The sequence below is a fragment of the Pecten maximus genome, chromosome 7 (assembly GCF_902652985.1).
Source record: "Pecten maximus chromosome 7, xPecMax1.1, whole genome shotgun sequence".
Taxonomy (NCBI): domain Eukaryota; kingdom Metazoa; phylum Mollusca; class Bivalvia; order Pectinida; family Pectinidae; genus Pecten; species Pecten maximus.
In genome coordinates, this window is record NC_047021.1 from 42,923,939 (window position 1) to 43,177,900 (window position 253,962).

Consider the following 253,962-nt stretch of genomic DNA (forward strand, 5'->3'; position numbering starts at 1 on the left):
GTCTACCCTCTGTTTTTTTAACTAGGTCTAATGCGACCGTCCCATATCGGTGCTCGAATGTCTCATTTTCTGCTCTCAGTTGGTAAACTCAAAAGGTTAATAAATGGATAAATAAGGTTTCTGTTATTTGATGGTTAGATATTACCCGCAATAGCTCATTCGGGTGGAGCGCCGGCCACTACTCTCAGGTGAAGGTCCTAGGGGTGCGTTTCGACAATCCCTGGTTGTGTCAGTTTGTGTTTCTTGGTGAAACTTTTCCCTTATTTCTCTGGATGGCATGCGACGGGCCTCCTGTTTGTTGTTCAGCGCTGTAGTAACCAACTACTACAGGGAAACCCCGCCTCAAAATGACCTTGGCTGTTTACGGTGCGATAAAACCAGCAAACAAATAAACAATCTTATACCAGATAATCTCCCCCTATTTAAACAAAAAATAAAAATACCATTTTTATTTGTACTTTTAATATTCTAGAAACAGGGACCAGTGAGTACCTAAATCTAGACAGATGTTCGGTCCCTTTTCTGTAGACTTACCGTTATCTACAGACAAGACAAGTCTCTCTCCACCAAGCACTTTGCTGAGGGTCGTTGTTAGATAGTTCTATTGTTCCAGGTTGGCATCGCTCCGATGTTTGCCGTCATAATGTATTGTCTAAACGATCTACAGAGAAGCTAGAGGAGATGTTTATCTATAGTTGGACGGACTATCTGTGCATGGTGCCGAAAACAGCTGAGTGGTAGAATTCCGTAGTGGGCAGGTTTATTGTGTTAGTACATAAGGTGGTCAGTCAGACAAATCTCCTGGTCAGTCAGACACAGGTGCCGGCCAGACAGACACAGGTACCGGCCAGTCAGACACGGAGATACACAGGTACTATTCTGTTATACACAACGATCATACAAAGTTACCGGTCAGTCATACACAGGTACTGGTCAGTCATTAGCAGGTACCGGTCAGTCATACACAGGTACCGGTCAGTCATACACAGGTACCGGTTAGTCATACACAGGTTCCTGTCAGTCATACAAAGTTACCGGTCAGTCATACACAGGTACTGGTCAGACAGACACAAGTACCGGTCAGGCATACACAGGTACTGGTCAGACAGACACAGGTACCGGTCAGTCATACACAGGTTCCGGTCAGTCATACACAGGTTCCTGTCAGTCATACAAAGGTACCGGTCAGTCATACACAGGTTCCGGTCAGTCATACACAGGTTCCAGTCAGTCATACACAGGTACCGGTCAGTCATTCAAAGTTACCGGTCAGTCATACACAGGTATCGGTCTGTCATACACAGGTACCGGTCAGTTACGCAGACACAGGTACCGTTCAGTCATACACAGGTACCGGTCAATTAGACAGCCAAAGGTACCGGTCAGTCAGAGCTTTGGTATTCAGCTGGCATGTCTGACGGACATATCAGATACTTCTCCAAAGGTTTCTAGTCAGACCATCAGACAAAGTTAGAAGGACCAGTCAGTTAAAGTTTTTGTATCGACGATCAGATAATGACAAGAAGGTACCTCCTCTCGGTTATCTAAGCAAACGGCCTTTAACTTGGGAACATTTCACAACAAATGTATTCATCTTTATGAAACTGAGGGGTTAAAGAGGAAGCTTAATCAATTAGTGTCTTATTAAGAAAAATTTACAAAATCTAAATAAACACAAACAGTTGTGCAGAAAGAATTTCGGTTCTTTAATTAATCAGTTTCATCTACCACATCAGCGGAAAAGCTACCAAACGACATACACATTCGTCTGCATTGAGTCATTCTGAAGTACCTCTGTCTTCACTATTCGGCAATCTGCTAATTGTTTCGTACTCGGACCACCTCGGCTGTGGCTGTCGTTGCGGTTACTGAATATTGTGATAAGAGATTTCACGTCTCGGAGACGACATACGTAACCCCTTTTCCTCCTTTTGATAGTGTTTTCCTGAATGCTACTGTAAAACACTCCAGTCCGATATAAGATATCCCTCAAATAATGCAAAGAAAAGGTTTGTAAATGCTTCTGTTGCTCTAATTTTCGGATAAAATTACTCGGACAATTATCGTGTATTGAAGATGTTCATCTTATCATACCAGGGATCTACATACATATAAACGTCCCAGATCACACCCATGAATATTTGCGTATTTCAGTCGTACAATCGTGCAATATAATAACTATTTCTTATTTTACTATCATTTCTAGATTTCCGGTATGTTCCTATTCAATCCCAACATCTCGGGGAAATTTCCGGTAGCTCTCGGAAATCAATCCATTTCTGAGAGTTGCCGGAAATTTCCCCGAGATGTTGCGGTTGGTTCCAATTAGTAAACCACCCGGGCCTTTCCGTCATATCTTCGTGCTTTCTCGAAGGTATGCCGTTAAGACCAGTTAGTGGTTTACCAACAGGGCATTTTTTTTACGGAAAGTGCCGAAGGTTCCCGATTGATTCGTAATGTAATAAAAAAAACAGCCCCGGCTTTACATTTCGTCTTTCGGATTATTGTATATGCTATGACACCCGCACACTGGCTTAATTTAGAATGAACGGGTTCGAACCTCGTAGAGACAGTTGGACCACTGCTCGCTAGGTTTATCTTCGCCATCATTACACGTTTTGCATACCTCATTCATGGTGTATACAGATTCTTTCCACAGCCCATCGTTCCTACTCTCGTCCATTACCTTCATCCACAACCAGGAATTCAATCATTAGACCTGACATGAGCGGATCGGGGTGCCCCCTGTCAGTATAGTATTTACGTACGACGGCGAATAATATACATTAGCAGGTACATTCAGTGCCGTTTCCCGCCACAAAAAAACTCAACGGTTACATTTGTGCATTTTGAACTTTGCGCACTTAATATCTCAAAACAAGCACCCAAAGTGTCAGCATTGGCATAGCTTTCAAACATCGAATCACCCTTATCTTGTCAGAATTTCTCAACTGCCGCAAAAAACTGGACCCCCAAACCGGAAGTGACGTCATTTTGATGGTAGCATGCAATTGCTAGGTTTCTAATACTAAAACATTGAATAGAAATGAATAAATATTTAATTAATTCTTGATTTGATTATCTGGAAGTGATTTTTTCAGTAGAAGAATGTAAATAGCACAGGTAATTGTCACAAATTATTTTTACTATGGATTGCTATATATAGAAACACGAATAAAAACAGTAATTATGACCAATACCTGTGGTAAATAAGATGATGTTGATCAAGTGGGTGGTTGGTGAATTTCGTGTTACTACAACATTAATTAGCCAGCACGCCGGCATGTGTAACATACCATGGGGATGATACACGTGCGGAGGTATATATGAAACATACAATAAATAGCTTCCATTTTGTAACACTGCCACCATTTCGCGGCTGATACCGGCAGAGGGGTAAGTGGCAATGCAAACTTATAAACACTATTAATTAATACTTTATCTATTAATTCTTAATACAGAACTTATATACTATAACCTTGGTGATTATCGGTCTTTGTTAGTCTGTTTTAAATCTGTCATCCAATTTTTTCAAACAATAATCTGTGGACGAAATCTATTACGGGATTACACTATTTTACTTATGGTCTGTGAATTAGATGTTGATGGATTTTGATTATCTCCTAAAGAAAAAGAAAATATTGATAAAAAGTAAACAACTACACCCCACCAACCTTATTATTATTACGTTATTGTGAATGTTGTGGAATTATATACTGTTGCTACCTTGAGTTTATTGCTTGTCTGGATTTCTCAACTATAATCAAAATCTCGGACATGAGCAAGACTACTTACTGTATATTATACTACAATGTCTTCGTCGGTAAAATAAGATGTGCGCATATACGTTTTGTGCCTGTTATGTATCTCTTTCTTCACAAGGAGATGTGAATGAATGGATATGATCATATGCTTCACACAGAAACCGGAATATCGTGGTTCGGTGGTTCGAACGAACAGTAACCGGATTACCATTTTGCCATTCTTAATTCGGGTGTACTCAATACCTGATGTAATATTAGACAATTACCCTGATGTCATTGTCAAGGCCGCATGAGCAATAACAATGATTTTTTCGTAAAGAAATAACAAATCATTGCTGATTTTCACATCTGTGTTTTAACACGTCAAATTATGATATTGACCTAGGCTATGCACTAAATGTATTATTGTAAGATAAATGGTACGTTTATAGAGTTTTGATATAATACAAAATGTAGTACATGTATAAAAATATGATTTGAAGCATGATACAATATGTAACTATGACATGTTATCAACATGTACTATGGCGTGTTATAGAATGTCTATCTTCGACGTGGTATACAATGTGTAGCTTTGACGTGGTATACAATGTGTAACTATGACGTGGTATACAATGTGTAACTATGACGTGGTATACAATGTGTAACTATGACGTGTTATACAATGTGTAGCTATGACGTGTTATCAACATGTACAATGACGTGTTATACAATGTGTAACTACAATGTGTTATTCGACATTTTATACAATATAACTTAATATGACGTATTGTACAATGTGTAACTATGACGTAGTATACAATGTGCAACTATGACGTATTATACAATGTATAACTATGATTTATTGTATAATGTAGAACTATGGCCTGTTATACAATGTGTAACTATGACGTATTGTACAATGTAGAACTGTGACGTATTGCACAATGCAGAACTATGACGTATTGCACAATGTAGAACTATGACGTATTGCACAATGTGGAAGTATGACAGATCATATATCTGTAACTACATGTTTAAGGAAAGCGTGGCATATCTCAGTCTGAAACTATAGGAAATTGTTGCAGAGATCATATACCTGTACTAAGGAAAGACCTTTTGTCTATAGCATAGGAAAATGTGGCAAATATCTTGTATCACATCTAAAGAAAATATGAACAAAAGAAAAGTGTGGGAAAAATCGTAATTCTATATCCATGGAGAGTATATCAAAGATCTTATATCTGTAACCATGGAGAGTATAGTAAATATCTTATATCTGAAGTCATGGGAAGTATAGTAAAGATCTTATATCTGTATCCATGGGAAGTATAGTAAAGATATTATATCTGTATCCACGGAGAGTATAGTAAAGATCTTATATTTGTATCTATGGAGAGTATATCAAAGATCTTATATCTGTAACCATGGAGAGTATAGTAAATATCTTATATCTGAAGTCATGGGAAGTATAGTAAAGATCTTATATCTGTATCCATGGGAAGTATAGTAAAGATATTATATCTGTATCCACGGAGAGTATAGTAAAGATCTTATATTTGTATCTATGGAGAGTATAGTAAAGATCTTATATCTGTAGCAATGGAGAGTATAGTAAAGATCTTATATCTGTATCCATGGAGAGTATAGTAAAGATCTTATATCTGTATCCATGGAGAGTATAGTAAATATCTTATATCTGTATCCATGGAGAGTATAGTAAAGATCTTATATCTGTATCTATGGGAAGTATAGTAAAGATATTATATCTGTATCCATGGAGAGTATAGTAAATATCTTATATCTGTAGCCATGGGAAGTATAGTAAATATCTTATATCTGTATCCATGGAGAGTATAGTAAAGATCTTATATCTGTATCCATGGGAAGTATAGTAAAGATATTATATCTGTATCCACGGAGAGTATAGTAAAGATCTTATATTTGTATCTATGGAGAGTATAGTAAAGATCTTATATCTGTAGCAATGGAGAGTATAGTAAAGATCTTATATCTGTATCCATGGAGAGTATAGTAAAGATCTTATATCTGTATCCATGGAGAGTATAGTAAATATCTTATATCTGTATCCATGGAGAGTATAGTAAAGATCTTATATCTGTATCTATGGGAAGTATAGTAAAGATATTATATCTGTATCCATGGAGAGTATAGTAAATATCTTATATCTGTAGCCATGGGAAGTATAGTAAATATCTTATATCTGTATCCATGGAGAGTATAGTAAAGATCTTATATCTGTAGCCATGGGAAGTATAGTAAAGATCTTATATCTGTATCCATCGAGAGTATAGTAAAGATCTTATATCTGTAGCCATGGGAAGTATAGTAAAGATCTTATATCTGTATCCATCGAGAGTATAGTAAAGATCTTATATCTGTACCCATGGAGAGTATAGTAAAGATTTTATATATGTAACCAAGGAAAATGTGACCAAGATCCTTTATATGTAACCAGGGAAAGTGTGACAAAGATCTTGTATCTGTAACCAAGGAAAGTGTGACAATGATCTTGTATCTGTAACCAAGGAAAGTATGACAATGATTCTATATCTGTAACCAGGGAAAATGTGACAAAGATCTCGTATTTGTAACCAAGGAAAGTATGGCAGCGATCTTGTATCTGTAACCAAGGAAAGTATGACAGAGATCTTGTATCTGTAACCAAGGAAAGTGTGACAACGATCTTGTATCTGTAACTAGGGAAAATGTGACAAAGATCTCGTATTTGTAACCAAGGAAAGTATGGCAGCGATCTTGTATCTGTAACCAAGGAAAGTATGACAGAGATCTTGTATCTGTAACCAAGGAAAGTGTGACAACGATCTTGTATCTGTAACCAAGGAAAGTGTGGCAACGATCTTGTATCTGTAACTAAGAAAAGTGTGACAATGATTCTGTATCTGTAACCAAGGAAAGTATGACAGAGATCTTGTATCTGTAACCAAGGAAAGTGTGACAACGATCTCGTTTTTGTAACCAAGGAAAGTATCACAACGATCTTGTATCTGTAACCAAGGAAAGTATGACATTGCTCTGGTACCTGTAACCAAGGAAAGTGTGACAACGATCTCGTATATGTAACCAAGGAAAGTGTGACAACGATCCTTTATCTGTAACCAAGGAAAGTGTGACAAGGATAATGTATCTGTAACCAAGGAAAGATATCGTAGCTGTAACCAAGAAAAATGTGGCATAGGTCTTGTATCTGTTTTCAAGGAAATTATGGTAAACTCAAAATATAATATCGGAAACCACGGAAACGGATCCTAAGCTAATGTATCGGTAACAACAAGGAAAGTGTGGCAAAGGTCTTGTATCTGTTTTCAAGGAAATTATGGTAAAGCCAAAACTTAATATCGCACACCAAGGAAACGGTTGCTAAGCCAATGTATCGGTAACAACAAGGAAAGAGGCTTAATAGGTCATTTAATATTTTACTGTCATTGACATTACGTCTTCCATGACCTTTTGTCAAGAACTATGAATATAAAATTTGAAATCTTCCTTTTAAAAAGCGATTTCTTTTATTGAAGTATATGCGCGTAGATACTTGGCGCATGTATAGAGCTTCAAGTAGTCAACAAATCAGCCATTGTACTTCCGTAATTGAGTTTACAAGAACGAACTCTTAAACATTTAGTTTCCATAACGACGTTGCTATTGCGGACACGTGTTAATAGTTAAACTACATGTATTCACATACTCAGGGAAATTGGATGGAGATAAGAAACCGCCAGGTACATAATATATGTATGTTACCTGTAACCGAATAATTACCGATATCTGTTCCAAATATAATTACTCTGTACATCATAATGACGAAGGAATGGAGGCAAGATTAAACTAAATGCTGAAAGTGCAGTGGGTATTCGTTTTCGGATTTTATACCTCAGAACAAAAAAATAGCTACTTTTATCTGGTATGATGTGAAGATGGGAGTAATTTGTTACATGGCGCAGACGATTAATCTTAAAGAAGATAAAATCGTGTAGAGGTATGCATTTTTTCTTAAAATTTGGCGTAGATGCTGATAAATTGTGTTACGAAAATGCCAATCAACGAGCAATACCTATTTACGTATAATATCAAATTCGTCCTCTGTATCTTTCAACTGTTCTACGCATGCGCAATAGTCTGCAAACGTTTCCTGATTGATTTTTCGATCTAGAAAAATTGACCAAATCTTGACCTCGAAACGCGTCATCATAACGTTATCGGTAAAAATGTTTCCCATCAGGTTGTAAATTCGCAGTGTCAGAAGTTTTACGTCACATGAAAACATAAAAATACAGTTATCTTTAAAATTGAATGAAATTATGAATATACGACGAAAAGCTTACATCTAGCTCCCCTGGATTAGTTCAGATATATTGTGTTATGTAAACAATATGTTAAACCCGTTAGACACAGGTCACGGATTGGAAACTGATTACAAATTTCGAATGTTGCCACACCCACTTGAGCTCTCAGCATGAAAAATGTAAGCATTAAAATAAAAATGTGGCACTCATACGTGTGCCTATGGATGGTAATGGCCGCATAAGACAGGTTTAGTTTCGATTTTTTAGTATTGTTTAACGTCATATCAACAATAATGGTCATTTAAGGACGGCCTCCCTTGTGTTCGAGATAAATGCATGTGTGTGGTGAAGGTGTGTGTTTTGAGAGGATGCGGTATTCATGTATTTGTCTCTTTGTGATAGCGCGGAACTTACGTCACTTTATAGTGCAATCTCACTGAAGAATACTTCCGAAGACACCCAGCAGGACACCCAACCCGGTCACATTATACTTACTACGTCGCCTCTCCTAAATGCTGAGCACTAAGCAGAAGCAGAAACTACTATCTCTTTAGACTCTTTTATGCCAAAATTGAGGCAGTGTCAAGTGAGACATTTGGAAGAAGAAAGTTGTTTGGAAAGAAGAGAAAAGATAAGATTGCAAATTCTTATTGGATTGTTATCGGAACGGAGGAGAATAGAACAAGAGGAATTACTACAAATGGTAGACAAGTAGATATGTTTTTGATAATATTTTATAAAGGAAATATTGGCAATCATGACTCTTACTAAAAACTCCGCGAAGTTTAGGATAGGTAAAAAAAATACCCCCCCCCCCCCCCCCCCCCCCCCTCTAACAACAACAACAGATGGAAGGGTAACAGTAAACAGAGTCTTTAAAAATGGTAGTTGCTGCTCCTGCTTGGCGCTCAGCAAATTAGGAGTGGGACGACTGGTTCGCCCGTTGTCAGTATAATGTGACCGGGTGGGGTGTGCTGCTGGGTGTCTTCGGCAGTATGCTTCAGTGAGGTAGCACTCTAAATCGGCAAAAGATCCGGTCTATCACAAGGAGACATAACACAAACATACCGCAGCCTCCCAAAACACACATACGCACTCACCACACGCATACATGTCGCACGCACGGGAGGCCGTCCTTAAATGATCTTAACTGTTAATAGGACGTTAAACAAAATAAACCAAACCAAACCTAAACAGATTTGTTTGCAGCCTTTTTTTTTTAATTTGGAAATCAAATTTATTACTCAAAATAAGATCACAATGTTTCTTCCCGTCATTCAAAATAAATAAATAAATAAATAAAAATGTTTCAACGAGCAGACAATGAAACATGACATTTTTTTTTTCTGCAACAATAAAGCAACTATGTACAATATGCACACAGGTATACGTAATCATCAAGGATACGAGCATGTACATAATAAGATATCTGACGATCTGTCGTAATAAGGATAGCCATGATATCGTCAATGATATCGTTTAACGTTATCTTGTAGGGGTGGTTCATGTCATTTGTTACACGCTAATCTGAGGCACGTGCGTCTATAATAGGATTTTCATAGACTTATATACCGTGCTCAGGACCCCTACATCGCCAAAAGGGTCTGGAGTTCAATTTTAACAGCATACCCGCACATGTTGTCTGCCAAGATCTTAATTAACTGGCGTAATCAGACGAGCACGGGCCATATGATATAGCTAAAGTATGGAGAGAAAAGTCTAGGCCTATAACCCGCCCTCACACACATGTGGCGAGTACGCCAGCTGTCATAATAAAGACATTTTCTGGTTTTATTGCACGTGAGTTACCGTGACGTGGGACGTGTGTTATCATAAAAATACGTTTCTGTTTATGTTAAGTAAGTAAGAAACAATACCTACTTCCGTGACGGCTCATTCGGTGTAACAGACTGACAGTTGGTGATGAGGTCGCCGGATCAGTCACTGGCTCATAATTTACTTTAGTTAGATATTTCTTTATTGTACAAGATGTAAAATCTTACTACTGTATATATACATGTATATATATTTTTTAGTTAATATTTGTCTAATTCAATGTGGGTTTGTATAAATTATCAGCTCAATCCCGTTGCAATTGAAACGACAATACGATACAGTACTGTTGGGAAGATAAATGGTTGTCCTGTGTGACTTGAGCACAGAGAGACACGATTTTTTTCAATAAGTTATTTCTTGTTACTCCAGCTAAATCCTACAGATTAACACGAAACTAACCAGTGAGAAAACCCCAGCACTCTTTAGACTTATGACACAAAAGTGTAACTCACAAAAGTGTAAAAAAAAAGTGTTACTCACAAAAGTGTAACTCACAAAAGTGTAAAAAATAGAGTGTTACTCACAAAAGTGTAAAAAAAGTGTTACTCACAAAAGTGTAACTCACAAAAGTGTAAAAAAAAAGTGTTACTCACAAAAGTGTAACTCATAAAAGTGTAAAAAGTGTTACTCACAAAAGTGTAACTCACAAAAGTGTAAAAAAAAAGTGTTACTCACAAAAGTGTAACTCACAAAAGTGTAAAAAGTGTAACTCACAAAAGTGTAAATAAAAGTGTTACTCACAAAAGTGTAACTCATAAAAGTGCAAAAAGTGTTACTCACAAAAGTGTAACTCACAAAAGTGTAAAAAAAAAGTGTTACTCACAAAAGTGTTACTCACAAAAGTGTAACTCACAAACATGTATTTGCGAAAGCATAAAACTCATGTCACAAAGGTCAGTATAACATACACAAACAAATGTAACACACAATTTATCTCCGATAAAGAGTAATTATTATGATCAATTGAAAACAGGAATAGGCTGTTCTATAATTTCATACTATACCAAAAGTTTGAGCTTAACATCTTATCTTTTAAACAGCGAATAGATAAATTTCCATCCCGAAAGAATTATATCGTGCCCGCCTCTATGTTTTGTATTTTAACTTTCGGTCTTTTTGAGGACATGTACTATACTAGACACCCCCCCCCCCCCCCCCCGGTCTCTAGCATATATAAAATTATAAATAAAATGAGCCTTTATGATTTTGGGCTCTAGGATATGTCTGATCCTAAGTTTCAAACTAGGGGGTGATAATATAGTATTAGTAATTTAGTGGAATAATTCTTAACAAAAACTGATGGGTTTTGGTCCAACCTAGTGATGTACAATAAGAAAAGACAAAACTGGCTGTTCGCTGCAATCTATATACACTTGAAGATATAGATACACACTGTGTTTAGTTGAGAAGTTCTGACCTCATACAGAGAAATCGTACTGACCCGTTCATGACCTCGGAAATACTGACCGGAAATGAGTGACCCATAGCTGGATGCTCACTGTGACCTGGCCTTGTGAAATATAATTATTCCAACATACGTCACAAAACCATTAACCTGGTTAAATGACGTCAAAATTTAGTTAATGAATACAATTAAGTGCTATATATAGACATCGAGGTGTGTGGTTTGACGCCTATCATGATATCGTTTCCACCCACGACAAAAGATCTGTGTTAAGTGCGGGATATTTTACAGTTCGTGTTTTGACTCACGTAATTCACATTGATAAAGTGTCTTACCAATTAAATCAATGTCCATCTACATTGTGTTAACAGGACTGCAAATCTCATTACAATAGTTAAGGTTATTTTGGCGCCATATTGAACTACGTTACGCCAACGCTTTGCACGTTGCCAAAGAAGCACATGTTATAGCTTTGTATCAATCATTCAGATGATTATGGTTTTCAGGAAATATTTCCAGCAAAATTAAACAAAAATTAATTTAGAGTTTTGAGTTTTGAGTTTTGATTTACATGCCATCCTGATTGGTTTCATATTGACTATGAAAATAATCTGATGACCTTCATTTGGTAATACGTAAATTCCAAATCTTATGCTTGCAATATAATGGAAGGCTGATAAACATTCTATTTACATGTCGATTGTTGTTGTTGTCGTCGATTGTTGTTGTTGTTTTACTGAGGATATACATTCTTCTACAGTTATTTTATAACTTGTGTAACATCAACGCTATACAGTAGAGATGTTTTGTCCGTTACTGGACTAGTTCAGAGTCAAGCTAACTGTGTTTATGTAAATACACTTTTGTAGTATCAAGTATTTCAAGTACTGGGCGAGTTAATTCACAGATTACTATCAAAACATCTTAAAGAAGCTCACAGTTGTGTTAAAATAACGACCCCTTTTTTACCCTGACATTTGCGACGATGTTCCGACCCAGTATGAAGTTAAGATGTTTATGAGAGATTATTCAGCGATAACAGACGACTCTGGGACGGTTGCGCAAGCATGTATAGTGTGTATCTGATGTTTGAGAGTGTCAAAAATCTTGGACGGACGAACGTGAAAATATCCATCACCCATCGAACGTGTTGTATGACCGTCCCAACTAGCTCGTAACTATGCTTTACACCCTCATTATCCAACGGATGTAGTTAAAACCTACTTAATTTAGCGTTGTAAGCTTTTTATCCTTGTGAACTTGAGTAGCATTATATATAAACAATTAGTGCACTGTTTTTAGTTCCTTACAAACAAATGTAGGGTATAAAATTAATGAAAATAGATCTATACGCCAAATTTAATCCAGGGAGCAGACGACGAACGTGGTATTCCCGAAAACTCCTCAGCTGTTACCAAGGTAGACGAGTCATCGATTTGAAATGTTCCACGATATTCCTTCAGTGATGAAACACTTGGGACAGAGATGAAAGTTTGTCAATCAAAGCCAATGTTGTACCAAACACCTACTAGATCGTGTACGCGCGCGTGCTCGCGTGCTTGAGCCGTGTTGTAAGGGCAGAGGAACGCACGATGAGTATATGTTGACTAGACTGACAAAATCGTAATACGGCACACACACACAAACACCACACACTACAGTCTGTATGTAAGATAGAGAGAAGGAACAGCTCATCTTACACCCCCTCCCCAAATATGGGAACGAGGATGCGCAACGAGAGATGTGTATAACACGTGGTCTGGGTTATCGCTACTATCAACTGTTCGTCCAGGCTCTCTCGGGTTTTCCCGAACAACCAATCTGAAACGCGATTATTTATAAAACACCCCCTGTTTGGACTACCGGTTGCAAGCGTGAATTGGGGAGGTTAGGCACCAACAATCTAAGAAAATACCTCTCTTTTCCGATACATCTTGGAGTAGTAAGTGATAACCGGGAACTGGGACTGTGGTTCCAGGAACATTGACCTTCCAGCACTTTTGTTCGGTTCCGAAGACTGACATCTAACAAAAAGTAAGCAAAATGTTCTTTAATACCTAAACTATGTGGAATTACATTTTATTATGCCGGCGTAAGGCTACAATTTATATTGAGGTAGTGCGTGGGTTGTGTGTATCTATACTCAATATATATGATATTACACTACTATCATGGGATGGAATATATTTTTAATTGTCTGATAATATGTAGCTTTGGAAATAATAATTTTGTCTGACCGTTGTCCAGTCGATAAACTTTGTTGTAAGACTGTCTGTACCGGCTCACCTCCCGGTTGGCTACCTCAGCCGGAACTATTTTAATATGTTTGGCAATCAGGGGTGAAGGTCATGGTAACTAAAACAGGAAAGAGGCAATTGAATTATATAAAAAGTATGATAAAACGAAACAGGTATCAGTATTATCATATTAAAACATTTTTCACATACTTAATACTTCTCACTTCCGGTTAATTTTAAAATGTAAAAAAAAAGTAAACATTTCTTTATTTTGAAGTAAATTTGTTTACAAGACACACATTGGTATATTTCACTGCCAAAGGCTATAAAGTATCCGACTGTGTGTCAATTGCTGTACCTTGCAGTCTGATTGACGGAAGCTGAGACTTGGTCACCTGTTGTTAGTCGACACTACCCGGAAGTCTCCATGTATGTGAGGAAGTTGGCTTCGATTTCATTTGCTGCGGGATGGCTTCCTGTGGTGCTAACCTGAATAGTCGTTATTGTTCTGACAGATTGCCTCGATAAATACATAACTGCCAGCATCTGTTATTTCCACCTTTTCTCTTTGGAAATATATGGACATAATTTTATCTGAAAATAATTTGCCACATGAAAGTGATAAATAATGACTGGTTCAAAAAAACTCTTGATCACTATTTATTGTCATAATGTTTTAAAATGAACAAAGGCATTACTTAACCCATTCCATTCCAATTTTGTTTAATTGTATTGGATGCAGAGGACAAAGCTTTGTTTACAAACAACCAACATGTTTCAATTTTAAAGGAATATTAAAACTCGATTTTGGACTGTCATTGTCTATATGTGTTCAGGAAATAATTTTAGTTCCCACAGTTTTGGACCTTTAAATTAGCATTTGGTTGGCAGACTAATCACATGTTTTCAATAGCTGTTTTTATACCATGTGAATATAGAAACTGGACTGCTGTTCCAGTGCATAACTATATACTGTTGTTTATGTTGTTCTTCCGTTTAATTTGGCCTTTCCACTAGCACCTCCTCCTGTTGTTTACAATGTAGATCTTCCTTTTAATTTGACCTTTCCTCAAGCACATTCTCCTGTTGTTTACAATGTTGCTCTTCTTTTCTGTTTGACATTGCCTCTTGAAACCCCTCTTGTTGTTTACAATGCCATTCTTCCTTTTAATTTTGCCTTCAACCCCACTTATTTTGTTCAATGTTGCTCTTCCTTTTTGTTTGGCATTTCCTCTAATACCTCCTCCTGTTGAATTTCCTGTTGATTACAATGTTGCTCTTCCTTTTTGTTTGACCTTGCCTCTCCTGTTGTTTATAATGTCATTCTTCCTTTTAAGTTTGCCTTCAACCCCACTTGTTGTTTTCAATGTTGCTCTTCCTTTTAGTTTGGCATTTCCTCTAGTACCTCCTCCAGTTGTATTTCCTGTTGTTTACAATGTTTCTCTTCCTTTAAGTGTGACCTTTCCTGATGTACTTCCTGCTGTTTATAAAGCTGCCATTCCTTTTAACTTCGACGTAATAGTCCGATGACGCTCACCTTTTGATTTGGTGTCACATTTATGTCGGAAACATTCGTAACTGTTCTTTGTGATTTGGTGATCAGACTTAAGCGTGTTGCCCTGACGTTTTGACTTCCTCTGAAACGGGATTACATTTCTGTTTTCTCTTATATCTCCTCTTGTTGTTCAAGTGTATGATGCTTTCATGTTTTGTTGCTCTGTTCTCGTGTTAATCTGCAATAACTACCTAACGTCCATGCTACCCTCCCTTTCGTTTCGACGTCTAAAAATTCTTGACTGTTTTCATCTTTCTTTTTCGGTATAATTATCCATTCAAAACACGGCTAGCTCAACAACAGTCCGCAATGTCAAATTACAAAAATCATCTCTGTGTTTGATTCTCTCATGAGAAATGTTAATTAATGTAAGCGTTTGAGTAAAGCTGACAGTACTTCCGGCGTATCGCGCCTGACACCCTGGTGTCGATTTCTCTTGGGTTCAGCAACATACACTTAGGATACAAATTGTTATGGGCACTATAATGCATAACAAGCACACGAAACTGCTGATGTAGCTGGTCTAGGGGGAAGGGGTGCTTTATTTGTTATTCATGTGCTATTCGGCAGCTGCAAACTCGATTTGGAATTTCCTGATATGATCGGACGTCATAACCTGTTATAACTTAAGCATACATATCTAGCTCTACTAACATCTGAAAGAGACTTCGCCAGTTCTCAGTTTCAGTCTGTGGGAGTTCAAACAAAATGTTTGTTAAGATCAGATATTTTATGTGTTGGTATATCGGTATTGGTAGCTGTGATCGATCTAGTGGATTGCCGGTGATTGATGTATTAATTATTCTGTGATCGATATATCAATGATTCAAAGATCGATATATTGTATATTCCGTGATCGATATATTGGTCATTCCGTGATCGATGTATTGGTCATTCCGTGATCGATATATTGATTATTCCGTGATCGATAAATTGATTATTCCATGATTAATATAAATGTATTGGCTATTCCGTGATCGATATATTGGTCATTCTGTGATTGATAGAATGGTTATTCCGTGATCGATATATCGATTATTCCGTGATCGATATAATGTTTAATTCGTGATTGATATATTCATTATTCTGTTATCGATAGATTGGTTATTCCATGATCGATATAAGGGTTATTCCGTGATCGATATATTGATAATTCCGTGATCGATATATCTATCAACCTAACTGTAGCTGTGATCAATGATTAACCGATTGATAGACCTTTATTGATCTATTGGTGATCGATACAATAATTCTAATCGTTATAGTTTTCATTTTTTACTGACATTGAAAATATTATGATTGGTATAATGATTACAGTGTTTGGGGTACTTTTAAACAGAGAAATCAACATTGAGCATACAATACGTTTGTAATGCCACTTGCGTAATTCTTAAGGTTACTGGCGTAGCTGCTATCTGGATAGGTTTTGTTTTTGCTGGTTGTATATGTCAGCAGCAAATCACTACTATCACTGTAAACTAAACAGATGCATGCGCACTTTTACCTCCTGTGAATGTTAACGATCTCTAGCCAGAATATCCTGTGAATACGCGAATTTTATTTACTGTGAATACCGTGAGGTATACACCGACTCGCCAGTAATACAGCAGTGTGTTGGTGACACCAAACACCCCCGATTATCTCCCCTACGGAAGGTTCCTGACATGAGCGTATTTAAAAAAAGAAAGAAATATGGCAAGAAATTGGAGAATAAATCATTTCATAACAATAGATGGCTAATATAAAAAAAATATAAACGACAATCCGTTTGGTGTCTGAATATGTTACTTGCCATTACTCATCTCTTAAATTACTTGTAATTTTGTTTCCAATCAGTCAACGGCTCTCTGAAGTAGAAATGGTCAATTATGTCCCAAAATAAGCTGGGTACATAAGAAACCCCCAGTTATACCCCCTTTATAGACCGAATGAAGATGCAGAAAGATGAGGAAAACTTCAACTATATCCCTTATGTCACAATCAATTATATATATTTAGACAATCTAGCCCTGTTGTTAGTGGTTGTTACTTATTGTAAAGGTCTGCTGTTTGCCGTGTATCTGTTTGATGCGGCCATAAACCAAATACATATTAGAAGAAAAGTAAATCGAATTAGTCCAACCTCCTCCTTCACAGTACTCCCTCCCGTGACACTGCTTCCCCCTCCCCGCCAATGGCTCTTATATGAGTGGCCCTGCTACCAGTAAACTAGATGAAATGCCAAGACTCCTCTCTGTCCTCAATAGCGGATTTCGTACGGTATTATGTATAAATGTCTAATTTACTTGACACTAGAATGTCTACAGGTATGTTTGGTTCATGTTGGCTAAGTAGATTACTTAGACGGATGGTTATATACATTTAGCCATCTCTACCTCTACATAGACTGAAGCAAAGGTAAACGGCGCAATGACATACCAAAGGAAAATCGGGCACAATGACGTACTTCCGGTTAGGAGTCGTGAACGAACCTTGCCAAGAATGACTTAATAGCGAGTCTGTCCATGTCAAGTGCGGATGTGATCAATAAGTTAAAACTAGACTGTATAACAGTACTTTGTTGTGGTGTTAATATGAGATATAAAAGTATTTTATGAATTTTCCTGACTTTACATAAACACCTCAGGCGGCTGGGATCGTGGTATTTCCGGTAACTTAGATAATACCTCGCCCTTCAGCTGGCGATGCAGATACGATGTGCATATTTGAGCGTTATGCTTACATAGTAAGAACCAGTAATCTTATTGTGTTTGTTTGTTTGTTTAATTCTAGGATATGTATGCTCATTGTACGGTAGATGGCTGTGCAGTCGTCAATGTCATCCCCATATGGCTTTAATTGCAAGGAAATGAATAGACAAAAATTTAGTTCAACCAAAAGGAGGAAGAAAAACGAAAAATCGAAATAAAGTTATAAAGATGCATTTAAGAATAACTTCAAACTCCCTGTTGAAAAATTCAAGTTCAATTATTTGTTTAAAAAAGGTTAAGTACGAATTTCGACTTGTAAATGTAATGAGAAAGATGCTGACGGTCTGAAGAATGTAAGGAAATTTCGAATTGTGCTAGTTCGGAAACTCTCTGATTTGTCATCGTTCAATACTGTCTCTCTCTTGATTTTTCCAGAAGTCTCTGTAAATTGTTTGAACTCGATCTCCTGTTATCAAAAAGTTTTCTCGCATTTAGTAAACTTTACTAACCCAGAAAATTCCTCAACTCTTTTATCCGAACTCCAGTATCCAGAAACCCTTCTCTCGGTTTTCCGGACGCAGCATTTAATCTTCAGAAGACTATATAGTGAACAGATACTGACTTTGACTGAAGTTGTTTAAAAGTTTGCTGGAAAACATATTTTTAAAATTAGCTAATCAGAAAAGCACTCTAATTTCATCAAGCTTAAAAATAAAAGATTGCATAGAAATTTTTCTATTGTATATGTCTGTTTCATGCAAATAAGTTTTTGATGGCAGAAATTAGTTTTGGCATTTAAAACCATGAAAATATATAATGTATCTTCACGCACTTTGAAGCTAACAAAATACCGATTGAACAGTAGATCCATTTTCTTTTCAGTATTAGACTTGGTTCATGCACTTAAAGTTCAAATTCTTAACAGACGTGTAAGATTTATCAATGACTTAAACTTAATCACTTCCGTGAGAAACACACCTGCTCATTGTGTCGCGTGCGATATGACCTAACTAGCCACTTGAACTGTAATTAATCACAAAGGCTCTCAGTCCATAAACTCTCTTATATGTTCATATGTATGTACATGTATATCATTTTCATTTGTACTGCATTGTCACTACATTACCTTATCAAACTAAACAGAAAGTTTTCAGATAATAATGATAATTATGTTGTGTAAAAGATGAATATCCTCGCGATGGAATGTATTGACGAAAATGTTGAAATGAAATTGATGACTTTTTGTTTATTTCCACGAACTATATGTTTGGCCAGGAACGGCCGCCTGTAGTCGTGACGATAATAATGTTTGGGAATTTGTTTCATTTATTTATCTTATTTATCAAATTTGTTCCCGTAAGTGTTGGGGAGTGGGTCATGATAATTTCTTAGTTGCGTCACAGTACAAGTTAAGTTAAAAGCTAAGTTAGGACTGCATTACAGCAATTTACCTCCAGTTAAAAGTAAAAGATGTATGGATGTACAGCATATGTGTCTATAAAGGACTACTCCGTGGCGATATGCACCGTATGACGTGTTGCAAGACCCCCCCCCCCCCCCAACACACACGCCCTTCCCTCGTCACCTACTCTACAGACAGATACGACTCTCGCGGGAGACCGTCTGCTAGCAGTTTATTATGTAAATAAACCCGATATGACATATCAAGTTTCGGTAATGTTCGTTAATTTTCGGCAACACTTGAAAACTTATCTCCCTGTCGCACGTGCCCCATTACCATCTCCCGTAACATTCCCTACGACAGATGAAATTATTATCAGTTTATGGTTGAAGGTCAAAACATGTGGTACTCATCAACCCCCTAGTCTCAACCTCTCACAAGTATGGAATTAGTCCGAGTGAGACAGCGTTTTATGCCTTCGTCATGTCCGGGATTCATGTACATATGAATGCATTCGTACATCCACGTGCATAGGTACTCTTATCTATATAATATGCATGACAGGTCCATAATGAATGTTCAAGTGTGTTTTTTCGCCGAAATGGATTATTAGCATTCTTTGTCGGTTAATACTTGTTTGTTGGGGTTAAACACTTGTTTTATCTACCTCGTTGCGAGCTAATGCAGGATATGCATACTTATAAGTTGTTATTATTTTGATTAATCCGCCAGGATGACATCAAAATCTTTGTATCAAATGTCATTATTATATATTATATTTATTTCAATGCTTCTTCTTGGGATCGAACACGGGACCTCTGGCTTACAAGTCAGACGCTCAAACACTTGCATTAAAGGGAATTCCCTCAATATCTTACTCGGTTGACATACAGCCCCTCCAGGAAGTAAGTTGTCCTCGAGTTTTCCTGTGGAAAGCAAGGACAGCATTAGTGTAAATAACTTAAAATCGTCGGGACAGCCTAAATATACAATGCTGAATTTCAGGGATAGCCTTCATAAACATTCAAAAATTGAATTGATATATAAAATAAATTTGTTCTATATGTTTAACTTTCACTTCTCTTTAAATAGCCATTTTCCGTTTGAAAATAAAAATTACTATTTTGTCAATTAATTTATTTATTTATTGATTTTTTTATTAACTTCATTGCGAGTGGATTTTACGGTGTCAAAAGTGCTCAACATGATAGGGGGAAATGAAGAACTAAGTTCTATAAATCGTGTAACGTTGAAGACAATACTGTCATTCTGTCACTAGAGTTACCTCCCTTCTCTCGTTGACACCGATGAAGAAAGATGTCGTCAACGGTTACCAAGCGCATATTTGCACTTTGTAAAAAAGAGCTAATTCGATAAAATAACATCTTCAATATTTCTCTGATATCAGGGATTGAAAACCACGGACTTATGATTACGTAAAATGTGTCGGAGGATGCATTGGCCATATTTAACATATATATATATATTTTATAGAAAAACGCATTATACAATAAGAATTTTTAGATTTAAGATTTAAGCATTAGAAATATCTCTTAATTCAGCGCAGTGCTTTATCTCTTTGAATACATGTCTGTCCTACCAGAGACATATGCTACCAAACATCTTGATTTGGTGGTGGATTTTCGATATAATCATGACTCTTCATCAATTTCATCTGGAGATTATGTTATGAAATCCGTCTAGCTGAATCAGATTAAGAATTTAACAGATTTATCTCCTGAGTCAGTTTTCTCTTATTACCAAATCTAATAATTTTCCGAGATTTTACCGATTAGAATGACGTCACAAGCTCCAGGAGAACGAAACCCCGTGGTATCTCCTCTTTGGAGCACACGTGACACAGTAGGGGGCGGAGCTCACGTGGATTAAGCCACACCCTCGGGATTTACCGTTATGGTGTTAATTAGCGGTAAATCACCATAAGTCTGGAATTGACCGTTCCAATGTCAACACCCACAAGTAATCCAGATGGTTAGAATCCAAACAGCATGTCAATTTCTCAGCTGGTCATGTAAACATTCCACTGCATGGGTGCAAATAATTATGTACTAATTATCAATTAGCGGCGCGAATTATAAGACAAATTTTAGGTCTCTTGAAAGTGACGTTGGTAAGGTTAGTCCCTGAACAGCGAAAATGGAATTGTAGATATCTCTGACTGAAATTCGTTGAAAAGCGACTAACTTTTTAAAATGGAAATTCTGAATGCATCCGCCTTATTGAAACACGAATGTCTCGGAAAATACAAACTGAGAATTGAGCCCATTACATAGCAATCAATTTGACATTAATATAGATTATATGAACCTCGATGACGACATAATCATTGAATGTACCTATATACGTGTATATTTGTAAATCTTCAATGAATGCTAAAGCAGTTGGAACATTCTAAAAAGAAATGACAGATTTCTACAGACAATATGAATTCACTCCATTTCTTGGAACTAACGATTCATGAATTCGACATCTTGATCATATTTAGCATGCACACACGCATTTTCTAAGCTCGAAGGATGGGTTCGTTGCCAGTCAAGATGCTAAGAGATCATTCTTGAGGTTCAGTTTTCTTCATAACTTCGAAATACGTCTTTGTTCTTTGGTGCGAGACATTTCTTGTGGCTCATCCTCTTCATATCGTCAGAACCAGGGTCGTTAAACTCACATATTTATCACGAGTGGGTGTAATTAGTTACGATAACATTCTTCTCCAGTTAAGTAGGAATGACTGTGGATTAATTCAGCACCAGGAAATCAAGATGCTTGGTGTCTTTCTTTTCTTTGAGAATATACTGGTTATCATGCTCCAAAATCTTGGGAGTTAATTTCAAGAGCTTAGAATTTTAACATTCAAATTTCAGGAATTCAAAGATTAAGATGTTTTCAATAATGATGAACAATTTTATCGAATTTGTGAAATTTCAATAATAGTGAAAAAAAGAGGAAGGGTAAAATAAATAAAAAGAGAGAGGAGGTACAGTAGAAATTAGAAAGTTGTTGATTCTGCAAGGTGCTCCCACATTAGTCGCCTCCTACGACATGCAGTGGGGTTCTTCCCCCAAGCATAGTCAGTTTGAGATATGTATAACAAATATTGTCAAATAATATCCACCCTTCGATCATACAAGTTTGTGATATTCCAATATTTCAATATCTCGATGCCGTTTTACGAAATATGAGGCAAGGTACCGTATTTAAAAAAATAACTTTGATTAATTGGTGCCGGTTATTAACATCACCTGTTTATAATGCGTTATAGAGATGACGAATTGACCCCGGTTCCCTCATCAACAAAGTTATGTTTGTATTTGTCATCGTAAGCGTTAGTTATAAGGGCTATATCTCATAAAACGTCTATCATCTACTAAACTACAATATTATACTGTTTTTGTTCTGTCATTGTGTTTTATGCCCCTTTGTTTGTCCAAACATTTTAAAGTCGATGCATCGGCTGTATTACAATATCCTTTTCATAAGAAGTAAAACAAAGTATCTTAATGTTCAGATCAACACATTGTTTTTAATCCAAAATGTATTTCTATGTTCAGTTTATAGTAACATTTATAAAATGTCCCGACCCAAAACGTTGGATTTTAACAATATATTTTAATGAATAACAAAAGTTAATCACTTATTTATAATATTTGTGCAGTTTTTAGGGTGGCTGTTAAAATTGTGGAAATCTGATCTGATTCATAAAGTGTTAACTCTTTATAAGGTAAAAAACTATTAACATTCCATTATTAATAACATCCGAAAATGTATCGTAATGTTCATATTGAACAAATATCATATACATGTTATACAATTAGTAATATAAAGCATGTATTGTATCTTTTCAGACGAGCGGAAACAAATCTTACAGGGACTTGAGAGCGATCCACTTAGAAAAATAAAAGTTTTATAAACACAAGAAAACAATAAACAAACTAGAAATTTGATATTTTCTCTCCTCGGACACTCCCTGTGGGAACAAACTACTTAAATTCGGAAGGGGCTCTCTCCATAGGTGAATCACCGTACTCACTCAAGCGTGAGACCCATTTTTGTCAACGGCGGTATATATAAACCAACCATGGATGAAAGCGAGGCACAGTTCTATGACGAGGACGAGGACGAGGAGATGCCGGCGACCGAGAGGGACCTAGCGGACGACGCTCAATGGAAAATAATACAGAAGAATACCTTCTCCAGGTGGGCAAACGAACACCTGAAAACCGTCAACAAGCTCTTAAATGATCTTGAACATGATTTATCCGATGGATTACGTCTTATTGCATTAATTGAAGTGCTTTCAGGCAAGAGCTTTAAAAAAATCAACAAGAGGCCCAACTTCAGAACCCAGAAACTCGAAAATGTTACTATGGTTTTGAAGTTCCTGGAGGAGGATGAAGGCATCCGTATTGTTAATATTGGTAAGTATTTTAATTTCTTTCAACACTATTTTAGACAGTATCAATACACACACGTCGGTGGTATTCGGGCGTGACGAGGTCATGTCGGTTTAGTGAAATACCTCGGCATATTTCACCTGGTTCAGGTGTGAAGGCCTATCTGGGTCCAGCAGGGGCCTAAACCTTCCACACTTTGATTCGAATTTAGTGAAAAACCCGTTTTAATACGTTTCTATTTATAGTTTGTATAATGGAACCGTTCGCTGTTCCTATATCTTACCTGTTGCACGCACGTGTGACTAAACATAAACAAACATGGCTTCCCCCATATTCTGTAGAGTGTATTACATTTGTAATCGATTGAACCTCATTTGCATATAAATACTTCTCACATACTAAACCCAAATTGTTGACTTGACAGAATATATTTATAGACTTTTTAATAATGACAAGACTAATGCTGGATATCGGTTATGTCCATTTTAGCCTGATCGTGAGGTCACCCTAAGAACACATGTGTGTTGTATTTATCCAGAACAATCAACGAATGTGTATTTTTCATTAGTGGCCGTAGTGGATGGGGGCTGCTATATACTAAGTGATTTGCTCCTGGTATGGATGTTATCTTCAACTGTCAACATGCCCTGTCAAACTGGGATGGGGGCACCATGCAGTTCTGTCACTTTCGTTTTTTGTCATAAAGTTGCTGGAATATTTTTTTTTATTCCCTTCATTTGCCAGACTATGTTATAACATCTGTTTAAAAGAACAGCCAATTAGACCTTTTGTTATTATTACAAATTCTAGAAATTATAATTCATTCTAATAAAACAATTAACAAATTCATTAATTTCAATGTGACCTATATGTTTATTTTGATTTATCAAAACATTCACATGTATATAATTCTCAATAATGCATCTATCAGACTTGCAGCAGATTACCTGTATATCTTGCCTAGTGAAAATTTAGGTCAGATTTGAAATGGGTGTGTCCCCCAATTGTTGGGTTAAATTTTATCTTGAGGTTGCAGAAATGAGGGGGTGGATTTGTGATTTGCTGACACTTTGTCCACACAAAATGGTTTAAAGCAATTGAATATTGCATGATGTTGCTTGGTAATAGTAGAATTCATATTGAGCTCAATCAACCCCCGTGTTTTGACAAATCGGTAGCTTGTCTGCTGAACCCTGCAGAAGTAGGACAGGATAAAAAAAATGTTTAAGTGTTCATTTGTAGGAATGAGAAAACACATTAGGTTATGTTATGTTTCGGTCATTTTAGGCTGTCATTAAATTGTTGGCTATGTTCCAACTCTGCCTATAAACAAAACTTAATTTGTATGTTCACATACATACATCATGAGACAGAGGTACATGCAGTGTTATGTATATTTCATTTAACACAAGTAGAATGTCAAAGTTGAAAATGAAACAACAAATGGCTAAATCTGACATTTAATTTGATAAATTTTTTACGGATGTTGTACATTTACATGAATGGATGTGGAGTCAAGGGGGAAAAGAGAAATGTTTATGTATATCCATTTTCAATGCACACCTCATTTTTGGATACATCATCGTAATTTGTCGTTGCATATATTAAATTAATGATAAAAAAATGATAAAAAAGAAGATTTTTTTTTCGAATGCGTACCTTCATGGCAATATTTTAACTGCTGTCAGGTTATTTTGATCAAAATCTATTTCATGTGCCCCCGATTTACCCCCCAATAAACCAACCCCTGTCTGTAAGAGTTCAGTAGATATTTGATCGTCCTGTTGTAAGCCCAGTCCTACATGCTATTGCACTAGTGGGCTTGCTGCAGGGTAACTGGTATGTCTTTGTTTGTCATTTTAACAATTTACAAACTGATACGAGAATCCTAATTAAATATTTAAGATGACACGTCACAAGTCTAGAGCTTGTAAGGGATGGTGATTTAACCTGTACGCCAGCATTAGATATGTATCATTCTTGTCATCATTCTGAAGGTGATTTACGAGGTTTACCTGTCTGTCCGCGCTTGTATTTTATAATGTATACATTATATGGGTCTTATGTAAATTTCATTACTTTAACTCTAATTCAAAACAAACATTTCCCAAAAACTTAAAATAAGAAGAATAAAAAATCCTGGTTCCATTACATAAAATTCTAAATTGATCAAATATATTTCTTCTTTCCATATATCTGGATGATCATGTGTTTCTATACAAGGTGTCAAATTAACAATTGATCTTAATCTAGATCACTTTCGTATAATTAAAACAGGTTAATTTTTACCTGTATTTTTCACCTGAATATTTATGTTCCATACCATGAATGAAGTGTTGTAATCCAAGACAGGAAATGTTTCTGTGTGCTACCTGTAACACATTTCATACCTGTAGGCTGTACTTTAAATTCAATAAAACAGTCGTTATCATTCAGTAAATACCCTATGAGAATTTACTGGGGATATTTGACAAAGACGTTGGACAATATCTTGAAAAATCTGTCTGGAATCTGGTTGCTTTATTGTAGAGAATGACCAATTTGTGTATTGTTGTTTACATTTGACCACTCCCAATGACCTTTTAATTTGACCCCTGTCCAGTTTTATGTATGTCCAGGTATATAAATGACCCTGTGGGTGTCTGTGTGTTGGGTATGTATACAGTCTCACATCTATATGACACCTCTGTTACATATAGAGACAGTAGCTGTACCGTAATTCACCTTTATACATGAACGATACCCTGTTTGTTTCATGATACTGAAAAAAATTTCCTAATAAAACACCTGTGTTATTTTGTGATGTACAAGTTTTTAGTTTACGTCTACAATTTTCATTTCTAAATCCAATTGTTGGATTATCCATACATAATATATTAATATTGCTGTAAGAAGTATCTTAATCCTCAAACAATGTGCTTGTTGTTGCAGGTAAAATTTGTTGTTTCTTTTTATACTCTCTGGCCGTTTATGTTTTCTGTCATGTTTTAAATTCTGAATAAGGTAAGCTATGGCAATATTACAGTCTTTTAAGTCATAAATTGACAGTTGTTCTTTGTTTATCGACTACCTTATGCTTTGCACCCTCGATACAGACGTACTCCTACATGTCAGTTCCAATCCCCAATATTCACTTCATTTGACTTTTGAAAAACAGAGAAAAAAAAAGAACAATGCTTCCTTGATTGGAAACAAGTTAAAAACCTTTATATTTCTACCAGGGATCAATTACACATTCAGATTGTATTTTAAACATGTTTCAACCAAATTCAGCTCATTTTAAAAGTGGCTTGTAAGGTCTTGATAACTTTTCAGGTTCTTTGTATAACAAAAGACAGCGTTTGTTGTTTCAATTTTTATCAAAGCCCATATCCATGTTTTCAATCTTATTTACGTAAACACTCGGCCATTGTTTGAAGTTTGAAATGTGAACTATGTAAGCTACTTGACTTTAAATTTGTCATTTCCTTGCTCTCTGCTGTCGGTTTATACTTGAGTCATGCAACTTGAAACTCGGGCATTTCACACATAGTTAAGACCAGTAATAGCTATAGATGATATATTGCGTCTAAGTACAACAATGGAAGAGTATAAGTATTGTACAAGAAAGCTTTCTCTTTATATTCAGTTGACAAATTGTAGTAAAATTTGTTACATTCAATCACATCTAGAGGCAGACAGTTCTAATTTTCTGATCTAAGAGAAATCATTTTTAATTTCTAAACATTTTGTTTTCTTGATTTGATTTTGATATTCTCAGAAATGAATTTGAATCAATATAATTCTTTAATGTGTGGTTGAAAAAGGTTTCTCTTGACATTTACTGGGGCGTTCGTGTTTTTATTCATTAAGCAACAACATGCATATAGCGTTGATCATTACAGGCATGAAATTGCTGTAAACCTATATGAAACATAAGAGTATGGGCTAGGGTTAGCTTTGATTTGAATGAAGTGAAGAATTGTAACATGGTTGAAATAAAATACCCTTACGGAACGTTTTTGTACACTTGTATCAAAATCTTTGTCATTTCGTTGTACTCCGCTCTCTAAAACATGACCATACATATACAGGTTATGACATCAACTTGTTATGTAAGAAAGTGTTTTAAAAAATTCAAGAAAAATTGTTAAAATTTATACGAGATAGACTCATTTATAATCACACAACAACATCATTATTCATTGAGAGTAGAAATAGAGTAATTTATTCAAACTTGTGATTTTAAAATTCACAAATGAATGAAATGACACACCTGAAAAATTTACACCTTGTGTGTAGGCATGTTCTGTCTGTCAACACATTTTAACAGAGGTTAAAGTTCAAACTTTATGTGAGGATGGAATTTCATTTGTAGAGAGAATGAATAATTTTATCAACTCCGGTAGAATATCATTATAGCCAATGTTACCAACTGATTGGTATGGGTCAGTCTGTTACAATTATATATACTCCCTGTCATTCATATACCAATTTTATTAATTAATGATGATCGTGTCGATTGCTGATTCAGGTACACTTAAGACCAGCTGGGCTTGTTATTTCGATATTGGACCGGTAGGAACCAATGTATCAGTTCTGTCTATAAAAGATCAATATCTCGGTCTCCGCATTAGGTGCTCGGCCATGGTATTTATTAGCTACTAATTTACTCACACTCTGAATAATTAATTTAATCGGCTTGGTGCATATACATACTGGTGTTACCCGTATTTTCTTGTTTCTTCGATGATTATATTTGCTTGACACTGTTCTTTGCACACAGAAAATTAATAAATTAGCAAAATTTATTGCTGGAAATTTTTTTCTATCAGAGAAAAACCTGATTACATGTCATTTGAAGTTAATCTTTTCTCATAGAACGTGCATTTACTATTTTTTTTTGGAAAGGAATAGAGTCTAAGTAAAATGTATGTGGTGCGCACTTGAGAAATTTGTTTCCAGTTAAACTTTGTTTATATACTGGTAGACATTCGTTACAGCTGTTCGGAGAAGCAGGTGAAGGGTTTCTACCAAAGCTTCATTTTTATAGTCGACACATCAAAGGTTTGTGTACAGATCTCGTCTTTTAGAGGTCTATAATTGTTCATTACAAGGTTCATAACACATGATGTTAACCCTTTCTGCACCTGTACAAATTGTACCAGTCAAAATGCCAGAGGATTTTTGTTTCTGCCAGTAAGAGATATGGTGCTTTACGAGGTAAATTTCTGTCGTCCGCTCTTTCATATTTTGTGCTAAAAGTGATCCTTATTACCAATTCAAAATAGCCTGATTTATATTGAATTTCAATCTTTATTGGCATGAAAAAACTTTCTAAAATAGTCACTGCATATCATTCCAATGCCCCCCTCCCCATCCTCCACTCATGTTTTGAGAACATGTAACTGTGCAAGTTTTATTTCAGATTATAAAGATTAATAAATAAGTTAGAAGATACTGCTTATCAGTACTTTTGTAGAAAACATCAAAAAAATCTTGCACCTGTAAAAATATTTTCCCTGGTATATAAGTATATGATACTTCTGTGTCCACTTATTTACACCTATCCAGTAGATTATTGCCTCATCTATCACTTCTTCACCTGGTGTGGGTCCTAACTCCCTTCTGCAGTGGACAGTTACTAAACAGCAGTCTCTGGTCAGTTTGTATACAGTGTATATTTCCAATATAGACATCCATTTTTTGCACAAAAATTGAAACATTTTTTATGTACTCAGTAGGTGTGATGACAGTTAAAATGATGGTAACAAAGCGGTGAATTTGTAAATGTATATTTAGGTAGATATAACATAGATATAAAAATGATCGATTATGTGGAAGTTGACTATGCTGCAGAGGCCGGATCTTGTTAGCAGGCATTGGTCAGATAATGTCAGCATGACACCTGGCTAGGAGATAGGTATAATGTTATTGTGGCTGACTGCCCAGCAGGCTGTACCTGTGATGGTCAGTCAATGGACAACAGGTACACAGCATGACATTTTTACCTGGACAGTTAATTAGAGAGTATACAGAATGGTCTGTCTCTGCTGTCCATGGTGTGGACTGACCAGTCTACCTGTAGGAATTGGTCAGTAAGTGGACACTGCTGGACATGCATACCTTGACAGTTAATTAGAGTGATACACAGGTAGAAATGGTCACTGTCCACTGTGAGGACTGACCACTCTATATCTTTAGATGATTATATAACTGATACAGAACAATCTGGATAAGTTGACAGATTAGCAGGACTGACACTAGTGGTCTGATAAGCTTTAAATCCTTAATAGATAAAGTCATACATCTTGTTGTACACTCAGTGTAAAATAGACTTGTTTTAGTCAGATTTTGTGATTTAAGAAAGGTATGGATATTTATTTCACTTTCCCTCCGACTGGAATTGCAATGAATTACACTATGATGGAGATCTGCATAGTACTAACATTTGCTTCCATATCCTGATGGCCAGAACTTTTGACCCAGTTTAGATATAATTCAATTATCTTTATTACTCAACTTACTATTAGATTTCAATAAACATAGATTCAAGTTTTAGAATAATATGAATTTTGTAAAATGTCCAAACAATGGTTTCTTGTAAATATTGTAATTATCTGTGAAAATTTACAAATTCAAATTGTGATTTGATAATATCAGTGGTTATTATACCACCCACCTGAATAGCTTCAGGTGAGATGAACTACCTGTAATTTGTTTACCTGCCCAGGTATATTGGCAATACTGTAGGTTGAACTACCATATTAAGTACCTGACAGTCACTTAATGGTTGTAATAAACAGATAAAAGTAAATGGCTTCATACAGAAAATTGAGTATAAGGACTGGTCATCAATCTATTAATGTTCCGTGAAATCATTTTGCTATTATTAGTTAAATGAAGGGGCTCATACTTATATCAAAGTTTCTGAGTGACCACTTAGGTATTATAATTAACTTTTGTTATTTGAAATGCTCTATATTCTGGGAATGTTTGACCTACCTGAGTTAGGGAAGTGAGAGAACTAGTCGGTGGAAGATTAATATCTATGCAGGTTTTATAATTAAAGTGATATTTCCTAGATTCTTTGTCAATTTCTGTTGATGTTTCCAGTCACACACTTTTTTTTTCTGCAAGTGGCATCATGTGCAGTAGTGTTTTAATGTTAATTTCTTTGTTAACATTATGTTAAAAATCACATGTATATGCTGCCGGTGCTTTTGATTAGGAAAAATTAGATACAAATTTATCTTTTTTTTTTTTTTTTTTTTAAAGAAAACTGTTTTTATAATTGTTTAGTAATTTTAAAATTCTGTTAATTCTAATTACAAATTGTAATTTGAAATATCTTCTTATCTATAAAGAAATTCATTTTTGTCTAGATAGGTTATCTCCCTTGCAGACAAAAGTTTTATTCAGGTCTTAAGCTCTGTTTACCCCTATAATTTAAAATGAATGAATCTAAATCAATGGCATGTCAAGTCTAAAGAAAGAATGAAGGGATGACAGCCTTAGAATGTTTAACTTTTATCAGGATTTTGATTGTCGATATCAAGTCAAGGTCACCTGATCATGACTGAGGTCAAGGTCATTGTGTGGGCAGTGCCATGGGATGATTGATGGTCTTCCTTTCAAGAAGATTCAATTACATTCACGCCATACATCATTTTGGTAAACCCCTAGCTATGGTGTTTAAATATTTAGCTCAGTTTCTTCACAGTAAGGAAAAGGAGAGTCAATTCTCATTCTGGCTGCAAGAGGGTGTGTTGATTTACCTGTTTGTCAGACGATGCCAAGTTTATTTTTACACCCGAGATGAACTGTTCAATGTGAAATCTACTTGTATCTTGGTCCACACAGGTAAACTTTTAAATCCATATGGCTGGTAACAGTGTAACCCAACCCCATATTATAACTAAGAGAAATTAAACGGTTTTTACCTCTCAATACCACACGGTTGTGATCCAGCGATAAGCCACAATGGACAGACACTATTAGCACGAGCAGGTTACACTCAGAACGTGAAAATTGTCCTAACGATGTCTTGGTGAAAATTGTCATAATGATTTCTAGTGGTTTTTGTTGTGTAAAGTTCACTGTAATTATACATACAGGTATTAGCTTGGTATAGGTAGATTATAGGAGAGACTGGGTATTATATGGAATCCTTCGTCTGGAAAACTTTGTTTCCGCTTTAGTGAATTTGTTGCTTGTTGCAGGTTTTCAACAAGGAAAAGCACTTTTGTCATGAATATTACAGTTTGAAGTCCTGTGGTGTTATTTTGGGGTTGTATTCGTGTTTTGAATATCATAAGGTGGTGTTTTAATAAACTAGGAACATTTCGTTTGGGAACTGGTGTTTTGTGTTTTGACATTTAAGTAGTATATTAAGATAAAAATGGATATAAAGAAATCTGTTGGGATAATTAAAAACATTTTCTAAAATGTTCATAAAAAACTAAGATATTTTTCCAAATCAGTTTTTCTTGTCTAAAAAATTATTATAATGTTGCTTGGAATATGAATGCAGTTTTGAAAACATAAAGACCTTCGATGTCTTTGAGAATTTATTAAATGTTTTTTTCGACACATATATAGCTTAATGTTTTGTGCTGTATATTTATATTAATGTCTCCGGCCAAGGTCACTTTGACACCTGTCCCTCAGATAATGGGTCCTATTGTATACCTGGCTGTATCTTGCCTTATACCTATGATCTACCTGACCGACACATCGTTACTCACCTGTCCTGTAACACCTGGCAGGTATCTGTTACTACCCAGCATCCTGTAGGAACTGGAACTCTTGACTAAGTTATCCAAATAACCACATGTCTGAAGTGTGAAGAAGCTGTTTAGGTTTGGAGAGTCTGTGTAAGGCTAGATAATAATAGTTTGACCTCAAAAATGATTCACTAGTTAAATTTGGAGGGTATGTTATATTCAAGATAAAAAGCAATTTGTTTTGACCCCAAAATCTGATTCACCCATCAGTGTCCCGACTTGATCATGTGAAAGAAGGGTGCAAATTTTGTTTTCTGATCTAAAGAAGATTTCAACAACAAATTATTCTTCTAACACAGAATTAAAACATTTTAGGTAAAATCATAGAGCATTGCACAGAAATATTTTATATGACATAAAACTTTTATATCAATTCTCTAACTTCAAAGAAGCTAATATGCTAGACTGAAATGGATACCTGGACGAAAGGTCCTTGCAAGTCCTGATTAAGAAATTATGGGATAAAAACTGTTTTTATATCATGTTGGGAAATGTTTTTCCTGTGAGTAACTACCTAATTGATAAACAAGGTATTTTTCATCTCCTGTACAGATAAAATTTCTTTTGTGTGCATTGACAACCATGGACAGGGCCGGTGATAAATGGCGGGCCCATCATGGCTATATTTGGTTAGATTCATTATCTCGGCAGGGCCATGGTGGACTGTTGTGTATCGTTTGTAGCCACGCTCCGTAAATTGATTACAGACTCACAAAAAGTGACATTAATGCGGAAAAACATATCAATATCAGTCGATTTTTAGATGACAGTTTACGATGTCATGTGGAGTAACACTGAGGTAGCTGGCGTAGACATGTTTAGTCAGCAAAAACCTAAACTAAGAATTCACAAACATTTTCATTGTTGTTTCATCCTAGGACACAAAATTCCAAAGACAAATATTTTCATTGAAACAAAAACAAATTTTCATTATGTTTAAAGTAATTTACCCAGTAATTATACTTTTTTTTGGTTTGGTTTCAGGTTTTTGAATTCCGGATTAAGGTGATATGTACTTTAGCTATAAAGAACTATTGCATTTATACCTTGAATTGTTTCTATGAAAACGTAAATATAAGCAATAATTTGTTCCTTGAAAATTGAGAGATTTTATAGAGATTTTGCTGTATTTTCAGAAGTGACATTTCTGTACTCTTCTTTAAGCATTGAAATGTCTGGAGCATAATTAGATAATTGGTAAATTTACCAGGCAACTGTTTTACACTTCGGAATGTGTAGCAAGGGCATGTTGTATTTTACATTTGGTTGTCATAGTGACATGCAGTGGTGAAATCTGATTGGCTGGTTTATGGAAGTTTTGTGCTCATCTTTTTGTTGAGTTCTAGATCCTGTTACTGGCATTGAAAGATTTACCATTTCAGAGGTCAAAGGGTTTCACCATGGCTTTTGTATGACCTTTGACCTTTATGAAATCTGTGCAGCAGACAAACCATGTCAATCTGACACCTTCAGTCTTAGACCCCTCATGATCAGCCACACAATGGCATATACCATGAAACTCGCATAAATATAATGGAAGAGTCAATTATTGGAAGGTATTGGGGATGGAATGATATATACATGTTTGAGAGTTTAAGCATATTTCTATATGTTTGTAAATATGTGTTTAGAAGGAAGGGATATCTTTGGATAAGAATTGGAGGAGGAGGAGGAGGAGGAGGAGGAGGAAGAAGCAGATGAGTTAAGGATTTAATCTAGGTCAAAATTCTTTATTTATCAATCTGTCATGGCTATTGTATAAAGAGCCATCTGGTGGCCATGTTTACAATGGCAGACATTACTAGTGGAGGCCGTGGATATATTTCAGTCACTGTCTTTATCAGTCACGTTCAGTTTTTATTATTTTAGATATCGGTACAAAAATCGGATATGACAGATTGCAGTCTTAACTGCTGTTACCTACTCTCTATATAACGGGTAAAACCTGTGGCTTTCCTATTAAAAAGGTCAAACTTCAGTTGCATCAGAAACCTGTTCTCATTAATAATTCGGCAAAAATCTATTTGATACTCATCCATATATTTCCTCTGTTGTTATCCCACTGAGCGATTTTGGTGATACCATGAGTAACGAGACTTCTTAGCTGGTTTTCTGTTTTTACCATTGAGCAGTCCTTACTTGATTCGCACCCTAACTACAGCTAATTAACGTTCTCCCATGGTGGGATGATCTGATCTCCTGGCTGGGGCAACTTTTGCTCCCTTGCTCCACCCTATTGGTGTTTGATCTTCTGATGGCTACATGTGGTATTGCCACACCAAAGTCAATACGTTTTCCGTGTTTCTTACGAAATTATCTTCAAATTTATCTTCTTCCTCTGATTCTGGAGCCTTGATTATCATCGACACACCTTTTTACACGATATACACAGTCTGTTAATGCTGGGAATGTGGGTGCGATTCCACACAAGTATATCGTACCTCTGTTTTCATAGATTGAAATCGTACAAAATGGATGTGAGAGACCAGAGCTATATGTATATATTTCTATCCTATGACATGCCAGCTTGCACATCGACAAGATAAGAAAATTTTCTGAGTTGCATAGAAACTTTTTCAAAATGTTTGAAGATCGGGTACTCTAGATCTGGAAATGTTGTGTTTTGGGGTATCACGGGGCAGCGGGTGCTTATATGTCTTAGTGACATTTTCTTGTTAACAATGTGATAATACATACATTTGATGTTTGACTTTAGCAGGGCTTTTTCTCACTGGTTTGGGAAGGGGCCTTTTTGTCTCATTTTGGGAAGAAAATTGGTGAATTGGGAAGGGGGCCCGTTAACGGCCCAAAAAAGCTCTCAGAAAAATCCCTGTTTAGACATAAGATGTTATGGAGAGGAGGGAATTGAGCAGACTTCAAATGTTACATTTTACAGCTTGTGTATATATGTATATATGTAAATGAATATAGAATTTCTTGTCATTGATGGAAGATAAGTATTGATCATGATCAGCATTCAGCATTCCCTGGGGGTACATTTGTAACAATTAATCCAAGGTATTGTTTATATATCATATATGTATATGATATATACGGTACATTGATATGGCTTTTTAACATTAAGCAATGTTTTTTACTCTACTTGTGTCAAACAGATGTAAGATGGATAGATGTGTTCATGACTTTGGATTAGACACCTTATATTTATTAACCTTGTATTCAGACAGTGGGTTATGATAATCTAACGTTGACCTCATAATAAGATAATCTGTGTATATCATTATGAAGGTGTGGTTGAGTCTCCAACATTTCAAATACATCTTCATTATAACGCATTCACAAGATAACGCATTCATTCCATTTGCTGACGTTTGGGTTTTGAGACGGTTGATACCAGTTTAAAGTTGATATCCGGCTTTATACCTTAAGCTTGAGTCAATAAACATTATCCAAGAGGTGGAACTTAAAATAAACACAGACAGTGTGTAAGCCTACCTGACTAAACAACCTTCACCTCAAATACCCTCTGACCCTGGAATTTAGCCAGGATAAATTTGTAAAGGTTTTTTTTTCTCAAATCATCTTAATTTTATGACCAAATGATAACTACTGTGCTATGAGCTGTTCAACAGAAAAGCCTTGCTGGCAATACTGTATGTTTGGTTTTGGGACGGTACATTTTTTTCAAAGACTCTTTGATGTCCTGGACTGTAATTAACTTTATAAAGTTGGAAGGTGTTTCGTAACGCTATCTGCTTGTTAGGTGGTTTTATGCTGAGCTCGAAATCTTGAAGGAGTTCAGCTGGCTGTCCTTGAAAGCATTGGACTTTCATACTACCTGATAATATTTTTCTTATATAGTAACTATATCCTGTTACCAGAAACATTTTTATGGTTTAACTAAAGGATTTACTCAGGTACCTGTGTAATCATAGGAAAAAAAAGTGGAAACGTCACTCTTGCGTTGTTACTTTCGATGTCTGTTTCAGTGAAATATAATCATTGACACTTGATATTAAACATATCTTTTCACATACACAAAGCTTTTGAATTATTTATGAATTTTATTGCTTGAGCTAACAAAGCCAGTATAAGCTATGAATGAAACTGCAAAGCAGCAGTTTTTGGGAAAACATTACGCTGCTGGAATGATGTTCGGCTTCCCGGCATAGGTATACCAATTTACGATTTTATTATGTTTATCAAGTTTTCGGATCAGTGATTAGTGGATGATATCTACATACATGGCTTGAAGGTAATGTCGATAAACCGGTATTTTCGCTCTAGTCAAACTTCAAAAGTGTAACACTGTTTTGATTGGAGACCTCTGCAGGCCGTTTTGTAAATTGTCATATATATCATTGAAAATAGTTAGGAAAAGAATATCGTATAGTATGATAATGATTATCTATCAAAATATTCAATAACAAATTTTTGTCTCTGAGAAATTTTCAGGAGCATTTTTGATGAAAAGTTTCAGTATTGATTCAGGTACATGTATACCTGAAATTTCACAATAATCCTAACATTCAGATTTACTGAAGGTAGAAATTTTAGGTGGCTACTCTTTTAGGATGTTTAGATTTCATGTGGCTTCCAGAGAAAGATTTCAATTTATTTTGGTAGATAGCAGATATCTTGGGCTAGGTCAAGCAAAGAAAGATTTGAAAAGTTTATAGATTTATGATGTTAGGGTGTTCTGACTGTCGGTTGTAATCCTGTACAGGTAAAAATTTCGGCATCAAACACAGATATTTTCATAAGACGGCCACACCCTCGAATTACCATGAATAGGATCACATGATATGACTTGATTTGCTTCTCAGCTAAAAAATGTAAAACAGGCACAAGTGTATGTTCAGTTTGGATACAAATAAACCAATATATCTAAGGAGAAGGAGTCTTCTTAATCCTCCATCCCATCTCAGGTGAAAGACTGGTTGGTTGAATTTGTTAACAGGTTTTTTGGTCGTATATTATATTATCACTGATGTAGGCTGCATGCAGGCGACATTAGGGGCTAGTGGTTGAGTCCTCCTGTGAAACTTGTCCGATCCTTCATCCAAGGATCCGATATGTCCACACGGTCACACAGCTCCCTAAAATAGACATGGGCGTGGCATCTTGGTCGGTCTACAGATAGTTTGCCTTCAGTTGCATATTGAACAACATATGAGGTGGAAGATGTGATGATATTTCAATTTTATCTGTCTAGAAAGTCTAGCAGGTGCTTTATAATGAAATACTGGGAGTAATTCATTCTGACCTGTCCTCTGGGCTAGTTTTGTTATTGGTCACAGTCCATGTTTACTGACCACTGCCAACTGACCAGTGGATGACCATTCATATACTTACAGTCCATTAATTAAATAACCACAAAACATGATAAAAAGATGTTTACCCCGGAGATATATTCTTGTATTTTCAGTGTACATCAATGAGATTTCCTCACACTGGTAACTGTAAACGTCAGTGGTCATTGAAATAAGGTGCCAGGGTCAGTGTGGTGCTTGGCTTGACCTGTCACATCTAAAACAATGGATGTTTACTGGTCAAGGTCATTGTTCTCATCCATCTTTCTTCAAAGTCAGAAAAATCAAAATTTGCCCTGTTTTTAATCTGCATAAAAGATTCATTCCATGAATGTTTATATTATAAGGAAATAATTTTTGAAATCGATGGATGAAATAAAACATTACAGGTTCCCATATGTTCATGATAACCTGGCCAGTTCTATAGATTTCTCCGCTTACTTTAAACAAGAAATGTTTCTTAAAAATCAGGTAAATTACACAATGATTTGATGTAAACAAAAATTAAAATGCACCTCATGAAATCTAGGCTATTTTTTTGATAAACAGAAGCTTTCAGAAAATAGCTGTTTACGATGGTAGGCAGCTTTCCAGCTTGAATGGTTCACTAAATGATCCTTTTTTTATCGGATTTTAATTGAGGACTCACAGTTCAAAAGACATCTTGTTTAACAGACAGGAAACTTTTATTTTGATAAAAAAGGCAATACATCATGTCGAATAAAAGTGTCAATAAAATGGTTTTATTTCAGGTCGAAGGGAAAACAGCATGTTGTCTGAAATTATCATAATTGATTACCCTCGTATAGACAAGTAGATTCAATGTTTTACAAGTGTATATAATCTGTAGCTAACACAGTGTGAAGTTGGTGAAATCGGCTCCCTGTTCGATAAGGTACATGCTGAATAGCTCCATTCAGAATTTCGTGTGGTATAAATATACTGTATGTATGTTTTGAGGTGAGTTAAATAAATTATGAACACACACGCACACATAGATTTAGAGAAATAGGGATGATTCAAATCTAAAAATTTTATTTGAATTCAATATTCCACAAACAACATATTTGAAGTTAAAAGTTTTACAGGACACGTAAGACTGTTGTGAATAATCAAAGCGAATCGTTATGGACCTGGTGATATTTGAATCTGAAGATTTTGACAGGTCACCGATCTCCTGTCGGGTGAAGCTATAGCTGTGGGGGTCTATCTTATGTCAAACTGGTTCTGCTTGAATATCCTGTTTCCTTCATAAAAAATTGTGTACATTGAAGTCAGTTATGTGGAAATTTAGACCTAATTTGACTTGTATCAGAACTCAGTAGTTATATCATAGCAAAAACTTCCACATCACTGGATGAAACACAATTTAAAAATGAGGAAAACTGTCCTCTGCTGTGTCCGTCATGAATTCTGGCAATTGAAAACAAAAAAACAAAAAACTCAGAAAATTGCTGAAGGCGTTATAATTAAAACCTTTTTATTACTTTTTTTATAGACTATCCGATTTTACAACAGTTTTATTTGTGTGAGTGTCCTTGGACGGTAAGTGGAGGGTCAACATACTAGATGTATTAGGCTGTTTCCTGTCATTGAATGTGTGGCTTTATTGACCACTACCATGGCCAGATTAGACTGACCCCCCGGGGCAGTGTCCACTCATCATGGTGAGACCACCAGCAACAACAAAATCGGGGAGCAGTCATTATTTGTAGTTCTTAATACATACTGGGGAGTTATTATTTGTTATGCTCTGTTATGGATTGTGTATTTTCCCCTTTCTCTGACCTGAATGTTCTGGTTGATTTCATTTTCCAAACATAAGGAAAATTCATCTAATCTTCATCAGCATTAGTATACACTTTTTATTGGTTGTTGTTCTAAGATAAGCGAAATGAGTTCCAATTTCTGCACAGAATGAATTTTGATGCACTGACTAAGAAACTGCCAAAAATGGAAATGGTTAGATGACAAGTAAGATATGAAATCAACATTGTAAAGGAATCGTAATTTGGCGGATAGTAGATAAATATTCATGTTTAGCTGTTACAGTGTTCTGATGTGTAACACGAAAGGTTAAAACACACGTTAGATTTATAGATTGGAATCGTTCAAAGTAGAAAATGCGAGAAACCATAGCTATATGTATATTTTTCTATCCTATGACATGCCGGCTTGCACATCGACAAGATAAGCAAGTTTCGAAACTGTCTGAACGTCATGACCCTGAGTTGGGTAGAAATTGGCAATGGCCCTGAAATGTAACTCGAAATAACAACAAAAATCTGCCTGGTCAACTTGAGTATAAATAAACATATCTGTACTTCTTGTTTTGATACTTTAGTCATGATTAGGGAGTCTGAAAGACAGCTGAGATAGGAACATTTTTCACTTTTACTTCTGGGAAATATTACTTGACTGTGTAAATAAATATATTTCTTAGATGAACAAGATAAAAGTGTTTTAAATGTCTGTAAATCCAAGGTTAGAAGGTCATCAATGCAATACTCATATCTACTCTTCCAGAATGGCTGGTACTGTTAAACGTTTCTCATTCGAGATCATGTTGTTCTTCATTTTCTTTCGATGCATCATAGTTTTTTTTAGAGTGGGTAATAGTTAGTTGAAAACATTTTATGCAATTTCTTTTCACATCAGCAACATGTGTTAAGTCCAGCTATTGTGACATTTTAGAGTACAACTGTTGATTTTATATCAGAGTACAGCTGTTTGATTTTATATCAGAGTACAGCTGTTTGAGTTAATTTCAGCATACAACTGTTTACGGCCAATTTCCAACTGTTTGAGTTAATTTCGGAGTACAACTGTTTGTGTTAATTTCAGCATACAACAGTTTGAGTCAATTTTAGAGTACAACTGTTTGAGTTAATTTCGGAGTACAACTGTTTGTTTCAATTTCAGCGTACAACTGTTTGAGTTGATTTTAGAGTACAACTGTTTGAGTTGATTTTGAGAGTACAACTGTTTGAGTTGATTTTAGAGTACAACTGTTTGAGTTAATTTCAAAGTACAACTTTAAGTTAATTTCAGCATACAACTGTTACTCTCATTGGTGTTTTTTTTGTGATTTTTCATGCGCTGTCAAATTTGTCTAGTATGGCTTACAGTATAATTAATTGAGTGTTACAATTGTATCTGTTTAGTTCCATTACATCTGTTCATTATAGAAAAGGCATCAACAGATTTTCAGAGTATTCAGTTTTTTCCGCCCATTAATCATACAAGTAGATATAACATGTGTCAGTATTTACTAGAATGTGTTCAGGAAATCAGTTTTGTAATTTATTGTAACAGTCAATTTTTCAGTCATATGGATTTCATTTGCAACTTTTTTGTATCCATCAACAGTTATCTACCCTTGTAAAAAGTAATGGAATCAACTCTGAGGGTAACTTTGTGGAAATGGAAGAATCCATGTATGGTTATAGGTAGAAAGCAGCAGATTTTGTAATATTCTGCTTAATGAATGAAACATCTTCAAATTTATCATCATTATTTCCATTAGGAATGTTGGTAACTGAAATACAGCAGGTTTTCATGACGAGAATATATGATACATTTAAAAAAAAAATCAGAACCTCACTTCATGTAAATTGACATAAAATTAATTGTTTCTTCATTTGAAATACTTTCTCGATTAATAACATCCAAATTTGAAGATATTTACAACTATTTTCCAATGATGTATCAAAATTTAAAGTATTTTACTACACTTCTGTTAGGTGACAGTGTGTTGATGGCTGTCAGTCGTCCAGGTATCAAGCGTATCTGTATTTATAAGGTATTTCCCTGAGGGACCTTATATGGACTCGTATATAATCTCTGTGTTATTCAAGGTCCCCGGGATGTTTTGAATAGATAGATAATAGAACAGTTTAACAATATTTGAGAAGAAAATGATCAGATTCTTGGTATGTTAGCAATATTGTATGAATTGCTCCGGGTCTAAATTTCTGTGGTTATGAACTTACGAAATGTAATGTTCTTCATACACATTGTCTATGTTGATATTTCAGCTGGCCTATTTAAATCTTTACAATGGCTGTGGTAGTAAAAAAATCTACAAAACAAATGTAAATTTTATATCCACTGTTAATGAACTTTAATTTGAACAACTAAGTATTTTCAATGAAAGTTGAATTAGAAAGTAAATATTTTATTTCAATATTTCAATTTGGTATTTCTGACTTCGACTTCAATGACTTTTGAAATATTGGAACCACCTGACCTTTTCTGTGGTAAATCAACATGGAATCACAATTGCAAACAGCATTAACAATTGCATTGTAAACAGAAAAAGTGCAGACAACACCTGTGTTTTAAATTTGTATGATTCATGGTTAATGCCACAATATGCAGAGGATCGTTTTTTGCCACCCACCTGAGCGATTCCTTTAGGATCTGCGGGGGCGTTGTTTGTATGGGGAGGACATTTCCAGTGGGAGGAGGGGGTTCCAGGATGCATTCTTGCATGTATGTGCAACCGTATATATATATAGGATACCGATATACAGGTGTACATAAAATCTGCTTTTAACAGATCGTTTGTGGGCTGTTTTACATGTATATACCTCCCACTAAGAGGAGTGGAATCTGGTATCCTCAAGTGTATATGGTTCTGGAGTGGGGAGGGACCAAGGAACTCAAGTGGCTGCTATTTATTAGACAACATCAACTGCAGATTCTCAAAGTCCCACTCCTCCCCCCCAAAATGTTGGCTTTAAATCTCATTTTAAAGAAAACAGCATGTTTTCTTTGAAATTAATTTTTTCAAGATAAAATATTTTTACTGCTTTAAATAAATGTTTTAACTCATTTATAATGTTTCACATTTATCACGTTCAGATTTTTGTAAGAATTTGGGATATATACATACTTTTTTTGTTACAACTTGGTTGTCAAAATTCCTTTTCTTTTTATGAAGGTTTTGTGCAGGACAAAGATTGTGCCAAAAGTAAGAAAATGCAAATGAAGATTTCAGGTGTTTGATAACATAATCTGATAGTTACTCTTCTATATTGAATTAATCATCCGAGTTTTATCTTTGATAGATATATCAAGTTCAACTTTAAGTATGATTTAGTTTAAATTGTGCATGAGTGTCTGTTTCTGACAACATATTGTAGATAGGATTAAATTTGTGAAGCAGGAGGGCCGTATCAGTGACAAATATACACACGGTTATGCAACCAGAATTTATATTCATTGCAAGCGAACCGTTCAGGGAGTCATTCATATCTCTTATCGTTTGGTGTTAGGTGCTGCATATACGATGCATCCAGTATGCACGATTTGATGTCGGGTTATATGCAGATGTGGTATGTACAAACGCATCATTTGTCGTGTTTGGCAACGTCAGTGTGTGGTCTGCAGGGTCAATTCAAAGTTAAATCTTCATCTGATGCACAAAACTTTACGCACCCATGAAAAGTCGGAACGGTTCGTGTGGGACGCCTATCTTGAGAAGGTCTTTAAGTCTAATTTTGATGTAACTTGTAAAGATAGACTTGTTGAAAGGTCTTTTTGTGTTAGACAGACCATGTTTTGCTTAAGTACGCCTTGAACTTGGGCTTTTTCTCCAGGTGGTGATCTCGTAAGAGATAACTGCATTTTAAACCACAGTTTAAATCTGGAGGATTGTAGATATAGAGTTTCCAGTGAGAAGCCATGACATATTAAAGAAAAACAAATGACCGACATGTCTGGTAGCATCGATATAAAATAAAAATTGACATTCTGATAATTTTGTTACGTAATTTTGATGAAATTCAGATAAAATATAAAATATTAAGTATTTAGAAAAAGCAGTTGAGACAAAAATTCAAAGAAGTTTTATCCTTGGTACAAAGTTATGATGTCATTTTGTTCACTGTGACATCACCTGAGGGATACTGAGGTTCACTGTGACATCACCAGGGTTACTATGGAAACATTTACAAGATGGATGTTTTTTTTTCTCTATATAGACTAGGTAGCAGCAGTGTGTATAATAAATCTCTCTACTATATATACTATATATACATAAAAGGATTTTATCATTAGAATTTCCCTGCACATCATATCTCGGATATTTTTAGTTCAGTATTCGTATAAAAGGCTGTATATTTAGCCCACACAACTGATTGGTAACCTGTTATTGAAGATGATGAGATGGCATATGTACAGAAACATCAGTATATATCTACGGTAAACCTCCGGTTAGTTTGAACAAAATTAAATAAATATTGACTAACCTGTTCGAATTATTCGAAATTATGCTTCAGAAAATAAGCGTGAGTTCGAACTATTCGAGTCAATATCGGCGAAAATCTCGGCAGAGTAAAATCATTAGACACAAACACATCCATCGTAAATCTGATACGTAATAACGGCGGCCTGAACAATGGCACATTTACAAGTAAGTAAAATGATAGTATTTCATTTAATTCAATATTAATTGATCGTTAACGTTCTTCGTTTCGCGATAACTGATGATGGTTATTGCGCGAAGCCGCTCGGGCAATGCGTAGCTACAGTACTGTCAGTAGGCCCCAAAACATTACAGTACACGTTTCATTTGTGACACAAAAGTTAAACATTTGTACAGTATAATCTTTGCATGGTTATATTTTTTTATCTGAATTAGAAACTATCGCTATATTATTGTAATAAATGGTCTCTTAAATACGTCAAAAGCAGTCTACATAACCTGTTGCGTTTACGAAAGCACTACTGTAAAAATAGGCGATAGATTCTATATGTTGGTAAAATTAGGCCAGAACATCAACATGCCTGCTTTTAAATATGCCCAGTCGTATTATCTACCAAACGTAGTTGATACCTGCATAATTATCCATCACTAATTGGGACACCTGTGGATTGTTTTGACTAGATATGAATGCTTTTCACGTCACTCAGCACGATCGGGCAGCCGATCCTTTCAACTTTGCCGCAAGCGACACCTCAAGAGATGTCCAGTCACAATTAAATAATCATAATGCTAAGTTAACACTAGTTATATGTGAAAATACACGGACGATTTCTTAGTTTGCCATACACAGCGCGAATACAAATATCGCATGTTACTTATACATTGTCGGGGCCTAAATTTGCAATCAGCTGTCTCGTGCGTGGTGTGTTTTGCAATGTAACAAAAACTGAATTAACGCTAAAATATGTGGCATATATTAAATTACAGACGCATTCTAATGATCACGCATACAATCTAATAAACTAAATGTGCTTGTTGATCAAATTTAAATCTTGGCAATTTTTTTCGCCTGGTCATCGGGGCCGGGTCGTCGCGAGCTTCTTACTTTACGTTCTTCATTTGACAAGTTCGAACTATCCGAAATGGTATCTGATATAAACAGCCAGAGTTCGAACTATTACTAGCTAAAAAATTACCGTTTTTCTAGAAAAAAATGTGTGTTCGAACTATCCGCGTGTTCGAATTAATCGGAGGTTTACCGTATCTTCCATGACATCACCTGAGGGATACTGAGGTTCACTGTGACATCACCAGGGTTACTATGGAAACATTTACGAGATGGATGTTTTTTTTTTCTCTATATAGACTAGGTAGCAGCAGTGTGTGTAATAAATCTCTCTACTATATATACTTTATATACATAAAAGGATTTTATCATTAGAATTTCCCTGCACATCATATCTGGGATATTTTTAGTTCAGTATTGGTATAAAAGGCTGTATATTTAGCCCACACAACTGATTGGTAACCTGTTATTGAAGATGATGAGATGGCGTAAGTACAGAAACATCAGTATATATCTATTTACCAGTAAACTCTATTGGCTCATCAAACATTCCTCGAATTCTTTGCCAGATTCTTGCCCTCAATCTCTCAAAAACTAGGAAATTGTTCTGGAACTGGTCATATCCTGTGTAACGCCTTATGGAAGCTGGAGAAATAGGTTTATAAGTTTTTAAATGGCCTTGATTTATGTTTTCATTTTCCTGAATTTTGCAGCAGTTTTATTAGTTGTTTTTCTGAATTAAGATTCGAAATTACATTATAACAACATGCAGAGACTGGAAAGATAATCATAATGAACATGGGACCTCTATTTGTACTCGTCATCCCACTGAATTGTGTAAATTATAGTTGATCAGAGATTATAGCAGTCAAGGAACTTGTATAAATGGCTATAGTCCTTTATTGAAACCCAATGCGGGTTCAGTATTTCGTTTAAATTCTGAATGTTGAGAGTTTCCATCTTTACTGTGAATCCCAGATTACGAATTTAAATTTCATCCTTTTGCTATTAGATGGTATCATGCCATAGTCGGTGCATTTGACATTCAGAGAGATTTTGATGATAAATTTTCACACATAACTGCATTATATATATGTTGCTCATTGCCGGATGCTGTCCCTGTTTACATCCATAAAGGTATATAGGAAGTTGTAAACACAAATTATTGTCTTTTTGTTTGGTTTAAATTTGTGTGTACTGCCTGAACTCGGTTGAACATTTAAAAAGCTTTCTTTGAAATCAGTGAAATGTATCATGTTGATGGCAATAACTAATTGACAAATTTTCCAAAGACATGAACAAAATAGTCCACTTCAGAAAATAAATAATTGATAGCTCGTCATCGGAAATTTTATTTTTGTTTTCTGTCAGGATAATACTAATTTTATATTTACAAATTTTCGTCAGATTTTTATTTTGACGGCCAATGTTTAATGTCCGAAACAAAAGTTTTTCCATTGACCCACACTCTCTTGAGGATTGGAGTAGCTTCCTGTGAAACTGTTGTCGTCTACAGCTAACCAGTGACCACTCAGTGTTTGTGGATAAACTTCCGACCACTCGGCTAAGTAGTAAGGGTTAGTGGTCGTTCCGACATGCATAACCACACTCCTTACAAGTGCGGAATGAAAACTTGACGACCTTTTGACCCAGACTACTGTAACTTGTCGATAGACGTAAAATGGCGTAGACAAACATTTCCTTGGCTATACTATGACAATGCATGGTCTTGTTTGCGTTCGACCTTGTGAAGTGTATATTACACATTTGTTTTCAGATATAACGTAAAAACGTATCTTTATGAAAATTGCTGAATTGACAAAAATGTGTAGAATTTTAATATGAATGGTATGTAATTGTGCTTTATGATATAGGTGACATATGTGACCTGTGCTTTAGTGTCTTTGCTGAAGGTCTCATGTATATCTAGTTTTGTTGTTAACACAATATTTTGTTCAAATTTTTGCATGTTGCAGTGATAGAATAGTTAGGTTAGTAGGAGGAGCACCACTTTTCCATTTGCTCGATAATTTCTATGAGATATATTTCACACACTCATTTTGTGTATCAACTAATAACCAGATAAAGATGATAGATTCTTTACTTGATTAATATTACTCATACGCTAGATCTTACGTCAGTGTGTATCAGCATTCATTACATACCAAGCGTTCATTTCCTAGACTGTAGGCCTGAATCAGAAATTCATAAATTCATTAATTTGCATTTTATTTTAGGTGACCTATTTACAGTACACACAAATATACAATCGCTCTTTTAAATTTAGCCATCCTTGTAAATTTTTGATCAAGACTGTTTGAAGAAAAAAATACAAGATCAAAGCATGTCTGTGACCTTACTTTAAAAATCAAACATAATTGTGACTCTGATTTTGAAAAAGCATTCTTCTGACCTTGACATTTTAATTTTTACCTGAGAATGTTTCCACTGCTCTATAGCTAAATGGTGGAAATCCCCACCTGTTTATGATTTGTGTTTACTGCGAGATGAAATGTTGGAATACCTAAGAGATTATACAGTACGCATTCTTGTCTAATATGAAATATTATGAGGAATGCCTGAGGTTTTTGTAGATACAAGCTGTAGAGTGTTAGCTGGTAGTTATACATTGCAACATGGAGTAAAATATTGGAATGAGATGCCTCGCACAACTTTCTTATTACTTTATTTGTTGTGTATCATATAACAGTTGGGATTTCCTTCTAGATTGCTATATGTGATGAAATAGAGATTTTTTTTCGCCATAGCATGTGTCTAGTTTTGATGTAAAAGCTAAAAGTGGTATCCGAAGCATGTTCCGCAAAACAATGCCGAATGTTTGTCAGTTATTGCATATTGATGAGCTAAGCATGTATGGCACACACAGTGGGCAGGGCGTATCGGGCATTATATTGGTAGCTCTAGTACCTCAAACGGTGTAAGATTGGAACCACATGCGGAGGTCGTTAGTGGTTCCTGGTGATGTACTGTGTAAATATTTAACATGGATATAACATGTCTCGACTTTTATGTTGCCCTTGACACGTGCGATGAAGCTAGGGAGGGGATGTTGAGAGATGTCAGGGTCATAGAAAACGCACTCAAAAGGATGGATGTGTTGTCAGGTTGTTCCGAATGTCTCCTTGTTAAGAGCAATGACCAGAAAGAAACTCCAAATTCGACTTTGAGTTCAAGATTAAATTTAGTTTCTCTCAAATGTCTGCTTATCATGAGAAGGTGACGTGAAAAAACCTCCCAATTCGGCAAGGGTTTTATTAGCCTTGTAATGGCAATTTAGCGGTTGAGTTAGTGGGAAGGATTGGAGGCAAGATGATATTGGGGATTTTAGAGGATGGTGCTCAAAGATAATGAGAAAATTGCTGCAGATGTGCAAGTATGTTGTTATAGGCAAATAGCAATAGCTAATGTCGTTTTTTTTGTATGGTACATGTCCATATCGTATGGTAGGGGTAATTATATACCAGAATTGTCTGTGATACCATTTGTCTATGATGGGGGTATGGCTACCCAAAACAATGTCTGCATTTAATCTGGGTCTTATTTACTTATTGCCTGTCTGATATGATATTTATCCTGCCCGTCTGCTCACCAAAACAACAATTGTATGGCGGGAAAGGGTGATGAAGGATTCTTGGGCCTTCTCTTGATAGAAGACAGGTGTGAAACAGTACCAGTTGGAATCCGAGGAAGCCATTTTGTTCCTACACAAACAGACAATTTCACATTTGTTTCTGTCTAGTTGGATTTGCATGGGAACCACATGTACAATAACCAACTTGTAGTTACAGTGACAGGCTTTCTTTATCATTTCCACAACTTGTTTTATTTCATGTTCAAGTGGCTATTAAAACAAATGGGAGACTGCAATCGAGAAATAGACACACCCAAACACCAAAATACACTGAAGTTATAAAGAACTTTCAGCAGAAACATAAAAAAAAAAAATTGTAACCGTTCAGTTCAAAGGTCAAAGAAGTTTTTAATGTCAAGGTTATTAAAATCAATGACAAATGTTCAGGTCTGTATTGTAATCCAATAATTTTCATGTTATTTACAAATGTATTGGTCCTATGGAAGACCAGTTTGTCAGAGGTTAAGGCAAGAGTCAAATTCAAACCAAAATAGCAACATTTCAATTAATGCAGCTGATTTTATCCGAAATCTTTGACCTATGAAGTGAAATTGACTAGATTTTAGCTTCAGACTTAATCAAGCACATATCTGTGTTTCTATGAAAGGTATTCGTATGTCTGCCAGAAGATAGCTGATTTCACAATTCTGAAGTATTGCTTTAACGGATTAGAAATGCGGTGGTTCTTTTATCAAAATTTTGTACCTGATTCCCTGGCATTGATCCATCATTCAGTCAATGTCGGTCTACGGTAAACTGTCAGACCTCGTCGATGGTAAACTTGAAAAATATCGTCATGCCAATATGGATCATTTGAAGAGTAGACGATAAAAAATTCAGAATCTATTTTCGCCATATTCACATCTAAAATAAGAAAAGTGATTAGGCTTAATGTATTAATGATTAGTCCATTTGAGAACACTGAACTTTTATAATCCTACATTTCAAATAACAAATGAGATTTCAGGTTTTGAATTGGAACTAGTTCAAAACTATGTGTGTTCAAGTCAATTGAATTGCAAAACTTTTGTTATAAACGTACACATTAACTTCTTTCTCCATTTGAATTAGTGCTTATTAAAATCTTTTTCTGTTCATTTCTCTGTAGCTGGAGTCAACCTCCAATAAATGTAATTCTAAATCTCAGATTTGTGTGAAAGATAATTCAATCTTTTCCTTACGTCACCTCACCCTATTGAGTACATTTCATCCATACTTCCTTCTACGGATATCGCCTAGCATACACCTGTAAATCAATTTTCAAGTTTGTTTTTCCCATATTTTCCATCTAGCCATACAGAGCATTATCTGTTTACATATTAAGCAGAAAAGGAAAATCCTGTTTCTTTTTAAACTTTTTTAAACAAAAAACTGTTAATCTTCATTGAAAGGGGCCGCAGTGGCCGAGTTGTTAAGGTGTCCCGACACTTTATCACTAGCCCTCCACCTCTGGGTTGCAAGATCAAAACCTATAGTGGGGCAGTTGCCAGGTACTGACCGTAGGCCGGTAGTTTTCCCCCCGGGTACTCCAGCTTTCCTCCACCTCCAAAACCTGGCACATCCTTAAATGACCATGACTTGTTAATAAGATGTTAAACAAACCAAACCAAACCAAATCTTCATTGATTTGGTTAAATATTTCTGTCCACAGATATTAAACATTCATGAAAATTTGCTTGGCCTTACCTTACGAAGTATTCTAGACCTGTACGTAAACAAATAGGAAAGTGTGCATATGTTTGTTTATTAGAAAATAAAACAATTTTTCATGAAATAATGTAGAAAATATCTGTGAAAGGTTTAGAATTGGTGTGTATGAGGTAGAATTAGGTATACTTTGTGGTAATAAAAATTGACATTTTAAGATAAAGTTGCTGATAATTTTCTGTGGCTAACTGGAGTATGGTTATCTATGATGAATAATGATCCAGACAGACGCAAGGGAATCGGCTTACTTATGATCCTAACAGCGAAATGTAAACAACAGAAGAATTCACAATTGGTAGTAATCTTGACTCATGTTTTCTGGGTTGTGTATACATCAGAATAGAAGCTAATCATGAAATTGCTGTAAAAATTTAGTAGTTCGTGCCAAACTTCTGACGATTGGAGCAGACAATATGCTTGTTCCTAATGGGAAGAAAAAAGTGAGATATATATTTTTAGCATCATGTAAAAGTCATCAAAATGAAGAAATCATTATGGTATGCACATTTCTGTTGGATGATATCGGAATGGAATTAACCGTCCAATATATTTTCACATACTAGTAAATTGTTATCGTTTCAACACTGGAATTTTTTAAGGATTTGAATGCCCTCTACCTAACGTGGGTCATAATTTAGGTCTAGTTTTTTCATTGGCTTGAAGTGTTGAGAACATTCCCATATTTGTCTCAGTAGCCCAGCGGGTCAATATGTGCTTTCATCTCACAGTTAAGAATGGATTTTCACAGGACAATGAAAATGCATTTATTGTCATTTCTGTTGAACTGCATCAGTATAAGTATTATTACTACTAGTCATGGGCTTATATTGTAGGATAAAATAACTTATGAGAAAATTACCGAATTTGGTCACATTGTATCACATGACTACACAACAATATACAGGTATACATCAGTTATGTAGATATTCGGTGATGACATCATAAGAAAATTCAGGAATGTAATAGATTTTTTTCTTGACTCAATCCCTAAGATCTATTCCACCCCCTCAATTTAATCTCAGAACTCTTTAATACCTGTTTGTTCAAACTGATGTTTTCATAGTCGGAGTGGGCGGTGCATTACCACTATTGTATAGTGATAGTAATACCACCTTAATGGTGATTCATACAAAGATTGAGTTTAATAACATTATACTGTTTATGTATAAATATTTTTATAAGAATTTAGATATGACTTCGACAACAAAAAACAGGTCAAAGGTGACGGATAGGACATTCAGTTTCCTTAACTTGGGTTATGGGATTAGTCCTTATGGCTGGTAAATTTCTTCACTTTCTTTTTTCATTTATCTATATGGTATTGGGAAACAGGACTGATACCAATCTAAATACTTTCATCATATTGGAGAATGTTGTCTGGCTCTAAAACAGCAATGAATGTATTTTATTCCTGAGGTGTAGAAATTTTTATGTTTGTAAGGAGTGGCTTATTTGTAATTATTCAAGCATAACAACGACAAAAAATACCACCATGTATCATATATGGCAGTAATACGAGTGTAGTTTTAGTTTTAAAAGTACGTTAAATAAAACAACCTTCTGTTGTCTCGGATGAATCACCACCGGTAGGAGTGTATAAAAACTTGTCTACCTACCAGACGATCGTCATGTAATTTTTACCTGGCTATTAATCTACCTGTGTATTGATAAGGTACATAAAAGTGAATGACTGAGGGTTGTTAATTATATAATGAACGCAACAGGTGGAAGTGATAATGACCTTGAGAGTACAGCAGAGGAAGGTCACGGTGTTGTCTGCTAGGTCTGTAGTATGGAAATATCTGATGCAGTTTGGACTGAATTTCCAACATTCCATGTGAAATCTGACACATTATGATACTTGATATTGGACAGCTTCAGACAGACCCGATTGGATTTCAGCCATGATATACCTAGCATTGTGTCTGGTCCATGTAATGTACATTACTATATACTGTATGTCCAGCTTGACCCCAATGTCCAGTCCACAGGTGTTCACATTGACCTCTTTGGTGGAGGCATAGTGACACAAAAGGAATATACCTGTTTATGGTATGTGATCGACCAGTTGTCTGTCAATACAGCAATTAATCACAACACCATAAATTAAGTAGATCTTGTCAAGAGTAACCTCCCCTTTTACTACAGTAGGACCTGTTTTGTGATAATACTGTATTGGAACCTGTCTAGAATGCCCCTTCTTTTAGTAGGACAAACTTGTCTGGAGAGATCACCTCTTTTGACAGTACAGATCATGACCTGTCTAAATGAGACCAACCTTATATACTACAGTGAAACCTGTCTAGAAAGATCTCTGTTGTCAACCCATTAGAACCTGTCTAGAGAGACCAACCTTCTACCACAATAGTGAAACCTGTCTGATAGATCTCTGTTGTCTGCTCAATTAGAACCTGTCTAGAGAGACCACCCTTATGATACTACAGTAAAACCTGTCTAGATAGATCTCTGTTGTATACTCATAAGGACCGGTCTAGAGAGACCACCCTTCTAATACTACAGTAAAACCTGTCTAGATAGATCTCTCTTGTATACTCAATTAGAACCTGTCTAGAGAGACCAACCTTCTACCACAATAGTGAAACCTGTCTAGATAGATCTCTGTTGTATACTCATAAGAACCTGTCTAGAGAGACCACCCTTCTGATACTACAGTAAAACCTGTCTAGATTGATCTCTGTCAACCCATTAGAACCTGTCTAGAGAGACCACCCTTCAGTTGCTACTATAAACGGAATAACCCTTTCTCACATTATGTATATGCTTTCCTTAATGTGTCATATATATTAAGGTTCACGCTGACTTCAATCATCAGTATATATAAATGTATATAGAGGCATCAAATCATCACTTTAAGTAGATGTGTTTACGCCGACACAAATTTAGCTGATTTGCCTGTGTACAGATATTACCATACACTAACTGACTAACGTGTGTATGTCTGGATATCAACTCCAAGTAGCAGTACACACCTATACAACACACACTGAGCTACACACCTGGGCAGGTCCTTATTTTCTCGTTATGAAACTATGCACCTATCAGTCCTTCCTTACCTGCCTGTACCTTTCTGTTCTGACGTTACGTCATAAGCTACAAGTTAAATATTCGTCAGAGGAAGGCTGAATTCTTATTTACTTTGATAAAATATTTACCACTTGTAAGGTATTAGGAACCATTTGAATCATAGCTCTGGTATGTTGGGGAATCTACATGCACTCTCTATAAGTTGAAACAGTCATTTTATTGATAATGAATGAGGGGGCTTCACAATTTTACATGTCCATATATGGGAATATTTTTCTGGTAAAGAGTGTTGGGTAGATTTGTCGCATCAAATTTATGCATGATTTTTTATTTTGATCATTTAGAATATTTCCCCAATTTTTATAATATTTTCCTCAATTCAACATTCAAATCCTATTTCAAAGTAAATACTGTAGATAATTTTTGTCATATCACCTGTCCTGTTCACTGGTCCCTGAGATTTATATTAACAAAGTTCATTCTCAGCTGAATAATACCATTCAGACCTTTTTTTGAACACCATCCAGGAAATATTGATTGAAACTGGAAAAATTATAATAATATTATATAATTTACATCATACATAAATATTTGTAAGCTAAACTTTATCAAACAATGAAATCAAGTGATACTTTACTCATCAAAGATCAAAAGTTATGAATGAATATCCTGGTCGTCATCATCTATTATGAAGGAAGGGAAAATTTTCATTCAAATAAACTTACGTGACTTACCATTGTTATCAAAATGATAGATTATAATGTTCAATTTTCTTTGTTTGTTACAGACAGTACAGATATCGTGGATAGCAAGCTGAAGCTGATCCTGGGTTTAATATGGACCCTCATTCTCCATTACTCCATCTCCATGCCCATGTGGGAAGGCGAGGAGCCAGGACCATCGGAGGGCGGACCCACACCCAAACAGAGGCTCCTCAACTGGGTACAGGGCAAAGTACCCTGATCTACCAATTCGGAACTTCACCACCGACTGGAATGATGGAAAGGCCATCGGAGCTTTGGTTGATGCTGTTGGACCCGGTAAGTCATATTAGAAATTCTGGCTCTAATCTACCTAGTTGTAAAAACAGGTAGCAATGTTAAATTCAAGGGTGTGATCTTGAAATCCTTTACTCTAATCTGAATTTTGTTTCTGGATCTTTGATAAAATGAAGGCACAATACACTATAGGTAATCAGGTTAACAGAGTGTCTAGTAGACCCTTAGCAATATCAGAAGAAAATCCCTATTTCTCAGAAATCTGAAGGGTCAAAACATATGTCAAATAGACATGCTCCTTCAATTTCAAGAGTCAAATCTGATTTTGCAGAGTCGAAAACATACTCTTGAGGGTTTACTGGATGCCCCGCATTATCATACAAGTATGTACAGGAAATAACTGAAAATAGCATATTAAGACTGCAAATTTGGATAAGAATGTCCTGTTTGAGATATCTTGCAATTAAAAAAATTTCCCATCCTGCTACTTTGATGATTAGGGCGCCGGTACAGGTAGATATATACAGGGAAAGAACGATGTACAGCAAATGTTACATCTATTACTGGCTGGGTATCTTCCTGATCTTTTGGCGTGAACGTTAATTTTCTTCCCTACCAGCAGGACCTACCTATTACTTGAGCAGTCACATATAGCAGAGAAGCTTTTAACATGCAACAAATCTTGTGTGAATCAATCAATTTGACTTGGGACCACTTTGGTTATTTTTTTGTATGTTTTTTTTTGCTTTTTTTTGTTTGTACATGATATATTAAGTTCTAATTTGTGTGCTATTTACAATGAGTTAGTAGCTCCGATGAGATGGATGAATACATAACAGCAGTGCTTAAAAACAGTGGATAGGAATGTTGTAAAATAAAGTTGTTAACAAAATATTTTGTAATGGAAACTGTTCAAGCAGCTAAAGGTAAGATAAACCAGACAGAGTTATCTCCCTTCTATCATTACAGCTACAGTTACTTCCCTTAGGCCAGGATTTGCTTCATTAGAAAAGTGTTCCTCTCGGGCAGATAAAACTACCTTTAAAAAAAAAAAAAAAGCTAAACCTATAATAAAAAAAAAAACAACAAAAAACAAAAAATAAAAAAAAAAATAAAAAAAAATAAAAAAATACCAACATAAAAAAAAGAGGAATTTGTTTTAAATTAATTGAGAAAGGAACCTTCATGACAAATTTGTGTTGCTAGGTCTCTGCCCTGACTGGGGAGACTGGGATCCCAAGAAGAAGAAGGACAATGCTAAAGAAGCTATGGATGCTGCTGATAAATGGTTGGGTGTCCCTCAGGTGAGTAATACTGAAAAATGGTTTAGAATGAGGTAAAATTTACAATCACCCAAGAAATGGTTGGGTGTCCCTCAGGTGGGTAATACTGAAGACTGATTTTGAATGAGGTAAAATTTACAATCACCCAAGAAATGGTTGGGTGTCTCTCAGGTGAGTAATACTGAAAACTGGTTTAGAATGAGGTAAAATTTACAATCACCCAAGAAATGGTTGGGTGTCCCTCAGGTGAGTAATACTGAAGACCGGTTTAGAATAATAATAATGGTGTATCCAATTCAGAAAAACATCTACTGTCAGCCAAGGTTGGACCCACAACAGCAAGTTTAAGAATTCCTCAAACAGGGGTCTTGTGAAAAACTTTGACATTAAAAAAATATTTCTATTTAAAGCACAATTTTATGCAAGGTTCTGATAAAAAAAACTTGAAAAGATGAACAATTGTCTGTGGTTTTCTTCTTTGAAAACTGTGTTTTGACAATTTAAAGTTATGATGGACTCAATTCATACAGCTATGGATAAAGTCGTCACTTAGAGAAGAAGTCACATGAAGGTGAGAGTCAGACTCTCGAAGTCATCATAAGGAACGGGTGTCTGACAGTTGAGTGACCACCATCAATGATATATTACCCCTAATGTCTATTGTTAGTGAAACGATTATGTCCCTATCTCTGAGGATCACCTTTCCTGTATTTAGGTGTGATCACAGGTCCTGTATGGGAAAGTAGTTTATGCTAATTATGACTTAGAATACTAATAATGATAAGACGTTTTATCCTGAAAGTGTTTGCTACTAAATTAGGACCTTTACTCTGAGGATATCATTTTATTTATATCTTATAAGTATTTTAATTTTCGAATTTAGATATTTCTTGTGTTCAATATCATTTCATTATCCAAAAAGAATTAAAAAAAAAAAATCCCCAATAATTTTAAAAACATATTTCATGCTACTGATTTAGTTAATGCCATTCTTTTTGAATGTATCATTAACCAAATGCCTTTTATTTTACTAAGGTAAGTCAATGGGACTATATTTAACAACCTCTATGCATCAAGTATACATGTAAATGTTTTTCTTCTGAGAAAGGAAAGTCAGAATTGTCATTTTAAAACAAGTTTATAATGAAGAGTACTGATCAGATCGGGTAGAATATACCTGTACTTTATCCAAAGTGTTGATTTCACTTAATTCCTTAGTGCAATGTTTTTCTTACTGATTACCCCTAGATAAGAAGTTTTTGTGTTGTTCACTAACTTACAGAAAAAGAAAGGATGGCAACTATAGTTAATATAGTGTGCCGAACATGATCTCTATTCAAATAAACTACTAGTTGTCTATTGAATGGGTCCTGAACTGGATTTAAACCTGTATTGTTAGCTTAGAAATGGATAATACTTCATCTATTTCCATGTAAATCAAATTAAAATACTTACACTTTATGATATCTGGTATATATTTAGCATTGTATGGATATGGACTGTTTTCATGGTCAGATTTTGCACCTTGAGAGAAAAAAACCAAAATTGGACAAATTTGTGTGATAAGAACACCAGGCTTTCTTTAAAATGGTTTGGGCCAATTAAGCAGCCACAATACAAATATATTTGTACAGATTTTCGTTTTGTCGGTGTAAAGATTGGCCGACCCAAGTAGTGTTGGTCACTTGTAAGACTTTTCTGTATCTGTGTCAAAGGTTTTCCACAGCTGTCAATAACTTTCATTTTTTCACTGTTTGTTGTGGACATTTTATGCATCAGATATACTGTATATAGGAATCTATGCTGGTTGGAATTATATATCTCTTTGACAAAATTGATGAGCTTTTGAAATGGCAGGTGTTGAGGATGGCAAAGATAGTGTAAGTATTAGTTAAACTGTGTTTTTCATTTTTAGAGAATGTCATATTCATAATGTTTGAAGCTTATGTATATGTCAAGCTATCTGTAAGAAAGTCATAAATTTTCATATATTTTGTACTTTGCAGCTGCTTGAGCCGAAAGATATGACCAACCCCAAGGTTGACGAACTGTCAATGATGACATACCTGTCACAGTTCCCAAAAGCCCAGCTCAAGCCTGGTGCACCATTGAGGCCCCGCCTCAATCCAAACAGGGTTCGTGCATATGGCCCTGGACTCGAGCCAACTGGTAACCAAGTTGGAGCCCCAGCACGCTTCACTGTAGAAACATTCAGTGCTGGCAAAGGAACTCTGGAAGTCACCTTGCTCAACCCTAAGGGCCAGAAAGAACTAGTAAGTACTGCAGTGTTTATCGGCAAATAAGCCATTGTTGACAAATAAGCCCCTGCTGACAAATAAACCCCTTCATTTTTTGCAGAATTATTAATTCTCAAAAGTAAGCTGAAATTGGCTTAACATTAATACTGAATTTTTATTGTTTTGTGGATAGGTAAGGTAACTATGGATTTGAAATAAAATGTTTTAATTGAATATTTATTTAAATTTTGAGTAGAACTCTTTATCAGGAAGTATCAATTCTGATTTAATTACTCTATGAGGGAAAGAAGAGATCTGTATGAAGTATTTGACTCATTTTAATATTTGGTTTCTTTAAATTGAAATTTTCTATAATAAATTCTTTGTTTCCAACAGTGTGAGTGTGTTTTCAACAGCGACAGAAACCTGACCTACTCATGTGTCTACACGCCAAAGACGGAGGGAGAATACAGAGTGAGTTATCTCCCTTCAGTAGTCTCGATTTGAACTCACGGATACTGAATTTTGTCTTTAAAAACAAAGTTTTGGGGTTGAAAATTTTTATATCTAAAAAACGATAATAGTATTTTATGACAGTTCATAAAGCCTATGCATTAAGCATCATCATTTCTTTCAGAATAAAATCATTTCTTCTCATATACTGATGGTAAATAAGACAAGATTTTGATTTTCGTAAATATTTTATAGGTGTCTGCTTGTCCTATTTTGTGTCAGGTCATGGGTAGATCAATAAAGTGTACAAATAAATTTTGTCCAGTTTGTACTGACCATCAAGTTTTATAGCTAATTTTATTGGTAGTAAATATCAACGTATGTTTACTATTAAATCACACAATGCAAAGAATGGGAGGAAGAGGTGGCAATATTTTGTATGTTTATTCAACTTGCTACCCAGGTAAATAAATCTTGAGATGACACCGGAAAATGACATAGGGTGAAAAATTCACGATTTGTGGTTGACAGAGTTTGTGTGATATCAGTACAGAACATTTAAAATTATCTTTTCAGTATGATAAATTCAGACCAGGTATAGAATCATCTCTGAATGATTTATGCTCCTATCTTGTAATGGAATTTTCAATTTGTATGACAAACTTCAATATAAATCTATTTCAAGTACAGTGGAACTTCGTTAACTCGAACTCGGATAACTCGAATACCCCGCTTAACTCGAAGTACCTCGCCGGTCCCGGCCGAATTCTCTCTTTATCTTAGTAAAAAAAACTCGGATAATTCGAATTCGGATAACTCGAAAAACTCGGATAATACGAAGTAAAAATTTGGTCCCAACAATAAAAATCCTACTTGAAATGTTCGAATAACTCGAAGTATAATTTTCGTCGATCGGTGGCAAACGCCGACATTTTTTAAGAGCTAAATTCCGTTTGTAATACTGAACATATCGGCACTACTAACCTACATGCTATTATAAGTGTTTCATAAATTCATAAAAGAAATTGTCGGTTGAATCTTATAACAACAAGTCTTGGTGATAAAAAGTACTGCTTTACTTACATCAGGTAATTTCCCAAGACGGTCGCCGATATCAGTACACACGATAGTCAACAACTCATCTACCCGTTCGCTCAAGCGGAACTAATCTCTGACACACCGGTAGATCTACCCGGCTGATGTTTTCACAGGTGTAGAAATGACACAGTCACCGGCGCCTATTAAATCTTGAAACTGCTGAAACAATAGCGTAATTACTGCCGAGGTGTTCAGAGTACAACTGTAACGGTCAGTGCTGTCTATTAAATCGGATAAAACGCCAACTCAGTTACAGTAACATTTTATACGCACATGCGCAGCCCAACTTCCGGTGCTAATACACATGGAAATGGCGTGGTTATCAATAAAAAGTAAGTAGGCCGATCAAACAGTATTTTATATATGTCCAATAAAAGGTAATGGTTCTGTTACGTTTTGTATGCAATCTGTGTTAAACTTAAACGGTTATTTGTTTTGACATTAATAACTTGTTATTTTGTCGAATTCCGTTTTATCGTTTACCTTTTGCAAACATGACTTGCACATCAGATCGTTATTGAAGTGACTAAGTGAAAGAAACTTTATCGTGACTGTATATCGGCAAAACTACACCAAATTACAAGTGACATAACGAAACATTACATATATATTTACATGTATTGACCAGTCTTTACACTGATCTGGTGAGCGACGGAGCGAAGTTATTATGATTATATAATGTTGACAAATATTGACCAAACTTTTCACCAAAAACGATAACTCGCTTAATTCGAACACTCGGATAACTCGAAGTTTTTTCGTGGTCCCGTCGACTTCGAGTTAACGAAGTTCCACTGTAATTGTTTGGTATGGAAAATCTACAAAAACTGAAAAAAATATTGAGGAGTGGATGAATACATCTTTATGCTGACTTTTGATGTTTTACATGTAAGATTCGCTTATTGTAGGTCATCATCATGTTCGGCAATAAGGAGATCCCGAAGAGCCCATTCCATGTGAAGGTAGAGGGCGCGGCTGGCGATGCATCAAAGGTAACCGCCTCCGGACCTGGAATCCAGAAAACTGGAGTGGTTGCTGGAAAGAGGACACATTTCGAAGTTTTCACCAAGAGTAAGTATCGATTTCTGTGTAGTTTAGGATTGAATGTGTCATGATGAGTTGCTATTTATAGAATGCTAGCGCAGATTTGTGAGTATCTACTCTTAGTGACTCGGGATTGCGTAATTTCGTAGAGATGAAACGAATTCAGATTTAAGATTTTGAATTAGACTACAAATGAAATTTATTGCTAATTTACACATTGTGGCTTTCCTAGTTGTAACATGATTAGACTCGGCTATATTAGGTAGTAGGTCTATTTATAGATTGATTGATGATGCAATAATACTAGTCTATTTATAGATCAAAGATTGATGATGCATTAATTTTGATCTATTTATAGATAAATAATAGTCTCTGCAGTGGTGTTGATCTATTTATAGCTGGTCTATTTATAGATGTAAATAAGGTATTAGATTGATGATCATGTTGATGCACTTTCTGGTTATTTGTAGTTAGATATAAAACAATTTAAATATAGATAATGAAGTACTAATATCATATTGTCAGTTGATTATGTTATTTAATATGGAGAATATGGCTTGCTATAGTTTGTTGTTTGTTGTGAAGTGTGTTTATGGTTCTATTAAAGCCATGACGTTATTAATATTGAAAGTTTAGAATGACATTTCTTCTCTATCTTACTACTTACCATTCTAACTTTGAAACTCTCTCCTATATATCATCTCCTTCAATCTTTAAGAAGAAAAAAATCCTTATTCCTTGTCCCTGTTAATGAATTCTAGAAATTCCTTTATATTTTGATCAACTTAAAAGGATTTCTTATGATACTTTTTGAAAAGTGTAAAATGCCAAGAAATCAATGATCCAGTCAATATCAAGATCACCAATCAATAAATTCACGCATTCCCCAACCTTCTATCCTATCAAAACTAGCTTACCCTCCTACCTACCAGCTTTGCAAAATTAATATGTATGTGATACATATCTTGTTGAGATTTTTAAAAATGATTTTGAATACTATTTTATTAAAGATAAATGATTTTGAATACTATTTCATTAAAGATAAATGATTTTGAATACTATTTTATTAAAATAAATGATTTTGAATACGATTTTATTAAAAATAAATGATTTTGAATACTATTTTATTAAAAATAAATTTGTCTGACGTCACCCAATTCATCTGCAAATATCTGTGTTTACTTTGGCGGAGTCTGTGTGTCACATCCATGTTTTTTAAAACCACTCCTATTAGCTGGAAGCCCCCCTTTGGTAAACTGTTTGTTCTGGGATTCATGTCATATTCTGATACGCATTTTTAAGTTATATACTCATTTCGGGTTATATAATGCAAATTTATGAAATTTTGTGAAAAAATATTACAGCAAAAATAAACAAACCATGTCCCAGAATCAACCAATCGATACACCTTTATCTACCTCCCATTATTTTAGTCCCAATCAAAACTTCTGTTACCTAATGACCTCTGTTGACCAATCAGACCTTTATAATACACTTTTGGTATTTTGTGTTTAGTTTTGTCAAACTGATGGTGATTGGCTTATTCTAGTAGTATTATTTAGCTCTCAGCACACCTTTGCTTTTTTCCTCACTTTCAATGAACAGATGCAGGGGGCTCCAAATTAGTAGGAAAAGGTGAGTACTCCATGCACTGGGGTCATGGTGACCAATCTCAGCAGTTTTTATCTGTTTCCTAACCTTTTTGTGTATTATTTGGGATAAAGGGACTTTCATCATATATATAAATATGTATAATATCTATTTATATATATACTTTTATTCAAATTTTCATTGTAGTGCATTTAATTTCAAATGTCATCACTGAGATTTCTGAAATATTTAATTTAAAAATTTTGATTTTAGAATAACATCAATCTGCTTCAAGGCTTTATGTATAATTTACTCTTTCTTTGCTCAAAAAATGTTTCAAGCCTAAAATATAAAAATCTTTTAGGAGAAAAAAAATGCAATAGAACTAAAAACAAAAATATTGAAAAATTTGAAAGAAAGAAAATTGTAAAAAGTAAATAGTAACTTTGTTTACAAATATTTAAACATGTAAGATATAGTTAATTTCTTTTCTAACTTTTCTGTTTTTAATTACTTATTAATTACAAATAATGAAAACACTAGGACATCTCAGTGAGCTACATATTCCATCTGTGTTTTAATATGCCATCAAATGTCAAAGTCTCTCGATCAAGTGTCTTAATATTGAATTCATTTTGAACGAAATACTTTCAAGTCCTAAATTCATTTTGTAAAACTGTTTTCCTGTTCTACGAACATTTCAATTTAAGTTACTTAGTAGTGCAAGGACAGAAAAATCGATTGTAAAATCTCAATTATAACATCAGAGACTTTGACAAAATTTTACATTACGTTTTGCTTTTCACATGTCAATCATTGTTTCCATGGTAACATCATGTCACAAGTTTTGTCACTGTCCCGTATGATGTCCACTCGAATGTCCAGTTACTGTCCACACCACTTGTAATGTTCCATTGCCTTATATTTCGTAATTTTTGTCACACCCAGTTGGTATAACTTTTAAAGTTATCTCCCTTTGAATAACTCCATATTAAGCGCCAAGATGCCACCTAAGCGCACAAGTTTTATGATAATTGATTGGCAAGCAGTCCTTGACCACTATAAAATGTGTTTTAATGCATCTTTTCATATTTGTTGTGTTATCCACCATTCAGTAGTGTGAACTTGAAAATGTTTTAATCTCATATCCAATGATATAATTACCCTTTCCAGTTGCTGCCTGTGATTTATATAAGCTTTGAAATGCCTTAAAATTTTATATACATTTCTATGTCTCTCATGTTCAAAATCTTCCACAAGTCGATATATATAGTAAAGTCAGGTGAACTTAAAATAATGAAAAGACATATTGCCAGTAGTTTTGCTCGATTCATTACTCATTTTTCATTTCTTTTCATATTTTTTTTTGCTCCTTTAATTTTTTTTTTCACATTCAGTAATAGATAATTCATTTTGTTTTCATTTCATGTTTGATTTTAATCATCAATGTCTTTTTTTTCAGAAAGCAAAAAAAATATATGAAAATATATATATGAAATCTCTTGTAATAAATATCTACTTCAGACAAAATTAAGGTATAACTATTTCAACAGTTGTGGAGCTGGTGAAGTTATCTATGCATGGTCTTGAAGAAAACTGACCTAGGAAAACAATCTGCAAAATTAAATTTTTTGTTTTTAAGATAGTAGGTCACAAAATCAAAACTGCAGGCCTCTTATAGTAATTTCAATTGCTAGTATTCATATGATTTTAATGAAGGTACAGCAGAATGATATTTAAATGAAGATTATCTTTATGCCAAGACATGACAAGTGTTGTCCATATGGTGATCATCCCGAGGCTTTATGGATAAATTTAATGGATTTTGTGGTGCTTGGGTACTAATATCTTGTGTACAAAAACTAATTTGTGTTTTTATTGTAGATATTTATATTTTCTAAGTGGTGTTGTTATTTGATTGATATCTTTACTTTCTATATGTGTATATATTCTGATTTTGATGAATTACAGAAGAGTTATATCATATTAAGTAAAATTTTCTGAATATTTCATGTTGATCAATATTTTGAATATGTAGTCCTTAAATGTTTATATATTGACCAGAAAAGGTCTTTTTTGCTGTTTGGTTAAGATTTGATTTCTGAATACCCTGGTATACCAACAAAAATTGTAGCTTTTATAGGAAGCTGAAATCTTCTTTTCTTGAATGGCAAAATCATTTCTAATATGAAGTAAAAAAAAAAAAAACAAAAAAATCAATCTTGGTCATTACAGTATAAAAAAGTATTTCGGTGATAGAAAACACCAGTTATTAGAATAAAAAGGGTGCATAATATGGAAATTTGAGTATCAGATATATTTCTGTTTCAAAGAAATTTAGAAGAAATAGCTATGATCAGCTCAAAATATCTATCATGTCAGGATGTCAATATGTCAGTTTTTCGACTTTTCAAGGGCCAAGATGTTGATGACCTCGTTTTCCTGTGTTTCAGATGCCGGAAAAGGTAACGTTGATGTGGTCATCCTGGACAGCCATGGCCGCAAGGACACTGTCAGAGCCAGTATCACAGCCGTAGTTGGAAAGGAGGCGACCTATCTGGTGGAATATGTGCCACTCGAGCCTGGACAGCACTCTGTCAACATCTACTTCGCCGGACACCAGATACCACACAGCCCGTATGGTGTTGGTGTTGCTCCAGGTAGGAAGAAGGGAGATAACCTCCGCATCAAAGGGAGGCAATTAATTACTCGAGTTGCATTTAAAAAAAACAACAAAAAAAATCACAATAATACTCTTTTCAGTGGTGAACATATCATTCAGTGTTCACAAATATATTGATGAAATGTAATCATACACTTGATACAATGCTGTTATTGGTCGTAAAGTGGCACTTGAGTTTTTAATTTTCTCCCAGAATGATCTTTTGACATTTTACATGTATAATTGATTTCATTGTGAAAATATGTTTTTTCTTTCAAGAATCTTCTCCGAGCTTGTCTTTTAATACTTCCATACCAAACTGCTAACTAGTTTTTCATGTCAAAGACAATTTTTAAAAACCACATGTTTTGTTGCCTGAAGGAGGGGAGATAATCCTAAGTGTGTTCTTCAGTTTTTTATTTTCAGAAAAAAAAAAAAAAAATCAAAGGAAATTACAAAAAAGTAATGAGAAGCAATATTTTACATTTGCTCATCTTTGCTATAATTTTTGGAGGAACATAAGTCCTCATGACCAATGGATTTTGAGCCATTATGTAATGGAAATAAGATATGAATTAGAGCAGTATATTTACTAGCATTGAAGGTTTCCAAATGTTTTAATATAGAGAGGATAATAAAAAAATGCTGCAAACTCCTTGTAAATTGATTTGCTTTATAAAAAAAAGTCATCTTAACCAGCCTCTTGGAGATGACGGAGTCAAGTGTTTTTGTAATCGAAAAATCGTTGTTGCATGATCGTGGTGTGAGAACTTAACCTCATTTTGAAATGTCACTTGACAGCGGGGACCAAAATAGTTCCCAGTACAGCAGCTCCTGGTAAATATACGAGTTTCCCCGTTTGGTTTATATTTATTATTTATTTCAGTGTCGTTCATAGTTCATTCAGGGTTTTCCCTGACTCACAAATGTTTCATAATGTTCTGTTCAAGTTATAAATGTTATTAATCTATTAACACCTTTTAAATGAAATTAATCAAGATTTTCGTAAATTAATTTGTATTCTGAAAAATAAAATATAATTTTTTCCTTGAGTGGTGTATTTATATCAAATACATAATTTTTCCATTGTTCTTACGAAGTATACATCATCATTAATCCTTAAGGCTCAATAATCATCAGTCATCATTGTTCGATATGAACAGATATCTATTTCCAATATTCACATTTCAAAATATAAACAATTTTTGTTTGAAATATCTTGATAGTCGAGAATTTGTATCTACATTACCAAAAATGTTGATCCACAGTTGGCAAAGCTCCTGGTAAATATTTAGATTGTTGGTGTGACTGCAGATTAACTGATCACCATATGTCTATCCTACAACTGTACGATGGCGAGGCGTTATTGAATGCTATAAATTGTGATGTAATAATCAGAAGACATGATTTGATTATGACGTCACAATCTGATAACGTCATTATGTCATGTGGTATGACGTCCAGTGATCGGTTAATGACCTGTAAAACAATGTACAAGATATCTGGTCTGAAACTGTCGAAACAGGATTTCTACATGATTGTAGTCTACACGACCTATAGGCCACACGACCTGTAGGCCAAACGTCCTTTATGCCACATGTCCTGTAGGCCAAACGTTCTGTAGGCAAAAACGTCCTGTATGTGAACAGATTTCCTGTTATCACAAAATAGGTTTAAAAATGTTTGAATAGATAAAAGTTGAAAAGAATTAAATGAAAAGAAGATGTCCAAATAATTACCTATATTTTTGTTTAGTTTTTTTGTCAGAACCTAACATAAATAGAGGGAAAACATTAAAAGTTTTGTAATTCAAGTAGGCATGAATGTCATGAAGACTAGATTCTTAAATGGAAGAGCGCATTTATCCCATAACAGGCCAGATGGCATATGTATAAACAGACTCGAGGTGGAGGGCTTATTGCTGAATAATAATGTTGGATTTGTAGTGAAATGTAATATATATAGGTATTTTATTTTTTCTTCTTAATTTTCTTTTTTTAAGTTTTGACATGAACCATTTGCTGGAGTAATATTGAGTATGCAGTAGAAAAAGATGAAATCTGTTTCCAAAAATTTGTTCTTTATCTTAAAATTTGAGACACCACTCTAATGTGTTACAAAGCAGAGTTCAGTTTCAGACCGATTTTCTGTGTTCCGTTCATGTGGATCCAGGGTTACCTCCCCTTGATCAAACATGTCTGTAACATGTTGTTCTGTGTCCAGCTTCTAGTCATCCATTAACATTTTGATATTGTTATTGTTTTTGTTTAAAACGTTTCTTTTATTTTCAACCTTTGTTTTGTCTAACAGAATAAATGTCCAGTAGTTTTAATCAGTAATATTTATATTTTCATTGACTAAAAACTTTGTTAAAAAAAAAAAAAAAAAAGTGTAAAATTGAAAATGAATTAATAGATAAATAAATGATTAAAAAAAGACATTTAGCATATTAATAAGTCTTGTATCAAACTTTCTATTCCAGTAGAGTATTAAATAGTTATTATTTAACTTTACACTATTTTCTTGATTGATATTTTGTTGCTTTGGAGATATTTTAGTTTTTAATATGTTTCATATTTCAACTTTCCTATGATGCTATTACCTTATATGGTCATCTTAGAGTAATTTCATTGTCTGCCAACATCATATTATCAAGGAAGAATTAAATTCATTTGGTTATAACATTGTACAGCAGGAGGAAGGAAACTGTTTTATAGTAATAAATGTTGATTTGGCAGTTGGAAAGGGGCCGGCCGGTAAACAGCCTCCTGGTAAACAACAGCCAGCTCCTGGTAACTATGCAAGTTGCTGGTGTGATGGATGCTGCTTAGACAATTAACATATCGGCGGAATGAAAGTTTGCAAGCCGTTCACGTTGTGTCGAGAGTTATTTGCTGGAAGGCATATATTTGATCTTAAGAGATAATTTAATATTTTTTTCTTTTGAACTTGAAAATCTCTTCAAAAATTTTGTTGATTTATCTGCGTCCCTAAGATTTGAAAAAAAAAAAATTCTTGGGTTCTAGGCCTATTTACATATATGTATATATATAACAATCAGTGATTTCTTGTCTATATATGAAACTTTATCTTTGTGTGAATATGATATGGATAAATGAAAAATTATCTTGAATTCATGAAGTGACAGATATTACCCTTACTTCATTTATATGCCTTTCAGGTCATGTTAGTTTATTCAAAATGTTCAACTGATTTTTCATTTTATCTTATTATTTTTTTGTCATTTTTTTGTTTTTGTTTTTGTTTTTATACATTCTGTAATTTTGAATAAACACATCTTAATAATCGATACATTCTTTCTAAAAAAGTTTTTATTATCAATTCACCGATTAGTTGTATGCCCTAATAATTTGATGATAGTGTGATATTTTTTATTTCACTGAAAATGAAAATTAAAAAAATTATATCTTGGATCAGAAAATTTGATTTCATATTTTTGCATTATGGGAAAATTGAGAAAAATTAACTCATAGCTTTGTGGGAAAATTACAGAATGTCTATACAAATTTTGAATTGTCGATTCAATGTTTTGTTCAATATTATTATTTTTATTTGTTGAATTTTTAACTGAGTGTGACCTCAATATTATAGAGTGTGACCTCAATATTATAGAGTGTGATTTTTTTTATTTTACTTTCCATTTTAATTAATTGTTTGCAGTTGTTGTTATCATTATTATTATATGCCTGTAGGATTTCGACGGGCGTATTATGGTATAGCCTTGATCCGCATCCGTCCATTTGTCAGGTTAAAGTTTGGGTGCTCATTTTGGAATTTTTAGATAGTTTTAGCTTATCTTTTCTTGCACACTTGTTTCGGTTTAAGTTTTGGTGCAAGACTCTTCAGTGAAAGTTCAGTCAAATCACGTCCCAACTTTTGGCATGGATGTTCTTGTCGGGTCTAACAACAACACTACAGATTTGATTTCTAGTCATATTTTTGTTTTAATTTTGTTTTTCTAATATTTCTGACTGATCAAGGACATAACTTTGTTGGGACAATTATCAAGTCAAAGAATACTTAAAATATCAAACAAATGAAAAGATCATTGGTTAGGGTCAGACAGGCGTATTATACATCCGTTTTTTGTGGTGCTTTTGTTTTCAAAATAACATAGGAAAAGAAGACTGACATTAGTATTTATTGAAGTAGTGCCTTGAAATTACTTGCATGTATACTGTGAAAAAGTGAATTCTATGACTTCACATATGTAGGTGGATGATGTTTAGTTTTACTATAGTGATCAGTGTGACAGAGTAGATAACTTGGTTTGAACTTCGCCATTTCATGACAAGCTTAACAAGAGAACGTGCATTATTTGCTATTTTGTTGGATTCGGTTAGTACCAATCAAACATAATCATACATTAATTTTGTGTTAAACATTTTCTTTGGAATTTTTGGAATAAGATTTAGAAAAAAACCTAAAAGTTCAAGAACTTTGTATAAAAAGAATGTTAATTGGGGATTTCTACGCGAACCAGGTCTCATAAGGAAATATATTAACAATGTTCATTGTAGTAATTATACTGGAATTGGAGTAACAATCAAAAATGTGTATCGCTTGTCAAGTACATGTTTCAGACAAAAGATTATGTTTAATCAGTACATTTTCTTTGACGGAATAGAGTAACACAATAAAAAATATCAGGCATGATTTTTTTATCAGGCATGATAAAATCTTTAAATTGTAGAAGAAAGCAGTCAGCATGTAACATGACTAAAACAAACTTTAGGTGAAGTTCTGCATTCATGATGATCTAAAAAATTCATACTTTGTAGCCGTTGCTATGGTTACTAAGACATTCATTTCCAGGGTTTCTAAGGCAGCTTCCTGTTGCCATGTCTGAGAAATATGTCTGATCTATTAGCAATTTATTCACTGGTGTGCCTTGTCTGTCTCAGTATTCTAACACCAATAACTCTTATATTAATTGGTTTATGTTATGAAATAATGATGTCAAAATTTTTGTCGTTTTTGTCTATTTCCTACATTTCAATTTATATTTGTGCTTTTTAGACTGCAGTTCAAAAATCATTTCTCTTTTGCTGCATATTTAAAACTAACAATTTTTAAGCAAAATTTTTATAAATCAATTTTGATCTATTTATAGCATCTAATGCCAAGATGTGTTATGCCACTGGACGAGGTGTCCAGCCCACCGGAGTCCGAATCAAGGACCAAGCAACGTTCAAAGTTCACACCAAGGGTGCCGGAACAGCGGAACTTAAAATACAGATTATACAACCAGGTAAGTTGTTATTAGTTATAAAACAATAGCTTTATTAAAACATACATCGACAAACCGGATGGATATCTCAAGGTAAACCTGCCGGGTGTAGTCTTTTGTTCGTCGACTTGTGGGGTGAACCACACAAGTTGATCCAAATTTCAAAATCTATTTTTATTCCTGTTCATTCCGCTGCCAAAAAAAACCACATGTGCTGTGAGAATTAATACTGAATTATGGGTAAAAAAAAATCAATTCAAAATTTGTCTACTATAGGCGACAAAGATATTTTGACACAATTTGACGCTGTTTAATGCACCCCACAACTATCTCTGAGTGAGTACAGTATTTCCAGCCGTACCACCCTCTACACAGAAATGTTTATACCTTACAGATATCTCACGATATTTCTGTTCCTCAGCAGCTATAAGCCTTCAAACAGTATAAACATTCCACTATGTTTTGCTTTCATTTATCATAATTGCCAGTTACTGTAAACATGGAAATTTATGCGAGGGGGAAATTTACGCTAATTACACGGAGTCCTTTTGATCGTGAAAATTTCCCCCACGCATATTATTTTGATATCAATTTGCATAATCTCAAATTACAAACAAAGGTGGATCGATCGCGAAAATTACCTCAACATGTATAGTTTACATATCAAAATCGTGAAACTACCCTGCCGCGAAAATAACCACGTTTACAGTATGGGCATTTCAAATAAATCTTCAGATTATACATATAAAAAAATATATTTCATGTGTCATTAAAAATCATCTGTCGAATGACAAAATGCTGACAGATGCTATGTCTGTTAACCAGGAGGTGCTGAGTTGAAGTGTACATCAGTCAAGTCCAAGACGGAGGAAGGCGTCTGGGAGTGTGTATACGTACCAACCATCAAGGGCCAGTACATTATCAACATCACCTATGGTGAACAACACATCACCAAGAGCCCGTTCAAGATCGAAGTTGGGCCCACAAAGGTGTCCAAGATCAGGGCCTACGGACCGGGTCTGGAGGGAGGTGTTGTCAACCAGCCAGCCGTTTTTACTGTAGAGACCAACGGCGAAACAGGAGCTCTTGGTAAAATATTTGTATACTATTATCTTTATTGGGTCATATTGGTGTCATACCTCTCAGGAAAATCTGTTCATTTTGTTATTGTGACACTGTGTTAAATCTGTTGATGTTGTAAACAGTAATAATTAATTTTTCTTTTGTTTTCATGGTAAATACTCAAATGTGATTGGTCGAAAAATTCTTTTCATTCTTCTATGAAAGAAATTCCGAGAATGGCGCGAAAAATGTCACGTCACAATACGACAATTGACGTTGCGTATTGATTTGAGAAAAAGAATCCCGTTTAAAACCAGTAAAATTGTACATAAAACATGTTTTAAATTAGAAAATCATTTTCAAAAATTAATTATAAGCGTTGATGTCAATTTTTTTTATAGTTTCATCGGGGTATGAAACAAATTTTGTTTGCAAACTTCTGTAAGAATCCGCTATGCGTATTCATACAGTTTGCAAACAAAATTTGTTTCATACCCTGATGAAACTAAAAAAAAAATGACATCAATGCTTAATTATTTTACTGCTAGTACACTGATACCTCAATATTTCTGATTTTTACGATTAAACTCCTCAATAAGGATTTAGCATGTTGCTTTTCTGTAGTATGGATCACTGATAATTTCAGGTTTTCAAGTTGCATTAAATAGGATCGGTGCCAAAGGAATTATGTTTGCATTATCAAAATTTGTTAAAAACATTTATTTTTCATGCTGTTTTGACAAATTAAAAGAAAGTAATATCATTAAAATAACAAAAACTTTGGTGTTACAATGTGTTGTTTATTTTGTAGGATTCTCCATCCGATGTGTTGTTTATTTTGTAGGATTCTCCATCGAGGGTCCATCACAGTGCAAGATAGATTGTAAGGACCATAACGATGGTTCCGCTGATGTAACTTACTACCCCAAGGCAGAGGGTGAATACGCTGTACATGTTCTCTGTAATAAAGAGGATATCCCACAATCCCCCTTCATGGTACCGATCAAACCTGCCACCAAGGAGTTCGATGCCACAAAGGTACAGTTCACCTGTCAATCAAATTTGATTTTCTGTATCTTCGATTCTAATTCCTAATCAATGGATCTACTATATCCTTGATGAACTGTTAAATTATCTCTGGACAAAAAAGTAGAAAAAAAATTCTGATTTTCATTAAGGATGCATGGTACATTAAATTTTGTATCTCCTACACAGAAGAGTTTCATGTCAGGAAATATGCCAACTTAGTTAATTTATTTGATTGAAATGAAAAAAATGGATGTATGATTGGATTGTTTGAAGTGGTTGTCAATTAAATGGTAGTTTTTAATAAGTTCTAGTAAGGGAGGTTACTCTAGCACATATCACAGGTATTATGTCCTAGTCAGATAATCTTGACACTAACAGAGATTTGTTCTATCTAGGTCATTGCCAAGGGCCCTGGTCTGGAAAAGACTGGTGTGAAAGTAAGCACATGGGCTGAGTTCACTGTGGATGCAAAGAAGGCAGGCAAAGCAGCGCTCAAGATCTCCTGTCTGGATGTTGACCTTAAACCTGTCGATGTCCAGGTCAAGGACAACAAGGACGGAACTTACTCATGTAAATACATGACCAAGCGTGCCGTTAAACACACCATCACCATCACCTGGGGCGGAGTACAGATCCCCAACAGTCCATTCAGGGTAAGTACTGGTATGGTTAAAGACATTTATTCTGTAATATTTACATTTGCTCCACATTTTCCCATTGACACAACGCAAAGAGGCAGTTGCCATCATACGCCTATAACACCCAGTGCCTCAGGCTGTAACACCTAGTGGGTCATGTGACATTAAAAAAGTTGGTAATTTTTGTTAGTTCAGTTTTTTTCAAAGTTGACAAAACAGTTCCCATGACATTTGCTCACCATACATCTTGCTGTCATATTGACTATAACAACATTAAAACCACTGTTCACTGTTTAAGTGAAGATGTTGAACTGTGGTTTAAGATTGTGTGATATTTTATACTGGAGATCTTAGAAAGTGTTCTATGTTTATTTATCCTGGATGATAAAAAGATTTAAAAATTCACTGAATAATAATGATCTGATTTGACCCTGATACATTTTTGTGAATAAAGAAGATGGTATTGTGAAGTGTTGTGAAAGATTTGGTACTTTTTGTTGTCAGGTGATGGTCGGAGAGCAGTCCAAACCAGGAAACGTGAAGGTGTACGGTCCTGGCGTAGAAAAAGGAGTTAAGACTGGAGTAAAGACTCATTTCGTCGTTGATTGTAAAACTGCTGGTCCAGGTGAGAAAATGTGTGAACCACAATAACTGAACTTCATAATGTTTGAAGTGATTTAGAAAAGAGTTAAATGCAAATTTGAAAAAATTAATCTAATACTCTATCCACCAGAAACTGTAGCATAATATGTATTTTACTTCAGGTGTATTGTTTGTGTTTGATTTGAAAGCAAAAATTTTTTATAGGCGATATCAGCATTGCTTTGACTGATGAACGTGGAAAAGACGTCCCTGTGAAAACCGTAGACAACAAAGACGGCACATTCAGGATCGAATACGAACCAAAAACACCTGGAACTTACGTTGTACAAGTGTACTTTGCAAACAACGAGATCCCGAAAAGTCCCATTAAAGTCAATGTTGAGTCCAGTATTGACCTCAGCAAGGTCAAGGTCGTAGGCTTGGATACACGTAAGTATTACTATCTAAAACATGCTTCTTGGTTCAAGGTCATGCACAATTTTCACCTATTTGTTGGAGAAGAGTTTATCTCATACGGTCAAAATCACAATATTTTGTTACGTGCACTTAACAAATGTGGTGGGCGGTATATGTTTGAATTTTCACATTATGTTCAGTAATTAATGTTGAAAGGTCACGGTTGTTGGGCAAGATATGTTCCCATTTAAATGGTTGGGGATTTATTTCTAACTGTCAGATGCTTTCACTGTTCGTTTACATTATACACACATTTTAATACCAAGGTGGAAGAATTTTACTGACGATTTCATACAAGATATGTCTCTTTCTTTTTTTTCCTGATTTCTTTTTCTTCACTTTACTGACTCTCTCTTACTTTAGCCATGAGGGTCAATGAACCAAGACAGGTCGATATTATTACAAAGGATTGTGGGAAATCTCCTACACCTGCCACTCTCACAGTTCTCTCCCCTACCAAGAAGAAGCGTGATATTCCCGTCAAGGAAACCCCACAAGGGTACACTGCCAACCTCACAATGTTGGAACCCGGACTTCACAAAGTCACCGTCACCTATGCAGCGAAGGAAGTGCCCAAGTCTCCTTTCTCCGTCAATGTCACCCCAGACCTGGCCGCCAAGGTCAAGGCCTACGGACCTGGCCTCAAGGGCGGGAAAGCCCATCAGCCTTGCACATTCACTGTAGATACAAGGGAGGCAACTGCTCCAGGCGGTCTCGGTGTCACTATTGATGGGCCCAAAGAGGCGAAGATTGATTGTGTTGACAATGGTGATGGCACATGCAATTTCACCTACGTGCCTGAAGTTGAGGGAGAATATCGCGTCAACATCACATATGCGGAACAACCAATTCCAAACTCACCATTCAAGGCCAAGATCCTGCCTGGACCTAAGGTTGATGCCACCAAGGTCAAGGTCGTAGGTTTGGACAAACGTAAGTTTGTCTGTGTGGAGTGCTTGGTTTCAATAAAAATAAAAAGCATGGCAGGAATATTATTGATCTCCTCCTTTACTTGATTCTTTCTATCTATTTCCTCTGTTCGTAATTCTCTTAGATTTTGTATTTATTAATAAAAATATTTGTATGATTTCGTTTCTGTAGCGATCAGAGTTGGAGAAGTTAGACCTGTAGACATTGTAACAACTTCTGCTGGCAAATCAGACCAACCTGCCAAAATGTCTGTCGTATCTCCCTCTGGCAAGAAGAAGGATGTCCCTGTCAAAGAAACACCTCAGGGATACACAACTCAGTTCAGCGTACAGGAACCCGGCCCTCATAAAGTCACCGTGACATATGATAACAAAGGAAGTTCCCAAGTCTCCATTTACTGTCAATGCCGTGCCAGATCTTTCCAGCAAAGTCAAGGCCTATGGCCCTGGTCTCAAGGGTGGAAAGGCTCACCAGCCCTGCACGTTCACTGTAGACACAAGGGAGGCAACTGCTCCTGGTGGTCTCGGTGTTACCGTCGAAGGCCCCAAAGAGGCGAAGATTGAATGCCTTGATAATGGAGACGGTACATGCAACTTCACTTACTTCCCTGAGGTAGAAGGAGAATACAGCGTCAATGTGTCTTACGCTGAACAGCCAATCCCCAACTCTCCATTCAAGGTCAAGATCAACCCAGGACCAAAGATCGATGTTAGCAAAGTCAACGTTCTTGGACTGGACAAACGTAAGTGTCCATCAGCGATGTCATTTTTTTTTCTGCAAAATAAAAATATTTTTTTTGTTTTAAAAATTGATGCAACGTGAAGGTGAAAATAAATTGAATACCAGATATTTGTGCATTATTATGAATATGAATTCTTGTTTTTATGATTTAAAATTTTTCTTTACGCTTTAGCAATGAAAGTCAAAGAACCCAGACAAGTTGATATCGTAACAACAGCGGCTGGTAAGTCGGACACTCCAGCTAAGCTTTCTGTCATGTCCCCATCCGGGGCCACAAAGGAGGTCCCAGTAAAGGAGACACCCCAGGGATACACTGCAGCAGTGACCATGTTGGAGCCGGGACCCCACAAGGTCAAGGTCGATTATAACGGTAAAGAAGTACCTAAATCACCATTCACAGTCGACGTCCAGCCAGAGGTCTCCGACAAGATCAAAGCATATGGACCTGGCTTGGAAGGTGGCAAATCTAACCAGCCTTGTACATTCACCGTCGATACAAGGGAAGCAACTACTCCCGGCGGGCTTGGCGTAACTGTGGAAGGACCGAAGGAAGCTAAGATTGATTGCGTTGACAACGGTGACGGAACATGTAACTTCACCTACATGCCAGTGGAGGAGGGAGACTATAAAGTTAATATCACTTACGCAGATCAGCCAATCAAAAACTCTCCTTTCACGGCCAGAATTGAGCCCGGACCGAAAGTGGATCTCAGTGGCGTGACAGCATACGGACCTGGTCTTAACCCCACCGGTAATCATCCTACCCATAATGCATTTGCATTGCATGGATTTGATTGGATGACTTTCCTTACTCATTTTAATATTCCCTGCGTGCCTTTAATTGTAACCCAGCAATGCCAAGCATCATATATCGTGACTTCTAACACCCCTTGTCATGGTAAAATGGTATGGTCTCACAGACCAGTCCACCAGGAGGGGTGGAAGGCTTCAAAATGCTGTAGCTAGCTTTACAATCTTTTGGTATTTCCAGCTTGTCTTTTCAGTATGATAGATTGGGTTGTATTTCAATTCTTAACGATTCATATACAGACTATCGAAAAGTTTGCTATGCATGGAAGAAGAGAGGGTTGTAAAATGGTATGAATGCTAAATCCATTGCATGGCGGGCATGTTAGGGTTTTGCAAAAGAGGTTTCTTCTTGTTAGATATCTAGTTTAACATATAGCAAAAAAAAAAGAAAAAAAATTCCTGCTGAACTGAAAGGTACTGGAATGATATATAACTATTTTTTTAACTAAATATAATTTTTACTAGAATTATGAGTGAATTCAGCATATTTGATGCTACTTTATAAAAGTTTGTAAGCGAGGCATGCTTGAATTCTCAACTGATATTAGATTTTCTTATATAATTTCTGTTTGTATCTTTTAAAAATTCATGGACCATATCACAGCAGACCAAATGACAAGTGTTTAAATCTAACCTCTAATCTCTCCAGCCATCTAACGGTCTGACCTTTGTGGATGTGATAATAAATCTTTAGTGTGACTGTGTTGTTTCAATTCATAACGGTTTACTCGTAATTCGATACATCTGTGTCACCTTGTTTGTCTGGACCCAAAAATAATATGAAAAAAAATCAGTTTCAGGAAATTTATTATCAGAACACCTTTTTTCGTTCATCTTGATTAATTTTTTCTATACATGAATTTTAAAACTGGAAAATCAGTTTTTATAATTCTATAGTAAAGACTTCTATTTGTCTATCAAGATTAAATTTTTTTCCAGATTTTGTTCAAGTTAATAGTGTCCAGATTGATGAAGTTTAACTTTATTTGTATCAATACAGTAGCTGTGTTTGCTGTGAATTAAATGTTTCTACATGTATTATACCAAATTATGCATTAGAATTCTCTTACAGCTTGAAGCCGTGTTTGTATACCTCATGTATGAAGCATTAATGCATACGAAGCCTTGTTTTAATTGACTAATTAAGATGGCTTATTTTAGAACCTTGAGTCAGTAAAATATTTGAGGAAAGTAAATACAAAGAAGATGGTGCAATATTCCAGAAAAAAAGGAAAATGAAATAAGGAATTAACCATTCTGTATAGCTTTTGGCTGCTTGGAATTTTTTTTTACATATTTCATGCACAATATAAATTACACTGTATAAAATTTCTGTATGCAAAATTGATATGCTTCAAAATCATAAATATATTGATGTATTGAAATTTTAATATATTTGACTTTAAAAAATATTGATGTATGCGTTAAAATTGCATAACCAATTCACCACAGTTTAACCTACCTTGCACTTGATTAAATCTTAATGAGTATGTGAAAATTTAATTAACATTAAGATTTCCTGCTTATCAAAGTTAATTATACAATATACTATATAGCTGTTAATAATATAAATATACATTAATGTTTAATGAGAAAATTGACCATGATTCAGATTTTATTTTGATGGAATTTTAATGATAAACATGCATATGTATTAAAAGTTAATGGGCTTTCTAATATGGATAAGACAATATAGATATTGCTTGTAGAATGCAGTTACTTCCCTTGTGTGTAATGAAAATGCTGGGAAATCGAAAATAACAATAAAGATTTCAATATAAACTGTATTATTTATCATGACTTTAGTTGAAATCTTCATTTTAAAAACAAATCAAGTTTTTGTTCATTAAGTATACATTTGATTTTTTTTCTGAAAATAAAGAATATAAATTGAAGAAGAACGTAATTTTTTTTGTAGGTGTATTTTTGGAATCTCTTTCGGAGTTCACCGTGGATGCCAAGTCTGTCACACCTGTTGGCGAAGGTAACATCCGCGCTATCATCACAAGTCCGAGTGGAACCAAGCACGACAGCATTGTCACAAACAACAAGGACGGAACCTACAATGTTCTCTATACCCCAGAGGAGCAAGGTTGGTACTTCTAGTATTGACTGTATACATATGCTTATATTCTTATCATTTGAAATTTATTCTCTGTAAATATGAATATTTGATCAAATCTTCTAAGCAGTTCAGCTGTAATAGGGGATATAGACAAAACAAATTATTTAGTTCTTTTTAAGTGGTTATATCAAAGTCTGTCGCAGCAATTAGTTAAAAACACTAGATTAATAAAAAAAAAAAATGAAAAATCACATTAGTATATTATGTTCAGGGAAATTTTTATAAAAAAATTAAATAAAATTTGTATATAATAAAGAGTTTTAGGACATGATGATCTAATTCCTTTGCTGATTGGCAGGTCCCACAACCATCGATGTCACATATGACAACATGGCGATCCCCAAGAGTCCATTCAAGGTGAACACTGTTCCCGGAAATGATTCCAGCCGCGTAAAGGCCTACGGACCTGGCCTGGAGGGTGGATTCTCCTGTGATACCCAGCAGTTCACCGTCGATGTTAAGAATGCAGGCCAGGGTGGTATTGGCCTCGCCATCAACGGACCCGTAGAGGCACAGATCAATTGTAATGACAACCGTGACGGAACTCTCACTGTTGATTATCTTCCAACGAAACCTGGCGACTACGACGTAAACATCAGCTTTGCTGACCAACCTATCCCAGGTACACTTTATTTTGGTAACTCTCCGGGGAAATTTCTCATGTTGTCATAAAACTCCTCCCAGTACTGTAGTTATTCTGTAAGTTAGCCAGCTTATAAACTCTGTCAATCTTAGGGTTTGGTGGTGTGGGCATATTGCTAGATAAATATGGTAAGCTTGATTTGGTCAGAGGGCACAGTCTAAAAATTCCAAAGGTGAATGTTTTCACTACAGTCATGGATGCTTCATATCTTTCATTTAAATTTGGTTGTGTATGGACGTTAGGTTTTACCCAGCTAAAACTGAAAAGTGTTGTTTGCTTATTAAGTGGGATCTATCTCCCTTACACCAGGGTATTAAAACGTTATATCAAGAGTTATCTCCCTTACACCACCAGTAATGTAATGCAATATTTGTGTAGTTTTTGTTAGTTTTCATATATGCTGTTACCATAATGTTGTTTTTTGTCGATAATTCTTTTTAACAATTTCCTTAAAAAATTTTCTCCATATTTTTCAGGCTCGCCGTTCAATGTTGCGATCAAAAACCCAGTGAATCCCGCTAAGGTTCAGTGCTATGGTCCGGGACTGGACAGCAAGGGTGTCCGCGAAGGATCTCCAGCTACCTTCACCGTGGACACAACTGAGGCCGGAGAGGCTCCCCTGGAAGTTACTTACACTGACACCCAAGGTAAGACTGACCACTGGTCATTTGTAATAGAAAGACTTTCCATTGGGATTTTTAAATACCTTCCTTTATAATGCCACGCCTACGTTAGATTCACTATTTCAAAGTGTAAATCGATGTACATGGAACTCTTGTTGTATTATATCAAGCTAATCATATAGACTTTCCATTGGGGTTTTTAAATACCTTCCTTTATAATGCCACGCCTACGTTAGATTCACTATTTCAAAGTGTAAATCGATGTACATGGAACTATTGTTGTATCATATTGTATTATATCAAGCTAATCATATAGACTTTCCATTGGGATTTTTAAATACCTTCCTTTATAATGCCACGCCTACGTTAGATTCACTATTTCACAGTGTAAATCGATGTACATGGAATTCTTGTTGTATTATATTGTATTATATCATGCTAATCATATAGGGATATCTAATGCATTGTTTTATCAACAGGAAACAAACGCCCAGCAGAACTGCAGCCAATCAGTGAGGGCAAGGTCAACGCCACCTATTATCCCAAGGAGGAGGGCAAGTGTAAAGTCGAGGTGAAGTACGCTGACCAACAAGTACCTGGCAGGTGAGGAACAGTTTAAATGTACTGACCGATAGACTTCTACTGGAAAATATACCTACCACTGATAGCATGTTGTGAATGTGTGAAAGGACTGGTCTATTAAAATGTAGCTGGAGCCATCTTGTAAGAGACCCGAGTAAGGCTGGTGTATAGTACAATACCTACAGTATAGTCTGTATCAAAAATGTTCATATTATAAAACAAATATAGAAAACAAAAAACTTTTATTTAATTAAATGTCAATATTTTTAGAATCTATTATCACCATTTATGAATTTTTTTTTCACAGTCCTTTTGCTATGCAAGTGCAGCCCACCTGTGATGCTAGCCGAGTGCTGGTTACTGGATCAGGGGTAGGACCAAACGTCTACGCCAGCAAGCCAGTCACCTTTACCATTGACACCAGCAACGCTGGTGTGGCCGATCTGGAGGTCATTATAATGGTAAGTACCGAAATATGGAAATTTGTTTTTGATTGCTGGGTCAGTCAATGAAATGTATGTTTTATGTAAAGCAGTTTGTTTTTTCGTGGTTATGGTTAATGATTTTTTTGTTCACTATATCAGAGCCAAAAAATATTTCCCAAGACAGAAGTCCTTGATTTTTCACTGTATTTTTCTATAATTCTGAAATCAGTCAAAACTGAATAAAAAAAAACAAAGAAAAAAAAAAGACAAATTTTTGGTTATTTACAAAAATTAAAAGGATGCATTGCACAGAATTTCTAAAACAAAATTTTGCTCTCTCTTAATGTTGACCAATTCCTAGTTATTCTGAAATTATGCACTCTTAGTCATGTAAGAGTTGTTTCCCTTAGACTGTTGTTTGGAAAACTTTCAAACCATTTATCATTGTTGTCTCCCTTTGTTCAGTATGTACTGTATCCTGATACCATAGAATGGCATTGACCTTTCATCACATCTCTAATTACGTAGATGTCTTTCCATTGTCTATCACCGGTCCATCTTTCTGCCTAGGAAAGAGTTCAACTCGTTAAAAACCTCCATCCGTCAAAATGTCAGGTTGTTACGGAAACCAGTCGTAAATCATGCAGAATTTCTGAAGTAATTTTACTCAAGACTGTTCTGACAAACATTGGCCTAATAACGACTTCTCGATATATAGGGACTAGTCGAAAGGATAACAAATATACCTTCAGACACGGACACACCACATTTTGATTTTCCCCCCTTCAGTGTTATAACATCACAGCTTAGGTGTTTGACTCCCGCTGGTAAATTGTACACATATACTGTGCATTAGTTTGAAGAATGTTGGCCACGGGCCAGGGTTATGATGTTACACTGATAGGGAACGGTAAAGATTTACACAACAGCTGTATACAACACCTAAAGGCAGACCTGTATTTTCAATTGTTTCTTTGGCCAGATAGAAAATGTTTTAGTAATAATGATAGAAATAATGTGTGGAAAATTTATTGTACATAGAGGGATTTCAGTGTAAATCATCGCTGTAAATATGTTATTTTTTATTTTATTTTACAGTCTGTTTTTTTTTTATTTAAGTTTGAATTTACAATTACAAAAGTGCAGCATATGCAACAAGTTTATTTATTGATGATTTTCAAAACTTAACCTCTCTTAAAATTTATTCATAATTTTCAAAACTTACCCTCTCATAAAACCTAGATATACAGAAAGAAGAATTTCTAGAGAAAATTGTTGTCCGTTTCACAAAAATATATCTATTTTTGCTTCAATATTTCAGTCAAACAATTTGAATCCTTGAATAATTCAACTGTACAATACTTTAATAAAATGATGATTCAATTCCATTTAGACTACATTTTGTGTTACATGCTCTGAAAGCTACTGATGTTTTTTTTGTTGTAAAGATAGAATTTAAAGAATGCTGGAAATTAATACTTTGATTCTCCTGTCTGGGTGTAAATTTGCAAAAAAAGAAAAAGAAAAAGAAAAAAGAAATTGTACGAAAAGATTCACAGCTAATGTGGAACAAAACACTTATTGTAATATTTGTTGGCACGGTATCGGTAGATGTAATCAAACTCGACTGCTACGGTGATGAATCCCAGGTGGTAAATGTTTAAACCTACGATTTGGTAAACAAATTAATCAGCGGAGATGATATAGGAGAGAAGAAGAAAGTTATCATCTATTTTAAAGAGATAAATTGTGAAGCGACCTTTTTCTGACCGTAACTTTGTGTAAATTATGTTGAAGTTAATGTTTTCTTTTACAAATATTAAAATGAATACTGTTTTAGTATCTTACTAGATATTGTGGACATTTTGCATTGTATCATTGTGGTCGATTTAAGCCTACAGGTGTTTAAGTTTAAGTGTAAATATGATAATTATTTCAAATAACAACATCAATTTTTTTATGAGTTAGAAGTAATGGTAATAAGATTTGCATAAATTAATGGTAATAAGATTTGCATAAAAGTGGTATAACAGATTATCACTCGGCTGTTAATAATTGAAGTCGATTGAAAGATTTTAAAAAATGGTTTGTTGATTGCCCTTACTTAAACAAAACATTCATTGGTTGTTTTACTGATTAGCTGACTTGTATTTCGATTTTCATTTGTAGAGACCAGATGGATCTTTCATCACCCCCGTCATACAGGACAATGGTGACGGAACTGTCACAGTCTCGTACATCCCTGACGACCTTGGAACGTACAAGATCAATGTCAAGTTTGGCGGCAAGAACGTCCCCAACTCTCCATTCAAGGTTAAAGCTCAGCCTACTGGTGATGCCAGCAAATGTAGAATCACTGGTATGTATAGCTTTATGTGTCAAAAATTTCTAGGATGGAAATCAATTCTTACAGAGAACGGTCTTTTGAGATATATTGAATGGGATTGATCTCTTGGATATCTTTGTTATGCTTTGTTACAAATTCGTACTTGCCATGACTTGATTCTGGACACATGCCTATTGAGGAATCCTGTCTCAATTTAGATAAAAGACCACCATGTTTTAATCCTACAAAAACAGTTTAATGCTGTAAACAGACTATGACCATCTCTGTTAAGAGAACACCTGTATTAAGAGACCACCTCTGTTAAGAGACAACCTCTGTTAAGAGACAACCTCTGTTAAGAGGCCGCATCTGTTAAGATACTACTTGTATTAAGAGACCACCTCTGTTAAGAGACTACCTGTATAAAGAGACCATCTCTGTTAAGACACTACCTGTTTTAAGAGACCACCTGTATTAAGAGACCACCTCTGTTAAGAGAACACCTCTGTTAAGAGACCACCCCTGTTAAGAGGCCACCTCTGTTAAGAGACTACCTGTATTAAGAGACCACCTCTGTTAAGAGGCCACCTCTGTTAAGATACTACCTGAATTAAGCGACCACCTGTGTAAGAGAATACCTGTATTTAGAGACCACCTGAGTTAAGATACCAACTCTTTTAAGTGACCACCTGTACAGAGATACCTGTATATAAGAGAACTGTTCCTTGTGTGTTGATTTCTGACTTATCTTGTCTCTGATTACAGAGGGACTTGACAACAAGTTTGTTCCCATCAACAAGGAGACAGTCATCACTGTGGACGCCTCTCAGGCTGGAGATGGTAAGGTCACCTGCCGTATCCGCAGTCCAAGTGGCAACGATATTGACATTGATATTGTGGAGAACCCTGATGGAACCTTCAGCCTCCTTTTCACTCCTCAACTTGCCGGCGCCTACACAATCAACATCAAGTTTGGTGGCCAGACAGTACCAGGCGGTGATTACGACATCCAGGTAAGAGGCATGATGTTTGGTAAATGTGGTAGTAAGCTGAAGATGTCTAAATGTTTTTCCAAAAAAAATATTTTTAAAATCTGCAGTTTTATTTTGTTGAAAGAATGCTCTGTTTTATTTGAAGTAAATATACTTTTTTATTCTATTTAATTGTAAATTTCGTTTTAAAGACTTTTTTTTTTTATTTATGTTGCTTTTGATGGTGCTGAAATCATTTTCAAGTTGACATTATTCTTTCTTGAATTTTTGTTGGCATGAATTCACTGGAATATTGCTTTGCACAAGATTTTTCCTTTCAATCCAGCCACCATTAATCTTGTTGTCCTTTTTATCAAAACTGATTTGCTATTTTTTCATACAAAATTATCATGGTAATCCACCTTTGTTTTACAATGAAATGAAAGTGGAAAGGTTTTTGAATCTATGATTTGATGCGATTAAATGTCTCTATTTTCTGCCTAAAACAATGAAAACATCTACATTATTATATCCTGATCAAATTCCGTATCTAATTCCTAGTTGTAACTTGTGCTGGAAATATGCCTAACATGATTTTTTGTGGTTGAGGTACAATATTTGCGTTTACGTGCATGTTTTGCGCTGTACATATATTTATTTACATTAGAATGATGAATGGTAGGGATAGATATAGCTGCATCCATTTGTCTTGTGCATGTATCTCCGTAAAGCTGCAGACACCACCATCGACCGCCCCCAGTCTGGGGCAGAACTACCTGCGAGGATCTCATGTCTTATAGAGTTTCTGATAGATAGGGGTAGATAAGCTTGGCAGGGGGAGCCACGGTATAAGTCTCCGACATTTTCTGTGTTTATTTATGTACTGGGAATGAAAGTGTTGGGATGTATATTTTCTGTTTAGTCAAGATCATTAAATCAGAAAAAATAATAATCTTTGTCTGTGGTTCAGCTATGGTGTTTGGGTACATGTTTGATAATCTGGTTTTGAGTTTGGCAGGAGAAAATAGAAAAATAATGGTAAATTTTTTGTCTTGAAAGTAAAAATATTTCTTTCTTTTTGTTGTGAGAACATAATAATTATATTATGCATTGTTGTTGCTATGTTGCTATGACGACAGCATGTGAGGAATCTCATAGAGACTCCTACACATGTCCGATGTCATCATCAGCTATCCGATTTTCCACGCCTTCATTTTCCTGTCTGATTGATTGACAACAGGACCAATTTGTCAGCAAACTATTATGGGTTGGAATTTGGCGAATGTGGTCAGACATTTGGACTGCAGTGTGCCGCTATCTCTAGAGTTTATTGTGTCCAGTCTGTATTTAGCACAAGTAGGAAGTCCGTGTATTGGAGGGCTAGATAAAGCATTGGCGATCTTATCAGCAATTAGTCTGTCTTGGTGTACGATTCCTCATCCATGCACAGGCTGCAGACATTCTTCTGCAGAGAATGGTTCAAGATACTGGAATATTTTTGGCTGTATATTTCACAAAAAGTTTTGAGAGATACTGTTGCTGTGAATATTTTGATAAAAACCTGACTGAGGTTGTTAAAGATACCGTTGTATTGACTATATATATGTCTATATATATATAGGATACAAATTTCATGGAGAATCGGAGAATCGTTTGAGATAAGGCTGTGGTGAATTATCTGACTACAAACCTCATTTGTCCACCCAGAATCAGAAGCTACCACAAATACTATATTCCATGATGTGAGATTTCACAGAAAGCAAATTTGATTATATATTGGTGTTACTGGTTGTTCTTTAAAGCATTGCTGATAGAAATCTGTTTTGATTCTACAGGGATATCAGCTACCAATCTGAACTTGTTAGGGGTTACATGCTTCTGATGTTGATTAAATCTTGTCGGAGCTATTCTTTTATTAAATCATTCCATCATGAGAATATAGGTTGGTTTGGTTTGGTCTTGGTGCTTTTATTCAATTAAAAGTTCAAACGATCCAATCATTGCGCAAGGAGTGAAAGAAAGATTTTTCTTTATGTGTACAAATTCTGAATATTGAACATCACTCTTAGAGGAGAAAGCAGAACTGTTTGGCACAACATTACCTACCTTGCCAGAATTTCATTAATGTTTTTTTTTTCTTACAGAAAATCTGGCATGATCTTGAGTAAATGGGCTTTAATTGACTTTCCTTTGAAGTAAAGAACTTACTGGTTAATGGAGCAGTCTTTTGTTATCTCTTAATGATATTTTATTTCCTCGTTTGACGGCTTCCATTTCCCTGTATTCTCTGTAATTCAGATTATAAGCGTTTGGCGAGGCAAGTTAGGCTTGAAGTGAAGTGATGAATTTACGTCCGATATAGACAGTGTTATGTAATCATGGGTTTCTTCTCAAACAAAATACCACATAATTTTCTCGCATCTTTGCACCTGTCTATTTCTATAAGTACATAGCTGATTCATACCATATGCAGAGGTTAGAGGTCATATCTAATATGTTAGAATGTAAGGATTTTCAGGTGGATTAAAATGTGTTCTGTATAGATAATGAAAAGAAATATTAAGAAACTAAATATTTAATTAAAAACTTGTTTTATTGTTTTCCTCAAAAACACCCAGTTGTATAATTGTACTATTTTAGGCACATATGAGAAGTTGAAAGTTTTTAATCCAATTTTTTTTTGTTTTTTTTTCATAATTGGAAAATTTTCTATGTTTTTCTGATAAGACTTTCTTTCTGTTTAATTACTGTTCAAGGACGCTATTTGTAGCTGTGTACTTGTTTAATGTTTGTTGAATTGCCATGGTATTTGTTTCCGTGGAAACAAAATGGCTATAAATGTCATCATTTTGAGGTAAATATCTGTTTTACATTTATTGTGTATTTCTGCGTAAACATCTCACTCCAATTTTCACTTTTCATTACTCATTGATGAGAATTCGTCCAGGGTTTTTGGGTCCGTTTTCATTCATGACCGAGTGTAAAATGTTATGAAGAGTTTAAGTGGTGCTTATATCAAGGGGAAATAACTCTGGAAATTACATAAGCTTTACCTCATAATGGGATTTTGTAAGATTTATCAAACTTACCTGGGAAAGCAGACATCTGGTTTTGCAGAAATAAAACCCAATTGCTACTCTAAAGTTTTACAGTCATTCTGATTTTATAACGAAAGTTCATAATTAAAAGCACTAATTACACGGTTAATTGATAATTTTGATATTTTACTGCTCATTTGCCTCAAAACTGTTTTCCTCAAATACAATTAACATAGAAAATATGAAAACACACTGGCCTCAAATTGTTTCCTCACAAAAATTATATACATAGGGTTGGTAATTTTAACAGAGACACTTGGCACCAGCCTGAATCGTGTGAATAATGGAAGCAGAAGAAGGCTATCTATTATATTGTATAAAGAATTCTTGTCCAACACATGTCAGTTTTTTCTATTTTTATATAACCTAAATAGTACCGTACAAGCCTAGTGTTTGACTGAGCTCCAAGTCCTTTGAGAACTGTGGGTATGGGATTCTATTTCCCGATGAATTCCACACATACCTGTTGCACATTCTTAGACTTGTTTGCTATTCAGTAGCCACTCTCACTTAGGTCCGACACTAATCTCCCTGGATTCTGTTTTTCGACAGTTTTAAACCTTTACAACATGACTGAACTTTTTTTTTGCAGAGAAGATAAAAAAATACTTGATAATATTGAGTGCGTTTTAGCATACCAAACTTAATTCTCCTCTTAACATTGCTTGTAAATATCTGGTATTCAGTAGATTGCAAAGTTCAGGAATTACTCATTATTTCTTGTGAAAAAAATTTGAGAATTACTGGATATTGTTTATTTTAAAGAAATTTATATTTCATGTGTCATAAAAACCATTAAATTCAAAACTGTTTCTGAAAGCATTTATCAACTTCTCATTTCTATTCCATTAGATATAGACAAGTATTTTTACATTTAAGTGGTTGGAGGAAACCAATATCTATGCACATCATTTGATTTGATTAAACCCAGAGAACTTAAAAGAATGATAAACAACTTTCGGAGCTTGTCATCAGACACCAGGATTATGTGCTGTCTTTGGTGCAAATCTATTGAAGATTTTTTTTTTGAACCTTGACATATAATTCCATTAACAACAGTGATGCTTCTCTGTTTTGGGTAATTTCGCAGCGTGTTTGCCGAGAGGTTGGAACAGCTGCCGCTGTTAGTATGGTGAAGGATGTGGGATGTATGAACACCATCTCTGCGTTTAAATTACGTGTCAATATGGCAAGTAAGAAGGTCCTGAAAGAAAAAAATCGTAATTGAAAGTAGAAGTAAAACATAGCATATTGATAAGTTTAGATCATCTTTAAGACGGAAACTGATGACGTCTGCTTCCTGTTTCTGATGGGGTCAAGCTGACTTAGTTTGAAAAGTTTTCACTCCGTAAACGAATCAACTTTTGGAGAATTTTCAGTGATAGTTAAGGAAGCATATTAACATGTTGATTGAATATAGTTTTTTTTTTTTTTTTTTTTGAGATGCAGTTATAAAGTTGCATTACCATAGCAACTTGATTAAAGATAATATGTTATTTGTTTATTAATAATTTAACAGTGAATTGAGATGGTACGCTATGTTAAGTTGGTTAAAATTGTATTAAGGAGTTGCGTCTACCTTCACTTAACTCCATCAGCATTTCCGTTTTTATGATGGTTAATCATACACATATTTTAGGTAATTGAATAGGTTCTAGCATCAGGATTGTAAAGTCTTCAATCGTTATGATATTTTCAATATACAAATTCTGCATCCAACCTTTTTCCCTTGGTAGTATGATTTAGGTTAATTAAAAACATATTTTGGAAATATAAAAACCCTTCTACCTTTGAGCAAGAAGGTTTCTGACATAAGAGGAAATGCAAATGTTTTATGTACTCAGTTGGAATTAAATGGAACAAAAAAGAAACGAAATTAAAATATAATGATGCAGTAAAAATGTCAGAATGTAAAAAAGCCCTGCTATGTGTTTTCATCATCTAACTATTTTTCTTCAAATCTGTTGTCAGGACAGGATCCTAGACTCTTAGCGGGAGAAGGTTGGAGTAGTTTGTCTTCATAAAAACCTTGTATGATAATCTATTAGCTCTGGTTCTTAAATCTGTTTTGACAACTGCTCGAGGAAATGAGAGTCAGAGCGATGAGATGAATTAAAATTGTCGGTTGCAGTTATCGTAGAGTTTGTTTTACATCGTCTGATTTATCCGAGGATGAGACCAAGGAAACAGTCAACTATTCTGTCGATTCTCATCTCGGTCAGTGAAAAGCTTTTGCAGACATCATTTGGCAGCGAAATGTGTACATTAAACTCAGGTGTGATGTAATTTAGCTACAAATATTCAGGAAACATCGGCTCAATTCCAGGAGCCCGGAATTTTATCTTAGGAATTTCGAAGAATTTTACAAATTGAGATTCTGTTAGTATAATGAATGAAAACCTGAAAGGAAATCCTGTTTTAAATATCTGTAACTATTTTAAAATTGGATGAATGTGTTTGTGTGAGGAAGTTGAGTGAGTGACGGAGGATTGTTTACATTTGATATTCTGATGTTTCCTTTACTTCAAGTGGCTACTTGTCGGGCAATGAATCTTAAGGATTTTAAAGATTCTTGAAATATCAGAGGTCTACGATGATGCATTTTCAAACACTTTCTAAAAAGAAAAACTAGCTTTTACTTCATCCTGTCATGAATACTTATTGCTGATGGAAAACTAGAAAAACAGAGTATTAGTTCGGTAAAGTTGTGCCAAATGACTAGAAAAAGTAGTCTCTAGGAATTTTAAAAACAATGAATTTGGTTTGTCTTGTTTTGATACAAGGAGAGAATTTCAAAAATGGAAATATATCTTGGAAGTCATAAAATTAATTACAAAAGCATTAACGGAAATATTTTTGAAAAAAAACCATGAATTATAGAAACTGACATTCCCTACACTGTAGAATAATTGGTTTTCCTGAAGACGTATATAAAATGAGTATACACAATTCTGTATCTCAACATTTGAGCCATAATGTATGTAATCTGGTAGTCTATTTCATAGATATGTATCAAGTTTTATCATGGCAAGTCTTCCGACAAATCTTCCAAACAAACCTCTTCTCTCGGAGGCTAACAGCTGATAAAAGATTTCTGGAGAATTAATGATTAAAACATGCAGTTATCCCCCTTCTTTAGCCTTTTTGGTGTGTACTTCATAAGATTACTAAACCCCACCACTGCCTCGATCTCCCTCCTCCTCTGGATCTTGGCCACCTTAGCCTGGCAGAGACACTGATTTTCTAGAATCTGCAAACCTTTTTAAAACTACATACCCCGGTACATTAAATATGATGGGAAAACTATCATGATTTTCTTTTCTTCGAAACTTTTGGTGTTTTGTAAGCATTTTTATATCTTATGCGTTTTTAGCAGTTCAGCATAAAACACATTATTTTGAAATAAGCTTGCAAGAATATTTTCTAAAATCTAAAAAGAAATTAATGAACACAAGTTTGGTGTAAAATTATATATTTTAAGAAGTCTCCGTAAACGAATTCTACATTAATTGCACCAGAACATTTCAAGTCTAGCAGAAAGTTATATTGTATTCTGTAATTAGAAGCTGCAGTTCTCTTCATACAATCATGCCTTATCGGTGTTTTTTACCCCTTATACTGACTAATTAGCGAATGTTGTGCCAATTTTCTTGCAACTTTTATACAAAATGTGAGATAATGATGCACCGCTGCAATCTTTAGAATCAGAAACAAGAGAAGATAACTGCAGTTTTGTGCAAGGAATGTTTGTCTAATAAATGTATATATTTCAAACTTTGGTATCAGATTTGATTACAGGGGGAAATTTCTTATAGTTATGAACCTGAGTTGCCAGCATTATACAAAATTGAGTCAGAATATTTAGCCTATTTTTTCCGCTGTTCGTTTTGGCCCACTGCTTTTTCATCATTAAATCTCGGTCTAATCTATAGAGGCATTGTCTGTCGGCAAATATGTTAATTTTCTGTTTAGATTGAGATGATGGTTGGCAGCTGTTTCCACGGTTACTTATACTGCGAGCTCTTCAGTCAAAGGAGGTGATTGAAATACTACATTAAAACACAGCTAAACTGAGGGGTGTTTTCTAGTGTACCGATCCATCAGGTCCGATTGCCTAACATGGATCATATCCTCTGCTTATCCATTGTTGTCATCACGGGGCAAGATAAACTTGATAAAGTTACAACTCTACTAGATTCTATATGCGTATAAATATTGCATTTTCGTATCGGCAGGCACTGGAGCGGTAATAGATCTCTGGCTGTGCTCAAGTCAAAATTTTATGCTTTATGGTCGGTGGGAATTTGAACATTTTGTTTAGTTTTGATAACAGAAGACGATACAGAATGAATCCATTGAAGATGCACAATATTACATAAATCTTATAGATGTTTGATTATCTTTGTGAAGGTGGAGGATTTAAAGTCGGGAGACTGCGGAAATTTGTCTCTGTATTTCATCTGAAGTATGTCTACCAAAAGTCTCTTTTTTCTGCCAAGTAATTTACAACGGCTCCTGGTTCATGCTATTTTCATCAGAATTTATCTTTTATTATTTCGTAATGTCTGCACCTCCATTTTGTAGGTAAACTGTATTTTGTAATCCTCAATTTTTGTCGGTATGGCAACAAGTTCAGAATAGCTGTCATAGTTGATTTATTTGAACGAGGTAAACTGACTTTGGGTGCCAAATGCTATCTGCATGTTGAAAGGAGAGAAATTGACTTACAATTTAAAAAAAATATCATTTCAATGACAGGTAGCATGTTCTGTGTCAAAATTTCTTGGTCAGGGATGGTGGGGGATGGGGGGACATCGCAGCATGAAAATACAAATGTGGGGACTCTCTCAGCATGAAAGTGCAAAATAAGGGAACTCTTAGCATGCAAACTACTGCCTATCATATATACATATACACAAACATATATAATATAGCGCTTAGCTGTCTCTACAAAAACAGTTTCCAAGTATATTTACCAATTGATTTTAGTACAGTACATTTTTTATAATTTTCTCTTTTTCCCACAAAAAGGTCACGACCAATTCGTGTGATTGGCGGAATATGGTAAGGAATTGCTCCTTTTTTTTCATTTTGTAGATTTCAAGAACAATTATGATATATTATTTAACAAGGTTTTAACCAATCACATATGCTTATACATGTCACGATTTGTGTGAGATACACTACCACTGCTATCACAAATACTAAGAATTAAAAGATTATAGATAATTTAACATTTAGTAAATGCGAATAGTTGCATGTTGAAAATACTAGATATTCAAATATAGCTTAATTTTAGTCCAATTTAGCTGCCGAAAGTTCCATTTTCTCTTTAACAAATAGATTTTGTCCTGTAAGTGTATGATCTGATTTTATTATCAAATTTGTTTAGTATGTAATTCTTTATAATGTTAAAACACCAAAATGACCTTGGTAACCAAGGTGATAAAGAGGTCGTAGAATTATTATCCTGACAACAGGAAATGATTGGATCAAAGACAGTGAAATGTATTTCACCTCCAGCAGAGAAAAAACAGCATCATGATATTTAACCCAATGGTATAGCAGGGTTAGCACGGGCCTTGAGAAAGCCTTGAATTTCACTTTGGGCCTTGAAAAGCCTTGAATTTCACTTTGGGCCTTGAAAAGCCTTGAATTTCACTTTGGGCCTTGAAAAGCCTTGAATTTCACTTTGGGCCTTGAATTTCACTTTGGGCCTTGAAAAGCCTTGAATTTCATTGTGGGCCTTGAAAAGCCTTGAAAATAGGTTTACAGCCTTGAAAAATCCTTGAATATTAAGATTTCATTAGGATAAGTGAAACCCTGGCCAATAATCATTTGGATTCAACTTTGTCTATGACACCTTCCCCAAAAACGTTACTGTTTTAATAAATGTTTATAAGAATAATTACCATGTCAAGTTGTATTTTTATCAAGTGGATAGTTATAAGTTTCCTTTTTGTTCTCTTGTTCCCTCTCAAGATGACTTAGATGACGGGTAAAATGGGCCTTGAATATTTAATTAAGACATTGAAAAAGCCTTGAAAAGGCCTTGAATTTGGTTTGTTATAATCCGTATGAACCCTGTATAGCCATTGTTGCTTATTATCAGATTGTGGGATAAAAGGCATATACTATCAATACAACGATGTCAAGGCCGGTATCATATCTAGTAATAATATACTGTAATAATGAGGACATACAACCAGATTTAACGATGAAAGGCTGTGAAATATTTCACTCGAGATGTATTATAGATTTAACAGCATTTTGATGCCCCTTATTTCACCTCCTCCCACCCCCAACTCGTATCCCACACAGCGAAAGTTGTTGGTACCAGATTCAAAGCCCCATAAAATAAGTTCTAGTTCAAAGCAGACACGAGGCAGGATTACTTTCTTTAAAAACCTCAAAACATCAACATACTGATAGGAAATTAAGTGAGCCGCTACAGTTGAATTAGAAGCCTGCAGGTAGATTTAGGACGCACAGGTAGATTAAGAGCCTTAAATCAACATAGGGACCAGGGCCCCGTATTACATATTATCTGAAACATCCATTTCACTCAACTGCAATTCTTCGCTCTTCTAAATTTTACAGCAGTTTTATGATAACCTTGTGTATAGAAATTACATTTTGAGCCTTCTCAAGCTGATTTCTAAATGCTAAAACTCAAAATGACGAGGGGAAAAGTTGTGTCGGAAGGAAATTGTTACACATGTACATTACGGAAGATTAGAAGCGGTATCTTGAAGGAATATCATTTCTTACTTGCAGAATTGTTTTTGTACTCCAAATAATTACGTAAGTTTGATAACATACATGATTAACAAATTCCAGGGGTAATTTATCCCAGATTCTCAAGTTTCCAAATAGGAAGGATTCAGGAGAATTCATCTTATCAGATTTTGTATGGAACTTGCATATTAATGTTGGGTTTAGCATGTAATTTCTAGACTTATTTTCGTATCATTAACCAAAATCTCTTCGCCTTTGTAATAAACAGACTAGATTTGATTCTGTTCTATGTCACAAGGAAATATTGTAACCTCTAAAAAGCGAAGATGTTGCGTTGGCGTGCATTTTTTCTTCTTAATCATTGAATTTTTTGTTTGAAAATGAACAAAAGGAACCCAATAGTCTTATTGCAAGATTTCGTAATGTTGAAACTATGAACAGACCATAAACATAATCTAATTGCTTCATCGCCGATTACAAACAAATGGCTAACTTTGTAAATAGGCATCAGAAGCTTGTCTATAAATGAACAGTTTTGTTAGAAGAGATCCCCTCAAGATGGCGTTTACTTTGTCTGTGCCTTGTAGATCAAACGCGGAAAATCGCTCTTGAATTAAACAGCATCTGTCTGTATTGGCTGATTTGATTAAGCACAAAACATGCCCTGATACTGTTATCTATAGAAAATGAAACAGAATGTTACTCGCAGAGAATGGACAACAAATGGCGGTCAATTTTCTGACATCGCGACTAACACACCTTAGACTCGCATAACTGATCCGATATAGGTCCCAACATTTTAGATAATTTTAATATTATTTATCTATAAATGATTTTATAGATTATGAGTTCAAGTCAACTGAAACCTCATTTACATAAATTATCCTCATTTACATATTCAATCTCATTTGCCTATTCATCTTATTTGCATATTAAGCTCTTAATATTAAGGGGTAATGTAAGGGATGAATATTTTATCTTCAAAGGAAATATTTTCACTTATCCTGATGGTAGATTTTATATAGTAGAAAACATTATGACAGCTGATGCAGTTTATCCCGAGTAAATTCTTGAATACCGCATCCTCCAAAAAAACGAGACAGGATGCTGTAAGCTATGAACTCGGGAATATCAAGTGTGCTATACAATCTATCACGTAGAAAATTTTTTCAGAAATAAACAAATATTCGTCTTTAAATAGGTTAATCGGAGAAAGTGCACATGGATGTGATTAATGTTTTTAAAGATGTAAAGCTCGGCATCTCGGGGTCTGTAAAAAGTCAAGCTTGATTGGCCCACCAAGAAGTAATGAGAGATTTTTAAAAAGTCTCCGCAAATATATCATAGCTTTTTCATAGTAGTGAGAATTAAGGGTATCTCCAAAGGCTTCATCTAATTACTTCTGAATGTAAACTATTATCAGCGATACCATGATTTGGGAAGTCCTTTAGAAAGGCTGTGAACTTTGCATGATCTTTTAGAAATATTGTAACCATTATACTGTCTATCTTACAGAGATCTTCATAGGATCTTTAAGGGTTTGTCCATTGCAAATTATTTCAATCTTGCCGAATCATAAAGATGAAGATCTGTTTTGGTCTAAATGCTTTTCTTGCTATAGATGTTCTTAACACAGATCCAAGTTTCCATTTTACATAGAATCTGTGAGATCTAAGTTACATCAATGGGAGATATCATGGGTTTTTTAAAGCACCATTGTAACTAAACCTATATATGATCGGACCAATAGCTTTTGCAACCTGGGATGCCACAATAAGATGTATACGATCAACACGAGATCTCTGATCAACACGAGATCTCATGGGCTTTAGAGAACCACTGTAAACCTAGCTCCTATAGTATGTAACAGTAAGTTGTATAAGACATTGGGGAGCAGATAAACAACTCAGCTCTGCTCTTTCTTATACCAGTGTGTAGCTGTCTGTAGCATCACTGTATGAGCGGCCATCACAGAGATCAAGATTGGTTACATACCTCCGTTCCACCCAGCCTTTACAAAAACACACAAATTACAGAAAAGTAAACAAGTCGGTCAGACCTAGGAAGAATGTAATGTAATAACTGTACTGGGCTCATTAGTAGGAACTTCACAGTTTGTCTTTAACTCCCGCTATGTTCTGATAATTTCTCAAAAAGATGAAATTTATGGTTTTGGTGATGAATGTTCGTATTAGCTGATGACAGATGTCTGGAGTCGAAGTTTGTTGTGAGTAATGACAAACGATTATATTTACTGGTGAGAGATGTTTTCAGCCAACAGCAGTGTTCAACCGTTTGTTCATCTTTCTGTTATACAACCATGGTGACAGTAGCATCAGAAAACTCAAGTAACAATTGAAACTTGTGCCCTTTGTCCCTTCAGTGAGATTTTCCGTAATAGATAATGATATATAATAGTAATAGTAAAACTATCATTTGTATATTACTTCCTGTAGTATGTAGATGTGTACAGTCGTAAGTATCTCCTCCTCACAGAAATCATCACCCCAGTTAGTGCTGGAGACTGATAACACAACCAGAGGGAGCAGCACAGAGATCCCCACTGTAGATATATTATATACCAGATAATTGCTGCTCCCACCTAAATCATCACTTTCTGCTGCACTGTACTTATTCCTCAGTCTCTTTAAAACGGGCTCCCCCCTCCTGTCCCCCCCCCCCCTTCCTGTCCCCCCTCCCCCCTCCATTAAGCTGTCTCCCTTCCAGAGTACCCCCCTCCCCCACTAGTTACCTCCCCTTCGTCTGAGCATCAGCACTAGGCCCTATGGATAGATTACACTCCTGATAAGAAATTCCTACTGACTAAAATGGACAACAATTTTGAAGTTATGAGATAAACAGAAACTCCTCCAATCAGAAGGCCCCAATGGCACACCTCTCTGATAGAGCTTCTCTCTCACTGGGTAACACAGAGGAACCAAATTTCCTGTGCAAAGTACAATTATTGTAAAGTTACTACCCTCAGGTACACTGCTGAACTTCTGGGCTTGAAATAGTTTATAACAGTGTTACTGGTATTGGATGTCTTAACCGTGAGAATCGGTAAGGTAGTGTTTGTGTTTACAATCTATATATGTTTATTTACTATTTCTTAACAATCTTGATTTCCTTGTTCCTATTCAAGAACTTATGTCTTTTTCAATTTTAAAGATTTAAAAAAAATTCTTATCATTGTTACAAATGCATATTTTACAGATTCAGTGTCTCAGTTGAAAATTGTGTTTAGATGTTTATGGACAAATGTTATTTAATGCTTAATTTAAAATTTGTCTTTAATGAAAGTGTATGTAATGTCAAACTTATGAAATATTATGTTTAGAACTAGTTTGTAATGAGATGAAAACTTGTGGTTGGATCTTGAGTGGAGGTGTTTCTGTGGCACTGTCAAGAGGCATATTAAGGGGTAATGTAGATTTCACCTGTTAAAATTAACAATCTCGTTACAGACATCAGAATACATCATTTACAGGCATCGTCAATCACAAGCCAAGGTTGGCTTTATGGTTGATGATTTCAGGTTATATTGGAGCTTTAGATCACAATCAAGTTCCTGTGTGTTTAGGGAGGGAAAACTGTGGAATATTAAACAATTATGGAGCTATCGGACCAACAGGATAGTTTTTCGTAGTGGTTTCAATTCCAGTTGAGGTGTATGGAGGTTTGGTTAAAAGAGTTTTCTCCGACTGTACTCCAAGACAGTACTGTACCGAGGGCTTCGGTTGGTTGGTTTTTCAGTCAAGATTTTCGTTAAAGGTTCCTTTTGGGAGATAACATTATCAGCAGAGTGGGGATTCTATTAACGCAATCTACATACTCTTGGGTAATTTTGCGGAAGTTTAGGTAAGTAAATCTTGTGTCATTTTTAGTGGAAGTTTTGTTCAGTAAAACTTCCTTAATACGTAATCGTAGTAACAAGATCAGTATTTTTGGCTGTCGAAGCAGTTGAAAGAATTATAAATTGTTTTCATTGAAAAGCAGTCAGATCTGCACATTCTAACCAAATTTTTGTTGATTAATACTAGGGGAAAATTATTCCTATGTCTAAAAATATTTGAAATCAGCTGTTCGTGAAACCTTAATGATTTGAAAAAAATTACCTCAAAATACTATTTCTACTATGAAGCCCTGGGTATATTAGAATTGCTTCTATGGAAGTTTTGAAAAATGCCATTATTCAGAAGACTAGATATAAGGCTGTAATGCCACTGAAATGGATGGTGGAAACAGCCCACTCAAGGTCAGATTTAGGTGTCCCTACAGTTGATAGGAATGCTGCCTTAACAAGGGAAAATTATTACTATCTCCTGTCTACACATGGTCAGACAGTAAAGCATTCAAGGCTGGAAGATCAAAGCCTCTCCTGTCCATTAAGAGAAAAAGGTTTCAATTAGTTGGGTAAGAAACCTTTTCCCCTGTATCTAAGGCAAGATGTACCAATAGCTGTAAGGGTTGATTGCATGGTGCAAGTTTGAAAATCTCAAAACTTTTAATTGCAACCTGATGGTATAGATGTGAAAATGGCCGGTGCAGAAGTATTTAAAATGGCTGTGTATGTTCAGTAAATGAGAATTTGATAGCTTTATGGCCCCATAAAATGCATATTGCTCATAGAATGTAAAAGTAATGTTTCCAGCGTGTGTTGTCTGTCTCCTTATTTTCAAGGGAAGCTCATCTATGAAATGTTTGTTTTATTAAATTTTATCTTTGATGAAATGAGAATAACATGATTTATATTGGTGAGAGTGAGGTATTAGTAGGCTGTGCAATTTAGGAAGTATGGGGTACACAGTTAGGCAATGTGTATAAGATCGATACACAGTTAGGCAGTGTGTATGGGGGTATACAGTTAGGCAGTATGTAGGGGGAAAACACAGTTAGGCTAAGCAGTGTAGAGGGGGGGGGGGGGCACAGTTAGGCAGTGTATTGGTGGGGGGGGGGGGGGGCGGTTACAACAACAGTGAGGCAGTATGTATTGGGATTACACAGTTAGGCAGTGTGTATGGGAGTACACAGTCAGTGTATTGGGGGTACACAATTAGGCAGTGTGTATGGGGGTACACAGTTAGGCGGTGTGTATGGGGGTACACAGTTAGGCAGTGTGTATGGGGATACACAGTTAGGCAGTGTGTATGGGGGTACACAGTTAGGCGGTGTGTATGGGGGTACACAGTTAGGCAGTGTGTATGGGGGTACACAGTTAGGCAGTGTGTATGGGGGTACACAGTTAGGCGGTGTGTATGGGGGTACACAGTCAGTGTATTGGGGGTACACAATTAGGCAGTGTGTATGGGGGTACACAGTCAGTGTATTGGGGGTACACAATTAGGCAGTGTGTATGGGGGTACACAGTTAGGCAGTGTGTATGGGGGTACACAGTTAGGCAGTGTGTATGGGGGTACACAGTTAGGCAGTGTGTATGGGGATACACAGTTAGGCAGTATGGATCAGTAGGTTAACTGGCAATTTCTTCTACATGTTTTATCTGTAATGGATTTGTCTGTCCTGTTTGTTTACAAAGGTCAAGGTCATTGCTGTTCCATTTTAATCAGAGTTGTTGTTGCTATCAGTTACTGCTTTAGATATATGGTGAAAAGTTTAAAACAGATGTGATCTTTCGATATCAGGCCAATGACCTTGACCTGTCTATCCATCAAATAAGTAAGATGAAGCAGTCACTAGGGACAAGTTTCAATCATGGGGAATCGTAAACACACCTGGCTCTGGTAGATTGATTGGTCAAGTTTTGAAGAAGTAAAAACCATGTTTAAACCCTGATATGGTGGCTGGATTTTATGTTTAGGGCTGATGTAAACAGGGGAAGATGATTGGTTTCTTTGTAATACAGCCTTCCATTCTCTAGGTTAAAAGTACAGAGCACTACGTCATAGGGCCCATGGTTGGATTACTTCTCAATAACCGGACATTCCAAACATACCCAATTTTGAGTTATACTAATTGCTGAATCATGTCCTGTAATAACTCACAAGCTGATCAGGACATGTACATTAGAGTGACATTAACAGCTATGAGCTATAGCAGTGACCTTGACCTTGATCAAAACTGTTGGAGTGACCTTGACCTTGATCAAAACCCTGTGTCTGGTAGCTGCACTGATGTCAATCAAATGCAGTTGTAAAGAAGTCTGCTCTCACTACACTAGATATCGTAGGATTCTCAACGCACTAAAAGTCACATTCGTCTGTCTGATGTCATGAGGAAGGATGGTTTTGTTTTGGTGGAAATGCAACATTTATGAGACAAGAAGTGTTTCAAGCACTGGGAGAAACCATGTCATGCCCAAACGGAACGTCTGGGGTGTTAGCGATAAACGGTTGTTACGTTACGATGCATAGCTTTACGGTTATTGCCTTGTTTTTTGAGAATTTTCGGATTCCAGCTCATGGACATTCAAGGAAGATCTGTACGATAGAGACAGCATAGTGATAAAGACAATTAACATTGTTGTCAGTAACTTGGCAGCAGTTAATGTTTTATTATACATGCAGACTTCGGTAGTGATGAGGTTGTTGAGAACACCACTTCCTCAACATTCGACCAGGACTGGTATAGGCCCGAGTCCACATTATTGTATAAGATTCTCCGACATCCTATCCATAGTTCTCAACTGTCGGTGGAAATATTGTTGACCATAACTTGACGACACCTTGTGCCTGTTTTACGGGGCCAGTAACTGTTCAAGTTAAGCATACTTGGGAATTGTGTCCATGGTTCTTTTGAGTAAATGATCATGTACCAGTTTTCCTGAGTCTTGACTAATTTCCCTTGTCATGTCCCTGGTTTCCTGTGTCTAGAATCATTTCCCTTGTGATGTCCCTGATTTCCTGAGTCTAGAATCATTTCCCTTGTGATGTCCCTGGTTTCTTGAGTCTAGAATCATTTCCCTTGTCATGTCCCTGGTTTCCTGAGTCTAGAATCATTTCCCTTGTCATGTCCCTGGTTTCCTGAGTCTAGAATCATTTCCCTTGTCATGTCCCTGGTTTCCTGAGTCTAGAATCATTTCCTTTGTCATGTCCCTGGTTTCTTGAGTCTAGAATCATTTCCCTTGTCATGTCCCTGGTTTCCTGAGTCTAGAATCATTTCCCTTGCCATGTCCCTGGTTTCCTGAGTCTAGAATCATTTCCCTTGTCATGTCCCTGGTTTTCTGGGCTGATGATTGTTGAGTGAGTCCCTGATTCAGGACCATACCTTGAAATAACCTTGTCCTTGGTTTCCTCAGTGATAGTGTAAGGTAGCCATACTTGGCCTTGACCATTGTGTAGTGACCCCCTGACCCCCTCCCCCTCCCCTGTCCAGGGCCTGATGACGTAGGTGTTGTGGTTCCCTACCCCTCAGTCCAAGTACAGATGACGTAGGTTGATTGCGAGTCTGGTACTACAGGTCAGGACATATTAGCATGGACAGGTCCTGGAGCCATGTTTTCATTGATAACTAGCACAGAAACAGTGGTCTGTATGCTTATCTATCAAAATTGTCTTACAATCTCTTGAAATCTGATACGAAGTTTTGTGTTGGAATGGTCAGTGTACAGGTTTTCATTCACTAGTGTTTGTCTACAGGCTTCACTCTGTCTGGTTGTAACCTTGAGCAATGTCCTGCCTCATTCTGACCACTTTGTGTGGCCAATGAGATCTCAGATTTTCTGTTTCTGCTGCTCAGTAGATTTTAGACATTTCAAAAACACCTCAGTATTTAAGTATAGATCAACTTATGTCATGTAAATGTTCGATTTTGGTTCCAATTTTTGTGGTTTTACCAGAGAATCAAATTAGCATTACTGTCATGGAATTTATAAAAAAACTCATTCTATATCATTGATATTACTCTCAAGATAGTGATTTTTTTCTGATTTTTTTTTATTTCAAACCTTGAAATCAGGGGTGGGGATGTGGAAGGGTACAAGTCTATAGTAATGACAATAATTATATCTGGACATAATTAACTGGATTGAAAAAAATTATGTTTTCCAAACAATAGAGTTTATTATATATTGTTCTTAAATCATGGTTTAAAGTGGGAAGCTAAATTGTTCATTACTTAACAAAACATAAATATTATGTGCTGAAAATCATAGGTATGATAGAGCTGATGTATTCTCTAACCCTTAGCCAAGATTGTGACCTGAATCATCAATCATGCTATGTTACAGGTAGCAGGTTTTTGTAATGAGCTTGGCATTTATTGAACCATAGCCAACTGGGAACTTCTGGAGTACACTGGTATGCTAGGCTTAATGTCTTTATATGGGGGTAGGGAATCTCTATAACATGTGTACCAAACTTTATCTAAATTGCACTTTGCAGAAATCTTTCTAGATGGGAGTTTACAGCTAAGATCACATACATCTGCATAATGTGTGTTTTTTTATTCTCATTCTGATATGCACAGTTGTATGTGTCAAATTGAGGAACATCATTAAGTGTAATCTAGGTCAGTGAAATGCTTGAAATCATGTGAAGTTGTATGCTACCATTCAAGAGCTTCAGTTACCCAGTTATGTTGGCTTGTCTGGAGAATTGTAAATATTATCTTTGTAGCAGAATGGTTGGGAAAATAGCATCAGGATGGTCAAACTGACCAGGCCAGGGGTCATAAGTTCAAACTGGACTCTCTGATTAACAGTAATGATTGTGGAGAATGTAGTTTCAGTCAGGTGAGATAAGATAGGGACAATTTACATGTTTTACATTGACTACTGACGTTTTCTCTGGACATATGGCCAGTAAGAATGGTCAGTCTGGGCGGTCTGGCTTGGCTCTGGTCATTTGTGGTCATTTGGTGCATGTTCATGCTAAATGATTATCATCCTTCACTTTGCCTCTGGGGGCAGGAGCCATCAATTTTACTATTACTATCTTGCAGAAGAGAAATTAAGATAGGACTCTTTGAGAGTATAATTATCATTGGTTAAAATTCAGAGAATTGCACATTTTTTCCCCTTTAATTCTAAGATAAATGATTTTCATTTAAATTCTGATAACATTTATTTATTTCTCAGTGCAGAGAACGCTGTGACCGTGAACTGGACAAATACAGAAATTGTTTTCAGGTCATAACAAAAGATCTCTTTTATAATTTTCACGTTGATAGATAAAGGGTTGAAAGGCATTTCCTATCCATGATGTAAGTCAGAATTCTGACATGATTCCAGATCTGCCGGCAAATCCATAGGGACAATTTAGAAAGATTGTTTTCAATGTAGATCTCTGTCTGGAGTTAAACTGTTCATACATATTTCCTAAATGCATCATTATGTTTTTTCATGGATGGAATGGTAGTTATCTCCCGGAAATAAACTTTTAGGTTTTACCAAAATGACTAATAAAACTTGAAACGCCATGACTCGCACCGATTTTCGTATTCCTTTACAATGAATCACTGTCTATACGACCTGCAAGTGAATTATTTCTTACTCCCTACAAATCTAACACAACTTTGGTTTTCATCTTAGCTGCCTCATTTCAAGAAAAGTTTCAGTGTGATGATAAGACATATTCACACTGATAATACACTGCAATATGGGTGTAAGTATGTGTAAGGCTATCCTAGGGAACCAGGCTCCGATGATAAGCATTAGATTCATAGATGTCATAAAGATGAGCTACATAGCCCTAATACCTAAACCCCTCGCCCCATCCTGTTAGGTTGTATCAGCACTTGCGTAATTCATGCAGATGGTAATATAAAAAAAAGTCACTTTGTTGAAAATGCTTCAAACCACCTTTCTTCGATAAGATACACAAGATTAAAAAGCCAGTGTAGTTCCAATACAAAATATGTATTATGGTCATAGAAGACAACAGATAGCCGACTTCTAATATAATTTTCAATTATCTCAAAAAACAACTTAAACACGTGTTGATAAGAATTTCTTTAAACAATTTGCTATTTTCAAAATGAGGATTATCTTAAGCTAGTAAAATGTTGATGTAAATCATTTGCATACTATTTTAAGGGAAATTTAATTCCTTGGGTTCAAACAATTTACTATCTCCCTGACTTTTGGTCAATAATTGTATGACATTGTGCATGATATTGGCAGATGTTTGATATTCTTCTCTGAAATATGGCTTTAGTGTTCTGAGAGGTCTTGGATAAGAAATATGTATTGTTAATTCAACAAAATGTATGTCAAGGTCATAGGTCAAGGTCATTGTGCAACTAGGTCAAGGTTAGTTGGTGAAATCTTGAATACCCTCATTTTATTTGACAGTGAAATATTAATAATTCAAAATAGTGATTGACAGAGAAATGTGAAGCTGATGGAGAAATGTGAATCCCTTAGGCTTTTGGCTGACTGAGAAATGTGAATCAGATTTTTATGACTGACAGAAATGTGAATCTTCCAGAAGTATGGGATGTCAACTTCTTTGTTTTAAAATTTCTTCTCAAAGACTAAGAAATCTTGTAATGTCTTTACATAGATCAGAATGTGTGTTTGAGATTTAAGTAGGCCCTTCTTGTGATATATATACAAACTTAATGATGTGCTTACACTCGATATAGAATACAAATCCATTGTTTAAGTCAATGCATTGAATTACTTGACTTTGAGCGACCTTACAAGATGGCAGATTTTTTCTTGATTAAAACTCTTAACAGGTTGGAACAAGAGATGTGTCAAGTATGGATAATTTCAGGGAATGAGTTTCACTGAAGATGAACAAACTTTGGGATGCATATTGTATGTAAATGTTTGAGTTTTTCGAGGAGATTCTGGGATCTTAGTGTGTACATACTTAAGGATATACAGTGTATGTAAGCCATGGTTTATTCTAGGAGAACTGAGACTTCACCAGTGTACAAACTTTGGAAAAGGTTCGTTTATATTTCAAATGCCACACATGTTCGGCAGAGTGATTTAGACAAATCTGGCTAATGTAGGTTTTTTTTGGCACTTCCTGAGATGTACAGTACATCACCGTCATTTCTGTAGGTATCAGTAGGAAAACTGTTCACAATTATACAGATAAATATTACATCTCGCATCCATCTTCTTATGTTTCTGGTGGATTGGTCATATCTTGAAGACGATCTCTTGGATTGTAAAAGCTATGAATCTTAAAATCAGTTGATGAAGGAACGGAGTAAATAAGCTGGAATGTTTTTATTATTTGATGTATATAGCTGCAATTTGAAGCAAGTATTGAGTTTAAATTTTCTTTTATTTAAAGTGTTTTTATCTGGCAAAGTTTCCCCTCTCAGAAAGCTCAATCATTTGAATTTCTGTCATAAAATCTTAAAATATATTTTCAAAAATTATAGAGAAAAAAAACCCCAAAAAACCAACAAATGAATTATTTGATTTTAGTGTTAAATTGTTTGATTGAAACCTATTTGAATTTGTGTTAGTTGAAGCTGACAGAACTTATCCTCAGAAAGTTGGTTATCTGTGAGATCTGTATGAGGGACTAGTGTATGCTAGGCCTCCCTTGTTTTATCCTGTAGACAGAAGGAAACATGCTCTAGAGTGGGAGAGGTTGGGGGTGCTTCCTATCAATACAATCCATCACAGCAGACTCCCTACTGCATAACATCATATCCCAGGTTGGCAGATGTGCTCTCCAGTTTTTATTATTGTATATATTATGGTTTTAGCCTTTTTTATCAAAATTGTTTGACTTTGATTCTCTTTTTTTTTCATCTTCAAAATGTAAATTTAATACATTTTTTTGTTGTTGTTGAAGTTTTAGGTGTTTTTCGGTCACAAGGATATTTTCTAGGTCAATGGAGATTTTTTTGTCTACCAGGGAGAATTTATTATTTGGTCCTATATTCATCATAGGAGGGACATTATTTTACCAGGCTTAAATGTCAAACTTCTGAGACAATTTTTTTGGTGCTGATACTGTTGCTGATTTTTTGTATTAATCAAAAATTTATAACCTAGATTTTTTCCGTGAGCAAATTTCAGCCTGCACTTCATCATACACATGCAGTTTCAGTGAGAGCATGTTAAGCAAAAACAACCAAGAAGGGCTTCTAGATTGCTTTTACAGATAATTGTAATGAAAGCTAAGTTAATATGATATGCAGGTTCTTATAAATAGTGTTCTTTCTCAAGTGAATGATTTTTGGCGTGTGTGTATGTATGTCTGCAGCACAGACTAATGGGCTCAGCCGATGGAGACTTGAAATTTTATCTTCAAATATGAAAATCTTTTCTGCCAGTGGGAATGAGTAAGTTGAATATAGGGTCCAAATGATTTTACGGACTAACCTGCTATATTGATAAAATGCCAATCCCCATTGGATATTTTATCAGGGGAGTTAAGTCATGATCAGCCTCAATATGTCATCTATTAGTGTCGGCAGATTTTATATATCTTCTTCCTAGTAAGTCTGTCTATCCAATTCAGTTCACGGCTGCAATGTCCCGCTGGGATAAATCTTTTCTTTACATTTTCAATTTGAATATGATTAAAGCATGCATGCATGGTAATGTCCTCCTACAGAGAGAAAGCAACACAAATGTGTTACTTCTCTGTCAAAGTTCAGGTTAGAAGTTTTACCAGTTTCCAGTGACATTTTAAGATAAGGAGTCTACTTTTGTCTCTCAGAAGATATTTTAAGTCTGGATTTTATTATTTTGGACTTTTATGTCTTTTTCGTCAATGTTGAGAATTATAGTTTCGTTTCTCAGGAAAGATAAACACAAACGTGATAATATTTTAAAGTATGATTCAATAAGGTTTCAACCTAATACAGCATGGCAGACATATACATTTAGGACTTATATTTAATGGGTTGTTTTCTGGATGCAAAGTAGGTACAGATAGTTCTTAATTGTGCAGTAATCTTTTGAAAGCATGCAGGGGCAGTTGGTCACTTAATTCTGCAGTAATCTAAGTGTTAGTGAAAACAAAATAAAAATTGTGTATGAAGGTGTCGGAGAAAATTTAATGTACAACAGTCGTGTTGAGCACAGTTGTAGGCAGTCTTTAAATAGGCATGAGGAGGGGATTCATTCTAAATAAAAATCTCTTTCATCTTTCTATCAGAATTTTAATAGGAGCAGGAGTTATGGCAAGGATGGATAGGTTTATGGATCCGAAACCACTTCTAATATTTCTTTCTTCTAAATCCTCCCCAGGCCATTTCCCCACCAAATCATTGAGCCTGACAGCTGATGGGTTGGATTAACAAGCCCCTAAATTCTCCCAGTTAGGACCAACAGACTCCTGGTAATGCTAAGTGGGGTGTAATGTAGCCTGGAGCAAAGTACACTTCTCCCCAGACCAATTTATTTAATAACATAAACATTTGTATGTAGTTAAATACCACCCAGCCTGATCCCCTATACACTACCAAAACAAACTCCAGTGTAAACAGAGAGGGAGGGGGCACCACACTCACACCCTGGGGTCAGTCTCTCCTGGTCAGGTGTGTATAAAAACCAGTAGGGAACCTTATTCCACCTGTAGGCCTCATGTAATATTATATATATATTTATACAGGATATCAAATCAGTTCCTTCTATGTTGTCAGCTGGAGAGTGGTAGATTGGTATATAAATAGCAGACCTAAAACTCAGGGTTAAATAAATAAATAAGTTTGTTCTCACTTAATGGTTTTGATGAGGCTGCAGTAAGTTTCATAGAGGGAATTTGTTGTGAAAAGTTTTGTGTCCATTTCGATCCTGATGTACGATTACCGATTTTGTCAAAATTAGGGGACAATAGAAAATCTTTGACTCGAATAAAGGGTGGGCTTATCGCAGGACAATGAAATGATAGTCTTTAAGGCATTATTACTGAAGAACAATAGATATATCCATTGTTATATCATATATGTACAATTCAGGCCAAAGCTGCATGACCAAAAGAACATTTATAGAAGTTCGGCTATATCATGGAAGATTTTTGATAAAACTTTGAAATTAAAATTGAATCATCATCTGTTTTAGTGGCAGTAGCAGTGTTCTTATTTTGTAATCTTAATCATTTGCACTTTTGTCCAGAAATTTGAAAACGTAATGGTAGGATTAAGTTAGATGTCTAAATTGAACAACTTGCTGGGCATGAGTGGGGTGCCATTTTCCTTAACCTCAGGAACTGCCTCCGATTCCATGGTTACTGTGTGTATTAGTAAGATCGACACAGTTATGGCGGGTAATGTATTCGGGATGCTGTTTACAGAATTAGCTTATCGGAATCACTGAGAACCATGTAACATTTTTTTCTGGATTTGTACATTAAGTACCAAATGTACTTTATGGGTGCCAGCCTCCCACATATTTGTATGTTGATTTGACAAATTGATGAAATCAGTGTTTCATGAATCTTCACTCTTCTCTTTTTTATGTCAAATATCCTCAAGTATTTGAAAGTTTTGGATAAATTTAACACATTTGTCTGTCGGCTTCTGATAGTGGTGCAGCCGATTTTCTTAAATTTAGAACGATTTTGTGAAGTGTGGCCAAAACTTGGGGCTGTTAGATAACATACCAGGGTGTTTAACAGGCTTTCAACAAGTACACGTAAAATCTGTGGTGTAATTCAGATAGGGTACAGACAGATGGCAAGCCGAAAGGAGATTCAAATCGAGATTGAAAAAAAAAAGTTCAGTACTGTTTCTACGTAATATGTGCAATGTGGGATAAATTTGAAAGAAAATTTCATGAAGTTTATTCGTTTTTGAAGTCAACTTTGAATCTTCCTGTTGCCTTTAGTTGCTAAAAACAAACCAAAGTTCCTCGATCTTAAAGTCATTTCACTCATTTAGATTTAAGAAATTTTGAAATTTGCGATTTTGTTGTTTATTATATACCATTAACATGTTGGAATTCTGCAGCAAAGTTTTATTTCAATAATAGCAAGACAAGTAATTAATGGAAACTTCAGTACACCATATTGTTATGTAGTAAGCCAAATAGGAAGTACCCAGTACTGTATTCATCCTGAAATAAGCCCCGTCCCATAGTGTAAAAGTCTAAATATTAAACTTTGTTGAGGGATTAATTGTGAACAACTTTTAGTTAACTATTTCAAAATTGATTCCGCAAAAATTGGCAAAGGGGGCTATTTGTGGGCAGGTGCTTATTTGCAGGTAAAATCGGTAAATTAACTTTGATTCAAAGGAAAAGGTAAGGCTTGTCAGCATTTTACTAAACTGCAATAGCTGTGTGTGAGCGTATTGCAAGATAATTATGGTACATTCGTTTATTCTCAGCCCCCACAAATCCCTACCAAACAAAAAAATTTGGGTAGAATTTTGATAATTTAACAACAGAATATACAGTATTACTAAAAAAATATAGTTAATTGGTAAGACACAAGGCTGGATTGCTACAAGCCATATGATACCATCGGCAACAGGTGCATTGTCTATTTTTTCACCCTGTTATGAGAGCAGGTGTTATGGCTATTTCTTCTCTGGTTTTAAAAGCCCTGGTTGGAAGTAACTGTACAGGTGTTGTGGAATTTTATCAAACTAGTTGTGAAGGTTTGTTTATCAACTGTGGGCTGTTTTTCATCAGAAAAAGACAAATGGTATTAATAGAGTGTTGAATGATCACCGGAAACATAAAACAGAAGTCGATCCTTGCAGCTTGTGGTATAATTGAATTCACAATGTTGTTGGTAACATAACTCACAAAATTTATTTCCCAGATATGATTCCCATTGTGGACTTAATTTATTATCTAACATCTAAATTTATTTACATCCATTTACAGAGAATTAAAAAATGTCTAGCCAGAAGAAATTCGTAAATAAACCTAGAAACTGTCTTGTTATCATGTGTCATAAATTTTTGATATGATTCATGGACGGAATAAGGATGTCTGGGACTTAAATTTTATGCTTTTTTTAACTTTCATTAAAGTTTAATTCCAAGTTAGATGTATCTTTTGGGTTTAATTCTAGTTTTATATGTTGTGAACCAGAACGTGTTTTCGGTTGCATCTGAATTTTTTGTTTTTATTTGATTTCTTTGCAAAATTTTCCTTCTACAAAAATTCAAATTAAACGTGTCTACAACACAATTACATTAGGACATTTGTGAGTTTAAATGTAGAATGTTGGCAGGAGGCTAACAGCCAAATAAAAACAAACTTCTATTTCAAAGATTAAAAATGCTGAATTCAGGACAAAGAGAGTGAAATAAGTGAGGAATTTGAAGGCAGAGTTCCAACAGAGAATTCCTTAAGCTAAATTCTGCTATTTTAGTTGAAATATTCATGCTTTTACATGGTGCATTTTTTATACAGAAGCAAAAATAAACACCAATGCTAATTTTAGCAATGGCTATATACAGTTTCCGGCACAATTCCAAGTCATGTGCACATGAGATGGCAGTTTTCATTGGTATTCGAACGTTGCCTTGTTGTGACCAAGAAAAACTTATTGACATCAACAAAATGCGTTCTTGAACAGTTTTCTGAAAGACTGGTGATTATCTTGGAACAGGATTTGATATTGAAGCAGTGGAAATTGAATAATGATGGCTGACTGGGTAGAGGTCATCAAGTACTTTGTGATTATCAGCTTCGTGCTTAGGCTTCATCTGGTGACCTAGATTGTGTAATGACAGACACTGATTTAGATATTTTAATGAATATCTTTATTCTTTATGAGACATGTTGTAAACTTGTTTGTTTTTGACAGTTCACACATGTTGTTTACATATCAGTCATATTGTTTCTGGCTTATGTGGAGAAAAATGAAATTTTCATAAATTAGTTTTATATTTCATTTTTTAAAGAGACATAGCTGACATTTGTATTAGGTAAGTTGGTCAATTAATGTCATGGCCACATCTTAAAGTGTCAAGGTCATCTGGAGGGTTCTTCCTGGAGTCATGATGATTTGTGAAATAAATGTTATATTTAGGACAAGGTCATTTCCTGAGGTCATTGTCATTTTTATGGTCGTATGATTCCTATTGTCACAGTGATGGTTGCCTGAGCTGGGCATTGTCTTTGCAGGAGTAGTAGTGAATTAATTTATGCTCGAAATGGTGTGTTATTAGTAAAGTTTGGTCGCTTCTGGGGTTATCATCGCACAGTCATGGATGAAAACAAAGTTGATTATATGAAGAATTATAATTGACATGTATCTGAATTTTTGCTTGTTGGTGGTTTAAATTTTGTGTAGAATAGTTTTGTGTAGTGTCTTCAATTTCTTATAAGTTATTTCCTGAGTATTTGATATTTTTTCAGCAGTTTTATTTTCTCCAATTTTTGTGTCTTTTATTTTGTTTTCATTTGGTCACAATTTTTTGAAGTGTGCATGCCTCCCAATTCCTGTTGAATGACTTATGTATATAAAGTTTGAAAACGTTTATTTTCCCTATTCGAAATTTGGGTAATCCAACTTATATTAATCGTAATTTTGAAGAAAAAAAAAATCATCTTTTAAGAAGACATGATTACGATCAGCCGTTTTGCAATTAATTTTGGACACATTAGTTTAAAAATGTGTTAAGTTAATTTTGTTGGAAAATGTGTGTGTCTAAGATGTTTCGCTTACATATGCTGAACCTATCTCAGAACAAAGTATTCAATGTTATCCACTTCCACGAAGAGAAAAAAAAATAATGAAAAAATAATCTTAAAAATCCAAGTAAAGGAAATGTGAATAAGAGAAAGAAATTAAAGAAATTGGATTTTTGAAAGATTTTTTTTATGATAAGAGTGGAAAAAACTCTTTAGCAATTTTCGAAATTGTATATAGTGCATCAATTATAATCTTAAGGATTTAAAAAAAAAAAAAAAATTAAAAAAAAATTGCTTTAAGATATTTGACGAGGTATATCAATTTGTGTTTGAAAACTGAAAATGGCGTCGGCAGAGCATTGTTTTGAGGTAATTCAGCATTAAACCACACCTGCATGTACTGCATGTCTCTGTAAACTTACGGGGATCTGTTTGCGTGTTTTACCTCTAGGCTGTAGAACCACAGGACTATGAAGAATATCTCCAACAGCAGCAGGTAAGACAAGCTGGCACAGCTCTCTACCAATCATATCGTCTGTTACATACTTGTAAGTCTTCTCTGTAATGTCTATGAGAGTTACCAAGTTTTTGATTGGTCAAATTATGAATTTGAAAAGAAATGAGGTCTCTTATTTGGTAGACTACACTTTAAAGAAATTTACTAATTTTAAAAGTGAGATTTGCTTGCTTAGTAGAGATTATGAAAGAGAAAGACTTGCATGTATAAAACTGTCAAGATTCACAGCTGATGCCATGGTGACTTATAGAATAGCATGGAATCATGAGCTCAGGATACAGCATAGCTATATAGAGTATATTGATGGATGTAAGTTAATTCATTGAATGTTCAAGTATGTATATTGCTTTTAACTGCAGTAGATTTCTAGACTTGTGTCTGATTTTAGGAAAATAGTCAGCTAAACTTTATTTCTCTAATTTCATGATAATATAAGCTATTAGTTTTAGTTGTCTAATTGACAGTGCAAGCTGATAATGCTTAGGCTCGCAACGTATTTCAGCATTTAATCCTGAAGGATGTTTTGACTGTAAAGGTCAAGGTCATTCTACCAAGGTCAAAGTCATTGATTCAAGGTCAAGGTCATTGTTCTGATGTCCTAGTACAAGACTGAGAACATAAGCTTGTAACAAGCTGTGGTATGGACAATTAACCAATCATATTTGCTGATATCGTAGGCTTGTAATAATTGAATAACAAAAGCAATATTTATTAGTGATAATTTGACATTGTGGTATTTAGAGTCTGGCTCTGCAGTAGTAAATAACTTGCCTGCATGATTTATGGCTCAGAGATATATTAAATACAAAATTTTATGATATTGATACTTCAACTTGTAATAAAATGAACTCTAACATAGAAACATGTACTATCTTATTTCAATATTTAAACTTTTTTTTTTTTTTTTTGCAATGCAAAATGTCAATTTGCATGAAATTTGATTAGAATACATGACAGCCTGTCTGCTAAGCAGGTTTTTAGTCAGACAAATTCAAGGTCACATGAAAAGGAGGCTGTAGACACGGTAACAATGACTGCTAGTATGAACAAAATTAAGCATGTTTTGCATTGTGTAAATCTACTAACATTGGAAATTAATAATTAATGCCCATAATCCTTTTATTGTGATTGGATGTATTATCTGTTGATTCTTATTTGAAATTAAGTTGATTTTAAATAGTGTGAAATGAAAACTGAATTTAGGGTCAAGATTTCAGGTAAATTTGGTGTAGCTATGTATAAAGAAAGTCTTAATTTCAATAGTTTGTGAAGGTAAACACTTTCTCTATATATCAAGTTGTTCCTGTGGCAATTAAGTTGCTATGGTCAACACATTAAAAATGGAGATTTTTATGTGTTGCCATGGTAACTACTATAATAGCTTTTAACTGAATAAATGGTCAGTAACTTGCAGTACACATTGCTATGGTAATCGTCATTGCTTTAGTAACATTTTTTTTGTTCGGGTGTGCAGTTCAGACTGACAGAAACTGTTTCAACTGTCTGTTAATTGCTACGGTGACATAATTTGCTTTAAGTACAAGACTTAGTTTATGTTGCCATGGCTACATAATGTTGTTTTTGTTGCTATGGTTACATCATATGATGTTTGTTGACAGGTTGGTGCGGTAGAAGAACAGCTACTGAGTGCGGACACCGTAGATAACGTTCAGGCATCAGTTCCTGTCCAGGGTCTCTTCCAGCCCGTTGATTTCCGTATCCCTATAGGACCGATCTTCAATTTTGTATCAGGTGAGTTTACAGTGTAGCAGTGTAGCCTTTTGTCTCATTTTGGGAAGAAAATCGGAGAATTGGGAAAGATTTTTTTTTTATGAATAAACTCCAAATTTTGGGAATTTGACTTAAATATGAAATAATTTCAATTTGGAATGGGGCCCATTAACGGCCCCAAAAAGCCCTCATAAAGTCTTGATGTCCAAGAATGCCATTGATAATGTGTTGTTCCTGCCAAAATTTAACAGGAGCATCTTTCCGTCTGTTCGGTATCAATCCATCTGGCATAAACTCCTTTTTTTCAACTGATCCCTTTATAAGTTTGTAGGCTTAGACATCATTATATTGTTTAGATTTTTGAAACCTAGCAAAAGACAGAGTCAGTTTGGCTATAAACCAGTGTAACTAACTAAAGCCAACAGACCACTACTTGTAGTTAGTGAGAGGAAACCTAGCAATAGCAGGGGTCATGTAACCTAGCAATAGCGGGAGTCGCATAAGGAACCTAGCAATAGCGGGAGTCGCATAAGGAACCTAGCAATAACGGAAGTCGCATAAGGAACCTAACAATAGCGGGAGTCGCATAAGGAACCTAGCAATAGCGGAAGTCGCATAAGGAACCTAACAATAGCGGGAGTCGCATAAGGAACCTAACAATAGCGGGAGTCGCATAAGGAACCTAACAATAGCTGGAGTCGCATAAGGAACCTAACAATAGCGGGAGTCGCATAAGGAAACTTACAATAGCGAGAGTCGCATAAGGAACCTAGCAATAGCGGAAGTCGCATAAGGAACCTAGTAATAGCGGAAGTCGCATAAGGAACCTAACAATAGCGGGAGTCACATAAAAAAACCAAGCAATAGCTGGAGTCGCATGAAAAACCAAGCAATAGCGAGAGTCATGTAAGTTAGCAAAAGCAGGTTAACATAACCTAGCAATAGGCAGCCACATAGGGGGTAAATTAAACCTGTAACTAACTCAAGCCAACAGAACACAACCGGTCTTTTCAGAATGAATATATATCGTGATCTTCCTTTACAGCCTATGTTATAATGCCATCCGGAGAAAAGGCCTACCCAAAGATCGAGGACAACAAGGATGGCACTGTCACAGTTAAATACCAGCCCACCGACACTGGACTCCATGAGCTCCATCTCAACTACAACAGTGTACCCATTGAAGGTAAGACTCATTTCATTGGACCAGGGAATGTCACATGATAACATATTATTGTTTCTCAGCAACGATTGGATCAATTGAATCAGAACGATTTTCATTGGATAAGGAGTGGTCACATTACCTTAACTGGTTGTTTCTTGATATTGATGGGATTTAAATGATTTTCATTGGATAAGGAGGGGTCACATGATTAAAATTTGGTGGTTTCTCAACATTGACTAGATCAGCAATGATTCCAGTCTATCATTTGTAACTTTACTCAAGGAAAAAGCAAATATTTGCTGGAAGTCAAGTTGTAGATAATAAGTATATTTGATTGGATAAGAGAAGTCACATGGTAGAAAAGCATTGTGGGAATTTCTGGTCATTTATGGAAATGGACTATGTAACTTGTTCTGTCAATAATACTACTTTAGAAATCCATGTAATAAACTACCTAATGGGTTGTTGGAAAGAAAATGGATTGCTGTAATTTATTACTGACAGATTCTCTGTGCTTTAACTTTTTTGTTTTCGTACAAATTCCTTCCATGTTTAAATCCTTACACACTATTTCCGTGTTTACAAACACAAAAATCATTTGCAGCTGTCTGCTAATTGAGTGATGTTTACAAAACAAGATATATCTGTTGAAAATTAGCTCAAGGATGATTCGGTCGGACTTTTTCTCCATTTCTAAAACATTTTTCGGTCTGCGAGACGCCTCTGCTGGCACTTGGTGTTGTAGGATAAAACGGTTACAGTTTATCAAGAGGCTGTATGATGTAACATTGGTTCTCGCAATCAGCTAATCGCAACTTGATTGGATTTGACGGAAATAGTCCTTCCTATAGTCGTACAAATGTTACGTCTTGTCAAGAGATTCGTAACAGTAATTGAAAATGTCAATTTTAAACAAATGCCTTACAGTTAGAAAATCTGTGTCTGATTAAATAAATTCTTATCTTCTTCAGACTGTTTTATAATTTCTGGAATGTAGTGTGTTTTCAAGAGAGTATAAAATGCTTTTTCATTGCTAATGATGCAGATGTATTTAAAACCTGTTGTTGATATTTCAGTCTTGAGAGATTTGTTATGTGAAATACAGAGGTGGGCTTGTTAGAAGGGACAGGGAAGGGGCTGCAGGGGTTTCTTAATAGCAGAAAATGAGTACTAGTTGATGAGGAATCCATTATTACCTCACCTGTATCAAATCTGGCAGCTGTGTTTTTAAAAGATGCAAGGCTCTTTGATGTTTATATAAAGCAGACATTGTTTAAAACCAGCTAAAATATTGCTTACCCAGCAGATTTAAAGGGTTTACCTCTAGCAAGCATCAAAGGAGAAAAAATATCACTATGACCATTAGAAAATACAAATGCTTCTCAAACCTCAAACTTTATGGAGATTTGTGGCTTCAAATTAGGCCAACAAACATGGCCGATGGTCAGGATCCATCAGGATCAGAATTCAGTCACATTTGTTCACAATTTGAATTATTATTCCTTTACAGGAAGTCCGTTCCAGTTCCATGTAGATGCAGTAAACAGTGGCCATGTGACCGCCTACGGTCCAGGCCTGTGTCATGGCGTTGTCAACGAACCTGCAGAATTCACCATAGTAACAAAGGATGCTGGAGCAGGTATGTTGTGCAAAATATTAGACCAATATTTGAATATTGAATATCAAAAAAAATTTGAATGAAGGGCTTTTGAAAAATTCATTTGATTATAATCATCACAAGAAGAAACTTTACTGCAGGTGTGGCTTATCAATATTTAGAAATTTGGAACCATTCAAAAAAGAAAATAATTTTGTGGATGTGCTTAGGTTTTGTCTGTTGTTTAAGCTCCATGGATAATAGACATTTAGTCTAATGTTTGTACTTTATTGCCTTCATAAGGGAAAAAAATCTAGAGTTATCTGCCCCTTGTATCTCATCACCATGGTTTCAGTAACAGGGGCATATCGTAATGATTTCTCCTTCTGATATGGAGGAGTGCAGCTTTTCTTTGATTGGTTGGTAGGCACTTGTGGGTTTTTTCAGTTTATCTCGTTGGACACTAAAACTTTCAACAGAAGCGATGGAAACTCTTTGCACTAGTTTTGTCTGTTAACTACGTAAAGTTTCACGACCCCAAGTGGGATAGGATTGATAAGGACTGGAGGGGCTTCTTTACTTATGGCTCTTGTGTAAATCCGTCAGATTAAAGATTTAGGTTATATCTGATACATCCCCCTATCTTCCCCAATCCTCCCCCAGACAGAACAAAACGAAACAAAACCAAATCAAAACTTTTCATGATACCGAATGTAATAGGCACCAATATCACATCTGTGTGTACATTTCTGAACAACATGTTATATCACCATGAATTATGTCCAATGCTTACATTTAGCTTATTTTTAAGCTTAAAAATACAAAATTACACAAAATGTTTGTTTTCTGTTAGATCAGAGATATTAAATATGTAATGTAGCATACTGCCTTAAAAACCCAGGATAATATATGTGTATTGTAGCATACTGCCTTAAAAACCCAGGATATTATATTTTTAATGTATCATACTGCCTTAAATACCCAGGATATTATATATGTAATGTAGCATACTGCCTTAAATACCCAGGATATTATATATGTAATGTAGCATACTGCATTAAAAACCAAGGATAATACATAATTATGTAATATAGCATACTGTCTTATAAACCCAGGATAATATATGTGTATTGTAGCATACTGCCTTAAATACCCAGAATATTATATTTGTATTGTAGCATAGTGCCTTAAATGCCCACGATATAATATATGTAATGCAGCATACTGCCTTAAATACCCACGATATGATATATGTAATGTAGCATACTGCCTTAAATACCCACGATATAATGTATGTAATGCAGCATACCGCCTTAAATGCCCACGATATAATATATGTAATGCAGCATACCGCCTTAAATGCCCACGATATAATATATGTAATGCAGCATACCGCCTTAAATGCCCACGATATAATATATGTAATGCAGCATACCGCCTTAAATGCCCACGATATAATATATGTAATGCAGCATACCGCCTTAAATACCCACAATATAATATATGTAATGCAGCATACCGCCTTAAATACCCACAATATAATATATGTAATGCAGCATACCGCCTTAAATACCCACGATATGATATATGTAATGTAGCATACTGCCTTAAATACCCACAATATAATATATGTAGCATACTTAAATATCTAGGATCAGTCCTGATTACCTACGTTTCTGCTGCTGTTATTATTTCATCATGCTCTGAAATATTTCACTGATAAGATAATGGTAATTACTGGATTTGTGTTCTTAGAATAGCTTTATATAATAGAACCTAATTTTTTTAGGGCAGATATTAATCTGGAACCTTCTGTTTATTTTTTGGTATCCAGAACAGCAATCTGTATAAGATAATATTGTGAGTTTCCAATTTCTGTCTTTTGGGCAATTTACCAGAAGTCTTAATAGAAAGAAAAGGGGGAGGAACCCTTGATGTACTGTTTTTAATGAACTTTATAAAATACAATGTTGATATGTTAGAGGGAATGGAGATGGGGGGAGGGGGAGGAGGGAGGGAGGTAGGAATGGGGGAGGGAAGAGGGAGGTAGGGATAGGGCACTGATGATGAATATATCAAGTATGAACTTAGATAAGGAACAAGAACGAGAAAATATTGGATATTAATATCACAGCAGGCAGGAGACAACTAGATTTATATAATGGCTATTATATTAGAATGGAGGGTGGTAACTAAGTTGATGTAATGGATATTAAAAGTTCTGAAATAGAAAGGGTGTTATCCAAAATTTAAACAGAGATATGCCCCAATCATTGAAGTAAATGAAATAAGGAATTTAAATAAAGATGGGAATTAATGATTAAGTAGTCTGATGAAATCTGTAATCTAATGATGGCTTTTAAGCGAACAGAAAAGAGGGCGGGGGAAGAAGGAATGGGGGATGAGAACGTGTTCCTTGCATATAACTAAATACTTAATTAATCCTAATTTATGTCAATTAAATAGTAGTTAAGAAACCATGGAGAACAATCTCTCTTCTTCATCTTTCGGTTGTATTTCATTTATCAATTAAAAAAAAAAACTTATTTTATGCAGAATTTCTTTCCTTGTAAAAATACCTTTTACTAGACACACTCCTTTGGTGATCTCACAGTGGGCTTATGAGATCAAATACGGTAAATGAAATAAGTGTATAATATATTTTCCTCAATTCTGTATATTGAGTCTACCTCGCCACTTACTTTATATATCTTTTAAAAGAAATTAAAACATTGAAAAATTTCATGTTGAGGATGTTATTTCTGTTTTCTTATTAAGCTTAACCATCATATTTTGAAGATATTTCGGAGTAGGTTCGTAGTAAATATGACCTACTATCATAATTAGTTGTTCAACTTGGGATACAAGTGAAGAATTTGCTTAGACTATCTCAAAGATTATCTCCTGACCCAAATAGCCCTCCTTCTTACTTCAAAACATCGTTTTGCGGAACCTGCTGGAATTAGTTTTTGGAAATAGATAAGTGAAACCTACATTCACGTGTATAAACTACCTGAAATATGCGGGAGCTAGTTTGGAGATATATTTGGGAAAGAAAACATACCATTCAGCCAACAAATAAGATTTTGTTGTGAAGTAAGCCAAATGATGCTGATTACGATTGTCCGCCGTCAGGCAAGGGTATTCCTGGGAGTTGGCTTCTGGCTAGTCTCTTATATACTGTAACGCAAGGTGGCTGTGTTCTCTGGACGCTATAATAATCTCGTATTATGCAAGGAATTGGTGCCTGGAATATTGTACTAGATATTGGAATGATTTTGTGACAAGATATATAGCTGTGATATATTTTCTCTATGAATTTAAGGATGTTTCAAAGGTATTTATATGAAATATTGTCACTCTAATGTTGTGATATATTTGTGCGTTTCTCTAGATGTATAAAAAATTGTTGCAGTTGACATACTGTTTGATCATTTGCTCAAAATCCAGTTGAAAATTGGAAGTCTGGGTTAATAAGATGCTTGCTTACATAACACCATTTTGGATATCAAAAAAGGATTTTGAAGATCTTTGTATGCTGTTATTTTGACTATATACAAAAGGATATTTTGACTTCATTTCATTCCTGGTAATACGAAACGTAACATGCAACATATTCTGAGTCATCACTGATTTTGTTTTATAGGTGGTCTGTCCCTGGCCATCGAAGGTCCATCAAAGACCGAGATTAAATGCCTGGATAACGGAAATGGCACTTGCACAGTATCCTACATACCCACAGCTCCCGGAGAGTATAACATCACCTGTAAATTCGCAGATCAACATATTTCTGGTTCGCCTTTCACCGCCAAAATCACTCGTAAGTAATAAAAAACTACTGTTGTCAGATTAGTGACAGAATTTGAAGGCCTAGATTGAAATCCAGTATCAGTTACCAGAGTTTGAAACACATTGGAAAGTTCATGTTGATTTTTTAATTACTTTCTATTTTTTTATTCAAAACTGTAAAATAGATATCTCCATATCAGAAGATAAAAGTATAATTATTTTCCAAAGATTTGATTTGAAATTAGATTAGTGCATCAATGAAGCAGAATATGCTTACTCTACAGGAACGCCTGGTCTTAATCTCCGTGTACTTGTATAAGGGTCTCCATGTAAGTCTTTAATTTGTTGATATTTTGTTTTATCAGCTTTGAGTCGGACACTTTAGTCACACACTTTACATGTCTATCTTCTGTTATTTCAGCTTCCACTGAGGTGAGGAAGAGAGCCCAGATTGGTCGTAGTACAGAAGTATCTCTCAAAGTCACAGAATCTGACATCGGCAGTCTGATGGCAACCATCAGAACGCCGTCTGGCAGTGAAGAACCTTGCCTGCTCAAACGATTAGCCAATGGCCATTTAGGTAAATATCATTTACCTTGTGGTCACTTCCAGCCAGCCATGTCAGAAATAGGCCAACTCTTTAGTGTGTCCATAATCATGGTCACATTTGTTGAAAGAGGTCTCATAAAGAAAAACAATGCATTGTGGGAAGAAGATTGTTGAAAAGAAAAGCATCTTAAGAATGAATTTAGTTACAGATACAGTCCATGTATATGGGGAACATATTGCTCTTCAGTGATGCTGGGTGTTAAATGAGTGGCAACCCAGAAATTTGGAAAAAACAAATAAGGAGTTGATATATTGAAATATAGACATTTGGCTTCAAAACTAAGAAATTTAACCAAAGGAGTATCTCTTCTTTTTATGCAAAAACTTAACTTTCAAACCAAAATGTAATATTCAAAATTCAAATTTGTTCTTGCATCTATTGTACAAGATTGATTAAAACTCGTTGTTTTTCCCCATTCAGGAATCTCTTTTACTCCACATGAAGTCGGAGAGCATTTAGTCAATGTATTTAGAAATGGAACACACATCACAGGCAGTCCCTTCAAAATCTTCGTGGGTGAGAGCGAGCTCGGAAACGCCAGTAAGGTCCGTTGCAGTGGACCTGGCCTACAGACTGGAATGGCCAATGAAATCAACGAATTCACTTTGGATACTACGGATGCAGGTGAGTCGTAAAACTTGTTAGGTCAGGTGTGACAGTTATAATTTTACTTTATCTTATACTCTAGTCTGTACTGTCTTCATCATTATACAAAGGCTGTGACATGTGCCATTATACAGAGGCTGTGACATGTGCCATTATACAGAGGCTGTGACATGTGCCATTATACAGAGGCTGTGACATGTGCCATTATACAGAGGCTGTGACATGTGCCATTATACAGAGGCTGTGACATGTGCCATTATACAGAGGCTGTGACATGTGCCATTATACAGAGGCTGTGACATGTGCCATTATACAGAGACTGTGATATGTGTCATTATACAGAGGCTGTGACATGTGCCATTACACAGAGGCTGTGACATGTGCCATTATACAGAGGCTGTGACATGTGCCATTATACAGAGGCTGTGACATGTGCCATTATACAGAGGCTGTGACATGTGCCATTACACAGAGGCTGTGACATGTGCCATTACACAGAGGCTGTGACATGTGCCATTACACAGAGGCTGTGACATGTGCCATTACACAGAGGCTGTGACATGTGCCATTACACAGAGGCTGTGACATGTGCCATTACACAGAGGCTGTGACATGTGCCATTATACAGAGGCTGTGACATGTGCCATTATACAGAGGCTGTGACATGTGCCATTATACAGAGGCTGTGACATGTAGTGTTTCGTATGTCTGCTGTATCCCAGATCAATGTTATGGCTCTATGAACTTGAACTCTTCAGTGATTTTCATAAAATTTATATGTACAAAGGTCAAATGTAACAAAACCTCATATTAGTTCATGTTTCAGGGTTCTAAGGTCAAGGTCACTGTTACTATTTATAGAAATTTGTGAAGCAACAATGATTTATATATGAATTGGGATTTCCATGTCTTCATACAAATTTTTGAAGATTGGTATAGAAGAAAATAATGTATTCATTGTTTTCTGTTGCTAGGTTACAGTATTAATTTCCATTGTACTTTCTGTTGCTAGGTTACGGTGGACTGAGTCTGTCGATTGAAGGCCCTAGCAAGGCTGATATTGAATGCCTGGACAATGAAGACGGAACTTGCCGTGTGACCTACAAACCGACAGAGCCAGGAAACTATGTCATTAACATCAAATTTGCTGATGAACAAGTACCAGGTCTGTTCAGATTCAATATTAAAATAGTGTTGATGTTTATTACTTTATTAGAAGATATAAGATTGAAATTCAGTATACCGTGTTTATCCTCAAGTAAGCCTACTACCCTAGTGTAAAAGTTTAGTACCATGTTTATCCTCAAATAAGCCCCCTCCCCTAGTGTAAAAGTTTATTACCATGTTTATCCTCAAATAAGCCCCCTCCCCTAGTGTAAAAGTTTATTACCATGTTTATCCTCAAATAAGCCCCCTCCTCTAAAGTAAAAGTTAAATATTAAAGTTTAGGGGTGATTTATTTGAACAAATTTGGATTCTGCAAAAATGAGGGGGGGGGGGGGGGGGGGGGCGTGCTTATTTGCAGTTAATACAGTATATATTTGAGGAATTTATGTCTATTGAATAATTTTTTTCCAATTACAACACATTTCATCTGTCAATATAAGTAAGGATTAGAGTATGTTTAAATTGGCGCTGAGTTTACAAACAATCCCGAGCCCTTAAGTGTTACCGCATGTTAGAATGTTCTCCTGAACTCTTTCCAACATTCATTCTTAATCCAAACAGTTTGCTTTCCACATGGCTTGAAATAGAAGAATTGTTTGCAGATTTTTACGATTCATAAATTACAGAATATTGTGTTGATATATCAGAGTAATGTCTGGTGTTTGTTAGTGGGAGATAAAATGGCTATAACATATCACTGTAGGTCAATTTAAGTGTTGGGAAGGTTACAGAAGAATTCTCCCTGGTGGTGTTAATATTCATAACTTATTGGAGATGATTTTTAAATATCAAGACAATTTTGGTTTAGTGTAGATCAAATCATGAAAATAAATTTCAGTAAAAAAGAAAATAATGTAATTTAATGTCATCATTTCCTCTATAAAATGTGGGTACTGGATGGAAGTTACAGCCGAAAAAATCTTAATCAATGTCATAGCTTCAGCCTCTTTTAATGGTAAAATTAGATTAATTTTTTTTATCAAAATGGCAGCGATACCAATTTTGACAGAAGCCAACATGATAGATAAAATAGCAGCACACAGGTCATCTGCTGAGTTATTTGTCAGATTTTAATGTCGATACATGATTAGGGATTTTAAAAGTTGGAAGTGTCAGACTTAACTAGTGTCATCTAGCCCAATGAAAAAAATAATTCAATTTTTTTTTCTTCAAAATATATTTCTGGTTTTTATGTCTGGAATGTGTACAGTGGCACTCAAGCTAGTGGAATGAAAACTGTGATGAAAAGGGGTTTGTCCTTTATAGAAAGTTGGACTTTTATATAGAGGTTCATATGTAATGAATTATGTGAAAACAAAAACAGGTGGCCTTATAGAAAGGTTGTGGTGTATATAGATAGTCTTTATAGAAAGGTTTTGGTGTATAGAGATGGTCTTTATAGAAAGGTTGTGGTGTATAGAGATGGTCTTTATAGAAAGGTTGTGGTGTATAGAGATGGTCTTTATAGACATGTTTTGGTGTATAGAGATGGTCTTTATAGAAAGGTTGTGGTGTATATAGGTAGTCTTTATAGAAAGGTTTTGGTGTATATAGATAGTCTTTATAGACAGGTTTTGGTATGTGATGGTCTTTATAGACAGGTTTTGGTGTATATAGATAGTCTTTATAGAAAGGTTGTGGTATATAGAGATGGTCTTTATAGACAGGTTGAGGTGTATAGAGATGGTCTTTATAGACAGGTTTTGGTATGTGATGGTCTTTATAGACAAGTTTTGGTGAAGGGTTGTAAGATAAGAATCTTTGACCAGAGTCAAGAGGGGGTGATCTGGAAGTAGTCATTCATATCCTTATGTCATAGAATCACACCAGGTGGCGCTTATCTAAAAATGTAGTTCAGGAGTTGATTTATTCTGACATTTGATTGGTTGATGTGCTATATATTTTTTTTTTGGTGGGGGAGGGGGGGAATCTTAAGCGCACAGTCAATGGAACATGTTACACATACATGCCATATTTTTGGGAGACCAATAAGGGAGATTGATGATTATTTTAAGGGAATTTTGCCTAAAATAAGGGAGATTTGTGCGCGACATAAATATCGACATTTTTACTCAATTTTTTAGCAATTAACTAGTTTTGAAAGTGCTAAAGAATATTTGTATTTATTTTAGATATTAATCATATTGTATATGCAAACAACAAAAAGTTGTATAAGGTAAAAAATGCAATAAGTATACATTCAGATTCTGATTATATGAATTTTTTTCCGATTTTTTTTATGTAACACAAAAAGTTTCACAGCTTTATGCACATTGCATAACAGCATTTGAAAAGGGTATATTATAATTACATGTAGCTAAAGATTAAGACAAGCAAGTTATTCATTTATCAGTTTGGATTTTCTTAAAATTAGAAAGCTTGATCCACTCCGAGGGAACACATCAGTTGTAAAAATCACCAAGAAATGTCCTGTGGGATACCTTATGTTGGACCATTTAGATATAAAAATATTCCAAGTGTGCAAGTGTATACATGAAATTATGAGAACGGAAGATGTTAATGTTAGGAGACTGCAGTAAATCTTATCACGATCATTCTAGATTTTGTATATTGTCTCTGTCATGGACTGTACAGTCATTGTAAACACCATGATTGACCACTTTGTAACGACCAACAGATGTGCTAATTTTGATAGTTTTCTAAAAGAAATTATCGGATTTCATCTTGCTATCACTGATCAACGATACACATGGTAAATGAAAAACACGTGTGATTTTGCGTCTGACCAGACTCTGTATCAATTACCATCATCAAAGTATGGTCCTAAAAGAAAACAAACCATAATTCAAGTCTGTTAGCTAAGGGGGTTAAAATTGTTTGTAAGCGACTTGCCTTTATTTCATGGTGATAGATATTCTAGCGTAAACATAACACTAGCCAGAGCTTCGTGTGAAAGCCATGTCCAACAGGCGCCATTTTGATTGAGTGATCACGTGAACAGATGGATCACGTGATTGCTAAATTAAGCCAAATCTCGCGAGAAAAACACTGTATTGTAAACAAAAATGGCGTCGGCAAAAATACCGGAGGGAATTACAAAATACGGGAATTTTGGCTCTCCTGCCGGGAGGAAATAAATGACTTGAAAATAAGTGAGATTTTGTCTCACGCCGGGAGGTATGGCATGTATGATCATGTATATTTTGTTTATTAATTCAGTGGGATGAAAAATAGTAATAAACATAATCTGCATTGTAGTATTGACCTAGATCTGGACTAATACATTAATTGTATGATCGTCCTAAATTTCTAGTTCATTTCAAACAGGGAGGCGTGGCAGAATTTATCATCCACTCAATCAGAATATTTCTGTTTCTTGTTCCAAATGTCTGTAAGACATGATATGTTTTGAGTTGCTTCCAGTAAAATGTTTTCCTCTTTAATTACGGGCAGATCTTTTACCAGTAAAATGGTACATTGCGGTAATATGGAGAGAATTAAGTGGTTTATGCTAAGTTTTGTAAGTCGTTGAAATGTTATGTAACATACTGTAGGGGATAGTCATAAAATGTTATGGGTGATCAAGTTGATATAACACATGTGGGAGCCCCACCTCTGTAGGCTTTGGTTAGTGAATCAGGATTTTTTCTGAAATATTTGAATTCATATAACTGTACTTTTCCTTGGTCCAACTGCCTATTCATCTGTCAGTCCAACTGTTTGTCCATTTGTTTGTCCATCTGTTTGTCCACCTGTCTGTCCATTTGTTGGTCCACCTGTCTCTCCATCTGTTTGTCCACTTGTCTGTCCATCTGTTTGTCCATCTGTCAGTCCATCTGTTTGTCCACCCATCCTTATGCTATATCAGCATTGGTTGTGTTCAATTGATGCTACAAGTTTCTAAGTCATTTAACTTGACATGTAGGTACATCATCAGCATTTCTGCACCATCATATGAAAATAGGTCACTGTGACTTACAATTCCCTTTCTCTGACTTTAGATACAAATAAAGTGAGGGTTGGGCACATATTTATGTATATTTTCTCATCAGGTTTCATTGATTAGGAATTACACTCCTTTTTGAAAAAAATGGGAGAAACGGATTCTAAAATGCCACAATAATGATCAAAGTTTTGATGATTTTGTTTTAATAGGAAGTCCATACACAGTGAAGATCGGTGGAGAATCCTCGTCTAGAATTACAGAAAGGATCACGCGCCACAGAGAGGCTGCGGACATCACTCATATCGGTAGTCAGTGTGAACTCAGCCTTAAAATACCAGGTAAGTGTGGTTTGTCTCATCTGTAGGTGACTAGGTAGATCTTCATTCATTTAACAATGCTTAATATTCCACTGACTGTTGTGAACAAAACAATAGAGTATTGTTTCTATAGAATAGTCGACTAACAATGGCAAAGGTTGTTTTTTTTCAATGGTTTCACTAAAACTTAAAAGAGTTAAGTATGTATGTTTTCTCAAATAAATTTTAAAACAGACTATTATTTTCTCTATTGATCATATTTTTATACCCCCGCAACGAAGTTAGGGTGGGTATACTGGAATCAGGTTGTCTGTCCGTCTGTCCGTCCGTCTGTCTGTAGACGCATTTTGTCCGGACAACTCCTCCTAAACCGATGGGCCGATTCCAATGAAACTTCACACAGATATTAATGATCATGTGTAGATGTGCATGCCACTTTATTTTTTCTCAAAATTATGGTTGCTATGGCAACTGGTCACTATAAACAGGTTTTCTGATAAGAACCATAACTTTAAGTTTGTCCGGACAACTCCTCCTAAACTAAATGGCCAATTTCATTGAAACTTCACACAAATATAAAGGACCGTGTGTAGATGTGCATGCCACTTTCTTTTTTTTCAAAATTATGGTTGCTATGGCAACTGGTCACTATAAGCAGGTTTTCCGATAAGAACCATACCTTTAAGTTTGTCCGGACAACTCCTCCTAAACCGAAGGGCTAATTTCAATGAAACTTCACACAAATATAGAGGACCATGGGTAGATGTGCATGCCACTTTTTTTTTTTTTCAAAATTATGGTTGATATGGCAACTGGTCACTATAAACAGGTTTTCTGATAAGAACCATAACTTCATGCTTGTCCGGACAACTCCTCCTAAACTGAAGGGCCAATTTCAATGAAACTTCACACAAATATAGAGGACCATGGGTAGATGTGCATGCCACTTTCTTTTTCTCAAAATTATGGTTGTTATGGCAACTGGTCACTATATTACTGGGTTATCTTAGTTAGCCTCTAATTAACAGTTCCAATTCACCATTGACTCGGGCAGATTGCGGGGGTATTAGTGAGCCATCCTGGCGACAGTTCTAGTTCTAAATAGTTTTTATTTCACTTCATCAGAGAAGTTTAGCAACAGACTATTCATTTTTTTTTCTTCAAATTATTTATCTGTAAAAAAAATATTACCCCTTGAAAATTACAACCTTTTCATCAATTACCGTATTTCTAAATCTGTAATATAACAAAATGCCTGTAATTCAGGTGCTAGTCCTGTCTGTAGGTCAACTAATTAATTAACATGGTACAGTCATCAGCTTTTGTATTTGACTGATAGAAAAGTTAACCATTTTACTGACTCATGCATGATCTTGCTAATATTACAGGCAACAGTTGATTTTAACAAATCAGAAAGTCAAATTGGAAAAGCTGCATGTCAGCATATTTGTATGTTCATTCCATCTTAAAGAAAGAAAAGATTTCAAGAACCCTCTGGTATTTTCTGTAAATTCCACACAAAAATATTCCTGTTCATAACAAATTAAATTCACTTGGATTTGCCATTTCATCTTTCTCACTCAGCATTTCCTAAAATTCTGAATTCTAAAATTTCACAATATTCTGGTGGAAAATAGGCACTTGAGCAGGTGTTTTAAGGTCATAGACACTTAGGCAAAGCATCTGTATTGTGGGACAAACATTCTTGAAATTTTGGCAGAAATCCACACTGTCTCTTCATGTATAAAAATTTGCCCCATAAACCCTGTCTGGTGCACTTGTTTAGGAGGAAACAGTTTCTTAATGTGCAATAATCATCCATTAATTGTCAATTAAAGTGCCATTAAAGATCAATTAAAATATACTATAAATAGGCCATTAAAATTCCATGAAGTAATTATTGGTAATAGTTGTTATCCCTTGGCGGTGTATTTAATTCGGTTATGGTGTCGGCTCACCCAGTTTAATGACTCATAAGATGCGGTGTTTGAGAGTTGTTTGCAAATACATTAAACATTTATGAATGAAACTCGGATCTAATAACACAATTACTCTTGGAAAATAGTGTCCCTTGTAGAAACATCTATACATAGATTATTTGTAAGTATTTATAAGTTTTGAATTGAGAGTAAAAAAGGTTTTCATAAATGTTATCAACTTTTTCAATTTTTTGTTGTTGTTTTCGTTGTTTAACATTCCTCTTGAATCAAGTGTAGTGCTATCAGAAACTGCCAAAATATTTCAAAAATGGGGTTGGGTGGTGGCCAAGTTGTTTGGAACAGCCTATAACTTGTATCTTGGCTCACATCTTTTTCAACCCTTCTCTGTGTTAGCACAACCAGGGCGCAACATCACTGTTCTTAATGTTTAAAGAATATTTGTAAGACCGCATATCAAGTTTAATATCAGGGTTCATTGACCTTGAAGATTTATTTCTAGCCAGATTGAGTTAAAAATAGCTTCTAATGTATTTTTAACTACATTTGAAGGCATTTGGACAATTACAGGAGCAAAAGGAGTGAAGAGTTTTAAACTGATGTCGCGTTGTTATGTAAGAGGATTGGTGTATCAAAGAAAAGATTTTATCATAAATTATGTTTAATTTTGATAGTGTTGAAGACATTTGTTTGAAAAGTTTCAAGTCTGAAGAGATAAAGCTATGTTTAGCTTGGAAGACAATATCATGATTAGGATTAAATTTGTAACATATTTTAGACTGATCATTCTAAAGACATTGGTTTGAAAGTCTGTAGAGATTAACTGTTTTAAACAGGGAAGAAAATATAACCACAAAAATAATTACTAGATTATAGATTATAACATATTTTACTGACTAGTATTCCGACTACAGTAAACACACACTTCCAAATTTTATTTACTTCATCTCCAGGGTGATACCTACCAGTTGAACACCAGATTATTTTGGTTGCTATGGAAACGTTAGGCAGTAAACAGGGACACTTGTGTTTCCAACATCACCTGTCTGACTGTTTGTAGTAGTACAGACTATTAAATAAATGGTTTGTAAAATAATTGAGTTTATTGCTTGTTTGGGAAGATTTAGTCGGCAGTTGGTGGCTAGGGAGTAAGTAGGTTTTTTACTAAAACACAGCAGTGCACAGGAAATAGTCACACAATCAAACAAATTAGCATTTGGCACTCATTAAAGCAGACTTTTACACAATTATTCACCTTCCAAGCCAAACCTGACTGCTTCAAAACCTATCTGATTCACAGTCGATGTTTATTCCTGTAGACAGACATTATGATTATATATCAACCCTGTCTACTTCATAATGCAGCATTTGATCACTGTCAGTTTTACAGCTTTTATACTCAACAATCTCACATACATAATTTTTCATGATGTAATAATGATAGCAACTTTTTTTTTGTTACCAAGGCAACTGTTTCATTTTTTTTTTATAACTACCGTATTTTTTTTCTTCGTCATAGCAGTCTTTTTACATTTTTTATTTTTAAAGCCATGGTATTTGATTTCCCCCCCCCCCCACCATATCAACCATTTCACACTTTTGTAACCATGGTAACTGTTTCTTATATTGGTAACTAGTAATGGTTTCACAATTTTTTGTTACCATGACATTGTCTTGTATTTTGTTCATGGCAGTTGTCTCCCTTTTCATATATAAACATGGACACCAAATGTTTGTTATAATGAGCACAACAGTACCAAAAATTTACTATTTTATTGTAGTCCAATACTTAGCCAAAATTGGTGCCTTTAGGATATTAGAAACACATGTTTCAAAAGGTACAGTAGCAAAGCTGAAATCCCTGTTGTTGTTGTTGTCGCCCTTCCATTCATCTTCCTTCTCCTAGCCCCCATGTTGGCACCCAACAAATCTTGAAATCAATTTTCAGATGTTCTCCTCATTTTTATGTGATCTCCAAAATTTTTTGCTGAAACATTACGTTCTGTAACCCTTGTGATAAATCCTGCTTGGATTCCACCCAATACAGCTTATATATCTAAAAGATGTCTGTTTAAAGATTTTTAAAAGTTTTTTATGAGATACTTGAGTTCCAAATTTATGTTTATGCTGATTTCCAAATAAAGTTTTGGATACAATAGTACGACTGCAGAAAAAAGCCTTGTGTTTGAATGTGTTGGTTTTATTGCAAAGAAGTATTCAAATGGAGTTTCTGTTATCAGTCATGCATACCAAATTTCCTGTACAGTATATTATACAAAATGTCTCCCTCCCCACCCCAGTTGACTATGTTTTCCAGCGTTGGGTTACAATTAGAAATCAGTTTCCCCGAGAAATATGTCAGTTTCTAAAAAAAAAAAAAAAAAAAAATGAGAAACAGAATGAGCATGTGTTATTTTACCATGAAGTGTTTTTGCTAATTTATTTGCAATTCAGTTTTTATATCACTCACAGAGAAAAAAAATTGGAAAAATCGGCATGACCATATATGTATGTTAATGTTTTGTAAGTGTATGCCAGAAATATTTAACACTCTGCAACAGTTTATGTAGGAAAATTAATGGCTTAGAAATCATCCATAAACTATTAATGGAAACAGACTAACTTTGATTTTAAATTCATTTCATGCCATGCAGTTTAACTATAATTTAAATTAATCTATATTGTTGAACAATAGTTTGTATGTTTTGCATATTGATTGCTTATCTGTATGCATATTACATTTATCTTGAATTGTGAAATTATTTTTGCTTGATAAGTGTAACACATACTGATTTTATTAACAAATTTCTGTATTATCAGATTTGGATAAAACTGTAGAAAGAGTGAAAATCTATGAATGGTTGCCATGAAATCATACTTAATGAATCTTTTGTTAATGTTTGTAGGAACAAGTCCTTTTGATATGACCGCGTCGGTAACCAGTCCGACTGGTGTTACAGAACTTTGTGACATCATCAGCCTAGATGACAGCCACTATAGTATCAAATTTGTTCCTAAGGAGATGGGAGTCCACACTGTTTGTGTGAAACACAAGGATATGCATATTCCAGGTACGTTATTTTTATATCGTATGCTTGTCTTATATTATAGGGTTTTCATTTCAGAATATTTTATTGTGCAGATCTTGCTATAATGAGAATTAGGCAACAGGCATAGCCTATACAAGCCCTCTCCCTATTATAGGGTTACCCCTTTATAAGTTATCCCTATTTATCTGGGGTTATCCCCCCTTTTCAGAGTTATTCCCCTTTATTACAAGTTATTCCCACTGATCACAGTGTTATCTCCCTTTGCTCTAACAACTATAGCAATAATTTAGTACCTATTTTCCAAATTGAGCACCAATGCGAGAATAAAATGAAATTTAGCTTTTTAATAAATATTTTGCTTACAAGGTATTGGTAGTGTTTAGTGTTGATGGTGTTTTAACGGTATTTCTACTTCCTGTTACAGGTAGTCCATTCGAGTTTACAGTAGGTCCCATTGCCGGAGGAGGCTCACACAAGGTCCATGCAGCAGGACCCGGTCTGGAGAAGGGAGAAATCAACCAGCCATGTAAGTTTACATGTCCTCAAAGGGAAACTAGTTTTACTGGAGGATAATGGTATACATCACAAATCTGGGGTATTTTTACAGACCTAATTTGAAATTGGTAGCTTCTGATTTAAACACCATATTTCTTTTCCTTTTTTTTTTTTTTTTTTTGATAATCAAGTTAATGCTGAAAGTTGACATTGATTTGATTAATGTTTATCAATTTAAATTTTGGTCTCAAGTTACTCCAATTGTTGATGGGCTGTAAAGCAGTACACAACATTTATCAAATCACACTAGGTTTGTGTTTCATAACTTCTACTGAAAGGGGAAAAAATCTTACCATCATATAAACTGATCAATTTTGATCTGATCAAATTCTTTTCATTTATTCACTAGTCAATTTAGTTTTACATTTTAAGTGCAAGTCCTGATTTCTGATTCAGTCACCTGTAATGTGATTTGTAAAATCTTGACAGAGTTAGTTTTTATGACATTGCCAGTCTGTTTTATGAGGTGAACTTTCTTTGACCTTCAGGTGAGTTTAATATCTACACACGTGAGGCTGGAGCCGGAGGTTTGTCGATCGCCGTGGAAGGACCTTCTAAGTCTGAACTTGACTTTGACGACCGTAAGGACGGATCATGTGGCGTCAGTTACACTGTGACAGAACCCGGAGAGTACATGGTGTCTATCAAATTCAACGACGAACACATACCCCAGTCACCATACAGGGTCTACGTCACTCCCAGCATAGGCGACGCTCGCAAACTCTCCGTGTCAGCTCTCCAGTCAAAGGGCGCTGGAGTAAGTAAACAAAACAGATCTTTAGATGTATGAAAAATTTTGCCCGGTGAAGTATCATATGTTTTCAAAAAAAGTGAATGAAATTTTTTTTCCATTTCCATCTTGTAAGCTGAGGAAACTTTCTTCACGATGAAGAAATGGGAGAATATTAATAGAGTAACATTTCCTGGTACATACTGTATGAAATTTAATATTGAATTCTAAATTTATTTTCATGTTTTTTTTGGGGGAAAATTAATCTTATTCTAAAAATGACAGAAAGGTATATTTCATTTCTGAGCATGTATACATTGAGAGTATTAGTGTTAACCCGTTATATTCTCTGCTTCAGATCGGAAAGCCATGCTCATTTGTAATTCACTTCAATGGTGCCCAGCCAGGCAAGGTCAAGGCAATGGTTCTGACTCCCTCTGGTGCTGAGGAGGAAGGATTTATCCAGGAAATTGATGAGGGTAAGTTTGAATTCCTGACTGACAGGGAGGTTATCATTTCACTTTCGTTTGGTTTGTGCTCCCATGGAAATGTATTTATCAGGGGCTGTATCCATAGTTCTCCATTGATGCTAAAAATAGTAACATTGAAAATCTGTCTATATTAGGAGTAGGGACTCAAAATGACTTGTTCCACGAAAAAATGTGATGTTGAACAAATATCCAATGTGTGTCAACTGGTCAATTGTTAATTGTGTCTAAAGTAATGTTATATCAGAAAGAGTTGTTTCTATCTTTACATAAAGATTATATATCATTTACAAATTAATTTTGTTTTCTTTAGGCGAGTATGCAGTTAGGTTTATCCCCAGAGAAAATGGTCCCCACATGGTGTTTGTCAGCTACGACGGATGCCAGATCCCAGAAAGTCCATTCCGTATCATGATCGGAAAGGTCGATGCTGATCCAGGCATGGTCAATGTGTCGGGAGACGGACTCAGGCATGGAACAACCGGTATGTTCAATTTAAACCCAAAGCTTTACGTTTAGCTAGGTAACCATAACAACCAGTGGTGTAAACCAAACCTTATTCAGTGGTAGATTAAATTTTCTGTTGATTTAATTCAATCTCAAAATAAGATATTCTTTCTATTAGATCTAATTAATTTTTTTTTTCTTTTTTTTTTTCGCTTTTATATGATGACAGCTTGCATTAATATACACATGTGATATTAAGAGAACTTTGGAGACTTATAATATTTAGAGACATTTGGAGATGTGTGATTTTTAAAGACATTTGGAGATTCATATAGAGAATATGGTTGAACTGACTACTCTTTAGAATGAAATTAAGATTTTCATTTTTCGTATATACTGTATTGTGTGAAGTTATATTGACCTGGAAAAAGCAATACATAAAATTGTCTTCTTGAATAATAGATACATTTTCTTTCCTTCAACAGGTGAGCCAGCCAAATTCTTCGTGAACACATGTAATGCTGGAAGCGGAGCTTTGGCCGTGACAGTTGAAGGACCTTCCAAGGTCAAACTGGAATGTAAGGAAACAGAAGAAGGCTATGAGTTCACATACAAGCCCACCTCTCCCGGAGATTATCTCATCTCCATCCGATACGCTGGCTCCTACGTCGCTGGAAGTCCATTCAAGGCCAACATCACAGGTCAGTATGAAATGTTAGACCCATGAAGAATAAATTTCCATCCTTATGCCAAATTTGGTTCAAGAACTCCCTGAAGCAACACATTTAAAAAAAAGTTTTTTCATTAGGTATAAGGTGACTTCTTTTTTATTCCGATGCCTTCGTTTCTATGTGTATCTTTTCATATTGACTTCACAATTCTGTCTTTGTGCTATCTAGAGAAAATATAGTAACTTAAAACATTAATATAATTTTTAGCAATGTTATATGAACAGAAGGAAAGATTTTTTTTTAAACTAAAATTTTCGGTGTTTTTAGGACAAGGAAAGGCGTCTGCAATGCAGGAGTTGTCAACATGCCTCGTGGAGACCGTCACCAAGACTAGCGTTATGAGTAGATTCACAAACCTACCCAAGTTCCAGTCAGAGGCTGCCAATGTTACATGTGAGGGTAATGGAATGAAGAAGGCTTTCCGCGGCAAACAGTCAACTTTCACTGTCGACACAACCATGGCTGGTATGTATTTTTAATGTCGGGGCATTCATGGATAAAATCTTCAAGATACTTTGTCTTTTAATTTCCACCTTCATGTCCTTTAAAGAAAATGGAAATCATTTCAGATCTGATTTGAACGTTTCACCACTTTGAAAACTTTAATAATGAGGTCAGCCATGCAGGCCCTCTGGGCCTTTTGTGTAATATTCTGTCTCCTACATTTTCTGTCCCGTTACTTTTGTTACTTAAACGTTTTATTCTGTTGTAGGTAACAACATTTTGTACGTGGGCATGTGTGGACCTAAGGGGCCTTGCGAGGAACTGTGTGTAAAACATCAGGGAGGCGGAATCTACAAAATCAACTACATCGTCAAGGAGATGGGAGAATATATGTTAGCTGTCAAGTGGGGACAGGACCACATCCCCGGCAGTCCTTTCTGTGTCAAGGTCAATTAGTGACAAGGTCATCTAGAAGGACATCGTTAAAATTAATTTTTGCTTATGACATTGAAAATATCTGTCAAAGTATAAAGACATTTGCTTATAACATTACAAAAAAAAAATGTTAATTTGCTTTGGAAAAAAATGAAGTCATAAATTGTATGTATGGTAAATACAAAAGTGCTGATATGATGAGCAGACAGCATTTTTATCGAGAAATGTTGGAATGGATTTGCAGTGGTATGTGTGAAAATGATATTGATGCTTTATCATTGCTGAAAGACCTGCGTAAAAAAAACCATGGAATTTTTTTTTGTATTTAAATTCCTTGTAGATGTATATCTATCTCCAGCCTCTAAATGTGATGTTTTGACTCGCATACATTAAACTGTTGTAGAATTTTGAAGTGCAATAATATATGCTTTCTGCGATGTATGGACTTAACATCTGATCGTAAAAAGAAAAAACGTTTTTCTAAATACAGAATTCTTACTGAGAAATAAGATTTGAATATATATGAATTATCGGTGTGGAGAAAAGGTTTATAAATGTGGATGTTAACATTTTCGTCATCAGAGACAATTTGAACCTGTTCCTCCCCATGGGGACCACATGAACTGGTCCAGGTTACAATAAGGAATAGTCCACTTTAGGAGTGAAGGGAGAACAGGTTAATTTTTGATGTTCAAATCAGGCCTTCTTGAACAAATAACAGAGGCTGACATTCGGTGTCATAGGACATTGTTAAACCATGTCGTGCAGCGTCGTACTGAGGGGTCAGTACTTTGGAGAACCATTAAGGTGCGGCACACCTCTTGCCATAGGACAATTTCTTTGTATAATCGCATCATTAGTTGATATTTGTTGTTTATGCTAGAAGTAACCAATTTAAGTAAATGTAGACTGTTTTTTAAAAGATTTTTTTATTGTAAAGTATAAAATTATGTTCTTTTTGTCTTTTACATTTACAAATGGTGCTTTGTTTATTTTGTGAAGAATTCTGACTTTCTTCCTTTCATGAGAAATTAGAGTGTTAAATATATTACAAATTAGTTGAATGATCAGTCAGAAATGTCCAAAAAGAAATATGATCAGAAAATTCTGCACACTGGCTGATCAGTGTCATGAGAACATTTGTAAATTAGAAACTCGAACACGTTTTGCACATCTCCTGTAGTTTTGAAGGGTACACATCTCTATACATAAATATAATGTCCATTTCAGACATTTTTTTTATTTTTATTTGTAACATATTCTTGTTTTTGAGAGCTAATACTGATGTATAGCTATCCTAACTTTAATCTCGTGTTTGCTGAGCTATGTTATAGACCTTCACAGAAGGATTATATTATTATTAATAAATTATATTATTTACGAAAGATTGATGAACTACGAAATAAAGATTTGACTTGGCTTATTGAAGTGGACTTTTTTGCTTAATATATATATATTACAACTATGCACAAACTGTTTTCGTTAGAAATAAACATGACTTGTCTACAATTTGCCAGTAACTTGTGTACATGGTTTTATGTATTTATATGTATAAAAAATCTCATTTTATATTTAGATATTTAACAGATATTTTTTTTAAGTTAATGTAATCAAAAGAGGAATGTTACAAAGTTTTGAACCCAAATTGGCCCCAAGTTACATATATGAATTATTCACTGATGAATAATTAATTGACTTTATTCATTACACCCCTGTAAGTGTAATTTAAGAACCATCCAATATTGAATGGTTTATACCATTATGAATATTTAGGGGTGTAAAGGTATCAATCCTGTGTATTTGAGTACCTATTTTGCCTATTCCTGTCCTTATTGCCCCACCCCTACCTCTATTCTGAGAGTAAATGATATAAATAATAATTAGATATATACATTTATGCCTAATTTCAGGCCTTAATATATACAAACGAGAGGAATATCTTTCATACTTTATATCATTTAGTAACTAATTGACCTAAAAGTCATGAATTTTGATGCTGTAACATAAAACTATTTTCTCATTAATATATACAATGTATCATAAAATTTCAAAGCTTAGCCCTGATAATATGGAATACTGCTTTGCTCACAGGCACTGGAGTACCGAGTGACCCCATGCATATCTTGACCTTTGACCTCTACATGGTTGTTCTGGCATTGTGTATATGTATGCTAATTTCTACAATAAAAATGATAAAAACCTGCTATAATATCTTTGTGGATATTTTATTTGGAAATTAGTAACAAAAATACATATTCATGAAGCCTCTTTATAATTTGCATACCTTGGATCACCTTACCATGATTTACATATAAGGTACAAAATCATCTTATTTGAATATTCAAATGATAATATATTACTTTTCTATTTAAGTTGACATGATGTTTTGATTTTGAAAATAATTAATACTTGGTATCGAGTTCAAATGTTCAAAATATAATATTCAAGGTCTGATTTGTTCTGTGAATTTTTTCTGCACACAAAAAAAAATTCAAGTATTGTAAATCGTGGCAAGGTGTGTTCTGTGCCAATAACAAAATTAAATTGAACATGTACTTATTCAATTTAACAACAAATGTTAAATCCTAGTTATTGAACATTTTTATAAAAAAAGTTCAAAGTTTTGTTCAAAAGAATTTTCTTTCCTTTTATTTTAAACCCCATTTTTCTATACATTAAAAAAATGTATTGATCAGAGAAAAGTTATTTCTGAACAACAAAATTGAATACAAATATATTGATTTCTTCTGACAAAAGCACTGTCATAGCTCAAGTTTCACAATGAAGAACTCCGAATTTACCAAGAGTTACTCCCCTTCCTACACCCTTCGCATGTGTCAAACAATTCCACCCCTGTTTGAATCAAGTGCCTAAATGAACTCATCCAGAACATGAATATTTTGGACTCCCATGATCATGTAACAATTTTAGCCATAATATTTCCTTTAATGATGTTACCTGTGATTTTCCAAAATTAAAAAGGGGTTACTTTTAATAAGCATGATCGTTCCGTGATACTGGGACCACCCGGACCTGACCTTTTCAGATAAGCCTGGTGGATATATTTTCATGAAAGTTATCGACAAGGAACAATATCTTATTTATGTTGAATCCTGAAATGTATTCTAATGTTACAAATTGCAAGATGGATACAGTAGCTCCTAATGAACTGCACCACTCAGCTTTTTTCGTCTGCCTAGGAAGAACTCTTCAGTGATGCCAAGGGCTTAAAGTGATCTTAGCAGACGACCAAAAACTCGAAATAGATCAAAAGAAGAACAAAGAATTTCCGAAAAAAATAAAACATGGAATTTAAAAAGAATGTGTATTTTCTGAAGTGCTTCAATAAAACTTATTCCGAAGAATGTTGATAATAGATTCAGATCTCCAGGTTATGTAAAAAGTCTTACCATATGATTCAAGAATGGAAGATGGAAATTCAATTCAATTTATTTATTAAAATGCAATACATTAAGATACAACGATTAAAATACAAGTAAAGATTTACTACATGTTAACATTAACTACAAGTTAACATTATCTACTAGTAAACATTTACTACTAGTTAACATTTACTACAAGTTAACATTATCTACATGTAAACATTTACTACAAGTTAACATTGACTACAAGTTAACATTTACTATAAGTAAACATTTACTACTAGTTAACATTGACTACAAGTAAACATTTACTATAAGTAAACATGTACTACTAGTTAACATTGACTACTAGTAAACATTTACTACTAGTTAACATTTACTACAAGTAAACATTTACTACTAGTTAACATTTACTACAAGTAAACATTTACTACAAGTAAACATTTACTACTAGTTAACATTTACTACAAGTAAACATTTACTACTAGTTAACATTTACTACTAGTTAACATTGACTACAAGTAAACATTGACTACAAGTTAACATTGACTACTAGTTAACATTGACTACTAGTTAACATTGACTACTAGTTAACATTTACTACAAGTTAACATTTACTACTAGTTAACATTGACTACTAGTTAACATTTACTACAAGTTAACATTTACTACTAGTTAACATTGACTACAAGTAAACATTTACTATTAGTAAACATTTACTACTAGTTAACATTTACTACAAGTTAACATTTACTACTAGTTAACATTGACTACAAGTAAACATTTACTATTAGTAAACATTTACTACTAGTTAACATTTACTACAAGTAAACATTTACTACTAGTTAACATGTACTACTAGTTAACATTTACTACAAGTAAACATGTACTACAAGTTAACATGTACTACTAGTTAACATTTACTACTAGTTAACATTTACTACTAGTTAACATTTACTACTAGTTAACATTGACTACAAGTAAACAGTTACTACAAGTTAATATTTACTACTAGTTAACATGTACTACTAGTTAACATTTACTACTAGTTAACATGTACTACTAGTTAACATTTACTACAAGTAAACATTTACTACAAGTTAACATGCACTACTAGTAAACATTTACTACTAGTTAACATTTACTACAAGTAAACATTTACTACTAGTTAACATGTACTACTAGTTAACATTTACTACTAGTTAACATCTACTACTAGTTAACATTGACTACAAGTAAACAGTTACTACAAGTTAATATTTACTACTAGTTAACATGTACTACTAGTTAACATTTACTACAAGTAAACATTTACTACTAGTTAACATGTACTACTAGTTGACATTTACTACAAGTAAACATTTACTACAAGTTAACATGCACTACTAGTAAACATTTACTACTAGTTAACATTTACTACAAGTAAACATTTACTACTAGTTAACATGTACTACTAGTTAACATTTACTACAAGTAAACATTTACTACTAGTTAACATGTACAACTAGTTAACATTTACTACAAGTAAACATTTACTACTAGTTAACATTTACTACTAGTTAACATTTACTACAAGTAAACAGTTACTACAAGTTAACATTTACTACTAGTTAACATTTACTACTAGTTAACATTGACTACAAGTAAACAGTTACTACAAGTTAACATTTACTACTAGTTAACATTGACTACAAGTAAACAGTTACTACAAGTAAACATTTACTACTAGTTAACATTTACTACAAGTAAACATTTACTACTAGTTAACATTTACTACTAGTTAACATTGACTACAAGTAAACATTGACTACAAGTTAACATTGACTACTAGTTAACATTGACTACTAGTTAACATTTACTACAAGTTAACATTTACTACAAGTAAACATGTACTACTAGTTAACATTTACTACTAGTTAACATTGACTACAAGTAAACATTTACTACTAGTTAACATTTACTACTAGTTAACATTTACTACAAGTAAACATGTACTACTAGTTAACATGTACTACAAGTAAACATTTACTACAAGTTAACATTTACTACAAGTAAACATTTACTACAAGTAAACATTTGCTACTAGTTAACATTTACTACTAGTTAACATTTACTACAAGTAAACATTTACATGTAGAAAAAGGTCATTAATGAGTGACAGAAAATGTGTCCTGCAAAAAACATGGCAATTTAATTCAATTCAATTTGTTTATTAAAAAGCAATACATTAGTTTTCAATAATCAAAATACAAGTAAAGATTTACTACAAGTTAATATTTTCTACATTTAAACCTTTACTACAAGTAAACATTTGCTACTAGTTAACATTGACTACTAGTAAACATTTACTACTAGTTAACATTTACTACAAGTAAACATTTACTACAAGTAAACATTTGCTACAAGTAAACATTTACTACAAGTAAACATGTACTACAAGTAAATATTTTCTACATGTAAACATTCAATACATGTAAACATTATCTACTAGTTAAAGAGGCTTGCCCGCAGAGAGATCAGAAAAATTGGCTAATAGAAAGATTTTTTACACATGACATATTGTTGGAATTGTTGAGTTTTTCATTTTATTTTCCTTATAAAACGCTGAAAAGTGATATTAAAACCTCATTTTTAAATATTATTTATTTAATCGCAACCTGCAATAAGTCTAGTTTGATTGACACATTAAAGAAACAAGCACGTGCACAGTGTCGCACAGTGATAACTTCAAAGGCAGCGGCGATTTACAAAGAAGATTTGCCGTTATATTCCATACATTTCCCTCTCAGGTTGAGTTTTAAAACGTCTTTTAAATACATATTCTGTAATTGTTTTCAAGAAATAAAGTCGGAAAGCCTCTAATTTTGTCTCATAGAAACGTGTACTGAAGTTTATTTAGTGATCGGAGATGTGCCGTTTACCGGTCCGTCTGCGGGTAAGCCTCTTTAACATTTACTACAAGAAAACATTATTACAAGTAAACATGTACTACAAGTAAACATTATCATGTAGAAAAAAGGTCATTATTGAGTGACAGCAAAGGTGTCGTGGAAAACACTTTCGATCTAACGACCTATGCGGGCAAATATCAACGAAGATATCCAAACTACATGACATTGATAATAGTAGGATAGGTTTAGGTGCCCAGGAAGGTTAAATTATTATGCTTCATCGCCGACAGCCGCCATGCAACTTTCAGGTTATCGATAAGAACAAATGTTTCAGCATATCAAGTTCAAGTATTATTGAGTTAAAATGGCCAGTACAAGCAAGCCCCAAATGATCCAAACAGTCTGTAGTGTATCCTATAGGGACATTTCGACACTATTAAATTTTAGATTGTACAGTCCTAATAAATTTTATATAACTTTGCCCTAAGGGGTGTTGGCAAATTTGATTCTTTACGGGATATTTTGAGAGTTCTCTAGACTATACAATATATTTATTATATCCATTACCATTTCATGGACGAAAGTGCATAAAGTATTTATGTAATATCGTCCTTTAGACTCCTGTAGTACTCTAGCTGACACTATTGATATAGACCGTGATATTTCCGACCACCAAGCAACTTGTGTTGAATTGACTATAGGGACAAATATTACTAGGAATTACAAACGGACGATTTTATGTTATAATGACGCTACGCATGTGGGTTAATGTTGCATTTATAATTAAAAAGAACAAAAAACGTCATGTTTTAATATAAATTCAATATTTAATGATTTCCCGGTTAGTTCTGTTTGTTTTCTTGATCGGATTTTAATGTTAGGTGTCCAACCTCTTTATCGCGATGTTTTCGTCGTTCCTCGTGTTCTCGCGGGGTCACGTGACCGGCACGAAAGACTACATTAACATTTGGTCGGTAAATATGGCCAGAGCACCCGACCAATGTATTTTGTCGTACAAACAAATATGATACACTTATTCATCGTGCTAAGAAACCGAGAAAAAGTGCTGTACATTCTTCTATTTATTCAAGTATGGTTACATAACGGCGTTATAAACTGGTGTTAATTGAAGAAGTGCCGATTAATTGACTACTTTTTAAGTAATTTTGACGATGTTTGTCATTTTCGTAAGAATGTACAGCACTTTTCGTTGTTCTCATACAATAACCTTCACGCTCTTACCTGTCTCATAAGTATTGATTTAGGGTAGTCGGGTGCTCTAGGACGATTCATAGAGCAAGTGTTAATGTTCATTCTCCAATATTGGAACTCTTCAGTGTTTTAAATATCGAAATCGGCATATAGAAACGAAGAAACGTTAATAAACGAATGCAATGGATCGTAATTATTTACAGATGATTTCCAAAGACATAAAGTATAGTTAGAAGTTTTCGGCTGTACACATGCAAGTTTGTAAATTCGTCACTGTGATAAAACCACCGTCTTCGTCGTTGCCATGACAGCCGATCGAAGCTGCGATCACGAATGCACTGACAAAGTGAAAGTTGAAGTATTTTTCGCAACATGCCGTTTAAACTTAAAATTACATTCACACCTCATATTGATTGGGGTTGTTTAATCATACCTGATCAATTGAATTATCAGAAAACTAACAAAAACACTAAAAAACACAGAATGAAGCCTTCGTGTCAGGCAGTGCAGACACAACGCGGGATCTGTAAACAATGTGACGTCATTGGAATGTACAAGTTGCAACAATGTACAACAATGTATATTTTACATGAATACACTAATGAGCAACAAAACGGGACGCAACTTTAACCCACATGCGTAATTATCCACTTTTTAACATTGAAGACATTAAAAAGTGGTAAAGCTGCAGGTAATGATACCATAAGCCACATTATGCTTAAAAATACGGCTAATACTGTTGCCTACCCTTTGTCTTTAATCTTTCGAACCTCCTTGCAAACGGGATCTTTCCCTACTCAATGGAAACATGCACTAGTTATGTCAATCTTTAAAAAGGGTAATAAGCAAGATCCCTCAAACTAGAGCAATTGCAATACTTTGTACAATTGGTAAAGTTTTTGAAAGAATTGTAGCTAAATACTTGCACAACTATTTGTTAGATAATTCTCTTATATCAGTACCAGTCGGGTTTCCAACCAGGTCATTCTACTGTTCATCAGCTTATAGAAATATACCACAATATATGTGAAAATTTAGAAAAAAACCTACCTGTCTTGTCTTTTGTGACATTACTAAGGCATTCGACAGAGTGTGGCATAGGGGTCTGGAAGTGAAACTAAGTAGTTATGGTATATCAGGCAAATTGTTAGCCTGGTTGATTAATTATGTGTCAGATAGAAAACAACAAGTATTTTTTGGAAATAGTAAATCTTCGGTAAAATATACTAATGCTGGTGTACCTCAAGGGTCGGTCCTTGGTCCACTCTTATTTATTATTTATATTAATGATTTTGTTTGTTTATGTTTTACGGCCCATCGACAACTAGGGTCATTTAGGGCCAAACAATATACTAACATGTTTTATTTTTAAAGTTAAAATCAGATAAAATTTGTCATTTATAAAAGCATCCGTATTGTATATTTAGATCATTATGATAAAAAGTTGGTTAAAAATGGTAAAATATGTATATGTACGAATAGATTATAATAGAACGTCAAAGACAGTAACGTAAAAGACATCAAAGTATATATAATAGATCGATTTCTTTCAAGTAGCTAAATATTGTTTTCGAAGCCACGGAACTGAAAGGGGTTTTCATATCCGGGACTCGAAAGTATTTATCACGAATGTGCTTGAAATCGGAACATTCTATTAAAAAATGCTCCACTGTGAATTGAGCATCACATGCATAACACACCGGTGGATCCTCTCGTTTCAAAAGGAACGAATGAGTAGGATATGTGTGTCCGGTACGGAGCCGAGAGAGGACTATTTCCTCTCTACGATCCTTCCTACTTGGTGTTGATGTTTTAAGTTTTGGTTGTACTTTAAAAAAAGTTTGTTGCTAATGTCTCGAGAGACCAGCGTTGCTGCCATTTACTCTGAATGACAGAACTAATTACAGGTTTGAAATCTGTATATGGTATTTTGATATTTGTTTGTTGCAGATTTAGAGCATGTTTTGCTTGGCGGTCAACAAATTCGTTGCCTTTAATTCCGACATGGCTCGGAATCCAAAGTAATGTTATTTTGCATTTTTTTAAGATACGAGATATTCGTAAAACAAGGTTTTGTATGAGTATATTCTTTGGATCTCGTAATTGTAAATTCTGAAGGACAGATAGAGAGTCGGAACAAATGATTGCCTTTCTAATGCGTTGTTCTTCGATATGGTCGAGGGCCAAATCGATGGCACATGCTTCTGCAGAGAAAATAGAGGCACCATCTGGTAAGCGGATTGAAGAGCAATGGTGATCGGAGTAGCATGCTGCGGAGACCTTTTCTCCATCTTTTGAGCCATCAGTGTAGATCTGAACGTGATCGGGAAAATCTTTAATGCATTCCCGAAAGGAGGATTTGTGTTCTTCGGGTAATGCACTCGATTTTGCCCTCTCATATAGAGTAAGGTTAATATCCGGTCTTTCGACAAGCCATGGCGGTACATCCGATACGGTGTATTCGCCTATGTTGTCTAAGCTTATGTTAAGTTCATGAAGAAAATTCGAAATTCTAATGCCAAATGTTGGTAAGAGTTTTTGGTTTTGAGTGAATATGTTTCGGTATTGCGGATTGACAACAAGATCAAAAGCCGGGTTTTTCGGGTTGGATTTCAATTGGGCGGCATATTGAAGAGCAAGTTTTTTTCCTTCGGTCATTTAAAGATGGTTCATTTGCCTCATTTGCCTCTCCTAGAACATGGCTCAGTACATGTCGAGCTAGCCTCCGCTTTTGGCCCACGCCAGCCGAAGGGTTCATGGTTGTTATTTACTACCAAACATATCATTTTTACTTATCTTATTGTATTTTCTAGCACTGTTTATATATCATGTGATTGTATTCTTTCTGTCTTGATAAACGGGCGTGCCTCGAAAATTTGACATTTTTCATTGTCCACACTGTAAGAAACTTCTTTGTCCCATATTAAAATTTCAAGTAATTCGTATCCTACAGACAAACCTTTGCAAGGATCCAGTGTTACCCGGATTATTGCCGTTTATATTGACTCATATTATATATACAAAGCTGTACCATACAGCTATTTCGTCAGTGAAAGGCCGAACGCGTGGTCATCCAGCAGAGGAAGTTATGTTTAACAACACAATACCCACACCTCACATGCTTCCATTGTTACCAATTTACATTATACACTTAACGTCGTTAAGATAGATACAGACACAGTAGACTTGGGACTGTAAACGGGGAAATTTACGCGAGGGGGAAATTTACGCTAATTACACCGAGTCCTTTTGAACGCGAAAATTCCTCCACTCGTATTATTTTGATATCAATTTGCATAATCTCGAATTACAAACGAAGATGGATCGATCGCGAAAATTACCCCAACGCGTATAGTTTACATATCGAAATCGCGAAAATAACCACGTTTACAGTAATGCATTAGCTGGAAGAATAAAAAAGAATAGGATGTTTACTAGGTACCAGATCAGAGTGCTATAGTAAATGGGAATACATTTCAATGGATTTGTCTTCATTATTCATAATTTTGCGGTTAAATATGTATAAAATTTGTTAAAGAGTTTCAGATAGCACTCACTGCCGTGTTCACGTTGGAATTGGAACCGCGTGAACAATAAAACAAGGCTCCAAAGTTGAAAATTGACAGAACTTGTGGTTTGTACGAAACCAGACGTTGGCAGACGAAGGCGAAGTGTTGCGATTGGTGGACACATATGGCTAAATCAACTTACTGTTTGAGCAGACGTCAACAGATTAATGTATCTTTAGCCCTCTCATAGGGCAAATAGGATAGCATATGTAAGGTTCTGGTCTAAATAAGAATATTCCAGCCAATATGATCGTTGATTCCGCCTCTTAGGTCCTATGGACGATTCATTGTAGATTGTCACACAAGGAAACCGACATCCTGTAATTCTAAATCCACCTATTTTGTCAGTTGAATATGAACAAAATACACGTGTATCTAAATCAGACATTTTTCATCGCTAACTATAGTTTTTATCCCATGGCAGCAACGTGGCACACTGAGTAACCAAATGCACAATTTTGACAAAAAACCATAAGATTTCAAAAGTTGGATATCTGAAGAATATTTTGATAATGACATATCGTGGGCTGAAGAAGAAGACGACGATAATGAAAATTTCAATCAATTTGACTCCGCTTTGTTTCTGTCTTTCAGGGACCTTCGGGTCAGATTACCTGGAAAGATGAAGAAAATATCAATTACAATCATAGAACAAAGATGACTCCAGGCCTTAATTGTCATCTAAATTCTGATATACGATCTACGGAAGCAGAATAAACATTACTATTTTTCTCTCGTGTCCTATATACGCTTCCATAGTCTAGAGAAGGAGATTTTTGAAATCCTAGTAAGTCTGACTCTTTGGGGCACTGCCTGTTCTCCCTCCAAGTATTGTCCAATCATATCTCTGACATATCACTGTTGGAAGAGGGTTGTCGAAATTTCAACAAATTGGACTATTTTTGGCACTGTACTTCAGGAACAAGCGGGACAGGTCACATTAATCCCAAGTTTGGGTTGTCTTTTGTCTATGGTAAGTTCCTGCAACATTTCAGAATGTTTGTACTTACTATCAGTTGCCGTTGAAGACGAAGCTGTTGATGCCCCGGAACTGTCCTGTTCGTCCGAAATAACTTGTTGTTCGTTAGATATATCCTGTTCGTTTACTCCAAAGCTATCTGTACAAACATATAATTCATAACAGGCTGATTAATCTATTATCCTTTGCAATCTTGAAATTGTTTTTTCCCTAAATCCAATTCTCCAAAGGACGTGTCACTCACCTCGCTACATTTTCCAATAAAAACAAAAACAAAAACAAAAACAAAAAAGACAAAAAACAAACAAAAACGAAAACATCCCGAAAATCGAAGACAGGTTTGTCCTCAAATTGTACCACCTCAATGAAAAACAAATCCCGTTAAAACTTTTGTGATGCACAAAATACGAAAAACAAATTTGAAGCAGCCATGGCCTAATTTTGTTTTATTTTGCTTTTTTTTTCCCATATCAATTGATTTTTTAACCTAAAATCCAATTAACAAGTTACGCATATCCCAGTTAACGTTTGATATTCTGTTACAAAATATGATTCATGGCAAAGCTGAGGAGACATAACAGTCTTTCTGCCCGAGATTGGGAGATATGTTATGCATAAAAATATATGTTATCACAAATAGATGTATAGTCCAAAGTTATTATTACTTACATACCTATACATACTATACAACAGGGAATTTCGACATAATAATGGAACTGTAATTCTAATTCAAAATCGGTAACATGATATTATATACTGACCTCCGGGAGTTTTTGCGAGAACTTTCGAGATTTTCTCGATGTTTTGCTTGATTTCCTCGGTGTTTTTCTTGATCTCCATAAGTAGTTCATTATTGACGACGTTGAGGTCACGGAAACGGGACGCACATATTGCCAGGACGACCAAAGCCAAAACTCCACATAAGTCTCTAAACAGCCACTGAATTGTGTAGATCCACTCCTAAAACAAAGCATGTATCAGTTCCTCAATCAATTGTTCATTTAAGTACTGTGTTGATATGATATGATATAATAATTAATCGTATATATATATATGATACAAACAATTTGTATAAATTCACTGCCGTAAAATTCACGATTGTCTTACATATTATCACTTACATACTATAACAAAGAATACAGACACTATAATGTAACCCTAATTCGAACTAAAAATCGGTAACAAGAAGGCAAATATGAAAAAATAGACTTGACAAAGACAAACCCCGGAAGGTGCCCGTAACACGAATCTAGTTCAAATCCTCAATATGAGAGAGAATTAGAGATTCAACGGGCACTGCTCAAGTCTGACGTCATATAACAAAAGGAAATGTTTCCAAATAAGCTCAAATAAAGACATCCCTTGGTCTTCATCAAAACTGCGTCGTTAAAGTCCTTCAATACCAAAAATGACTTAGACATGCAACAAAAGGCCCATGGGGCCAGTATCGCTCACCTGGTTGGATTAGACCAAATGTCGAAATTATGTTCATGTTCAATTCGTTTTCAAGAAATAACGAAGTCCAGACTCTCTATGGGTCTGAAAAACTTCAGGAATTGTTTTTAGAACATCCATTCATAACTTTACGACTAGTAGCAATTTAAAGGAATTAACTTTTTTTCGCGATTTAAAGGAATTATCTTTATTTCCCCTCTTAGGTCCCGCCCCTTTGGCCCCTTGGGGGTCAGAGTCACCATTTATGCAAAATCTGTTCCCCGTCCCCAAGGATGTTTCTGACCAAATTGGGTTAAAATCCATTCATTACTTTATGACTAGTAGCAATTTAAAGGAATTAACTCTATTTCCCCTATTGGGCCCCACCCATTTGGCCCCTCAGGGGTCAGTCACCATTTATGCAAAATCTGTTCCCCTTCCCCAAGGATGTTTCTGACTAAATTGAGTTCAAATTCATTCATAACTTTATGACAAGTAGCGATTTAAAGGAATTCTCTCAATTTCCCCTATTGGGCCCCGCCCCTCAGGCCCCTTTGGGGACAGTCACCATTTATGCAAAATCTGATCCCCCGTCCGCCAAGGATGATTCTGACCAAATTTGGTCAAAATCCAATAAGAACTTTTTGACTAATAGCGATTTGAAGCAAATGTTGACGGACGACGGACACTGCGCAATGACATAAGCTCACCGGACCTTCGGTCCAGGTGAGCTAAAACAACATAGGTTGCGGAAGCCATGCATGCTGGGTGCGTATATGTGTTTTTAGAGGCTGCGATATGTTCGTGTTGATTTAAAGTCTCCTTGTGATAGTCTGGAACCTTTGCCGATTTATAGTGCTACCTCACTGAACATACTGCCGAAGACACCCAGCAGGACACCTCACCCGGTCACATAATACTGACAACGGGCAAACCAGTTGTCCCACTCCCAAAATGCTGAGCACTAAGCAGTAGCAACTATCATTTTTAAAGACTCTGTTATGTCCGTGCCTGGGGACTGAATCCTGAGCCTTCCTCACGGGGGCGAACGCTCAACTAAAGGCCAAAAGTGAGGCATTGTGAGACCCCAGGGTCATGAAATTCACAATTTTGGTAAACCACCTTAAGATCCTTCCATCTATGAAGAGTATTTGATTCTACCATATCTGAGAGTAGAGAAGAAGATTTTTGAAGTTTTTGTCAATTTGACCCTTTTTGGCCCCGCCCACCAGCCCCTGGGAGTCAACTAGGGCCAACATGTACATACCATCAAACTGTCATCCCATGCTGATAATTTGATACAAGTTAGAATGAATTCCAATACAAATCCAACAAATAATAGTCAAAAATGTGATTTCCCTATATAAACTATAGTAAAGTTTACCCCCTCCCCAGGGGCAAACATGAGACCCCAGGGTCATGAAATTCAAAATTTTGGTAAAGCACCTTAAGACCCTTTCATCTATGAAGAGTGTTTGATTCCACCTTATCTGAGAGTAGAGAAGAAGATTTTTGAAGTTTTAGTCAATTTAACCCTTTTTGGCCCCGCCCCTCAGGCCCCTGGGGGGTGGGGACCATATAATTCACAATTTTGGTTCACCCTCAGCCATGGAAGCTTCCTGTAAAATTTCATTGAATTTAGTTCAGTAGTTTTTAAGAAGAAGTTGAAAATGTAAATTGTTTACGACGCACGACGGACGACGCCGGACAAAAGGCGATTGCAATAGGTCAACTGAGACTTCGTCTCAGGTGACCTAAAAAGTTGTTCAGAAAGAAAAGAAAATATAAAATCTCAAATTTAGTCGCCTCTAACGATCATGCAAGGAGGCTGCAGGTACAATTCTTACGCCCTACCTGCAGCTTCAGCTTCGTATGAAAAAAACCCTGCTAACACAGGGATATAGTGTTTCCATGGATATGCCTATCATATGTTGGATTGCCCTGCAGGTAAGGCGTAAGAATTGTACCTGCTGCCCCCATTGCATGATCGTAAGATGCGACTTAATTTGGGATCTTATCTTTTCTCTTCTTTCTGGACAACTTTCTTCTTCCTAATGTCTCCCTTGACAATGCCTCACTTTTCCTAGCCGAGACATGCCAGAGTCTTTAAAAATGGTAGTTGCTGCTCCTGCTTAGCGCTCAGCATATTAGGATTTGAACGACTGGTTCGTCCGTTGTCAGTATAATGTGACCGGGTGGGGTGTGCTGCTTGGTGTCTTCGGCAGTATGCTTCAGTGAGATAGCACTATAAATCAGCAAAAGTTCCGGCCTATCACAAGGAGACTTGACACGAACATACCGCAGCCTGCCAAAACACACATACGCACTCGCCACACGCATGCATGTCGCACGCACGGGAGGCCGTCCTTAAATGACCTTAGCCGTTAATAGGACGTTAAACAAAATAAACCAAACCAAACCAAAATCATATGTTGGAAACTCTGGTACCAAACATAAAAGATATTATCGATCAGAAATAAGAATTTTTCACAAATTCATCTTCGATATATTTGCACACGTCGTATACACAACGAAATCCGTTTCCATAAAATTCACAACTATGTACTTAAAACGCAGTTTGTAATAGATAAAGCCACATACTCACGAAGAAATATATCAATGTTTACATTTTGAGCTTTTTACAGTTTTTGGACTTGATACATACCTAACAGATTATCGTGAACCAGAAACTGAAAGAAAATGTGTATTTATGAAAGTATATGGGGAATTCCCAAAAATAATAACTGTGGCTGCCGGACAAAGTTTCTCTGAAAATTAGTCCCACAATGCAACGGCGGGTTTTACAGTACATATAAAATGGCTGAACGCCGCAAGCGTGGAACTGCGAAAATGCAGACAGATTCTGCCAAAAGAAAAGACACAAAAGTGTGAGGACTCGGCAAAACCGGAGTGTTTCCTTAGGAAAGGAAATGATTCGCTGGAACAATATGTTTAAATGAAACATTATAAGGCAAAGTTCACATATGCTCGATATGTAAACAACGGCCATGTGAATAGTTTATGTGCAGTGCACGTTGTTATAGCCTCGTTCTCGGCTCAGTGACAAAATCTCGCTATAAATATAAATGCGGCGAGTTATTTTTATACACTGATGTCTCAAGGACTCCCCCGGTCAAGCGTCCAGGCCAGGTGGTCATTTTAATGTTGGGAGAGCGTGAATGAGCATCTTGGATTGCTATTAATACACGTGTGCAACTAGAATTTTAGGTTGTTCGGAAGTATTTGTTTGTTTGTTTGTTTGTTTATGTTTTACGGCCCAACGACAACTAGGGTCATTTAGGGCCAAACAATATACTAACATGTTTTATTTTTAAAGTTAAAATCAGATAAAATTTGTCATTTTTAAAAGCATCCGTATTGTATATTTAGATCATTATGATAAAAAAGTTGGTTAAAAATGGTAAAATATATATATGTAGGAATAGATTATGTGAACTTTGTTATATAAATAGAACGTCAAAGACAGTAACGTAAAAGACATCAAAGTCTATAAAATAGATCGATTTCTTTCAAGTAGCTAAATATTGTTTTCGAATCCACGGAACTGAAAAGGGTTTTCATATCCGGGACTCGAAAGTATTTATCACGAATGTGCTTGAAATCGGAACATTCTATTAAAAAATGCTCCACTGTGAATTGAGCATCACATGCATAACACACCGGTGGATCCTCTCGTTTCAAAAGGAACGAATGAGTAGGATATGTGTGCCCGGTACGGAGCCGAGAGAGGACTATTTCCTCTCTACGATCCTTCCGACTTGGTTTTGATGTTTTAAGTTTTGGTTGTACTTTAAAAAGTTTGTTGCTCGTCTCGAGAGACCAGCGTTGCTGCCATTTAGTCTGAATGGCAGAACTAATTAGAGGTTTGAAATCTGTATATGGTATTTTAATATTTGTTTGTTGCAGATTTAGAGCAAGTTTTGCTTGGCGGTCAACAAGTTCGTTGCCTTTAATTCCGACATGGCTCGGAATCCAAAGTAATGTTATTTTGCATTTTTTTTAAGATACGAGATATTCGTAAAAGAAGGTTTTGTATAAGTATGTTCTTTGGATCTCGTGATTGTAAATTCTGAAGGTCTTGAAAGGACCTCTTACGGAACCAATGGAATTTTCCATGAACCAATTTGACCAAAACCAGGTGATATTTGCCGCAACCCTAGAGACAACCAAAATATATATGTTAACACAAATCCAGACGTGTAGGCCAGGGTTCGCATTTTTTATCTCCCCCCACCCCCTCATTCAAAACCGTGTCGTACACTGAAAATATTCTCAAAATTTTGAGTCACATTTGCAGCTTTTTCGATATGTACACCAAAAATATTTTCTTAAAATTAAAAACTGGTATATTATGTTGAGTAATGATGAACAAAATTTAAAAAAAAAATCAGGTACCGGTAAAGTTGTTCTCTAAACGACAATTAACACTTGAACAAAGAACCAAAGTAATTAATTTTTAAATCGGTTTGTTTAGTCATCCGTTTCAGGTCTCTGGTATGTCTTGGCCAGGAGACAGAACCCAAAGCCTCCCTCACAGTGACGAACGCTCAACTAAATGCCAAAAGTGACGCATTGTCAAGGGAGACATTAGGAAGAAGAAAGTTCTTAAGAAAGAAGAGAAAATATAAGATCCCAAATTCAGTCGCCTCTTACGGTCATGCAATGGGGGCAGCAGTTACAATTCTTACGGCCTACCTGCAGGGTAGCTTTTTTAAAGCATTCATGGAAGCGTTTCCGGTTCTTGTACACCAACAAATATTTTGTAATTATTAAGCAAATTTTGATAGGGTACATTTCCAAAAAAAAACTCCATTGACTAAAACGATTATGTGCATTAAACACAAAATCAAAGTTATTAATTTGAAAATTTGTTCATATGTAATTGACAGCATGGGACTATGGAGGGTTAAAAGGGACATAATTATATGTTTAACTTTTCTTGTTTGATTATTGTTCCTTTATCTTTTATTTTTTCATTTCTTTATTTTTACATAGTGATAAGTGTTGATATTTAATTTCTTTTATTCAGCGGTAGATAGTTTGTGTTTCTTTGTTTTATATTCCTATTGCTGCAGACTGATGCTATAAACTAAGTAAAATTGAGTTTAACAATTTTAGATATTGGTCGGCTATTTATATTTTGTGACCAAAAACTTTGATTTAATATGTCATTTTTCAGTTTCTGCTTGATAGTTTTATGGTTTTCAAATTAAGTGGTTTAATATCGCATTTTCCTCTTTTCCTATTTGGTTATTTAAGTATATTTTGTTTCACAACAACAATGTAAGTGTTTCAGAATTATGTCCCAAAAAACCCTTGATGCATTTTTTCAAACTATTCTAACACCAGGGGGCAGTAAAATCTAAACATAATATATAATGAAGTGTCAACGCGTGGTTCACGAGGGCAGCTTACCGTTTACCTTGTTACAGGTGGTCAGTTCCCTACTTCCTATACCGGGGTTAACCGTGGGTAGGGGGGTTCCAGCGACGTATGCACCGTTTTACCGGGATGTCTTGCTAGATAAGCTTTTCTGTTTACGAATTTACCTCGTGGTGTAGATTGCGTTGTCTAATTTCTAGTCTCTTCTTTCTAAGTGCGCACGTGAGCCGCTCGCGCACGCTGACCCGTGTCACCGGCGCGCTTGAGTCCGTTTTCACTACATTCCCCCCCCCGTTTTCTTTTTGGGAAAGTCCATAGCCATCTCCGAACGGGCACTAACCCTCACACCGGCATGGCCTAATCAAGATGGGGGCCCTGCTACCGGTCCACACTCAAGCTTAACAGAAGAAGGTCCGGGCGTTCTCCTCTGTGGCTCCAAGGACCTCTCTGACGGTAATGCCTCCCCGTATCTCTGCCACTTTCCTGGCTGTGATATCAATTAAGTGGGGGGCACTGCACGAACTTTCCGCACTTACCGGAAAGTAAGGGGCATCTGTCTCTAAAAGGAGCCGATCTAGGGGAATTGACTTGATAGCCTTTCTCTGGGCATCATTGAAGTGAAACACCAGGCCCGACACACTAAAGTAGGTGTTTGGATAGACTTCCAACCAACTTTCCACTACTCTCGCTGTACCGGAGAAACAGTGGAGTTGAATCTTCTGGCGTGATGATACTCCCTGCAATTGCAGGATATCCAGGCAGCGCATGAAGGCCTCCACTCCTGCAGCATCCCTCTTCATTCCCCTGATGTGCAGCACCAGTACCATGCCTGGACACAGATAGGACAGGAGATCCTTGAGTAGCTGCTCCTGAGGATACCAAGAATCAGGCCGACAGGTGTGATCGAGACCGACCTCACCGAGTCCAGCCACTCCAGGTACCACCAGCAAGTCCACCAGGCGTTGTTTGTCAACCTTGGAAATGCAGTGCTTAGGATGGACTCCAATCACCGCCTTAAAGCCTTCCTCCACTAATCGAGATATTTCGTCGACTGATGGGTAGGTTTCGGGGTCGCAGTATACCGCGACACCTCCCGAGACTTCTAGCTGGTACTCCCCTGGTGTTGTTGGCACCGCTGCTAGTACATCATGCACTGACGCATCATGGTGAAGCTTCAGGTACCTTCGTATCCTATCCAGATGGAAATGGCTATCGAAAGCGCTCATCACCGGTTTGGACTCCTCCATTCGCTTGGACTCTGGTACTGATATGTCCTCCAACGAATCCCCAGCAGGATTCTGATGCTCTAACCCCGGGTCCTCTGCCGATCTACCGGTGGATACCCGAAGTCCTGATGACGTCTCCATGGCCTCTATCGGATCCTTCACGTCGACACCAGCCGTATCCTGGACCTCAGCTTCCGGCTCCACAAGAACCTGTTCAGAGGTAAAGGTGAACCTTTCCCTAAGCTCGTTCATCGTCCCCCTAGCTATCTGATTGGCAATAGCTTTCAGGCACCTCCAATGCAGGAGTGCAGCGGGAGAGTTTATTGGGGACAAGCTGAAATCCTGTGGAACTTCCCAGCCTTGCTCCTCACACAGTCCTACCATCAACTCCCTCTGTCTATCGGTGATCTTCCAACCTGGCTCAATGAACCTGTATCGGTTGATCCAATCACAGAGGTCTTGCAGCCCTGCTGTTGGCCCCACAGTGCATACAGCAAACATGGCCAGATACGAATACCGGGTCCGGTGTAGGTCCACTGTCAACGGATGACGCTCTTCTAAGACATTGGGGAGGTGAGCCTCGACTAGATGACGCTTGGGATACCAAGTTTCCTTGCCACAACCGCCTATCTTGCAAATCTCCCCCTTCCGATGACCTCTGTGAGACTTCTTCTCAGGTGGCTGACCCTCCTGACCTTGCAACTTAGCTTTCCGTTTCCGGTGCCTTGTTGGAGTGGGCTGTTCTTCCGGCTTGGAAGACTCCTTCTTACGGGAATAAGACGAATTCCATATTTCCCTAGTTCGTACTGGTACTTGTCCAACCCCCGAACTTTGCTGATGATCTGTCCGTACCCGGACTGAATGAACCTTTGGTCCGGCTCCCCTCGTACTCTGTATACGTGGGGTCGGAGACCTTGCCTCTCTTGTAGAATAGGTTCCTTTGTTCCGTTGATAACTCCTCGGGGAGGGTCTCCGTTTTTGTGAGAAACGTGCCATACTCCTCCCCCTGCTCGAATCCGAGCCCCTCAGCCGTGAGCTAGACTGTCGCTGATAACGGGGGCTACCCCTCTGCGACTTGCCCTGATCCGGCATGTCCCTCTCTGCAGGCATTAATACAACGACACGTTGCGTGTCTGTGTTTCCCGAGAACCGGGAATCCTTGCCTTCCGAGCTTCCTCCCCGTAACTGGGAATCCTGACCCTCACCGGTTGACTGATTGTCAACATAAAGGTCCTCCCTTGAAGATTCGCCGGCCAACTCCTCCTGGTATTCCCCTCCCGAATGATTGGACACGTCCGACGAATACTTTTCCGGAGACGATCTCTTCTCTTCTCTAGGGCAGTCCATTAAGGCATCTCTGTAGGAGCGCTGATCCAACCTAGTCGGGCCATCTTGAGCGCTAACCTCTTCAACATATTTTGGGAGTGTCGGGTCCTGTTGAAGCCGATAGTCCCTCACAGGCTCGAACACCGCCTGCTCCGCGATGGATTCTCGGCGATTGTCACGACGATGATGGCGACCCTGTAATTTGAAGATGTTACCTTCAATCCATTCGTCTGTAAACAATCCAGCGCTGCGAGCCTCCTCTGCCATGCGCCTTAGCCAACCCCGCCTGCCTTTCTTGATGGCGATCTTGACCTGCCCCATTACCGCTTCCTTCATCCTACGATCGGAGATGTTGGTCCTATACAGGTGGCTCATGACATCTCGAGGGTCCAGGGTGTCACCTTTTCGGGTGGCATCCTCTACTGTCTTGAGGTGTTTAGACATCACCTCAGTCCATCTGCCTCCGTACGCCATGCCTTCACCTGTGAAGAACAGAAAGAGAGAAACTATGCTTGAGTGACCACATTGTTCTTACAAGAAGAACACTTGAACCGGTCAATATCCAGGGCATCGGAAGGGGCTATATTGATGCATGACCCATGGTACCATTCCCCGCAGTAGTCGCACTGTATCATAAATTGACCATTCCATGGCTTTCTACAAATACAATAAGCCTCATCATCTGCCTCCGTATCAACTTCACCCTCTGCCTCGTTACCCACCAGAAGATTGGATGTGAAATTGTTTATCCATGCAGGCATTTGGCGGTCCCTGCAAGGCTTGAGCTTATCGTGGTTTAAGACCAAGACCTTGTTGTTAAGCTGAACCCGAAACAAGTATGGTGTGATCTTTTCCACAATTATACCGGGCCCTTTCCAGGGAGGGCACAACTTCTTGCATCTGCCTTTAGTTGCCCCACTATCCAGGATGTAGACAATATCTCCTTTCTGATAAGACCGCTTCAATACCCTGAGGTCATAGTTCCTCTTCATCCGGCGCTGTGTCTCCTTCAATTTCTGTCTAGCTATATGATGAGCTTCCTGCAAAGCGCCTACTAATCGATGAATATAGGGTGCAACCCCCTGTTGAAGGGGAGTATTACAGGACTCGAACATAAGATCTGCTGGGAGATTAACCTCCCTGCCCAACATCATCATATTTGGTGTCTGCCCCGTGCTCCGGTTTACTGTCGATCTCATTGCTCCCGCAAGCTGAGGAAGTAAGACGTCCCAGTCTTTTTGTCGGTTACCAACGAAACACCTGACTGCGTCCATCAGAGTCCGATTGTAACGTTCGACTTGTCCGTTGGAGGATGGTCGATATGGAGTGGTTCGGGCCTTATGGATGCGCAGAATATCGCATATGGCAGTAAAAAGATCACTTTCGAAATTTCGTCCTTGGTCAGAAAACAACTGGAATGGCATCCCAAACCTTGAGAAGAAAGAGTTTACCGCCGCTTTGGCTGTGACTTCAGCTGTCTGAGAGGACGTAGGAATAATTTCCACCCATTTCGTAAACTGGTCCACCATCATCAAAATGTTCTCGTTCCCATTTTCTGTTCTTGGTAACGGCCCCAGGAAGTCGATATGAACCCTTTCCATCGGAGCTCCCGCATGGTGTCTCACTAGAGGATATCGGCCATGTCGATTTGGCTTCTTACTCCTATTACAGACCTCACAGGTAGTAACAAACCTCTCAACATCCTGACTAAGACCATACCAGGCGAACTTCTCCTTCACTCTTTCTCGTGTCCGTGTGATACCTTGGTGCCCGGCAGATGGCAGATCATGGTGAAGATGCAGCACAGTACCCCGCAGACCTTTTGGCACTACAAGCTTCTGGATCCCGCAATCCTTTTCTTTCAAAAATAAGAGGTCTTCCCTCACTCTCAATCGTTCCTTGTTTATCCAATAAAACTTGGACGCAGGGCTCGAAAGAAATAGCTCTTCGTTAGCCGGTGTCGCCTGTTTTAGGATCCAATTCAGCACCAGCGTCAAATCAGGATCCGTGCTTTGTTCCCGTCTGATTTCCTCTCGGGAAAAACCCCAGCACATCTCTCTATCCTCCGCGGATTGCACAAAGGACACCACCTCCCCCTCTTCGGTCAGTGTGTGCACCTGACACAACCGTGAGCACACCTCAATGTATATGGGAGTTTTATCTTCTGTTCCACCAGGGTCCCAGGTCTTTGACGGGGAAATCTTTTCCTGGCCTTGATTTACCGGACCCTTTGCTGCAATGGGGACCACATCATCCACATTTTCTATAAATTCGCCCCATCGATCATGAGCTCGTTGGCAATAAAGGCAACCACCACAAGGCAGATCCTCAAGCCGGGACCCATGGATGTAATGGCTGACCTCTGCAGACATCCTGGACAATGCATCTGCATTTGTGTGCAAACTACCTTTTCTGTGTTCCAGAACCATGTTGTACTGGCTCAACTCCTCTATCCATCGTGCCAACTGACCCTGAGGCTGCTTAAACCGTAACAGCCAAGTAAGACTATTATGATCGGTTCTTACCTTAAAAGGTCTGCCTAAGAGGTAATGTCGAAATTGCCGTGTTAACCGGACAATGGCCAGCAGCTCTTTCCGTGTAGTACAGTACCGCTTCTGTTCCGGGGTTAAAGCAAAGCTGGCATATGCTATCACTCTTTCCTCCCCATCTACTATTTGCAGAAGTTCCCCTCCTATAGCCTCGTCCGATGCATCGGTATCCAATACGAAATCATCATTCTGGTTGGGCAAGGCTAGTACTGGTGGTTGCATTAGCTTAGCCTTTAGCGTCTCGAATGCCTGCTGTTGTTCCCTCTCCCATCTGAAAGGCTTCTTTCCCGTTATGTTATACAAGGGAATAGCAACCGCTGCGAAACTCTGTATAAACAACCGGTGGTAATTCGCCAAACCCAGAAATCTCTCTACTTCTTTGGTAGTAGAGGGTACTGGCCAGTTCTTAATGGCCTCTATGTCGCTCTCAGACATGGCTAAGGTGTCCTCCCCAACAATCCGGCCAAGAAATTCCACCTTTCTCTGACAGAAGACACACTTCTTGGGTTTGAGTTTTATTCCGTAATACCGGAACCTGCTCAAAGCCTCTACCAAATTCTTAAGATGATCTCCGAAATCTTTGCCTAGAATCACTATGTCATCTAGAAAGGCCAGGGCAGTCTTCCAATTAAGGCCACACAGCACTAAGTTGATGACTCTAGAGAAAGTTGCTGGTGAGTTACATAGACCGAATGGCATCTTCACAAATTCAAACAGTCCATATTTGGTAATAAAGGCAGTTTTCTTTCGGTCTTCCTCTGCAATTTTCACTTGCCAATAGCCCCATACTGCATCGAGCTTGGAGAACCACCGATTTCCGGATAGTGTATCCACACAGTCTTCAACTAGAGGCAAAGGGTATACATCTTTCAACGTCAAATTATTTAGAGCTCTGTAGTCGATGCAATACCGAACCGACCCATCACGTTTCCGGACTAAGACTGGAGCTGACGCCCATTCAGAGACAGATGGTTGGATAACCCCTGCCTGCAGCATCTTGTTTAACTCCTCCTCCTCCTCTTTCACAAAGTGGATAGGGGTCCTCCTCATCCGCTGTTTCACCGACGGTGCTCCCTGGGTATCGATTCGATGTTCAATTTCCTTAAAGGTCCCTATGTCGAACATGTGGGAAGCGAACACATCCTGGAACTCGCAGATTACCGATGTCAATTTCTGACATTGCTCCTCAGATAAGTTTTCCCGCGACCGGGTCAACATATCCTTCACATGCTCCGGAATTGCTTTGTCATCATGGCCTTTAGGGTCCTCCACCTCACTAATGTCCAGAGTGGGTTTCTCCGCGTCATATTCCGGGAGAATATCTACTCCTGTAGCCATTCCGACTACTTTACCCTTCTTGAGCACAGTAAATTTATCCGAGAAGTTAACCACACAGATTGTTGGGCTATCCGAGCTCCGGTGCACTGACCTGGGAATAACCCATCGGGGATTTTCCTCTGCCTCCACAACATAATCTGGGAGGACCTTATCCAGCTGGCATTTTATCCGTGCCACTGAACGTGGGGGTATCATACGTCTCTTTGCTACAGAGACCCTACTCACTCTGGGTAAACCCTCACTGTTACCAACCCTGAGAGAGGTAGTGGTGGAACCAACCTTTAACAAATGATTCTCCATGTCAATATGAGCTCCTTGACGAATTAGAAAGTCAAACCCTAGGAGCATATCATCCTCAATAGGAGCAACGTGAATGACCTCATTATACACAGAAGCCCCAATCTGGAGTTTTACCGGTCCTATCTTAAGTCCTGTCATAGACATATCCCGCGCTGCCGTGAGGAATTTCATTTTGCACAGTGTTGGAGGCTTGGGGTCCATCATTTGATAAATCCTGTCTGAAAGGATGGTTGACTCTGCTGCTGTATCCACAATAGCATCCACCGTCACATTTCCTACCCGCACTGTGGTATGGTACAGGGAATTGGACTTAACCTTGTTTATTCTCATGACATCCAAATCTTCATCTCTGCCGTTGTCCTCTTTATCCGATGAGACAGCTGACTCCATGGACTGCACCCCTTGTATGGGTAGATTCTCCTGAGCCCAAGAGACTGTTGTATCTGGCTGTTGAGTTGGGACAGTGCTGGAAGGACTTTGGTGCTTTATTGGGTTGAGGAATCGTCCTTCTTCTCCAACCCCACAATGTTTAAAGATCCCTCCTCTTTAAAGGTAACCTCCTTCTTAGCCTCTGGACAGTCTCGCATATAATGCCCAGGTTGATTGCACTTGAAGCAATTGCTATGCTTAGGTGATGGGCTACGACTCCGTCCCCGGGATTTGAATTCCGTGAGAAGCATGTCAAACTTGCTTCCAATGTCCTTGTTTTGTGCATCCATCCTGAGGGTGAGCTGGGATAGTTGAGACTGCAAGGATGAAACACCTCCCTCCAAAGAAGCTACCCTCTGCTCCAGCGTAGGAGAATTGCTTGATTTCTTCAAGATGGAAGAGATCGGAGGCGTTTTTGTCTGTGAGGGAGTCCTCTTTTCCTTACGTGGTGCACCCGCAAACCGGCGCACCTCCCGTACCTCTATTTCCTCATCCGATGACGCTGACGAGTCTTCATAATGCTGCGTCCTATATATTGGTAGTGCTTCCGAGCGGGACTTCTTTTTAGAATCTTGTGGATGATGGATACACCTATACCACTCGATCTCTTCAATAGCATCTTCAAGGGTTTTGTGTTTTTGCATGCAGGCATGCTTTCCGGCTTCCCTCTCCTTACAGCCCAGACAAAACCGCATTATGGCATGCTTCCTAATCCAGGATTCTGGTAAGTCCTTGTAAGCCTTGACAGCTAGACCGAGTACCCGGTCTGCCCAATCGTGCAGTGTCTCATCCAGGTCCTGGTTAGCCATTTGAAACTTGGCTTGCAAAGTTTCCTGAAGCTCTGAGGCCTGGAAGCGCTTGTCGAACTCAGCAATCAGTTTGCGATAGGACATTGAGGAATTCATCTCCGTCAACAGGTGGTAGAAATCACCAGCCTTCCCTGTCAACCCCCAGCATAAGGCATCTCTCCGTTCCTCAATCGTCCAGCCCGCCGCATCAGCATACCGTGTAAATTTTTGCTTAAAAAGGGACCAGTTTGACCGACCATCAAACTCCAGATGTTTGGGCAGGATGGGTGGTCTCCCCTTGCTGCTTCGTAATGGGGCAGTAAATGACAAATCGTCGTCACTTTCCTCATCGCGAAAGTATTTACGGTGTTTACTTGGGGGTCGGGATTGCCTGCCACGCCTTCGCCGGGTGTGGGCATAGTCCTCATCTGAATCCTCACTAAGGCGACCTCGGGACCGTGTACCGTACCTATGTTTGGGCTCAGTTTTCCTCATTGACCGGCGTGGAGTAACACATTCCTCCTCTGACTCCCTGTAATCCGGTTGAGCACTAGCTCCCTGCGCTCGGAATGACTCAGGTAAGAGGGCACCTTGTCGTTCCTCTATCAGCCGAAGCACTTCCTTAATAGCTTCCTGAGTACATGCCGCTTGGTCTGCAGGCTGCTGCTCAACAGTCTTGCACGGATCCCTCCCTACATTACTTGATGGTTGACCTGAATCCTGGTCATTGGACAAATGTGGATTGGGGGCCAAATCAATCGCTTCCATTAACCTGTCCGTGAGACGGATTCTAGGTATATCCCCAATATTATGGCTGGTAATATTACCGTATGTATACCGGTAGTCCATGATATTGGCAGCTACTTTCTTTCCAACATCCGGCAATGAAAGTAATTCACGTTCCTTACACCAATTGATCTTAAGAGCCATATTTGCTGTACCAGGGCAAATAAGGTAAGGTACTGAAGGAAACGTAAATGCAGCTGGGAATCTTAATATTATTGGAGATGCAGACGTGAGGCAAGTAGAAATGAATTAAATCCCCAAATAATTATAACAGCATCAACATAACACATATCCAAGAACCTGGACATGTAATTGGGTCAACATTAAATATCTCCGAAAACCGGAAAACAATATTAAATCTTGGTACATAAATTGTAAACCAAGACCGGTCAACAATGTAACACACAGTTGACACCTGTGTATTAAAATAATGTATCAAAATTCTAGCCAGCAACCGGCTACAAAATTAATAAATGAACACACAAACAATGTAACACACAGTTGACACCTGTGTATTGAAATGATGTATCAAAATTCTAGCCAGCAACCGGCCACAAAATTAATAAATGAACACACAAACAATGTAACACACAGTGTCTTCCGATGAGAGCTGCTCACAAAATCAGGTTGATATATTAAACCAACAAATCAAACCTAAGTATCAATTTAGAAACACGTGGGGATGTTTGTTTACATATCTGCCGAAAAACCGGAAGACAATGCTGCAGGGGATATGACGTCACATACGTGGCGCACGCAGCTACCCCTAAAAAAAAAAAAAAAAAATATCGACAAAGTTCGCTGAAGAAACAAACAAAAAATAGTGATAGGATTATAAAAACTATCCCCAAAGTTCTTAAAAGATATACAAATCCAATACTAAAATCACAACAATTAAACTTAGCGTATGACAGGGTTTCTAATCCTGCACGCCTGCTGACAGAACTTCCGAGATGGAGAGTGGCCCCGTCAGTCGAGTTTTACCTCGTCGCCATTGAAGTGTCAACGCGTGGTTCACGAGGGCAGCTTACCGTTTACCTTGTTACAGGTGGTCAGTTCCCTACTTCCTATACCGGGGTTAACCGTGGGTAGGGGGGTTCCAGCGACGTATGCACCGTTTTACCGGGATGTCTTGATAGATAAGCTTTTCTGTTTACGAATTTACCTCGTGGTGTAGATTGCGTTAGTCTCTTCTTTCTAAGTGCGCACGTGAGCCGCTCGCGCACGCTGACCCGTGTCACCGGCGCGCTTGAGTCCGTTTTCACTACAATAATCATGGGGCGCTCCCCAACAACCACCGACTGGTAACTTCATATTATGATTTTATCAAAACAGTTAAATCCTAGGCATTGTGCTTATTAGATATGTAATTATTAGTATTGAGACATCGTTTGTGTACCGATAAAATGTTTGTTTTTGACGATTTTTCCGTGTCGTTTTACGACATCGCTCAACTTTTGTGACGGAAATGGGTCAATCAGCTAGACCAGCGTTCATATTTTCGATAACAAATCTAATCTCTTACGGAGTCGTAGGTTTCCAGTAGGTTCCCTAGGTCTAGTGTAAATGTTACGTGTTCATTCACGTTTTAGAGACAGGCGACGTTTAAATATGTAATATTTAATTTCTTTATTGTTTGTTTGTTTAATGAAATTACTGTGTCGTTAGTTAATGCTTTGATGTCTTGATCAGCTGATATTTGTTTATGTTGTGGAGCAACGACGTTTCGAGAATCATATCTCATACATATATCAGCTTACGATGACACGAACTTTCAAGGAACTTCGTGTACTGTACATGTACTTCAGTACACACTAGCAGTATATTGAACAATTCTTTTTCAGTAATAGAAGTTTTTTTTCTCAAATTCTTAATGAAATATATGTTCTAATGCTTTAATTTTTGAAATTAAAGTCTCTGACCTGCCCTTTATTGAGATGGTTCTTAGGACAGTGTCAAATTATATCATCTTTTGCATTGATTAATAGATGAAATAAGTTTTCAAATATATTTAAACCCTTCACTTTTATGCACCAAAGAAAACAATATGCAAGAAAGCTGTTCTGACAAATTTTAAGCTTTTAAAATTAAATCAATTTCAATTTATTACAAAAATGTATAAGATAGAAAATTATTTGACAAAATCAAAGAGTTACCAGGTTTTAGCTATCACAATTTTACAAAATAGTTGACTTTGAAATTTCATGAATTAGTAAATTTTCAAATATCTATAAGTTACTTTATTATCAATTCCATATCAACATATTTCAACCCTTTGCTTTCATGTGCCAAAGAAAACCATGTGCGAGAAACCTGTTCTGAGAAAATTTTACTAAAATTATGTTGATTGTTATATCACATTAAGTTTAATTAACTAATTTAGGGTGTGGAACCATGTTGTAGTTTGTTTTGTCTTTTGAATTTGTAATCAGTTTCAACTTATTACAAAAGGTATAATAGAAAACTACTTGTCAAAATTAAAGAATTACTAATATTTTGTTATCACTATTTTACAAAATAGTTTTTCTCCAAAATTTCATCTGCACATAGGTAGCAATTGGTAAATTTTGAAATATCTTTGCTTTAAATACCATTCTGACATATTTCAACCTTTTGCTTACATATACCAAAGAAAACAATGTGCAAGACACCAATTCTGACAAATTTATCTTAAGTTTTTGGAACTATTATGTATTTATTGTGTTGCACTATGTTAAATTCAATGTTGGGGAACAATGCAGTTGTTTTTTTTATCTTTTGAATTTAAACTTTACTTATATAAAGGTATTATAGAAAATTATTTGACAAATTCAAGCAATGACCAGGATTTAATGATAACCATTCAACAAGATAGTTTTCTTCATAATGTCATCTCCATACAGGTGAAATACAGTAACACTACAGTAGGACTAGTGTACATGTAAATAGTTTATAAGTTTCTTTTTTTTAGGCCAACACCAACATATGCAAACATTTACATTAGAAAGGGTGTTACAAATTGGTTGGTGGCCAAAGACTGCAGTTAATTTCCCTCTATATTCTACTGAAGAAACAAATTCAGGATTTTGAAACTTTACATAAAATCTGGTTTTAATTTCATATTGTAGAACTATTCTCTCAATATCAAACTATTTTGATATTTGGATAACACCATTTTTTAATTTTCACATCTTTTACAACTACTCTCTCAATTTCAAGCCATTTAGATATTAAGAAACAAATTTTCCACAATTTTCACTTCTTTGGTACTATTGCCACTGTAAGATAGTTTATTAATTATTTATTATTGAGGGGCCGCGGTGGCCGAGTGGTTAAGGTGTCATGACACTAAATATCACTAGCCATCCACCTCTGGGTTGCTAGTTCGAAACCTACGTGGGAAGTTAACTGGCCATGGTACTGACCGTAGGCCGGTAGTGTTTCTCCTGGTACTCCGGCTTTCCCCCACCTCTAAACCTGACACGTCCTTAAATGAACTTAGCTGTTAATAGGACGTTAACCCAAATACACCAAGTATATTAGTATTATATATATAGAAGAAGTATAGTTTGAACAGTTATCCTGCAGAAGAAAAGGGAAGCTGACAATCAGTCCGGTATGTGCCGTCATGGTTATGTCTTTGGACAAGACCACTTTACCCTTTTTGTTCTGGATGGCATGCAATGGGCCTGTTGTATGTTGTTCAGTCAGGTAGTCACCAACTACTACAAGGAGACCCAGCCTCAGACTTAAAGATGCTACTTATTTTTCAGAATCTGGGCAAACTGGTCTACACTGCTACCTTACAAGAAGTTTAACTCAATAATTTGAAAAGAAAATATTATTTATTTAGCTTGATAAGCTCCATTTCCTGGATGGCATGTGGACAGACAGTCTCCTGCATTTTGTTCAGAGGTAGTCACTAACTACTACAAGGAGACCCTGCCTCAAACTGACTCAGCTGGCTATTCAAAGGGTGATAAACAAAGCTAACAAAGCAAATATATATAAGAGTAAGAGATATAATTTGCCACTTAATTTTCAGAAACTCCAGGGCATTAAACTGGTGTACACTGCTACCTGATAAAAGGTTGAAAAAAAAGTTATTTAAAAATAAAAATATGATTTATTATGCATGGGCAAGCTTCCTTTACATGAATTATTGGTCAAATTCACATAAATAATTTAAAACTTGCTAATTACTTCATTTTCATCCGTGATAGAAAAAGGGAGATAACTCGCTCACTTGTTCTTGATATTAAATTACATAGGTAATAAGATATTTCCCTAAAGCTATATTCATGATCGATCAATTATCGATATGATGATGATTGATAATGAACTTATTAGTGATTCCCAACACTACTGAAGAAGTTTTCGAATAAAAACTGGGATTTTATCATCTGAGGATATAATATTGATATTATTTCGAATATTAAGGATAAAAAGCAGTGAGTGTATAATTTAGGGCCTAAGCTTAATCCAAACAATGATGAAGTGTTTCAGTCGGGCATTGGTAGGAATTTGAGAGTCACTGTTGCCATGGCTGCTGTAGGGAGTAATCCTTACTTCCGAAGCGATTGATTTGAGCACTCTCTGGCGTTAGAATGAAGATGAAAAATGCATAAGGGTTTTTTGGGACATTATTCTAACTTTCTATTTCTTACTTTTTCCCCTTTCTTTCTCTCTTCATTTTTAGTATTCATCTTTCATGTAACATGTTTTAGCAATAATAAGTTATTTTACAAGTTGTAAAATTGGAGAACAATACAGTTATATTTCAAACTTTAAACTTTAAATATAAAATCTAACCAACAGTAAAAAACCAAAATAAAACCAGATAAAATGCGAAATTGAAGATAAAATATTAAAATAAAGAGTTTTGAATTCAAAAAAGTAATAACGTAAAATGAAGCATTAAAATTGTGAGAAATAAAGCAGTAATGACAAATAATGAGAAGTTGCAATTAGAAAAGTAAAAAAAAAGAAAGAAAAAAGAATGAAAATATTATGTTTGACTTATGTCCCTTTTAACCCTCCATATCTCAATGCATGCTTCATTGCTTCTGCATGGGCTTTTATTTGGTTTATTGATGGATGAAAAGCTAGGCTCACATGAGACTGGTCCTGTTTATAACAGATTTTAGTTACCTTGCAGAACGTATGTTAGGCACATGGTTAATTGCGCACGCATGCTCTCACCCAGTGACGTAAACATGACGGCAAGGAATGATATGTGTTCTCGGTTTCATGAGAAATAGAATCCACGCTGGGATTGAAGCCCATTACCGGGTACGCGCATGGGCACTCAGAGGTTGTATAAGTCCTATGCTACTGAGCTATCGCATGGACTAAGATAGGAAATGCAAAAACAAAAAAAAACAAATATCAAATCGGAATGAAAGTTAAAAATGGCTTTTTAGCAATTTAGGAATAGCATACTTATAAGACAGGCAACGACCAAATATCAAATCGGGATTAGACTTTAAAAGGGCTTTTTAGCAATTCAGACAGGGTAAGCATACTTATAAGACAGGAAATGCAACAAAAATCAAATTACAAATCAAATTGGATGAGACTACAAAAGGTTTTTTTTTTTTTGGCAATTAAGATAGGGATATAGATTAGACAACAACCTTATTAGATAGGTAACTGAATGTAACATGGCCAGGTTTGACATGAAACAGAATTGAATTTGCAGAATATTTTACCTCAACCCCCTTAAAGGGTACTCGTTTGAGGACAGAAGTCATGATTATCTCAGCAATAAATCCAAAAATGCAAATAACAAACAGCCAGATTCGAGCACTTGCAGTCCATTCCGTTGATGTCAACAGGTAGGCTATAACCACTGTTACTGCATAATAGATCATGGAATAAAATCCCAAATATTCTCCAAGAACCAGAGTATGTAACTTGGAAACTGTATCAAACAGAGCATTTATCAAAATCTTTTGTTCAATTGTTACTTTGGTTAAGTCAGTGTAAAGTTTGTACATGCTATCTGATGATGTTGATATTATGTCACTCAAATTTACTGCCTGATCTAGAATGATTTCCTGATTTGTCAGTGTTAAATTTTGTTGTCCAACCATGACTTCTTGTAATTTGCTGCTTTCCTCAAGATGGTCTGCCACATCTTCAGAGCTGTGTGCTAACCTTGTTATAGCTTTTTCCGTTTCCTGATGCCAAACTTGTGATTCAAGGAAAACACAGATGTTTAGTGTATATGTGAAAAATGTTGTAAAAGAACCTCGATCAACATCCGACATATATTTTATACAAGACGAGACTAGTTCATCTGCACTACAAGGATAGGTTGAGAGGCCTTGGTCCTCAAGAAAACAGTTTAAATAAGACAAAGCTAGTCTATTCTGCACATTATGTGTCAAGTGCTTGCAGCCTTCCTGGATCACGGCTATAGCACCCACCCAACACTGTCCATATTTAGGTATCCTCGAATGGTCCTCCATTTCTTTAAAACGGGATTTTCCTTCAAATACATAACTACTCTTTTCAATGTCCACAAACCCAGGTCCAAGCACACAATGCATGAGAGTGTTGAAGAACACCAAAATGAAACAAATTCGATCCATTTTACGTGGTCTTGTTCTTTCAATATGGCTTCACAGGTACTCTGCCAAAGGTACGTAATTGCTATATAAAGCAATGGGTCTTTTCAAATTGATTGGTTGCTGATTTAATGAAGCTGTTTACGGAACACTGTTTTTTTTTCAAAGCCCGTGCCAATGAAATATATGTGGGTGTTTTCTCGCAGTTCATTGCCTGACAGCTATCATAAGACCATATGACCCCTGCCAAGTATTTCAGATAGATATGTTACGGATATTAACTGTAAACTGTCCAATAAATGTGAGGACAAATCGAGGGCCGAGATTTTTTCTTACACTTATTGGACAGTTTTCGGTTGATATCGAACTTAAAACATTGGAACCCCACTTGCCCCCCCCCCCCCCCCCCCCCCCCCCCTCACATATAATACCAGGTAATTTGTTTGTTTATGTTTTACGGCCCATCGACAACTAGGGTCATCTTACCAGGTAAGTGCAGACATGCATGCCCATATATTGAGAAGTTATTGGACTGGTGAGGTGAAGGTTATACATGCTTCTTCATATCTTACCTATACATATTTACATTTGGATGGCAAAGCCATGATATAAACAAACTAAACAAATTTGCAGTCTATGAGAGTATAACTGACACCCAAAGCGTGACACCATTCTATGCATAACTGACACCCAAATCGTGCATTCGGGTGTTATTCATACGCGACCGGATCCCCCGGAACTACTTGCAACCAATGTAAACAAATGGCATCTTATCATTGCTCATCATGCTATCGGATAGAGTACGAGACCAGAAAACAAATCTTAAAATGTAAAACGAAAATGGAAATAAAACAAGATTTAATAAACACATATGTTGACAGATATTTGTTCCGGGGCCAGAGTGGAAAATCATTACACACCACATTGTTTGCGCGCCACCGCCATCCAGTGTTTGAATGACAAAAAATTTGAAACCCGACACATCATGTTTATGTAAAATCATAAGAACGAGGCTTCTCTCAGGTCGTACAATAGAACAGTTTCTTCTTCACAAAAGAACGCATCAAGTGGTGCATTACCGTGTCTAACGCATCCTAAACTTGAAACAGCCATGGTACCCGTCACAAGCAACTTTGTCTCTGAAGCTCGTCTAACTCCCTCGGCCACTGTCACTTTTCTCATTGGTCGTATCCCTGACACCGGTGCTGTTGTAGCTACTATAAACTGTAATCAGGTTTCCATGCAATCAAAGAACATGTTTACATCTGTTTTTTTTGGCGAATTCCACTTTCTCCCACTGCACATTCAACTTTCATAGCTAAACTCTGTCAATGCTGTCAGCCGTTGCGTGCGCGTGGTGACGGGTGAAATTTCCATCCGCATAATTGTTCCGGATGTTAAATTTAAAAAAAAAATCCGACATCGTTAACAAACTGAATAATTCATCCGTATATTCTGAAATACTGACTACCAATATTATTGATATTGTTATTAAAATATCTGATGATGTTTTCAGTATTTTTTTAATGATTTCCACGCACTATTTTTTTTTTTTTTTTTGCCAATCAGCACGTGAATCACAATAGGCTGTTCAATTTGTTGACCTCTGACAGTGGAAACGTCGGTAAAAGTCAGATTTCAAATTATAATGAAAATTAAAGTTGAAATCGAAAAGAAACTAACATAGAAAACGTAAATATAAGCATTAAACTGTCTTTTTATGGATTATATGGTCTATATAGATGCCAGAGCTTTGCAGACAATCATTTCATAATGCGCGCTAGCGCATTATGAAATGATTGTCTGCAAAGCTCTGGCATCTATATAGACCATATAATCCATAAAAAGACAGTTTAATGCTTAAATATGTACCTGTAGTCAGGTTAGTGCAGTCATGCATATCAGGTCTATTGTCAACTTATGGGACAGGTGAGGTGAAGGTCAATCTATGCAGTGGGCTCATTTTCCAAAATGTCTTCAGACAGTGATGCAGCAATTTTCATTACTCAATCCCAATTCAAAGACTCTTCTGTAGATACAAATGGGATAATAAGTGATGTTTTGAATAAGGAGAAGAAAATTATGGCCCCAAACTTTATTTTGAAGTCGGACATGTTTTTGGATATATCTGAGGGAGAAATGGGACAGATTACCTAGGAAATGGAAAATGCGAAAAAGATGAGACAAGGAGATTTGCTGAACCTTTACAGGAGAGCGAGCTAAAGATCTTCAGAAGAGCAGTCTTTGTGTCAATACAGCTTCAACTCGGCTATACAACGCCGGAGTTGACAAGCAACTAGTAGTAGAGAAAACTGGACACCGTCCTGTATACAGCTGCTCCATGTTACAAACATACAGATAAGGAACAAATGATTAATGTAAGCCATGTAATTCCAGGGGGGAAAAGCTAAAAGTTGACATAGCACCGTCAGAATCTGAAAGATACATGTATCAAAAGGGAAATCAGTGTTTCTTCTGAAGACATGTCATTTGTGCTCAAATTCTAGCTACCATACTTACCGGAAAATATAGCTTGTGTTGTATTTTGTATTAATTTCGTTTAATGTGTTCTATTCAACGGATTATCATATTACGTTTTCTTACACTGTATAAACTTTGGATTGTGTTTAAATAAAGTTATTATGCAAAAATATTTATTTGTTTTTGTTGCCACATTTCCGGGATTGGGCCTCCTACTAATTCCTGGGGCTATGATGTCCAATACGTGAAGCAGCTACATTTGGCAGTTTTAACAACCTTACTGGACAGTTTCATCAACGTATTGGACAATTATGATATCATAGCTTTGTTTTGAATATACAATGTATATATAAGAAATATATATATATATATATATATATAAGAACGCCGATGTGGCTCAGCGGTATAAGCTAAGGTTGCCCTTCAGGTAGGGCGTAAGAATTGTACCTGCTGCCCAATTGCATGATCGTTAGAGGGGACTAAACTTGGGATCTTATCTTTTCTCTTCTTTCTGAATTCTTCCTAATGTCTCGCTTGACAATACCTTACTTTTGGCCTTCAGTTGAGCGTTCGTCCCTGTGAGGAAGACTTTGGGTTCTTCCCGCTAGCCGAGACATACCAGAGTCTTTAAAAATGGAAGTTGCTACACCTGCTTAGCGCTCAGGGACTTGAACAACTGGTTTGACCGTTGTCATTATAATTTGACCAGGTGAGGGTGTCCTGCTGGGTGTCTTCGGCAGTATGCTTCAGTGAGGTAGCACTATAAATCGGCAAAAGGTCCGGACTATCACAAGGAGACTAAACACGATCATACCACAGCCTCCCAACACACACATACGCACTCTTAGATGGAGATGACCAGTTTTATCAAATTTTCCAGGAGGACTTTTGTCAGTTTGGCCATGTGCTGACCACTCCAGTATTGCGCCGTCCGCCACAAAGTGAACAACGTGACCATGAATGATCGTTGACTACCATGAATGATTGTATGAACTTACCAGTAGTATAATCACAATAAGTAAACTTGTTTAACTACCTATCTCATACTTAACCCATCAGATCTCAATATTGGATATCCTTAACAAGTGTATTCCATTGTTCTCGAAAATATATACATGCACATTACAAAGACGTTCATGTAAAATGACCGTCACCAATTCAAGCTATGAAATACATGTACTATATTGATTTAAATAACTGTGAAGTTTAAAATGTTGAATACAAACAAAGTGTACAATTGAAAGGATCTATTAGTCATGTCATTACTTGTACTCCCCGTTTTATGTCAGCATAAACATATAATATCATCAAATCTAATTACGGAATCCTAAAAGAGTATATAATCATTACATGTATGCCAACTATCAATAAATGACTGGTGTTGATCGGTAATTGTCAAAAAACTTTAGTATGAAAATTTGAGAAAAGTTGACTAGCCGACGAACGTTTGGCCTGAATGGCAGCTTACGTACATAGGTAACCGGGTCATCTGTGTCGAGACACACCTGCAATAAATCTACAAGAGTTAGCTACACGCTTACCTATGTATGGTTAACTTATGCATCCTTTTGTGTGTAATGTAAAACTTAAGAATTCAGAGAGCTTATCTAGAATGTTTTTTGTGTGAATCAGTTTCAATAATATCATTGTATTAGTGTTTGTATATGTGAAAAAGCTCAAATTAGACAAATAAAATAGTTTTACATGGATATAAATAGCTCTCTTCAAATCTGTATTTTCTGATTTAGAATAATAAAGCTTCTCATACGATTATTGTTGATTTTGGAACCATCAATTAGTAGTACAATACACCACTATGAAGTACGCATGCTCGTGTAGCACAGATGGTAGTAACTTCGATAATAGATTGAATTTGTACTACAAATTGTCTAATCAATTAAAATCAAATTATTATATTAACTATGGTGTATACACATAGCCAATACTTAATGCCGAAAGCATGTACTCGAAATTTATTAACATCCAGTACGCCCTTAGTACAACCCATAATCATGTCAATCTTATTATACACGTATGACGACTTACATGTAATACGGATGGATGAAAATTTGTGTGGGTACGTGTGAGGTGATCAACACTATACACATTATATGCTTGAAATATATAATATTTGATCACTCTGAATATTTCTCTGTACATATCTTCTAGTAACTGCACGTTTTTTTTTTATTGAATATGTATTAGTTCAACATGTACATAATTGTATAGTAAGCAGGCTAGTAGCCCCCTCAATACCCAATGGTTATTCAAGGCAAATTACAATTTTCAATTGCTTATCTGTTATTTTGTTACTATTCATTCTGTTGTTGTTTTTTATACTGTGGTGAATTATGTAACTAATCATGTAAAACAATACGATAGTTGTTATATATTTGATTTTTTCCTACTATGGTATTTCCGTTTAACACGTTTATGATGCGTCGGCAAAACAAGCGCTTCCGTCAATTTTGCTTCCTTTTATATCATCAATGTTTGGGTTTTATCATAAATATAAATTGCATGCGTTCTCACAGATTGGAAATGTAACAGTTTAGAAAGCAACATATTATGCACTAATTAAAAACGCACGATTATATATCAGTACCTTGTTAGGTAGGGGGCTTCCAAACCACTTGGTACTGGTACTATTGTTGTTTAAATTTAGTTATAATACCAAAGAATACCGGAATGAATGATGTATGACGAGTGAGAGCCCTCTTGTATGAAAACATTTGTGTAACTGCTTGTATTTCTCAAAAATTGAATTGAATTTATTGGATAAAAGGGGAGGAGGGGGGGGGGTGTATCTTTATACATGTATATCATACCTACATCTTCACTTATCACCAGCATGGTTATAGTATTGTCTCATTCGTCTAACTGCTGTATAGTATTAAGCATATACACTCCCGTTCATCCATCACCTTGGTATGATTTAGATGCCACTTAAAACATTGTGTATAGAACGAGTTTGGTTTGTTTTACAGAAAAAAATAGATAAATTAACAAGCATACCTGCTTACTAGTTATAATGAAGGTATAGTCTTCTTTCTGTATACAATACATATTGTTGAAGTATTGCCTATTCTTATCTACCAGTTTTTAGCGGTATCAAAAGCAGAATGTGTCAAGTGATCATGATCAAAATAATTTGAATTTAGGAAGCGTCCTTATCTGCATCTTAGCCTAAGTTAGCTGTTGCTTTTAGCATTTTAGTTATCGTTTGTTTTTATGTCGATATGTCGAATCTAATCCTGGTCACATATCAGATTCCAACTCGACTTCCTTGTCAGATCTAACTGAAAATATTACAAATTTCGTTAAATTTCCATTTGTTTATTTGAACGTCCAAAGCGTCAAACAGAAACTTGATATATTACATACAGAAATACGCGATATGATTGTATTTAGATTCTTTGGGTCTTGATAAAGGGGCTGATTGCCTCGAAAATTTGACATTTTTCATACTGTTAGAATCACTTCTTTGCCCCATACAGATATATATACTTTACTAGAATTAAAACCCGTACAACAAAAAATCAAGTTATGTTTAGGTTTTACAGGGTATTTTGTCAATTGTGAACCGTCGGCACTTTCCGTAAACGAGAAAATGTATTTTTTCTTTTACGGAAAGTGCCGACGGTTCCCGATTGGGTATTTTGTGTGTGACGGTAACGGAATGTATTGATTTACAGTACTTGACGATAATGTCTCACCCTGCTGTGTGACACAATATAAATAATAATATTAATTTGACAAAATAAAATAAAAGCACACTCCTGGACTAGTATACTGTTTTGTTGTTTGGAATGAGTGCAATTAAGCACATCAAAATAGATATATATGTAGCGCCTGGCGAAACTTTTTACCAGCTTTAGATAGATCCCCTTGTCCTATATATATATCTACATCGATATTCCTAAATACACATATAATCACACGTTCAAAAGGACAATATGGTTACGTAACAAGGGTGATTGTCATTTGTTTAATATCAAACTTGGTGAAATCGATTGGAGAACAAATGTCACGAATTGCTCTCCACAAGACGTAGTAAACTTCTGAACTAAATCCGTATTAAAAAAATAGGAAGCAAAGGGTAGTTTTGGACCGGATTTCAAAAATATAACTGCAGGTCTTCCACAAGGGTTAATCCTTGGTCCTTCTTTTTTTCTAATTTTTCTAATGACATTGTTGTCAATTTAAGATTTAATATTAAACTTTTTGCCGATGATACGACTCTTTACGTAATTGTGGACAATCCGAATGTAGCTGATAAATGGCTGGTAATTTTGAATCCCGACAAAACAGTGAGTTTACTCATTTCTCGAAAAGTATTAGGACCTTACCACGGAGACATTTAAATAAAAGCATTTCGGAAGTATCTAATCATAAGCATCTTGGAGTTTGGTTTCGTCAAATGTTTCTTGGAACGTTTATATTGATAATATTATAAAATCTGCATCGAAACGTTTAAACATATTCAGGAAATTGAAATGTAAACTTGAAAGAAATTCACTACAAACCATTTATTTATCCTTCAGACCGATTTTAGAATATGCGGATATAATTTGGGATAATGTACCACTTTATCTTGGTGATAGGTTAGAAAGTGTGCAGATAGACAGCCAGAATTTTTACATAGGGAACTAAGCTTGCAAAATTAAAACGTCTTTATCGAGACACAAATTGGGGGAAAACGTCGTAATCGTCGTAAAAAACATAAAACATTGCAATATCATAATAAATGGTTCATAACATAACTCCGAACTATTTATTTTCCTTAGTGCCTTTAAGAACGTCGGAAAACCATAGATATAATACAAGACGATCACACTTCCATCAAACAATACTAACACGAAAAAACCTGTATTATGAATTTTTCTTACCCTCATCTATTCGACTTTGGAATGAACTGCCATTAGATGAGAGAGAAAATTCTTTTATCAGTCCTCAAAACACATCTACACAGCATGAGTAACGAACTTTCATCTAATTTTTTCATAGTGAAAATGTTTTATTTCATTTTTTTGATATCTTGTAATTTAGAAATTGTAAATAATTTTATAAGGGTTGCAAGACTGTAAAACTGGTTTACATACATAATCTTAGCAAACACAATTTATTATCGGGTTCTTGTCATTAAAGATTTTATTAGTCGCAATAATTAGACGTCTTAGGAAATGGAACAAAGAACAGCGTTCCATGCCACACATTTTATTGCTCGAACCCCTAATCCAAATCTGTTGTGAAAACGGTGTCAGGCCTTTTGTCCAAACCTGTCACTGATGTTGGCATCTTAGCCGTAATTATCCCAAGGTGACTAATTGCTTTTATCGTTAGCGTGTTATGTAATGTATAAGGGCCCGTCCGCCTGGGTTCGTGGATATGCTTGTTTCACCATTCAATTATCCATGCGATGAAAACTGTAGTTTCCTGAAGATCCTATATTACGGAAAGTTTGAAGGGAAAGATAAACAACAGACCTATAAACTGCGTCATTCACATTTTACAAGATCTAACAGTATGTTGTGGACTGCAACAACAGCAACAACCACAGCAACAGTTGTCACAATCGCATCACCTGTAAACACATCCGGACCGGTGTAAGCAACATCTTCAAACCAGGTTCAACTCAAAACGGACTTACGGTAACAACTACTACTGATAGTTCAACTGTTCCCAGGGAAGCTGCAACCATTTCAACATCACCAAGTGTTAGAAACTTGCCACCACCTCCTTCTCCACCTACACAGATACAACAAACACCAGTTATAATGTCTGGCATTGGTGTAACCTTGTCAAAATTCAATGGTACCGATGCTCAATTATGATGGAGACGATTTTTAAAACTGTCTGAGGAGGACACTATTGCAGCACTAGGCTGTAATTTCGAGGGCAATGCACAAGTGTGGCTCAACAACCTGTCTGAAGAGTCAAAAGTGAACCTTTCCATCTTTAAGGATGCCTTCAACGACCGCTTCAATAAGAAGCAAATGGACATCCAATTTATGTATATCAAGCAGAGCGATACAAAGAGCAATGGCTCTTATTTTGCAAGAGCAGAAAAAACAGGCTCTAGGACAGATGATGCCAGAGGAGGCCAAAGTGATAGTCATCATCTAAGGATTAAAACATGCAGAGAGGAAGTGTGTTCTTGGGAAAGAGCCAAAGTCATTTGCTGACTTACGTCATGCACTTTACATTGCAAGTGCGGAATTGGAATGCGGCAAGGAGGACACACAAGACACGGTACAGCTGTTTTCAACCTCATGTCCAAAATTGACAAATTAGAGTCGGTCAATTCGGTGCAGCACCAGAAACAACTTGAATCTACACCGAAATCCAACAGTGCTGATCAACATCAATCATATCAACAGCCTCATCCTCAGTCAGATCAGCAGCCTCATCCTCAGTCATATCAGCAGCCTTAACATCAGCAGTTTCAGCAACCTGGTCATCAGCCGTTCCAGCAGCCCAGCTTCCATCAACATCCTGATCGGCCTCAATACCAGCCCCGGAATCAGAATAGACGTCACCATTACAATCAGGGAAGCAGGAATTAACAAAGACAAGGACAAAACAGACCATGTTGATGCGGTTGGTTCTGTTCTATTAGACAAAATTGTTTGGGTTTGGTTTGGTTTATTTAGTTTAACGTCCTATTAACATCTAAGGTCATTTAAATTGTCCCGCATTTCATGTCATAAGTGCAAAGAATACAGTCACTTTATCAGAGAATGTCCACTAAATAAAAGGGATAGAAGCAAGATGAATAATTACAATAATTGCTAGGGAGACGCGACTATCCCCACCAAGGATAGGCACTACCAAGACTCACCTCACAAATCTAACAAAGTGCTAAAAGATCTGTCTCCTCAAAACTCTGTCACTCCACCAACTCCCAGTGAATGTGTTACAGCAGTAGACAAGAGACTAGACAAGTGTTGAGGTTAATGGCCTTCCAGTAAAAGCATTGGTAGACACGGGTGCCACTATTTCCTGTGTAGCCATGCTCATGTTGACTAAACTTTCAGTTGACATATCAAACTTGGAAAATTTTGATCTTAGTGTTCGTGTAGCTGGCGGTGAGATTCACCGTAGTCTTGATGCTATATGTCTGTCAATTTGTTTTGGTAATGTTGCTATCACTACAAAAATCATGTTTTTAAGGAGTTTCATCAAGGTATGATACCTGGGATGGATTTTAGATTTCAGACACAACATTTGCTGTAGATACAGATACAGCACTAGCTAGAACAAAATCTTCAGTCATCGTTCCATCAATTTCTCTATGTCAGTTACCTGTCATAGTTTCACATTTACCTCTAGGCTCGCTTGCCATTTTAGAACCTTCCCAAACCCTTCCTAAAATAAGATTGGCAGGAGCGAAGAGTATTGCTTATATTACATCAAGGAAGCTGTCATGTATGCAAATTATGAACCCGACTGACAAGGATATAAAGATTTAAAAAACCAAACTGTTGTATCAGTCTCACTGTTTGTAGAAAAGTCAGTCTTTTCTTTACAAATGGTATTGATGTTGTAGATCTATAGTCAGAGAATGCTCTCTCTTTTGATCTTCCATGCGCATGCTCACCTGTCCGGAGACGCCGTATCTGGTCAATTGTCTTGGTCACTTTGATTCGGACCAATAAAGACGACATACCTCTAAAAGCATTTGTCTCTACATTATATTTTACAGGTGAACTTTGGTTTGGTTTATTTTGTTTAACGTCCTATTAACAGCTAAGGTCATTTAAGGACGGCCTCCCGTGTGTGCGACATGTATGCGTGTGGTGAGTGCGTATGTGTGTTTTGGGAGGCTGCGGTATGTTCGTGTTAAGTCTCCTTGTGATAGGCCGGAACTTTTGCCGAATTATAGTGCTACCTCACTGAAGCATACTGCCGAAGACACCCAGCAGCACACCCCACCCGGTCACATTATACTGACAATGGGCGAACCAGTCGTCCCACTCCAAATATGCTGAGCGCTAAGCAGGAGTAGCAACTACCATTTTTAAAGACTCTGGTATGTCTCGGCTAGGGGACAGAACCCAAAGCCTTCCTCACAGGGGCGAACGCTCAACTAAAGGCCAAAAGTGAGGCATTGTCAAGGGAGACATTAGGAAGAAGAAAGTTGTTCAGAAAGACAATATTTTCATATTTCTTATAATTTGCTATATTTCAAATGTTGAATTAATTTACAAATCATTATTAATGATATTCAAAACTATGATTTTTAATTGGAAATTAATTGAAATTTTAATTTGTTTGTTTCCGCTAGATCCTGTCTAAATATTATGTATAATTTGTAAAATCCTACACTGAAAGCATGTTTGTTATTTAAAATATCAATCTACCATCGTTGGATCATATTCCCAGTAGTTAGTTATTATTGCAAACTTGGCCACTTTGTAGTTACTGGCATACAGCTAAATAACTTCGGCGGGTGACGCGAGTTATCCCACTTTGTTGTTCAGCACGTTTCCTGCGTTCAAGATAAATGGCAATCTGGGAAAAACCACATCAATTGTTTTCTAATGTTATAGACATGCTGAAGGTTGAATATATGTTTTATAAATTAGGTAACTGCTGTTAGAAAGGAATGTCGATATTATAAACTTGATTAATACAGTTCTTCCCATTGTGACTGGGGCGCAGACCGTGAAATGCTTCTGCGCCTTTATAGGGCACTTATTCGATCAAAACTCGACTATGGATCCATCGTTTATGATCGGCACGCAATTCTTACCTGCAGATGCTGGATCCTATCCAAAACCAAGGATTACGTCTAGCACTTGGTGCTTTCCGAACAACACCAGTGCAGAGCCTTTATGTAGAGGTAAATGAACCATCCTTAAATGACAGAAGGAAAAAACTTGCTCTTCAATATGCCGCCCAATTGAAATCCAACCCGAAAAATCCGGCTTTTGATCTTGTTGTCAATCCGCAATACCAAAACATATTTACTCAAAACCAAAAACTCTTACCAACATTTGGCATTAGAATTTCAAACTTTCTTCAGGAACTTAACATCAGTTTAGACAACACAGGCGAGTACACGGTAACTGATGTACCACCGTGGCTTGTCAAACACCTGATATTAACCTTACTCTGCATGAGAGGGCAAAGTCGAGTGTATTACCTGAAGAGCACAAATCTTCCTTTCGGAAATGCATTGCAGATTTTCCTGATCATGTTCAGATCTACACTGATGGCTCAAAAGATGGTGAGAAAGTCTCAGCAGCATGCTACACCGATCACCATTGTTCTTCAATCCGTCTACCAGAGGGCGCCTCCATTTTCTCTGCTGAAGCATGTGCCATCGATTTGGCCCTCGACCATATCGATGAACAACGCATCAAAAAGGCAATTATTTGTTCTGACTCTCTGTCTGTCCTTCAGAGTTTACAATTACAAGACCCTATAAATATACTCATACAAAACCTTGTCTTTCGAATATCTCGTATTAAAAAAAAACCGCAAAATAACATTACTTTGGATTCCGAGCCATGTCGGAATTAAAGGCAACGCAATTGTTGACCGCCAAGCAAAATATGCTTTAAATCTGCAACAAACAAATATCAAAGTACCATATACAGATTTCAAACCTATAATTAGTTCTGCCATCCAGAGAAAATGGCAGCAACGCTGGTCTCTCGAGACGAACAACAAACTGTTTAAAGTACAACCGAAACGTAAAGCGTCCACTCCGGATCGGAAGGATCGTAGAGAGGAAATAGTCCTTTCTGCTCCGTACCGGGCACACATACCCAACTCATTCGTTCCTTTTAAAACGAGAAGATCCACCAATATGTCATACATGTGATGCTCAATTCACAGTGGAGCATTTTTTGATAGAATGATCCGATTTCAAACATATTCGTCATAAATACTTTCGAGTCCCGGATATGAAAACTCTATTCAGTTCCGTGGATTCGAAAACATTATTGAGCTTCTTGAAAGAAATCGATCAATTCTATAGACTTTAATGTCTTTTACCTTTCTCCCTTTGACGTTTAATATATGTTACAGAGTTACATGGTCCATTCGTATATATATATATTTTACCATTTTAACCAATAATCAAATTTTATCATAATGATCTAAATATACAATACAAATGATTTGAAATGACCAATTTTATCTGATTTTAACATATAAAATCAAAACGATATCATTGTTTGGCCCTAAATGACCCTAGTTGTCGATGGGCCGTCAAACTCACACAAACAAACAAACAAACCCATTGTCGCTGAGAGCACAAAAGGCATCACTGGCTATGGTTTGCGCTGTTAATCAGTTTATTGTACAGGTTTATTATATGTTTATGTTTTAAATATTGTTAATTTACTGCTAATGTTATATACAATATGAAATGTATCGAGTATTTAGATTTTGTCTCTTTCGGCAAAAATCTCTTTGGATACTATATAAGTAGATCAATTTATTGATAAGATCTAGTTATGGATAATGAGACAGCTCCTCTGTCAAGAAAATACATTATAGTTGTCTCCCTTGTTATAGACAATATATATTTTCTGATAGTTAAATGATTAATACTCATCAAAGATATCTCTGTAGAAAAGGCCTGATCTGGAAATATAACTACTATTATTATTTGATATATAACTGATTGATCTATAATTCAAATTACCACATACTGAAATAAACAGGTTAACTTACTAGAATACTCAATTTGTAGATTTTCCTTAAGCAAATTAATAATTCGCTGAACATCTGATTGCAAGTTGTATGAATAACTACCTTCTCTCATAACTATCTAAGTCTTTATTAATCAGTGATAACACTTAGTATGCTTTATATATTATTGTTCCTATTTAATGTGTTAGCAGGAATCAAAATTAAAATAAACAGGAAATAACTTTTATAAACCGGAAGTTACTTTCATAAACCGGAACTTACTTTTATGAACCGGAAGTCTTGTTGATTATTGTAAATGAAACTTAATCAACTTCAGATAAGTACCTTTCGATGAAATACAGTACGTAATATGTTACACTATTCAGTAAGGTTAAATGTTTTAATATATTACAAAACACAGAAACAGATTATGCATGTAATTTCAGTCAATCATTTTTGATATTGAAAATATACTTCACCCCTCTTACTGTCAAGTGAGTTCTACCATATATTTGAATGTTTGCTGAATTTCCCTACATTTTGAAAGTCAATTGTTTGTATTCATTATCTTTTTCCGAATGGTTTCGTAAGTTATTATGTCTGTTGTTTCCCTTCGAATTTTGTGAAATCAACTGAAGCTCATTAGGTGTTGAATATTTATTTGAATTTTCTTTTACGTACATTTGATTTGTGTCATTGATTGTAAACACTGAATTTGTAACACTTTGATTCGGACCAATGAAGAAGGCAGACCTCTAAAAGCAGTTGTCTCTACATTATACTTTACAGCATTCAAAAGTACAAAAGTTCCCGATGAACTTATTTTAACATGGAAAAAGAACAGGTCAAATTCTCCATTCTAGACTCCGACATGAATGCAGTTCACTAAACCAGCATTTTTTTCGTAAAAATCCTGTGGATTCACCTCGATGTACATGTGATTTAATGATAGAAGACAATTTTAATTATTCATTCAATTGTAGTAATTATAATCGTATCAGACAACAATATCTATCAAATGTAATGACGAAGTATGATATTAATGAAAACCTAGATATTCTCTTGAGGGGTGATCAATCGCTAAACATTAAGGAAAATGAAGAAATATTAATTTCTTTGCATAACTTTATTTGCAACAGTAAACGATTTTAATAATGTCAGCATCTTCAGATTTCAAACACCACTGAGGTTACATCAATGTGTCCAGAGTTGAAAGTATCAAATATGTAATCGACTAAAGTATTTTGTTTAGAAATTAATTTGTCCATCTCATTTTTGTGTGTAAATGTCCATGGTTTAACACCGTAATCGTTTTTAGGAAAGGAATTAGTATAAGCTTTTATGTCGCATGCACGGAAGGCCGTCCTTAAATGACCTTAGCTGTTAATAGGACGTTAAACAAAATAAACCAAACCAAACCAATCCTATATGTATATATGATTTGTATTGTGATGTGTGTACTTGAATGTTAATAAAAAAAAAGTTTAAACTAAATATATATCGGTGAATAATTATATAAAAAGGGTAATGTTCCATACCGTCATCAGCTGAATTTTGTCATTTATGAGTTCATTCAGTTTTTGGCGCCAAACAAACTATCGATGACGTATGCCAGTACCACATTTTCAACACTCTATGGCTGTTATATAGAAGACTACTGCAATGTAAGTACTGACTCGACCCATTGTACCTTTATTACCTATCCGTTCATAAGTTAAATTTCAGAATAGTCATGGTATAATGACATCATCAATATCACATCTAAAAATTATTGAAGTATTGAACAAAGTAATGAATTATTGTCCCAAATGTTCTGTATATGTATATAGATACATCATAAGTTCAAAATTGTCTGTACCATCACATTCAATACAGTAACAAACTCTGATATAACTTACCGTGACGGTATTTACCAGGGTGTAATGACACGGTATTGAAAAAAAAATACAGTACCGGGATCTGAACTATTTCGCGGATATTTCTTTTCGCGCATCTTAATCGTTTGCGAAATGCTCAAAAATTAATCGCACGAGGAAATAAATTGGTTTACAGTATACTTGAATTAAAAACTTAAATAATTATTTCTTATGCACTAAACAAGGACATTAAAAACGTTTAAAGATATTCAACAAATTGAACAGAAAAGTCTGAAGCAAAAATTATTAACTGTTGAAAAAGACATTTTGGAAACGACAACAAGTTCAGAAATAGAAAAACATATAGTAGCATACCAGCTTATTGACTTCTATGAAGCAATAACTTAAGATCAGTGGTTGAAAAACTCGGGCATCTCTGCAAAACTTGATTAATGAAGGCAAAACATCAAAAATGATCCAGTACGATATATCCAATATCTCCACAAAGACAAAGAGAGGTACATGAAACGTAAGACCAATGGTGAGCGTCTAAGTAATCAAATACGTCCGAAATGTGAGGCAGGAAAGTTACACAGAAAATGGAGAAAAGATAAACGTGAAAGAAAAGAGAAGGACCAAATGCTTCTTCATCAGTTACTAGATGAGACATCTCAAGGTTTGAAAGGTAAGTTCTGTAGACATGCATACAATATTAACCATTAATACCATGTACATAAGAATATTACGAATGGCTTGCGTGAAAACGAAACCATCATTCAAATAGATTTCTCTGAAAATTATGCATGCAAGCTTGCTGAAGAGGATCAGTCAATGCATTTTGGTACATTCCGACATCAAGCGTCACTTCATACAGGTGCGTATCAGCTAATTTTGCACAGTTGTACGATCCCGCCGCCATCTGGGCACATCCTGACCCGGTTTTGAAGGAGCTTTTGGGCTCCAATCCGCATGTTGACACGATTCATGTTGTCAGTGTGGACCAACTTCGTAATGTCGATAAAAAAAAACAAAAAAACGTGCGTTTGATTTAAGAACGTCAGAATCAGGTCACGGTAAAGGTGCCCCTGACGCCATCGGCAAAAACGTTAAGCGTTCTGCTGATAAATTGGTTAAGATGTCACTGACGCAGAAACTTGACCTTGCAGTGAATGGTAATTTAAGGACGGCCTCCTGTGTTTGCGATATGCATGCATGTGGCGAGTGCGTATGTGTGTTTTGAGAGGCTGCGGTATGTTCGTGTTAAGTCTCCTTGTGATAGGCCGGAACTTTTGCAGATTTATTGTGCTACCTCACTGAAGCATACTGCCGAAGACACCGCACCCGGTCACATTATACTGACAACGGGCGAACCAGTCGTCCCACTCCAAAAATGCTGAGGCTAAGCAGGAGTAGCAACTACTATTTTTAATGACTCTGGTATGTCTCGGCCAGGGGACAGAACCCAAAGCCTTCCTCATAGGGGCGAACGATCAACTGAAGACCAAAAGTGAGGCACTGTCAAGGGGGACACTAGGAAGAAGGAAGTTGTTCAGAAAGAAGAGAAAAGATAAAATCCCAAATTTAGTCGCCTCTTACGATCATGCAATGGGGGCAGCAGGTACAATTTTTTTTTTTTTTTTTTTCGCTCAGATAAGAGAATAATTCATTGATGCGAGCAGTTTTCTTATCATTCTTTACATTAGTTTTGTATTAACATTTCCTTACAATCATATAAATACACCCATATAAGCACCACACATGTAGATACAAACATGGGAATGGTACACATTACATACATACACATATACACACATATGCACACACACACACACACGCACTCACACACACACGCACACGCACACACACACACACATACATACATACATACATACATACACACATACACACATACATACATACATACATATATTGTATTATTATATTTATATATCCATTGAAATATTCATAATTTATTATTGAAATGATACAATACTCACACTTCATATTCTCGTTTCATCATAGTGGTTTGTTATTTTATTTTTCAATTTTCACATTTTTTAAGAAATGCATCATAAAAAAAATTATTATATTGTTACAATTTTTCTTTTGATTTTACGTAAGTTCAGCAATGCTTGCCTATTTTTAAATGTATTGTATGCACTATACCTCAAGTCTTTTACAGAAAGTTAGGTAATAGGGACATTTTTTTGTAAACTGTCAGGTACAATTTTCTTCTCAATTCGTACCTAAATAGCTGCAGTATATCCACGTATTTCGTTCTTGACTCACTGAGATGGAACCATTTGTATATTACAAAACCAATCAATGATAAAAGGGTGTTAATCTCATTATATGCATTATAAGTAATTTTGTAGCCGAAAACTATATATTTCAAGTTTCTTAAATCAATGGTGTAGCCTAGTCTATCCATCGACTGCTTTATGTGTTGCCAAATTGGATCGACACAACAACAATCAATAAAGTAATGATTGTAGTCATCCCTTATATTACAAATATGACAATTTTCGCTATCTTTAATGCGCCATCTTTTTAACAGAATACCGTTAGGGATAATGTTATGAAGCAATTTCCAGCGAAATATTTTTTCATCGTTTTCAGGTATCATTTTAAAGACAAAACGAAATAGGTTTCTTAGATTGTGAGTCCCCTCTCCGATGTTTAGTATATCTTTCTTTATAACTGAATTAAGGGTATCACAAGTTTTTTCCTTTCTGAGTATTGCGTAAATGTGATGGTTATTTAAATTTGCCAATGACACTACACACTTTTTAATAGAATTGTATAGACAGACCTCTTTCCATAAAATCTGCACAATTGATTTAGAGTTCTCGGTTTTCAGCTCCTGTAACCAAATTCTAGGTATTGCGCGTTTAATTGTTAATAATTCCACAATCCAATTTCTTTTGCAAGTTAATTTTTGATGTATAAGATTTTCATCGATAATTCCGTCCTTTCCAATAATGTCATTTACATAAATTAAATCAGAATCGCACCAATGTTTAAAGAATAAAGCTTTGCCATTAAAAGTGATGTATTTATTTCCCCAAATCACCTGCTGTTTGATTTCTCTGAAGTTTTTCTTAACATTGGTATCGGACTGAGCTTTATACCATGCAATAAGTAGATCCAAATAAAAATCTGTAATTCCATGGTGTTTTGGCAGAAGTTTTATAGTACCAGTGTTCATTTTGAATAAAAGATAATCATCTCCAAACTTTTCAAAGTATAAACTTGGAATTAGTTTCCAGTTAGCTTCCTGTTTGTCTAACAGACGTTTTATCCATGATATGCGTAATACATTAACATGGCAATCAATGTCCCTAACGTTTAGCCCACCTTTTGCATAATCGCCAATCATTATACTCCGCTTTATCTTGTCGGGTTTTCCATCCCATATAAATTGGTATGTCATCTTTTCTAAAACTGCTATAGTCTTGCTATCAATTCCGATGGTGTTTACAAGAAATGTTATCATTGGTATGATCAGACTTTGTATTATAATAGACTTTCCGAGTAAAGTAAGTTTTCTTTTCTTCCAGTTCTTTAGTAGAAGGTCTATGCTTGTTATTTTTCTTTTCCAACAAAGGTTTGAGCATGTTTTACTGTTTCTGTCAAAGTAAACCCCAAGCGATTTAACCATAGTGACCCATTTGATACCTGCATGACTTTCATCTTTATTTTTATTTCTTCCGACAAAAATCCCTTCTGTTTTATCCTTGTTCAACTTTAAGCCAGATACTTCACCAAACTCCTCCACTAACTTCAACGCCATTTCAATGTCATTATATTTCATGAACAACGTCGTATCATCAGCTAGTTGAGATAACTTTATAACTTTTTTTCGTACTTTGACGCCATGTAACTCTTTTTCATTACGCAATGTACAAGCTAAAAGTTCTGCTGCTATTACAAACAATAAACAAGACAAAGGACAGCCTTGCCTTATACGACGTGATATCTTATAACTTCCGGTTAGCCAATTATTGTTTTTAACACTTCCTCTAATATCATTATATAACGTTTTTACCCAATTAATAAAAGATACCCCAAAACCAAACTTTTCTAAACTTTTGAACATGAAATCCCACTCAATCGTATCAAAGGCCTTAGAAAAATCTAAAAATAATATGCAGGCATCACTGTTATTTTTTTCCGAAAAGTCAATTATGTCTTGAATTAGCCTGATATTGTAGCCAATAAACCTATTTTTTATGTAACCATTTTGATCAGTACTGATAATCTTTGACATGAGAGGTTTGATTCGAGATGCCAAAGCGTAGGCAGCTATCTTATAGTCTGTATTCAAAAGAGAAATCGGCCTCCAATTACGTAAACTTAATGGGTCATTTTTTTTTATAAATCAGTGATACAATACCTCTTTTTTGAGAAGAACTTAATTCGCCCCTTCTATAACAGTTATTAAGGGATTCTTGTACAATTTTTCCTATTTTTCCCCAAAATGTTTTGTAGAACTCGGCAGTTAAACCATCACTTCCCGGACTTTTATTTAATTTCATATGTTTTACAGCATCTTCACATTCCTTCATGGTCAACTCTCCTTCACAAGAAGTTTTCTCTTTTTCATTAAGTACATTATCTACCTTACAATTTCCGATATAAGTGTTTATTTTGTTTTTATCAGGATTGTCGGATTGGTATAATTTTGAGTAAAACAATTCAATTTCACGAAGGATTTTTTCTGGATCTCTTTCGATTTCCCCATTATCCGATCTTAATTGTGTAATCGTGTTTTTTAATTGTCTATGTTTTTCTATGCCCAAGAAATACTTGGTATTTTTTTCCCCGTTTTCTACCCAATCCACCCGTGCTCTTATTTGGGCCCCTCTAGCTCGTTCTTGGTAGAAGAGGTTTAACTGATTCTCAAAATCATTAATTTTATCTTGAGTTTCTTTGCTGGGATTTTCGTCAAATTTTACAATCTCAATTGCCAATTCCCTTTCTAGACGATTTATAATGCATAGTTTTTTCTTGCTCTTTTCTTTACAGAATTCGATAGTTTTATGTTTAATCATAACTTTACAATAATCCCATAAATCAGTTGGATTCAACTTTTCATTGCCATTAATAACATCATCAATGACGTTTTTAACAAAGTCTACATATTCGTCATTCTCTAAATAACTGTTATTGAGTTTCCAAATTCCGCTTCCCTTACCTTTTGAACTATTATATTGGATTTTTAAAGACACTGCCAGATGGTCTGTATGTTTTATTTGTGCCGGTCTTATGTCACAACTTTTTATGTCATTTAAGCAATTTTCAATAAAAAAATAATCTAACCTACTAGCATCTCCTGTCATTTTTCTTCTCCATGTAAATTGTTTTTTGTGAGTGTTCCGTAATCGCCATATATCAATTAAACTGTTGTTTTTTGTTAGTTGCTTATACCCATGTGTTTCTAAACACTCTGCTTTCATTTTTTGAAATTCTATCTATTTTATCATTAGTTTCGTTAAAATCCCCGCCTGCTATAATTACTCCTTGTTTAAAAGCATTCAATTCGCTGTTCACGTTTCTAAAAAAGGTGTTTCTGTTCTTTTCATCGTTTGGAGCATACAGATTTAATAAAGTATAGACATTATCATCCAATTCTAAATTGAGCATGACATATCTGCCTTCATTATCGGACTTACTATCTATTACAGATATTGGTACGCATTTTGAAATCAAAACACATACTCCCCTACTATTGGTTTTCCCAAAGCTATGGAAAAAAAACTTTAGCAAAAGAACATATTTCTCTATTGATTTGTTCAAACAAATCCTCAGAAAAATGTGTCTCCTGTAAAAAAGCAATCCCAAATTTTTGATGTTTTAACCATTCATATAGTCTATATCGTTTTTCCTTGTCGCGTAACCCTTGTACATTTAATGTTAATAAATGTAACACGTTCATGGCTTTAATTTCATTTTAGGTTATTTTTTCGTTTTTTTGTTTTCTTTCCCCTCAGCGGGTGTAGGTGGGGATCTATGTTTTGATTGACTTCTGTCCCTTGCTCTGTTTGGTGTCTGGTCCTTCTGTTGTGCAGCTGACTTAAGGAAACGTTCCATTGGTCCAACGTTACCTTTTCTGCCTTTCCTGTCTGTTGTACTTGTCCCCTTACTCGGAGATCGTGTCGTGTCCTTTTTGTGCTTTTCTTTCCGCTTTTCTTTCTTTGTTATCTCTTTTTCCTCAACGTTACTGTCCTTGTCTGCAGGTACAATTCTTACGCCAATCGTCATTAGACCATTTTTAGAACTCCATCAGTTTAACGTGTATACGTTGCGAAGTATTAGAAACGATTGCAAGAGAAAAAATAATCAAGTGCATGCATGCAAATAAATTATTCAGCAAGAAACAATTTGGATTTATCTAAGGAAGATCCATAGTTTTGCACCTAGTTCAATTTATCGATCACTAGACTGAAATTTTTGATGCAATAGGATGCATTGATGTGCTGTACTTGCCACAATAAACTTGTCCATCAAATGAGCATGTTTGGATTTACAGGTAAAAGCACGGCTAGATTGAGGTCTTTCTTCTCAATCGTAAACAACGCGTAATAATAAATGGAAAGACGTTATGTTTAAGGAGGTGAGCAGTGGTATTCCACAAGGATCTGTCTTAGGCCCAGTCCTATTTCTATTTTTGTTTTGTACATAAATGGCCTCCCAAACATAACAGGTACGGAAACCAACATTGCATATGTCATCAAATTCTATCGTGGTATCATTAACATTCCGGATCCCAAGGGTTTTCAGGAAAACCTGCTGAAAGCACAATTATGAAACAAGAAGTGGTTTCTACTTTTCCATCCAGACAAATGCGAAATGGCAGTTGTGATATTGACAACTTCACCTAGAGGATGGGAAGAAACTTCCCTATACAGAACACTAGAAAGATATAAGGGTCACCATTGACAGCAAACTAACATTTTATGTTCATATTTCCGAAAAAATAAACAAGACTAACTCGATAATGAGTGTAATAAGGCGGATTATGGAATACATGGATCTTACAACATTCACACTGCTATACAAAGGACTTGTGATACCTCACCAAAGTATGCCAACCACAAAGTCTGGAGTCCACATCTTATCAACCACATAGTTTGGTGTATTTTGTTTAACGTCCTATCACCAGCTTAGGTCATTTAAGGACGGTCTCCCGTGCGAGCGACATGCATGCATTTTGTGTGCGCGGTTGTGTGATTTGAGGGGCTGCGGTATGTTCGTGTTAAGTCTCCCATTTCAATTTATATGCACAATAATATGCATATATTTTAATGGATTGAGTGTACAGCTGAGATGATATTGTCATTTTTTGTTGTGTTCCGAATAAAATGTGATCAGCGGACAGTTTCTTATGATCATTGGTACATATCTGAATTACCAGGGTGGAAACAGATGACTGTTATGCTATATGCATCGCATTTTGAAATCTTGGATGTCATGTCACTATTTATCAGTTAGTTGTCTGTTGATTAGCTGAGGTTTTGATAGGATTTCTGTTATATATTATGATACCAGTGATTATTTATGACGTCATAGATACGAAATAAGAAATAACGAATAGATTATGTTAACTTTGATATATATATAACGTCAACGAGAATGAGGTTAAAGGACATCAAAGTCTATAGAATATATCGATTTGAATTTAAAATCAGATAAAAATGTTAAAAATAATAAACAATACATGATGTGAACTTTGTGATATATATATATATATTATTATATAACGCCAAAGGAGTAAGGTAAAATTTGAAGCAGTTTTCATCAGCCCATGTTTGTAGTTTGCTAAATAAACATTGTTGAGTTGTTCTACCGTGTGCATGTTCGTCGACCTATAGATCAAGAAGTCATCAACGAATGGAGACCCTTCAGTTGACTTGCCGAGACATTTAGTTATACTACTGATTTTCTGACCGAAAGGAGTTACGGATAGGATCCCACCCTGAGGGATTCACATTTTCTGTTTGGCTGTTTAAGAATAAGTTGAACCAACTCGAATTTTAAAATGTCTGTCAGATTTTTGCCGATTTCTGGTGATACCTAACTTGTCATATTAGATAAAGGGAGGTACCAAGCTTATCTGCTTATTTTAAAGGTGGGTTTATAATCATTTGTTTGGGTTTTATGACCAATCGACAAACAATAAACTATGATTTTATTTTATTTGAGTTTAAAATAAGATCAAAACTATTTATTTTTCAAACGCCTCCGTATTGTATATTTTACAAAATAGTAAACAATACAACGGACAGTTGGGAGTTTTCACATCCAGGACTCGAAAGTAATCACGAATCGGAACATTCTATAAGGAAATTCACCTCTGTGAATAGAGTGTCACATGCCTTTTTAATGGCTTGGTTTGGTTTATTTTGTTTAACGTCCTATTAACAGCTAAGGTCATTTAAGGACGGCCTCCCGTGCGTGCGACATGCCTGCGTGTGGTGAGTGAGGCTGCGGTATGTTCGTGTTAAGTCTCCTTGTGATAGGCCGGAACTTTTGCCGATTTATAGTGCTACCTCACTGAAGCATACTGGGCCAGGTAAAAGCTAAGAGGCCACAACAATCTATCACGCCATTCATTCAAGTGATTTTGAATAAATAAAGTAATTGAATTTATTCAAATAAAAACTTTATATCAAACTTTATATTTACTTACAAACAGACAATAATTTAGAAATGCTTGATTTTCGGAAAGGCAGAAAATACCCTAATCCTGTAATTGTTTTAATTGTTTTAAATTTAGACGTCTAACAGAAAAATTAATATAAATATAACTTTTGGTTTGCTGAAATAATGGAAATAGTAATTTGATTGGTTAATCGAACTTCTCACTATTTTGGGGTATACTTGAGTTTCCAAGGTAGAGCTGTGGTCATTCTTAACGCAGCATTTGACAAATAAAGTCAAGATATTTGGAAACTTAAAGAAGTCTCTTTGTATACTTCAGAATCCCCGAAAACCCCTCATAACAAAATATAAATAAGAATCCCCGAAAACCCCTCATAACAATATATAAATAAGAATCCCCGAAAACCCCTCCTAACAATATATAAATCTCCGATAATCTTCAATATCCAATATACATATTCTTTTAATAGATAACGAACCACACTATCACTCTATTTGATGAAAGGTATCCATAATTTTCAGCCAGAAGACTTTTCACGAAAAATACAATTATCATTCTAGAACGTTTACTAAACTCAGACATCGATATATTTATCCGGATGAGTCTGTGTATATTATAGATATAAAGGTACATAAAGCTTAATAATCTGACGATTAAAAAAGTTTAAAGTATTACGAACAAACGTCGAATGATAACATTTCTCGACTTTGATGCACATACTTAGGAAAATGATGTGAAACCCCGGGCTTATGTGCTGACATGGTTTTTTTTTTTAGTTTAAACATATTTTATTGTATCATAAATATACAAAGGGATCGGGCACAAGTTTTCCAAGTTATATAAAGCCCTTTCCCAAAAAACAGTATACAACAAATATATACACAAGATGACATTAGAATTTACATTAAGTAATTTTATTTTTGAAAATATGAGTAGAGATAGGGTGATAATAAGAGGGAAACAGAGGAAGAGAATTTAGAAGTCACCTTCATTTACAATTTAATTTACAATTTTTGAAGAATAATTAGAACATTTTTAACTAGAAAGTTTTAAAATATTATTTTTAGACAGAGTGAGTGATCTTTCTCGAGTCAGCTGACATTTGTTGACATTACACTACACTATTCCATACTTTGGTATCTACACCCTACGTAAACGTCAGGTACGTATACGCGGATATTTTTTGTAATAAATTGTCGTGGTACGACATTCCTTCAATTTCGGCTCTAATATCAGAAAGAGGTATAGATTCTACTTCATACGATGAATGTTATCAAAATTACGTAGCATTTGGATGTTATGAAAACACGATGTTAGAGAAATGCATAGGCTTTGCGTGAATTCCGCTCACTCCATGGCCAGGTACTGGTCTATAGCTATGAGACGGTGTGAATGGCTATCCATACCCGTACATTTATCGCCAACAAACACCGATTTCACTTCTTAACAACCAATGTTTTGAAAGATGATCCAGTATATAATGTTGTATCCCCTATATATATCTTCATAATGCCAATAACGGCAAGCGTAATCTACGATAAAAAAAAGTACGGATGCCTATAATATGTCCTAGCACGAGCTGGACAAAGTCCACACTAAACCGATCGCCGTCACGCTTTACCACATCACCTCTGGGACGAGTTGTCCTCTGATATCTCAAGTATTTTACAAGGGAAGTCAACTCGTCACAAAAATTCACACCAATACAATGACGTCACGCAGAAAATTCTACACGTCACGTCAGCATGGTCAGCATTACGATTTTTAAAAAAAAAGAATCACCCTCCTCCACCTTGGAGATTTCTCTGTCACGCCCTTGAGACGTGACAGAGTTTCTATTAACCTCTTTATAATAAGATTCCAATACTGATGTATATTTACATTGTATGAATTTAACATACCAAGTAAAAACAAACATTTGACCATGAAAACACTAATATGAAATTGGCGTTTCACATGCTATTTTTCCACACCGTACATCAGTTAAATATAAAAACATACAGTCCCTGTTATTTCCGTAAATGATGTTTTCTTTGCCATCTATTCACATCAACTATTCTAAATCAGCACATCACATCAAATATTCTAAATTAACACATTATTTTATGTCTTAAAATCGTTTTGAATAAAAAGCCATAAAAAAAATTAGTCATGCGTACCTTACCGCGAGATTTAAAGTCATACTCTTGAAGCTATTCTAAAAGTGTGCATTGCAGATGATGGCATTAAGAGGAGATATAATTTTTAATTGAAGTAGTTTCGTGCTTTCTATTATTAAAGCTGGTATTTTCAGCAATTATGGAATCAACTGTATCAACTTCAACGCACCAAAAAGCCAACATGTACAGTCAAACTTCTGACATGAAACCAACATTGGTCCAATGTTAGTTACCCGATACTGCCAACGTAGATCCAACATACATTAGGCCTATTCATTCTGATGTTGGACCAACGTTGGGCCAACGTATATTTTACCAATTTGCAGCTGGACACAGTAAAATGTGACATCTCTCCCCATATTGCAGGAGGTAAACTGTTGTCAAACATACGCTTACAATGTAGTTCATGCAGTGATGTCAACGGCAATAAGATATAGTCAATATGACAGACTTTGTAAAGCTGCAAAAATCGGTGTCTGTGCCGAGACATATTTTGACGGACTTCATGAAACAGTTTGCGAATCACAGGAAACTAAGCTGAAACAAGTATAAATATTGTTTTAGAGGAGGAAGTGACAAAGACTGGAATACAATGTGAAGCAAAGGGGAAGGAATATTCAGGAATCGCCATCATAACACCGCTATCCAGGTAGGGCTTAAGAATTGTACCTGCTGCCTCAATTGCATGATCGAAGGAGGCGACTAAAATTATATTTCAAGAATCATAATATACAATTTGATTCAGCACTTTGTGTGTTGTGGAGATATTATTCGATTCATATTTTTGCAATGTTTTCAAATGAAGTTTTGGCATAAATAATAACTCTATAGGATACCTGTGTATTTTAGACGGTGCTTGTTACTTGTAGGGTCAAGAAGTGCCAAACAGTGTGTGTGCGTTTTAATAGAGCTCGACGAACCATGTAAACAGCCGATCTTTGTTTATGTTTGTATCGGCTGGGTTAGATCGAGTATTTTAATATAAATACCAGAAATTGTGCCGTAAGATTACATAGGAAAATATTAGAATTATTTAGTAAGGCATAGAATGTAAAATTACCGTAATTGGTTCACTTTTGGATTTTTAAGGAATTTTCTTCGTCTATGGGTCTGAAATCTACTTCGGCCCAGGCGCCATCTTGTCACTCTGTTTGACAGCTATACTATCCGTTGTGAAAGACACCAGGTAAGGCAGTTCATGTTATAGTTATTTCCAAGAATAATTAACTTAATGTGTAAAACCAGGGACGCCATGGGTTATATACGATGTGATATTTGTATTACTTACGGGCTGTAAACGCCTGAATTCAGGGTTTGACTTTCCCATTTCATCCCGGTCCCTCGCTCAACATGGCGATCTATGCAGACGTCATGTAGAACCGGAGGTGTACTGCGTAAATCGCACACTTCTGTTATTACTTATTTAAATTTAACTTTGGCCTGTATTAAGGAAGGTTTTCATAACATGTATTTCCCGCACTATTCTGCGGAAGGAATCGTCTAGACGTAGCGATTTGGTTGTAGTAAAAATGAGCGTTGACCCTGAATTTTGGGGTCACGTCTTCCATATATGGGGATTTTCCTCATATTATGAGGAATTTTCCTCGTCCTCACGAGATAAGGACCAGTCTATATAAGTCTATAAAAGGGCGGCATGCCAAGCATTTCGTCAGTTCTGGCCCGTTGGCATTGGATGAACATCGATCCAAACTCATATCGCAATCGGAATAGATGCAATGTTAGTATACATAGGGGAGATAACTCGTGCGTACTTATCACACAGTGGATTATATTCTTTTACAGATAATACAGATGTATTGGAATAATAGTGTTTGAGTCTATATAGAGTACATACTCTATGTAATATCAATAGTATATTCATTGAGATACTCTGTGGATCTTTATACTGGTACACAAACCTAAAAGTTGGTTGCCTACAAGCGTTATACTATATGTGGAAGAGGTGTGGTACTGGTGTAATTATTTAACAGATTATTATATTGTATGGCTGAATTACTATTAATTACTATCTTAATAGTAATAGTCATTTAGGATTTTTACTGGTATACATACCTAAATGTTAATTGCCTGCAAGAGAGCGGAGACTCTTTGTGGAAGAGGTGTTATACTGGTATTTAAAAATCCATTATCCTAATATAATTAAAACTCACTGAGTTATTTGACTGGATTCGCTGTCTGATCATAAGTCGCAAAGTTTGGGTCTACCTTGTAGATATAATTTCTACTTATTATTAAAGTATCAGATATTAATGGTTATAACTATTTAGTTATTTTAATTTGAGTATTCGACTCTTTTATAGATTGAATTATTGGTATACTGAGCTGTTAATTTGGTGTTAAGTGTCATCAGATTTGAGATCTCCAGTACTTTGACTGGTTGTGATCTATGTATTAGTCAAGTTGTAAAATCACCAGAGTTTCTTATAACAATCTTCCATATTAATGAAGACAGAGAAGGAGTCGTTCAGTAATTAAGTGTGAATTCAAGTTCCAGTGGAAGTAAAGTATTGTCCATTTTAATGTAATAACCTTTATTTATTTCAATCGCTTATGTGTAAATATCACCTGTTATTGTTATGTTGATGATGCTATATAAAATCATAGATTTTCAATTTACTTCTGGACTTTTAGTCAATTTTTTCATAGTTAGTATTTCGAATACAGCGATTTGAGATGGATACTGACTTAGTCAAAATCCGGTAGCGATATATTGGATCAGAGATCATCACTTGGTTGTTGGAGGTGGTTTGATACCACGACAGTCCTGGTCAGACTTGACCCACACGGAACAAGGTTTCAAGCAGAGCAACAACATCAAGACAGAGATTGGAAATATCAGATAATACAAATATTATACACAGAAACCCGGTTTCGTTTCAACTAGTTGCAGCGGTGGGATACTTTAACTTCACAACCAAACCAGTGTCCTTGGCCTAGACACTTTGAGGTCGTTACCATGGCAACTAATAACATAACTTCATATTTAACCGGAGTTAGAGAGGGACAAGACCAGCACGAGGAAGGAACCCCTGTGGGATCTGACGATCTTGTAGATTTGGTGGCGATATTGATTCACCAGCTGGGAGTACCCTAGCCAATGCTGACGGGCCATTGCTCCCACATACCATCCATCAGGAGGGGGAGGATACTAAATCCGCAGACGTATGTAGCTGGATCAGAATGATGAACTACTACGAAAAATAGAATCTTTACAAGGGGCGTTAGAAGCAGAAAAGAGCTCTGCTGCAATTCTGATGCACAGGGATTCAGCACGGCATGGTGCGGTGCAGCCAAGTAATCTGTATGGTCGACCGGGCCATGACTTGCTGTCTAGTAGCAAGGGACAAAGTCATACGGCCGAGCCTGTACCTGTTATGAAACAGTGTTGTGGAGGCCTGCTTGGGACAGCAGGAAACACAGCCGGCATTCATACTGACAACGGCGCCGGGTCAGAGCAGGTGGGTTCTTGGTGTTCTCAGCGTCGATCAGAAGTGGATCTGAACACTGCTGGGGTAGGTGGTGTTGGACGGCGTATATGGTCTTTACCCGTCACTAGCTGTATAGCAGGCCCTTCTCAGGGAGAATTTGAGGAGGCGGGGGGTTACAGGAATCCGCGATCGATGGGTCGGGAACAAGGGATGCAGCAGGAGCGACAGCAGAAACCATCACTTGGGATTACAAAGCTCCTACATTTGATGGTGAACAGAACTGGCAAGATTACTTAGTACACTTCGAGTTAGTTTCATGAAGCAATAACTGGGACAATGAGAGCAAGGCGTTGAAGCTTGCTACAGCATTAAGGGGAAGGGCACAGGGGAATTTAAGTGATTTGACGATGGATGAAAGATTAAATTACAATGGACTTGTCAAAGTCTTGACAGATAGATTTCAGCCTGAGGATCAAGCAGAGATATACAAGGCACAAATCAAGGGGTGGTTGAGGAAGAAAGATGAGACTTTACCTGAGCTTGCACAAGAAATCAAGCGACTTGTTAGGTTAGCTTATCCTGGAGCTCCACATGAAATTAGACAGCAGTAGGGACTTGATTATTTGGTGGAAGCATTAAATGATGCAGATATGGAATGGGTCATACATAAGAGTAAGGCCTGGACAATAGCTGATGCTGTAAGAATTGTTCTGGAGTTTGAGGCTTTCCAGACCGGTCGACGAAAGCGAAGCTCTACTAGGGCTTTTGTACGAAGCCAACAGGAGGTTAACACTAACCCTCCATCTGTTTTTTGAGGATCAATTGAAGGAATTGACAGACAGAGTTGCTGCTCTACACGAAAATTTGGTTTGGTTTATTTTGTTTAACGTCCTATTAACATCTAAGGTCATTTAAGGACGGCCTCCCGTGCGTGCGACATGTATGAGTGTGGGGAGTGCGTATGTGTGTTTTGGGAGGCTGCGGTATGTTCGTGTTAAGTCTCCTTGTGATAGGCCGGAACTTTTGCCGATTTAAAGTGCTATCTCACTGAAGCATACTGCCGAAGACACCCAGCAGCACACCCCACCCGGTCACATTATACTGACAACGGGCAAACCAGTCGTCCCACTCCTAATTTGCTGAGCGCTAAGCAGGAGCAGCAACTACCATTTTTAAAGACTCTGGTATGTCTCGGCCAGGGGACAGAACCCAAAGCCTTCCTCACAGGGGCGAACGCTCAACTAAAGGCCAAAAGTGAGGCATTGTCAAGGAAGACATTAGGAAGAAGGAAGTTGTTAAGATAGAAGAGAAAAGATATGATCCCAAGTTTAGTCGCCTCTTACGATCATGCAATGGGGCAGTAGGTACAATTCTTACGCCCTACCTGCAGGGCAGTACACGAAAATGGTAATACTGGTAGTCGTGAATGTTTCTATTGCAAGAAAGTAGGACATATTAGACGGGATTGTAGAAAGAGAAGAGCAGATCTGGAAAAGGCAAGAGCGAAGTCGGAAAACTAGGAAAGGCTGGGATGGAGGACCCGATGTCAGCCGAAAGTAAATATCAAGGGTCTTGGAAGGTAGTTGAAGCAAAATCTACACCCAAGTCAGACGGTTTATTTATACCAGCTATAATTTGTGGGGTGGAAAATCAATTGTTTACTAGACAACCGGTTCCACTATTCAGTATTACATCCTGATAAATTTGCTTCTATCGATATCAAGTATCGACCAGAGTTGAATAAGCAACATACTAAGGTGGCTGATGGAGGTTTAGTGATGTCGGAAGGTGCTATTGATGCTACTTTGGAGATAGGTGGCAAGTTGGTGAAACATCGTATGATTATCGCCGATATCAGCGCTCCGGCAATTTTGGGATATGACTTTCTACACTCCCATCATTGCAAGATTGACATGGGAGGTGGAGTATTACAATTTGATGGTGATAATCTGCAGTGCAGGAAAGAAAGCCAGATGGGAACCGTATTCTCCATTGTAGTGGCTGAGAATGTGGTTATACCACCAGAATCAGAGATGATCGTCAATGCGAATATTGTTGGTACCTGTACACCAGAAACAGACCTTGAAGCCATTTTTGTGGAGCCACATAGTCAACGATTAGCCAAAGAAGGAATCCTGATGGCCAGGTCTTTGTCTGATCCTAAAAAATAACGATATTATTATAAGAGTTATCAATACAAACAATGAACAACACATCTTATATAAGGGTACAACGGCAGCTAAAGGGGAATTGGTGACTGTGCCCAAGGGCAATTCAGAAGTCCATACATCTGAAAGAGTGAGATCTCTTCACCTAGATGAAAGTTTACAAAGAGCATTTACAAAAATTAGATGAGAAATGTCAGGAGCATACTACACCTGAACAACATACAGCTGTACATCAACTATTAACTGATTTGGTTTGGTTTGGTTTATTTTGTTTAACGTCCTATTAACAGCTAAGGTCATTTAAGGACGGCCTCCCGTGCGTGCGACATGTATGCGTGTGGTGAGTGCGTATGTGTGTTTTGGGAGGCTGCGGTATGTTCGTGTTAAGTCTCCTTGTGATAGGCCGGGACTTTTGCCGATTTATAGTGCTACCTCACTGAAGCATACTGCCGAAGACACCCAGCAGCACACCCCACCCGGTCACATTATACTGACAACGGGCGAACCAGTCGTCCCACTCCCTTGTATGCTGAGCGCTAAGCAGGAGTAGAAACTACCATTTTTAAAGACTTTGGTATGTCTCGGCTAGGGGACAGAACCCAAAGCCTTCCTCACAGCAGCGAACGCTCAACTAAAGGCCAAAAGTGAGGCATTGTCAAGGGAGACATAAGGAAGAAGAAAGTTGTTAAGAAAGAAGAGAAAAGATAAGATCCCAAATTTAGTCGCCTCTTACGATCATGCAATGGGGGCAGCAGGTACAATTCTTACGCCCTACCTGCAGGGCAGGGATAGGCATGAAGTCAAGAGGAAATGTCCGGAAATGTCCATATTCCTCTTGTGACTACCTATATGCTTCGAACCGGCATCAACTACTACAAAACCACCTGCAAAGGGTACATAAAGTCTTGAGCCAGGTGGGGGGATGAAATGAGATTTAAAGAGTGGCGAGTGTCACGACCTAGGCCATACCCTAGGTCTGCGGTAACCGTGGTGACGAAGGATAAAGTTTTTGGGGTGTCAGAGAAAGAAGTTATACCAGAGAAGGGCGAATCGTTATATGATTTCCCTTCTGGTGCTTGCACCCCGTTATTAACACCAGACCATGAGGTAGAGTTGTTTGAGCCCCCTTTGCCAGTGGCTTGTATCAGTCCTTCACGCTTGGTTATCGTAGACCAAGAGGAGTCGCTTGGGGATCTTCCCCCTCCTCCATCTCCTGTTGATTCTGGTCTGTTGGTGGATGCTCTTCCATTCCCTCCACCTCCAGCAGAAGAAGACTTGGTGAAAGGGGCCAGTCCTGTTGCATCATTACCAGAGGGATCAGCCACAAGTACTATAGATCAAGAGGACTTAACCCTCCCAACAAAGTCGGGAGGAGATGTTAGGACAGAGCCTGATCCCGCAGTGCAGGCAGAGAAGATGTTGAGATGGGGTGGAATGCCATTATTCCCATCTGCACTGCTGGATTGGTCGGCTGTGGAAGAGGAAGCAGTGGAGCTGGCTCCAGGCTTAAGATGGCCACCGAAAGACTGGAAGGAGGCTGACGGGGACATGCGCCTCCTTCTCTGGGAGAACGCGGCAAGCAGGCTCGTGGGGACCAGTAAGTCTCGCTCAGTACTGCTGGACAGCACAAATTTTCTCATGCCTCGGGCAGTGAGAGGGGTCGTGTTTACCAGGGAAGGGAGAGTACTTTCGCGTGAGGGAGAGTAAGTATGTACCATGCAATAAGGGAAGTCACGCTGTCAGGAAAAGATCAGGAAGGACTTGTTTCTACACTGATTAAGTATTGATAAGAAAGAACATTTAAATGAAAAGTGGAACTGATTGGAGTAGAACTATTCACTAGTTAGTAATAAAAAATACCCAATATCAGTCAGAAGTACAAGGTAATATACTATATGATACACAATATCTTAGAATATGCAACTATTGCATTAGACATATTTGTGGTTGTTTACATGTTATCTGTAACAGGCTGGTATCCACTCATTGTCCAGTATATTATATTGCATTGTACTAGCCAGCTGATTGTCATATTTAAAACATTGTATTCATAGGATACATATATGTATATACTGTCAGTCATATATAAATATAGATTTCTAAGGTAAGTAACTCTTTTATGTCCCAAACTTTTAAAAGTAGGGAAAAAGTAGTAAGAATATCTGTAAATCTCTTTTAGTTCATTCATGGGTGCCACCATCTTGGATAGCAATGACAGCACCGTGACAGTAATATTCCGAACGCTATGCCAGAATTGGGCATTTGACCCCCAGATTTTGACAAAGCAGCTGTTTTTGAGTATCACAATCAAAATAAGGATTTAGGATTATTTGTATATGAGATAATTATTGTGATTAATTATGAAACATTTTTATAGTAATATTTGATACGAGTTATGATTATTTATTTTCATATTGAATAATCTCTTAAAAATATCTACTCTAGAAACTCAGATTTTGTGTAGTTTGACATTGAAATATACATTAGGGATTAATTCGCTACCAGTCTGTTTTCTTTATTAAATTATAATGTATACTTAAATTCAAGTCCTGAAACTAAATTTGCTGCTGTTGGTGGTTATTTCACACTGTTTACACAACTTTACTTTATTATGAAATGATTATGTAACATTTCCATTCCAGCATGGTATAATGCAAAAGTTAAAAGTTGTATTTCTTATGATGGAAAAGTTTCTCCAGATTATTTCAAAAGATGATTTGGTTTGTTTTTGCTTAACGTCCTATTAACAGCCAGGGTCAAAAGATGACACAAGCTTGCTTGTAATACTTTTTACATACCATTTTTTTCCGAATCAATATTTCATTGATACCAATTTACAAATTTAAAGTTGACTTAACTTAGATAGCTTTTTTTCAAATTTGAAATGAAGAAAGTGCGACAAAATCTTTGAATGTATTAAAAACCTGTGTAAAAGGTCCTATTTAACAAGATCGTAGTAAATTGCCTTAGATCTTATTCTCAATACACAAATGAACACACAAGAGAGCAGGTTGGGAGCCAATTGTGCCCACATACCACCTTTACCAGTAGATGAAGTTGAAGATCAAGATATGATTTCAATAGCAATCTCAGACTTAACATCAGTGACTTATCGATGGGTTACAACTCAATGCAGACTACTTACGATTAATTTCAGAAAATAAAATGTTTATATATTAGATTCTTTTCCGCCTTTCTTCAGTTGTTTATTTATGGACAGGATAATGTAACTCACCCTTATGGAGTCAAAAGTGGATGGGAAATTAAATTGGACTGTCAGCTAAATGTTTCAGCAAAACAATTTTCATATAATAAACAAGGAAGGGATATTTAAACCTCCTTGGGGCATTGATCTTTGGTTCTGGTTTCTAGAATGTTCTGCGGTCTATGATCATGCATCTCAAATGTGAAACGCATTTGTTCGACTTGAGATACCTTTTAAAATCAATAATTTGACCATCACTTGTTATGCGTTCTACATTAACCTTGACTTCAACAAATGCTACGTAAGGGTCTATTCATATCTTTGTCATACGTTTCTTATCCCCGCTTAAAATCGTTACAGATATCACATTTTATACTATCTTTCTATACTTTTAATGATTCAGTGAGGTAGCACTAGGGGTCGGAGGGCATAACTCGGACGGGACCAAAACTCGGACAGTTTCCTTAAAAATCAATAAAATATACGCTTTCCTATGTTGTTGTGTGTTGTTCTTCACTCGTATGTGCCTGAGGCGGTCAAATTTAAAAGCTAAAGGTCACGAGAAAAAACTGCTTATCAGGTATGTATACATGCATATTGGGATGTGATTGTATATGTGTTATTTAATTATATATAGGTTGATATTATTTAAATGCTGTAACATAAATTTGTTTTTGTGCGAGTAATACTTTTAAAAAATACAAATAAAAAGTGTCTCGAGTTTAGATCCCCATGTTTTACCAGGGGACTTAAACTCGGACATTGATTTTTTTGTTTCGGTCTGGATGCATCATTTTATTTTTAAAACAAAATAAGAAACGAAAATTCTTAAATATATTATTCGACAAGTAACAAATAATTAACAAAAGATTATTAAAAGAAAAGAAAAAAATAATGATAAATAATGATATGTGACAATATGTCGTTTTTTCCATGTGTTCTCACCATGCATCCCGATTCTCACATGCGGATCTACCTGTATTACACTTACCGTATAACTTAAGATGCCTGTTGACTTTTTATGTCACCGCATTAGAACCGGATTGCATGGTTTTATAGCTCGTTTTCCTCATCCCAACAAACTGGTCACACTATTCTTTCTGCTGATGATAAATATGTTCAGCCGTTATCAATATAAATCGCTTCCCATTGTTATGTTAATATTCCTAACCAATGATGGATACATACAGAACTCCTTTGATCCAAATAGGTCAATAACTCATAAACGTAGCAGCTATAATATCCTATTTTTGTATATTTTTGTTGGTGTAGTATTAACATTATATGTGTCATTTTTAGTCAACTTGTTATATCTCTATGGAGATATTGAAAAGAATCCTGGCCCGACATTGTGTGATCATGAAATAACAACAGTCTATTTTACTAAGCCTAATGTTAATGTTGTTACTTGGATTAACTCATGAATTGTTTTGTTCCTGCAGGTAGGGCTTAAGAATTGTACCTGCTGCCCCCATTGCATGATCGTAAGAGGCGACTAAATTTGGGATCTTATCTTTTCTCTTCTTTCTGAACAACTTTCTTCTTCCTAATGTCTCCCTTGACAATGCCTCACTTTTGGCCTTTAGTCGAGCGTTCGCCGCTGTGAGGAAGGTTTTGGGTTCTGTCCCCTAGCCGAGACATACCAGAGTCTTTAAAAATGGTAGTTGCTACTCCTGCTTAGCGCTCAGCATATTTGAAGTGGGACGACTGGTTGGCCCGTTGTCAGTATAATGTGACCGGGTGGGGTGTGCTGCTGGATGTCTTCGGCAGTATGCTTCAGTGAGATAGCACTTTAAATCGGCAAAAGTTCCGGCCTATCACAAGGAGACTTAACAAGAACATACCGCAGCCTCCCAAAACACACATACTCACCACACGCATACATATCACACGCAAGGGAGGCCGTCCTTAAATGACCTCAGATGTTAATAGGACGTTAAACAAAATAAACCAAAACAAACCAAAGTTTTGTTCATGCTCTCTCTGCAATTTCAAACTTACCGTCGATGGTTTGACGTCATTACTGCAAAACCGTCATGTGAATCGTATCATAACGCGCGTTTCCAACCGTACTATCATAGGCAATTCGCATTCCGATTAATTGTACTATGCAGACTAGCTACCAAAGTTGTCAATCTTTACTTTCTATATAACATGTATATTGAAATACTTTTGATATTATTGTCAGGCGATATAGAGTCTAATCCCGGTCCATCGTCCTATCTCACTACTTAGTATAACTGGAAAGTTGATGGAGATGTGTCTACAAACATGTTTATAATTTTATAAGTACTAATAATATCATTACAAGTCACCAATCGGGTTTTGTAGCAGGTGACTCCACTGTAAATCAGCTATTAGCTATTTCGCATGATTGGTTTGGTTTGGTTTATTTTGTTTAACGCCCTATTAACAGCTAAGGTCATTTAAGGACGGCCTCCCGTGCGTGCGACATGCATGCGCGTGGTGAGTGCGTCTGTGTGTTTTGGGAGGTTGCGGTATGTTCGTGTTAAGTCTCCTTGTGATAGACCGGAACTTTTGCCGATTTATAGTGCTACCCCACTGAAGCATACTGCCGAAGACACCCAGCAGCACACCCCACCCGGTCACATTATACTGACAACGGGCGAACCAGTCGCCCCACTCCAAATATGCTGAGCGCTAAGCAGGAGTAGCAACTACCATTTTTAAAGACTCTTGTATGTCTCGGCCAGGGGACAGAACCCAAAGCCTTCCTCACAGGGGCGAACGCTCAACTAAAGGCCAAAAGTGAGGCATTGTCAAGGGAGACATTAGGAAGAAGAAAGTTGTTCAGAAAGAAGAGAAAAGATAAGATCCCAAATTTAGTCGCCTCTTACGATCATGCAATGGGGGCAGCAGGTACAATTCTTACGCCCTACCTGCAGGGCAGCTATTTAAAAAAATTATTATGACATATGTAAAGCGGTTGATAATGGTAAAGAAGTAAGAGCTGTTTTCTGCGATGTAAGCAAAGCATTCGACCGCGTGTGGCATCGCGGTCTTTTAAGTAAACTTTCTTCAGTGGGAATTTGTGGGTCTCTTTTAAATTGGTTTAAAAACTATCTTTCTAATAGGAAACAGAGTTGTCTTAAACGGAAGTTCATCTTCTTGGATAAATATAAATGCAGGTGTTCCCCAGGGATCAATTCTTGGGCCCCTTCTTTTTTTAATATATATTAATGATATTGTTGACAACATTCAAGCAAAAATCAAGTTGTTTGCTGATGATACTACTTTATATGTTATAGTAGATTCACCTCTAAACGCCTCCAATATATTACAAAGTGATTTAATGTTAGTACAAGAATGGTCTGATAAATGGTTGGTTGACTTTAATCCCAACAAGAGGCCCAGGGGCCTTAACGGTCATCTGACTCTAAATTAAAGACCCTTATAATATTGTAGTATGCATTCTCTGCAGGTTTAGTGGCACTGTTGGCCATGGCGGCCATCTTGGATTTCTGACCTACCTTCAAAATAATAACACTTGGCCATGACCATCTCAGGATCATTTCTGGTAAGTTAGAGCCAAATCCCACGGGTGGAGTTTGAGAAGAAGTTTGAAATACGTGTTGTTCAGGAAAAACATGATTGCGCAATCATGTTACATAATGGCTGCCGTGGCTGCCCTTTCAAAGTTTTTACGAGGCCGAAAAATAACAACACTTTGTTGGCTCCCCTTCCTTAACATCCTCACCAATTTCCAGCTCAATCGCACCAGTGGAACTGGAGAAGAAGTTTAAAATGTGTTTTTCAAGATGGCTGCCATGGCGGCCATCTTGGATTTCTGACTGACCCGATAAATAACAAAACTTGGCCAGGAACATCTCAGGATCATTTCTGGTAAGTTAAAGCTGAATCCCACTGGTGGAATTTGAGAAGAAGTTTGAAATAGGTGTTGTTCAGGAAAACCATGATTGCGCAATCATTTTACAAAATGGCCACCATGGCTGCCATGTCAAAGTTTTTACGAGGCCAAAAAATAACAACACTTTGTTGCCTCTCTTTCCTTAACATCCTCACCAATTTCCAGCTCAATGGCACCAGTGGAACTGGAGAAGAAGTTTAAAATGTGTTTTTCAAGATGGTTGCCATGACGGCCATCTTGGATTTCTGATCGACTTGAAAAATAACAACACTTGGTCAGGACTATCTCAGGATCATTTCTGGTAAGTAAGAGCTCAATCCCACTGATGGAATTTGAGAAGAAGTTTGAAATAGGTGTTGCTCAGAAGAACCATGATTGCGCAATCATGTTACAAAATGGCTGCCGTGGCTGCAATGTCGAAGTTTTTACGAAGCCGAAAAATAACAACACTTTATTGGCTCTCCTTCCTTAACATCCTCACCAATTTCCAGCTCAATCGCACCAGTGGAACTGGAGAAGAAGTTTAAAATGTGTTTTTCAAGATGGTTGCCATGGCGGCCATCTTGGATTTCTGACCGACTTGAAAAATAACAACACTTGGTCAGGACCATCCCAGGATCATTTCAGGCAAGTTTCAGCTCAATCTCACCAGTGGAACTTGAGAAGAAGTTTCAAATGTGTTTTCAAAATGGTGGCCATGGCGGCCATCTTGGATTTCAGACTGACCCGAAAAATAACAACACTTGGTCAGGACCATCCAAGCATCATTTCAGGCAAGTTTCAGCTCAATCCCACTGGTGGAACTTGAGAAGTTTGAAATGTGAAAAGTTTACGCACGGCGCACGGCGGACGGCGCACGACGACGGACGAAACATGATGACTATAGGTCATCCTGACCCTTCGGGTCAGATGACCTAATAAAACGGAGAGTCTGGTAGTAAGTAAAAAAAGTTATCAAACATCCTCATCCGGTCCTAAATCTAAATAATACTCCTATTTCTGAAGTGACTTCTCACACATCTTGGTGTTACTATCTCAAACAATGCCGATTGGAAACAGCACATCGATACTATTATTACTAAAGCGTCATTTCGTATCAACATTTTCAGGAAATTAAAATTTAGAGTTGACAGACGAAGCCTTCAACAAATGTACTTGTCCTTTATCCGTCCCCTGCTAGAATACGCTGATGTCGTATGGGACAATCTAACAATTGAATATGCAAAAAAACTAGAGAGTATCCAAATCGAAGCTATTCGGATAATATGTGGTGCAACTAAATTGACTAGTCATGATTCCCTTTACCGGGAAACTGGTATAGAGCCGTTATCTGGAAGAAGACGTAAGCATAGAATTATACAGCTTCATAAAATTATCCATGGGCAGACACCTAGTTATTTAACAGATATATTACCAAATAGAATACACGAATTGCACAATCATAATACTCGCCAATCTCAAAATATCACCACTCCGAAAGCTAGAACCTCTTTCTATAACAACTCGTTTTTCCCTCTACTATTACCCTATGGAATAGTTTACCTCCGAATATAAAAGAAAATCCTTAAATTTTTCACCTAAAATTGTATCTCAACTCTGGAAAATTGAATATTCCCACATTTTATTTGTCTGGAAAACGAATGGGGCAAGTTTATCATGCCAGACTTCGTTTAAAATGTAGCTCTCTTCGAGATCATCTATTTCATAAAATTTTATTGAAAATCCGTATTGTACCTGCGGTCAAATTAAAACAACAAATCACTATCTCCTGGAATGTAATATGTACAACATGATACGCCATCATTACATCTATCCTATTAACAACTTGTCACTAGACTTGCTTCTTTACGGTGATTCACTGCGTACCGAAGCAGAAAATATTAATATTTTTAATTCTGTCCAATCTTTTATTATTAAAAGTAAACGCTTTGAGTCTGTATGATATCCCTTTCACTATAAGATATCTAAACATATATATTATTCTAAGAATATAATGTATGTCAAAAACTGAAACCCATGTCCCTCGTTGTCACTTCTTTATGAGGACTCACGGAAAAATGTTGCACTAACATTCCTATTCTTCTACCACCATCACCTACCCCCCTCCCCCTCCCCACTATTCAAATAGATTAGTACTAATGAGATAATTTCTTAACCTATGTATAAATGTAATTACTGTTTATTACCGTTGTATGTTAATTTCGATAGTATTGCAAACTCTCTGCTGAGATTACTTTATTTATATGCGTACGGGCCAGAGTCATGCCGATCTAAATACGTACAAGTTGTATGTCTGTAGCTCACCATGATATCTGCTTATTATGTTATCTGCCTGTCTCAAAGAGAAGACGGATTTATATAAGTACGAAAGTACTTCTTTCCGAATTTTTTACTATTCTATGTTTGTAATATTCTATGTAAATATTTGAACAATAAAATACTGTTTAAACCAATGATAAATTCTATTTTTAACTAAAAACTGTATGCATTTAAATTTATAATAATATATTGTCTGTTTTCTGATATTTACCTTTATTAAAACTATTTGATTTTTATTTTCAATAGATAAACAAATGCTATCCGATATTTGAAAATGTACGGCTATAGGCCTAGTTGAAATTTAGTGATATTTTACACTATAAATACCAGTAATTCTCCTTGTCTTGATATAATTTGTCAAAAACTATTTACACTTTAATATTTTATTTCCTACAGAATTATGTACGTGATAGTTAATATAAATAAAAATGCAAAATTGACATATTTAATTTAAGAAATATACAATGAATATATAAAGGATTAAATTAATAAATGTACCTGTTAAACACACTATGATGTTTCTATTTTTTTATACAGAATGCCGAAAAAGTATATACATAAGAAAAGAGGGAAAACTATTAATTACGACCCTGAGTCTATGGAGCAGGCGACTAAAGCAGTCAAAAATGGTAGTATGTCCGTCCGGAAAGCGGCCGAACGGTTTCTAGTTCCAAAGTCTACGCTTGGAGACAAAGTCAGTGGCAGGAGTGACCTTGTCACTAGGCCAGGGAAGGCCCCGGCATTGCCCCAAAATGTGGAAGAAAAGATCGTTAATTCCGTTATCACCGCATCTAAATGTGGAATGGGTATATCATGCCGCCAGCTATTTGCCAGGACCGGTGCTTTGTGCAAAAGATTTCAGGTCGCTGATGCTTTCCGGAACGGTATTCCAGGAAAGGGCTGGTTCCGTGGATTGAAAAAAAGACAGTCGGAGCTTGTTATCCGTAAACCCGAAAAACTAGGAAACTCGCGGGCGAGGATGCTGAATCCTGGTGTGGTGGAGCGGTACTTTAAAGACCTAGGGCAACTGATTTCTGATTTGAATTTAACAAACAAACCAAACTTAATTTGGAACGCGGACGAAACAGGAAAACAGTTTCAACATAACCCTGTAAAGGTCTTGTCCGAGAAAGGTACAGCGCTATGACAAAAGTATTCGCGATTTTTCAAGATGGCGGCGACGGCATTGGCCACTTCACATGATTAAAGCGGTCTAACTCTTAATGCAATTAGTCTTTTCTAATTAAATTTTGCATATGACGTCGTCTTGAATGTCATGACGTCATACTGACGTCATTTTGACATCTGCTGCGGTATTCGACGTAAACAATACAGCTGTCAAAATGGGAAGGAAGTCGGCGGAAAAAGCAGAAGGTATTAAGGAAATCGTTGTAGAACTGAAATCAACCGGACACAAGACATCAGAGTTAGTGAGATCATTGGGAATACCGGAATATACAATTCGATCCATCTGGAAAAGGTATTTAGAAAGATCAAACGTGGAAAATAAGCAACGAAGCGGTCGTCCCGGTAAGTTGTCCCGGCGGGACCAGACATGGTTACTACGACATACTAAAACTAACAGAGGAAAAGTTTTAAATGACATAACAACTGATTTAAACCAAAGGTTACATCCAGGCAAACGAGTTAATTCACGAACTGTTCAAAGATTTTTTTACATAAGCATGATATGAAGCGCCGAGTAGTCCGTAAGAAAATGGTGGTATCCGAGGTCAACAGAAAAAAACGTTTATCATGGTGTTAAGAAAAAAGACGGCTATCTGTTGATCAGTATTGGAACACTGTGATATTTCAGATGAGTCACAAGTAGTTATTGGATATAATTATCGCGTATATGTTTGGAGAACAGCAAGCGAATAATATCTTTCACAATGCATGTGCCCTCCCAGGCAGCGACGTGTATCAGTTATGATATGGGGATGCATCACATATCACGGTGTTGGAACTTTATGCAAAGTTGATGGCAATAGTAATGCCCAAAAATATATTAACATTCTTGACAATCACCTGTGGCCCGTTATTGCCCGTCATTTAGCCGATGGAACTTACAGGTTTCAGGACGACAATGCTCCCGTCCACCGGGCTCATATAACTAATCAATTTAAGATAAACAACAATATTCCTGGCATCACATGGCCTGCACAGTCTCCGGACATAAATATCATTGAAAATTTTTGGTTGAGGATCAAAAGGACGCTGCAAAATCAGGCCCGGAACATCAACACAGCTGATGAGCTTTTTGCAGCCATTTCGGACATTTGGGTTTCATTTACCTTGCAGTACATTAGATCACTGTATAATTCCATACCCCGACGTCTGCTGGCAGTCATTAAGTCCACGGGTCACCTCACCAAATATTGGGTAAGAGTGTTGATATCTATGTTACATTACGACATTTTTATTTCCGAGACGCCCCCGCTCAATACGTACGCCATCTTGGAAAATCGCGAATACTTTTGTCATAGCGCTGTACCCGGAACGTACTCAGCAGAGTCTCCGAAAATCGGACAAATACAACAATAATGGCTTGTGTTAATGGTGTTGGGGACAAAATAGTTTGGTTTAGTATTGTTTAACGTCCTATTAACAGCTAAGGTCATTTAAGGACGGCCTCCCGTGCGTGCGACATGAATGCGTGTGGTGAGTGCGTATGTGTCTTTTGGGAGGCTGTGGTATGTTCGTGTTAAGTCTTGTGATAGGCCGGAAGAAGAACTTTGTTCAGAAAGAAGAGAAAAGATAAGATCCCAAATTTAGTCGCCTCCTTCGAGCATGCAATGGGGGCAGCAAGTACAATTCTTACGCCCTACCTGCAGGGGAGGCCGTCCTTAAATGACCTTAGCTGTGGATATTACGTTAAACAATACTAAACCAAACTATACCAAATGTCAATTACGTCAATACCCAGCATGTGGAAATATTTTCATAATGCGACACTATAGTCTACCATGACAAAAGAACCGTATATTCAAACTTCAAGTATTTGGGTAGGACACATTTGGCAATGGTTGACTGGAATACAAATGTTGAAAGGGAGTTTACTTCAATCAGACCTATTGATGATGAAACATTACATTCCAGGAAGCGTTCCGGGGCAAAGGTCAGGAACCGAAAACATTTGTGTTAATAGTAAAACTGTGAGGCAATCTGATGAACAAATAAATAAATAAATAAAACCTTTTATTTCACCTGAAGAGCTTGCTCTGAACGTAAGCGAAAGCACTTTTGATTTTATGATTTGTGTTTGTGTATATTACAAGTATAGATCTATCATCATCTTGTAAAGGGGGGCCGCGGTGGCCGAGTGGTTAAGGTGTCACATTATCTCTAGCCCTCCACCTCTGGGTTGCGAGTTCGAAACCTACCTAGGGCAGTTGCCAGGTACTGACCGTAGGCCGGTGGTTTATCTCCGGGTACTCAGGCTTTCCTCCAGCACCAAATCCTGGCACGTCCTTAAATGACCTTGGCTGTTAATGGGACGTAAACAAAAACAAACCAAACCAAACAAACCAAATCATCTTGTAAGGTTAGATGGTTCTAATCTTTTTTGAATAGCACAGTAAAAAAATACGATAACAAATATTGCCAATATATACCGAAATCATGTTTTTTTTGTGTGTTTGATTATGTTGAGATGTCACTCATTGTTTACAAAGAAAAGTAGGTCAGATAAAGACGAAGTGTACGATATGATAATACTGATGGCTGCAATGATCTGTATTTTGATGTTATTTCTGACAGTGATCGGTTTGACTGCTTTGCTCAACTGCCGTTCAAACTCTTTAAAAAATGAGGAATTAGAATTTTACATACCTTGATTAACGAATATTTTGGTTGCCTGTATTGTCAAATAAATTTTAATGTCGTTGAAGCATTATCCCAGATAGCACTTATCTTGATTTCATTTAAAAGCGTATATAAGTACACAATACTTATCAAGGACATGTTTCACCCTCCAGTACAGGCTTTGATGTACTCAACATTTTAAGATTTGGTTTTTTTTTTTTTAATTTTGTTTAACGTCCTATTAACAGCTAAGGTCATTTAAGGACGGCCTCCCGTGCGTGCGATGCGCATGCGTGCTGTGAGTGCGTATGTGTGTTTTGGGAGGCTGGCGTTGGTTCGTGTTAAGTCTCCTTGTGATAGGCCGGAACTTTTGCCGATTTATAGTGCTATCTCACTGAAGCATACTGCCGAAGACACCGAGCAGCACACCCCACCCGGTCACATTATACTGACAACGGGCGAACCAGTCTTCCCACCAAATATGCTGAGCGCTAAGCAGGAGTAGAAACTACCATTTTTAAAGACTCTGGTAAGTCTCGGCTAGGGGACAGTATGTCTCGGCTAGGGGACAGAACCCAAAACTTTCCTCACAGCGGCGAACGCTAAACTAAAGGCCAAAAGTGAGGCATTGTCAAGGGAGACATTAGGAAGAAGAAAGTTGTTAAGAAAGAAGAGAAAAGATAAGATCCCAAATTTAGTCGCCTCTTACGATCATGCAATGGGGGCAGCAGGTACAATTCTTACGCCCTTACCTGCAGGGCAGACATTTTAAAATAACAGTAGTCTTATATTATGAGAAAAAGTAAAATTATTATCAATTACATTAATGTTGTACTCTTTATTTTGATTTTATTTAGATATTATAAGCCTTTTGATTGTATTCGGGCTGTTTTATCTCTGTTATTTTCTCATTTTAACAAAACCCTGTTTCAAAATTACAAAAAAGAGAAAGAATGTGTATTATTATCTGTCTGTGATTTTGCCTGTTACTTTGTCTTCGTTAACAAATACTTTCTCAGGTTAATAAATCATCGTATTAACCTAAAAACAGGTCCATAATTGTATGATATCGCATCAAAACAGCAACAGGATAATAACAAGAAAATGTGAAATTTTATTATAATTCATGAACTTTGTTACTAGATCGAATAAAAAAATTAATGGCGATTACGAGGGAAAACAGGTGCGCAAGAGAGGTAGGCGTCTATCGATTATAGATGATATTGCTTTGCCTAAAATAATGTAAAGGTACGTATTTTAGGTTGATGCCGATGATGACAAAATTAAGTTCGACGTTATGATCTAATTTCCTTATTTCTTGTTCGATCTAAATTTTTATGTATACGCTAATCATTGTTATGACTGGTATTTTAGATTTCACCACCCGGTTCTTATATTGAAAACTTGACATTATACGGATTTTCATTGGAGTGACGTCGATAAAGCAGCATATCTGTACTCTTCCGACTCTTCCGTAACACATTAACTTTTTCAAGTTTCCATTCAAAATCTCAAAATCTTTTGTTTATATTTCCGACCTTGGAATTTTTCATTACACTTCTCTCATTACACGTCTTTTACCTTGATGAATTTAACAGAGGAACAATAATAAATACATCAAATAAATAAATAACAGAAAACACTGAGAACGACAAGCTGTCTTTGTCAGCGACTGATATTATGTTCTCTCGGTTCGATGAATACTTCCATTTACCTGCTAAAACGTCTCTAAATATATAGTATGCCGCTCTGTGGTTTGAGGACAATCGATATTTTTGATCTATTGATAGATTGATCATTACAATGCCAGTTTTGTTATGAGTCCTTTTGTACTGAACTCTTTTGTAAATTTTCAGATGATTGCTATAAAACAAAAGCAGTCGTGTTTGAGATATACTGGTCTTTAAATTTAATGAGCTGTCGTACTCTTTAGTATAATACTAGCGGCGACACGTCATTTTTAAATATAGCCAAGGCAGGCAATTATACTGAAATCAAAATGGCTCGTCTTATGTGTATGCTATTGGTATTGGGATTTACTGCAGGTAAGTGGTCATTGTCATAAAATATTGCTTTCATATATTGGGACAAAAACAAAGGTATGATAGGAGAAATACTGACGATTGTAATCGCGGGATGGTCTGTAATTTTAATGTTATTCATGACAGCGAGTGTTACCTGACTGGCCAGTTCAACTGTCCATATTGAAACTTTAAAAAAAAGTAGATTGTTTCTGAGTGACAATGACAGCTACCGATTGTATTATAGTCGCAACAGGTTCAAAATATTGACTTAATTTAATAACAAAAAAAAAAAAAAAAAAAGAATACCGACATAATAACGAAACCATTATTCAAGCTCAAAATCGATTGAACGAGGTTAAAATATAAACAAATATGTAGATTTGCATTGAAACTCCTGAAAAAAGTATAAGAATAAGACCAGGTATTCCGGAAATGTGAGCGTCTTCAGCCTTATCGACGACACCCGCCATATAAATCTAGGTCACGACGACACTCGCCATACAAATATAGGTCACGGCGACACCCGCCATACAAATCTATGTCAAATCCGTGTAAAGTCACAAGCACAAATGAGAGTCAGATTGGTGACAACTGAACGTCGGGGTATATCAACAAGCATCCAGCACGTGTGACTTCATATCGTATAAGGAAGTATGATATTTCCTACTAATATCATTTTGTCGACCATAAAACTTTTCTATGATCTTAATTACCCTTCATCTCTTGTATTGATAGTTTCTCCCACATACCGCAGCCTCCCAAAACACGCATACGCACTCACCACACGCGTGCATATCGCACGCACGGGAGACCGCCATTAAATGACCTTTGCTGTAAATAGGACGTTAAACAAATAAAAACAAAACCCAAATTCTTCGTCAGTAATGGAGATCCCCCACGGAAATCATGATAATGAAACAAGCCCACGAATAGACATTAACACTGTAGGTATGAGGTGCAGGCATGTTGCTGTCTAGAAAGGGAAAAGTAACAATTTGGAAATTGAAATGATCCTGCGTATCATACAGCTTTGTTGTAAGCTTTATCTTTTGGTTGAATGGTTAAAATATTTCGTATATCGATAGATTGTGTCTTGAGGCTGGGATATCAGTTATTTCACGAATTTTTTTTATTCCTACTGGATAATCGTCCTGTACCTTAATGCATTATTACTTTAGGGATACTTTCCACTTACGTTCTAGCCATTTCGTTTAAATCATTTCGCATAGTTTTCAAATTTAAAAAATCGAAAAAAAGACCTTTATCTATCATCGCTTTTGCCCACTTGAAAAAAGTAGAAATGAGTAGAATATTTGAAATGTTTAAATGCATGGGTATAAGGGTATAATATTGGAAGAATTACGTGTTTGTAGTTGAAGTATTTTTGTTAGTTATGGCTTTTGTTTACCGAAGCAGGCAGTGCTAACGTTATAATAATGGAGTAAACTATTTCATTTCAATCTATCTGCTTGTTTGTGTCGTTGCCAAGTTTGTATTCAATGGTTTGGTTTATTTTGTTTAACGTTCTATTAACAGCTAAGGTCATTTAAGGACGGCCTCCCGTGCGTGCGACATGCGTGCGACATGCGTGCGTGTGGTGACTGCGTATGTGTTTTGGGGGGCTGCGGTATCTTCGTGTTAAGTCTCCTTGTGATAGGCCGGAACTTTTGCTGATTTATAGTGCCACCTCACTGAAACATACGGCCGAAGACACCCGGCAGCACAACCCACCCGGTCACATTATACTGACAACGGGTGAACCAGTCGTCCCACTCCAAATATGCTGAGCGCTAAGCAGAAGTAGCAACTACCATTTTTAAAGACTCTGGTATGTCTCGGCTAGGGGATAGAACCCAAAGCCTTCCTCACAGGGGCGAACGCTCAACTAAAGGCCAAAAGTGAGGCATTGTCAAGGGAGACATTAAGAAGAAGAAAGTTGTTAAGAAAGAAGAGAAAAGATAAGGTCCCAAATTTAGTCGCCTCTTACGATCATGCAATGGGGGCTTAACACGAACATACCGCAGCCTCCCAAAACACACATACGCACTCACCACACGCATGCATGTCCCACGCACGGGAGGCCGTCCTTAAATGACCTTAGCTGTTAATAGGACGTTAAACAAAATAAACCAAACCAAACCAAACTATTGTGTAAACAAGGACAGATATGTTGGTATGATCTCACGAATGTCATTATCTCTTGCAGTAACAGTAGAGGCGGACCTCTGTAACTCCAGCAATGATAGCATCATCTTCTGTAGCAATGGTTGCTGTGGGGAAGCATTGGACTATTGCTGCATCGTAGACAGCGGATTTGTGGCTTACTACACTAGCTTGTACGTACACAACAGCAGCGTTTTGATCTCTTGATATCGTTGTCTTGTTTGTTTCTACTCATATAAGATTAACTAGCAACAGTACATTAAAGTGTCATAAAGTGCGACATTTTTTTCAGGACTGGAGTCGCAATCGCCGGGATCGTCATTGGCTCGCTTATCGCTCTGGCTCTGATTATAGGTGGCATTGTTTTCATTGTCTTCTTCGTCAATTCCAACTGTTGCAACGAACAAGGTAACCAGGGTGTAGTCTTATTGAACAACGCATGCACTAACCCTCCTGCCGTTACAAGAGTTGACATTGCAGGTAAGCAATTTCTGTTGGATATGTACAAGTCAATGCTCCGTCATTTCCAGATATTCCCATGGCCAGGTTTCTTGGTAATACTCTCTGATAACATCATATCAGTATACAGCAATATTCACTCTAATAGCATATAAAATGCCTCATTTCATTTTCATACAATATGCAATATTTTTGATACGTAAAATAAATTATGAATGTGTAAAACTGATTTGTTGATACTGAAATTATGTTTTTAGTGTGTGGAATTTGTTTTCATTGTGTGTGGAATATATTCCCTGTAAACGGAATGCGATTTTTGAAGATCATTATTTGAAAAACAAACATAAGTTTAAATACAAAACCTATGGCGTATATGTTACCTGAGAAAGTGCAAATATCACGAACGATAAAAAAAAAATCAAATAATTGGAAATCAAAACTCAAAAAGCATATATATTTTAAAAAACGAAGATCTGGGTTTGATATCAAAATATCTGTCATGTCCTGTTTTCCATTGTTCCAGATGTTCAGCCTAGCTTATCCGAGACGCGGACAACTTATCTGTATCCACAAAAATCCGCACATGTCTACAATGCTGGCTACGGCTACATGTAAATCATATGGTCGACTTCATCTGCCACGTGACACTGAATTTTTGACTGCATTTAACTTAACTAATGTATAGAATTATTTTGATATCATCAGTTGAAAATTAGTAGAAGAAAATTTGCCTAGCTTTTCAGAAGAAAATCATCTTGCATTTGTATTTTTAGGTTCTAAATTATATGTCTTATGTTCATGTTTATATAAAGTACAAAGTAGCAAAAAACATTTGTTTTCTCCAGATTTTTTTTTCAATATTATTATCTTGATCAAAGATATGTTATGAAGCCGAACTGTAGATACACTGTATATTCATTTTTCTGACGTAACAGTTTGTGGATTAACTATTTCCGGTTCAAATTCTCTTTGATTTTAAATGTTTCATACTTCGTCATGTGTAACGTTCGAGTGCTTACAGCTGAACTTAATCAATGTGACGTAGGTACAGATTGACGACAGAAAGAAAGAAGAAAATGTTATGTAGACATGGATTCAAGAAAGAACCGGGGATTGGTTACACGCCTAATGCTCGCTTGTTGTTATCAATGTATAATCAGTTTTCTGACTTTATTGAAAATAAAAAAGTTTTGAAACAATGATTAGCTTTGAGTCAATTAAATTCCAACTCTTGTACAAAGTACACGTTCACCTATCGAAAAAAAAATTAAAAAAAAAAAATTAAAATCGCGAAATCTAAAATACTTGTATATCAATACATTTATCATTTATTAGCATTCATTAGCATAAATAATGGACGCAGGCTTGTAGCCTCTATATCCATATCAATATCAATACATAGTATAATATAAATATTTCCTGTGTAATTAATGGCTTTATATTAGTTCCTGTACATTCATGAATAAAAACGGTTATTTTTCCAATGATCATCTAACATTATTTCAAATTTTATGACAGAATCAGCATTGACAACAATTTGTGGCAAGCTATTCCATAAATCAATAACTCGGTAACTGAAAAAAATGTTTCCTTCCATCAAGACGACATCGCTTTTTGAATATTTTCTTATCGTGGCCTCTGGTTCTACTCATATTGTCCATTTGGAAAAAGTTTTTTGTTATTCTACTATCGTATATGTTATTTACTATCTTAAAAAACGTTAATCATATCTCCTCTGGTCCTAAGGTGATGTAGCGTTGGGAGATTTAACCGTTGTAGCCGTTCCGGGTACGAGATATTTTTAAATCCAGGGATCAGTTTTGTTGCCCTTCTCTGCACATTTTCAATGAGTTCTATATCTTTTACTTTTGATGGGTTCCAAACACTTGCAGCATACTCAAGGTGGGGTCTAACTAGAGCTTTAAATAGCATTTTGAACATGGAGTTCGTCCAGATACACGAACGATCTTCTTATCAGTCCAACTTTATTGACAATTAACTGTATGTGCGTTTTGAAGTTTAAATCCTCATCTATGGTGACACCAATGTCCTTTTTGTTCTTGACATGTTCCAGTTGGATTCTTTCTCCTCCCGATCCTTCCATAGTCGTTTTTGGGTTGCTTTAAGCGAAAGAACTTTACATTTATTAGGGTGGAATTTCAGTAGCCATTCGTCGGACTAATTTTGAAGATTATCCAAATCGTTCTGGAGTATTTTAACATCCTCGCTATTGCTTATTTGTCTGTATAATTTGGTATCATCAGCAAAGAGCGGCGATTGGGACACTGGTATTTCTGGTAGATCGTTGATATATACAGCAATTAATATTGGGCCCAATACACTTCGCTGGGGGATACCACTCATTACCGGGTACGATTTGGAGGATTCTCCGTTGACTATTTGACTATTACTCGCTGGCATCTATTTCTTAAGAAGTCTTTTATCCAATTAACAACCTGAAGACTAACACCATATCCTGACAATTTCCTCAATAAACGTTGGTGTGGCACTTTATCAAATGCCTTCATGAAATCCATGTATATAACATCTAGCTCCCCGCCCTTGTCTATTATCTCTGTCCAATTTTCCAGTACTGTTAGCAATTGTAATTGAGTTGACCGTCCAGATATAAAACCAAATTGTTTGGGGCTTAGAAAGTTATTTTTATCCATATGTTCAACAATGCTATCTCTCACTAATTTTTCGAGTGTCTTAACTATTACGCTTGTCAGACTTACAGGTCTGCAGTTGCCTGGGTAAGATTTGGATCCTTTTTTTTTTTGTAGATTGCGGTTATGTTTGGCTCTTTCCAAGCTTGGGGTAGTTTTCCTTCTGATAATGATTTGTAAAGAATATCTGCCAAAGGTGAACTTATATTGTTTCTGATCTCTTTTATAATTTTTGGGTGCATTCTATCTGGTCCCTGTGACTTGTTTTCATTTAGGTTCTCGAGTAATTTTTCCACGACATTCTGATTACAAACAATTTCTTTAAAAGGGTAGCTTGGATTCCTGTTTTCAAACTCTGGTAGGGCCCCGGGGGTTCCTTTGTAAAAACACTACTGAAAAAAATGGCTAGGATTTGTTACACGAACAAATAAATTTGGATTCAAAACTTAGTACATGTACTATGAAGGAATTTTTTGAATACATTACTAAGTACGCACAATACATTTTAATAAATCAACCTTTCCTATCATGTATTTGCTTTCCAATTCATAGCAAACTAGCACATTCTAGAATATATTGCGGCTGATTAGGGATATTGTGTTGCCATTTAGAGGCAAAAACAGCATTTAATACTGTACAATAAAATGACGACTGTTCGCTTTACTGATCAAACAACATATTCCCTTATCAACCATCATAAAGAAAATCGTCGTTTACTTATCATAAAATACAAATATAATTTGAGGAATTTTGGAATATTTTTTTTAACGTTCTACAGCTACAAAGGTCACATGAAAACGGAACACTATATGGGCATTATAAAAGATACAGGTGCATGTTTTATATCCGAGAATGAACTCAGGATTCTTTCAACCGTCGAACAGAAAGTCCATGGATGACCTGACTATCACAAAAACAACCCACTCTCAAGCAAGGTAAATGCTATCAGCATTGGGTGATGTCAACTGAGCTCGGATGAAGTTTGAGCCAAAGAAATCACGATGCATGGTCTTTAAGAAGGGGAGATTGACAAAACGGTTCACCCTTCGAGCCATGGAAGAGGACATTCCATTTGTTGTCAACAAAACGGTGAAATGCTTGAGGAGATGGTACTACGACACAATGTCCGTCAAGAAGAATGCAGGTAAGGTCGGTGAACTAGTCTACGAATAGCTGAAAGGGATTGACAAGTCAGGACTTCCTGGGAAATGTTAGGCTTGTATCTGCATGGTTTTCTTCCTAGGCTGTCCTGAACCCTTATGATGTTCCAGCTACCAATGACAGCTGTTCGATCCCTTGAGAGATGTGTCAGCTGAGCAGGAAGTTGCGATCATTGTTGGGGGAACCACTAAATTCTACAGCGGTAGGTCTGTATAACAAGACATCTCAGCTACAGTTGCCAATAAGGCCATGGTGGAAGAATTCAAGGTGACCAAGTGTAGATTGATCATGGCCCTGAATGATTCAAGAGACAGCAAGGGACGGGAAGCTGGGGTGGACACAAGAACAGGCCTTTGATAGAGCCCACTGAAACTGCAGGACATCGTGGGGAAACATCTGTGAAGACATCAGAATATACACTATTGGAGGAAAAATGTGACTTTCAAGTCATCGGCAAAACATGCATTCCTTTGGTCAAGGACTTCCACCTCGAGTGGAGAATTCTCTCTCCTACCCTTCAATACACAGACAGTTAATCTACCACGATTTGAATCATAATGTGACTAACAGAGAGAGTTCGGAACGATTTGTCGTTTGCTTTCGTGAATTTTCCATATGGTGATAGTAACATTGATCACCAACATTGTTTTATATCCAACCTGTATTCAACACGGAGTTTCCAGAAAAGTCATGGACAAGATTTATTACCATGATGTCATTGTCAATTTTTATTTTGCCTTTTGCAATACGAAAGTCGTCGTTTTTAGGACATGACATCTTTTTTGAATGATGTTTTTTACGGTCATTTTGATTTTCGAGAATTTGCTTTTTGATTTCTACACTTTTGGCTCGTCACATCACTGACACCGATTATGTCCCTTAAATCACAGGTGAGTCCTATAAGACCAAACAGCTGTATGATATTCCTAACAACTGACGAGTCTAAGTTCCGTCCTATCACAAGGAGACTTAACACGAACATACTGCAGCCTCCCAAAACACACATACGCACTCACCACACGCATGCATGTCGCACGCACAGGGGGGGGGGGGGGGGGGGGGGGGGGGGGGGGCGGTCCTTAAATGACCTTAGCTGTTAATAGGACGTTAAACAAAATAAACCAAAGTCCTAAGTGGAACAATAGCTGTATGACGCATATTCATGTGAAGCTTTCCTCATTAACTGAAAATACATTGCTAAATTGTTATTTAAATTTGCAGTTCAGGTATGCGTACAAAATGTACTTTCAACATAAAAGTTTCATCTTCTCCTCTTCTCCGTTTGTTCAAAGGTGTCGGTATATTTTGCATAGCTGTTCCTATACTCTCACGATCGGATCGAATATGTTAGACTGTGATGAAAAACTCAAAGGCAGTAATTAAAACAAGTTAGTTTATTGAAAAAACATTAGCCATTTTAGCCATTCTATCTACATGATCACATCATATCTGACAAAAATATTTTTTTATATGTCCACAATCAATCAATCAATCAATTTGTTTATTAAATAACATTGTACAAATATATAGTTACAAAGTATAAATCATAGTTTAACATTTGGATCATCAGTCATCTTAACCATAATGAAATAAAAAATATTGATATCCTAAAAAGACCTGTCACAATAGTTATTTTTAGATAAATAAAACTAATTTAAGATGGCTCCCTGATATTGGATTACACGTTTTCAAATGTCTATTTATTCTCATAACTATTGACAGAACACATACAACTATCAAACTGCCTTGAATTATATCTATATACACTGTCTTAAGATTCTAAACACGATACGAGACAAATATATAAAGAGAATACATCTCGTTTTACATAATCGTATATGGCACTTAAAAAACACAACAATACATAAAGTGTTCAAAGAGAAAAAAATTGAATATACACCAGATGCTCAAAGCCGAAACCCAATTTCTGACTTTCTTACTATTTATAATTATCTCTTGGAATGTATTGGCACTTTTGGAAACTGTTGTTTAACTTTGTTCAGTTAAACAGGAATTATACATCGGCAATAGTTAAAAACTTAAAAAACATAACAATACATAAAGTGTTCAAAGAGAAAAAAAATTGAATATACACCAGATGCTCAAAGCCGAAACCAATTTCTGACTTTCTTACTATTTATAATTATCTCTTGGAATGTATTGGCACTTTTGGAAACTGTTGTTTAACTTTGTTCAGTTAAACAGGAATTATACATCGGCAATAGTTAAAAACAAAACTACAACAAAGTCGTTCTAAAACTGAACAAGAAGTATACATCAAAAAGAAGTTATGAGCCCCATAACTGAAAATTTGGGCCAAACGGAGACTCCGAATCTGACAGGCTACAATCCTGTATCTATCTAGATATGGATTCGGTAATCCAGTTAATTCAACAGAAACAATGGTTAGGAAAACAAAAGAAAATATCAATATTTCTCTGAATTAACAAAACAAAATTAAGATATCTAAATATCAATTTCAATTCTTCTTGTAAGAAATGTCCCTGATCACGTGATATAACACGTACGTTACGTGGTATGCCCAGCACGTTGCTAACATCCACCTCCATCATGCACTCGTGAGATGAGTTATATAAACCCGGAACTGTTGTAGACAACGGCTGTAGGTGTCGGTTGCATCTGCTGTGGGTACTGGTATGTTGTCTGGGTAACTGTGGGCTGTTGAGTAGGGTAAGCTGGAATAAAAAAAAATCCAATAACGTCAAAAATGAACTAAAATATACTAACCCTAAACCAGAGACTTGTATATCAGACTGCCTAAACCTATCGGTAACCCTCTGCCTATTTCCTAAACAAAATAAATTAACAGTATTTTGTTTGGCTCTAAATGGCCATAGCTGCCGATGGGTCGTAAAACATAAACAGACAAAACAAAGTTTCTTCAACGTTGATTAACTTAAGAGAATTTTGTAATGTATTCCCGAACACCCCTGAATTTCCTTAAGGTAATGATATTGATAAAACTGGGACGTAACCATTTAAATGTATCGAACTGTTTATCTCTGTGATTCATGGATACTCTTTTGGGGTTTCATCTTATACCAGATGAATGTCCAACAATCCTGTATAACATTCGGATCTCGATGATTTTACCAATCACATTTGTTTGCAAATAGTTTCCCCAATGGTAGCTCTACGAATAGTGACATCACTGACACTAGGTATCCAATTACTGCGTATAAATAATACTAGCGAGCCAATCAAAGTAGACAGATTTATGTTTATATCCTGTACAAACCTCCACAACATGGCTAGTAAAACGACTAATTATAATTCTACCATCCTTGGATGTTTGCAAAATTGAACAGATTAGCACTTACTCGCCATATTGATGTTAGTCGAGGCTATGGCCGGGTTGGTAGTACCGTTCGCATATACAATTCCTCGGCGTGTGGTTTGTTCCCGGCAGCAGGTAGTGAAGAAATACAGAGCCAGGATGATGGCCCCGACCACCAGGCCTAAAGCAATCACGGATCCAATGACAATTCCGGCGATATCTTCTCCAGATCTATAACGATAATCGATCAAGATGATCGGTGATCACAACGTGACAGAATAGATATTATATACAAATGATTTTACAAAATCACAAAATATTAACATCTTTATATACAAATGATTTTACAAAAATACAAGATAATAACATCTTTATATACAAATGATTTTACAAAATCACAAAATATTAACATCTTTATATACAAATGACTTTACAAAATCACAAAATATTAATATCCTTATATACAAATGACTTAACAAAATCACAAAATATTAACATCTTTATATACAATGACTTTACAAAAACACATGATATTGACATCATTATATGCAAATAATTTTACAAAAACACAAGATATTAAACCCCTTCTATACAAAAGATTTTATTAAAATACATGATAAAATGTATTAAACCCCTTCTATACAATTAAGGATAATATATATATATATAAAAAAAAAAACAGATATCAGCATATATCTCTACAAAGGACCTTTCAAAATCATTGTACAAAATACAAACAAGAAGTTAAAATATTTCTATGCAAAGGATTGAAAGAACGACACGCCAGATATTAACACTGTTCGTCCCCATAGGACGTGTCAGAGATATTAGAGAAATCATACAGCTGTTTACTTCCAGGACTCGTCAGTGATGTTATTGACATCATACAGCTGTTTCGTCCCTCTAGGACTTGTCAGTGACGCTAGGGACACCATACTGCTGTTTAGTCCTTTTATGACACGTCATTGTTGCTGAGGACACCATACAGTTTTTTCGTCCTTCTATGACTCGTCAGTGATGCTAGGGAACATCATACAGCTGTATTGTCCTTCTAGGACTCGTGAGTGATGCTAGGGACACCATACAGCTTTTTCGGCCTTCTAGGACTCGTCAGTGGTGCTAGGGACACCATACAGCTGTTTCGGCCTTCTAGGACTCGTCAGTGATGCTAGCGATCTGCTGCCCCCCATTGCATGATCATAAGAGGCGACTAAATTTGGGATCTTATCTTTTCTCTTCTTTCTGAACAACTTTCTTCTTCCTAATGTCTCCCTTGACAATGCCTCACTTTTGGCCTGTAGTTGAGCGTTCGCCGCTGTGAGGAAGGCTTCGGGTTCTGTCCCCTAGCCGAGACATACCAGAGTCTTTAAAAATGGTAGTTGCTACTCCTGCTTAGCGCTCAGCATACTAGGAGTGGGACGACTGGTTCGCCCGTTGTCAGTATAATGTGACCGGGTGGGGTGTGCTGCTAGGTGTCTTCGGCAGTATGCTTCAGTGAGGTAGCACTATAGCAAAAGTTCCGGCCTATCACAAGGAGACTTAACACGAACATACCGCAGCCTCCCAAAACACACATACGCACTCGCCACACGCATGCATGTCGCACGCACGGGAGGCCGTCCTTAAATGACCTTAGCTGTTAATAGGACGTTAAACAAAATAAACCAAACCAAAAGTCAGTGATGCCTAGGGACATCATACAGCTCTTTGGTCTGTCTACGACTCGTCAGTATATACAAGTGGTATATGTTTCGTCTCTGTAGGAATCGTCAGTGAGACTTAAGGTCTAAAGGTTGGGTAACAAAGAGGCGACAGAGGATATTATTGTAATGTTTAAATGTAACAGATAATGCATTCTAGGACAGAAAACATTGGACGAGGACGATTGTCTCTGTCTGGCGTGAAAAATGACTGAATTGTCCAACCAAAGAGTATTTATGAATATTGCTAAAAAATGTAATGTATACAGTGCTAATACGTACAAATTGTCGTCGTCGTTGTCGTCGTCGTTGTCGTCATCGTCGTCGACTGTACAACATATGTTCTGCGATTCACCACAGCAACCATGATCACACCACTTGGTAAACCAGTTGTCGTGATTGTTCCAGCACCACCCTGCGTCCACGAAGGCTATATGTGGATTGACATGAAAAGGTAGAAAGATAAAAAAAAAAATTGACCAGATTGATCGTAGAGCTTTCATTCTTAGTCACTACAGACTCGCCCGCATCTGTCACTTAAAAATTAGTAACAACGTAACAGTTAACCACCAACATGTAGTTGTATGTTAAGCAAGAAACTCTCTTTTTCCCTAATGTGAACTTTCCATTTCCTATTAGCAACACTCCTGCTTTCCCACCTGCGATAATTTACCGTGAGAGTTTGTATCTAGCTGTGCTTCTTGATAAGCGATGGCTCAATATTCAATGACATTGTCGTATTATCACGATCACCTTGAATGATGTCTACTGCTGTCAGAGTTCTAATTAAGTTTTGGAATCTAGGATAATATCTAGACATTTCCGCATTCTTATAATTAAGTATAATTTGTTCGTGTGTTGTCTCTGAGAAAAAGAAGTTACAAACATTTATCTAGCGAATAACAATATTTTGAGTCAAATCTATGCAGAGATATGTGGCTATTTACAATTTATGCAGAGATATGTAACCATGAATGCTGTTAAATTACTGATTGATTTTAAGGATATGGGCAATTCAAGTTTTACATTTGACCCACTTACAAAATATTTCAATATCCCCAAGAATACACCATGAAATATTATATAGTGTATTAAAATTATGTAGTTAATAAAGATATGAATTCGCCCAAATGAAGTTCATACGACATAACAACTTAATCACAAGTAATTTCTAAAGTCTACTCTGATATTTTATATTACTCACAGCCAGCCATCAAAACATTACCTTTTCCATACATAGACCGAGTTTCACATTACCTCCACACCCATGGATCGACATATTTTCACATATTGGAAATACATTTTCACTTCAATATTAGTATATTAGAGAAAACGATCGAAACATCATGTCCGTAGATTATTCTGTTTCGTTACACGAGATTTTACAAATGGAGTAAGTAACCTACATACCTACAGCGACTGTCAGTATCAACACAGTACACAGAACACCCGCCATTTTGTCTCTTAAAATTCAGCACTAGGACAAGGTATATACCTGGTATGTATATTACGGGCTAAATACATATATTATTGTTACTGACCTATTGTCAGACTGTCGGGTCGCACTAATTGTTAACAACATACATATTCAACGTTAAAAATAGATATGATTAAACGAACACAATCGGCAATTCGCATGGCAGACGATACACACGTATACACATTATTGAAACTGCTCTACAGAATCAATGTTTAAAGTGGCACTTTAAAATGTTCTTAGATTATTGTAATGAAAGAATATCTCAGACATTGATTCTTCGTCACAAGCAGGAGGGTTTTACATAAAGAACAAGTGGATATCTCTCATTAAAATATAAATTTAGTAATTGACAGAATGAATACCTGATAATGAATGTAAACTGGCGTTCCCTACAGAGTAAATATCAAACGATGGCTGTAAACTGCGGGTATTCAGTCTCAATTTCGTATTATTTGTTTGTAAACGATATGTATCAAGTTTCCTTTTACAGAGATTAAGTACGTATATACTTAATGGTGAGTTCTAGGGTCGTGATTATGAGCTCTGTGAGAAATATACTCTTTGTGATACAAAGATCAGCATTACTCACGCCAACTTGTCCGGTGGTTTTTGAAGTGACGTGACCTTACCTGATTTCAGCGTAGGTGCCGTCGGTGGCGCAGGAGACGCATTCGCTTCAGAAACAGCTGGTCTTATCATATGCAAATGCATACTTGTTAAGCTGTCTATTCATATTTTGTCCCCGTTTTATCGATAATTAAAGTTTTGCTTTAAATGACAAGTGGTATTGGTGTTGTGTTAAGGTCTAGTCTATGTGCAATAGTAGTTTCATCATAAAAATGCATTTTTGTGAAGAATTACAGTAATTAAGAACAAAAACGTATATATCTATGTAAGACAAACGTACTTAGAAATTGTCCATCGCTCAGATGATATTGTCGCTGGATGAGAAATGGAACCGTATACCAAGAAGGAGGGCCAAGACTCTGGTCAATTCAATGCCCAATCGAGTCCGTTTAACCATTGAAGCTCATGAGGGGCATACACTGTATTGATAGGCCCAGAACACTATTCATTTTAGGAGATGTGTCCTTGAATCAAACTGAAATTTGACGAAAGTACCCAATATACATGGATGAAATTTTCACATATGACCTGGATTATCTACTTTTAAATTACTGTAAAACGTATAGTCAAAATAAGAATTACTTGTCGCGTTGAACTTTTCGTGGAATAATCAAAGTAGGTTGTTCCATTGGTGCACAGATGTGTAAACAAAACATATTGATTAGTAATACTACTGTGCCCAGCAGGGTTCTGTTTTAGACCTTTCGTTTTTGTTACAATTTTATTTTGACAACACAGGGATTGTATCATTTATTTTTGATGCATGGTTTACACATATTCAGGTAACTATGTGATCAATTATTCACATGTTAACAGTTTTGTCGCTAAATATAGACCAGTATAAATACAAATGATGCAGCTGATGATAAGGTTTGTTGTATTATAAACAACTACGAACAACTAACAGATATACATGTACATTGTATATAATTACACAAAGCTCCTATTTCCCCCAAATGACTATAGACTCGTCTGTAATCAATATGCTAATCAAAGTTCAACACGACAGGTCATTCTGGTCGGACTATACTTATCTAAGTGTGCTCAAATGTTAGCACAAACGCTATTAAAATGAATAAGCGGAATGATAAATTGGCACACCGACAATGCTGGCAATATAAAAAGTTGTAGATAAAAACTACCATTAGCATAATCGAAATTGAGCGAAATGCTTCGAGCGAGAAAAAAAAAGATTACCACTTAAATATGTTCGTTTACAGTACACCAATTATCTTTCCGGGCAATTTAAAGTATGAAAATGCAAAAAAAAAATGCAGAACTAAGCGTTATCGCATACCCTTGATTTAACCTAGATTTACATGACGGACGTCGTTGATGAAGCAGCAGACACTTACCTTTCCGGAACGCCTGGTCCTGGTTAAGATAAGTTCTTAACAACTTACGAAAACATTACAGAATATGTACAAAGATATTTCCTAAAATCAAACAATGTTTTCCAATAGAAAATTACAACTTACTGTGTTTTTAATTGTTAAGGAACCAGGGCCTGGTTTTTTATCCTTGTAATCTTTAAAAAAAATGTTAGTCATTTGATCATTTAGAGCGGTCTAAAAGGATCTTTACGCCAATCAACGTTTTCCCCTTGCTTCATCGAGTTATGATATTTTTAACAAGTCGTTATCGTTGATTTGTTTTTGACAAATCCAATATAAAATGGAAGTTTACGCAGTAAACGGACAGAACCGGGCAAAGGCTATATGAAAACTTTCTGCTTTTGATAGTTTTATAGATTGGTGGATAATGGGAGAAAAGGTCGAGCTGTCGACCCCTCCAGCATCCAGGCGCAAGGATGTCTTCAATAACTTCCATTGAAGGGTATCTGGAATCACAAGCTGCTCCCCATGTGGTAGGGAAGGCTCATTAACAGAAACAGCAACGTGTGGTAGGTTGAACGTGCCCTAGGCAGGGAACAATAAATATATCACAGAGGTTGTAGTCTACTAGAAATGCGACAGCAAGATGATATAACCAAATCAAGCAAAAAAGAAGAAACAGATTTTAATTGCAGAAACTAGTTTGGGAAATGATATACAAAGTTGGAGGGACTTCGTTGCTGCCTAAAACGTCCAGAACCGAAGTCAGTTTTAATTAGGGTTAGGGTTAGGGTTAGGGTTATCACCGATGACCAAATTTGCAACTAAAAGTGGCTATTTTACCACTTGAAGTGGCACTTTGTCGCTGACCACCAAAATCTACCACTTAAAATGGCACTTTTCAACTTAAAGTGGTCATTTAGTCACCTCTTGGTGGCTATTAGGTTGAAAAATGAAAAATGGTGGTCATTTCCACTTAAATGAAAACTGCGAAAAAAAATTATTTTTCTGATTTGACATTTTTTAAAAAAGAGAAAAACAATTTATTCGACACGTCTTCGAGCTTCTTTTCTTGTAGTTTTCATTTTAATTTTTTTTTTAGCGGAAAAATGCCATTTTGGGTTTAGAAAAATAATGATTAAATCGGATTCTTTTTTTTTTAAATGGGTTAAGAATGGAAAAACAAAAATTTCCCACATATTGTCGTCTGGAAAAATCCAAGGAGATTTTTTTTGTAACTCTAAAACATTTAAGTGGCAAAATGACCTTTTACCCTAACGAACTTTCGTTTTACAGAAATGTTTCAGGGGGTTAGGGCTTTTTTCTTCATAAATGATAAGAAGATGTCCATAAAAGATAATACAACCGAAAAAAGTGGAAGAAAAACAGAGAAAAAACTTCTTTTTTTCAATTTGAAAAAAATGCTATGGGTCGACCGACATAATGATTTTTTTCGATTCAATCCTCATTATCAAAACATCGCAAAACACTACCATATCGTTTGTCTATAGTTAAACTATAAAATATCACAATTTAGATTTTTTCTAATGGATCATTAAAAAGTTATCGCTTAATAAATACTCAAAAATGATCAAAATTCCGAATATTTCAGCGATATTGATAAGAACTCAAACCAGTTTAGTTTGCTAAACAGTGGTTTTCATAATGTAACATTTCTGACAAGGTTTGGTGGAAAAAAAATAATCGCTAACAAAAATAGAGTCAATTAAAGCCTAGAAAAATGAGAAATTGAAAAAAAAAATTCTGGCACCTAAATAAAAAAAGTATTACGGTGAACCTTTAGCGCTGCCATCACAGAATAGCATATTAAAAGATGAGAACTCTAAATGGAATGATCTTTGAGAAAATGAGTTTTCAAAATGGAAGACATTAGTGGCATTATACCTAAATTCTAACCCCAGATTTAAGTGGCAAAATGACCAAATCAGGTTTTACCTCAAAATTAACCACAACATGTCGGAATTGAATAAAAGATTTGATAAAACGAATCTGAAAGACATCGTATTTAAAAGTGTTTCTATTTAGCTTGGGTATAGATACTAACCCTATACCATGTGGTCATTTTACAACTTAAAGTGGGTCTAACCCCAGACTTAAGTGGCAATATGACCATATCACATTTTACTGAAAAATAAACCACAAAATGTCAGAATTGAATACAAATTTTAATAAAATGAATCTGAAAGACATCGTATTTAAAAGTGTTTCTATTTAGTTTGGGTATAGATACTAACCCTATACCATGTGGTCATTTTACAACTTAAAGTGGGTCTAACCCCAGATTTAAGTGGCAAAATGACCATATCACATTTTACTGAAAAATAAACCATAAAATGTCGGAATTAAATACCAATTTTAATAAAACGAATCTGAAAGACATCGTATTTAAAAGTTTTTCTATTTAGCTTGGGTATACATACTAACCCTATACCATGTGGTCATTTTACCACTTAAAGTGGGTCTAACCCAAGATTTAAGTGGCAAAATGACCACATCAAGTTTTACAGCAAAATCAACCACAAAATGTTGGAATTAAATACAAATTTTAATAAAATGTATATGAAAGACATCGTATTTAAAAGTGTTTCTATTTAGTTTGGGTATAGATACTAACCCTATACCATGTGGTCATTTTACAACTTAAAGTGGGTCTAACCCCAGATTTAAGTGGCAAAATGACCACAACAGGTTTACCGCAAAATTAACCACAAAATATCAGAATTGAATACAAATTTTAATCAAATGAATCTGAAAGACATCGTATTTAAAAGTGTTTCTATTTAGCTAGGGTATAGATACTAACCCTATACCATGTGGTCATTTTACCACTTAAAGTGGGTCTAACCCCAGATTTAAGTGGCAAAATGACCATATCAAGTTTTACCGCAAAATCAACCACAAAATGTTGGAATTAAATACAAATTTTAATAAAATGTATATGAAAGACATCGTATTTAAAAGTGTTTCTATTTAGTTTGGGTATAGATACTAACCCTATACCATGTGGTCATTTTACAACTTAAAATGGGTCTAACCCCAGATTTAAGTGGCAAAATGACCATATCACATTTTACTGAAAAATAAACCATAAAATGTCCAAATTAAATACCAATTTTAATAAAACTAATCTGAAAGACATCGTATTTAAAAGTTTTTCTATTTATCTTGGGTATACATACTAACCCTATACCATGTGGTCATTTTACCACTTAAAGTGGGTCTAACCCCAGATTTACAGTACACGTCAGGTGTTATGGTTCTCTTTCACCCTCAGGGTTGCGAGTGTCACTCGAGTGTAGGGGATTAAGTACGCCCCGTGTTTCAACTCGGGTGTTTCCACCGGCCACCACCGGCCGGGGCCTGGCGAGTGTAGGGGATTAAGATCGTAGGAAAAGGTGTGAAGACTCGCAGCTGGAGACGTGGTCGTGGTCAGAGTTTTGCGACCTTTCACCTTTACCTGTACTGATTTTTTTTACCATGTAACAATTCATTAACAGTACACGCTCCTTCGGATTTTGAGAAAACGTAAAATACAGTATAGCCGTAGATTGGCTGAATGATCATGAATTCATACGTAATTTTCATTAATTGGCAACGAACTCGTGTCCTAGCTGCTATTACTCTCACGGACGTCAATTATCACAAGTATACCTAGTAAGGCATCAGTACGTGGGATGATTATCAATTTAGACAACATATTTCTAGTGTTATCAAAACAAGCACTAACTCATAGAGTTTTCGTACCCGTTTCCATCGCATAACGCCACACAAAACGCCCGAACCTCGTCTTGCAGTACAAACTCTAATGCTTTATACACATGTACATGTAAATGTAATAAAGAATTTGTATATCGATTCAAGGGTGAGCAAATGGTATTGATTTGAATTTGTCTCGTGAACCGAATCAGACTTTAGTTGGTTCATATAGCGACAATGCAGCGCAAATATAAATATTTAAGTTCGTATTCCGTATTGTATCAAAACGATATTTAACTAGTTATTGATGCATGCCGCGCTAACAAAAATGTATCGTTTGTGTTCTTATTTTTTTTTTAATTGCACACATTTCCCTTAACTTGTGAACAAATCAAAAATTTTAATGAAAAGGTGCTACAATTTGTAATACCAGAAACATATATAACAGAGATAAGTAGCTCTCTATTTGCCCCGAAGTGATACCCTCATGAACAAAGACCGATTTACATGTGCTCGCGTGTGTGATAGGGGACAAGGCCTTCTCGATAAGGGATATGCTTGACTGGTCACGAATAAAAGGAGCCATGCACCAGTTGTACGGGTAAATAGCGATTTTATTTAGCCCTAATACGCGTTTCTGGTAATACGTCCAAATATTTTTTTTTTAATTTACCAGAAATTAATATGAATCTATGTAAATATACAATATACGTACATTGTAGCCGCGGTCGTGTCTGGATTCATGGGTTATACTAATTATATAATTAGCGTCCTGTAGTAAAAAGGCGGTCATGAGCATATATGACTTCATCAAGTTTTCATAATGATACCATGACAACTCTTTATTTAACATTCGGAAAAAAAATTACTTCAAAACTCTACTCATACTCAAACTGTCAAATTGTAAGAAGTATATCGTGGCTCTTATACATATTATAAGTGTACATGTACGTGAAGTCAGCACACTCGATACACTAGTACCGATAACATATTTTCTGTTCGATATGCCACCTCGGAATATAACGAAAGGATGTTCAAACTGTTTAGTTACATTTCATCAGAGACTTGTGTATATCAGGATATATACGTCTCAGATTTCATGATACTAGTTTAGTTGTTCCGAGATCTAGGATTCTTTGTGATGGTAGTGTTACGATAGGCCAGGCGTATAGTGTTCAATGGGCTGTAAGGCCCCTGGAATAAAATTGAATTGAATTGAATTGAATGGGGACATAAACAGACAGAAGTGTCAGATGTTTTTTTGTTTTAGTTAAGTTATTATTATATTAATCATTCAAGACTTACTTCAAAGTCAATCGAAAGCCGAGCGGGATTTACTCGCTAGCGCTCCAATCACAATATTGCTATAAATAACACAAACACCAAGGCGGCAAAATATCGTTAAATGTTACAGTGTTTTGTTTTCTCGATTTCCCGGTAAACATTTGTGGTACTCATCTAGCTAGGATTTAAAAACTAAAAACGTACATAATTTGGAGTGTATATGTACCGTACATTTACAACACAATACATCTGTAGTATCGCTAGTATAGATATCGTGATTTCATCACATAAAAAAATATCTCCGTTTTCTCAACACCGGGCTGGGATACTGCAGAGACGTGTATATCAGATATATCACGTTTCTGGATACTGTAAGTACAAAATGTAAGTCCAGCTACAATTCAATTCAATTCAATTTATTTCTCTTTAACCATACATAACAGTACAGAGAAAACATATTTACACAATACAAAAGTTATATACAGTTGTTCAGCCAGTGTATAAAGTATGCACACGCAGACTGTATCAATTAGTTTATCAAAACATCTGATATTTAACCATATCGTTACGCATGATACCATTTTATATAATTTCAAGAAAAAAAAAAAAAAAAAAAAAAAGATCAAGTCAAGATGAACATGATGTGTAACATCATGCTATGGAGGACACATTGCTAAAGATAATACTAATGAATTTACAGAGTTTTTTCAATGTATTTACGTGGTTTGAGTTCATAAGATCTCTAAATTTTAATATGTTCGGCCTTGTATAATAATATTTATTTAGATATAATTTTCTATGCGCAGCTAATGACTGGCATTCTAGCAGATAATGGAATTCATCTCCTATTTGTTGACTATTACAAAAAGTACATATTCTTTCGTGGCGTTCAATATTATTCCACCTTCCAGTTTCAATAATCAGTCTATGATTTGTAGTTCTGAACTTACAAAAAGTATTTCTTTCTTTATCTGTAAGAACGTCTAGATAGCATTCAAAACCAAATTTGTTTTTAAAAATTCTGTAACAACCAGACTTAGAAGAATTAAATACATCATTTTCCCACTGCTGTATAAACTGATCATGGAGTGTTTGTTTTACATATGACTTTATCCAAGAAGTATCTAATTCCTGGATATACTGGATATTCCACACATAGCTAATACCACATTCATCTAATAATTGTTGTATATAACGTATATAGGGAACATTATTATTACGGTATTGGTTTAGACATAACAGTTTATAAGTTATTACATTTAGTTTGTTTTCTTTTGAATTAATCAATTGAGACCAATAGGTCAACATTCTCGTCTTAACTGAGATATTCAAAGGATAAGCTCCAAGTTCACCATAAACCATAGACGTTGGTGTACTTCGTTTGACCCCTAATAATAACTTACAAAACTTTAAGTGCGCTCTCTCAATGACTTGTAGATTTGTAAAACCCCAAATCTCACATCCGTATAACAATATAGGTTTTACAATTTTATCATACAGATCATATATACACTGAACAGATAAGTTATATAACCTTCCTTTCTTTAAAACATCATACATAGCAATTGTTGCTTTTTTAACATTGTAATTTTTAGCTTCATTAAAAGAACCTGTGCGTGAAAAAACAGTGCCCAGGTATGAAAAACTTTGGACAATTTCTATGTCTTCAGTACCAAATTTGAATTGTAATCTGTTATTTAGACGACCTTTACTGAATATCATACATTTTGTTTTCTCACTGTTAACTTTCAGTCTCCATATTTTACAATATTCACTAAAAACATTTAGCTGCATTTGCAGGTCTTCTGGGGTGTCAGAAAATAGGATTGTATCGTCAGCATACAACAAAATAAATAGTTTAATATACATATGTAAATCAACTTCAAGTTGGTTTGTCAGGCACTGTAAACCGGTAACATTATTTCTAGTCATAAACTCCTCAAGGTCATTCAAATATAAACTAAATAAAAAAGGAGACAAGTTTTCCCCTTGCCTCAATCCATTATTGCATGCGAAGAATGCAGAATTCTGACCATTAAATGATATGTTAGATTTAATACCTTGATACATATTGTAAATAATTGTATACATTTTGCCATTTATATGATTTAACAACATTTTGTTCCACAGACCATTTCTCCAAACTTTGTCAAAGGCCTTTTCAAAATCAATGAAAATACAGTACAGCTTCTTTTTCATCATATTAGTAAGACTAATTAGGGAATACAGCACAAAAATATTGTCTATAGTTGAATACTTCTTGCGAAATCCAGCTTGGTTTTCACATATTAGATTAACTTCGTCGGAATACTTTAATAGTCTTGCATTTAAAATACTTGTGAATAGTTTGCCGATGCAACTTACAATAGTAATCGGCCTATAATTTTTAGGGTCTGAGGGAGAACCCTTATTTTTATAAATAGGTACAATAGAGCCTCGAAGCCAGCTTTCAGGGATTTTCCCTGTGCTAAAAATAACATCAAATAATATAACATAGAGATCAATCATTTTAGAGAGCGAATATTTAATATATTCATTAATGATGAGATCATCCGAGCAAGCCTTATTGTTTTTCAGTAGCTTAATAGCATGTTCCACCTCCTCTCTGGTTATATTACTATTTAATACATTATTTACAGGACCCATATCAATATCATTATTATCAAACATGTTATCATCTACTCCAACATTTAAGGTTTTAAAGAAATTAAAAAGCGTGTCAATCGATATGTTACCTTTTTTGTTTTTATGTGTACTATTAGAACTTTTAAGTAGTTTCCAGTAATCCCGTGCATTACTACTTTTCATATCTTTCAACTTACGACGGAGGTCTCTTCTGAATTTATTAATACTTTTATCCATTGTATGTTTGTAAGATTTTTCTGATTCTTTATATTTATTGAAGAAATAATCATTTTTGTGACGTCTGTACATACCTTTATGGCGTCGGAATAACTTCCTGGCCGCCTTACATTCACCGTCAAACCAGGGTTTAGAATTTGATTTTGGCTTTTTACATATATTAGTATGGTTATATTTGTATATACCAAAAGTTGACTTAGCAGCACTTACAAGCACATCACTACAGTCTGCCATAAGTGTATTGACATCTAGGTCGTTCGTATTACTGCATTGGTTAATTGTATCAATAATATTCTGAATTTTGTCATCGTTTATATTCTCAATAAAATGTTGGATTTTCTCAGTCTCCCAGTTTTTAATACGTTCAGTATAATCTGTTGTATCATGTGTATTAATGTTATCATTGGTAACTGTATTGGCCATACCACCTATAGTAAGAGTTAGGGGACAATGTGCATCTGACATAAGAGGGCTAAAATCTAAAACATCAAAGTCACGTATGCGTTTTAGGAGCTCAGAGGAACATATGACATAATCGACAACGCTAGAACTTTTACAGGTGTACTTACCTATATCTCTATCACGACCAACTCTACCATTACAGATAAAAATGTCATTATATTTACAAAAATCCAATAGTCGGTTCCCAAAATTATTTTTGTGTAAGTCCTGACTTTTTCTGTTCTTAGCAAAACCGGAATTTTCAAATACATTCATGTATGTAACTTCATTTAGGATTTCAGTTGTTAATTGATCTCTATCGTCTATTTCATTGTAATCAATAAAATCTACAGAGCTCGCAGTTCTTGCATTAAAATCTCCTAACAAACACACATTTTTGTAATTAGCTGATAACCTCAAGTATTCAGTTTCAATTTCCAAATATGGATCACCAATACAGTATGTAGAATTCTCGGGTGGGACATAAACCATTCCAAATAAAAAATCATCATCACTTTGTAACTTCGCGCCATCTAACCTAAACCAGCTTACGTATTGACTATCACTTTGTACTTCATAGACATAATCTTCCAAGTCATATTTATATGCTATAACTATACCACCCGACTTCACTTTTTTAAACTTTGCCCTATTTTTCATTACAGTTTTAAAACATGGCAAATCAATGACATCTAAATCATCAGTTTTGGATTCACAGAGACATAAAATATCAAAACTATTTACAAATTCACGAAACTCAGGATATTGAGCTTTTCTCACTAAGCCACAAACATTTAACGACAGTATTTGTATTGTACATGCATTATAGTTACTTTTTCCACCACCACCATATGTATTAATCGGCTCGTTTGAAACCAAACTAGTGTCTATATTTTGCCCTCCGGCGCGTCCCTATTCGTGCTGATTTGAAATCACCCGTCTACGTTTCGAGCGCGGTTGTTGAGTGGGCGTATGCTGACTGGCCATGGGCTGAACATTCGGGCCCTTATATAGTACACCATCTATGTACAGCTGATCTCTGTTCAACACAGTTTTTTTCCCGTTTTTCCTAGCTTCTTTCGCTACCGGATATAAAATTCTCCTTTTGTCTTCAATTTCCTTTGGAAACTGTTCGTTTATACCAAAATGTGACCCTTTTAGTTCTTTAGCACTCCGCTTGACTCTCAGTAAATCCTTGTAGTAAATAAACTTTGCTATGATTGATCTTGGCCGTGTACCGGTACGCCTGTCGCGTTGGCCGATTCTATGGACGTTGGCCATAGCAATGTCATGGGCGTTTACAATTTTGAGTTTACTTTCAATGAAATTTTTCAATGTTATTTCATCATCATCTAGACTCTGATTTTGGTCCCAAATTTTCTCTGGAATACCTGAAAATATCAGATTTTACTTCATGCTCCTGCACTGTGCATCAGTAGCCCTATCTTTCATTTCCTCTATCATTTCGTGCAATTCATCAACTTCATCTAGGACTTCATTTTCATTTTTTTCCAATTTGTCAATGCTTTTCTTCATGTTTGTAACGTTTCTGCCGACTGTATCATTTGCAGCCTTTACCCGATCCATGATATCACTGTTACCCTGTATGTCACTTTCCATGTCCCTTATCTTATTTTTCATACAACTGATATCTGTTTCTGATCTTTCTACCCTCACAGTTAGGTTGCCGAGTTTTGTGTTAATCTCCTCGAGAGTGCTGGTATTTTCCTCAATTTTAGACAGTCTTGATTTCACTTCAGTAAACATTTCAAAAATAGAATTGATCGTGTTTTTCATTGTTGTGGTTTCAGTACTGACATCAGTTTCACTAAATAATGTTTCCCTACACTCTGCTAAAACTTTGGATGTAGACATACCTGTATTGTCCAGTGCAGCCATATTGGTGAGTTCAAGTCCTCAGAGTAAGATTTTCAAATCACAACAAAAGTTCATTTTCCCGGATAATTCCCGAATTCCCCTACAGAGTACCTGTACTGTACGACAAGGTATGTTCCAACAAACACATCACGGTATCAGGCAGTGTACCTGTCAATCATGAATCAGGACCTTTGTTCCACTAATCCCCAACACTCTTCCACACCGTGTCGCGCGGTGTCAGTAAACAGGTGAACACTCGGGTTTTGAGCCGGTGTCAGCCGGTGTTTCAACCGACATGCAACCGACTGAGTGAGTGGAAGGGATTAGACCTCGCCACTGTGGCGGTGATTGGGGACCATACCACCTGACGCGTACTGTAAGTGGCAAAATGACCACAACAGGTTTTACCGCAAAATTAACCACAAAATGTCAGAATTGAATACATATTTTAATAAAATGAATCTGAAAGACATCGTATTTAAAAGTGTTTCTATTTAGCTAGAGTATAGATACTAACCCTATACCATGTGGTCATTTTACCACTTAAAGTGGGTCTAACCCCAGATTTAAGTGGCAAAATGACCATATCAAGTTTTACAGCAAAATCAACCACAAAATGTTGGAATTAAATACAAATTTTAATAAAATGTATATGAAAGACATCGTATTTAAAAGTGTTTCTATTTACTTTTGGGTATAGATATTAACCCTATACCATGTGGTCATTTTACCACTTAAAGTGGGTCTAACCCCAGATTTAAGTGGCAAAATGACCATATCAAGTTTTACAGCAAAATCAACCACAAAATGTTGGAATTAAATACCAATTTTAATAAAATGTATATGAAAGACATCGTATTTAAAAGTGTTTCTATTTAGTTTGGGTATAGATACTAACCCTATACCATGTGGTCATTTTACAACTTAAAGTGGGTCTAACCCCAGATTTAAGTGGCAAAATGACCACAACAGGTTTTACCGCAAAATTAACCACAAAATGTCAGAATTGAATACATATTTTAATAAAATGAATCTGAAAGACATCGTATTTAAAAGTGTTTCTATTTAGTTTGGGTATAGATACTAACCCTATACCATGTGGTCATTTTATAACTTAAAATGGGTCTAACCCCAGATTGAAGTGGCAAAATGACCATATCACATTTTACTGAAAAATAAACCATAAAATGTCCGAATTAAATACCAATTTTAATAAAACTAATCTGAAAGACATCGTATTTAAAAGTTTTTCTATTTATCTTGGGTATACATACTAACCCTATACCATGTGGTCATTTTACCACTTAAAGTGGGTCTAACCCCAGATTTAAGTGGCAAAATGACCACAACAGGTTTTATCGCAAAATTAACCACAAAATGTCACAATTGAATACAAATTTTAATAAAATGAATCTGAAAGACATCGTATTTAAAAGTGTTTCTATTTAGCTAGAGTATAGATACTAACCCTATACCATGTGGTCATTTTACCACTTAAAGTGGGTCTAACCCCAGATTTAAGTGGCAAAATGACCATATCAAGTTTTACAGCAAAATCAACCACAAAATGTTGGAATTAAATACAAATTTTAATAAAATGTATATGAAAGACATCGTATTTAAAAGCGTTTCTAGTTAGTCCGAGTATAGATATTAACCCTATACCATGTGGTCATTTTGCAACTTAAAGTGGGTCTAACCCCAGATTTAAGTGGCAAAATGACCACATCACGTTTTACTGCAAAATAAACCATAAAATGTCGGAATTAAATACCAATTTTAATAAAACGAATCTGAAAGACATCGTATTTAAAAGTTTTTTCTATTTAGCTTGGGTATAGATACTAACCCTATACTATGTGGTCATTTTACAACTTAAAGTGGGTCTAACCCCAGATTTAAGTGGCAAAATGACCACACCAGGTTTTACTGCAAAATTAACCACAAAATGTCGGAATTGAATACACATTTTAATCAAATGAATCTGAAAGACATCGTATTTAAAAGTGTTTCTATTTAGCTAGAGTATAGATACTAACCCTATACCATGTGGTCATTTTACCACTTAAAGTGGGTCTAACCCCAGATTTAAGTGGCAAAATGACCACAACAGGTTTTATCGCAAAATTAACCACAAAATGTCACAATTGAATACAAATTTTAATAAAATGAATCTGAAAGACATCGTATTTAAAAGTGTTTCTATTTAGCTAGAGTATAGATACTAACCCTATACCATGTGGTCATTTTACCACTTAAAGTGGGTCTAACCCCAGATTTAAGTGGCAAAATGACCATATCAAGTTTTACAGCAAAATCAACCACAAAATGTTGGAATTAAATACAAATTTTAATAAAATGTATATGAAAGACATCGTATTTAAAAGCGTTTCTAGTTAGTCCGAGTATAGATATTAACCCTATACCATGTGGTCATTTTGCAACTTAAAGTGGGTCTAACCCCAGATTTAAGTGGCAAAATGACCACACCAGGTTTTACTGCAAAATTAACCACAAAATGTCGGAATTGAATACACATTTTAATCAAATGAATCTGAAGGACATCGTATTTGAAAGTGTTTCTATTTAGCATGGGTATACATACTAGCCCTATACCATGTGGTCATTTTACAACTTAAAGTGTGTCTAACCCCAGATTTAAGTGACAAAATGACCACATCAGGTTCTACCACAAAATAAACCATAAAATGTCGGAATTGAAAAAAAAAATAATAAAATGAATCTAAAAGACATCGCATTTATAAGCGTTTTACGTTATCTCGAGTATAGATACTAACCCTGATGACATGTGGTCATTTTACAACATAAGCAATTTCTAACCCCTGAGATATAAGTAACGGTAAAATATTAGAAATAAATACTTCAAAAAATTCAACAAACAAATAGATATGTTATTTTATTGAAATTTATTGACCGAAATGTGCATTGCTGACTCTTCTCGGGTAGTTTCTTGTAGACTTGAATAGGGCTAAAACACTTTTCCTAAGGTTTTCGCAGTTCTCAACAAAAAAGTTTACTTTTGGGACTTTTGCAATTGCCGTCGGGCAGTTCGCACACGGTCGGCTATCTGTTTGACTGAAAATCTTTTCAGTATTTCCTCTCCTTCCTCGGTTCCAGCTAGCCGTCTGGCAACGGATCTTCCAAGAATTGGTCCATTTCGCTCAATGAGGTATTTGCAGGCCTCTAAAATTATATGACTTTGATCACGTGAAAATGACCTCCTAGAACTCGATCGCGGCTGGTCTTCGATGAGGTCCTTTTCCTGAGGTCTCTTACTTGCGTAGTGTGGTCCTGTGGGTGATTGTTCTTTGTCCTCTTCCTGAGGCCTTTGATGTTTTTCTTCGTCATCTTCCCTGGATTCCTCCTCTTCCTGTGGTTCTTCCCCTGGTCCGTCTTCTTCATTGGAATCAAGTTTTTCTGGCTCGTCCTCTTCCTGTGGTTCTATATGTTTGTCGCCAAGCCTGATCACGTCCTTTTCCGGAACTAGGTTAGCTCTCATCATCACCCTTGCTATAATATTAGACATCTTCAGAGACTCATCCTTCCGACAATGTAATTGATAGTAGACGTCGGCCGTTCCTGCTCTATGAGTCATGTGACTAGCAAGCTGTTCTCTGGATTCTGGATGCGCCTCTCGAACGTTGGTAACAGTGCTTTTTCTTATTTTTGTGGCCGTTATAGGCGATAATCTGGGTAACACAGTTGACCACAGTTTTTGTATTCCCCCGTTTACCCGACTGGAATTCATAGCAGCCGGTATCCCGGATTGAGATGGCCACGTGAGAAATAATGGCGCCGTGTCATAATTCATCTCCTCCTGAAAACCCGGTATCATCTGTCTAATGCATGTAGCATACACCTTAATCTCCTTGTGCAGCTCGTTTGAAGCAACAAGCATCACAGGGGTTCGGTAGCCGGTTTTATGGTCCGCTACAACCATTATTACACCATTGTCCCGCTCCATTGCATACCGCACGGCCCTCATCTTCAAATTGGCGAGTGCTCCAACTCTTTGGGCGTTCGAGCAGAGCAAGGTGAACATGAGGTAGTTTCTCATAAGACAATATATTTCCGCCGTCAGAGCCCATCTGTCCCCCTCTTTGATTTTGTTTATATATGTCTTTGCCCTGCGTACTACTGATGATGACATGAGAGCTTTCACATCACTTGGGCTGACCTGATCCTCTGCGTCCCGGGCTTGGATTTCCACAACACGCCGTTTACTGGTCTTCGACACCGCATTCAGCCACCTTTGTATCGCACATCGGACGCGTGCTGTTTGACTCAAGTTGGTTCCTGATGGTTGTCGCACTTCCAGATACCCCATGAACTCTCGCAGAGAGGATAGATAGCTCTTCACTGATCCGGGTAACAACGTGGAATTGTTCGGTTCCATCCAATACCTTGCAATCATAGATTGATCTTGGATTGATTCGATGGCCATTTCAGCGTCTACATTCTTCCAGATTTTGAATACCTGTGAGGCATGTTGGGAGGCGGCTCTAGTGTTTTTGGAACGTTCGAATCCAGTTAACCACGTGCAAAACTCTGAGAGGATCGGATGGCGATTGAAATTTTCATATTTTGTTGTCGTTGTTGAGGGAGTAGACCTTTGTCTCACTGATAATTTTGACGTTGGTTGCTCTGCCATGAGTGTAGATCTGGCTTGCGCTGTCTGGGTATGACTGTTGTTCGTATACCCTTTTGTTTGTTTGTAACAAACAGGTCATGTGTGTCTTGCAAATTATCCTCCTTTTCGTCCGAGAAAACTGCCTTCTTCGCTTCCCTGGAAGCCACATCAGGTGCCAGATTGTGAACATGTTGTAAATGGGCATCCAAACGTTTAACCTGTGATACACATCCTTGTATTGGGCAGTCCTTGTATCTTCTTTGTTTAGTGTTTCTTTGAATTTTAATTTCTCTCACCCTTGACTTAGAACCATCTTTATTGTATCCGTGTTTTACTCTAAGATGCCGTGCAAGATTTACAACTGATATTGGACATTGGTCACACAGCTTCCGTTTCCTTGGCTTTGATGCCCTCTGTCGTTTAGTTGCCATTTGACGGTACGAGCGTTTCTTGATACACGAGCTCTCTTCTTTTTCCTCGTACTTTATTGTCACGTTAAATTTTGATGTCTTGTTTGGACTTGGTGGTACATTATCCGGGTCGTTGTTTGAATCCTCCAATTTTGATGTCTTGTTTGGACTTGGTGGTACATAGTCCGAGTCGTTGTCTGAATCGTCAAATTTGGATGACTTGTTTGGACTGGGTGGTACATAGTCCGGGTCGTTGTCTGAATCGTCAAAATCCGAAGATTCGTGTTGTTTGCTCTTGCCAACCAAGGTCCATTCATTCAGTGCTTTGAACTTAGCGAAAACCATTTTCATCTTTCTTATATTTGCCATCGCTAGACTCTCCCCTGGTTTCAGATGCGATTCAATGGTGCTGTCCTTCATTTCGGTTTCGGCCTGTGAACATTAACAATAAATGAAATGAAACAAAGAACGAGTTTCTTGTGTTTGCTATTTATTTACCAAGATATATATAAGGAGACGCATTATTTCGTAATTTGATAACAATACGATAGCCAGACACATAGACACACAGACACACACACACAGACAGACACACAGAGACACAGACACACAGACAGAGGGTAAACCTAAAAATCCCCTGTTTTGCAAACGGCAGAGGACTGAGAAATAAATACCTTGCTATGCTGTGATCCCTCCAATCCTAAACCTCGGTCTGTCGTCTCCATGTTCGTATCCTGTTCTGTCACTTCCTGTCAACATTGAAATGAAATTGATGAATTTAGGGATGGGTGCATGTATGATGTTTTGTCATTTATTCAAGAAATAATCTCCTTAACTGTTTAAAAAAAATCATTAACATTGTGACGAAATAAATACCTTGCTATGCTGTGATCCCTCCAATCCTAAACCTCCGTCTGTCGTCTCCATGTTCGTATCCTGTTCTGTCACTTCCTGTCAACATTGAAATGAAATTCATGAAGATAAAATATGGATACATGTATTGTTATTTATCTTCTATTCAAGAAATAATTTCATTTTTTTTATTTAAAAATCATTAACATTGTGACGAAATAAATACCTTGCTACGCTGTGATCCCTCCAATCCTAAACCTCGGTCTGTCGTCTCCATGTTCGTATCCTGTTCTGTCACTTCCTGTCAACATTGAAATGAAATTCATGAATATAAAGGATGAGTGCATGTTTAATTTTTGTCATTTATTCAAGAAATAATCTCTTTATCTATTAAAAAAATCATAAACATTGTGACGAAAAAAATACCTTGCTATGCTGTGATCCCTCCTATCCTAAACCTCGGTCTGTCGTCTCCATGTTCGTATCCTGTTCTGTCACTTCCTGTAAACATTGAAATAAAATTCATGAATATAAAGGATGAGTGCATGTTTAATTTTTGTCATTTATTCAAGAAATTATCTCTTTATCTATTAAAAAAATCATAAACATTGTGACGAAATAAATACCTTGCTATGCTGTGATCCCTCCAATCTTAAACCTCCGTCTCTCGTCTCCATGTTCGTATCCTGTTCTGTCACTTCCTGTCAACATTGAAATGAAATTCATGAAGATAAAATATGGATACATGTAATGTTATTTATCTTCTATTCAAGAAATAAATTCATTTTTTTTATTTAAAAATCATTAACATTGTGACGAAATAAATACCTTGCTACGCTGTGATCCCTCCAATCCTAAACCTCGGTCTGTCGTCTCCATGTTCGTATCCTGTTCTGTCACTTCCTGTCAACATTGAAATGAAATTCATGAATATAAAGGATGAGTGCATGTTTAATTTTTGTCATTTATTCAAGAAATAATCTCTTTATCTATTAAAAAAATCATAAACATTGTGACGAAAAAAATACCTTGCTATGCTGTGATCCCTCCAATCCTAAACCTCGGTCTGTCGTCTCCATGTTCGTATCCTGTTCTGTCACTTCCTGTCAACATTGAAATAAAATTCATGAATATAAAGGATGAGTGCATGTTTAATTTTTGTCATTTATTCAAGAAATTATCTCTTTATCTATTAAAAAAATCATTAACATTGTGACGAAAGAAATACCTTGCTATGCTGTGATCCCTCCAATCCTAAACCTCGGTCTGTCGTCTCCATGTTGATATCCTGTTCTGTCACTTCCTGTCAACATTGAAATGAAAATGATAAACGATTGCATGTGATATTTATTCAAGAAGCTCGTAAAAAATATTCCGTTATCTATTGACAAAATCATAGATATTATAAAGAAATAAATACCTTAACTGGTGTTGATGCAACTGGTAGAATGTTTGAATCAGTTAGGCTTGGGTCCTGCATTTCTTCTGCCTTTCTGCTTCTCAAACCTTGCCTCGTTGGCTTCTTTGCCTGTTTTTTTTTGGCCGCAATCTTCCGCTTTCGAGACATGTTGATATCTTGGTGGCTGACGACCAACTGCTACTAGATGTCAAGTCACATAAGTGACGGGAATATTTCTGTTGTAAATATGCGTCAACCTGTCGGCATAAAAATAAAATTTAATTAAATATGATCAATTGATGATAAATATGATTCTTTCCTATAATTTTCATAATTGTTGTTTTGTTTATCTATGTATTTCTTTTTTAATTTTAGGTAATCAGAATAATAATCAGATTTTTATTTGCGTGTCATATGGACGTAGAAGACGCTAACCCTAACCCTTTGTGCAAATATATATATATATTGTGCCATGGTTTTGAAGCAAATCTGCGGTTAGGAAAGGAAATGGCTATTTTTCAACATAATTCGGGTATGAATTTTAGGGACCACAAATTATATTTTTTTCTTTATTGTTTTAATGGTTTTTCTTAATGTGGTATTTCGATCTTTTAATATTCATTAACATTTTAGGCCTTCACAACATTCAATAAATCACATAATATTGCTAACCCTGCAATATGTGGTAATTTTTTAACTTAAATTTGAAATTAACATATGTAATATTTTCTATAATGCAAACGCTTAGGTGTTGAGATCCATTTATCACAGAGCATCAGGAAAAGTTGATAATCTAGCAATTCTCGATATATTTTAAGAAACATAGAAAATAATATCTAACCCTGAATTGGCTATATGTCAACTTAATTTCTGTAAGGTATATGGATGCTGAACCAAAATGAAAAAAAAAAAAAAAATCAAAAAAATCATTGAAAATCAAGCTGTCTCACTTCTGTATAAACTATTGATCATTTCAATGCATAGCCGGTAATTATAGCTCAAATATACAATAAGTGAAAGCATTATGAAATTCTAACCCTGCTTTGGCTATTTTATAACTAAAATCCCCTTCAATCTTTATGCTGATATGGTTACTTCTTACGCTGATATTGTTACATTTTATGCTACTTTTGGATAGGGTTTTCAGTTTCCATATATTTTTTATATCCATTACCATATAAATCAGAGAAATATCATGAGTCATATTGTTTACTATTCTACATAAATATACTCTAATTTATGCAGTATGATTTCAACTGATTATTAATATATTTGAAGCAAAACTGTCGCCAGGATGGCTAATACTCCTGCAATCTTCACGAGTAAATGGTGAATTGAAACAGATAATTAGACGCCAACTAAGATAACCCAGTAATATAGTGACCAGTTGCCATAGCAATCATAATTTTGAAAAAAGAAAGTGGCATGCACATCTGCACATGGTTGTCTATATTTGTGTGAAGTTTCATTGAAATCGACTTTTGGTTTAGGAAGAGTTGTCCGGACGCTGGTCAACAACATGTCTTCAATGATTCAGGTCTCATGTGGGACCGATCGTGTACATGAAAGTAATTGAAATAAAAACTAACACACAGGTCAACAACGTTTATGTCTTTAATTATTCACGACTTTTGTTGGACCAACCTGAAAGAGACCGGCTTACCTGACACTTACATCTAGCGGGCTGCTTGCATCTCCCTTAAAAATCCGAATGCTTATTTTGGTTGATTGTTTCAATAAAACCGACGCGTTGTAGCATACAAAACAATACATTTGTTGGTTGCTTTAAATGACTGATTGACTGACATAAAGATAAACTTTTATTAGTTTCGATAACGTTGAACATCAGACGTTGGCTATAAAATCAAAGATCATATTCAAAGGTATTGACTGACGTTACTACTTATTTCGTAATGCTTGACTTTTGACAAAAGTTATCTAAAATATCAAAAGTTTGACGTCTTTTACTTACCTGATTTGAAATAAATCTCGCGACAATCAACCAAAATATGATATGGCAGAAACAAGTCAACACACAAGTTTGTTTTTTTTATTTCAAATAAAGCAATATTGTAGTACATTCAAATCGGCAAATGCAGGCGTCATTATGGATAAATCTATTTGAATCGAGAAAATCGACAGTCTTACCTATTATTTGATCTTGCCGCTTCCCCGTCTTTTTCGTGAATGGCGTTTGCAATGACGCTCGCCGCTTTATATAGAAACCACTCGAACCGAAGACACCCCCTTACGGCGAAGCATGCATACCTGCCTGTAAAAAACAATGCAACATGATTAGATATATGTTGAAATTAAAATATGTTCTACTTAACCTATACAAAAAATGAAAAATGCATTGAAAAGCTGCTGTAATGTATTATAATATGCATTTTTTCATTATAGCTTCATCGCAAAGGATTAAAGAGAAATTGGTGAGTGAAGAAGACAAAACAAAACAAAAAAGGCAAAAAATGATGCTTCCTTCGTGTAATTAGCATTAATACTAAGTCAACAAAACGTCTTCGCGTTTCCAAATTCAGGAACCTTTTAAGGCTTATCATATATCAGCAGAAAGGAGAGAAATCACACAATACTTCTGTGTAAGTTTTATAGCGATTTGTTTTTCAATATTGTTTTAATGGCAAATACACGCTATGTTATCAAGAAAAAAATTGCTAACAGTTCTGGCTTCATTAAATCGCATTACATTTTTTGGCCAAATTCTTTCTGCTCGTCACACTTTATTGCTATCCATTCATTGTATCATATTTTTCATGTCAAAACCTTTAATTTGATATGCGATAGGTTATTCTAATCGATCTACAAGCAGAGATATTATAGCTTAAATGTATGCTTTCAAACCAAACTCCGAAATTAAAAACCGGCAAATTCATAGACGGTGTAGTAAATTGCTCATATCTTTTTTTATCTGTTATCTATTGACAAACAGTTTGTTTTTTTGTAATTGGTATGGCAAAGACCTTTACGTTGATATCAGATACAGTATCTAATTGTTTGCCAAAACTGAGATATTGACGGATTTAAATAATTGCACAAGAGTTATTTTAGAATAAAACCACGAATTCTATATAAAAAACCATCATCTTTCCAGATAAAAACACCAAAAAAAGGATCTAACCCTGATTTGGCTATTCTTCCACGTAATTCGAATATGAATATCATTGAACATAATTTAACATTTCTTTTTCTATTGCTTTTATTGTGCTTTTCAATGAGTTGTTGCAATATTTTTGCATTCATAAGCATTTAAGGCCTGTTAAAGCTTAAATTAAACACACAGTAATGCTAACCCTGCCATATGTGGTCATTTTATAACTTAAATTTGAAATCGATACGTTTCATTATTTTGATAATACAATCGTTTAGGTATGGCGATTTATTTGTCACAGAACATCAGTAAAGTTTTATCGACTAACAATTTTCCATGTATTTTAAGAAACACGGGAAAAAATGCCTAACCTTGATTTGGCTATATATCGACTTAATTTCTGTAAGGTATATGGATGGTGACTAAAATGAAAAAAAACAGAAAATGTATATGTTTTCCTTGGAAATCACTTTGCTTCAATTCTGCATCATCTGCTGATCATTTCAATGCAAAGGCGACAAGGATAGCTCAAATATTCAATGAATAAACACATTGCAAAATATAGCCCTGATTTGGCTATTTTACCACTTAAATCCCTCGAAAAATAGGACTTTTTTGGAAAAAAGACATGAAAATGGAGAAAATGTCAATTTTAAACATTGCCATTCGATAGACAATGTCAGAACACACCATTTACTTCATTTGTAAATTGATAAACCATGTGCTCTGGAAATTAAAACATGTTTTTTTATTAATGGAGATAATGAATCGAAACAGGTTTTTTTAAACAGAAAAACACCATCTCTATAAAAAAAACATCATTTTTCAAGAAAAAAGCACCGAAATGATCTAACCCTGAGGTGGCCATTTGTCCACTTAAATAGGCCAAAATTGAGGGGTTGTTTTTTTTTCGAAAAAAAATGTAAAAATATTTAATATTAAGCAACAGATTTCGATAGAATGTATCAAAACAGATGTTTTACATTTTTTCTGAGTCTTCATAATGTGTACTCATCTTGGAATAATCGAAAACTTCATTATTGGATAAAACAATTCGAAACAAGTTTATTTTCAAAGAAAAACAAAAATAATTAGAATTGAACGCCTAGTACAAATGTACGCAGAAAAAGTCATAAAATAAAAAAAATGAGACATTAAAATGTGACTCACTCATTCGTTCGAACGCGGTTTTGAACAAGCATTTCACATGAGGTTACCGACGGTCATGGCTTTATTGACAGAAAAATATCGATCTTCTGTCTCAATGCAAGCGAAAATAACAACAATTCAATGATTTCTGGGGTTAGAATTATGTGGGAAATGACCAGTAGCATGAAAAGGTATTGTCCATTTTACATTTACAGGCGCTGTGGTTTCAATCGTATTTTTAATTACATAATATTTCTAACAAATATAAAGAAGGTATTTTGCAAGAAATTGACACCATTTTGCGATCAAAAATCGCTTTCGATCTATGCGTTATTGATTACTGAACTGTGGCTAGAAGTCCACTTAAATGAAATGTTTGCATTCACAGAAGAAAAAATTGATGCATTTTTAGCCCACAAACAGGTTAAATGATGATAATTTGATTCAATAAAGGCATTAAAAGTATCCCCGTGTCTCTAACTCTTTTAATAAAAAAGTCGATTTTTTCGAAACCCTGAAATTTCAAACGGACGCCGCGTCGTGAAAAAAGCTGATAATGTGGTCTTCTATGTGTCAAAATGATCCTTAGGTACCAACGAATAAAAGTACCGAAGCCTTTTTTTGATTTGGGACCATTTTATATTTTTAAACTCGAGTTACAGTTTTGCCAATTTTAGGTAACCGCGGTTGTTATTTTTGCCTAACATTTTTGCCTTATCATGTGGAATTTTGTGATTATATTGGCAAAGTCTTGGTTTTCCATAAAAGGGCTTGTGATTCCCTTTAAAATGATACCAAATACGACAGGAATTACAAGGTTTAAGGCATTTTTATCTTTGATTTTTATCGGTCGGGTTAGAATTAAGTGGAATAATAACCATTATACAAAATCGTCGATTTCTCGGGATTGGAACAACATTTCGGAAAACTCTTTTTTTTGCCAAAAACTATGGACATTTCGCAAACTTTTGCTTATAAACATTTAACTTATCCCGGCATTTCAAGCCGAAATTTTATCATTTCAATATAAGTGGCTATTTATCAACTAAA

At 36.0% G+C, this 253,962-nt stretch overlaps 3 protein-coding genes across 6 annotated transcripts; 1 reads left to right on the forward strand and 2 right to left on the reverse strand.

Moving 5' to 3' along the window:
- The first annotated feature begins 3,338 nt into the window (after positions 1–3,338).
- LOC117330910 (filamin-A-like) lies at positions 3,339–137,645 on the forward strand. The gene is given in 45 exon segments (XM_033889466.1): positions 3,339–3,396; positions 23,057–23,629; positions 54,112–54,281; positions 54,283–54,364; positions 55,529–55,626; positions 57,612–57,878; positions 58,239–58,316; positions 60,302–60,464; positions 62,043–62,072; positions 64,481–64,687; positions 65,491–65,526; positions 65,958–65,972; positions 67,428–67,481; positions 69,824–69,961; positions 70,766–71,029; positions 71,847–72,040; positions 72,427–72,684; positions 73,174–73,294; positions 73,477–73,701; positions 78,128–78,301; positions 78,633–78,956; positions 79,454–79,624; positions 80,080–80,203; positions 80,490–80,643; positions 82,777–82,966; positions 83,699–83,946; positions 92,034–92,066; positions 111,668–111,712; positions 113,353–113,485; positions 114,510–114,650; positions 116,140–116,268; positions 119,873–120,046; positions 120,437–120,595; positions 121,046–121,249; positions 122,244–122,396; positions 126,515–126,643; positions 130,341–130,397; positions 131,466–131,630; positions 132,034–132,135; positions 132,653–132,921; positions 133,253–133,373; positions 133,696–133,866; positions 134,315–134,530; positions 134,828–135,025; positions 135,273–137,645. Coding segments are annotated over 44 exon segments (6,912 nt in total). The 5' UTR covers positions 3,339–3,396; positions 23,057–23,289; the 3' UTR covers positions 135,461–137,645.
- An 86,455-nt stretch (positions 137,646–224,100) lies between these two features.
- On the reverse strand, positions 224,101–230,839 carry LOC117330911. Its single transcript, XM_033889467.1, has 4 exons — positions 229,130–230,839; positions 228,002–228,149; positions 226,063–226,250; positions 224,101–225,417 (listed from the first exon to the last, which is right to left on the reverse strand). Exons 1-4 carry the CDS (start codon positions 229,173–229,175, stop codon positions 225,311–225,313), a joined length of 489 nt encoding a protein of 162 aa, XP_033745358.1. The 5' UTR covers positions 229,176–230,839; the 3' UTR covers positions 224,101–225,310.
- Positions 230,840–245,882: 15,043 nt separating this feature from the next.
- Positions 245,883–251,679, reverse strand: LOC117330912. Of its 4 annotated transcripts, XM_033889469.1 has the most exons (9): positions 250,803–251,679; positions 248,676–248,911; positions 248,484–248,558; positions 248,284–248,358; positions 248,084–248,158; positions 247,882–247,956; positions 247,682–247,756; positions 247,482–247,556; positions 247,318–247,354 (listed from the first exon to the last, which is right to left on the reverse strand). In XM_033889469.1, exons 2-7 carry the CDS (start codon positions 248,820–248,822, stop codon positions 247,703–247,705), a joined length of 501 nt encoding a protein of 166 aa, XP_033745360.1. In that variant the 5' UTR covers positions 248,823–248,911; positions 250,803–251,679; the 3' UTR covers positions 247,318–247,354; positions 247,482–247,556; positions 247,682–247,702. The 4 variants fall into 4 exon arrangements, with proteins under 4 accessions (XP_033745359.1, XP_033745360.1, XP_033745362.1 ...); XM_033889471.1 differs by lacking the exon at positions 248,084–248,158; XM_033889470.1 differs by lacking the exon at positions 250,803–251,679 and having other exon boundaries at positions 248,676–249,095.
- Positions 251,680–253,962: the final 2,283 nt, after the last annotated feature.

Bases quoted from the DNA above. Each gene is read 5' to 3' on its own strand.
- LOC117330911 (XM_033889467.1), bottom strand. From the start codon at position 229,175: ATGGCGGGTGTTCTGTGTACTGTGTTGATACTGACAGTCGCTGTAG. The intron at 228,150-229,129 runs GTATGTAGGTTA...ATCCACATATAG, and splicing joins GATACTGACAGTCGCTGTAG to CCTTCGTGGACGCAGGGTGG. The intron at 226,251-228,001 runs GTACGTATTAGC...TTATCGTTATAG, and splicing joins GACAACGACGACGACAATTT to ATCTGGAGAAGATATCGCCG.
- LOC117330912 (XM_033889468.1), bottom strand. From the start codon at position 247,532: ATGGAGACGACAGACCGAGGTTTAGGATTGGAGGGATCACAGCGTAGC. The intron at 247,153-247,279 runs GTATTTATTTCG...CAATGTTGACAG, and splicing joins AGGGATCACAGCATAGCAAG to GAAGTGACAGAACAGGATAC. The intron at 246,836-247,077 runs GTATTTATTTCT...TAATGTTCACAG, and splicing joins AGGGATCACAGCATAGCAAG to GCCGAAACCGAAATGAAGGA.